Source organism: Passer domesticus, chromosome 1 (assembly GCF_036417665.1).
Source record: "Passer domesticus isolate bPasDom1 chromosome 1, bPasDom1.hap1, whole genome shotgun sequence".
Taxonomy (NCBI): domain Eukaryota; kingdom Metazoa; phylum Chordata; class Aves; order Passeriformes; family Passeridae; genus Passer; species Passer domesticus.
This window is the reverse complement of record NC_087474.1, coordinates 100,905,668-101,172,406: the sequence shown is the minus strand read 5'-3', so window position 1 is coordinate 101,172,406 and position 266,739 is coordinate 100,905,668. Positions and strand designations below refer to the sequence as shown.

The following is a 266,739-nucleotide window of genomic DNA, read 5'->3' as shown; positions in this document are numbered from 1 at the left end:
AAGTGATTACTTTTTAAACTACCTCACTTTTCATAGAAAAGAAGTTTGTCTTGGACCAGCTACCAAGAAAATCCTTGAAAAGCCAAAATCCCTGTCAGATACAGCTATGGTCAAAGAGGACCATAACAGGAATTGGTATCTTTCTAGGTACTGCAGCTAAATCCATCAGGATGAGGAGTTTCCAGCTGCTGGGATTCCCATCCATGTAGGAGCTGAGCTGCTGTGGCAGAGCAGAGGCTTTGTCCACTCAGCTGCTGTTGTTGATTCTGCTTCAAGCCAATGGGTGGTAGTACAACCTCAAGATGGTAGTACAGACTCCAGCTGATCTCAGGGATTTGGGGAGTTTTCTTGACGTTCTTGCTTGATGTTATCTACTCACAAACTTTCAATGCTGGTCAGTTTTTGTGATTTTGAAAAACTGTAAGGGGTATGTGAATGGTGCACAATGTCTTAAAAGTGCTAAGGAACAAGCAAAACAGAAAAAAGGGTTCAGAAGGTGTTGCTCATACAGTACAATGCCAGGGAGACAGAATGCAACCACCTATAGATACAGACTGTGAAAAGGAAAAATTGAAATAATGTCTTTGGAATTATGTCAGACTAGAGGATATGGTAGGGAGACCAAAATATCCTGTCTGAAACTCACATGGAAGTCTCAAAATTATATTTAATTTTTGCCAGCTTTAATATTGTCTGTAGATTCTTTAGTGGATTATTAAAGTGATAAAAAATACGTTAAAATTGCATTAATAATCATTCCAATGTGCTATCTATATGGGATCTTAAATAGTATATTCTAAAAGTAGATTGAAAATACAGATATATAAATGTGCTGACAGACCTAAGAAAGTGAACTGAATGTTAGCAAGGATTTCATCAGAGGGTTCATAGTGAAAAGACAAAGGGACAGAATTCATGGGGGGAAAGTGCACTCACTGAGAAAAGAAGGATAAATATCCAATTCAATTTGTCATCTCCCACTGTTTCAGAAGCTCTAGGTTTCATGAGAATAGCTCAATGCCTACATTATTTAAAAATAAATTAATTGCCATCTGTTCCTTACAGGTGACACTGTCAGGAGTTTCTTTACAAACAAAGCAACCTTTAAGAAAAAACAAAAGCAGAAATTTCCACAATCCTAGGACATTAAAACTGAGGGCTGGCACTAAATATGACACAAGCACCTGCAAACTGCAGACTGGCAATAAAGCTGTTTCTGATTGATTCATAAAAATGAAATTACAAAAAAGGAAAAATGAATGGTGAGAGCCTTATGCAGGAATGGAAGAGGCAGAAAACAGCATAGCCAGGAGATAAGCCAGGGCATGTGCCAAGGTGTGAAATTGTGATGACAGAGCTGTGAGCAGCATCAACAGATGAGGGCAAGATCCCTGAACTGGGAGGTAAGAATGGAGATCCGCAACAGACATGATGTATATATGTGATGTTATTTTTTCACAGTTTAGGAGCTTTTTTTTCCCCTCCAGTGTGCACTTTTCCCAAGTCCATATTTTTAGGAGGGGCTATAACTGTGGACCAGCTCTAGTGTGTTTGTCTGGACCAGGCTGCTGTTACTGCCTCTGATTACTGCCTCTTTCTCAAAAGAAGTAGGACTTGCAGGTCATTGGACTGTTCTGGCTAAAAATCAGTCCTGCCAAGCCAAACAGTCCAGCCCCAGCACTGATGTCTTAGCACAAAGGTGAGGGGTGGCTCTCCTCTACTCCCAGCCATCCCCCTGAGAAGGCAAGCAAAGCACTTACCCTGGCAGTGTGTCCCCATGTACAGCTGGGGAGATGCCTGCTGTGGAATTAACGTCTGTTTCCTTCATGCGTCTTTGATTAGCCCTTTTCTCTACAGGGAAGGCTTTGCAATTTGTATGGAAACACAGAGGGAAAGAAGAACAGGAAAGAAATAAGGTATTGGGAATAACCTTCTTGTTGTCATTACAGCGATATCTGTGTGTCCTGCTCAGATGCCTGCTTCCAGCAATATTTTATCAATTAAAATGTGATGGTTCATCTGCTAGTGGTACACAGCACCCTTATTCTTGGTGTCACACTTTTGTGGAAGTGTGCTTGTTGCATCTAAAATACAGTGTATTATTAAGCAAAAAAATATTTGGGAGGAAAAATACTAAACAACATAATTGAACAAAAATTGTATTTTCTTTCTGGATTTATTAGCTTGACTTCTGAATTTAATTGTGTTTCTGTAATTGAAGGACAACACAAAGCAGTAATGACAGAGGAATCTTGCCTAAGGAAAATCAAGTATGATATTGTTAGCTAACAAGATAGATGAGCAGTGCCATTGCAAACTCATTACATGTATCTGAGATAAGTCAAGATTCTGCTAAGTGAGTTGGATGAAATTGTGAGGACAGACTCAATAACAGAAAGAGGTCAGCAAGAGCAAGGTTATAGCAGATACCAGTGCCCATCTTGAATAGCATTTTGTCTCTCATTAGTTTGCACTATGGGACTGCCTCTGGGTGGAAAATGGATTCTTTTGGGACTAATACAGCCAGAGACTTGCTCAGGAATTTAGCTGACTTGCTGCAACTGCTGTTGGGTATTCATTCCATGCTGCTGGCCATGCACTAGTTTTAGGCCAAGATGAAACTCAATGAAACATTAAGCTACAAATCAACCTGAACCACTGTGCTGAAATACTTGCTAGCCCAGTCATAGCCCCAGGGTGGCAAACACCACTCTGCAGGAGTAAAAAGACTGAACCAAAGCTCTGGGATGAATACAGATGTGATGGCGCTTGAATATGGATATTGTGGGGATTGTGAAAAGGCTGATGTAAATGTCAGGTAAGAAAGCTGCTGGAGAGGAAATGATGGAGAGGTAGACATAGACCTTCTAGCTGGAGTAAGTTCAGTTCAGGTCCACAAAGACAATTAAGGGACTGGAACATCTCCTGTGAGGAGTGTCGGAGAGAATTGGGATGGTTCATCCTGAAGAAGACTCAGGGGTGATCTCATTAGTTTGTATAAATACCTGAAGGCAGGGAGTGGAGGAGAGGGAGAGAAGCAATTCTCAGCAGTGCCCACTGGTAGGACAAGAGGCAGTGTGCGCAAAAATAAAATCTCCTTGCCAAAGCACCTTCTCTGTTGCATCCCACATTAATATTTTTGAACCCTGTTCCCACAAGCTTCTTTTAATATCCTCTAATTCTTGTATTGGAGGACACAATCAACAGTCATGAGCCATCTGTGTTGCTCATCCTCTCGTAGTAATGTCTGTTATTTCCTTTTCCATGATTTCTTCCGTTGACTGAGGAATCACAGAATGGCCTGGATTTGAAGGGACCTTAAAGAGCATCTGGTTCCACTCCTCACCATGGGCAGGGATACTTTCCTCAGGAACAGATTGCTTAAAGCCCTGTTATTTTGTGTATGAAGCTTCCATGTCCTTGCTGCCTTTTTCTGATCCTTTCCCACTAATCTGTGTCCTATCTGAGATCAGAAAAGTAGGACTACCCATGTAATTTAGGGCAGAAGCAAATCAGAGGTTTAAACAGTACTACAATCTGCCTTTTTCTTGTTTCTTCTCTACTTATTTCCCTATGTCAGATGTGCTTTCTTATCTTGTTCTGAATGTTTAAACTGATGGTTTCCAGGACCTATCAGAGTTGTGTGATCTCATTTATGAGTAACTGCTCAAATTTACTTTCTGACTCATGTGGTTCATGTACAAGGATATTTTAATGTAATAGCTAAATCTGTGTCTGTTAAACAGGAGCTACTTCCAATCAGTAGGATGAGGTTTTGCTAAAACAGAGGCTATGTGGATCAGGTATAAAAAGTATTAGATTGTGGGGCAATGCACAAGAAGGCAAAATAGAGGTGCTGCATTGGTCAGTGTGTTTCTTTGGATACACCACTACTGAAGGTCAGCAACTGGCCTAGTTGTCTGACCCTTTTGTGTATTTGTGCTCACCTGGACTGACATTTACCTTTTCTTATCACAGCTACAGAGCAGTAGTCCTGGTAAAATAGTGTTTAAACTCAACCTGAGGTGCTGTGCTGAAGCAGAGAGTCCATGAAACATGCTCCAGATACTATTCAGCTCACTGAAGCCTTGAAGGAGAGAAGTAACACTTTGAGGAAATGACAGAAACTCTCTTTCTTTTCAGTGCTCCCAAATCCTTTTTTGTGTCAAGTCTGTCCAGGGTGCCTTCTTCTCCCCCTCTTTCCTTAAACTCCTCTGTATCCTGAGACTGAGCTGCCTCTTACAGAGCCCCTTTTCTCCCTGGTAGGGTGGAGGGGAAGCACTCTGAGCACCTGGACAGGGGGGAAGTGGGATTTCCTATGGAGGTTCCTGCTTTGAGCTAGTTGAGAGCAACCATGCTGATTCTTTTGTGAAGTGAGAACCTCTGTAGATCAAGATTTGTTGAGGAGCATCCCAAGTCCAAAGCAGGCATTTCAGTGCCCTGCTCTAGTGAGATCAGTGTACTGTTACTCTCAGACATTTGGATGATTCTGGAGGATCTCAGCTGGGCCTCTTGAGAGAGCAGCAATGCTTGTGTTACACTCCTTTGGGCAACAATGCTCACACATTTAGTTCCCCAAACCTTCGCTTGGAACCCAGCCCTTGAGACTGTTGTTGGTTCCAATCCCTACTGTGGCAGGGGGATTGGAACTAGGTGATCTTTAAGGTCCCTTCCAACCCAAACCATTTTGTAATTCTATGATGATGATTAATCACGCGCTACTTTTATCTCACAGTGTGTAGGAAGAAGTTGAAGTGAGTGACTATTCTGCAATCACAGTCTGCTGTTTTCTGTGTAAGAGTTTTGTGGATGTGGCCGTCTGATAACACCATAGTGCTTAGAAAAGAGGTATAGCCTTACTTTTGCACTCTTCCTCTTTCCAGCTCAGTCAGTTTCATTTTCTTCAGCAACTGAGCATTATGGTCAAACTAAAAAGCAGTATCTTGTCTTGCAAGAAAAATTAACATCTCCAACTGTGTTCAGGTTGACTTTTTTTGATCTGCTGCACAAGATGGCTTAATTCACAGGTGAAATGGCAATACCAATATAGAGCCCAGAAGCAAAGCCGGGCATAAGTGGAAGAGAAGAATATTATCAAATATTCTACCATCATTTTTTTGCTCCATTTCCCTTTTACATTTCTAAAAATTAGCAGCTTTCTTGTTGCCTGATAGCTTTGTGCATAATTTTTCAGTTTACTCGTGGTTCTTGTAACTATACATGATGTTATTCCTATGTGATGTTTTTATATCCATATAAATATTGTTGGGCCTTAGTGTTGCTTGTTAAGGATGTCTGGGGAAAACAGATTTGTTACATTTAGAATTTCTCCCAAACTTTTTGTCTGCATGGTTTGACTTGTGCAGAAACTGCTCAGTGTTGTATTTAAAAGCAAGACGGGATGCATCCACACTTTCCTGGCAGGGTCTGCATGTGACAGTGTTGTCAAATGTCTGTCCCAGTCTGTGTGGACACCTAATTGTACCTGATAGATGCCAACTATGAATGGATAATGACTCAAACATTGATGATGACAGGCATTTGTATCAACTGGACCCATCAGAGCATGCACATGTGGGAAGGTTCATCTCAGGCTTCCTTATATGTGTCTGAACCTGCCTGCCAGCAGTTGGGGATCTGCACAAGCAGCAGCTGGCTGGCTGCTACTTCCTCACTTGCACTGCTGCTGGAGCAGAAATGTGCAGGCTGAAATCCATGATGCTACTGGGGCCCTTGCAACAGGCACACGGCTGCTGTGGAGCCCTGCTTAGGGGGGTGCCCTTGCCAGATGGAATGGGGTAGGCAGACCTCTGGGAACACAACAGGTAATGTGGGATCTGCCTGGGGCTCCTTGCTCTATCAAAAAGACATCTGTTTAATCCTGAGTTTCTACAGATTTAGCCATATATGGTTGGCTGGTGGAGTGTCCTGGAGGAATATCGAAGGCTGTCAGCACATGGCCGTGAAGACCAAGCTGGATGAGAAAGCAGGCAGCAGCAGCACAATCCCAGCTGAGCCCAGGAATCCACACTGCCACTTCCAGCACTGGTCTTGCCAGGTCTACAGTCCTGGGGCAGCCTGTGGGGCACCACAGGAGTGTCTGTGGCTACCCAGGGCTGGTCACAATGCAAGCAGCAGGTCACATGGTGCACAGAAGAAAGAAAAAGTGTTTCAGGAAGCTTCCAGAAGAGACAGGAAAGCAAAGAAGGGAAGTATCTGGAAGCACCAGAGGAGGTTATGAGACTGTGTACGTTAGGTTCAGTCACTTCAAGAGAAGTGGCTGATATAGCCAGGTGAAATGGATTTGTTTTGTTAGGAGAAAAGGGAAGATAGAATAAAATGAGGAATGTTTTGTCATCTGAATGGCCCAGTCAGTCTGACACCAAAATTTTAGCCACGGATTTTCAGGATGCAGATGAAATTGCTCTACTGCAGATGAGTTATCACTAACTTCCTGATTGTAATGATTCATACACATTTCAAATTCATTTTTCCTTCTCATGTGCTCTGTAGCCTATTTCCAGAAAGAATATTTATTACACCAGTTTACTAGGTAAGTGTTACTTTTCTTAGCCAGCTCTTTCTGTTCTGCTTTCCTTTTAACAGGAAGATGAAACAATTAAAAATTAGTCAGTCCACATTGTATCTTTTTTTGCTCTTTTTCCAGAAAATTTAGTAGATATGGCCATACAAGGCAGAATACTGAACTCCTCTGACTGCACAGGGCATTTCTGTAGCTGTAATGTAGTTTCCTATGTCCACTATTAGATAATACCCATGTCATCCTAATATTTCCTCTGTGTAAAGGAATCATGATTTGGATGTCCTTTGGCACATCATAAAGTAAATGGAAAATCCTGTTTGTTCACATTCACATTTGTTTGATACTGCCTGAAACTGGTAAAAGGATATTAATGGCTTACACTTGAAAATTATTTCTAGCAGTGGCTTTTATTTAATCATTCCTATTATTTTCAAAGGCTTGTTTGCATTCTTAATTATTAGTGTACATACCTCCTCTAAATTTCCATCTGATAATATTCTTCAGTAATATTCTTTAGTGTGGAACTTTCAGATGATGTTAAAGTAATAAAAGAGCCCAGCTCCCTCCTTCCTCTTTGCTTTTATATGTCTCGGCTTACACTGCTTTCCTGTCTTTGATGAGTCATTGCATTTACTTTGTACTGATGCTTTTACATTCAGGCTGGAGCATTGATTTTGGTTTCCTTGTTTTCTGATCAGAAGAAGCACAATTTTTTTCCCGTGCAGGTATCAATGAATTTTTATCAGATCAGAGAAACCCTCTTTTCTATGATTTCACAGGATATGGTATGCAGGTGTATCTGGTAACTTTTGAAAATGCTTAGTGCTGTTTCCTACTAGTAGTCCAGGTCCTGAAGTGATGTTGCTTTATAATTCAGCTGAATATTATAAAGATCTAAAACATAAACAATATAAAATATAGCAATCAAGTATGAGAATATAAATGAACATTTCAAATACCAGAGACTTCCAACTATACAAATATAAAATCCCTTTTATTCCTTATCATGGCCATAGGGTGGCACTGGCTATTGCTGAGCATTTATGTATGTCCTAGGAGTAGCCCAGTATTTTAAGTTTAGCAGATCATTTTCAGAGACTAGGGATCTGGTTCATTCAGACTGATCCATGGTTTGATCACTCCTGCAGTCAAGTAAAACAGCAGCTTTTTCCTGATGGGGCTCTGATAGCACCAACTCCAGCTCTCCACCCTCCTCCTCAGCCAACTACTGCCACTTGCAGCAGAGAGACTGGGAAGAGATTTCCTTCTGCACCTTCTTTGACTTCCTTCTCTGTTCTGCTGCCTGCCTTGCTGCCAGCAAAGGAAAATATCAGGCAGCTGTGAAAATTAATGTGGTCTCACACCCTGCGGTTTCCTCTTCTGGGTGGTGCTCAGTTGTCCTCATGCCTCTTCTCTGTGAACCCATCAGCTGTTGGTGACACTCCCTCAACCTGTGTTTCAGCCCTGCCAGTGGAACCACCACAGGAGGAGCAGTGTGTTGGTGAAGGGATGTTGCCTTTCCCCACCTGCTGCTGCTACTTGCATAAGAAGGAAAACACCCAACCCTTGCATCTTTTTTTTTTCCTTTACTTACTGTAGAGCCAAACCTAGAGGTAGACAAAGGATTATTAAATCCTGATGAGCCAGCAGACTTGGCACAAAACCAAGAAAAACCTTGAAATATTGAAAGGCATTGTAAAAAATTGGGAAGCATTAACCTCAGATGATTTTTGTGATGATGAGAAGATGAAAGTTGGAAACACGTAACTGAATTACTGTTTGTAGATATGCAGCACTTCTGAAGTTAAATCAAAGTATCATGTTCACTGTAGTTAAAGTAGTTAATATTTGCCAGATTAGCTTGAGGCATTTCGATGTAGCGTGTAGATAACAGTGGCACAGCGTGCTTACACAGATGAAATGAGACATACTCACATCCAATGCTTTTCACAGAAACACACCATCAGCACAGCTCCTCTTTAACCTGCAAAATCTTATTTTACTAATACCTTCTACAGATTATGTTGTAACAGTGCAGGAAGTGATTCATTTTAGACATACAAATGTAGTTATACTTCAAAGTGCTTTATCACTTTTCTGTTTCAACTTTACGTACAGCAAGTGGGTAAAACTTCAACAGCATTTAGCTGTATGAATTAGCCCCATGGGCTATGCCCACTGTGGTAGCAGATCTATTTGTCAGCAGAATTTCTTCTCACAGCCTACTCTTATCAGAAGACAGATGCGATTACTAAGCTAAAATGGTATGTGAAAACATATGGTGTTTTGGAGCTGCTTGGTTACTGTGGTGGATAAATAGCTCCTGACCCTAACCAGGAACTTTTCATGAAAAAAGAGCGGTGTCCCTATGCCTTATAAAGGCATGGGCAGGCTTATTCCAGCGCTCAAGAAGGGGCGGTAGCGAGGGTTTTTTTTCCAGCAGCGGTCGCAGGCGAATGAAGAAGTTGAGCTGAAACTGCGAACACTTCATCCCGGCACTGAGCGGCAAAACTCTGTCAAGAGAGGAGGAAGCAGGTGAAATTAAAAAAAAATAAAATAAAAAAAGAAACCCACTTGGTCATGGGGAAATCAGGTGAGCAAATGCCTTCGTGCAGTTGGCTGTGTGTTTGCACAAAGTCCGTGCCTGGTTTTATGCTTGGAAAGCGTCGCTAAAGCGTTCAGTGGCTTTCCTCGGAGAAGGCTGCTTTCATTTGTGCATGGTACAGTCTGGGAGGAGCTTTCTCTCTGACAAAGGGTTGGATTGAAAAAAACGAAAAGAAAAGCGACCCCCCTCCTAGACCTGCTCGGTGTAGAGGTAGTTGTATTTCATATACAACTTTATAGTATTTTGTAACCTAAAGTACTTTTGCTTTGCTGTAAAAAATGACTTTGAATCCTGTAGCTTTAAACTTATTTTGTGTCTTGCTGTCTGACAAAACTTATTAGCCTTGCAGATAAGCAGCAGGATGCTTCGAGGGGGGTAAGCTTTATCACCCTTCCTGTCGGAAGGATTTAGATGTAAGATCTGGTTACTATTTAACTGCGGACAGACTTGTTCGGCTCCTAAGTCTCTCCCCAGCTGTGCGCATATTCTTTAAGCCTTGCCCTGCTGCTGCTGCCTGTGCTGTTGGTTCTTTTCCCACTGCTGCTTGCTGTCTGTGTGCTCTGCTCTGTTTGGACTGGAGACACTTCTCCAAAGCTTCCAAGGAGCCAGAGACTTTCAGAAGGGAGTGCTCAGTGCCCTGGGTTTTCTCCACAGTTGCCCTGTTAACGCCATGTGTAAAAAACTGTCCTGAATTCCTGAAACAGCTGTGAAACTGGATGGGACTTTTTGTTCTTGTTCTTAGGGCATTGTTTCTGTAACAAATCAGAGCCTGGTGGTATGTCGTCTGTCTGTCCTGTGTGTGAACAGCACATACAGGGACATGCTCAGCAAAACCTAGTACTTGATTAACTCAAAACTATAGGCCTCTTCAGAGAAACTTAAGGAAAATCTTTGTGTGAGTAACACTTTAAAGGGCCACAGCATGAGTGCATCGGGATTTCTTTTTTTAATTTTTATTTATTTTTAAAGGTCAGCTTGCTGCATGAGATCTGAGTTGTCTGCAAATGTGACTGTAGAAGGTTTACTGGTATGACACCCAGTCCAGACAAACCACCTGCTTTTTTTTTTTTTGGCAAAGTCCAGCTGCCAGTGGGTGGGTTTGGCCTCATATCCTGATAGCTAGATTGGGATAAATAACCCTATAACAATTTAAATAAGCATAGTTGCTGTGAAGTATCAAGCTCAGCACTTACCATGCTAAGTACAAATACCAAATCAGTGTAGCTAGTGCCTGTACATTATATTAGCAAAGCATATTGAACAAAAGTAGTAGAGGTACTCCACTGTGCATCTCACAATCCCCAAAGGAATGAAAATCTCCTTTTGTTTTAATGCATGAAAATTGCTAAAACAGTCATAAGGCAATTACCATCTTCATTTTTTCTCCCTGCACATTTATTGCTGTGCATTAGTTGATTTTTATAAAGTTAGGAACAATGGCAGACCAGAAACTCCCTTTGCCAAGGCTTGGGTAATGTTTGCATCCTTAAGTGGTTATACAAAATAAGCTTGAGATCTAGGTATGTGTTAAGAATGTTTTCTATTTGTGTCATGCTTTTCAACCAATGTTAAACTAGGTCTAGGCTATTGTCTTTGAGCTGTATGCAATATTTTTAGATGAATCATAAAACTGAGATCCTGTCCTGACAATTGGTGTATTGACTAAATCCCATCTGGCCTTTCTAGTTCACTGAAGTCTTCAAATTCCTGTCTGAGATCATTCAGTGTGGTTTGCCTTGGAATGGGGAGAGCAGCTGTTGTACAGAGTAGTGCTTCCTCTGTGTTTTGTGTGAAATTTAGAATGTGTTCCTGCTCTAGTACTCTTAAGGTGTGATGCAGACAATTTTCTCTGTACTAGGGTACGTGAACATGTAACAGGTTGCATGACAGAACTGTTTTACCTCAGAACAGATTCCTTGCTCCTCTCCTCGGTCAGAAAGGTTAAGGCAGAGATTTCCTGAAAGTTTAATTTAAGGATGCTCTAATTCATGACAAGTGGGGCCACTACTTTAATAGAAATGAGCAGTTTCTTTAATCTCTTGGTTTCAGCAAATCTGTCTTGAGGTCTAAGTATCCCCGTGCAAAGAAAACCTGCTATTGGAAATTTCAGTTCTTCAGTAAAAACTCTCCAGTAATGTTGTATTACTAGTTGTTAGATTATATTTGAAGCAGTGTTCATTCCAAGTGTCAGAGCTAGAGACTTAACATTGCTGTGTTTCATTGGATAGAGCTGAGTGTTGAAACCTTCGGTGCCTCTGACTCAGCTTTCTTCCCTGAAAGCTGCAGGCTGATGAAACCAAATTCATACTGAAACTTCCTTGTCAGGGTAAGAAAATGCCTCCCGTGGTCATAACTCCTGCAAATACTTAAGCCAAACACAGAGACCCCCTTTGCCCTCCCCCAGGTCTTCCCTTTTCAGACACCATTTGGATTAGTGAGGAGTGCAGGCAGCCGTCCCCACAGATCCCAGCTAGCTCTAACCAAGAAGACAGGGATAATATTTCTGCAGGACAGGAGGGGATGGGGAGCTGGCAGCTCTTGGCTGCCCTGTTGCTGAGAGTGCCGTGCTGGCAGGGCTCTGAGCCCGCTGCAGCTGTGCGCGGCCGGAGGCAGGGTCCTGCGGGCAGCCCTCCCCCCACGGGGGATTATCCATCCATCCATCCATCCATCCATCCATCCATCCATCCATCCATCCATCCATCCACCCATCCATCCACCCATCCATCCATCCCCGCCAGCAGCTGCAGGCGATGCTCAGGACAGCAGCTGGCTGCGAGCTCCGCTCAGGAGCACGTGGATCTCTGTTGAGCAGTGGGAGTCTCTGAATAGGCTGGGATGGTGGTAGGAAAGGCTGCTAAAAGTCTTATTTCTCCCACTTCCCCCCGCTTCAACCTCGTGGGGGAAGGGAGCTTGTCCCGCTTGCTCCCTACGGGGTAATAGCTCTCCTTATTCTGGCAAGTGTGTGCAGACGGTGTCAAGGTCAGGCTCAGTAAATACTGTAATCATTTTACAGAATTTGGTTTTATTTTTCTGCTGTTTTCCCTTTTTTCTGCCACTTCTGCAAATGTAGGCGGGACTCCATAGAAAGGGCTGAGAGTTACCCACTGCTCTACGTGTTGAGTCAGTACAAAAAACAAAGAGGGGCTGAGAAAGGGTTTTAAGAAAAGGCAAAGAGACAGGAACCAGACTCGATGCAGTTTTCCATGCTGGTTTTAATCTCATTTAGAAGCATGCGCTGGTTTTTAACTCTTAAGATGCATCTTCAGTGTACTGTAAAAAGGACTGTTGTGTTTTCTGCAGAACGAGCTAAGTCTTCAGCTGAAATGCTGATTTGCACTTCAGCATCCTGGTAAGAGACAGACATAGCAGGTCATGACAAAAATACAGGCATACTGGACAAGTGACCTGTTTCCTTTCTGAGAAATCAGATACTCCCGAGCTGCCAAAATGAGAAAGAGTCATGCTGGCTGCTTTTACATGACTAGTGGGGATAGGAAAGATGGATTGTTCTGAACTGCTAGAAACTGAGCTTTTGTATTTGGTAACATTAGGACATTTGCAGAACTTTCCAACACAAGTTACTGTCTTTTTCTTTACACCAGAACTGAACTGGAGGGGTGGTGGGAAAATGACTTTTCAAAGTTAATTTGTAGTCCCACATCTCCAGTTGCATGCAGAAGACATTGATTGCTGGGTTCAAGTTCAATAAGTAGCAGAGAAAAAAAAGTCTTCCAGGAATATGTCAGGCTTTGACAGTATTCTGGGTCAAATTTTTACCTGTCTGTTGAACCATCAAGGTTTTGGTGGAGGAGAAGAATGCAGCAGCCACCCCATGCCATAGTGGTTGCTCCTGTCAGCTGTTGGATTATACCCTTAGCTCCTTGTGTTCAAGGCAGATAAAACTGAAACAAGTGGGAAGGGCTCAGGAAGAATAAGATAGAATATGACGGTCTGCAGTAACTGAGATACCTACCAAGGTTTCCCATGCCATTGTCCTGTATCAAAACCCCCCCAAAAAACAACCAAACAAAACAAAAAAGCCCCACCCGAAAAAAAAATCCAAAAAAACCAAGCCACAAACCAAAGAAATCCCATGCAAAGCCTGCATTTTCTGTCTGTATAGTTGGTAGTGTCTGTCTTGCCTGGGTTTGAATTAGCTTCTGTTGCTGCTCTATGTGCAGGAACAAAAAGTATGAGAAAACAAGTATTTTGATTTTAACTGTTTTGTTGTTTATTATTTATCTCAACAGGCCAGAAGGCTATATCAGATCTCTCTTTCTGTAGAGGCTGTGCTGTTCTCTGAAAGATAAGTTGGAGCCTATCTCTGTTCTGTTTTTACAGGCAGATGTAGGCAAGTTCTGCCCAGTCTGTGAAGGTCTGAACAGCAGCCAGAGCTGGGCTAGGTGGCTCTGCAGAGGGGGATGAGGTGAGGCTGTGTGGGTGCCCAATCTCACTGGTGCAGAACTGGCTCCTGTTCAAGCAGGTTTGAGGAGGTGGTAGGAGTCTGGGGTGTTGTGTAGGAAGAAAATATGGGCCTGTTTAGGTCGTTGTAAACATTTAGTGTATCCCTGGAAATGTTCAAGGCCAGGTCAGATGAAGCTCTGAGCAACAGGGTATAATTGAAAATTATATCATCTAGTCCCTAGGATCATTATATCATCTAGTCCCTGCTCATTGCAGGAGGATTGGACTAGATGATCTTCAAAGCTCCCTTTCAATCCAGATGGTTCTATTAGTCTGTGATTCTATTAAATAAATACCTTTAAAAAATATTTTGAATTGTGAGAACTGGAGTTTAACCTCTAGATCAGAGGGACGAAAAACAGATGGTGTAATTGATTGTAATGTGACTAAAGAAAGATTTCTGCACCTCCCTGCCTGACTTTGGGTACTGGATAGGGGAGTTCACACACATCAGTGATCAGAAGAAATGTGCATGGCCATATTTCCATGCCTCAGGGAGGTGCATACATAAACACACTTTAAACATTGCCACAGCTATCTTGGATGTCCTTGGCAGAAAAGTACTGTGGGAGGATATTGGAGCTGATGAGATTAAAACTAGTTCAGGTATGCTTACCCCAAACCATGATAGAACATGAATGGTAGAGGTGTAAAATGCAGGAGCATATCCCGGGAGACGTGGGGGTTGTTCTGTCTCACTTTGATTCTTGTTTGCAAAATTCTTCACTTTCCAAAGACTTTGGTTGGCACCACACAGCCAGCAGTGCTATGTAAAATGAGCTTGGCACTGGGTAAAAGCAAGGTTATGTCTGTTGCTGTCCACATACAGAGCATAAGAACATGCAGCATCCAAAATATGAATAGAAAAAAAGATTCCATTTCAATTAAATTACTTCTTTTCAATTACTCAAAACAATTGATTTCTGTTGTTACTCATTAATAAATATAGTTTTGCCTTATATTTTTCAATAAATTTCTGTAATTATAAACTCTAAGCATATACAGCATTGGGGAAAGAAGAGATGGAGAAGATTACATGAATTACTTCTCCTGCATAGCGTGATTCTAACACATGCAGGTCACTTATGGCTTTGTGTTTGGAAGTGCATGTGCCCTAGTGATTCTATGGCAGTTGGATTTAAGAATAGGAGGTGTTTCTGATGGGAGTCTCCTTAGTCTTTTTAAAAGACATTGCAGCATGCACATTAGCTGCCTACAAATGTTGTCTATGTGGCATGATTACAATATTCAGGTGTCCTTCCTGGCAGAATAGTAATAAAAACAACACTTTTGATTGTCTTTCATGCAAAGCCAGGACTGGCTGCTCTGGAGATGATGAGCAATCAGTTCCAACTTTATGTAAGATGAATGCTCCATGGAAGTGACTGCTTGCTGTTCTGATTGTTGGTCAGTTTGGAGGAGACGGGCTACAAGCCAAGGATTTCTTCTCACACCCTTGTCTCCAGTGAAAGTGAAAACTTGCTTCTGTCAGTGCTCAAGACCCCAAGACTGCTGATTAGTGCTGCTTGTTTTGTAAATGCCTGTATCACGGAAGGCTCTGCTGCCTCTCAGAGCTGTGCAGCTCCAGTTTACCAGGTGTTCCTTTTTAATCAGGGCAGTCAATTGCCTTACTGTTTATAAAAGGCCTTAAGTGAGGAAGTAATCAGCACTGTCTATTATAGCAAGAATAGGATTTGCAATCAAATAGTGACATGACTAATGTCATTGAAACATTACTGCATTGGCAGCTTCATATTCTCAGGCCACATGCCCCAGATTGGGTGTGGGGGAAAAGAGTGTGTTACGTTGTGTGGCACAGGTAATGCAAGGTTATTAAGTTGCAGTTTGCTGTAGAGCAAGCCCAGATATTAAAATGTGTGGTGTTCTTGTCCATCAGATGCAGTTAACTCAGACATCTCACTGTTGTCCTGAAGCTCATCCCAGTGATAAGCAAGTGTGTGAGCAAATTCAGGCAAAACTGAAACATCACAGAAACTCCTTCCTGAAGGATCTCCTGAGCAGAAGAGAAAGCTATTTTGAGCAGCAAACATAGGAACGTTCCAGGAGACTACTCCCATTTAAACTAGTATCTAATTATAACTCCCAATTCCCTTCACTTCCATCAGCAGTACTTTCTCTTCTAACTTTTAGTAAGGTTACAGGATAATTCAGGTTGGAAGGGAAGTCATGTACCAGCATTATGATATCTCTCATAAATGACTATTGTGTACAATGGAGACCTTGCTCCTTTACTGAATTCTTGATTGTGTAAAAGGAGACAAGGAAACCCCACCCAGGATACAATACTTTCTAAACATAGTATGATTTAATCTTTTCTTTCCTCCAGGATTTATGCATGGTTTCATTTATTCTGCAAATTTCCAAGCAATCAGCCAGTTATGTTAGAGAAAAGGGGAGTTTAACACTTGGGGAGATAAGTTTTTATGGCTGCAAATATTTCATGAATTGGAGTGTCAGATCCATTTTCCCAAATGACATAGAGCCAGTCTTGGAAGCCCCAAAAGGAGGGCAAGAGAGTGCAGTTAAATATGTGGAGAAAGAAGCATGGAACATTCACTCCCTGTGTTGCTGCAGACACCAGCCAGCATGAGACCACCCTGAAGCATTTGTGGCTTCAAACCAAAGTGCTGAGTCAAAGTGCAGTGGAATATGACTGTCTTCTTAACATTTCTCATATCAGTTAGACATCTATCACTTCTCCATAGAAGGAATGCTATTCTCACAGTGGGAAAGATTCAGCTAGGGATGGTTTCCAGAGAGTTACATTTCAAGTGTGGATAAAGATTAATAATGTCAGCTCTCTTAAAAGAGTCTAGATGCAAATGTGGTCTTTAGAAGCTGGGATCTCCTTTACTTGAGAATTTTGTTTGTTTCCAGTCAGTGAATATACTTTGAGAAGTTTGTTCACAATAAAAGTATCAGTTACCTGAGACAGTAACAAAGGACTTTTTGATGTAATTACTTTACAGTTCCATAAACATTCTAATTATTTTTTTCCACAAACCTGTCGGGCATACTAAAAGCTGCATTTGCTGCATTCTTATTCCATAACCCACTTCTGCTACCAGGATAAAGTAGAGCAATTCTGCAGAATCCAGGGAAACTGAAGGGATTTTGGTTTTAAATTCAGTGTTTAAACAATTACTTGATTACCTCTTATGTGTTTTCTATCTACTTTTCATCTGTCCTCTCCATGTATTCTGGCACTTGGCTTCTGTTGTAGTTTAGGAATGGTTTTCTCCAGTTTAGTGTTCCTACTGAAACCTCCCCAAATGATGCACTGCTCTCTCATTCTCCTCTCTCCCCTCCCATGGGTGGCTGGAGAGGAGAATTGGAGAAGCAAAAAGTAAAGACTTGTCGAGACAAGAACAATTTACTGGAAACAGCAATGAGAAACAATTTACTGGAAACAGGAAGAAAACAAAGAGTAACAGCAACAATATTAATAGAAATATGTACAGGACAGGTGAGTGATTCATATGCAAATGCTCACTACCACTTGGAGACTAAAATAGCTGATCATGCTACACTACCTTGACATGGAAGAGACCCCTTCCCCCATACCTGGAAAATGATGAGGGGTGATATAGAATAATCTCCAGGTCCTAGCTGTGGTCCCTCCTGGCTATTGCAAAAATTAGCCCTGGTCTGGCTGGAAGCAGGACTGTTTCTTTCTGCCTGGTTCTGGGCCCAAAACAGTAACATGTAAGTAACATGCAGTGTCCTGTTAATAAAAGAGCAAATTTCTAGGAGGAGGAGGTGCAGCTGACAGCTGCAAAGGTGATGCAGGGCAGCTCATGTTGTGGAACGCATGTTCAGACAACTCACCTCTGTTTTGGTGCCCAAACTAAAGTAGAAATGGCAGAAGAAGACAGCTCTAACAAGAGGCTGTATGGATTCAGGCATGAAGAGCTCTTCATGCAAGAAAGACTGAGTAGATTGGCACTGTTTAGAGACAGTAAGAATAGAGAAATAGGATTCTCTGAAAAACAAATATGATGGGAAAAGGCAACCTAGATTCCTGTGCCTATTTTTGCCTGCCACAGAAAGCTGATCAATGAACCTGGAAGTCCAAGAGCATAACAGCTGTAAGGTATGCTCTGTACCACATCATAGCCTAGAAATTTGTTGTCACATGCTGCCATTATCTTAGCCAGTGTTCCAGAAGAATAAGAAATGGAGGCAAATAATTGAATATTGAGGAGCCAGCAACTGTATCTAATACCTTCAGTTGTTTTACTTATTAAGGTGTGTAATGATTCATGACCAAGCTTAACTCTCTGGCAGTAGAAAATAATTTTTTTCTAGCAGCTTAAGCAGCTTACATGAAGGGAAAGAAGTACGTCTCCACAGCTGTTTGGGAAACTGTTCCCATTTGGGTGGGAGCCTGAAAACTCCCACTAACTTGCACTTTTAATGCCTGGCTTCTCAGTATGTGGAACACCAGTAAAATGGAAAAACTTAACATGCATTCTGAAACAAATCTGAAATATATCTGGCACTTGGGCGTCCCTCTCCACACATCATCAGGCACGGGAAAAGCTGTACAGAGGGAGGTGATTAGCACATGAGCTTGAGTCACAGAAGATAAGCATTTCTATAGCAGCCACCTTTGAGGGAAGGGGAGGATGGAGGTTCTCCAGGGACAGCATAGCAATGCCTGTTGCAGCTAGAAGCAACTCAGTTTTGTCCATGACTTGTTACTCTTTTTAAGTCAGAAAGTTAGTACAGAGCTACATTATGCAGTATGTCTGTTAGTGTATGGACTGGGCACTGATGAAATCTGTGTTTCAGTTGATTTTTTTTTAATTAGAATTTCATTTTGATGTTGTCATTGAGAGCAAATTATTTGGATAGAAACTTCCATATTTGCAGGTCAGATTGTTTATCTACAATTTCAGTGCTGAGTGGGTGAGATGCTAACTCTAGGTGATAACAGGCACAAGTTCAGCATGGTCTCAAGAGAAAAAAAGTAGTCTGGAGTATGTAATGCAACTTTCAAAGCTGTGTTTTTCAATGTCTTTATTTATAGTTTGTCTTAACATTTCCTTGCTGGAAGCTTGGACCCCCTGCATCAGGGAAGGGCATGAACTAGATGTAGGCTTGCTTTCCTCAGTGACTTCTGATAGATGCTGTAGCAATTGGCTACCTCTGTAACAGAGCAGATGAGAGGTTTAGGACTCTGGCCTGATAGAATTAGTGAGCTGTAGTAACAAGAGTGATGGGACAGGTTCATTAGCAAAAAGGAGTTTGTGTGCTTGAATACCAGAGTGGAGGTGCTTGTTTTCCTGGTGATGTGCGACTTGTGATACATAAAATTGAGGGAGAACTGAAGAGGAGGAAGGTGGTGAGCAAATGTCACTTTGTTCAAGAGGGCTGCTGTGTTACACCAACAAACTGATACCAAAAGAATGAGCCTGAAAGCATGTTATGGAGAATATGTTAGATACATGTCCACAATGACACTTTGATCAGGAAAGAGTCAACCCAACTTCAGACTGTGTTCAAAAAACTTAAGGTACTGCATGAAACTGTAATGGCTTTCTTGTGTGCATTGGATACTGAGATTATTTTAGGCTGTATTATCTGTGTATTATTATCTGCTGTATTATCCCAGTGCTATTGAGGAAACTGGAGAGAACTCCAAGAGCAGCCTAAAGCATGAGGGTGAGCTTAGGAAAAAGTTCTGAGAGCAGCATGTGCAAACTGACAGCTCTATTTTGGGGAAAGTGCATCATTACAAACAGCAGAAGAGAATAATGCTAATACAGCAGAGAATGATTGATTTTAGTTGTCAGGATCAAGTAGTGAGAGGAAGTTGAGAAATCTAAGGTTAATAACAGGAAACTCTTTCTAGTCATAGGAGTTGTTTGGGTTTCTCAAGTGTCTTACGAGGAAAATTATGGTAGTCATGCTAACTGAGATATTCAGAAATGAAGCTGATGAATCATTAATAAATATAAAAACCCATGCCATAGTAGTTGTTTCTTTCCTTACCACTTGCTGTTTGTGAACATTTGTCTTGAGCCAAATAAAGGTGCATTTTGAGATTTCTATGAATTTGTACTGTAAAATTAATTAGAAGAGTGGTGTATGTTTCCAAGTACTTGCAGAGATCTAAACATTTTAGTATCTTCATTCTCTTTAGGTGGTGCCCTGACTAATACAGACAATTCTTGCATAGAGGGGCAATCATTTGCAATTTTAATGCATCTCCTCAAAGGACATATTTGTTGCTTACTCTGAGATTGGAATGCTGATGCACTGCACTGATAGCTTAAAATGAAAGTCAGTCTAACTGATTTCAGTTTTAAATTGACAAAATGATTGATTAACCTTAAATCATCTTGCTATAGAAGAAAGCAGTAAGGATCACAATTTTATTCAACCTTTGGTGAGTCTGTAGCTTCCCAATGAGAGTGTCTGTTGGAGTTTGTTTCTGGATGGAAGTCAGTGGTTCATTTCATCCTGCTGCCAGGTAATGAGGGTAGTACCCTTAAGTTCTACTGTCCAGCCGGCATCAGGGCTTGGGTTCAGAGTATGTTTTTCTGTCTTCACTAATATCTGTATTTGACAGACCCTTCCATTTTTTTTAATGTGATTTCAGCTTCCAAACAATTTGCTGAAGAAGTCTTGAAAGTACACAATGACTACAGGAAGAAACATGGAGTCCCCCCATTAAAACTCTGCAAGAAGTTAAACAGAGGAGCCCAACAGTGAGTTCAGTCCTTTCTTTTCTCTAATGAGATTTGTGACACTTTTATCTGTTAGGTTTGACTGTGTTTACTGCAAAGATATTTGCCTTTTGACATGCTGATAAACAGTGAAGACTTACTGAGTAGAAAGTGAGGGACTCTACTCTTTCATCCCCTCTTTTTCCATCATATAGTAGTAGCTGGTCACATGGACATATGACCATCACAGCTGTACAAATGGAGCCTTTTTCAGATGTGGACTACATCTGTCTGCACTGGTAGGTGTCCTCTGCAGAGGGCAGTTGTCTAAAACATGCTTCACCACCACTTCTGTCAGATGAGGGATTGTCATCTGCAGGAGAAGATCTACTCTGCTGAAATAGTGGGAAAAGAACTTTTTCACAGTAAGAAACTGTGACTGGTCTAAGATCAGTGGAATCAGGAGGAAGTAATTTCTGATTAATTTATATATCTCCCAGCCACAAAAGTAAAATATTATATGTTCTCTGTTCTGTCAGGAAGGAAACATCTTGCCTTTACTCCAGTGTTCAAGACTGCTCAACTTCTTCTCAGTCTAATATGCAGTGAATCCATCTTCCTGCTCTCTGATTTGAGTCTTCCTTAAGAAATTCAAGTCCAATACTGCTTGTCCTCTTTACTGTAGTTACAATAACCAGATTAATTCCCTTCTCTTTACAGCAATCTTTTTCAAAAAGTAGATTTAAAAATCTTCAATTATTTTTCATGCTGATTCTCTCAGTACAAAGGAGATAACTGAAATAGTAAATGCTGATTAAACTATTCAGAAGATAAATTATACTAAGTGGTGGGCAGTTTGATCCCTACTCTAAACATAAGATCTCCTTCCACTGGCTTTCCACCATGACCATACAGATTCCTCTGTGCTGGGTGATTGGGAGAGAGAGATGCTGTAGTCTTTCCAGAACCTGATTTATTGTCCCAGCAAGATGGAACACAGATGAACTGGCTCCTGACTTCTAGATTTCTCCCAGATGTTGTGCTGTACAACACACCATGTAACTGGCATGTGGACATGACCTCTGTCATCAAGAAAAATCTTGAAATATTGGTGTTTTCACTTTTCTTTTTTTTTTTTTTTTACAGTATTCCTAAAATGTAGAATGCTAGTGACTCATTCACCAACTTTGTAATCTGCTGGGACTTTCCTTCTGTTCTTCTAAGGGCTTTTTTTGTTTCTGTTTTTAATGCTCACGGCGAGGAAGAGATTTCATTGACTTGTCAATAGCACTTGTTGGGTCTCAGAAGTGCAACACTCAGTTTGAACAAGTCAGCTTGTATGAATAGTTCAGATTATTCTATCGAATATGCATTGCTCCACATTTATCTCTGAGTGTGCTGCTGCCCTTGCTGGGTATTTTTAGATCCTTCAGAAATTTTTCACAGCCCTCTTTGGTCTCAGCTGAGGCCCTCCTGCAATGAACAACAATAGGAAACCTCTCTTTGGTTGAGGTCTGTAACTTGTAAGAATTAAAAGACATGTTCAGAGACTGATAAAACTGGTTGATGCAAGAACAAGAAATATTTTGGTCTGAATAAAATATATGAAATTTAAGAAATCTCATATTTTTCAAGACAGATTTTTTTATGTTCTTAAATTAAAAGAAGGTTTTCACCTTTTCTTTGGGTATATCCTATTTATATATCTTTGTTGGTATGTATTTGGGTACTTTTCTCTCTGGGTGCTTTTCTGTGCTTCTCTACCTGTGTTGAAAATGGTATGTTTCCTACTATTTTCAGGCCCAGTTATTGTGACAGGTGAACTGAGTATTGAATTCCTGCTTTAACAAGAGATGAGTCAGCCTCAGCAGGTGTCTGTTTATCTCTGACTGTAATGAAGCACAGGGTGATGATCTCAGATGAAAATCTCATGCTTTCAACTGCCTGAGCTGGAGTGGATTAATCACCTTTTGTCTCAAATCCCTGGCAGCTTCATCCATCTGCAATGTGTACCTAGTCTCAGTCCTGCCTCTTACATGGGATATGAGGATCCTGAGAAAAATTACAGGACTGTAGAGACAGCACCTAAAGATCCTTTGGTCCAGGATCTAGCAAACTGACAACCGACAAGTTTTCATTATTTCTAAATTAATGGATGTAGCTAATTACTCTTCTTTTTGCTTTGGTGGGAGGATTAGGGCAGAAGGAAATTAGAACCTAATGACTGAAGTACTAGCTTGGGTCAAAAATGTTCAGCTGGACAAAATTCAGGTCTCTGGCAGATGCCAGTAATTCATGATTAGGGAAGGAGTAGGAGGACAAAACAAATGTGATCCTTCCTCCATTATTTTCTTCTGGAAATTACACATTTATCCTGGAAATTACCATTTTCCTAAGCAGTAATTGTATCCTCATTTATTTGTTGCTGTTGTTTAATATGCTGTGAAGATTCCTCCCCACATCCATACACTGTGAATTTGCCTCTCTCTTTTTCAAACTCACATGTGCTTAGATGCCTGCATTGTCCTGTGGAAATGACTTCTGCTGCACAGTGTGGAAAAAGAGCTTTGTCTCACTTGAATTTTAAATCTGTGACCTGATGACTCTCTGTTGCCACTATAAGAAATAACAAATGGTCTTTCCAATTTCCCTCTGTACTGAAGCCTTTCCAATGTTGAATAAAGAGAGTAATTGCTTTACCCATGATGTTCTTCTTAACCCTATTGTTCTAAGAAAATAAAATACATCCCACATTTGCACACATGTCAAATTCTATAGAAACAGTGCTGCTTATCCCTGTGTTGGTTTACACAGTTGTTGCCTCAGAGTCTCCATGTGATCCCCTTCTCTTCCATCTTATTGCCTGGTACGTTGCTCTTTTTTTTTACATTTTACTTTTTTTTCATTTGTAAATGAAGGGGATTTACACTTGCTTTGACTGAATTCCCACTTGTGGTTTTTTTTCCAGTCTCACTGAGAACATTTGATATACTCCTGTGAGAGACCTAGAAATGCCAGGAGGTGGCACTTGTAGCAATTGCTGTAGGTACTTCCCTTTCCACCACCAGCTGTGGCTAAGGATGGCTGTTGGATTTTCAGGTGCTGGTTAAAATGTGGTGCAAATGGATCTGCCCTTTGATTTCTTCTAGGTCCTTCTCAGAATTTATGCAGATGCTCATGAAAGACAGGGAAAATGTGTTTTTCCTTTGCCTAACTCACTGATCTATGTAACCTTAAAGCATCTCTGGCTTCAGGGCTTTGCAACTTGACTTAAACCCGTCATCTTCCAGCACAATTCCTTGCTTGCATATCCTTCTCTTCCTCCTGTGGTCCCTGACTCAATGTGTGGATTCCTTTGCTAGGTATGCAGAGGAACTGGCTACCACGAGGGTCCTCAAGCACAGCTCTGAGTCTGCTAATGGGAATTGTGGAGAAAACCTGGCATGGGCATCCTATGACCAATCAGGTGAGCTCTCTTCTCTTGTTTCATAGACACCTGATAAATGCCTTATCTCAAGTACTTTGGGTTGCATCTGGTATCAAGAGTGCTGGAGTTTCCTCTATTTCAACAATGTATCCAGCATAGCCCAGCCCAGGCTCCCTGGGGACAGGCTGGTGGCTGCAGTCACCTATGTGTCCTGAAAGTGAGAAGCATATGTGGGCACAGAGGGAGTAAGGGACTCCTTACTGGTGGTGTGTTATGTCCCTTGGAGGAAGGACTTGGCAGCTACACTGCTCCCTGTGTCCCTGCTGTGGAGCTGTCTTTAGAGGTACTTGTGTGTCCATACAGGAGAGAAGGAAGTCAACAATTCCCCCTACTTCACCTTTATCCTTAGTTTGTCCCAGCCAAAGAGAGATCTGCCCACAGCCCAGCTGTGGTGAGGGAAGTGGAAAAATGTCTCTTGCACACTGTACAGCAGTTCCTGCTTGTGGGGGCAAAAGCAGGGGACTGGACACCAAAGTGACAGTGGCTAATGTCCTTCCACTAATATCTTCCACTCTGTCAGCAAACAGCTTTAAGCCCTTTTTCATTATTACATTTTTGAAAACTATTTTACTCCATGTATGTTCTGATGGTAAATGTAATTTGTAACTGGGAGCCTTTGGTTTGGTTGCCCCAGGAGGTGAATTTTGGTCAGGCTGACAGCCTGTTGTAAGCCCCCAGCTGGAGAGAGATTCAGCAGGCTCTTCCCTTCTGCCTCCTTCCAGTGAGTAGGGCTCATGCCTCAGCCTGCTGGGACAGCAGATGGGATGTATTAAAAGTGACCACTTGCTTTCTTTATTCCAATCTACCCCTGGAATTTCCAGCACAGCCCCAAAGAAACAGAAGCTCGTTTCTGTAGGCTGGAGGCTCTGTTTGAAGGACCTGGAAATTTTAGGGAGTTTTAGTCCCAGGGATGCTGTTTGGTTCCTCTTCAAGTGCCAACTCTAGTCCCAGTTTTCCTGTTGAAAAAGAAACCCATGGTGGAAAAATACAATTTGATCTGGTCATATTTGGCATTCTGTCCTTTGCAAGGGTGTGAGGAAAGGATTCGGAGCAGCATGGGAAAACACAGATGTCCAGCAGAGTTTGCATAGTGGCTATGACTCACTGACTGAGCTTAGCTCTTTCTTGTTTGTGTTGCTAGCCTGTGCTCCTTCCCTTGAGGTTAAAGCCACAGAATTCCCTTTTAGAGAGCTGGAAACATTGCTCACAAATCCTTCTACAGAATGTCTGTCTTTTCACTGGATCTGGTCTGTTTTCTTCAATGCACAGTTTCCATACATAACTTTACAGTTTTGAGAAGTTTTGCTGGTTTTTATCCACAGGATTAAATACCATGTTGAGCAAATTAAGCTACATCCTCTTTTGTTCTCTGAAACATTTCTACATTTCCAATGCAACAGGATCACTCGAAGTACCAGAATGAGAAAGCTAGTTTTTCAAAGGAAGTTATTTTCTCAGCTAGGCATAGTCTTCACCTCTGTGGAGTTGGTTCATTCTTCCTCTTTTTTTCATATAGTTCCCTCTGGATAGTTAATTTGTACCCTGATCAATGAGGCAGAAATTTGGATTAAGACATCCATTCAGAGGCTTAACAAAGGCAGGCAGTGTCTTCTGGTTTCTTTCCCAGATAAAGCAAGACTCAATAAACCTCTAGAATACTTTGTATTCTCTCTCAAAAAGTGATGCTGTTGTTTATTTTGGCTCTTGCTGAGTTCTGTAATAATGCCAGAAGATGCATTTCTTGTTTCAGGGAAGGCTTAAGCTTTCAACTCTAAAGCCTTCTAAAATGACTCCTCTCCTGGTACAAGAATACCTTGAATTCTATTCAGGATTTTAGAGTTACATAGCCTAAAGCTGTTGCTAGAAATATGTTTATCCCTGTAATCCAAGAAAGAGTTGACAGCTGTTTCCTCCCTCCAGTCCTGCAGGAACTGCTCTGTGGCAGACTTTTCTTTGTCTGTGTTCAAATAAGTGAGCTGTCATCTGCCACTAATGCAAGAGACCACAGCCTGCCGTGGCAGCTGTGCTTTGTCAGGCTTCTCAGGATGCCTCATCTCATTTCTCCTGTGTTGGGGGGCTGAAGACAAGCACTGGATGTCTGAGTTCTGTTTGGGGTGGATGGTGTGGCTGAGAAGAACCTGCCCTTTTGCTGGTGGAAGCACTATGGTTTATGAAGTCTAGAGAGTTCGTAAGAGAAATCCAGTTAGCTATCCCGCAAATCTGTCACGGGAGGAATCAGGGTCTCCCAAGGTTGGGACTAGTGTGCAGAACAGCACAGGCACTGTCTGTCCGAGCCCTGGAGGAGTGTGCTCTCACTGAAGGCCTGCCTTGATGTATCTCTTGCTGTCTAACACCAGGCTTATACAATAGTGTTAAATAAAGGAAAAATAAAGTAAGGACCTGCATGAGTGGTTTTGAAAGCAGAGAATTACTTCTAAAAGCCATTGGTAAGACTTTAGTCTAGGTAGATATTTTATTTCAAATGCAATGTTAAATCTACCTCTTTCCCCTCAGACTGGTGGAAGAAATGTTGTAAAAACTTAGTTTTTAAGTAGATCACCAAGGTGCTGCCCATTTGCAGAGAAATATGGTCTATGCGATTCTATTAGGATGATTTTAGCAACTTAGTGGGATTACTTGAGGATTTAAGCATTCTTTATATGAGGAGAAACAGTAAGGCTGGGCCCAGAGAAATTAACTGGGCCCAGTTGAAGTGAGCTAAATACAGGAACAGGCTGCCACAGCATTGTGTTCCCAGTGGTGAGGCTGGGAATGTGTGTCCAGTCTTGCACAGGCTGGGAATGTGTTTCCAGCCTTACACACACAAACACACATATAGCATAGACATTTGTTTATGTGCAGAGCAGCACAAATAGATGCAGTCAGTATTAAAATGAAAATGAACAGCACTAGTGGCCTCTTCCTCTTTCATTTTCCAGCTGATTCCAGTATATGTTCCAATATACATTACTGGAGTAGATATAAGTAAATTAATATAGTATGTAAAACACAAGTATCTATTTCTCAGTAAATGATTTCAAAGTGGATATAATGTATGCTGAATAGTGTTAAATTACATATATATATATATATATATATATATATATATATATATATATATATATATGTATATAATAGAAATAGAATTCCAGTGTGGATCCCAGCAGTAGCTGAGCACACACACACAGAGGCCCCTGGCTGCTGACCAGAGCCACCCTGCCATGGCCATACACTTCTGCAGCTCCTCCCAGAGCCCTTCACCTGCTCACGAGATGGTCCCTCTTGTGCTTTGCTGGTGCTCCACAGATACAGAGGTCCCTGAAACCCTTGGTCTGGTACCAGTTGTTGGCACTCACACCCTCAACATCCACACAGAACGGAGCTCCTCACCCACAACGCTAAAAATGACATTTAATGAGACAACAGCACAGCTGATAAAATACAGAGCTTGGCCAGGTCACTGCCTACATGCAGTGGCCCCTTGATTATAAGGGGGACATTACTTAGACTGTTAGTCTTACATATGGACTGAGCCCTCATGGTCACTCCTCTGACCCTCTGAGGAAGCTTGAGGCACAGCCAATGTGGCCATGTTGCAAGCATGTAGCTTGTGTAAGTAAAATCAAATCACTGTGCTGGTTCTGGTCCCAGTCTTGGGCAAAACTATACTTGGACATTAGTTCAAGGATTGTTGCAGCAAGTTTTCACCTGAGGAAGATTGTCCATCTAAATTCATTAGAATGAGATTCAGCCTGTTCTGAAATGAACATCTAGTAAGCCTATCTGAACAGGTCATCAGTGAGCTTTCCCTCACTGGGAGAAGGGTGGAGTCAAACTGTGTTTCCATAGTGAAAGCATTGAAACTCTGAGTGTAGTTTACAGCAGTGCAAAGAGGAAGGGTGATAAAGAAGCCCAGCAGAATATTTATTAATCAGTTCCACAAGGAGAGCAACAGAAGAGAAGCTGCAGCTCTGACTGCAGGGCAGATCCATGTGCTTCTTGAGAGGAGTAAACTTTATAATTTGTGTTCTGATCAGGAATGAGGAATGTGAGCAATTTCTTTTCTGTGTTTTTTTCTTTCTGACTGAAAAGCATTTTGAACAGCAACCAACTTCCTTTGTTTTGGGGGAACTTTGGGAGCAGGGGGAGCAGTTTTCAATAAAACATCAAAAAGCAATCAAAACAGACTCTAAATATGACTGCATAATTTATTCCATAATACATTTAAATGGAAATATTGTGGTCAGTTTTCTGGACCAATAAGTCTGAGGATGCAAGTTGCTGCTAAAGCAAGTAGGCTCAGTGCACTCCTGACCCTTGTGCTGTTTTCTCTCTGGAAGCCTGGAAGTCACTGGCTTCAAAACAGGGATTTTCCTTAGTCCCCTCTGTGCCAGCTGTCATTTTCAGCACTGGTTTGGCTTGTGTCCCACCAGGGCACTGTTTACTGCTCTACAAAGGGCAAAGAATCAGAAGAAAAGTATTTCAGAGGAGAGAGAGACTGTTTAATCACTAGGTCCCTATGTGTTGTCTCAGTTGGTAACAGCTTCCACATTGGATTCCCCCCTCACTTCCTGTGCCATGTGACAGATACCATTCATTCCCTTCACTTACAGGACACTTCTCTAAAATGATTTCAAGACAGAGTTTGTCAAAAGTTGCATAGTCCTTGGGTGACCTTCTCTTATGCTGGAAAAAAGTCAGTCTTTATTTTCCCACAGTTTATGAGGCCACAACTCAAGGATGGTGACAGCAATGCTATTTAATGAAAACTTGATCTTGCATGTGAAAAATGTAGAATAGTGATCAGCTTCTCTGCTTTAACTGGCTGGCCTCAGTCAGTTGAAAGCTTTCAGCCTTGAAATCTGGGAATTAACACGTGATAGACTGTGCTGCCCAACTATGCTCATTGTCTTTCAGGTACAGGATTGAGGCAGTCTTACTTGATGCCATTGTTATCTCCCTTGAACTAAAAAGCAAGCAATTTTTCAAATGATAGTATTCTTTAAATTAAAAACAAATTAATTTTTAAGAGATATTGTGTTTTCCAAAATTTCCATGTGCCCTGCAATACTTGCATTATGGAGATTTTAAGTTCTGTCACGTGCAGCCTAGGCACACTTCTCAGAGCTACAGTAAACAGAGTGGGGGTGACTTTCTCTTTAAATACTGTTTATACTATATCACACTGATACATTAACAGAAGGAATAAAAAGCTGGCAGCAGTGAGAATGCAGTCCTACATCTGCTAAAATCTTGCTTATATAGTATAGTCACTTCAGCACTAGTACACATAGAATACATGGGCTTCATAAGGCCTGATCTGTCAGCAGTCACCTTCTGTAGTTCTGTTACACGCAGCTTAACACAAACCCATCTAAATCCTTCATAGCTATGAAATCAAGAGTGGGACAGCATGATCTGATTGGTTTGTTGTGTGGTTTTTTTACTATGTGCTTTTTCTTTTCCTCTTGTATTGCATAAAGGTCACTATTTGCACTTTCTCTCTTTTTTTTTTTTGTCTTCATTTTAACTTCAGTGTGAGTAAGAAACTAACAAATAAGTATGTGTTGCATACTTCAACCATAATAGAGGTCTACTGGGTTTGCTTTTCCCATGCAAAGAGAGAAGGAAAAGAAGAAAACAATTGTTATTCCTGAAACTTTTGCTTTGGGAGGCAAGAGGTGTTTTGTTACCTTTTTATGTAGAAAAAATTATTTACTCAGCACTATTCCTAATGACCAGTGTGGCATATAAGTTCATAGTCCTGCAAGTTCATAAGCCTCTCTAGAGATAGCATTTCATTGAATATTTGCTTATCAGCCATGGTTCTGACAACCAACTTGCCAGGCTAACAGCATCATCCTTTTAGCTGACTTCAGTCATAGCAAACTGAAGTTTAAAGAAGTTGATGTAGTGTCTGACTTCTAGAAGTGCACAAGTTTAAGACTTTTTGCTGTAAAATAGCAAAGCATGAGTCATTGCTCTTCTGCAGCCAACAGATCCACCAGGGACCAGCATTCTTCATGATGGCAGGCTGAACAGCTTTGGCAGCTTGCTTTGAAATCTCCTGGCCTTGTGTGGACTATACATCCTGGAATGCTAAGCAGAAATTTAATTATCAAGTTTGCTCAGGGAAAAACCTGACCTCTCTCATCTCCCCAGTGTTTGGCACAAGAATTTCCTAACAACCAGTAATGGAAAACAAGTAACATTTGACATTTGTCTGCATTGCATCTGCAGATGCTGGTCTGAGCTACATGGCCATAGTCATAGTCTATATACAGCTGTTGTCAGGGAAAGCCTTGGGTGGAATGAGACAATGCTGGACACACAGACTTCCATACAGAAACAGCTCCTAAGTATGAACATTTGAGGTTTCTGTAGCACCCCAGATTATACTGCCTCAAAATGGGCCTTCACAATGGCTTTAGTGCTAGGTAGAAACCACAAAAAATAATGCACTCAAAAATCAGAAATATTCAATGCTGGTGAGAACAGGGGAAACTAAAAATACATCAGAAATTTAATTTTTCTTTTGTTTATCTGGAGTTGGAAGGGGTAAACATCCACAGGTGTGGCTTTTTGCTTAGAAAATCTGGCACACTTAGGCATTTTCAAACACATTTCAAGAGGAAGAAGCCGGTGCAAGCTGTATGTATGAGCCTGATGACAGGAGCACTTATCCAAGATGAAGGAGATGTGTCTTCATTACCTTCCAAGCTGAAAGTTACAGAAGATCTTACTGGCCAGGCTGTAAGTGAGCTACAGTTTTGTGTTTATGTCATGATTCTACAGCACATTTCTTTTGTCTTTCAGGAAAAGATGTGGCTGACAGATGGTACAGTGAAATAAAAAATTACAGCTTTCAAAACCCAGGGTTTTCTTCTAGGACAGGTAAGTCCAGACTGGGAACTGTCTCTTCAAAAAATAAACTTCTACTGTTATGCTAAAAACTGACAAAATATAAAAAACCCTGAGAAATTAGAAAATAAGCAAAATTTTGGCATTTTTTAGTACTGCATTTTTCCTCTGACTTCAAAAGTTTTAAACAGGCAACTTATTTTTAAGGCAAATTAATTTGTAAGAAATGCTAAATTGGAATCATATAGGAGTCTTACTAAATGTACTGTGTTGTTTACATTGACATGTGATTTCTGCTGAATTATATCACTCCACTCACAGAGATCACTTCAGCTAAAATTTGGAGACTGGGAACAGGTTGTTGGCTGCATATTGACAATCTAGTGCAAAATGGATTTGAGAATGTTGTTCCTCAAATAGTGCTCAAGCAAGAATGGTACCTGACCTTGTTTCAGATTAAGAAAATCATGCTTTTCTCCCTGATTTTGGGATTTGCCTATGGATAGTGGGAACAACAATGTGGGGGTGGCTATTAAACTAGGCAGAAGAAGCAACAAAAATAGTGGGGTTTTTGAAGAGTTGCACATGCAAACACATGGGGGAGTATGAGGCAGTTAAAGCAAGTGAATAATAGTCACTCCCAGAACTGCTGTTCACACTGCAGGGAGTACAGACTGTGATGTCTTTGACAAATTTTGCATCAGATACTTATCCAACTACTTCTTTCACAATTTTCCTGCTACATGTTCTTATTTGGATGAAGAACATGGAAATGGGAATAGGAGTATGAAAACGCATCAGGTTAGGGATTTTCAAGACAAAATGCTAGAGGTAGGGTTCCTTTTCATGTCCTTAGCTTGTTCTCATGTTAAACAAAAAAGCAGCTGTGTATTGTTCTTTTTTCCCCCAGCACCTCACATGTTAAAAGGAAATGTTACAGATTTAGTATCTAAAGGGATTGTTTATGTTTCTCTCTCTTTCTTCAGGTCACTTTACAGCAATGGTTTGGAAGAACACAAAAAAGATGGGAGTTGGAAAGGCATCTGCTAGTGATGGCTCAACATTTGTGGTGGCTAGATATGATCCAGCTGGAAATGTAGTAAATCCAGGGTATTATGAAGAAAATGTTCTTCCTCCAAGAAAATAACTTTATTTTTTTTAAGGTAGTCTTATTGCTTAATGACAAGTGAACCCGGATTTGGACCTAACAGTGTTGAAATGAAGCCCAGTTCAATGAAATCTGTTTGATACTTCTGTTCACGTCTCAGTGTGGAGGAAGCAATTAATTACATTTTGCTTGAGTCAATATGCACATCAGGCCCCTGCTGTTTCTGAGGGGACCTCAGTTTATTTGAGGATGAACTATAAGCAGCATTTCTGAAGGATAAAATGGGTAAGATTTTAAAAAATTGTTTGCATGAACTGTGTGTCAGCATGTGAGTAACCACATGTTGGATGTCTTTTTTTTTTTTAACAAGCAAATTTATAGCTTTCTGTAAACTGAAGATACCAGCTTGTAATTATATGCTCCCAGCTGTCCAATCCTTTTTAGTAATTGTACCTTAGTTGCTCTGTCTTTACCTCCTGCTGTTGTGGGACCTACTCTCTGCAGATGGAACACATGCAAAACTTCCTGTATGAAAGGTATATGCATAAAATGTAGTGGAATTCAGACCTGTGTGTTTTTATTAATGGGATGGATCTCGCAGAACACTAAAAGGCAGCTGGCAAAATTATGGCCATCAAGCAAGCTGTAACTAATGCATGATCTAAAAAAACACCCTATAATTTTTTAATCCCATTTTAGATGCTGATGTGTAAAATATGTTCAAGATTAGTATATATAAAGTTCAAAGTGCATCCTACAGTTTACACTATGTACCTTGTATTATAATCAAATTGTTTACTTCCATTGCATAAAAATAAGATTCTACTTTTTTGATATTTATGCACAAAAAAGTTTCTTTGATGGTGTACTTTGAATTTTATTTCTCAGTAACTTATTTTTAAGGAATATCTTTTAAAGGTGTCATGCTATGCAGGCAATAACATTCTCAAATCATCTCATCTTTAATAATGTATCAGTAGGGGTATTCACATTGTCATAATTAAGAGATGTATGCTCTTTATTCATGTTATTCAATAATAGTATTATTTCATGTGCTGGATTGATGCCTTGAAAACAATGAAGATTTAATTTCCTTAAGAACAAGCCAAGCAAAAATTCTGGGGACAATTTTTCTCTGATTAAATGTGGGTTGAGCCATTTTGGCCAAGTTCATATACTCCCAAACTCAATTTGGGAGTTTGTTTTCTTTGTAAAAGTTTCTCTAGACTTTTGCTGGGATTCTATATGCCATAATCTGGTTCATGGACAGTGCCATTACAGAAATACTTGTTTTTGTTTACACAGTTATAATAAACTGCACTCTTATGGCTTGATTATATGTCACTGTGATGCTGTTTTTTTTTTTTTTTTTTTTTTTCCTGTAACCGAGAATTTGACACATATCATGAACAACTGAAAAATAAATATTTTTGAATATGAACTACTTAAGCCTTTGCTGTTACTTGATTCTTTGTCAAATAATCATTCAATTTTATTTTCAGGACACTAACATATGACATGATTACTTTTGTAACACGGGGGGAAATAAAAGCAACAACTATCCTAGTCCAGAAAAGAAAGAAGAGACCTTCTAAGAGAGGCTAAATCCTCACTTCATACAAAGACTGAGTGAAGGGTTGAGGCTGAAGAGGTGTGCCTCTTTCTCCCGAGCTCCTCCTTTGTACCTTGTTTCACTCTGCTGCTCCCTCTCTCAGCTGACGTGTTGTCACTAGAAAACCCACTTGGCTCCCACTCAGGTGTGTGTGTGTGTGTGTGTGTGTGTGTGTGTGTGTGTGTGTTTCAGGAGCTGCAGCCTTGGGGCCTTCCTCCCCTCCGCCCTCAGCTGACAGGAAAGATGGGAATGAAAACAGAACTTTCTATAAAAAATAACAGGCTTGCTGTAACTGACATAAAGTTAAAAGCTGATGTTAAAGAAATTGGCAGTATTAAATACTCTGGTTTTTTCCCAATGATTTTCATGCTATTGGCCCTATAATTCCTTGAAAGATTGATGCAAAACTGTACTTATTGTAGTTGAGTGAGTCAAGTCAGAATCTTTCTCTGCTGCCACCTAGGTTTTATTTTTAAGTTCAGACAGAATTGGGAAGGTAGGTAAAGACAGAAAACAAAACCAAAGCTTTACTTCTCTTTATTTAAAATGATAACAGCAAGTGGACTTCTGGAGGTTTTTAGGCAGATAATTTTGAGGGGGCATCAGAAGAAACTGGACATGGAAGAAAGACGAAGCACTCAGATTGCCTCAGTGCTTGCTGGATGCATTCCCCAAAGAGTCCATGTAAGTATGACTGTAACAATTAAAAAAGCCCTAACTGTTAATTTATTTCTTCATGACCCAAGTTTATGATGCTGATACCTTCTGCAAATGAACTCTGGCTGTGCAGCAAACCATGGTGTATGTAGGAGTCCAAAGGGAAGGGTAACGTTGCTGATGTGACTCACTCAAAAGCCACATGATTTTTGGGAATTGTACACTGAACCTTGACTTGCCAGCCATGAGTATTAAAAGGAATCTGTGTTGGTGTATTGCCCCACTCTCTAGCGTATCTTGGAGAGTTGTGGAGGTTGGGAGATGGCAAAGAAAGGTTATCTCCTGTCAGGTTAGAGCAAAACAAGATGTTCCTCAGCCACAGTTTTAGAGGTAGAAGTAAGATTTGCCCTGGGAACAAAGAATAGGCTAAACTGAGAAAAATACCTATTTTTAGAGGCCTGCAGATGATTTCTAAGATCTTTTTGCAGAAGGAGGAGGAGAAACAGGAAAAAGAGGAGGAATACTTGCTGGTCTGAGGCTTAATTTCTAGTCTTCTGGGTTAAATCATAACAGAGCATTTGGGGAAGTACTGGGATTAGTCTTTAAAAAGGTGCTGAAAAAGGAAGTCTGTACCAAGCATTTTCAATTACCAGCTTCCCTTCTTGACCTTCCCAAAAGGACAAAACCTCTTCCTGAGGAGAGTTGAGGCTGTTGGTTGACCAGGAGTTCATCATGACATGACAATGATTACTCTCAATCCGGCCAGCCAATGCTGTCCTGGGCAGCATCCAAAGCAGTGTGGCCAGCAGGGCGAGGGAGGGGATTCTGCTCCTCTGCTCTGTTCTGGGGAGACCCTCTGCCTGCTCCCAGATGGACAGATGCCTCCATCCCTGGAGCATCTGGGGCCTCTGGTGTAAAAAGGATGTGGGCCTGTTGGACTGAGCTCAGAGGAGGCCATGAAGATGGTCAGGGGGCTGGAGCCTGTGAAGAGAGGCTGAGAGAGATGGGGCTGATCAGCCCGAAAAAGAGAAGGTTCCTGGAAGGCTTTGTAGCATTCTTCCAGTATGTAAAAGGGACCTGCAGAGAGCTGGAGAAGGGCTTTCTACCAGGGCACGTAGTGATGGCTTTAAACTGACAGAAGGTGGGTTTACATTAGATATTAGGAAGAGATTCTTCACTGTGGGGATGGTGAGGCACTGCAACAGGCTGTCCAGGGAAGCTGTGGGTACCCCCATCCTTGTGAGTGTTCCAAGCCAGGCCGGATGGGGCTGGCGAGGAGGATCGTAACTAGATGATCTTTGAGGTTCCTCCCCGCCCGAGCCGTTCTGTGGTTCCATGTTCACATATCCACTTAGTCCAGCGCGTAGTTCGCCGCTTTTAGCCGCTTTTAACCTTTCCCGCTGGAACTGCGGCCGTGCCCGGTGTCCCGGCCCTTTCCCGGCCGATCCCGCCGTTCCCGGCGCGGCCCGCAGGGGGAAGCCGAGCCCCGCGCATCCCGCCCGGCCCCGCGCTCCCGCCGCCCCTCCCGCTGGGATCCAGCCTCGGCAGGATGCTCTTAGTGCCACGGCAGCCGGTGGAATAGCTCAGGCTGGGGGCTGGGGCTCTGCTGCACGAACTTGACTGAAGATGCGATTTGTAAGGGATTTAACTGAGCCCACCCAGATATACAGTGAGATAAAGTGATGGGAACAGGGAGTGGGTTTATATTCTGTCCTTTTTTGCTGAGCCCAGTGTCTGCACCTGTAGCTCTGGCTCGGGGGCTGCAGGTCCACCCACACCTGCATCCAAAATTCACATTTAGCTGCCAGAAAACAAAGAAATAACATAGAAATTCACAAAAAGCTTGCGTTTATTGAAGTGTCCCGGCTGACACAGTTCTCAGTGCTGTTCTGTAGTCCTGACTGAATGGCTAAATGCTCTGTCTGGCCTTAGGCACAGGGAGAAGGTGGTGCTGGATACCTGTACGTGTACTGGTGGGTGTCTGTCGATGCACTGGGAGTGGCAGAACACAGAGGAGGGAATCACTACCTGGAACTCTGCTTCAGAGCAGATTAGCTGGACCTGTAGTACTTTCTTTCTCCCATCTGAGGGAAAGCAGTGTCCCTCCGGGCTGCAATAGGGGATGTAGAAGGCTTCCTCACTCCTCCTGCCTCCACTTTTCTTCATTTCCCCCCATTTTGTTAGGTTTTCTGCAAAATGGAGAAGAAACCCCATGCAACAGAGACCTGGCTTCTTTGTGGGATTGCCAAGAAGGGTTCATTTGCCTTATGACAGTGGCAAACTCCTGTGCAAAATTACTTATCCTGTCCATTTCTTACCCAAAGCTGCTTACAGTGCCTGGCATGCTTTGTGTCCCTGCTGTGCACCGGCTGAGTCTCCCTTTAGAAGCCTCAATACAAAAGCTATGCCAAGTGTAAGGAGCATGAAGGGATTTCCCCCTGGCCTTCCACCACAGATACCTTACCAAATGCCTTGCTCCAGACAGAGTTAAATTGTGGGAAATATGTTGAATCACCATTCCTAGAGATATTTACAAAATTCAGAGTTTAGGAGCATGGTTTAGTGCTGGAATTAGCAGTGCTGGACTCATGGCTGGATTTGATAGTCTTAAAGGTCTTTTCCATCATAAAAGATACTATTTTCATCTGTTTCTATGAATTGTTTCTCCAACAAGCCGGCTATTTCTCTCCTATATTTGATAATTAGTGACATATTGTGTCCCTTTTGGCTGCTTGCCCACTTCCCTTGACAAGTGCAGAGCTTGCATGTAAAGCTCAGAGAGTCTTATGCAATTATTTTGGTTTGTGTCGTCTCTCTTTTCCTTGGTTGGGAATTGCTAGTGAACACAGTGCCTCCAGGCTGTAATTTCCTGTTGCATATTTTCTGAAACCATGTGAGGGATTGTTCCTGATGAGCTTTCCAGGAGCCTGCTACAATTGAACTTGTCTAATTATCAGCCAGTTATAGCCTTCAGCTTCTTGCCACCCTTTTTCTCTTGTCTTTCAGGATTGTTTTATTTCCCCCTCCTGGGATTTGAGTGTTAATATGGATCATGGAGACTCTGACAGTAGGTGTCACAAGTTTGTCTGGGTTAGCACAGAAAAATGTCAGGAAGAAAGGGCTCTGAGCAGTAGGGATGCTTCATAAAGGGTTTGTACAGTGCCTATCTTAGACCAGGGTTTACCAAAAGACAGCGATGACTGCTCATGAGAGTGCATCACCCTTATGCTACTCTTCAGTATGGACATGATCTGGTGGGCAGAGATTGTTGTGAAGGGCTGAAGGAAGGGCAGGTGGCTCAAAGAATATGGGAGGATTGGCAGAAATGTCAGCAGGACTTCCAAGGATTGTTCTGTGCATGTCTGGTTCATGCAGTGGAGCAGACGGAGGAGAAGCTCCAGGTGTGCCTGAAGTGAGTTGAGGGCTCCTAGGGCTAGAAACATCATTCAGCAGCACAGAGCTGGTTTTGACAGACCTGTGTACCAGTACACCCTGCCTACCACACAATCAGCTGAAAGGTACACCATTTCAAGGAACCTGGTCATAATTTCTGGAGGCTGCTTTATTCCTGAACAAAGCAGCATTCACTGCCATGTATCCAGGCATGTTTCTATGAGCTTTCTCCTCAGCTGCCTGCTTTCCCAGCCTCCTGTGTTTCAGTTCTTTGTGGGGCCATGCTCTAGCCTGCAGAAGCCTCACTAGGACGAGCCAGCCTGAAGGTGGTGTTTCTTTCTTTTCTGGGGACTTAGGTAGAAAGAGGCAATTTACGGCTGTGTTTGTGGAGCTGGGCATCTATCCGAAGGTGGATGTTGGGATCCTTGCCCTGGTTTTATGTGCTGTAAATAGCCAGGAGTGGTTTGTAAGAGCTTAGAATTCCCCTTTTCTGATTGCTGAGAGATTTTCTTCCCAAAACTTCAGCTGGCACTGTGGCACCCTCAGGATCTGCAGCCACTCTGAGTAAGGAGAGGTATTGTCATGAATTCCCAAAAGGATCACGGTCTCCTGGAGGCAGTGGTATTCAGAGCTTTCAAAGATCAGAGACAGCTTGAAAGATCATCATTCTTTTCCCCAGCCCCTGGACTGCCAGCTTAGTGCTGTCACAAGGCTCTGCTTAATATTGTTGTGCCTTTACAAGTAAAAACGGTCTGCTTGCTGGCACTGTACCTTTCACACAGCATCTCTGTCCCTCTCCTCCTTCAAATAATAGGATTTAATGAGCAGAGCTGAGTATTTGTGTTTATGTATAAAACCTCCCATGCATTTATCAAGGAGGTGTCCAAAAGCTTTGGAAAAACAAGAAAAAAATTCTTTTCTTTCGCTGTCTTGTAAAGTTCAATAAAATTAAATTCAAGAAAAACTCGGTGATTGTTTCTCCCTTGCTATAACTGGTTTCAGTGTGCCACTGTACTCAGAAAAATACATTATATATGTTAGCAATTGTTTCTCTATGCCCATCACAATAGCTGAGGAGTTAAAATTGCTAATGATCTTTCCAGCAGCCTAGCTATTTTTCAGCTGCTCACTGAGGCCATTAATCAACACACCCAGGACCGCTTGAGCAACACTTGCTAGCAATTAACCTATGGGTATGGGATGTTTGGTTTTTTGCTATTACATTTCTATTCTAGTCTGCACATCAAATAAAAGATGTATCCTAACACTGCTTTTGCTAATTGAAGAGTCTAGACAACAAAAGTTCTCAGGCCAACATGGACCAGCTTGATAAAAGAAAAGAGGGCATCCAATATGCTGGGAAAATGTTACATTAAATACTTTCTCAGGTTGCTGAACATTACCTGATCTCTTGTTTTCTACTTGTTTTCCCTATTATTATATAGATGATAGAATTGACATCTGAGATGTGTTGCTTTTAGTTACTTTGGATTTTAAAATAATACTGATTGGAATACTCCCTTGGGGAGAAAAGGAGCTGTGTGTGTGTTCCCCTGACCTTTACACTGCCTTTACACCCAGTGATGCCATGGAGTAGTGGCATCCCCTCCTTTTTCACTAGCAGAATGCAGCACCAAAATATTTCTAGTATTACTTCAGTGGTGCCAGTGAAGTTACACCTGGGGAAATCTCCCCCTCTAATATACTCTACTCTGCAAAAAGTATTTGACTGAAAGGTGTTACTGTGTGACTTTGCAGGGTTTCTTTACGTCACAGAAGAAAGGAAACAGGAAAGTTAGTGAGAAATTGAAGAAACAGTTTGCCTTAAAATGATTGCAGGGGACTTTTTCTGGTTTTTGGTTTCAGGGTTTTGCAAGATGGCAAGTTAAAGATGTCCAAGGAACAAACACACCACAAGCAGAGCTGGTGCAGTATCCTCCCTGTATTGATATGACTGCAGAGGACCAGTACCTCCCATCCTAGCCTCCACTGGCAGTTCTCTATGGAGATGTCTAGAACCCTCAACATTGCCTAAAGCTGGAGTAACATCAGGTCCTGTAGCTGTGATCACAAGCAGCTCAGCTAAAGCAGCACATGCACCAATGGCCAGGTTGCCCCAGCGGACCCGCTTCTGTTAGCCTTGGTGAGCACTGAAGGGAGGATTTTCTACCTGGAGAGGAGTATTTTTCATGTGTACATCCTTCTGCTGGTGGTATTTCGGAAGTGCAAGAGGAAATAGTGCAGTCCTCTAGCACAGCCAGCAGTAGCTCTGGATCCTGGCAGCAGAGGAAGGGCTAGTAAAAGAATTAAATTATCTGCCATGCTGCAGAGCCTGTTCACATCACTAAGATATACTTTTTGGTTAATAATAAAGATGGGAGGGTAGTAATAAACTTCTTACAAAAGTATCCACATCAGAATTACTTAATTTTCTTGTCAACGCAAAGTTTCATGTTTGTGGTTCATTTTCTTTCACCCCAGACCTTCCAGGAAATGTGCTCATGCTCCATCTTAGGTTAGAATGAAACCCAGCATCACCAATTTTGGCAGCATTTGTCATCCAGACATGCAATTCTAATACGCAGGGCTGTAAGAGAAGCCTAAATACAGTGATTCTCTTGGCCCTTATTTATGTCAGAGACAATGCCAGTTTCTAGCCCACATCATTGTGGGGGAAGGAGGCTTCAACATGTGACACAAAAGCAAACAAAAAAATGTCTCCCAACACATTTAACATAACACTCTTGCTTTCTTTTGGAGTATGACTCATGGGTTTTAAATGATTAGTAGAGCCCCAACTTCAATTCCAACTCAAAATAGAGCCCTGTTACCCCTGGAAAGAGAGGAGGATGCCACTTTACTGAGTGTGGCAGCCCTTCTTATCTGCACTGGAAGGAAAAAGCAGGAAAAAAAGCAGGCAGAACACATGCCTGAAAAAGAGAGAGTTTAGTTCCCCTGAGCTCATTTAATATCTTCAGCTCTGGCAAGTCTGAGATTTTGGGCTGAGAGACAGACCTTTCCAAGAGAGCAGTACAGTTAGAGAGTTAAAGAAACAGGACCTGACACCAGGTCTGAGTGTAATGCAACCTAATTAAAATTAAGAGTGGTTGGAAATGTGTTTGGTTATACTCTGCAGGCAATAAAAGGCCATTTTCCTAAAAATGCTATCTTAACGATTCGCCCAATTTATATTCTTGTCTTTTCATTTATTAGTTACCTAAACCTTATAAAGCAGAGCTTTCTCCATCCTCATGAGGCAGGTGTGTATACAAATGGCAGGTACTGATGAAATGTTTACTGAAAAGATTAGCTTGTCAATGAGGCAAAGGATGGTTATTGATCCCCCTTCCATGTTTGTCAACCTGTAACCTGTTTAAGAAATGGCCTACAGCAATGAAATCCAATCAAGCACTCTCTGCAGCTCCAGTTTTCTTGTAATATAGGGAGGGGATTCAATCGCAATAAAGGAAATGAACCACTTATCATATAAATGAGGGTAAGGCAATTAACAGGTTACAGGTTCCAAATGAGGAGAGTTCCAACTGCAAGACAGGACTGAACAATGGCTAGTCTGCACACCTGAGCTTTCCTGTGGTCTTTCCATGGGGAAGGGTTGTTGTGTGGCAAAATATGTTGCAATGTTGAGTTAACAGGTTTAACAGAAGAGATCACACTCTGTGTACCTCCCCTACCTAAACCACTGCTTGATAACTTTGTAATGGAAATGTTTTCAGAGATGGCCAAAGCAGCCTTCTGAGTAATTAATGCCACCTGTCAATCCACAGGGCCACCTGAAAAACAAATTTTTTGTACTATGACAGTTGTGAATGTTTGCAGAACTTTTATTTCATTCAACATCAGAAGAAAATTTCCTGATATGATCCTCCTACTCTGACATCCCCCCAGCAATATGTCCCAGGATCATGTTTTGCTTAAGACAAATGTTGGAATCACCAGGCTACAGGCACAGCCTTCGATAGCTTGTCTTTATTTATTTGCATGAATAAGAGGGCAGCATCATTTACCGATAGGCTGATGTGGACCCTCCCTTCCCTCCAGCAGAGTGGACACCCTTGTAAAACACCGAGTTTGTAGGTTCAGGTTCCTGCCCTGCAACAGAGAACAGAAGCTGATGCTGAAGCATTGCCATTTGAGACAAGCAATCAATCCTTTTGGGCTCTCAGAGTTTCCTTCTCCAGAAACACAATCCCAGACCTTATTGGGAAAAGATGAGATAAGTAATTTTTCCATTAAAAGTTAAGATCTTGGTACTTGCATTGGATTGAGTTTGGCTGGATATCAGGTGCCCACCAAGCTGTTCTCTCACTCTCCCTCCTCAGCAAGGGTCTTGCTGAGAAAGGGGAATGAGGGGAAAATAGGACAAAAAGAGGGAAAAATAGGACAAAAATCTTATAGGTCAAGGTAAGGACAGGAAGAGATTATTCTATCCAGAGCCTTGACATGTAAATCAAATACAGCGCTCCAGCCCTTTCCAGCCAAAAAATATGTGTCACTGGAAGCATCTGATCAGTGCTTAATCTAGAGAAAATTTTCTTTCTAATCTTCTATCTCCAGTGCTTTTCTTTTCTTTTCTTTTCTTTTCTTTTCTTTTCTTTTCTTTTCTTTTCTTTTCTTTTCTTTTCTTTTCTTTTCTTTTCTTTTCTTTTCTTTTCTTTTCTTTTCTTTTCTTTTCTTTTCTTTTCTTTTCTTTTCTTTTCTTTTCTTTTCTTTTCTTCCCCTTCCCATTTCCATTTCCATTTCCATTTCCATTTCCATTTCCATTTCCATTTCCATTTCCATTTCCATTTCCATTTCCCTTCCTTAATATTCTTCCTAATGGATACTTTTATTGCTTAAAGTGTGCACTGAAATAGACTTCATTAGAGCAGATCAGTGAAAGATTATGCATAGCAGTCAGCAAAATGTGAGAATTCAGTGAACTCCTGGACATGGGGAAGGCGAGGAGGGACAGAGTCCTCAGTGTCCATGCCCTGTGTCAGCCAGACCAGTCTGACCCAAAACCCTCTAAGTGCATCAACTCAGCTGAAAGTGCAGAGAAACCACAGCAGACCTAAAAGTCTTTCTGAAAAAGTAGCTTTCATTGGCCTGCTGGTGCTACTCCTGGCCAGGAAGAAGAACAAGCTCGTGTGGCAGTCTGCCAGCAGTGGCCGGCCAGCTTAAATTTTCCAGCAATTCACCTTGTTGAAATAAATTGTGCTTTAAGTATTAGGAGTTGTTGTAGGTGAACAGTTACTGCCTTAGACATATCCCCTCCCAGTGATGACTACTGCCATGTTTAACCCCTTCCAGTTCCATCCTCAAAAATGTTATTCCAGTGGCGTAGAGGGTCCTTGAACATTGTCCATTCTTTCATAGAATCATGGAATAGAATCACAGAATGGCTTGGGTTGGAAGGGAACTTAGGGATATGTTGTTCCAATCCCCCTGCCATGAGTAGGGTCATATTCAACTAGACCAGGTTGCTCAAAGCCCCATCCAGCCTGGACCTGAACAATTCCAGGGATGGGGCATCCACAACTTCTCTGAGCAACCTGCTCCGGTATTTCACCACCCTAATATTTAATCTAAACCCACCCTCTTTTCCTTTAAAGCCAGTCCCCCATGTCCTATCACTAGATGTCCTTTTAAAAAGTCACTATTAAAAACAAAATAATAATAAATTGTTAGAATTAGTAAAATCAATGACTGGAGCTATTTCTTGTGAGCTTGAAACCTTAATTTTGTGACTTGCACTGACTCAGAAAGCAGGAATAGGACCTCAATTAAAAGTAAATTTAAAAAATTTGAAATAAAGGGATAAATCTTTCATATGCAATGATGTTAAATTTTTCATAAGTAAGCAGTTTCATATGAAATAAAACGCTGAAATGAAGCCGTGACATGGTGGTTCATATTCCTAAGAACAATAACTATGCCAAAAAATTAGTGTGGATATTGGAATAGTCAGGGTAGAGTCAAACCCTTTAAGGTTCTTATGGCATTATCTTGCCATGCAGACACCTTGCTGGTACCAGTACCATCTGGTCCAGCATTCCCAGGTGGAGGTGTCTGCCACTCATTTGCAGGAGAGCGGAGAATCCTACATCTGGTTCCCTCTCTTCTCCCGATACCACATCCCCCAGAGATTTACTGTCTGCTTTGTTAATGATTAAGAGCTAACTACAGAAGGGCACGTATCAAGTATGGATGTATTATATTGTGCCAGAACTGAGGAGGAAGCCTCAGGCTTGTGCCCCATGTGCCTCTCTCCAGTATTAATCTTCTCGGTACATGAAATATTTTTCACCAATACATAACCTCACTTATTACTTCCTGCCATTAAGTGCAGCAAATACTCAGACACTCTTCTGGAACATCTCCAAATGAAATCTCAGAGTCATTACATTAACCTTTTCCATTATAGAGCAGAAGGAAATTAGCTATTGGCACACACAGAAATACTTAGAAAGTGGTATGATATTTTGCATAATTGTATTTTTATGCTTTCCAACAATGCAAAGAGTTAAACAAAAGCGTTAACAATCCTGTATGCTTCATTAAAAACTCTCAATATCTCTATTTTCAGCAAAATAAGCCATCAGAGTTAGATTCTATAATTGACACCATTGCTTAGGGAACAAACCTATGAATCTTATTAGAGACAAATTCATTACTTTAAGTCCACCCTTAGGATGCAGAGCTCATAAAAGAAACCTCTGGAGGGTTCAGCTTAGGGGATGAGATGATTTCAGGCTGCAAATCTACAGATTTGCTGTAATTAACCTGAACTAATTATTGTCAGGCGATGGGTCAGACATCCTGGATAAAAGCCCCTGACTGGTTTTGTGGTCTACTGGGTTTTCAGCAAGAGAGCTGCTTGTTAAACAAAGAAAAAGTACTGAATGCACAGCCCTATATATTCTTAAAGTAAAATAAATCTTTCCACTAGGAGAGAATACCAGAGTCTATTTAAAATGCACAGTCAATTGGCACACTGAAATGTATCAATGTTTAATACTTTTGTTAGCTATCTCACTGCAGGCAACCACCACTAGCAATGGTCAAAAACAACTCCTGGGTGGGCTGTGCTGCTCTCCCTCTGCATGAAAAGAATGCCTGCCTGCTTGCTTTTGCAAATATCATGAGAAGGGATCCATTAAACAATTCTTTGTGCACTGCAGGCACATGTTCTAGTCCTGTAATGGATGCTCCCTGTCACTGCTCTGCTGCTGCTTTCAAGGGGTAAGAAAGATGCACGAATGCACCTACAGAAGCTTCTCTGCCTGGCATAGGGCAGAAGGAGCTGGCTGGCCTCTACAAGATATGCTGATAATCTTGTAATACAGGTTGCCCCTATTGACTTATCACAGCTTCAAAAATCATTTTTTTCATCTTCAAAAATATTTTTACCAACAGTAGAAGAACTGTTTAGTCTTATTGTTTTAAACACAGATTTTGTATGCGTCTAAATTTCTGAATTCTGTTGAACTCAGTGGCCATGACATGAAAATATTTTGAGGTCTCTCCATTCTTTGAAGTTTTCAAGACTTGGCTGGGCAAAGCTGACATGTTCAACTTCCACCTTGAGTGGGACATGACCTTTGGAAGTCCCTCTGGCCAGCGTTTCTATGACCCAGTGTGGTTCAGACATGGTTGCAAGGAGAGCTCTGTGCCCAGGTGCTGTACATTCTCAGGAGAGGCTTATTAACTGCCCCTTGCTGAGGAGTTCTTTCCTCTTCAGTCCAAAAGTCCAGTGCCATTGTTTTTTCACTCATAAATACGTGTCTTACCTTCCCTCTCACCTCTGCTGGTGTTTCTTGGCAGATGCTTACACATTTTTACTGAATGTTTCACTGATATGGGCAATTTGTTTTCCATTTCCTCTGGGTGTCTCTGATGCTGTGGGACTGAGTTCCTAACAAAGGACTCTGAACAAGGGAAGCCTGTGTATGAGTGCAGCACAGTCAGAGCTGATTTTGGCAGTGATCACCCACAGACCCTGGGATACACCAGGGAGGGAGCACAGGGTCAAGCGGTGGTGATAGTCAGTGGCTCTTGTCACGTGAGCAACTTAAAATATCTTGGTGAAATTTTAACTCACTTGAATGTGACTTAAATGACTTTAAATTTTAAGCCTCTGTGAAAAAGTTTCTGTGTCAGTGCCACCAGATAAATCCCAGGTCCCTCCTCTGCTGTATGGCTGTGGAGTTTCTTCAGGTTCCTCATGCACTCAGGTGCTCCCAAATAAAATTTTCTGCCTCATGGGAGTATTGTGAGAATAAGGTAGGCTCATATTTCCTAATCTAATGAGATCCATCAAGCTTCAGTGGTCTTGAAATTGAAAGAAATTGTGACTACCTCTTTTTTTGTTTATCTTCTGTGTATTGCATTGATGGGTTTGTTATTGATTTTCACTATTTGTATTTCATTACATTTTTTCCATAATTATCAGTTTTCCTACTGGCATAAAGACATTTCCTAGCAAGCAGAGGATTAAAAATTACTGGTAAAAATAGCTGGAAATCTAAACTAAACAGCTGAACTGAAGGAAAGTATGGGAGGGATTGATACTGAGCATAACACTACTTTGATGTGGAAGCAGCAGCAGATGATCTCCTGTGTAGATCTGAATGTTCCAGGTGAATGGATCCTTGTAATCAAAGCCAGAAGTTATTCATTTTCTGAAACAGATTCCAAAATGCACAAGTAGCAGCATTTAAACCTTACTAACATTCTGCAGAAGGCTGCTCTTGAAGTACATCAAATTTTTGAGTTTTATGTTTTGTGAGGACATCCTGCAAACTAAGATCAGTAAAATATCCCCCTCTCAAATGATTATGGGTTTGGTTTGGGTTTTTTTTGCCAGCCTACTGTTCCAGCTTAATTGTTCTCATTTTGCTACCCAGTATACAAAGCTCTCCTAGATGTGGCTCACTCGGGCCTGCACACAAGCAGGGAGAGGCACATGTCCATATGTGTGGGCAGAGGTCCCTCTGTGTGACCTGGAGCATGAGGTCACTGCACTTCAGGGGTTGGCAGGGCCTGGCTGTCATGCAGCACTTTGTTGAATGTCTGAGCTCCTAAGGATTAGTACTTAGTATAAGATAACATTTTGTTTATGAGTATTTATTGTTTAACCCTCTGACCCTGTAAATATCAAACATTAGTTTACTATGCACTGTTTCTGTTTCCTCATTTTGGCATCCCCATGATAACGGTGTATCTTCCTGTTGAGAGAGCAGGGAGAGTGATGCCAGGTAAAAAGTGTCTTTTTGCCATCCTTCCATGTGGGTCCTCAGCTGACCTAGCTGTACTTCAGCCTTACTCCAGCATCAGACTTCTGATCTTGGTGTAAACAACACCTTCTTCAATGTTAATGAGCTTGCCCACCGTTGACTGCCCTGTTTACAGATAAAACCTGCTCCTCCAGCAACAGGAGGAAAGCCTCCAAACCCCTCACTTCACTGCCCTGGTCAGCTGTGATTGGTGCTTCAGGTTTGATTTTTTTGAGAACCGGTCTCTTCCTAATCAGCATCAACCTAGGGCAAAAGCATGGCAAGCTTGATCTGTGCCTGTTTATGAGATATTGCAAATACAAACTATTTGCCAGTGAATGGAAAATCCTAACTGTGTCAGGAAAAGCTGCAGTTATCAAGCATCACCACTGTATGCCACTACAGACTAATTACTCTAGTGGATCCCAGAGATGAGGCACCGCTACAGCAGACCCTCAAGAAACACTTAGTTAATATTAAATTGTAATCCTATTACCTTTAGATGTTCTCAGTGCTATTAATCTCACAGTTTCCAAGTCAGTAGTTTAAAAACAGATTATCTGAAAATCACAATGCAATTAACCTCCTTGTGTATATAACATTTTTAAGCACAGGAGCCAAGAGGAGTAAAAATAACAATACATTTATATTTTCAATATATTTCTGCTTAAGAATATTCCACATATAGTTTAAAATTTGTCAAAAAAGCACCAGCCATGGAAAAGATTATTTTCATAATCTATTTATGCTAAAGATAAAATAAACATGAATAATCAGAAATGAATTATCTCATTCACTGTCTTTCATAAGTCCTCTATTGGACTGGTGCAAAATTACCGTCAGATTTATATCCTAGCACTAAAAAGCATAAATAAAATGCACTACAGAAGAATTATTGGTTAGATATCTTGAAACAGGTTTCTAGAGTTAATTTACTCCCTAATAAAATTTTTGCTGAAAATTCACTAGTGCTTTTGCAAATTAGTCTTTGCAACACAGACTACTGTGCCAAAGTAAAAAATTAACTTTTTGCTGACAGAACACGAAAAACTTCTTAAGCATTTGTGCATAAATGCTTAAGTAAGATTGTAAGTGCATAAGTTAGCACTTACATGCTTTTTGAATCATATACTAAATTTGATCTCTATTTCTATTGCTTTCTCCTACAGGGTTGAAATCTTAAAAGATATTTTTCTTTTTGGTCTCTTCCATTTTCTGATCATTATCATTCATTGTTACTGTATCTGGTTATTAACAGACTTAAGCAACTGCTTGTTTCTGTCTCCATAAAATTCTATACTTATGCCTTCCTCAGTTTTTATTCTGTCTTAGTTTAAGCTATTCTTTGCTCTGTAAGATGGGTAAGAGGGGGAGAACCAGGGCAAGGAAATTTGAAATTACAGAAATTGTCACTTTGGCAAAATAAACTATTCCTAGAATTTTTAGTATTTCTTACAAAAAATGTAGGGAATATTTTCTTCATCTTGAGCACAGAAGCCAAGTAATGTGGAATTGTGGTATCACCAATGGCTGGGATGTTTAAATTCAAAATTTCACAACACATTCAGCTGGTACAGTCTGCATCATCACTTATCCCAAGGAAGTTACAGATCCTCTTGGACTGCATCCTTTCCATTCCCTGGTCAGTGAGGAAGATGGGTGGTGCAATGCTTGGAGATTGTTTCCTTTTGTGGCTGGGATATTTGCTCACCTTTGAGCAACTCAGAGATGTCTTTCTTATGCCTACACAAAGGAGCTGTGCAACCTATTTGCAAAATGGATTAATATGAAAAACTGCATTAAAGAGATTAAATGGCAGGAAAAGAAATAAAGTGAGAAAATTAAATCTTCTCCCTTGAAAGTGTACTCTTAGAAGGCTGAGAGGTGTGCTTTGTTGCTAAAGTAACATCTGTGAATTGTTTCAGTGCTGAAGATCTTTTCAGCTGATTTTACAAGAGCTCCTGCTAGAGCCTGATGATGCTACTTCTGCTGCAATGCCACACCAGTTTCATGGAGGTGGTACAAATTGATGCATTATTTCTAAGAATGCTTCCTTGTCCTCTGGGGTTTCTCCTGGCATTGTGACCCATGATTGCTACCAGGAAACTGGATCCAATCCAAATATTTAAATCTAGATGTGACTTCAATCATCTACTGAGTTTTGTCTGTCCAATAATTAGTAACTACTTGTATGTTTGACATTGTAGTCTACAGTTCTGTAACCACTCCTTTTTCTGGCTGCAGTATGATATTTGAGCTCTGAAAGGGATTATTCCAATCCCACAAGGGAATTAATCCCTTCCACAAGAGTTAGCCTCTTAAAATAATTATTGGGAAAAATAAAAGTGTAATCATTAGTCCTGTAATGGTTCTAGTGGAAGGAAACATAAATTAAGTCATATTGGATCTCTGAAACACTAAATTAGGTAAATTAGGGATCTGATTTTTCTTTAAAAGCCTTAATCTATAGTAGTACTAAAGGAGGGCAGTGCTGGATGTGAGAGGAAAATAACTATCTGTTGTGAAATATCTTTGGACTGTTTAGCAACATTACCATTCACAGCCACGGAATACATTACATTTTATTGTAAACTTTGTTCCTCAGAGAAGTATAAATCTTGAAAGTGTGTCAATACTTGGCAAAGTAAGCAGTCTCTGGAGGCAAAAAATGTTTAAGACCATCTATCAAGTATAAGAAGTTGATAGCAATTAAAATCAGAGCTGTTTATGTATAAACATAAATTGCAGAGGTAGCTGAAAACTGGCCAGTAAAAATCTTGGCTGGGTGGAAATTCCAATAGCAAAAGACTGCAAAAAGCAACATCTGAATTTCAAGAACTGGTTTTGTGGCATACATAATTTCTTTAGCAACAGTATTTTCTATGAAATTGTTTTACATTGAGGAAATTGTGTGTGTTTATTTACTTTCACATCCAGGTATTCCTTAAAAAAACACCACAAACAACACCCACTAAACAATGGGTAAAAAGAAGATAGCTTGCATAAAGTACTATCTATATTAGATAATCACAAAACCAGGTTATATTTCAATGCTTGGTATTACCCCAAAGAGATACAGAGAAGGATGGGGAATTATTTATTGTTAATTACTATCATAATAATGATGATTTTTTAAATTACTGTGTATTAAAAGGCAATTATTAGCTGTGTCTCTTTAATGTGTGGGGTTCTGAGGAAATAAACCATTTTGGGTTGTCAGCACAATTTTATTGCTTTTCACAACAGTTACAACACTTAGAATTTCAGTGGAATGAGAGCCCACAGAAGGAGTATTGGGGACTGACCTGTGAAACCCAGCCACTGGACACCCAGTCACTGGTTTGAAAGGAATGTGTTGGTCTTTTTCCAGGTTTCTGGTCCCATGGTCGGTCTTGGATCATGGTGTTTGGGTCAATCCTTGAGGAGATGCAACTAGAGCACCAATTAACGGAGTGCTGGAGGGCATTTGTGGGGCTGTAGGTGGACCCTGTCTCTTCTACCAAGGCTTCCATGACTTTAGAGATGCTAAATAAAGTCAGAGAGGCTGTTTCCTCCCTTAAGGCATGGGGAGGTGTGAAGAAGACACCAATTTCAAATGTGACAGTCCTGAGGAAGCTTGAAGAGCAGGGGTGCTGTGCCCACAGTGGTCTCCCAGCCCATGCCATGGACATGGGGAAACTTGCTGGCAGCAGGAACAGTGCCAGGCTGCTGGGTGGAAGGGAGAGACCGTGGCTACAAAGAGTGGGATTGAATGCTGTTAAACAGAGCATAATGTACAATGTTTATTTGAAATTAATGAGGCTTGCATGTCTTCAAAATGCATTTTAATATTTAAATTGCTGCAGAAGTAAATTATTAAAAAAAAGTGTCCATGAATTATCACCCTTGATCACCCAAGCTGCAGTACTAGAAAATGAGAAACAAAGAGTGCCTAGGTCAGTGAGGTAAAGGAAAGGCTGTCCCCTTTTCATGTTGAATTTTTTACACTGTCAGATCACCTCTTTTCATTTCTGTTCAGCTGTGGAAAAGATGTTTTAGGAAGGAAGTCTTAAAATGGCACCCAAATCAGGACCAAGTAAGTAATGGAGAGATTTTGGTGTTCCCGCCACCAATATCCACCCTGAGGGAACAGAGCAAATCCACCCATATAAGTGGATTCGTTCTGGAATTAGACAGAGAAGAAACAGCTATTTCAAGACCTTCCTCTCATCTTCCTTACTTCCAGAGGAAGATCAGTCCAGCAACCATTTCTGCATCTCCTCCCAAACAGTGTAAGAGAAGGGGGTTTTATTAAGTGCTCCCAGCTTTCTAGAGGAAAAGAGTATCTGAGCTCCCTCCCAGGTTTGCAGGGCTCCTGCTCTATACACACACTGTGAAGAAAACCAGAACAAGTGAGATGGTGAGAGAGCATTTCATTGCAGACAGCTACTAGACCTTGGATCTCTCCCCTCCTTTGTTGGAAGAATCCTTGGACAAGAGACTAGTCTTTTTCTTCTGCTTGCAAGAGCAGGGCTACTGATGGGCCCCTCATTAACACAAGGAGTAAAGAGAAGCCCCAGGAAATAACAAAAGTATTTTGGTATTTTTAAACTGAGGCTTTGTCTTACACCCTCTCCACCAAGAATTTGTGAGAATTTCATAGAACAAGACGTGGAGAAATCAATAGAGGAAACAGCATCTGAACCACAATGCAGGCATTTAATGTCTCCTTGTGCATTAAATTACCAATTAATGTTTCCTGTTGCCTTAGCCTGTTCTAATAAGGCTTGACTGTCGCTTATCAGCCCCTAATCTTCTAAATGATGAGCAAGAACTGCAGCTGGATTTACAAGAGCCTTTGGGGCACAATACCAAACTCCCAGAGTGACAAAGATCCATCCTTGGAATTATGCTTATTAGGGTTTCTCATTCATTATCATTTACTTCACACAGATATCCACTAATAAGATCAGATTGACTTTATTATTTATTATTTATTAAGCACTATTAAAATAGATCCACTGGACAATCAATTTCTGTGTATAAATAATTCCTCAATAAATAAGCTTTTTTATTGCATAAAAATGTCATTTCAGATACCAATAATTCTTTGAGTTAACTGAGTTTGCCTGCTATGTGGGCTTATTTTTCCTGAAAGGCTGATATTTAGTTTAGAATGTTTTGGGGTAAGAAAAATTTTTCCTGAGTAACTGAAAGTAATTTTTATGGGCTGTGTCCATGAGTTAGCTAATTAGAATAAAGATGTTGGGAACGAGTGGTTGGTAATGAGTAACTAACTGGGATAAATGATTTTTAATAGACAATGGCAATGTCTTCAGAATGATAAACACTTGCCTGTTGTATTATAAAAAATAAATAAATCTATTTTACTAAGAGAGACTTCTTATGAACTGTGAGGCCAGTTGGGGGGAGGAATAGATTCATTTAGATAAAACACTATTAAATTGCCTGCATAGTGTCCTGTCAGACAACTATTGATCTCATCCCATGGGAGAAATTGATTTCTGTGCAGAGAGCTATGTGCTCTCTGCAGTGTCTTGCTCCAGTGCTATTGCTCTGGTAATCACACGCTGCTGCCTCTTTTCCTTTCTCTCTCTTTCCGTCTATTTGTTGTGCAAAGATTGATTGAGAGACACGAAGGATTCAAATTGCAATATTTGTTGTTTTTTGACCTTTCCAATTATATTCTGTTAAATATGTAAATAGTTCATTTGTAGTTCTGTGCAGAGGAATTAGCTGAAGCAATTTGCAAGGAAGGCTTCCAGGGGGATGCTTGTACCTTTGTTCTCCTGCAGACCTATTAGAGCTGACTCAGTGAAGGGATTTTGAATGCAGCTGAGAATTCTCCCTGCTTTGGCAAAGCTGTCTAAGCTAGTTCTCAACACAAGATCTAGAGATGGCAAAATAATTCAAACTTTTACACTAGAATTACATAAAAACTGAAAAGTGAAATGATAAGTGATTAAGCATCCTTGCTTTGGTTTCCTTCTTCTAGACATAAGTACCCTTTGTCAGCTCTCATTATTGTGAGTCATTTTTTAACAAGACAAAAATACCTGAGGTCAACTAATGACAACATTAAAGCTGAGACCCGCTTTTAAATCTCCCCACTTTGAATAAGAAGCAAGGTCTTTAATTGCCCTGAAATGGTCACGTTGTTTCTTGGATAATACAGCTTCAGTTTGTCTGATGAGTTATGTATGTACTTGACTTTTTCTACTATTTCTTGTCATTCTTACACTGCTTTCATCCCTATGACTCATTTATCATCATCATCAGTGCTAAGCAGTTGTTTGAATGTTGTGGGGATCAAGGCTCCTGCTGTTCTCTGGGACCATAACCTGGCATTTGCACATGGAGAAAAACTTTTGAATGGGAAAAACCCAGAGTAGACCTCCTGGCTTTGAATCATGCCAGTGCCAAGGGCACAGAGGGGAAAAAAGATCTGTTGGTAGATCACAGCTGTATTTTAGTAGTTCCAGGCTGCTGCACTGGACCTAGAAAGGAAAGTGTAGGATGGATCCTCCTGGAAGATTTTCAAAATATGATAGGACAAAGTCCTAAGCAACGAAGTCTGATATTAAGGTTAACCCTTCCTCAACAAAAGTTTAGATTAGAGAACTTCCCTCATTCTCCTCTTACCAAGGTCTCTTTGAAATGAAATCTTTTTATAATTTTATTAATTCAATTCCTGGTTACAATTAAACATTTGCCCAAGATCGCTCCTTGTTAGAACAGCAGCTCTAGCTCATGAAATGAAGCCTTCGTTTTTTAATTGCCTGTTAATGCTTTGGGAAGCACAGCAAGTGAAGATGAATTTTCACCTCTTCATTAGTCTCTCCTCCATGTTAGCATTTCACCACTCAATATATAATTCAGCTTTGTTTCAATATTGGAGGAGGCAAATGCTGACTTCTCATGTGCATTCTGGAAGGTGCCCAGGCAGCAGGGAGAAGTCCATATCTGACAGCTTAAGGTGCATGGGAGCAAACACATTTCCCAGCTGTGGAGAAATGCAGCTGAGATGAGAATGCTCAAGCAGGGTTACAGGAGTCATCGGAGAAGATCCCTGACTGCAGGTCCCCAAATCCAGCACCTCTTAACTTCTGGCCTGAAGGTGTGACATTCTCTCCCTCCATCTTGGAGGGGAGAAAGGGAAGAAGAAGCTGTGCTCTGTGGTTTTGTTTGAAATACAGAGGGATGGGGGTGATAGAGTAGGGAGGATGAGGAGCCAGAAAGACAGAAGGAAGATGAAAGTGTGGTGTAGTTTGCATATGGGAATTTGCATATGGAATGCACAATGTTACGTGTATTTGGTGGCACATCATTGTATGAGCATATATGAAGGAAAGGAGTCAGGTGTGAGGAACAGTAAAAAGTCCCAACAGTGAGACCAGCATCAGAAAATCGGCTCTCTTCCTTACCTATTCACACCTATCATAAGTTTGCAGGGGAAGTTTCAGTCTGATTGAGACAAAGCTGACACCTTGCTGCAAGAAAACTGGGACTAGAAATTATTGGGAAAGGGACCTTAAAAGCTCTAGAGGTATACAAAAATCAGTCCTGGGACCTGTTTTTGTTTGCATATGTGTCTCCCTTATTAAGTGAAATTTAATTTGATAACCTATTAGTAGTAGCTCTAGAAGGAACTGCCTCTTACTGAGTGTTTCTATGTTTCTATGTTTCTCTCTCACAACAGGGTGACTTTTGCACTGTAATTACTTTTTGTAAAATAAACATAGCAAGCTACTTGCAATTGAAGAGCCTAGTGTTGCTAAACCCAGGATTTTCCTAAGGAAGCCTTGCAGTCCAAGTAGCTTAACTTCTATTGGATTTTGTTTGTCTGTGCTTCAGAAAATATTTAATCAAGGAGAAAACTGCCCCTCATCTCTGTCCCCATTAATTTAATGCAAGAATCCATCATTTTAACAGAATCTTTATTTGTGCACATGGAAGGTTTTGCCTTTCATAAGAGGAAGATCATAGAAGTGAAGAAATTGCCAAAGCTCATGGTGAAGGATGAGCTGCTTGCAGAGTTGGGCTGATGTTTGGACTGATGTTTTTCTTCTATTCAGTGTCTTCCTCCTTTTCCACCCATGGCTAAGGAGAAATGCAGAGAAATTGTAAGGACAATAAAAAGCAAAGTTGCAGCACAGGAAAATATGCAGACCATAAAAGCATTGGCTATAAACCTTCCCAGGTCAGAAATCAAAGGTCTCTGTTATTATTTAAAAGACACTTTTTGAAATAAAGAACTTCAATCCTGTCTCCAAGGCTCCTCCTAACCCCACAGGATCCTACTAACACAATTATCATCCTTACTGATGCATTCAGGTATAGACTAGGTTCTCTCATAATTTGGTTTGTTTTATCTGGTCTGGTTTGCATTAACCTGGCAGAGTGATGAGGGAGATGTCTGTTGTTCTCTGCTTTGAGCTGGTAAGTGCAGACAGATTCCTGTGGTTTTGGCCCAATGAATTTCCTTCAGAGGAAAGAAAGCTAAGCTGTTCTGAAAGGCCCCAAGAAATAGACTAGTGATTCTTGTCTGTCAATCTGATAACTCCATCCTCATGGTTCACTATATTTTGCCACTATATCTGCTTTGCGTGTTCAAGCGTGGAGCCCTTGGTTTAATCCTAAATGTGTAATTGAAAAAGAACTATTGAACTGCCACTGTGGTGCTGATGAAAGCATAATCTAAAAGTCCATTGGGCTTTTTTTTCTGCCACTGTGTTTCAGATTTCTGACTCTGCTATCCACTCATACCTTTGCAAATTTGTGGTATAGTTATTTCCACTAATTCCCCAGTTTCATCTTCCCACCAAGTTTAAAGAAACAAATACTAGAAATATTGTTTCAAATACAAAGCAGCCACTCCTGTTACTTGCATCCCTTAATCTAGTAAATGTACAGTAAATGAACTGAAGTATTGCTGCCTGCTCAGAAGTCATTTGTTAATTCATCTTTATCGAGAGGACTCTCACTTACCGATGGACTGGACAGTGGAAGTTGTGCCACCCCTGGGAACTCCACCTCCGTGAGCTGTGGCCTCCTTGGACATTGTGTCGGAGGCTCTGGATCCACCAGAGATCCCACTGCTGGTGTAACCTGATGAGTGGGTTGTGCCTTTGGCACCTAGAACAGTTACAAAGGTTATGTTACTGACAAAAAAGGAAGCAACCTTACAGGACAATTACAAACTACCGTGTTTTAAAACAATTCAATTCAAGGCTAGCAAATGTATCAAAATACAAGGTGACGGCTGATCACTTGACGTGTTCTGTCAGTCTACTGCTTTTTAGTTGCCACCTTGGGGAAAAGATATTATCAGCACTGTTGGGGAGCCCCCAAAACAACAAGAGAATCTATGGCTTTTGCATAGACTGTTTTTGATAAACCTGGATCTCCAAAATATTTTCAGCACAATTTGCCTCTGCTAAAATTGCACTTTTCTGTGGAGCTGCCTGAGGACTGTGGAATAAACTTCCATAGAAACTAGGAATTGTTGCACTTTCTGTTCCAGGTGATGAACATGCTCCTTTCACTTCACTTTCCCTCACATAAACCTGTAATAGATACCTGTAAAATTCAAGTACCACAAGTTGTGGTAGCCAGTGGCCAATTAATATGAATATCTTTGTCTCAGTCTAAATAAGCCCCAAGCAAAACATTCCTTTGCAAACTCCTCTTGGAGAGAAGCAAAGCATCAGTGATGACAAATGTTAGTGATAATGCTTTAAGCATTCCTGGAGGATGCTCAAATATTTTGGTGATGAGCTTGTTATAACATCTTCTGTAAAGTGACACTGAACAATACTCATGCCCCACTGCAGAATCAGCCGCTCCTTTGAGCATGTTTGTTCTGGGGGGAGGAAGGGTTACAGTCTGAATGAAAAGGTTAAGAAGATGTGTTTGGAGAGATTTTAGTGAGCACCTGCGGAAATGAAATCAGGCCTTTTTAGCTCTCAATCAGGCAAAGAATGTGTGGCAAGCTCTCCTGCTGCAGGGAGCCAAAGCTCACACCTGTCTTGGCAATGTTACAGAGCTAGCATTTTCCACATGGATAAAAGCTCTTTTGGAGTATCTCCTGTCGGCATGGCTAAGTTTTCCTTGAGTCAAGCAGACTTCTCTTCACCAAAATGGTGGTTTTCATAAAAGTTCATAGTTAACACAGAGGTTGCAAGAATAAAACTAGGTGTAGTTAAATGCTTATTTTGCTGCTGTGTCTTATCAAAATTCTCAGCACACAGAGAGATAGAAATCTTCAGTGTTTTAGTTTAGAACTGGCAGCTTCATGCTCTCTATAGAGCATCTCCACTGAAGAGTTTGCCACTGGTTATGAGTGTGCTGTACCACCTTGGTCTGTAACAGAAGGCAGCTTGTGCAGCTGACTAACTTACCACTACAGTGAGCAACTGGCATCTCCTGCATATCAGGGTTTCTGCTGCTAAGGCAGTGTGGTGCCTGACAGCAGCTCTTCTCTTTGCTTTTCACTCTCTCTGTCCCCCTCCTCTACTGACTTTCTCTCATATTCTGTCCCTTGACTGCAACTATCTCTTAAGCTCTTTCCTACCGAATATTCAATAAACACTGTATTCGGCAATCTAAACTCAAATTATACAATATGAAAATTAAAAAATGCTGCATAGGAGTCACATGCAGTACGTCTCTGAATGACCCTTATGTCACCTATTCACTCAATGCCTAGAGGGCATCACTCTATGCCAATAATATTGGCAATGTAAATCATATCTTTAAAAAAAAATAAAATTCCAGCTTTTTTTCCTTTCAATCAAGCTTAACATACTTTTGGCTATTAAAAGTTGCCCTGAATCTGAACCCTGGCCAGCTCACCTGGTCAACCACCCATTTTATGGCTGGAGAAGTCACATTCAGCTCCATCTTTCAGATTTCTACCTGCTGATTATGGAAGTAGTAGACCAGTGGCAGACCAATATGGCAGAGATGCCTACCTATAATCAGCCTGCTGGCATACCTCTGACACATGGACATGTGGGCCTGAGACCCCGAGGGCAGAAGGGGTTTTGAAGCCTCTATCCAAGGTCAGAGAGCTAATACTGAGCTGCTGGGTAAAGCAGGATTGCACGGGGCACTGTTCTGTGGAGGCATGCCTGTTGAGAAGATGCCTGCTGAATCAGGTCACACAGGCAGGTCTGGCAGGGAGAATACCTTGTGCACAAATCCCATGGGATCCGGGGTTAAACAAGTGCCAGGCTGGTAAGAGTCATGTGGTCAAGGACTGCTCCCAGCCAGCAGCAGAACAGCAAACACCTGCAAGGTTAGCTCATGTGAAGGGCAGCTATGCCTTATTTTAGCACTTAGATAGGGGATGTCAAGGATGTGTATACATTCCCTTCATGAATTTGTCTCTTGGACTGCAGCTAATTTCTCTCCTCTACAGAGTTTGCATAAGGTTTTAGGAGTTCTCCCTGTGTGGATGTGTATGAGTAAAGAGCAAGGGAAATCAGGTAATTTATATGAAATATAGCTACACAGATCATGTTCTTGCATAAGTGCATCATTGCTTGCTGCTACCACGACTCTTCATATTTTTGATGATTCCTGGCAGAATGGAGAGATAGCACAAACTTCAAATAAACACTGTCCAAAACCTCATGAATAATATGTGTATGTTCATTCATGCATAGTATGTGCACCCACAGAAAACACCCTCAATAATACCCTACTCATAGCACACAGTTAAATAGAGGAATCTTCTTTCTTCAGTGCCATACAGAAATGTAGGAGAGAAGAGATTATTTGGCGAGCTAATTTTCAAGGAGAAACAGCTGTCTGATCCTATGCACTGAACCACAAAACCACACACAGAGTCACACACAGAATTGCTCATACCCATTTCTTGGAGAGTAGAAGTGGGGCCTCCAGAAGGCACACCTCCCCCAGAGGCTCTGGCTTCTTGGGACATCATTGATGAGGCAAGGGATCCTCCTGTGATCCCAGAGGGAGTGAAGCCAGCGTTGCGGACGTTCTGGTCAGACATGCTGCTTTCTGCTGGTGGGAATTCCAGGGAAGCACTCAGAGGCTGCTCAGTCCATCTTTTTATACACTCTCCAGCTGACAGTGAGGAAACGAAACTGCTGCCATGATAAGGAAGAATAGAAACTGAAACTTATTCTCAGCCAGGAAACGATACTGGACTTTATCAATAGGTCTTTTTGTTGCTGTTGCCAGGATGGAATTTAGGCAAGCCATGTAATTTTCTCTTTTGATACTAAAACAAATTACTGGTGCAGGAGTCATTGCTTGGCAACTGATGCAGCTGAAAGCTTTGCTTCTTAACTCTTTTGCACTGCACCCTATTGCACTGAATAGCATCTGTAGAAGGTACTGCACTGTTTTAAGAATTCCTACAACTCTGAGTAAAGACAAGAGACAAAAAGGCAGTAAAGTGGTGGCATGCAGAGACTTTGGGAGGGTTGGTTACCATACCCAGAGTTCAGCTGTGGTACAGCTACCCCTGAAAGCACTGGTTCACACAGAGCTGGAAATCAGAACCCAGCTAACAATGGATGGTTGGAATTAATTTCTATATGGAAGAAACTGTGAGGGGACCTTGTGTCGTATGAGCAGATTGACACAGATGCTTTGTTCTTCTTCATGCTAGTCCCTCTAAAGCAGAGCCTTTTCCTTTAATGAACAGGTCTTTGCAAATGGCACACACACCTTTATCACAGCCTTTCTTAGCCAGGAGTTTAAATAAGACTCATTAAAATCTACAGACCTCCCTTAGGTAAAGAAGAATATCTGATTAAGTCACACTACCACAGGAATGGTTCTCAAAGAGGGAATACACAGAATAAAACTATAGTGTTTTCACCATAGTGTGATATCTGTATCTTGTACACGGTGGGTTATAAAACAAGGCTATGAAGTCTGTTCCTCTCCTCTTATATGTGCTGTTTATCTGAGCAGTGGGATATCTGGCTCATGCACCCCTAAGCTGCAGTGATCTTTTAACTCTTCTCTTTCATTCAACTTTTCTTTAATTCATGTATGTTAGTTTCCTTAATTGTAATGTCAGTTATTTTTGTTTTCTACTCTGCTTGCATTAGGTCTTCTGTAATTATGATAAAATATTAAATTAATATAATAATATAAAATTATTATAAAATATCTAAAGTTAAAGCTTAAATGCAGGTAAAAATTCCACATAAGAAGAGGACAGTGAATGCTACAGGCCTTCTTCAAAGTCACAAAAACCCCAAAAATGTCAGTTTCTTTGTACATATTTCTGCAGATCTCTCCTTCAAAAATAAAACACTTTCAGTGTTTTGTTAATATAATTTATTTAATATTGCAAACAACCCACTAGGAATTGATGGTAAAGTCTGGCAAAGCCAAGGAAAATGAAGGCTCTACAAGCTGCAGAGACTCTACATGAGATGTCAATTTATTCAGTCCTAAACCACAAATCATAATGGACACACAAAAAGTTGTTTAACTAAAAAGAATTAAAGCTAGATATAATGAAAATTTTATTGCAAAAAAAAAAGGGTCTCAAAGCAATTCAGACTGGCAGAGACATCAGAAAATAAGCAAGGAAAGAAGAAATTACTAGAAGTCTCATGAAAATAAGATGAAGAAACTCAGTGTAATAAGGAAAGGAAAGCCAGTGGAGGAATTCAAGGGAAGCCTTGGACTTTCCCCTACAAACTTGCACGGTGATTTGGACTCTTGGTTCAATCTGCCTTATCATCTCTGGATCTGCTGTGCTCACCTCCCTTGGTGGGACAGCACGTTGCTGTGCCCTGGCAACGTGTGACATTGACATCACAGCCTTCAATTCAGAAAGACACAGTGTCACTGATGAAGTGGGATTGGGAACAAGAACACAGTTTTTTGAGCCTGCAGCTTCCAGAGGTCTCTCTCTCCATTGATTCTTCCAGAAAGGTGTGCTTCTCCTTTGACTGAGCAGCTTTGTGTGAACATTTTCCTAAATGGTTCCCTACCTTTATTTACTTAATTACTTTTTTGTGCTGTGTTTTACTGGCATTTATAGTTTTAGAAAGAGTAAATAACAAGATATTAGGCAAGTGTAGTTAATGTCCAGCTGTGTTTTCAAGGAGACTGGCACAGAAGCAGTCAGGCAGTTTTAAGTCTTTGTGGACTATTTGTCAAAACACAAGCAGTGATACTTTAAGAGCTAAATGGATGCAACTTCTAGGTAAAGTATGGGGAAAAAAAAAAACCAAAAAACCCAATTCATTTTTATCACAGAGCTTGGCATTATAACAGTAAATTTTACCTGGGAGAATATCTAGGTAAATTAGGTGCCCCATTCCAGAAACTAAAAAATCGTTGAGGAGGTGGGAGGTGTGAGCTGACCTGAAAAGCATCCAGTGGCACTTCTAAGCCTGAGAGACCAGAGAGTCAAAGCCATGAATACCAAGAGTATGACTGCCCCTTATTTTCAGTGTCATTACAATTTCAGTAGCCTTAGGTGCTGGAGAACTTGAATACAGAGCTAACAGTTTAAGTCTCTGAGTTCCAAGTACAAATAAAAACCATGGGTGCCAAAAATCTGGACTATGTGCTCTTTGAAAGGAATTGGAAAGCTAGAGGCTGAATTGGAAGTACTCTAAAAATTTGAGTGGTGGGCATTCTTCTCTTCTTAAATTAAAAAGGGGGGAAAAATGAAAAAAAAAAGGGAAAAATAGGCTAAGCTTAAAACATCAAACAAATCAATGCAATCAAATGTGCAGGCAACTCTTCTATATTTTGCTTGGAAGGAGCTTAATCTCTTGTGTTTGTGGATATAAACTGACGTGTCTCTTTGGTATGTTTTCCTTGCAGTCCCCACTAGGGTGACACTTAGAAATTTACCTCACAGTGAAGCTGAGCAGCTGATCGGAGGCATTAATCTCTGCTTTTGGTAGTCACCTTTTTTTATTTCAATAACATGTCCATTGAAGTCACTTTTTTATAAACATTTTCCCATAAACCTCTGTTTCAAAAGAGATTATTCAAACAGCTTTTAAACAATTAATCTTTTGAAGGGTCTAATTGAAGGAAATAAACCTGTAGAGAATCTGACTGAACCAAAGATCTTCAGCATCCAAGATTATCTATCTGTCACCCTCTGACCTATTTCCTTTACACTACTTTTTAATTTTTGTAGCAATTATAGTGTATATGGATAATACCTATTAGCATATTTATGGTCATTGCTTCATATTTATTGTCTGCACAACTCATTAATCTTCATCTAGTGTGTGAGGCTGACAGCTCAATCTATTTTGCAATCTCTGGGCAGCAGCCATATCCAAAAAGCTTTTGTTTCCCTGTAAATAAACTGTGTTCAGGACCAGAGGACAATGGTACATCATGCAGTGATTGACACAAGCCATGGCTGCTAATCAAAGGTAGATTTTATTACCAGCTGAGTCAAGTGCATTATGGGGGCATTGTTCTAGCGCTGTCAGGGCAAGAGCATACGTAGTCAGTCACCTTCTCAAGATGGGCTGATTGTTCTCCAAGATTAGACAGAGTTGCCTTATTATCCATCCCAGACAACAAGGCATCTCACCCAAACAGACGCCTTTACAGAAACTGCCTGTACATTGAATTGATTTGAATTGCTAATGCATAATCTGTCCAGCACAGATGTGCAATGAATATTTGGATGTTGTTTTGCATGTCAGTTGAGAAGACTGAATGATGAGGTGATGATCGTTCAGTGATGGGTACTGGACATTTGCCAACAATTGAGTTTGAGCACTTTCCCTGACAGTAATCAGATCAGCTTCCAAAACGTCTTTTCTTCAATTCACTGACAATTTATGTTAGAAGATAATGCAACTCTCTCACAGTTAACACAGTTGGCAGCAATTTGCATTTTTTTCGTATAATTAAATTTTTCATTTCACTCAAGAAGAAATACATGCAAGCTGCCTATAACTGATACAGATATCCCAAGACACTTCCAAAGTATCTCCACCAGAATAAGAGGCCATCTAGATAGACCAAAAATGGCAAAACTCTTCACAATACAGGTAGCACTAGTTTAATTAGTTATAAAGGCACATTTGCTATGAAAAAATTGGCAATCTTGCTATCAATTCTCATTAGGTAAGCTCTCCCAAAAAACCAGTTACTGAAATCACATTTAACATATGACCATTGCCATGTTTAGGGTAGGTCAGCAAACACAATTATCTGATTTAAAAATTCCCAGTGTCTGTGAGTATTGACACAGTGTAAAATAATAACAGAAAAGAACCCCAAAAGACTGATATTATGATATCAAGGGGCTGATATGAGCTCATGCATTGACATCACATGACTCATGTGAATGTGAAAGAGGTCTTCATGTAGTCGTAATCATTGAATTGTACAGAAATTTAGGCTGGAAGGAAGCTCTGGAGATCATCCAGTCCAGCCAGAGAATTATCCTGTTACTTGCTGAGACACATTTGGTTGAGTTCTAAGTGTCTCCATGGATGGTGATTCCACTTCTTCTCAGTGGAACTTGGTCCATTATTTGACCACCCATACCGTGATATTTTTTTCCCCTGTGTATCTAGTCAGAATTCTGCAAATTATGTCTGTCGTTGTCCTTTATCTATGCACCTCCAAGGAGATGCTTCACCTTCTTCACATCCCTCATTATTAAAACCCTACCATTAGGCTATAAGTAGCTAAAAAGGTGTTGCTAACTTACAAAATCAGAGGATTGTAGGAACACTTCTCTGATATCCAAGGAATTTTACCTTCTAACTTTATTTAGGTATGTGTCTAGTCAATCTCTAATTGTATAACCAATCACTTTTGCTCAGAAAGAAATACTAATGCTTCTCAAGAACTTCTAGAGCTCTTTTTAGAATACATATTAATAATTGCATTATTGCTAATTATTAATTGCCTTTCAAATTAATAATTGCCTTTCAAAGGCAGAGATGAGTACTCATGAGTGTGTAACTTAGGGAGGAATCACTTCCTTTAACTTATCAGTCTTCTACTAGCAAAATTTACTATAGCCAGGAAAAGACTGGGAAGTGATTGACCCAGAAGTTTTATAGCCCACGTCAAAAAGAAGTTTACAGATAAATTATATAATATTTTATATGTAATCTTTTTTAAGGATTAGGTTCTATGTGTCTCATTTGGATTTTATTATTTTCATCTGCAAAGAGCAAGATACCATCCCTGCATTACAGATGAAACAAATCATAAAGTTGTACTGGTGGCTTTCTTTTTGGGGGCAGAAAATTATAGTCTTGGAAGTTTTAATTTTGTGTGCTATGAAAAAGACAACACATTTAACATCTGTATGCACTGCATACTCATATCAGCTAAAATTCTACAGAACTTCCAGCTGGAAATCCAGAAAAAAGCCTTTGAATGAGTAGCCTAGGAAGAGTAAGTTTGGGCCTTAAATGGAGTTAGGTGGCAAAAATCTTATTAATGTCCATTTTGCACATCCAAATTCCAGCCTGCGCTCCTCAGAGCTCCCTTTGACTGGATCATACCCCACAGTGGCACCTCTGCTTTTGACCTTAATATTATGTTGGAGAGCACAGTTGCTCTTGACATTGTAGTTTATCCAGGACTCTACTCCATAGTCCAAACATATATAAAATGAGACCCTGCTCAAAGCAGACTCTGCAAAAGAGGGACTAGTCCTGCCTTGAATGCTCAAGCTGAGAGCCTTCACCCAGATCAGGACTCAGCCCATCAAGAGCAGCACCATAGGAACCAGGAGCAGAAGCACCACTCAGACATTGAGTCATGTTCCATTTGTTCTCTGCCTTCAAGGAAGTCCTCATTATTACACTGGGCTTCCCACTGATTCTTTTATTTCCTATCCTGACCTGCCACATGCTTTTGACAGACTGAAATGGATGCTTAAGCATAATTCTCAAGGCTCTAAGGACAGTGGTACATGAAAGATGTCCTGGAATAGCCAGTGCTAATGTTCTGAGTGAAATAATAATTTTATTCCAAAAACATTTCATATAATGTTATATTTCATATAAGCCATTATTCCTGCACTGCAGATGCTTTCCTTATGTTTAAATGTCTTTACAAAACATGGAAAGTTACTTCAGCTAACAAATAAATGTCAGCAGCAGGCTCCTTGATTTTTTGAGCCTGAAAATGGACGTAAAGATGAATTGCTCCTTTATATATTATTCTGCAAAACAAAATGCATACATAAGTGACAAAACTATGTTATCTGCCAAGTTAGAGTTCCATTTGACCTTGAGGTTGCAGTCTTCCAATGCACAGCTACAACAACAAAACCTCAGAATACAGGAGTTCAGACTACTAGCCTCTGGGAAGGAAAAGAGTCTCAATCAGTTCATACAATCTTCAAGATATATAGATTTGAGGGAAAAATTTTAAGTCTTCTAGGAAGACTTAGAATCTAGGAAGCAGGTTCATGAAGATAATAGATCAAGTATAAGCTTGTATAAGCTACGAATAAGTTATACCCCTCTCTTTAAGGAATATAAGATGATACGTTTTTCTGGAAGAAATTTGTTGAAAACAAAAATAAAATGTGAAACAACAGAATTAATGGTCAAAGTCTTATTATCCACAACACTGAGTTCTCACTGCTATTCATATATAATAACAATTAATGCCTTAATAAAGCCATTTCAAACCACACAATCTGCAAACATGAAGTAAGTCTATGTAAGTATGGTCACCTCTTCTAGTTCACAAATCCCACAAAGATAAGGTCAGTATGTGCTCCAGGGAAAGTGCTGAGCAGAACGGCTCAGGTTCCTTGGGCCAGCTGCTTCCTCAGCCGGAGAACCTGATCCAGCAGATCCTAGGGCAGGCCTGGTGGGTCCAGTCCACATAGAAGATGCTGGCAGAGGAAGGAGGAGGAAGAAGAGTCTGTGGTGCCTACCATCTCAAGTCCAAGCCAGAGACATTAATTCTGTGATGGTATCAGCTTATGTGACTTGCCAGATCTCTTCCTGATGTCCCAGACTTCTGCTTCCAAGGAGCACACTCCAACAATGTGCGTCTGTGGTCAGCATTGCAGGGTCCAAGGAACAGAAACAAAGTACTGTTTTCAGAAATTAAAGGGCAAGTCTTGTCAGAAGACAGAGGTTAAGTGCAGAGAGCTTAAAATATATTGACTTCTCCTTGCCTGTAAGTTGAAGGGAATATTATTTTCCTTTTTCCAGGAGATTTTTAGGCCATATAAAGTACGCTACTGGGGCATTATGTTAATAAGTATAGTATAGGCATTTAATACAGACAAAGAGGTTTCAAACACTAATACAAGCAAGTACATAAGTGTTGTAAATGCTTTTATGGTGCTTTGAAAAAGCAATTAATGACAAAGTTTTCAATCTATTACATAGGTGAGAGCTCTGAAGACCAGATGGTCTGATTTACTTCTCAGTTCCAGCTGCAAGATGCATGGACAGGTTTCAGACCATGCTTAAAAGGACTGAGAGGCTTCCTTGGAAGAGCAATGGTGGCTGCTTCTTTTAGATTCCTCTAGGCCTTAACAGCCTGTTTAAATTAAGAGAAACCTCTTACTTTTCTGTTTATTGGAAAGTTTTTGCATCTGAAGGGTGTTTGGATTTGGCATTAATCTTCTGGTTTGAGAATGGAAGCTACAAATAAATGTAATACAGCATCTCAGATATTGTAAAGGGTAAAGCAGCATGAGTAAGGATGAAGTTCAGTAGGAAAAGCACACAGTTAAAATCCTCTCTGGGAAGATCACAGAGTGCATCCTCTTGGCAGGACACCTAAGTATGTGAAGTGGAAGAAAGCAATCAGCACCACTCAACTTGGATTTGCCAAAGGCATGTTGTCTGTGGGCAGCCTGACTGCTCCCTGTGTCAAAATGCCTGGTATCCCAAGTGCCATGGAAGCTTTTGGAACAGAAAGAAAATAAAATCTGTCAAAAACCACCCAGCTGTTTGTAAAGAAGCTTGCAACTGCAAACAAAAGAAAAAACTTCCTAATCTCTACAGTATTTAGGGAAACATGCCTGTCCATGGATAAATGCCTTGAAGCAATAGTGCCTTCAGCAATTAGGTAACTTTCCTCATAACAGAGAAGCCTGAAATTTTCTGAGCATCACCCATTTATGACAACATGATGCAAGCCTTATAGAAAGGTTCATCAAATAGATCTAAATCTAAAATCCTTGTGGCTAGTTCTTAAATGGGAAAGAAAGTGCTTCCCTATTTATAATGCTAAAGCTTCTGGGCAAGACACAGTGAAAGACTTAAATTAAATGTCAAATCATGAGCTACTAACAATAAATAATGAAGAGATTTCTGTTGCTTGTGGTGGCTGCAGATAAGACACCGGATAAACTATTTACTGCTGGTACGTTGAACAGTCCTAGATGGATCATTCTGTCCTAGATGGATTGTGTATATTTTTGTTACTTGGATGAGTGAGCAGACTGGTGTGAGCCTGTGCTGCCCACATCTCAGGGCTTTTAGGGTCCCAGGCCTTGTCTGTACTGTAAAGTAGCTGAAAGTGTGCCAGAATTTCAAGGGCAATTTTCTCTCATTTTTTCTCCTTATGCAATAGGGACCCCCCTGGTGCACTCACTGCCCCTCCTTGTCTTCACTGTGTGTGATGATGAGAGGGACTGCAAGGATGACACCCTGTACTGTGGTTCATCTCTATCATTCAGGTGGACATTATTCTGGAAAAAAACAGGCCACAGGACTGGATTTGTTGAAAGAGGTCACAGTATCCTCCAGTGTAGTACGTGACTGTGAGGGGGAAAAAGCTGGAAATTTCCCTGTTTGCACTTTGACATCCTGATCTGGTTATACCTACATCTGTCTCTTTCTTACTGTTATTTTTCCTTTGTACCAAAGTCTACGCTTGTTGGTTTTTTGTGTTAAGACACTGGTGTGCCAGTAGAACATTGAGGTTGCTTCTTGGGCTCCAGAATCTGCACAGAACCCCCAGTGCTGATGACAGAGCATAGAGTAACTCTTCATTCCCCACAGCAGTGTGATATTTAGGAAGGTATCTCTATGGAAAAGCCAGGAAAGTTCAGGTTAAATATCAGCAGCTATTCTAAGTAAATGGGAGAATTGGATGTGCTTTCAGAGTGCCAACGAAGCTGCTGAGAGGAGTTACTGCCATTGGAAAAAGCAGAATAAATGTATAGCATTTGCTGGCTCTTCTTTGGTACAGAGGAATAGGACTTGAAATCTTATTTGTTCCGTAAGATTTTGACACTTGTCAGTTCCTGCCATGGTTATGTCACAACTCATATGAAAGTGAGTTTCATCAGCTTAAATGAGATGTCGTCTGAAAGTCTATGGATAACTTTCTGGCTGTAGGCCCACCCCCATCCATTTCTCCTGCTCTTTTCCTCTGTAGGGGTTGAAATATTCTTTGCAATTAGCAAAGGGAGTCTATTAAGGAAGGAATACAAACAACATTTCAAACTAGAAAAATCAGTTTTATTCTTGTCCCTGTCCACAGTAAAATGGCCAATTTGAGTATTTTGGGGAGGTGAGAGTTTCAAATGTGAGCTTGGTTACTTTGCTCACCTTGTAAAGGCCTGGAGTAAGCTTGGTGTATCCTGTCATTTTACGTGAACATTGGGAATCAATTGCTTGGACCTTTTATGCATCAATGTTTAACAGCACGGTTCTAAGATGAATTTTGAGCCCAGAATCAATGTGGTGGAGCAAAGATGACAGAGCATGGAGTAACTCTTTATTCCCCACAGCAGTTCTATGGAAAGGAAAATCATGAAACCTACTGTTGAAATTGATCAGACTTAAATCCCGCCTTAGCTTTGTCCATTTAATGCTCTTAAGGGTTTTCTTTTAAATTCACTGAAACTACAACCTTTGTTATTTGTTTTAATCAACTTTCTATTGCCATTGTAAATGGCCTTGATCTTTGCCTGAGTGAGAGAATCTGATATAAAAGGATTCTTAAAGGAGAAAGGCGAAAACTAGATGAATCCTGCAGGCAAGAGAGAGGAGACTTGAATTAAGCTGTAAAAGGAGTTGATCTTTCTGCCTGTTTATCATCTGCTTATTATCCAGAGGAGTTTCCATCCAAGCAGCTGTAATATTGCAGTGACTGAATACTGGCATGTGAACACCAGGGATCTTTTTTTCCAAATTCATATCATGGTCATTGGAAGAGGTCTCACAGAACACAGTGTATTGCAGATTTAATCCTTCTTTCACTCTTCTGTAGGGCTTTCACACCCTCATAAGAGAACAGCATCTCAATGCCACGTACAATTACACAAAGCATTAATCACAACAGGCAACAACTTCTGCTCCTTTCTTCTTGCACATGCTCACCACAAAGGCCATTCTAGGAAGAAACAGAGATGAGAGCAGATTCCTGAGTATTTCATAATAGGAAGGGGTCTCTTGTATCACAATTAACAATCCAGAGGCAAAGGGATTGAGGAAACGAAACCGAGTAAAAGCAAACTTGCACTCCCTGTCCCCTTGTCCAAAGTACTGCACAAGGGGACAGGGAGTGGAAGAGACAGCAAACACAAGATATCAATGCCAATATAGCCTTTCTGGACTTGAGGTGGGGCTGCACAGTAACAGCTTGGGTTTAGAGTAGTTTTCCTCTCTTCTGAACAACTTTTCTGCAAACCCAAAGCAATTGCAAAATTTTAAGTGCCCCTACTCACTGCAGAGAATATTTCAAATTTAATTCTGATATCTACTTCAGCCTCTAGAAATGTCTCACTAACAACCCCATAACCTCCACGTTCCAGGAACTGACTTCCCTTTAAGAATACATAGGCAGAACGCAGCCTTACTGTGAACATTTTTATCCCCATGGAGGACAGCCTGGACTGGACCTCTCACATTCAAAAGGTCAGCTCTCCACAGTGGGTTCATGTATACACAAAGTACTTTGAGATTTGAGCATCCCAGATTACTTATGAAATGTAGCAGGAATGCAATATGGAGAATTTTACCCTCTCACCTGTCATGAACTTACATATAGCTTTAGTGATTAAAAATTCATAGATGAAGATTTTATTCACAGTAAATCACAAATTGGTATCTTAAGTTAAAAGTGCCAACTTCTTGTCTTGAATTCCCACTAATGTGTTAGAAGAATAATTCTATGCAGAAAACTAGATACTGCTGGAATAGGTGAAAAAGCATCCTCTCCATTAAGTATTGTTAAATCAGACACTGGTACTGGATGAATGGAATATCCCTTCTTGGCAGAATTCTTTTTGTATATTGCTTTTTCTGTCAGTGCATACATTTTTCCTCAGACAGGAACTGTTTCAGGAAGAGAGTTGTGTATTTTAATGTCCTTTAAGCACTCTATGTGGTCTAAGGGTGGTTTCTTGATTAATTTTTCCATGGTTTGGGATTTTGCCAAAAAACAGAAGAGGTCCAAATATGAATCAAGAATCAGATTAGATTTATGTTCTGTTTTCAGCAGGATCTGTCTGAAAGCAAATGCTTACGTCTAGTATTATTTGTGTGCTAATACAGTTTCCAGCTCCTAATCACAAGTATTGATTGACTTTCTAAGCAGTTACTGTATTTGGACCATCACTTTTGTTATTTGCATGTTACAATCCACACTGAGTTGTGCTGTTGTATATGCATTTTTTTTTTTACTCAGCCAACAACACTAACAGCTCCACAGCCAGTGCATTCACCCAGCTGATAGTCATTTTCTCAGATCAAAGGCTACTTTCTGGTTTCGTTTCTGCTAAGTTCACAGCTGGGCAACTGCTATGACCTGTAACTCACACATCTCCAGGTCTGCCCTGCTCACCTTCCTGGACACTGTGGCATGCCCACTTCATGGCACACAGCTCCTGGTTCCCTGTTCCTTAGTGACCAAATGGTCCTTCCTGCTCCCTGGGTGCTCTATGCTGACTGAATCCAGACATGGGAGAGGTAAGAGAAAGGTTTGATGGGAGAGAAACTGAGACACCTGGGAATGGAGGTTGCCCTGGATTTCTCCCTGACCTATTTGAATGATGTTTCCTTTATCAGCACCAACATGGTTTCATTCTCCCTGACCACTGCTGAGCCACCCCCTCATTCAGTAGGGGCACTTCATGTTTTGCACTGCTTGTTTAGGAACTCTGCTTGGACCTCTCTCACCTTGGTGGGGCATCAAGTGCCCTGCCAGACTCATCACTAGGTCCCACTGAGATGTCCTTTGTCATGTTAGGCTTCTTGACTTTCAGTTTGTTAAGAAAACAGGGGTTAAAAGGGGGTGAAGGAGGTAAATTCTCTGTCTCCTGCCAGATGCTAAAAGAGGGGTGCCAATGGGAGACAGGTTGCAGCTAGGTTTCATGCCTCCACTGTTCTCCATCCTCTTGTCCTGTGTTCCTACAGGAGGTGGTGGTCAGGATGTCTTCCTGCAGTCAATCCTTATGAGGTTTGTACTACACACAGCACCTTGTTCAGCTGTAGGTTTGTTTTCAGGGCTGATCCTAGGCCAGGTTTTAAAAGAGTGAATCAGACAAGATTTTTGTTTTTCACAAAGCTGGCTATACAGCGCAGGAGTTCTGTGCATAATTGTGAGAGGAAAAGTTCATTAAGTCAAGATATGTGTGTGTGCCTGTAAAGCAGGTTGTTTGAAGACCAATTTCCCCAAGACTGATTATCTTACATATGGGGTTTTAGACTTAGCAACTTTTGCTCTCCTTCTCCATGTAAAACCACTCCAAATGATTTCTATTTTCATTTTGTCAGTCATTACACTTTTTCTCTCTTTCAGTGCACAGAAATTGGAGTCATAAAGATACTATAGTGTTAATAGATCTGTCTCAGAGTTCATGAGGTAAAACTTGTTGGTCTTCTCCTATGACTAACAGTGCAAAAATCTGGAACCACCCCAGTTAATCTTGGGCATAGAATAATGGGCACTAAAGAACTGCACACCCATAAATCAATAGACCAACCCCTAATTTATTTCTTTTTGGGACACACATTCTACTTCCACCATAAAAGCAGATAAGGATAACTATAATTAAAATGCCTTTCCTTCTCTACTGTTTGTGTTAACATTCATGTTATTGAATATACCCCTTCCTTAATACTATATTTTTTCAGTATTCTGCAGTTATTGTTTCATTAAAAATACCCCTGTGATACTAACTGCATAATAAATTACAATTCAAAATAAAATATCAGCCATTTCATCCATGAGAGAGAATAAAGCCATAATAAAAAATAATAAAGTTTACCAATATGATAATGTAGCATGAGGTTTTATAGACTCCATGCAAATGTTAAAATCTATAAATTTTTTATATTGTGTAAAATTGTAAAGAAATAGCAATGAAGGGGGAGGGGAAAGTAAAAAAAGCAGCAGTTTCAGGTTGGCTTAATCACAACATTTTCAGATTTTTTCTTAGAACCTGAAAAAGAGTGCATAAAAATATGCATATTAAATTATTTTTGTGGCCTATCTGTTTGACTAGATTAAAGGTAATTGAAGAAGGACAACTCTGTCTTTGCACATTCCAACCCACAGTATTGTTAAGTAAAAAAAACTAAAGCCTAATTGCCTCTCACCTTGCCTCTCTCTACTTACACCTAATACCCTGCACATACTCCACCCTTATTTTTCTAATTATGCTTTAAATGACTTCTTTATTTGGCTTCTTTTTATTCATTTGAGGTGTAAGACAAGGTAGAAGGATATGAAGAGAAGAGAAGAGAAGAGAAGAGAAGAGAAGAGAAGAGAAGAGAAGAGAAGAGAAGAGAAGAGAAGAGAAGAGAAGAGAAGAGAAGAGAAGAGAAGAGAAGAGATCCTCCTTGCTGCCAATTTCTTTTTGTTGCATCATCCTTCACACCACACTGGTGGGATATGAATTTAAAACTTTCATTTTCTTGTAGACTAATGATAACTTATTTAACAATACTAGTCCAATATTTAATATTTCTTCTGACAGCAGATTGCAAAAGGCATATGCAATTTGATTTAAAGAAAACTGTCATAAATTATTTATTTATTTAAATAAAGGAGAAGAGAGGGAAAAGTATGGATTTCTGAAACAGAAACAGTACCTGTTTTGTACCTTCAAAACAGATACAAAAATTACTGTTTAAAACCAGTTTCTTTTTGGAAACTGGTCAGCCAGTTTTCTCATCAATGGTCAGCCTTGTTTTCTCATATTGTGTTGGTCTACAGACAGCACAACAAAATGTACTTGGTATATCCTAGAACATGCTGACTTGTAAAATATGGGGGTACTTACTGTCTCTCATGATGGAGCTGCTTCCATTTAATTGACAGGAAGCTTGTCACTGACAAAAAGCATCCTGGATTCTATGTCCCTAATCTAAATTCTTGTTGATTTCCAAAAAGGAGGAGAGGAAGTAGAGAGGAAACAAAGCTACGCTGTGATAAAATAAAGAACTGAGAGCCTGCACTTCAGAAATTATGTCTCTTTCTTCTGTAAACCTAAAACTTTGTTTTCATGTGTGGGTCTTTTAAACAGCAGCAGGGAAAGACCAGGTTGGATGGAGCTTTGAGCAATCAGTTTTGGTTTGGTGGTGGGTGACTCTGCCCATGGCAGAGTGGTTGGAGCAAGATGGTCTTTAATATCTCTTCAAAACCTAACCACTCCATGATTCCATGACAGTATGAGACTAGATGAATAGATGCTCAAGAGAACAGAAAAATACCCTCACAGGATCACTGAATAGTCTGATTTGGAAGGGATCCACAAGGATCATTGAATCTGACTCCTAAGTGAATGGCCCGTGCAGGGATCAAACTCACCGCCTTAGCATTATTAATATCCTGCTTTAATCAACTGAGCCAACCTCAGGGCTCATGAGAACATAAAAACACATGTCACAGCATAATTTAAAAACATTTAAAAACAATCAGAGATTTAATTTATTGATCTGACACCCTACCTCTACTGCCAGTATTCCATATTTTTGTCAAAAAAAGGTATGGGGCTTCCTCATTTTTAAAAGGAGCCTGCCATTTTAAGGTGGCTTCAACCTATCTGGGATCAACATGCCAGTAGTCAGGGTCCACCAGGCATGCCAGGAACTCCACCCTGTGCTGTTGAAAAGAGCTGATTTCTGGGATTTGTCGTGGAGTCACCTCTGCTGGAAGTGACTTAGGACATCCCTGGGACAGTCTGTGTGCCTCTTGAGTGCTGGATAATGTGAGGATGCTGAGAATGCCACTACACAGTTATCAAGCAGACTATGCAGCACATGATGTGCGGATCCATGGAAGGTGGTCAGAGCCCAGGAGAGATCAAACAGTACCACAAGATCCTCATAATGTCTCTATCTGGTTCAGAAAGGACTTTTCCACTCATTCCCTTCTAGCATGCAGGAAGTGCAGTGCTTATAGAGTTTGCCAGCTTCTTTTGATGATTCAAAACAGGCTTTTCCAGTGTCATGGCTCTTCTAATGGAACCTACTTGGAAGGGCCCCCGCTTCCCATGGGCATGAGGAGCACACAAAGCTCCTTGGGGACAGAAAAAGTCAGTCACCACATCCTGCCTTACTGTCCTGCCAAAGTCTTAGCTGGCATTTGCTACGGAAGCAGATGTCTCTGGGGGATAGGGGCTATACTGTCCCACAATCAAGCCCAAAGCAGGAGCCATGCCCCCATGTCTTTTTATTTAGACAGATCACTCCCACAAATAGGAAATTTCCATCTGAGACAAACAGGACCTGCCAATCCAAGCTGCCTCTGAGGAGTGGTAGTGCACTCTTGAGGCAACAGAAGAACCAACAGTGGTGCTTCTATTCTAGCCTACCACCAGAATACAACTGATAGACTGGCCCAAGCTCTGGGGTAGGTCAGTCCTAACCACCTCATTTTGAGAGTCACAGACCCACAGACTCACAAGCCCCTTTAAAGGGGCTTGCTTTTTGCACCCAGTTTCCAGAGTCAAGTGATTTGTGTATTTATTGTGTATTATTACTTCCCCTGATGGAGCTCCAGCACTCCAGTGCTTGGCCACTGCAGTTATGGTCCCTCCAAAAACTGTTAAATTAAGTCATCTGGTTTTGGACCCCATAGCCACTGTCTTCCACACAGTCACAATCCACATTGCTCTGGATATTACTGATCACCTAATGTCCCTTGGGATATATGCTACCTGGATAAGCTGTAAAAGATTAGCCACATCTAACTAATAATTGTGCGGTCCCCACTGAATGGTTCTGGAAGACCATAAAACCATGGAAAGGTTTAGGTTGGAAGGGACTTTTAAAGACCACACCATCCAACCCTCCTTCAATGGGCAGGGATATCTCTTGCTAGATCAGGTTTCTCAAGATAGAAAGCAGGAGATCTTGAAGCAGCTTGCAGTGCTCTGTCACACTTCTACACATTGACTGCAGCCTCCTGCAGCAATCTGAGCCTAATCTGCAGCTGATGGGGAGCCTGAAGGCCAGGCTCCATGCAGGCAGCCTCAGGCTTGAGGTGGCCCAACCTACCTGCCATGAAGCAGCAGGACTGGGGCTGCTCTGCAAGAGATGACAGTGAAAAGTCAGGGGAGATCACATCATGGGGCAGTGACCTCACCAACCAGGACACAGTACCCAAGCAGGGCAGCCTGGTGACAGTAGCAGCTGTTGACAGTCACAGTGGTCACCAGGTAAATGCCAGATGGCAGGTCAGATCCAAGTGGAATCCATGAAATTCAGTGAACAGAAGCTGCAGGATACAGGACTAGGCACATGCCTGCCAGCAACATAGCTCAGGAAAGGGCTGGAGGCCAAGGCTGGAGCAGAAACAGAGCTACCCCTGCAGCTACGCTGGCAAGCCTGCACCAGTGTGTCTCTTAAGGCTCCAGGTTAACTTCAGCACAACTGAGAGAGGAGAATGTAACACAGACTAAGCAAGCACAGGAATTGGCCCCAACCACCTTGTACCTTCTAAATGGAACTCAAAACTGAGGCCAGACATGTCTCGAGGTTTATCTGACCACAGTTTTCACTCTCTTCTGGTCCTTCAGCCATCCATGGCCACACCCATGATGAAAAAGTTGCACAAAGATTTAGGAAAACTTTTAAGGGTGGGAATGGAATAGAAATGCAGCAACAGGCTAGAAAGAATATAGATTTAGGCCAGTTTTTCTGATTGAATAGCAATGTAGGAAACAGGGCCTGTGAGATCATGTGCTCTCACTCCATAACAAATAAAAATTAGAGTACTCCAACTTCTTGATTAAAGACAGTGACAGACTGTTTGATTTTTGTGTTTTACTTCAAATAAAAGCCTTATAATCATACTGAGATGTGGTTTTTGGTCCTAAGCAACAAAAAGAATGGTCTCTCTGTTGGGAAGAGACCACTAATGTGGAAATGTCTGAAACTACCTTACATAGAAATTGCAGAATTCAGACCACAAATTGTATTTCATACCACACTGCAAATTGTATTTAATAGGTAACACTGGATTTCACTGGATCTATTTTCACACTTAAAACTGAATTGTATGGATTATGTGCATTATAAGAAACAGAACCATCAACTAATAAGGATGCTCTAAAAGAGAGGTAGATGAACAAAAAATATTTTCCTTTCCCCATACCAGCTTGGGAACAAAATATCACAGTACTGTCATGTATGCACTCACTGCATCAGGAAAACATAAAGTTGCCACTAAAGGAGGCAAAACAAAATGTCTTTATTGCCTGGTCCAGATTAAGACCTTTTTTTAAAGTGTGCTGTCATTTAGAATGAAATTTTAAACACAGGGAAAATCATTTAAGTATCTACAAACCAGAAACTCCCAAAGTAAAATTACGTCTTCAAGCATTGCAGGTAACAAACAAACATTCATTTTTCAGCACTAACCTTTTTGCCTGAGGCAGTCTGATATCCTTGTTGTTATTCTAGTGTCACTTCCTCCTGCTCACACACATGTGCTCTTCTGACACCCAGTGTGACTACATAATGCAACTGGACAAGCACAGTAATGCTCTATCATTTAAAAGCCATACCATTCATATTCCTAACACTGCTGGGTTTTTGAAACATGCAGTTGGTTGGATTGTGCAATTCTTTCTGTACTTCAGCTGAGACAGCCCATTAACTTACAAATTACTGATGACCATTTTAAATACATAAAAATAAGTGTGTGTGTGTCTTACCTGGACAAATCCAATTTTTGTAAATTGAACCAGCCATTCCATACAGTATTAAATAAAACATGCAGTAATTTTCCTGCAGTAAGTTACTGCCATTAAACTTTGCATTTTTCCAAGGCACAGTATACAAAAGAACTCCTGCAATGGCAGAGCAGTGTACCACATGAAAATTTTAACCTTCTAATGACACAGTGGGACGTGTTTTGCTCCTTCTATGTGTCAAGTGACATAAGGCAGCACAAGAAGCAAAAGAAGGACATTCAGATATCCCTAGTTCTTCATTAGTCACAATGAATACTAGTCCCCTACACAAATGAGAGACACAATATTGTAAAATATAACATAGGAATATAATTTTATTCTGTTAATCTGCGTATGTATTGGTACAGTTGTTCTGAGAAAGCTTCTGAAGAAAATTTTTCCATAACTCTCACTCTCCCAGCTGCTCCCATTGTGTCCTTTAAGAGAGGATCTCTCACAATTTTTTCCATGGCACCAGCGAATTGGGTTGGTAGAGGATCACACAAAAATCCTGTAACATTATGTGAGATTGATTCTAAAGGACCACCTGAATTAACTGCTATAACTGGACATCTCATATACATTGCCTCCAAAGGGACAATGCCAAAATGTTCATTGCTTGGCGTGTAAAGCACACATACAGAATTACTAAAAAGAGAGATTTTCTGTTCATCTGAGAATGATCTCAGGAAAGTTACATGGTCATTTACATCAAGTTTGGCTGCGAGTCTCCTCAGCTCTTCATAGTGCTCCACGTTTTCCAGAACTCGCTTATCATAACCACCTGCCATAACCAGGTGAACTTCATCCCACTCGTGAGAATCAAGTCTCCCTCGAAGTTCGTGCAAAGCTTCAAGAGCCAATGCCAGATTCTTTTTCCTCTCATACCTATTAATGGAAAGAAACAAGAACTTTTTCTTTTTCGGTATCAGATCAGCTATGTCTGCAGGAACAATTTCTTCAAAGCTACTGATGTTGAGCGATGGGTACAGGACGTCTGGGTTTATGTGTGACAGGGACTTAAATGTGTCTTTGAACACGCTGGCAGTGAACTTGCTGTTCACAACGATGCAGTCTGCCATGCCAGTCGTGTACTCCTCCAGCCAGTCGAGCGGCAGTCTGTAGAGGCGCTTCAGGAAAGATTCTCTCTTGGTCAGGAGTTGATCAGGAAAGTGACAGTAAAACAAAACCTTCTTACGGGTTCTGGCCAGTCTGAGTATAGGAATGCAGGCAGACACCTAGTGCAACCAGAGAGACAAGAGGAGAGGTTAATTGTTAATTGTTTGTACAACACTGCCACCAGTGCGTACATGCGATCTCAAAGCCATGATCTGAGCGCCGCTGCTTTGCAAGCCAAGTGCCTTCTCCCTCTCCCCCACACAAGCACATCAAGTTGTACTCCTTCATCCAGGACCTCTTGTGGCCCTGTAATTTCTCCCTGCTCCCCACCAAGGTCCCATCCCAGGATGTCTCCAAGCACCTCTTCTACCACTACCAGGGGTGCTGGGAGCTGATTCCAAGCAGCAATGGCATCCTCTCCCTCCAGCTGCTCCAGGACATAAGAGGTAAATTGAAAAATGTGGAATATGTCAAGATTATATGAAGTCAGAATGTTCTTTGATGTAAGATCTTTGTACACTTTCAAGCCTAATCATCAAGAAAGAAGACCTCATCAGTGGAACTGTCAGCAGCTAGCATCCCTTAGTCAATGACTTCCTGGAACTAACAAGCTTTAAAGATGTAGTAAATCAAGACGTTGATTTATGGCTACGTATACATTGCTAACTTCGCAAAATGCTCAAGGTCCATGTATCCTATAGCTAAACTATGTTTAAAAAACACCGACAGGTCAGGAAGACCCCTGCTCAGGTGAAGACAATTTCCTCAAGCAAGTGTAGAAGTTAACTGGGGATATGTGACTTGCACAGAATCACAGAATCAATCAGGTTGGAAAAGAGATCACAGAGTCCCAACAATGACCCAACACAACACCACTTGTCAACTAGACCATGGCATAAAGGGCCACATCCAGCCTTTCCTTAAATATATTCAGGGCCGGTGACTCCATCACCTCCTTTGGCAATCCATTCCGATGTATAATCATCCTCTCAAAAAAATTCTTCCTGATGTCCAAGCTAAGTCTCCCCTGGTGCAGCTTAAGACTATGTTGTCTCATCCTGTTACTAGGTGTCAGGGAGACCAATCCCCACCTGCCAGAACATCCTTTCAGGCAGTTATAATGGCAATAAGGTTCCCGTGAGCCTCCTTTTCTCCCAGCTAAACATCCCAGCTCCCTCAGCCACTTGTCATAAGACCTGAGATCCAGATCATCCTCCAGCTTCACTTCCCTTCTCTGGAAATTATTAACCAATCATAACATTATGAGGTGCCACATTTGGGAAGTTACTGACTCTGAATTTCCATGTATAAAAGATGGTACAGAAAGCCTGATGGGGTGTCCTTAATTTATGGAACACCGTGGAGCAGCCAGGCTTGCACAGCTCTGAAATGAACAATCCATGTCTCTTGAGTGTGTCTTTATTGGCTTGTTGCACACCCGATAATGAATCCCATTTTGTGGGGATTTGATACTCCAGGGTTCTGGAGCATGTCTCTTATGAGAGATTGAGGGAACTGGGCTAGTTTAGCCTAGAGAAGACTAGGAGACGATTAATTAATATAAATATCTCAAAGATGGAGTTCATCTCAAGAAGATGCTGCCAGACTCTTTAGCGGTGCCCAGTGATAGGATGGTGACAGGATGAGGAGTGATAGGATGAGGAGCAGCGGCCATATACTAAAACACAAGACCTTCTACATTCACATGAAGAACTTTGTTAGACTGAGGGTGGCAGAGCACTGGAAAAGGCTGCCCAGGGAGGATCGCGGAGTCTCCCTCTCTGCAGACATTCCAAACCCATCTGGATGCGTTCCTGCAACACCTGCTGTAGGTGACCGTGCTTTGGCAGGGAGTTTGGAGTAATAATCACCAGATGCCCCTTCCAACCCTAACAATTCTGTCATTCTGTGAAGAGCAGCCCACCAGCATCCCGGCCTCAAGTGCGGCCAGCGGCAGCGGCGCTCCCATGCCCATGTCCATGTCGCCCCGCACCTGGTCGCACACGAAGGCGTCGAAGGTCTCTCCGCTGAGCAGCAGCACGTAGAGCGCCACGAAGGCCATGCGCAGGGCGGCGCACAGGGCGTGCCCGCGGCCGCACAGGCTGCGCGGCAGCCAGCCGCCCGCCCGCCGCACCGCCAGCCCGCGCGTCTCCGCGAAGCAGCGCCCGGGGTCGTAGTGCGCCGTCCAGATCTGCACCCGGCAGCCCCGCGCCCGCAGCGCCAGCGCCGCGTCCACCACCAGCCGCTCCGCGCCGCCCAGGCCCAGGTCCGGGTGCAGGAACAGCACGGACGGGCCCGCTCCTCCCGTCTCCTCCGCCTCCTCCATAGCCGCAGCCGCGCGGTGGCATGCGCAGCCCGGCAGCGCCGGTGCGACACGTCAGCCTTGCTTCCCTTCCTGCCGGGCCTTCCCGCCCGCCCCGCCCGCCGGGCGGCCCCGCCGCTGCCCGACGCGCCGCTCGCCGCGGTGCCGCGCCGGCCCGGCCGCCGCGCGAGGAGCGGGCGCGACCGAGGCGCCACGGGGGGCAGCGGTCTCGCAACGCGGCCGCCGAGCGAGGGGTGCGGGGATAAGCGGCTGCCGCTGCTCAGGCAGTATCCGGGGAAGCCGCGCGGCCCCGGGATGCGCGGCGCGGGGCGGAGCCTGATGCGGACGGGGACGTGGCCGGAGCGGCTGTAGCGGAGCGTGTGTGAGACCGCGCCGAGCCGAGCCGAGCCAAGCCAGCGCCGCCGCCATGGTGAGAGGGTGCCCCAGGCAGGGGCCGGCTGAGGCGCCCCTTCCCCGCCGGCAGTGCCCGCCGCCTCTCACCCCCTCCCGCTTCTCTCCTCTCTCCGCAGCCCGGACCCAACCCCAGCGCCACCAGCGTCGGCTCCTCCGGCCGCTCCCCCAGCAAGGCTGTGGCTCCCCGCGCCGCGGGATCCACCGTCCGGCAGAGGTGGGTGCCCGCCGCCGCTCCCCGGCGGGGACAGCTCCTGCCGGGCCGGTGCCCTCTGCTGACGTGGCAGCACGGGCTGGTGCCTGTCCAGAGAAGGGCAACGCTGCTGGGCAAGGGTCTGCGGCACCAGTGCTTTGAGGAGGGGCTGAGGGAGCTGGGGGTGTTTGGCCTGGAGAAAAGGAGGCTCAGGGGTGACCTTATGGTTCCCTGCAACCACCTGAAAGGAGGGTGTAGGCAGGTGAGGGTCTGTGTCTTCTCCCAGGCAACTAGTGACAGGGTAGGAGAGCACAAGTCTTAAGCTGTGCCAGGAGATGTTTAGCTTGGACATCAGTAGGAAGGGGCGATGGAACATTGGAAAGGGCTACCCAGAGAGGTGGTGGAGTCACTACCTGTAGATATTTAAGGAAAGATTGGATATGGTACTTAGTGCCATGGTCTAGTTGACATGTTGGTGCTGGGTCATAGGTTGGACTTGATGATCTTAGAGGTCGTTCCCAAACTACTTGATTCTGTGAAGTATATTGTTTCTGCAGAGTCTCATGGGCTGCTTGGTCCTGGAAGCTGGTGGACTACTAATGTGTTGTTCGGTCTTTGTTTTCTTCTGTTATCCCTTAAAGGAAAAATGCCAGCTGTGGGACAAGGAGTGCAGGCCGTGCCACGTCCACAGGGACTGGTGGGATGTGGCGGTTCTACACTGAGGACTCTCCAGGGCTCAAAGTGTAAGTTGGGTAAATGGGTGGTGGTGGCAGGCTTGAGGGCCGTAGAGTTCCCCTGCCTACATAGTCTTGCAGTCTTTGAATTAATAAAAATCTGACATCTGTCAGATTAATAAAACACTGACATCTGTCAGTATTCTGGTGTGCATGGGAAAACTTGCTGCGTTGGGATGACATATTTAATCTGTAACCCTGGAGAAGGTGTTTTTAAAGATACAGTGGTTTTAAAAAGGTGGGTACAAGTTGTAATTGCTAAAGCTTACCCTATGTGGTCTTTGAAGGCTGTAAGCAATCACTTTGAAGTTGAGAAAGATCACTTGTCTCAATGAATTAAAGCATCTGTGTGCATGTTTTTATTCTCTTTTAAGTAAAAATCTTGGGGTTTTTTCCTTATAATAGTTATGTTATGATCCCGTGCACACCTTGAAAATACAATATAACTGGTACACCATATGGTCACATCAGGTGTTTTTATTAAAAAGCTGCAGATAAATTACTTTAGCTGAACTTGCCTAGCAAATAGCCTTGTATATCTCCCTTTTCACAAGTTGAATGTTCCAAGATTATGGTCAAATACCAGTAGTGTCCCTTAAACTATAAAGAGAGCCTAAGTTTTTACTCTTTTGACCACTTCGAGTCATTCAGATGACTTTCCCAACAAACTTTTAAGCCTAATACTTGTGTAACAAAAGTGGAAGGTGTATTTGAGCTGATGAGTGTATGCCAAGTTACATCCTGAGTGGAAATTTGTGCTTATTGTAGAATTACAGTTCAGGAGCTCTTCTTCTTACTGGGTTGAAAAGTCTTGAGATGCTCAGGGCTGATCCTGTTGCTTGGTTTTTTTCCGCAAATCCATTAATATTTTCTTTAGGAGCTCTTCAAGAGGGCTGCTCCTAGCTGCACATTTGGGGTAGGGCATGGTGATAGGCTATTTAGTAATTGTTCCATGAGTAGTCCTTCCTTTCATGTTGTCTTATGTGTTTTCATTTTCATATGTACTTGAAACTTTAGAAAACAAACTGCATCCAGCAAACCATCAAAGTAGTGCTGTTCTGCCTTGCTTACTCCATTCTGAGTACAGAAGGGAGACAAAGCAAAGACAATGAGCAGCAATAGTGTTCTAGAGCAAATCTATGCAGATAGGCAGTGCAACTGTTTTCTCTGTTATTTGGTGTCCTAAAGTTCAATTAAAAAAAAAAATTACACTAAACAAGAAAAAAACCCAGAAGGGCATTATGATTTTTTAATAGACTTGTGATACAACCTTTAACAATTTTGCTGAGTTTCCTTGTGAATCCTTGACTTCACTTTTGGTGCTGAATGGCCACTCATTTGTTCATATCTTCAGTGCAAGCAGATCAGTAAACAGATTTTCCCATTTATGTTGTGTCACAGTGATTACCAATTTTAAGATTTTGGAGTGCTGGGAGTGGTTTATTTGGAAGCTACTTTGGGTAACTGTATGGTCGTGCTTTTAATGAAAGAATCAAATCTATAAAAGTGAGTTGGTTTTACAAAGCACCCCACACTAGATGTAACTTTTTCTGAGCCATGGCTGGGTAGCAACTTTCTTGCTTACAGCTTTCTAGATTTTTTTTTTTCCATAGCAACCAATTGTTATTATCTCTGCCTGTTTAGTAGGCTTTTAAATGAGAATGGGTTATGAAAGATTTGTGATTGCCTCAGTGAAGTGCTTCAGCTGAAGTTGTTTTTTAGAAACCATTTTTAGAAATGGTTATGATCACTACTGCATAAAGCAGTGGGAAAGCTTAGCCTGGTAGTGGTGGTAGGTGGGCTTTTTTGGTGTTTTTTTCATATTGTTTAAAATGCAAGCTCTTAACATTAGTATGAAAAAATGCGTAAAACCACCTGGTAACAGGTTAATTCATAGTAGCTACAAGAAGGGGAATTTTGCTTTAGATAAAAAAGTTTTATTTATCTTATATTGTGCAGAATTAGATTGATGCTTTGGGTGTTTTTGTATCTGTATTCAATATCCAATATAATTAATGTGTTGAATAGGCAAGTTGGTTCCCCTCAGGAAAGATCCTTTATTTGCATTACAAGATACTTCAAGATGTGTGTGCCTTTAAAAACAGCTGTTAGTGAAAGAGAGCTGTGGGGGATTTGGCTGAGAGGGGATATGATGTTTTATCTTTAAAGCTTGGATATTGCATGCTTTGAAAAGAAAACTAAACCCAAGCTTTTTTTGTCTTTTTTGGGTCACTTGGTACCTGTGGTTCCCGTATCTTGTCTTGGTCTTTCCTGCTTAAAGAGCTATAGGCAGCATTCCTGTGGATAAAAAGTCAAATTGAGCTTGTGGTACATAAAATATGCAGCCTTATGAAAGACATTCTGAGAATGCACAGTATCATATCTTTAGAGGTGTCTGAATCCATTTATTTGTTTGAGTTGGCCTGAGAAGATGCAGGTGTGTGGAGGAGAATTGCAGGGTTTTAACAGGTTTTCTTTGGGATGGGAGGAAATGAGATACATGTGTCAGTATTGGAGAGTTGATTTTTCTCCAGGAGTTCAAGGTCATCTTCATGTTAAAAAACACTGAACACACAGTGTTTCCCACTGCTTATTTCCATGTAGTTCTGTTCTGATTAGTGGTGCTGCTTTGTTCCTGTGTGCCTTTGGCAGAGCAGCTTACCTGTTCCTACTGCTGAAGGCTCAAATTAATTAAATAGTAATTCAGATACAGTGTAAGGACTATAAATTATAATTTATGTAGGCTATAAACTCACATGTATACGTATAAATAAAAAAAATATAAGTATACTTATTTATATGTGTAAAATGCTAAGGTTTGAGAATTACATTGTCTTGCTTAGTGAAAGATACCCCTTGAAGGAGTTGCGTACTCACCATGTGTGTGGACTTTGTTTATTTTGTTACTGGTTTATTTGCTAAATGTTTTATGTCTGTGTTCCAGATTCCCCATACCCAAATAAGTCTAAGTACAATAAATAATAATTGAGTTTTAAAACTCAATGTAAGATTACAGTTGTGATAATTTCAAGTATGTGGGTCATGGTCTCATAGAGAAAAACATGTCAGTAAACTCTTTGAATCCCTTTTCAGTTTCATTTTTGTTCCTATGTATTCAGGTAGCATTTACATGCTTATGAAGTGTACCCCGGAGGGTAACAGAGGCTGGATAAAGATTTCCCAATAGCATGTTGAAAATCAAAAATAAGATTGTGTGAAATGAGTGGTATGAAGGAGTGTTGAGTGTGTGTATTCATGTATCTGTTGCATCTCAGAACTGCATGAAACAGCTGATTGGAATTATCTATGTGGACCATAAGAGTAACCTGTTTTAAAAAACATTACTGTGAAATTTCTAAACAATATATGAAAGTAAGAATTAAAAAAATTAATTTATTTATTTTAGGTAAAAATTGAATGATGTAGCTTTGCCACTTTGTGTATGTTTTTCAAGAAAGCAGAAGTCCTGTCTCTCACCCACTGCTGCCATTGTTTTCAAATGAAACAAAACCTCCAAAATAAAACAGCTAATGAGAATTTTTTGCCAAAATTTTAGTAGCCGCTAGAGGACTCTGTTGTTTTTTTTTATATTGGACTGCCTTTTTGCTCAATTGGCTATCTGAGTTGTAAACACAGAGGATACTTTTCCAGAGACTGTGGAAACAGTGATGAATAATAATGAACCATTAATGGTTTTTTTAACAAGGGGGGGGTTGTTGTGCTTTTTTTATGTAACATTTAGGATGTATAGAACTGTCTTTTAAAACAGTGGCAGCAGCAGCAGTTTCTGATAGAGATGACTATCTCATTTCTGTGTGCCTTAAGGTGTTTCTTTGGGAAGGGAAGAAGAGTTTTCATGTACAATTTCATATGAACTGATGAGCTCACTTGGCTGATAATGGGCAAGACAGACTTCGTTTTTATGTTAATGCATTTTCTCTTTATTTTTAGTGGACCTGTTCCAGTTTTGGTCATGAGTCTTCTTTTTATTGCTTCTGTGTTTATGCTGCACATCTGGGGTAAATACACTCGTTCCTAGACTCAGCTGCCAACTTAAAGCATACATCTTGGACCAAAACTATGGTGGATCCTGGTTGTTCTTGGAGAGAGACTGGGGAAGCTTCCTATCACCTGTTGAAGTCCTGTCAACTTTGGCTATAATACTGAATTAATTTCTCAGTTCGCTACTTGGGCAGCTTTAAAGCCTGTCATGGGTCATTTTATATTTGTATCTGTACACTTAGAACACAGGTATTGCAATAAAAGTTGTATATGGAAATAGAAACAGTCTTAACTGTATTTTTTCCTCTTCCAGTATACCACCACTAACACATTTTACTAGTGGTTTTCATAAATAGCCATATTTCTGAGTAAATAATCTTTGATAGTTCAAATCAGATTCTTCCAAACTATACATTGGTATATAATTTTATGCTAGAAGATCTTCTTTGGTGACAAAATCAGGTTCACAAACATGAGAATGTAACCAACATCCTTCTTGAAATAAAACTGAGGTACCAGTGCTGTACCATGTTCTTTTAACTCCGAAAGAATAGCTGGATTTATTTAATTTATTTTCTAAATGCAAGTTAAACTTTACTCAGTGCTCATTATACATAAAAGTTATATGTTTGTTTTTTCAAGCTGCACTTGAGGAACAACATGAACTGGTACCTAACTGATTTTAAAAAGAATAATGCACGGCTATCAAAGACATTTTTCACCCTCAGTCGCATGGTGTGGTTCTTGGGGCTGTCCTGGGCAGGGCCAGGAGTTGGACTTCAGTGGTCCTTGTGGGTTCCTTCCAACTTAGGATATTCTGTGATTCAGTGACTACAGGTCCAGACTCTTTCAAGGAGAATTGAATGGAATGGGATAACTGGAAAAGCAGTGACTGCATTTCAAGTAACAGGACATGCAAATAGTCTGAGATACAGCTAAGTGTTGCTTCAGGTAATCACTCCAGTTTACTTCTGGATGTTCAGTATTTTCCTTTTGAACAGTCACACAGCTCTTCCTTCTCTTTTCAAAGATATCTACATATTTGTGCATTAGCATTTCTCACTGCTAATATGATCTTGAAGTTGGATAGAATCATTTTAGCATGCTGTTCATGTTGAGTCCTGGGTGAATATCAGCTTGTTATGGGAAAATAATATTCTTAGAATTCTTGCAATATTCTTGCAGTCTTGACAGAAGTTCTAATTGCATGTTGTAGAAGCTGCCTCTGTTATCACCTTCCTTAAAGCAGTTCTTAAATTAGCATTACTTCTGAAAAGACCAAACTGTTCAGAACTAAAACAAGAATGAGGAATGTGGTCTGAGGGCTACAGAGGTAAAATTGTTTTGGACTGTGCTAATGCCATAGTACCTAATGTAATTATGGAGAGAAAGATGGAAAACTTGGAGCAGAAAACTGAAAGTTATCTTAGAAAATGTAATAGTAGAATGGTGTTTTTAGAAGTTTGGAAGTTGAGGAGCAGGGAATTTTGGAGACTCAAAGGCAGTGGTGTAGCAGAAGACTAAATTGGTGGAAACTCATACAAATGAATTGTATATCAAAGGGAAAAGGATCCATAAATCATTTATCTCTATCCATATGGAAGGGAAGTTAAAACACAAGGGAAAATAAAGTAAATAGGAGGGGTAGTTCACCACTTCAGAAGGTGATGGCCCACTTAAATGCTTTGCTTAGCAAGAAAATAAATTCTGTAAAGACATCAATTTCATTTTAAGGCAAGAAAATGTGAAGAGAAGACCAAATGCAGGTCAGTTGTTCTGCTGACCATGTGAACAGACTGTACTGAGCTAATTTGTGGTGCTCAAAGGAAAAGGAATGGAATACTCTAGTGTAAGCATAAGGAATAACAGTAATATCAAAGTAAGTAACCTCTTTTTTACTATGTTTTCTAATATACTGTTTGAATGTTTTCTAATACAGTAGGAAACAATTTTCTTTTAAACACTTCCAGGCCCTAAAAGCTATTTTCTCACATCAAGTAATTCCATTTAAAGCCTTCCATATTTTTGCTCTTTTGGTGTCCTTCTGCTTCTAAAGACCGGAATTGATGATGATCTTGGAAAAGTGATGGGGGAAGACTTATTGCTGTACAGCCTTTTGATAATTTTTTAATACATTTTAATACATTTAGTTCAACTGAGTATAAAAATGCTGGCCATTTTGACAGTGATGTCCTTGCTTAAATATTTTAAATTTTTTTTTCCTGGAATGGCCTGTATAATGGATTTTTGCATGCAATGTCAGAAGAGTCTAATGTCTCTCATTTTGCACAAATTACTTTGCAACCTTGCTTGGCTATATATTTTGTGTCAGCTTACCTCAGGTGGTACTTAAGTTGGATGCAGCTAGCTGAAACATCTGTAGTTTTATTTTCCTTATACTTAGTTAAAACCCAGATTTCTCTATTGTATGCTTCCAAGTTGTGATTATTTAAATTATTAGCATGAATGTGTTGTATATTCATTCTCATATTCTTAGTGTTTCATGTACACAAGTTGTAGTGGAGTCTTGCAACTTATGTTTATCTAACTCTAGCTCCAGAGAGGTACAGATAAAGAAATGCAGGTTACAAAGACTTATCAGAATTTTGGCTAATGGTGAATGAAATTCTCTTTGGTCTGGGTGCATAAATTATAGCCATACTGATAAACAGTAGCTAATCTCTGATAGAGAAAACTAGTCTTTCAGTAGTAGATAGAAAAGAAGAAAGAACAGTCATTTGAAAAGCTTTGTATCAGGTGACTAGGAATTAGTAAGATTTTTGATTTTTATGCCCACTGGTATGCGATTAAAATACAAGCTTGACTGAGCTGACTGTTATAAATATCTTTACTTAGGTGCTGCAGAAGGCTCTTAAGTTCTCAAAGATCTTTACTTTGCCTCCTTTGCAATAAAGATTCAAGATATCTGGAAGAACTTGTGTTTCCATAGAAGAGATTATAAAGTACTAGAACCTTTTATCCTAGATTTAAATTATTTACAACCTCAGACTCCATTATCCCTCAGCTGAAGAACAGGTTTTATAAGGAGATGCTTCATTTGCATATGAGTTCATCTTTCTCAAGCTTTTCTTCTCCCCCCACCCTGCCCCCAACAATAAATCTGAGTATGTGAGCAGGTTCAGTCTAATTTAGCAGTGACTTAGAAGCTGACAGTGTTCTTGAGGGTTGGATGAAATAGGTAACTGATAGAAAAGGGAGATGGTCAAAGCTCCTGCTGTGCAAAAGCCTTACACTTTTAACTTGTTACCCAGGAATAAAATGGGGAGAGAGACTTTTTTAATGCCTTTATGATAGGAAAACTTTAACCTTTGCTTTTGCATATGTTTGCACACTGAAGTCTATCACCCACGAGCTATTGATCTGTAGGTACATGGGCTTTATTAGTTCTGGTGTTTCAGATTTGCCTTTTACTTTTGCCATCTGCTTAGAAGCCAGCTCTACTGCTCAACACACACACACATGCACACGCATGCTCTTTCCCGTGGTTTTTGGTTATGTTTTTTTCCTGGAGAAAGAGATGACTTTGAAGTCTAACTGGTTATATATGTCCTGCTTTGGTAATAAGGCTGCACTGACATCTTTGTATTAGCTGTTTATATAAGTGTGTTTCATGGAAGACTTCTCTAAGCTTGGTTTTGGTAATAACATACTAAGAATAGTAATGATTCTCAGCTTAAGATCTCTGAAGGAGAGCTCTGCCTTTTAGGGTTTTTTTTTAATTGAGGGGAAACTTGTACAACATTTGTGATTTCTGCTATGATTTCAGAAGTTGCTGAAGGAAAGGCAGGCTAAGCAAGGGCTGGTGTGAAGTTACTGAGTATACCTCATCCCTGACATGTATTGTTATCTTCTTTCTTCCTTCTGTGCTTTATCTGTTTTTCTCTGGAGACCTCCGAAGATTCTGAATTGTGCCATGTAGTAGGATAATGCTCTGATGCAGAGATATGCCAGGCAGTAACAGTAATGAACAGGACAGACCCATTTTACTTAAGTCAAAAATTCAAGTTCAGATGTGTATCACCACAGCCTTGGTACTGCTATCACACGTGGCAGCAGGTTGCAAATAATTTTCCTTGTTTCTTATTTTGAGTGATTTTTCACACGGCTGCCTTTCAGAATAGTATCTGTGACTTTTTGACCAAACCAAAATTAAAAAAATCTTTGAAGTTACTATTATTTCATAAAATATTATTTCATAAAATAGAACTAAGCAAAACATCCAATGCACTGCTTCCTTGAAAGAGCGGCTTGTCTTAAAAGGTGAAAAAAATGAAATTCCAGCTAGTTTAGTGTGATTTTTTTTGTTGTTCATGCATTTATCACTGAGTAAGTGCACTGACCTGGTTTTCTTCTCAGATACTACAGAGAGATAGAAAATACGCTTACACATTCTGCAGAGGTTAGACATGGAGTGAAATGGTTCCAAAATAAAAAATAAATTTGTGGTTACTATGCTCTGTTTTCAGAGGGGCTGCATTCCCAACATCACTTAATTATCAAACACTATTCTGAGAGACCTTTCAGTTTATTAGCTACTGTCTTGGTTGTTTTTCTGGTAAGGTAATACGAACAGAACCTAAAGCAATGTTGCCTTAAATTCCCAAGATTGGCTGGTAAGTAATGTTACTCCTGACTTGCATAAAAGTGCCACGCAGTTGGAGTGTGGCATTTGTTGTAATCAGTGAAGGAGAACATATGTGTTCCTCACCTCAGGGAGACATCTGTGAGGGAGAAAACATAACTGCATGATACAACTGCACAGAAATTTGTGAAGGACCAAACTATTGTAATTCAGTGTGAACCTGAACTTGATGCAGTTGTGGGGTTTGGTAGATGGCTTTCTAATTTTTTTCCATTTTTGTTTCCATATCCCTCCTTTTACTTCAAAAAGTAATTGATGAATAAAATTAATGAAATGTAATATTAAATATCTTTTTAAAATTAGCACTATTAATTTTCTTTAATCTGAAAGCAAATTTTTTTGATTGATTGAAACTACGATGAAAAATAATTGCAAATGCGAACATTTTCCATGAAATTGAAATTCACACTGAAACCAGCTCTTAATACTAGACAGCTACGACAGTGTGAAATAGTATTGGAAATATGGGTGTAGGTCATAGCAAAATGTACTTTGGTAAGAACTTGTGGATGTCTTTGATCCAGCTCCCTGCTTAGAGCAGAGTAATTATCAAGGCTTGATCAGGTTGCTGAGGGCCTTCTGCAGTTGCATTTTGAGAATCTCCAAGGAAGGGGTTTCTCTGGGTACCCACCTCTGTGCTTGACCAGTCTCTGGTGAAGATATTGTTTGTTATATCCAATCAGAATTTCTTTGTTGGACCTTGCAGTGATTGCCTCTTGTCCTTTTGCTGTGCATTGCTGGGAGGGCTCTAGCTCCATCTGCTTTCTAACCTTAGCTGGGGACAGCAGCTTGTGTTCTACCCTCAGCCTCTTGAGCTAAACAAACCTGGTTGTCTCTGTCCCTGTGTGTCATGTGCACCAGTGTCTGACCATCTAAATACCCTTCTCCTAGATTCTCTAATTTGTGTTTCTTTTGCACTAGGGGCACAAAACTCAGTTTTCCAAATGAGTGTGTAATAAGGAAGTATCTTTACAAGTGCTTTGCTGACATGCCAGTTGTGCATCTTGTTCCATGGTTAGGCTTTGTTGCTGCAAGGGTGTGCTGCTGGTTCATGTCCAGTGTGGCCACTGAGACATTTTGTGCAGAGCTGATCTCTGGAGAGTGAGGCCATGTCTCACTGCATGGAATTGCTCCATCCAACATACAGGACTTAATATTTGTCTGTCCTGAACTTCAGAAATTTTTTTTGGCTTATTTTTCCATACTGCCATGGTCTCTGAGATTGCAGGGCTCTTCTCCACCAGCTACCACTTTGTAAAATCTGGTGTCCTCATAAACTTGCTGAAGATGCAGATAATGAGACCAATTGCCGTCCTGCCAGCAGCATGACAGTGGCTTTGCATCACTGCAGCATTACTTCAAGCTTCTGTCCCTGTTTATGGCCATCCTCAAAAAACCTGATATGTCTGGGCTTGAGCGTAATCCTGGCACTGAGATACTGAATTTCACATAAGGACAGGCTCTAGCCTCATGCATGGAGGATGCAAGTGAAAACTCAGACGTGCTTGAGAGTGCCTTCCCAAAATTCACTAGGCACTGTTCCCAGGCCTTCTGCTTATTCATTTCTCACTCACCACCTGTGCATTCAGATCTATCTGCTGGCTCATAAACTGATTTATATAAAGTTCTAACTTCTCAATAGCCTACACCATTTCTGTTATGTGTAGATCTCACACAGACTGTACTAGAAGATGCTTACAACATGCACTAGGTGGCCAGAGCAACACATAAAAGTTAATATCTGGTATGATTTCAGTTGAAAAGTGTGCTTTTCTGAATTTCCTCTTAGCATTCCCAGTGAATCCAGAAGAAGGAAGAAAACTTCCAAGTATATAGTCACCCTGTATTCGTTTTCCCCTTGAACTGACTATTCTCTGAAAGGAAAAGGGGCTCTAGGAATATAACTATAACAGTTCTTCTAGGTATTTCTTTGCCAATAAATAAGGATCGATAAGATATTTTGCTAAAAGGAGTTAAAACCACTGCATACTTGTGCAATTCCTGTGTGTCCAAATGATGAGATACCTGTGTGTCCAAACCAGGATGAGAGACCTAGTTCTTTCTCCTGAAACATTTGTCTGTCTAGAGTCTCAAGGCTGGGTGTTTTTCACCTAATTCTCAAGTAGACAAGACGCTAAAAGTGTTGAGGAAGGATTGTCTTCATATAATCCCAGGTAATTGCCAGTGCTGACCAGCCAGGTCCTGTGTAGTGGCTGAAGTGTGGATGTTGTCCATGGAGTTTGGGTACAGATATTTGGATGTTTACAGCTGGCTTTTCTTTGCCATATAGATGTCAAAGCTTAGTGGGAGAAAATAATACCAGTGTCTCAAAGTTCACTTTCCTTGCTCTTGCAGGCAACACAGTGTTAAAGCATTTTACAGATAGATCAAACTCCTTAATTTAAGACATAAGAACTTCCCGTGTCTTGTCTGAGAGGGTACACTGGGATATGTACCGCAGTTAGCTCCCTCCCTGTATAAAAAGACACCTCTTGGCAGTGAAGTTTTAGGTGTAGTTGTGCCAGATTTAGTAAAATCTGTAGCTGATTCACAGGAAATGTAAATATGCCTGTACTTTAGGAAGATGGTGTTGGTGGAAGTCAGTCTGTGCCTTACCCCTACAATGCACGAGCATCAGGTAATGAAAAAAGATGTCTTAAAAGGCCGCCTAATCACCACGTTGTGTAGAAAAGTTCTGTGAGACAATTGTGTTTATGCTCCAGACCCTGTTCGTCCACCATCTACTGTAAAACAGTGGCTTTCAGATAATGCTGAAGTTGGCAACAATATTCTACTGATAATTCATGGATCAGATTACAGGGAACTTTGTCATAAAAACTGGCATACATTCCAAACACAGCATCCTATCTTACTCTAAGTGTCTTTGTGAAGTACCCAACTGTGAAAAACCTGCAAAGGCAGATTAAAGTGGGAGAATGATGGCACCATGGGTTCTGGCATTCCAGTGTAAATCCATTGTGCTGTTGTAAACCAGCAAATGTATGGAGTCAAAGCAGTACTTTCGCATACAAAGTCTCATTTTTTCACTGTGCATTTAACACCATCAGGTCCCAGATTTGAAAGTGTAACTGCAGTGCCTAATTAGCACACCCATGCTAAATATTTCCAGTACCTTCTGTGAGAGAAGAGTTCTCATGCAGTGCTTCCCATCCTACAATTCCCTTCTCACCCTCACTTGATGCTGCTGGGTAAAACCTCTATAGCACTAAGAACCACTGCTACTTACTAGCTATTAGCAATAAGCTATACCACCATCATTTCTTTATTCTCCCAGTTTTCTGCCTTCAAACTTTGACCAGACTAACCCCTTATGTTCTTTTCTGTTTTAAGCAATAATAACACTTGGGCTCGCCTCCTATTAACCTCCTGATAAAGTAGCAGTTTCTGCTTTGAAGGAGGACATCATTCATGTCAATGGTGAGGTGGTTGGAACTAAATGTTCTTTATGGTCCCCTCTACAACTCTGTGATTCCATGTAGCTCAAGTTTGGATGTAGTTCACTGAAGAACTGACTTGGCCTTGGTCTTGGTTGGTCTTGCACAGGCAGTTTCCCTTTGCTTGCTGAGAAAGCAGTAATCATAGGTCATGTTCTTTGTTGCTGTGTGTGAGATAAAGCTGCTTCCATCAAAGCAATGCCAGTGCTTTGCTCCTGCTTTCATTTCTGCACTGCATCAGTGTCACTCCCAATTTCTTTGTGTATGTGCCCACCTTTGTTCCTTGCCAGAAAGCACTGCTTGGATTTCTGGTGAGGGGATCTAGAGTTGTCCTGCCTTTTCCAGGAAAGAACAAATTGATATGAAAGCATTGGGTTAGTTCCACCTTATCACATCTGCTTCTAAAACTGATCTCTGTGCATTAGGGAGTGTGTTCTTTTGTCACGTTAATGAAGAAATAGTGGTGTTTGTCTCAGGCCAGACTTGCTAAGATGGGATGAACCTTGAAAATATATATATATATATTTTTTTTTTATTTTTTTTTCTGTGAGATGTATGCTGTCCTTGCATGGAAGCAGTGTAGAAATGAAAGACCTTAATCTTCTTTGTATATCAATTTAGTGACATAGGTCAGGCTGGAATTCAGGATTTCTGGGGTCCTTAAGTTACAGATATTCCTCTATGTAGTGCTGTGCTTGGGATAAAAGTATGAAGTCCATCTGAGTTAGCCTGTGCACAAGCTCTGAGCATGAGGAGATACAGGAGGAGAGTGGCACAGTGTGTCACTTTACAGCACAGATTGTTTGTGTCCACCTCTCACCCTATGTGATCACACTTGGTGACACGAAAGATTGGGGCTTAATAATGTCCTTCCTAGAGCTACACAGAGGCCATGAAGGAGTTGCAGGCAGTCTTTTCATGACAGGAGGACAAGAAACAATGGGGTTAAGTTGAAACGAGATCTGTTGACTGTAAGGAGATAGCTTTTCACCATGAGAATGGTTGAGCCAAGGTTGTCCCTAGAAGTTGTGTAGGCTCCTTTTTCCATTGGGTGTTTTCAAGATCTGATGGATAAAGCCCTGGGAAGCCTGGTATGATCTCATGAGTGACCTACCTTTGAGGTGTAGGTAACAGAGGGTTGCACTAGATGACTTTTCAAGGTCTCTTCCAAGCTGAATTATCCTATGACCATATGATTCTTGTGGAGCCTTTTTGACACCTAGATGAATGTCTGCATCCTCTGAAACTTGTTATGTTTCTGCTGCTCTGCTGTACACAAAGAGCTGAAGATAAAGCAGAACCTCAATAAAAGCTACATCAGATTTTCAAAGGTCTTGGAGAGTTATGGGGAGAAAGAAGATTCTTTGTTTTATCAGCTACATTGTTTAGTCTTCAGAGCTTGATTTTTTTGATAGGCTGAACCAAGAAGAATTCCATGATATTAGGAAAAGCACAGTATGCATTGCAAATAAATAAGTCCCATAAATAAGTTGGCAGGAATCATCAAAACTGTACATGCTACTCCATCTGCTGGGGAAATCAATAACAACTTCCATTATTTAAGAGGTGGAGACATTCTTCAATCACAAAGGCAGGGTTTTTCCAATCTGTTTTGTATCTCTAGGCAAGTGTCTTTGCTTTTACTATAATTACACTACACAGGATAGACAGGAAATCTTAACTTCTTTGGGGAAATTATGATTCTTGAAAAATTCTGCAGATATAATTACTATATTGTCACTTGTTCCCTTTATTTTGGGATGAGTCACTCAAATCGATGTGGTGGAGAGGTTGCAAGTGAAAGACAAAGCCCTGAAAAGTTTGGCCTCCTCTTTTCTGTAGAAAAGCGTTGTAGACAAAGAACATGAGAACATTTGCTAAACTACCCAGAGCAGATCTTGGAAGTCAGTCTGTGTGGTCCAGGATTGCATTCTGTCTGTTTGAAGGGATTAGCTCAGTGGTCCCTGATTAACAGCTCTCTCAGCAACATCGTCTGCTGGAATTTTCTTCACCAGATTCTGTAGTGACTCTGCTTAGAGGTAAATGAGAATGATGGTGTTGAAGTTGCCTGAAAATAACAGAAGCGTGTTAGCATGAAATTACAATCTCATCTTTTTGGAAGGTAACAGGTGTAAAGGTCACATGGCCTCTTCATGACCAATGAGATTCCATGCCTGACAGTAATTTCTCTCTTGGAAAAAGAGAACCTCACAAGAAAAAAAAAACCATGAAAGAGTAAAGGCTGAGCTAAGAACTATGTAGATTTCATAGGTGTCTTTCTGTCATTACATAATCAGTAACAACCACTTTTTTCAAAGTAACACACTTTCCAAAGTAATACATTGAAATGGAACTAGAGAGGTCAGAGACAGTGAGCTTCAGTCTAAATCTGCATTTGTGTTTTTATATGCAAGCAGAGACAGGATTGTGTTTACTGTCCTGAAGACTCACTTCTACTGTTCATTTCCATATTTTGAGCTGGAGAAAGGGCAGTGGGCACCTATCAGGAGTACAATCACTTCATTCTGGTGAGAAGAAAGCTTTCATTTGAACCAAAGAGTGTTAAAGTGCTCTTCACAGACATGAAGTCTTCAGTTTTACTCTTCTTTTGCAATGAATAAAAATGTGTGTTTGTTTCCTGTATGATGGCAAATTTGTAATTCAGACATTTGTCATGGAGACTGACTGATGAGTAATGAAGTCTAGTCCCTTCTAATCTAGTGTGAATTGAGTATTTCGTCTCGAAGAGAGCATTTGCATCACAGTCCGTGTCACTTCTCAGAGGTTCACTTGATTTGAAGACATGAATTCTTGAGAGGTTTTTTCAAGCTCAGAATTTTACTGAAGACTCTTCTGTTCTGTACTTTCTGATCTCTACCATAAGGCTAGGATTCAAGGAACAGCTGTAGCCTTGTAGCCAAGTAGATTAGGTGGTTCCGTTTATTGTAAGAGGCCACTGGCTTTGTCTCAAGTTAACAGTGAAGACTTCTGAACCTGTTGGGTTTCCTATGGACTTGTCCTGGGCTACTTGTAGATTTATTTTAGCTTATTTACCAGTATTAGTGATTGTCCAATGGCCATGTAACTATTACTTTGTTTTAGCTTTCAATCACTTTGTACAACTGTGTGGTATAACACCTAACCTTATATATTTTTGTAACTGGAAGATATTAATAACAAGCACTTATTCTCTGTAGAATGAACTGTGTATGAGTGATCCTGGAATAAAGCACCTTGTGGGTTACAGGGACAGGATGATACCAGAGGCTCCAGGGCTCTGAACACTTCACCAGAGGTCCCTTGCAAGCAATTGCAGAAAGGCAGTCTTTAGAAATGGGTAAAACCAGGTAGGGATTCCAAAAAGAACTAAGTATCTGACATATGTAGTGCACACCATATGTAACAGTGTTACACATGTGTAACACAGAATTACAGAAAAGTGAAGGAAGAGCAAGGTGCAGAGGGTGTTAGAAAACATGTAAAAAGGATTCCAAGCAGATTCCAAGTTAAGAAGGAGGAAACCATCAACATCATAGTGGCAAAAGATTTGAACACTAGGAGCTCACTGTTCCTCTCCCGCTGCTCTGAAGCTGTCTTTGTTAAGACCCAGAGTGCAGTGGAAAGGAAAGCATACCACCAAAAAAATGGGCTGGTACTTCCTGAGCATAGTGACCACAAAATGACAGTTTTCAATTCTGGTGAAGTTTTCAGTTCTGGAGTGGTGCCAGCAGAACTGCCACCTTGGACTTCCGACAGGCAGACTTTGGCCTGTTTAGGAGATCAAAAGACGGGTTCTGCTTGACCAACCTGATCTCCTATGACGAAGTGACAAACTTAGTAGATGAAGGAAAGGCTCATCTATGTAGACTTCAGTAAAGCATTTGACATCATCTCCCACAGCAATTTCCTGCAGAAACTGGCTGCTCATGGTCTGTATAGATGTAGCCTTTGCTGGGTAAAACTGCCTAGATGGCTGGGTCCAGAGAGTTGTGGTGAATGGAATTACATCCAGCTGGTAGCTGACCACAAGTGATGTTGCCTAGGGCTCAGTCTTGGGACCAGTCCTGCATGTCTTTATTAATAATCTGGATGAGGGGATTGAGTTCACCTCAGTAAATTTGCAGATATTACCAAGTTAGGTGGGAGTTGATCTGAGGAAGGGCAGGAAGGATCTGCAGAAGGGCCAGGCATCCTGGCTTATATCAGAAACAGTGTGGCCAGCAGGACAAAGGAAGTGATTATTCTGCTCTGCTCAGCACTGTTGAGGCAGCATCTCAAATCCTGTGTTTAGTGTTGGGCCCTTCCCTGGAAAAAGGACATTGAGGTGCTGCAGGTGTCCAGACAAGGGCAACAAAACTGGTGAAGGGTCTGGAACACAAGTCTAATGAGGGTCATCTGAGGGAGCTGTTGTTGTTTAGCCTGATGAAGAGGAGGATCAGGGAGGACCTCATCACTCTCTACAACTCCCTGGAAGGAGGTTGTGATGAGGTGGGGGGTTGTTCTGTTCTCTCATGTTTCAAATGCAAGGATGAGAGGAAAGTGCCTTAAATTGTGCTAGGGGAGGTTCAGATTAGATATTAGAAAAAAACCCAAACTTTTACTGAAGGTGTGGTCAGGCACTGGAATAAATTATCCAGGGAGATGGTAGGATTGCTGGTAGGTAGGAAGTGTTCAAGAAGCATCTGCATGTGACTCTTGAAGCTGTGGTTTTGGGGTGATACAGTGGTGCTGGGTTGATGATTGGATGAGATATCTTCAAGGTCTCTTCCAACCTTAATGATTCTGTGATGCTAAAATGTTTGTGTATATACAATTTTAAGTAATATAACTTGAGCTATGAAGCATTAGTGTCATTGTAACTGGATAAGTGATTCTTTCATTAGGCTGTTAAGGCTTCAGCTAGACTCACAGTAAGACCATGGCTTTGTATATATGGTGCGTTCCCTTTGCCCTTAACTTTTCAAGTTTATCAGACTGACAGGAATTCAAGCAGTCTATCGTATAACCTAAATGCAATTATTTGGTAGAAAAGGTTTCAGAACAGTCTTGAACTATGTATCCCTGACTGATGTAGCAAAAGTATCTTGGGGTGGCCTGTCATGAAGGGGTACATGCTCACCTTTTGTTATGCTTAGCTGGAGCAAATTAATCTGTTTCCAGGGATTTTTTTTTCCAGAAGAGGGTAAAGGTGAAAGCTGTACTCAAGGAAGGAGTGTGGTTATGTCATGAGTAGCCCTTGTCCTAGAGAGGCAAGCTGTATGACTTTTTTGAGTCTTTAGGAAAACACAGCTTACACATTCCTCTGGATGACACTACTGGATTAGGCCTTCATGGACTTGACCCAAATACACTGAATACCTGATTTAATGTATGAGATGTTATTTGGGGGTGTTTCAAGGAGTCATCATCCTCTAATGCCAGTATTTGCCGTCTTTCAAGATAACCTTTAAGTGCTACTAGAGTCAATCTGGTTAGGTCTTGTGAAGTCTTCTGCTGTTGAGGCTTCTCAGGAAGAAGGAAACTCACTAGATTTAGAGCTTATTTACTTTGTCTATCACTGTGTACAGTGATTTAGGTAGAATAGTCATCACATTTCAGAAATTGTACCAAGAGAGCTTAACTTGGGAGCCGGTCTGTGAAGGAGTCTGTGATGGTATTTAAAGGAGAGCATCAAAGACAGGAAATTAAGCTGCTACTGTGTTATTTTAAAAGATTGGAGAGAACAAGCCACACGGCTATTAAGAGGAAATATTGTAAGCCATAGGCTGTTTCCTGTGAGGCCAAAATGTAATCCCTGCGACTCAAACTGCTCTTCATATGTGTAAAGGACAGATTTAGACCCACAAGGGAAAGAAAAACTGTGAAGAAGAGGAGGAGGGCTAACAGCTTACTTCTTGGCTGTTAACATTGAATAATTAAGCACTAACAGCCAAAAGGAAAGCTGTTGTTTTCCTAGTCCAAATACCCAGCCAGGAATAAAACATTAAGCAGCTATAGAAATTATGTCTTTCATTTTCTTTTCATAAAACAAATGACTAAGTTAAACAACATATACTTTGGATAGATGGAATATAAGTGTATTTCATATAGCCAGAACTTTAATTTCTGGAATTTATGCTTTGCATTTCATGGGTAAACTGAACATGATGTGCCGACTTTTTCCCCTTAATATTCATTGTGCATCTGTGGAAATAAAGGCTGGTATCTAGAATACTAAAGCTTTAAACCGTGACCACTTTATGGTAAAGAATCCCCTAAAGTTCTTGTGTATACCAAATCTGACCTGTTTTGTTTTTTTCCCAGCTGTGTTATTTTGTTAAAAAAATTGTTATTTACTAACCTTGTCCTGCTCCTGGAAGGCAAGTCATTAGTCCATGCTTTTACTCATGGAGGGTCTGAAGGTGTGGCATTAGGCTCTAGCCCCTGCCACCTTTGTAGTCTTTTTACAAAGACTGATCTTTCTAGAAGTTCTTAACCTGCAGCTTAAGCTTACCAGAGAGGAGAATAAAACAAGTTTTTTACTGGTAGATTTTACTGGGTCTAAAGTGAGGATTGCAAAAATTTGAGTGAAACAGAGACACCACATTCATGATTTAAGAGTACAACCCATACCCATTCACACGTTTTATACTGTAAGAAAACTCAGAGGGGAAAAAAAAGCCTAAGAAAAAAAGACATATGAAATGAAGGAGATATGGCATTCAGCATGTCTGACAGAAGAAATAGCCCCCAGAGCCAGAAAATTGTCATCAGGTAGCAGTGATATCAGTCTAGAGCTCCTTCCAGCTTTGGATCACAGGGCCCATCAGCAGAGCTCCTTGTATACAGCACCCCTCACAGTCACTCGTCAATCAAACAACTCTGAAAATAAAGACCACATGTCATCAAATTTGTGGAATTCTTCTCTTCCTGTTTATGCAAGAACTGCCAGTTCACTTATGTTGCTGCACCAGTTTTCTGTCCTCAGAGAGGTGGGTGATTTTCTTTTCCTAATGTCAGCATAGATAAGTTCTTTCATTTCTGGTGTGGAAATTAAATGTTGTTTAAGACAATTTCATGCTGCATGGGAACACACAGGACCTCTGTGTAGGAATGCAAAGGCAGCAGCTTTGAAATGCTGGTTATTCACCTATGTAAAGACCCTCTGCCACCGTGGATAGGGAGGAATAGAACGATGGATCCAGAATATCACGTTTGCCCGTGGAAAAGCCTTCATACTTGTTTGTATTGATTGGATTCAAGCACTGGAACTGGCAAATTGCCCCAAAGATGCAGTGTGGGCTTGTGTGAAGGCCATAGGAGCATAGTAGAGAGGCTGTTGACCTGCATAGTTCTTGAAGTGCTACTAGAGATCAGGATGTCATTTGGCCTGGGCCAGAGATGTGCAAGAAACAATGCTCATGCTTTTGTGGGAAGGCTGATTGCTTGCCAATGCTCAGTTTACTTGGATAGGTGCAGCAGAGATGGGGCAGAGCAGTCCTATTTCAGTGAATTGTCACCTGTATGTAGCTCACTCCTGCTCAAATTAACATCAGCAGAGGCGCCATAAAAAGTAGAGATCACTCCTTGTAGTAACCATCACTCCTTTCTCTAATAAAGCTGCACAGATAAGGAAAAGGTTGAAAATTATATTAAAACCATCCAAAAATAGCAGTAGTTTTGCTGGCGGATTTCCCAGCAGACCATATGTCGACCTTTTCTGGTCAATGTGAAATCCACAATCAGCCTGGATGAGTGCCTAACCTCAGATGTATCACCCCATGTTTTGCTGTCTTGCTGATGCCACCTTGCCACCCTTTCCAAGTATCTTCAGGCTCCCTTTGTGTGACCTTTTGCTCACAACGTTTGTTCTCAGGGAAGCCATCACGGGCTTGCAAATCATAGTCTAAATGTTACCCACAGCCGGGATATCATTTGCTCCTCTGCATTGCCTGGGCCAGGGCCCTGTTTTTTTGGTGTTGCTTAGCCAATCTTAAATATTTTTTATAAAGCCTTTTTTTGATGGATGCTAGGTTTCTTTCTTTGATTATCAGAGGAACATTCCCTTCCTCTTCCACATCTGTCTGTGTTTTCATTCTCTTTAACATACGAGACCAATTTCAGAGGGCTTTTCACCCTCCTGGCCCAGGAAGACAACTTGATGCCTCTTCTTTGCTGGTCTTTGCTCCATATGCTGAAGAGGAAAGCTTTGTATATTTTTCAATGTTCTTCCATAGCATTAATTCTTTATATCCAATATGAATTATTGGCAGATTAACAGCAATCTGGAAAAACAGATGGTGCTTTCCAGACCTCCCTCCTCCTTCCCTGTCATGGTTGAAAGGAAACTAACATTAATTCAGCCCCAGCCTTCAGTGAGAGCTCAGGCCTACTCAGAGTGCCAGCCTGCCAGATATTTACGTACAGCTTTATCTCATGTACGTATGTCCTATTTCTTCTGGATATAGAAAGAAACCTCTAATATATATCAGTGTTTTTATAATGTGCCAAAATTTTATCTATAGTTACAGATGCAAATATAATATCACCACTTAACTACGTCCGTGTCTAATCACATAACTATATATTAGTAGCTCTGCATTTGTGCTCCTAAATATATGGAAGTGTATTCCCAGAAATATATATGTGTATATGTGCATACCTAATACATCAGGTGTGTGTTTCCTAAATCCATTTGGCATCAATATTGATGTTTCTCTGTGGAAACTTTAAAATAAGTCTGATTGAAAGTTGTTATTATGGCTTGGAATGGCCAATGTCCACCAGCTACTGGTTAATCACAAATGCCTTCCCTGGCTAGAAACAGATCCTTGTATCACTTTCTCTGCACAGTTGCACTATGTCCTGGCTTTATGTATCATGTTTGGCACTATTTCAGTCTTTCACTGCTGGACGACACTCTTCAAAGATTTCTTGTCAAGAAAATTCATCGTGCCAGTTGTATGACTTTTCCCTGTACCACTCATGTTATTTGTCACTGGTTGTACTCTTTAACAAGAACTAATACACCACAATCAAATCTTACTTCAAACTTCTTCCAGGAAAACATTATTTTTTTAATGATTTTTTTCATTTCATAGGAATAAGATTAGTAAGAAATGCACTGAAGCCAACATTAGCAAGTAATATGTACGCATGTATATACACACTGATGCACAGAGGTTTCAGTCTGAGATGTAATCTCCTTTTGGCAGATGCTATCCCTTTGTTTTCAGTAGTTTATATTTTGACTATCTTTTCTCCCAGCCTACAATTAATAAAGTCAGTCACCACAGACTGTGAAATTCTTTCTTCTTTATTCTTTTGTATACTAATAATCTGTGCTGTTCCTTACTGTGCTATCTGTAAAAAGGGTTTTGATGGAAACCTTTTCAAGACAGAAAGGATCCCAAAGTGCTGGTTACTGAAGCCTCTTGAATTCTGCACTTCTGCATCACTTACAATATTTATTTTTTCAGGTTTTTATGAAGAGCAGTGTTTACTCACTTGATCACAGCTCCCTTACACTGAATGGCAAGAGGCCACCTTGCCAGTGAATGGGTATAGCATCTTTGATGGAAAACACTGCAGGGAGAGAATGTCAACTGGGATGTGATGGAATTTTGTAAGGTTTTGCTGTGGTTTACTTTGGTTTTGTTTTTCTGTTTAATTTGTCACATTTTGGATGTCTGGAAGTATCAAGTGTAGTTAAAAAGTAATGGTGTTTTCCTCCCTCCATGTCCAAGGGCCATCTCACTTAGGTCAAACATATCAGCAAAAAGTTTACCAAGAGAATCTGGAGGCCTGTGATAAAAAGCAGAATTTATTTATTACTAGTGGTTTCTGGTGTCATTTCAGACTGTTTCATGCTCATCATATAAACAACCCCTTGCATTTACTCAGCTATATACTTACATTCCAAAAGGAGTAGCATATGGTGTGAAAACCAGATGCCCCTGCCCACATAAAAGCTCTATACATTTGTTTGAATGTAGTCAGGAAACAGTCACGATCTTCTTCCCACTCTCAGAGGAGTCAGCTGGATGCAGCCAAGACCCTGTTTAGCTCTCAGTGACTACTGGTGTTGCCTAAGCTGTCCTGGGGGATAATGGGATGGACTGTCTTGTCTCATGGGAACGTTTCACCATGAGAACTGAACTTCCCATGCTCTGTGAATTAATTGTCTCTACTGAGATAGTTTTTCTCTTCCCCTAAAAGGCTCTCTGGATTCCTCCACAGAAACTTTTAACTCCATGCTTTTCCTGTTTCTGTCTCTGTATTTCATTCTTTGCTTCTGTGGAGTAGTTAGCATCATTAGGACTTCCTTCCCAGTTGCATTTTATATACAGGTATGGTCTCTGCTTCCAGAAGCCAAGTTTGCATCCTGTCTAAAACCTGTCTTTAATTTGTGATGTTTTAAAATCAGTACTCCAAATGAGAACATGTCACAAAGCCTATAATAAGTCACAGATTTCAGTTCTCTTGCATTTTCCCTTCTGACCGTTCTTTGTTTGGAGGTTGGTATTTATGTCAGCCATTAATTTTTTATAGGCTCCTTTCAGCTGCCTTGCTCCTACAATTTTCTGGCATGTGCAGCTGTAACAGAACATGATGCTCTGAACACTAACACGGGTCCCTTCCATGTGGCATAGGATCTTTGGCATGCTTTGCCATGAGATGATGGGTTTGTCAGCGTTCAGCGGAGGCCTGGCTCCGTGCTCTGCCAGTGACCTGCCATGCGGGGGCAGAACAGCTCCACCTTGGAACATCAAATGAGTTCTCCCAAAGAGCTGGTGGCTCTGCAGCGCTTCTCTCCACAGAGCCAGATACTCCATGAAGAAACCTGCATGATTAACTGAGTTCCCTGGAAGACTCTTTGGTTCAGAAGATTCCCATCACTCTTGTGTTGTTCTTCCTCACCTTTGCTATAGCTGATTTGGCTGCTCCTCCTATAGTCCCAGCTCACAGGAAGCTCACAGTCAGGAGACTGAATTTCATATCTTCTGCTGCACTTGAGTTGACAGACAAGCCAAATTCAGCTCCAAATATTTAGTGAGGATCAGAATAAGGTAACAGTACACATGACTACTGGCATCATCCTAGTGTAGACTGGGTCAAGTGTGATACCAGTGGGAATTGCATATGCAGAGGAACTGCATGGCATGCAGCAGTGGTCTCCAGTGGATGGACCTCTGCATCTCCTATGCAGATTATAAGATATGCAGAGGCATGGCTTTCTATTAGGACCTATATCATTTTAATATTCTACTTTTTTCAAGATTTCTGGGCATGGACAGTAAATCTTTAAAGACATTGATTCTATTTTTAGTGGTGCTATTCTGAAAGTCTTCCCTGCAGAAACTGCAAATATATTTTAAAAAGTCTTTACAGCTCTAAGTCATATGAGTCACAAAAAAAGGGTTTATATCTTCTTTTTTAGATTTAAAAAGAGTTTTTTTCCTCCAGTAGATACTTTGCTCTCCCAGGAAAATGGATGGGTTCTTTCCTTCAGTCAGGCTAGAAGGTGTTGTTGAAGGCCCTTTGATATATTTTTCTCATGTACATCAGATGATGCAGCTAACGAATGGACTGTGCCTGATCTTTGACTTCAAAATACCATTTAATGCTGGGCTTGGCTTGCCATTTGTGCCCTGTTGGTGAAGCTGCACTTACGGCATGCCACTTGATTCTTCTTTGTTGCATGTGTCGTGCCATTAAAGGCCAGAATTCAAGCAAAGAATCTTTTTGGTTTTGATCTTTCATTAAAAAAATTATCACATAAGCAAAAAGGTTTACATGGGCATGGAGGCCAGGACCTCTGCTCTCTCCTCCACTTCCACCTATAAAGGAGCTTCCCTTCTGAACTGAGTTTAGCCTGGAGAAAAGGAGACTCAGAGGTGACCTTATCACTCTCTACAACTGCCTGAAAGGTGGTTGTAGTCAGGTGGGGGTTGGTCTCTTTTTCCAGGCAGCAGCTGACAGAACCAGAGGACACAGTCTCAAGCTGCATCAAGGGAAATATAGGTTGAATATTAGGAAAAAGTTTTTTACAGAAAGGATGATAAAGTTCTGAATGGTCTGCCCAGGGAGGTGGTAGAGTCACCACCCTTGGATGTGTTTCAAAAAAGACTGGATGCGGCACTTGGTGCCATGATTTAGTTGAGGTGTTATGGCATTGGTTGGACTCAATGATCTCTAAGGTCTCTTCCAATTGAGTCATTCTGTGAATTCTGTAAATTGTATTTCTGGTAACACCTGAGTTTCTCTCCTCTCTATCCTGCTGTGGAAAAAACTTTCCAGTGAAGTTGGTGAAAACTTCTAAAAAGCTACTTTTTTCAAAACCTGAAAGAAATAGTACTAAGCCTTTGAAAAAATCTGAGTAAAATCCAATTCCTTAAATCCCTGATGGAAGAAATCTTATTACCTTCAATACTATTATATACAGGACAAAGCCTGTAAGGCTTTGCTGAGAAATTGAAAAAGGCAAATTAATGACAGCACTTGAAATTACCTGTAATTATCAGTGACACCGGGTCAGCATCATTGCAATGACAGTCTCACAGAGCGATCATTCTGACTGGTTCAGGATTTATGCAAAACTGCCAAACAAAACGTGACCTCCACAATCACTATTAACGTATCTCTGGAGCATTTAAGCATCTGAATTCACAATCTACTGTGTAGCTGCTTTCATCTTTTGAAGAGCAGTTAAATTCTGAAGGGTCCCAAGCGTTTTCCTGGTCAAAATCACCTCTCCTTTCCCATTCATATTTACTCAGGCCTCTCTCTTCACTGTCACCATCACACAATGTCTCTTCAGCAGCTATAACAACTGCTTATATGGAAAAGTAATAATAGGAAGGCGTTTAATGAATTTTAAGCTGACTTTAATGTAATTTAGCAGCTGGAAACAAGGAGAAGAGCCAGCATAGTGTGACCTGCCAGCTCTCTATGGATTGTCAGTGGTCAATGTAGCACATATTTCAGCACTGCTCTCCAGGGTACACTGGCAATGTTTCTTTTCTCCAGCTACATTCCTGATTTCAATTAAATCAGCATCTGAAGTACTCTTTCTGATATAGTTAGTGCTTTCCAATAAATGCTCCTGGCTTTGTTTCTCCCCAGATGCTGTCCTTCCTAACACTTCTGTTCTCAGCGAGTGAAGCAGACATCACCTGAAAAGCAAAGATGTTTTTAGAGAGACTAAACACAAAATTTTGTCTTGAGAAAGCAGAGAATAAAAAGTTGCCCTTTGGTTAGAAAGCCAGAATTCCTTCCTTCCTGGGGAATGTCTCCGAATCGTTCTTTTGTTCACTCCCTTTTCAATATTAGATCTGGAGTGGTGTTGGTTTTTTTGCTCTTCCTATAACTATAAAGGAATTTACAACATAAAAACACTCATGAAATTATACAGCTGAAGATTTAAGTTTGCAGTGACCAAGCATACCTTGAAGTTCTTTTCTCTTTATTTTCCACTAAGTATATGAACCAAATTGTTAACACATTGACCCAATGCCCATGAGGCATTTATAAGGGTTTTTATGACAGCTTGCAATTAGTATTATATAGTTTCTTTTGAAGGAGGCGTGCAACAGGTGTCTTAGCTTTCTGCTCTTTGTTTCCGTCCCCTCCAGTTCAATTAAAAATATGTGCTTTAATACTATTTATTAAGATTACCCTTGCTTCCAGTTCAGATGTGTCTGTGCTAGGACACAGGAGGAAACTACGTTTATATACTCAGCTGGACAAATGACTGCATTTGCCTTCAATTTTGCAGAGCTTTATTTTGATACAAATCCATTTTTTCAATTTTCAGCTGTTTTGACCTTTAAGAAAAAAAAGCAAAACACAAAACCAACCAACCACAAAACCTCTCTGTGACATTATTGTGATGAGCTCCACAAGCAGCTCTTTGTGGTGGCCCCACTACTGAGATTCAGAACAGGACAGAGAGTTGTGCTGGTGGCATCTGAAGCCACTCAGCTTCAGAGCTTTGCAGAAACCATCCCAAAGAAGACAGTGGCTTTTGGCTAGTTTCCTTTGCTTGCTGTGGAAGGGTCTTCTAGCTCTTTTCAGGCTCATTTGGCCAGCTGACAGCATACTCCTTCATTACTTGTTGGCACTCTCATTTTGCCTGTTTGGGTTGATGACCTGCAGTGATAACCTGAGGCTGCTGAACCACAGTGTCCATGGCAGTGTGCAGCAGAAAGCTGCAGTTCTGGGGATCTGACTGCTCAGTGGCTCCAAAGGCATGCAATCAACTGCACATTGCACTAGTTGGACATTTAAGGTGGGATGAGGACGCCTCTAGCACCTGGCCTTCACAGGTTTGTGCATTGTAGGACTCCCAAATGGCAGCTGTTCTGCTCACAGCTGTGTGGTTGGGCTCCTCACAGCCCAATAGCAGAGGTCCTTTGGGGCTTCTTGGCACTGCTACCTCCAAAGTGAGATGCTGGGGTAGGACCCATGCTGTGGGAGGAGAGAAAGGAGGGGGAGGAGCTTGCTCCAAGAGAGAGCAGGGAAAGCCTAGGGAATTCAACTTGTTGTTAAAGAGAGTGAGGGAGGACTTCAGTTGAAACCTCTGACTCCATCCTCTCAGTGGAGTCAGCAGCTGCGTTGGCATGGCTCTCAGCAGCTCCAGTGTACACAGTAGGCATCAGGGCTGTGGTTGGTTGTCAGCCTGCTACCCAAGACAGCTGTGTCCTCTGTGCTTAAGATTGGCCCTGCTATTCATGGAAGTTGAAGGCAAGCAGGCAGAGATGCCTCAGTCCCCAATAACAAGATATGTAGAAGCCATTGAGCAGTGACCTATCACTTCTATCCCTTTACTGCACTTTCCTGAATAATTTCACCAACTGTAGGCTAAGGCTGCAGATAAACAACATTTAAGTTGGGACCACTGCTGACTATTCCTCCCCAGTTACACATTCTTGTCACTTCTGTTGTGGTGTCTATGGCACCCTGACACACAGTCAGGAGGTCAGAAAACTGACCATGTTACAGAAGTGAAGCCAAGAGCAATGGTATGACACTTGTCTGAAAAAAAACCTAGACAAAAAACCCAAACCCTAAACCATAATATTTCCATTCCCTTTGTCCTTTTCAAATTGGCCCTGTCTCCTCTGACATTTCCCTTAAGCATCAATGGCATGTTGACAAATTCAGTGATTGTTTTAATTAGTACCTGTAGCCAGAAAAGAGCTTGATGCTTACAAAACATCCTTGGGATTCTGATAGTTATACATGCACATACAAGTTCCATGGGAAACTAAAAATCTCACATGCAAATTTTTAGGACAATTTATTTTTAAATCTGTAAATGCATATGTACTTATGCTGTCTTGTACTATTACCTCAGTCCTGAAATATTCAGTTAATAGATGGGTTATTTTCTTAATTATATTCTAAATTGTGAGCATCGTGTTCTAAAAGTAGTTCTTATTAATATGAAAAAAAGAGAATGTTTGACTAAGCCTGAGGGTTCCTAAGGAATGGTGTCTAATTGTCAGGGCTATAAGAGCCTAAAAACAGTGCTCAGAGCCCAGACCTGAGGTGTGAAACTTACCACTAAGTGCTGGGGGATTCATAGTTACTTGCAGACCACAATGTGAGTGGGCAGACTTATGAGCCTTTCTGAACGGAGGCATGATGCTTTGATGTGCCCAGTAATGACATTATGAGTTCTAATTGATGTAAGCAGTAAAGACAGAGTGCCTCATGGCATGGAAAAAGAAACTGGCAGATACCGCTAGTTGGTTGCTGAGCTTTGGTAAGAGATTGTCCAAGTGAACATCTCTCCGTTCAATCACATTTTCCACTGGAAATTCCTCTTTCCTTTTAACATACAAGACTCTCTGTGGGCTCATTTGAATAGGTTGCCACACAGGTACCTCAGATGAAACCACAGACTGTAGCCTCAAAAGGAGCGGAAATACTATTTTAAAGATCTTGTCTCTCTGTGCGAGTCAGGCTGGCACTGTCTGTTGCTTTCCTGCTTTTACATGTACTTGCCTAAAAGAAACTCTTCTCCTTAAGAACTTAAAAACCCCAAGTAAATAAATAAAAATCACTTTCAAGGCCAAAAGGTGTGCCAGCCAGAATTTGCCATGGTTGTGTTGCACCCTCAGAAAATCCAAGGTGGTTTCACAAAATCCTGCATGCGAGAAGGTTGGAGCAGTATTTAAAGCCTGAGGTGTGACACATGTCTAATTACTGTATCTGTCTGTGCATAAGGGTGCTAGCTCTGTGTGAGTAATTGGGGCAGGAGATGGTGTCTAAAATCCCCTTTTAGACATCACACAGGTGAGGAATCAGTGACAGTGTGGGAAACATGACTCACATCAGCAGTGATCGTTGAGATTAGACGAGAGAACAAACCTTCCTCCAGCTACCATGCTGGATGCTGACAGCAGGAACTCTACAGCATTTGGCTCTGTTGTTTAGCAGGTTAATAAATCACCTTTTGGAGCATACAGTTTTCCATCAGTAAAACATTGGGCAGGAAAGAGTGGGACAGCACTATTCATCTTGGCAAGAGCAATGAAGAAGAGGTCTGCACAAAAGCCACCTATTTGTGTCCTTGATTATTATTCCTCGTCATGAAGACTTACTAGAAAAACTGAGGTGAAAAGATGCTTCTTTCAGGCAACAGAGGGAGGAAAGAGAGCTCAAGATACAGACACATGGGAGTCACTCATGGCTGTGACAGTGAATTCTTTCATCATATTTGCTTTAATGTTGTTCCTTGAAGAACCACGTTTTAATAGACATTTTAAAGTGTAAATACCAGTTCTAACTTGAGAAAGACATCTGAACTGTGCCATACTTAGAGTGGAAGTTGTTAAGAAGTGACTTAAAATCTCAGTATTATTTTACTGCTTATTGTGTCTGAGAAATGCCCTCCATAAAAATAATTATCCAGGATGTGGCAGTTCAGCTAGACAGGGATGATTCCCTCCCCATTACCTGAATCCAGCATCACAGCCCCCTGGACAAGTAGGTGTGGCTGCTGGCATAAGCAAGCATCAGTATATGAGAGCAGAGTGTCTGGATAGCACAGGATCAGCCAGGAGTCACTTAAACTATCCTGTAATTCAAACACCTTATTGTGACAGGTGGGCCATTGTGGGTCATTACTCTCTTAATAACAGCTTCCCCTGAAGCTGGCAAATGTCCCCTCCTAGTACTATTGGCAGGGGAAAAGGCTTGGAATGAGAGGTGAAGGTGATGAGCATGGGAGGATGGGTTCAAGAAGAGGCATCACTTCCTGAACCCTGCAGGCCTTTTGGAGACCATGCTTCTGGCCTCCTAAATCTTGAAAAGCCCACTTAGAAGCAGCACAGGATTGGGAGAGGTTGGAATGCAGCATCTGCTTTCATCCTCTGGAGACCATGGAATTGTTATTTCTTTGGATATTCTTTGGGGTCATTAATTGCTGTTTGACAATAGCTAGTAGGATATTCTGTTGGAAGATTAGTACAGAAACTTTGGTGCCTTTATCTGTTTTTATCCTCTTAGGTCTCATATAAAACATTATAGAATGTGATCAGTGTAAGTAAAGGATATTTTAAAATCATTTTTTGGCTTCAGTAAAACAGTGGCATAATTATTGCACGTAATTTTGCAGTGAATTTTTGAATATAAGTAGTATAATTACAGTCTATTCACTCTTCCTGATCACCTATAGGTCTATCTCCCTTTCATTTGAATGGATTCAAAATTATCTGTTTCTCCTGTTCCTAATAATGATAAATGACCATAACTAGATCATGTGATTTTGCTTACATTTGTAAAGGATGCTAAATTGTTATGATTCTTTTAAAGCATGTTCATATTTTTTTAATTTAATGAATTGCAAATTACGAGTACTGGGAACCTGCTACTCCTCTTTTCCTGCACCTCAACCCCAAAACTCACCCCAGTTATATTATTAATCACTTTTTAAAAGATAATTGTTTCACTAATGCCAGGGATGATAGGACCTCAGTTGGGTGAAATACAAATGTAGAAGGAAAGCTTAATTCTAGAGAGCTGGAATACTAGTTAATAGAATTATAGGAAGAGGTGGTATAGAAAAGATGGAGAAAAAAGTAAATAGTTTGTGTAACACTATCTTACACAAAGTGCATGATATCAAGACTTTTGGTGAGATGTCTTATGAAAGATACATAAATTATTGTGTTGGATCCTGACCGGAGTGCTCTCGTTTGCTTAGGTAAGGTCAATGGGCTTGCTGTCCCCTCTGTGAAGGTGCTCTTTGACTTAGCAGAGCAGAAATCCAAGGATGTATGGGCCAAGAGCCAAGGCCTATGGGTGGAGTGCCACCAGAGATGCTGTGGTGGGATCTGACCAAAATCTCCTGAACAAGATGTGGAAGACGAGGCTTTCCACAGACAAATACAGAACTCTTCTGGCTGCACCTTTGTCTTCCTGGGAGATTTCAGCTGCTCAGGTAGGCATTGCTGAGTGATCCAAGAAGGTGTAGACTATGCAGCTCACAGATTGTGATACAATTGCAGAGGGGCTGTACTTGCCCAGCTGCTTGCAAAAGAACCAGCCAAAAGTCTGGCAGAAATAGCAGCTTGGGCTGCAGTGACCATGAGATGGCTGAGGTTAACATACAGAGGAAAAGTGGAAAGAGAAGTTGCAAAATTAGGACTCTAGACTTTATAGAATAGAATTTGGTTTAGTTAGGCCAAATTCCTAGGGAAGATGCCAAGGGGGAAAAGGGCAAAGGAGGGATGGCTGACTCAAAACAAGCAAAACTGAAAGGAAAAAAACAAGGCAAAAACAAGCACCAAAAAAAATCAGTTTTCTGAGACGTGAGGAACAATCAAGCATCCCGTTGTGCAGGATGGGCTTCCAGCAGAAGGAGCTCTGGACTACGCATGGAATTTCATGGCGAGCCATTAATGCAACCAAATAGCATTAGAGAATATAAAGACATTATTTTAGCATTTTTTGATAAAAATGAGTACAGTCAAGGCCCAGCTGGATTTAAGTCAAGGAGAGGCCATTAAGTGTGACAAGAAGGGGTTCTACTCGGACACTAATTACAGGAGAAGTTCAAAGAGAATGTAGGCCTGCCAAAGAATGGGGAGAACAACATAGTGGCAAGCATTACAAAACAGGGTCCCCAATGTCTCTTTTGCATCAGACAAAGATTTATACCAGCACTGTTTGTTATGGAGGATAGCCAGCTGGGAAGAAGCAATGAGCTAAGTACAACTACAACTGAATGTATTCAGATCCATAGTGCTTGGTGAGATTCATTTGTCACTGAAAGTGTTACCTGCTGTCTATCATATGTGAGAAATCAAGGTGGTCTGCAGAAATCCATGAAGACTGGAAAAAGGCTAAGGGCTGAAATACCTGTCTTTCATAAAGGCAAGAAGGACAATCCAGGGAACAATATGATTGTTACTGTCACCTCAGTCACTGAAAAAGAACATCTTCTTGAAATTCATTTTCAAACATAGCAAAGACAAGAAGGCAGTGGCCTGTATGAGGAGGCAGATGGCACCGTTAGCAAATTTGCAGACTGTGTTAGATGGGGGGGGCGTGATTGACACACAGAATGGCAGAGCTTTAGTCCAGGGGAATCATGACAAAGTTGAAAATTGGGACCACAGAAATTTCAAAAGATTAAGCAAGAAGAAATGCAAGTCTCTGCATTCTTGGCAGAGTAACTCCAGCATTTGTACTGGCTAGCCAACAGCCTGGCTGTAAAAGGGCCTCAGGGCTGTGGTGAATTGGTTGACACATGTGTGGTTGAGCCATAATTCATTGTAAAGTAAACTACACACTGGACTATGAGGAGTGTACTCAGAAGGTCAAGGAAACCTGTTGTTCTCATCCACTTTCATCCCTCCCTGTTACAAGAAGATTGTGAAGAAGCTGGAGGGAGCCCAGCAGAGGGCTGCCAGGTTAGCAAAGGACCAAGAACACATGCAGAGTTTGAGGGATTAGTTTGGTGAAGAGGAGCCTGTGGGGTGATCTTGGCAACAGCCCACAGTAGCTGGAGTGGGAACAGGAAAGGTAATGGGGCTAAACTCAGCCATTTAGTGGTAGACAATATGACAAGGAGCAGCAGCCAAGAATTGCCGTGGGAAGGTTCCAGTTGCATGGCTGGGAAAACCCATGAGAGGGGTACTGCAGGCCTGGAACATGTTACTGAGGGTGGCTGTGCAATCTCCACCCTAGGAAATTTTCAAGGGTTGGCCAGACAAACCACAGCTTGACAGGAGCTAGCGTGGGGAATACCCACAGTACTAAGGAAGAGGATGGACTAAATCATCTCCACAGGTCCCTTTCAAACAATTTCTGTGTGATCTTCTACTGTAAACGTCATCTGTAACAGGACACACCCGTGTGATTGCACAGATGCAAAGCTAAGTATTATCAAGATGGTACAGACTGTCTTCTGGGTCAGGGCAAGAACAAAAATCTCTAGGAATGTCCTAATGTTGTTGCATCTTTCTTTTTCATGTGTCAGGACGCATGAAATATCAGGATGTATTTTTTCTGCTTCCAGGAAATGTTTCCTGAAGCATTGCTCTTTCTGTTCCTGATAGCCACTGAGAAAATAATTAATTCTGTTTCCCAGTATTAGCGTGTGTATTTTGCCTGTCTGCAGGTTCCTCTCATGCTTCTTCAGGGAGCTTGAAATAATTTCTGCTGAACTTTTCTCTGTTATGTGCTCGTAAAATCATTTGGTACCTGAGTCATAACTCCTGAAACTTTCTCTTGATTTTGCCATCAGGTGTCTTTATTGTGTTTGGTTGGGTTTTGTTGCTGATATTGGTTTTAACCTTTGTCCTAGATTATGCAGCTGCAATGAGCATAACTTAGAGGAGTCTAACTTGTGGACTTCTCATTTACTCTGCTTCAGTTTCCTTCATGTTAGGAAGTACAGAGTCCATGTCCTTCCACAAAAAGAAAACAGCAGAAGAAATAAAGCCAAGCCAATTTTTTAAGCAAAAAAACAACTTGCTTCTGCCAATGCATTGTTCATCTGAGCTCACAGAGCAGAGCAGGTTTATAATGGAACCACCAGGATTGTACATTTTTGAGGGCTGCGAGTGAGGAGGACCATGAAAATAGGTGCAGAATAGCCATCAAACTCACTGAGAATTTATAAATACACCCTCTGCATTTCCGCATAATCCTGAGGTAGCTCAGTGTAATTATAAGTGCCTACTCAGCTGAAACTAGGCTGTGGCCTCCCTAGTCTCCAGACAGCACCTTCTGCAAGGGAGTGTGTGTGGGACTTTCACAGCCTTTCCAGTTGCGTCTGTTCCGTCTTGTGTTAGTAGTCACTGAACCACAGAAAGACTGACTTGGCTTCCTTCATATTCTTGTTGTGAATCAGGCAGAGCAGGGACCTGTGTTTGGTTCTCTCACATGTGATGTGAATTTCCCTCACAAGCAAATTACTTGCTATACTGGCATTCCTGTCTTCCTAGTTTTGACCAAAATTTCAGGCCCTCCTTGTTGATACTGTCTTATTTCCCCCCAAAAGTTTGTATTTGACTAAGCAACATTTTCTAAGAATAACATTCAACAGATAATTGCCCTTCAACCCCTGAAGACAACCAAGGTGGTAGGGCAGCCCTTTCCAGGGATCCAAAGGTATATGATTTCAGCTCATAATTTTACAGTAGCTCCTTGATGTATACAGACCTCTCAATCTCTTTTTTTAGTATTTGCTGAACTTCACCATTAATTTGGTCTGTGTAAGTACATTTTTTCTGTAGCCACATATCTAGAAGGAATCCTAGAAGCTTCATTGGGCTGATTATTTGTACACAAAAGGAACAAATATTATAGGAGACCCTGGACAGTTGATGACAGAATTCAAAAGGCTGGAGCAAGGAAAGAAATGGAAAATGTGTGTGTGTGCATGCATAAGAGGGGAAAGATGTTGATGCAATGGTGAAATGAACATAGAAGAAGGGGAACATAGAAGAGGGGAAAAGTTGTTCTTTGCTTTTGTCTGCCTTTCTACCTGTCCTACTTTCCCTAGAGTGCCATTGATGATGAGCAACATGCTTTGAATTCAGCTTCCAAATGTTGTATACCATTTTCTGAGATTGCCTTGGACTTTTGATGGGATTATGAATATTGTTATCTAGAATTTTCAGTTGTTTCTGTTCCTTTGTATCATTGTTACATTAGCTTCCTTGTTTTTTTTCTTTTATGTTCTATTTCATTTTCAACTGTGCGCTCCTCTCTCAGGTGCCATCTGATTCTGTCCTCTCTTATCTTTTAATTTCACCTTCACTTCACCTTCACTCCAACTTCACCTCCTTTTGATTGGCTACTACGTGGATTATAGGTTTCCTCACTTAGTTTCTGTTAATGACTTGAAATTTTACTATGATGATCACCCTTTTTTCAGCTGCATGTTATAGTTTTATTTTCATATGACTTCTCCACTTTCTATCCCTAAAGAATTTGATCCTGTAGTGACTTCTGTGACTCAGCTACAGAGCAAATATTGCAGTCAGTGATACTGAAAGCACCCATGGTGGCATATTCAGAAGAAAAAGAGCTGTCCTGCATGTGTGTCAAGTTGTTGTCTAAATGGTGGAAAGAGAAGAGGGTGTTTGACAGGAACTACCCAGCAGTCTCTCCCTTCACTGTGGGAAACTGAGCCCTAATTTGGCAGTAAGTTCTTACCTTTTGGGGCAATCTCTCCCTGACTCCAGAAGAAAGCAGTGTGACAGAGCTGTAATTGTGTCTGGCTGCTCTTTTGAGGGTGCATGTGGACTGTCAGTGGGCTTTGCACGCTCCAGATTGAAATCTCAGTTTTAGAAGAGCTGGCAGAGGAGTGCTGTAAATTTTGAACTGAAGTTGCATAAGAAGCTATTCTTGGCTCAGCGTTGCTCAATACCTTTATCAACAATTTGGAAGGAAATGTATAATCGTCACATAGATGCAGATGATATAAATTGTGACCCAGTAGGTGGATGCCAGCTTATAAGACCTTCTGGCACAAACTGAGTTCAGTTTGTTCTGTTCAGAAGAAGGGAATTGTTCAAACTATTTCCCATAACACTATTTTTAAGGGAAATGGTGAATGACATAGTTTGGCATTTCCCACACCCCTATCTGTACTGTTCTACTGGAGATTACTGTACTTGCATGCATTACTATTTTATGAAGAAAAGGGTTGGGTTCATTTTGTGAGTGCTAACAGATTGTAGGTAGCAGAAGTTCACTCTCTGCAGGTGCCAGTGGGTGGCCACTGGTATGTAGCCAGTATAGGTGGGGTTATGGATCCTCCCTTTCCCTGCTTTAAGAAATCCAGTATCACTTGTGATTTACCAACACACAACCACACAAAATGTTTCATGGAGTCAGTGCTGCAACAGTACACAGCAGAGCCAGAGGACAGGGTGCTGCTCACTCTCTCTTCTTTCACTTACCTGCTATTAATATACACAGACAAATGTGATTTTATCAGTTTTTCCTAGCAGTTTATACCCTCTGCTTCTAGTAACCACTCACCTATGGCAAATATTATTATGGCTGATTTCACATACATAATATTAAATGCCAGGGTATAGATGGAAAAACGTAGAAGCAATGAAGTTTTGATCCAGCAGTACAGATATAGTTCACAAAGCATTTAGTTATCATGTGGATCAAGCAGCTTAGTACATTTTCTAATATTAGATCTTTCAGAAGGTTTGCCTGTGCTCACTGTCAACTTTGTTTGCAGAAGCCGAGATTTCTGGTGGCACAGTGGTGTTGTCCTACCAGGGCAATATTTGGGAGAGCTCTGCATAGGTTTCTTGCGTTCCCTCACATAGATTTATAACTTGGGAGTTCTCTGGTTGGCAATTTCAACCAGAGAAATTGGGTTGGGCAATTTCAGCTAGGAAAGTGTCTTTAAGGGATTTTTTGTCTCCTTTGGCAAACACAGAAGACTATTTGTTGCTCTGAAGGAAAAGTACAATCTGAACAAATAGATGAGAATTTTAAGGTGCATGAGGGCAGAAGAGATAAGAGTAATTGACAGAGGGCCCTTCTCCCTTTCCCTCATTGTAATCAGTCAGGTACAGCATAGGCATAGTATGGGCAAAATATTTCTGCTCTTTTATTGCTACTCCCATCCCTTTGCCTGCTTGCAACATCTGATCAGACTTTCAGAGTTACTGACACAGAAGGGAAAATTTTGATACTTCTCCATCTCAGTTTGACTGAGTCTTTGTTAGTATCTCCCTTACACCTAAAAGAAAAAGTAAATATATTATTAAAGTTTTACTGTGCATTTACACTTGGCAGTTGAGTTTCTCTCAAGGTTAGTTAAAAAACGTGGGTTACCTCTAACCTAATGTTTTTCCAACTGGAAGGACGCCCAACAAATCCTTAGTTTCTAAAGTGCTGTCTTTTACTTTTTTTTCATTTTTGCACTGCTCATTTTAATAAGTCTCTGATATAAATCCATGTTCGACCAAAGTATTAATGCCATTTTTGTTAAGAAAATCAAACAATAGAGCAAGATCTAGCCTTAGAGAAGCCAATGGATTTGAGTAGGCTTTATAACTTTTTTGAATAATCACCACACACCTAAATGTATATTTTAAAATAAAATATCACATCATTGAGTGAGAATTCTCAGATGTAGTTCAGAAGCATTCTAGAATATAATTGCTGAAGCTGGCATTGAATCTCTAACTTCTTTTCAAGGTGATGACTGCAATATCAAAATATTAATGTCTTTGTGTGGATAATGCAGACCATTATTACAAGTCCACCTTTTGTTGAACTGCACAGTCACTTCACAAAACAAATGCAAAAATTTGATTTAGTCAGGCGATTTTGCCAAACATCTTGTTAGTTGTAACTGCTTGTCATCTTGTAGTGTTTAGAAAGTATAAAACTTGTGAGACACCACATTAGTCAGGACCACTTACCAAATTTCCTCTCACTGCATGTTCTGAGCAGCCAGCTCATTTTTTGTCTACCTGGGCTTACACCAAAACTACTCTTCAGCAGATGGTGCGATAGTTACGGCACTGAGAAACACTAAGAAAAAAAATACCCATGAGAGAAGAGCAAATAAAAATCTTTCCTTTTTTCCTGACATTTTCCATCCTTTCCTCAGTCTTATTTCTCTGCTATACATACAGGCACAGGCATGCATGTATGCCTGCACCACCCTCTGTGTCCAGTGCCTGGCTGCCAAGCTTGCTCCAAGACAAGCAGCTGGCATTTGCTGAGTCCTGCAGATGGGTCATGAGTGACACACACACACGGGGCAGCTGTCTGGGTCTGGCACTCAGGTGATTATTTGTTTGCTAATCAACCAGCAGCTCCATTTGTGGAGTTGGAGGTTCAGAGAGGGTGATTAAATATACAGAAAGAGAGGCTGTTGTGTAGTTGTGGGTGAAATGTTGGGTGGTAATTACAAGAGTTGTAAGGATAGTTATTGTTGCCAGGGCTGGAGCAAAAATTAAATCTATCTATTCAAACTGCTTGTCATTGAATATCCAATAGCAGTTCCCTAAGGTAGAACAAAAAACCAAACCCTCTATGTTTTCCAGTGAGAATAAAGAGGTATCTCCATGTTTACATTAAAAAGCTGGAGTCACCTGCAAAAATGATCAAATTTCAAACTAAATCAAATATGCAGTTTCTCACAACTGCTCGCAAAGGACGTCAGGAGTTATGTGTGAAAAGAGAAGGAGTGAAATCTGATCACTGTGTGCTGCTCAGTTCAATTAGTTTAGCTAGCTGACCAAAATTGCAGGTATTAATTCTGCAGGTGCCAGTTGGGTCTAATCAATCTGCAGGTTTTAACTGATGCTTAGTGTAGCTCAGCTGGCCAAGCAGTGGGCTTAATGCCTAGCAGTGAGGGATGGTCACCTGCTAGGGTATCATTTGTTGCTGTATTTTATGCAGCTTGTAATGAAACATTATTCTGAGTAGTTTTTAATTTATTGTGGGGGTTATGTGAGCATTTAACATATACAGAATGAAGAAAAAAAATCCTCAAATGATTTTATCATTGGAGTAGTTGGGGTGAGGTCATTGGTTTTGACCTCTACAGAAATGGAGTAGTGTCATTAATTTTGAGTAAAATGCTCCTGTGCCTTAGGCTGGAGCGTGCAAGAGTGGGAACTGGGTGTACTTGTCCCACAGAAGAAAAGGAGAAGTGGAGAAGTAAGTGCTGAGCTCAACCATCTAAAGGAGGGGTTACAGAGAAGATAGGGGCAGGCTACTACCAAAGCTGCCAAGCACAAAAAAAAAGAGGCCATGGTCACAAGGTGCAGGGTGGGAAATTCTGGTTGTAGAAAGGAAATTCTTCACAGGAGACTTAGTCAAACGTTGAAAAAGGTCTCTTTGAAGCATTGTAGAGTCTCTGTGCACAGAGACAGTGAAGGTTTGCAAGGCAACTTGGTTTACCTAGAAGCTAACACTGCCTTGAGTAGATGGTGGAAATGCAGACCTCAAGATGCCTTCTAGCCAAAATCTTGCTGATGTCCCAGGTGGCACTTGACCCTGCTCTCACCTCCAGTCTTTTACAAGGAGATGAAGTTTGTCCTCACCTCAGGATCCTGTTAAGAATTCAGAATGGACAGTGGAAAAGGCTTACTTTGAAAAAGAAGCTTTTAAGAAATGATTGTGGCTTTGTTAATTTACTGTTTCTAATTGAAAGCTTATGAGGAGTATGGTTTTGCTTTCTAGTGGTTAGCCAGCTGACTCATGTGCTGTCTCTTGTAAGGACCACACAGAACAAACTGCCCCGACTCATGCTCAAGACACCTCACAGGCTTCATCGTGTCTGGGTCTGCAGTAGGGGCTGTGAACAAATAACTGATTCAAAACCACTGTTTGGTTCAAGTTTCTGCTAAATAAACTTGTCCCTTGGGTTCTTGTGAAAGCAAGAAGGCGTCTTGGAAGTAGAGAGAGTGTGTGGAAGCAGAGGTTAGCTGTCCCCTCCATTTCCTTACAAAGTCTGGACTCCCACACATGCTGTCTGGTGCTGGAGTCACTGATGTCCAGGGCAATATTGCACACAGGTTTCCTACAAGCTTGCCTATCACAACACTACAAATGAGCCAGATCCCAGTTTCTCTTGGGTACCTTCAAAATTAGTGTCTTGGCTATACACTGGGGAATTGCAGGATATTTAAGAGACAGAAAAAGGGCTGCACAGTTGTATGTTCATTTGGTAAGCCTTGGTCAGATCTTGCTCTTCAGCTTCCTCTGCTTTGCTCACAAAGAGGAAGACAAACCATCAAGATGCCTTATGTTCAAAACACCTTCTGTATAAGATCTCTCCTTTCTGTTCAAGCCTGAATGTTCCCTTCAGAAAAGGCCGATTTTGGCCCTTAGTTTGTGGCAACGAGATGATGGATTCAGCTCCCTTTGCTGCAGCCCTGGCCTGCCTGTGTGTAGTCAGCTGTATCTGCTACTGTGTGATCTTGGCTGCCATTCAGTGGGACCCCATTTTAGGGCTTTCTCATGAGGTTTTAATGTGGCTGTGGTGCACTTGCCTTGGGGATGAGATGACCCAAGCACATCCATGGTGGATGTGTTACCACCTGGAGAGCTTTGGATGTTGACTTTAGGTCAGAGAGCACAGAGCTGGTCTCTGCCTGAGGAGGTATTTGGGACACTTGAAGACCTTCAGGATGGACACAGGTAGGTTCCTCTACTCTGGGGCAGCCTGAGTCAGGCAATCTTAGGAGTGATCTAGCAAAGCTCTGTAGCTGTGGTCAGCACTGTCCTTCTCACCTTATGTGCACAGCTATGAAAACTGCTTCCTCTGTGTCATTCTTCTCTGTGTTTCCCAGCCTCTTGCATCTTGCAGATGTTTATAGAGGTGTCTTCACACAAGCTAATCTGCTTGGGAGAGTAGATTTCAGAGGGGCACTAGCAAGGTTCCAGCCTCTCTGCCTAGCTGCTGTGCCTGTGGTCAGCCCTGGAACTCACTAAATGCCCTGGTTCCTTTCAGGCCTCAAAGAGCTGCTCTCCCTGCACACACCTTCATTTAATGAGCAGTAGCTTCCCCCCATAGCCAAGCTATTGGGCCATCCACTATTCCATGTTGGCAGGGTGCCTGGCAGGGCCTCACTTTAAGTTGGTGCTTAGGCAGTATTGTAGTAAATTATAAAAGATCCCCTCTTTGATGCCTTGTGGGAGAAGGCACTGGGCCTGATTTCCCCCTGCCTCGTTCCTTGCATTGTGATTTGCACAAGATGCTATAAACTGCTACCATGCTGGTTTGGTAACCACTTTGCCACAGGTATAAATTACAACCCAAGGTGCACAGCAGTGGGGGAATGAGGCCAACCATCTCTAAAGGTCAAAGGAGCATTCATCACACCAAGTCTACTGTGACTTCATTGTGACTTTGCATCAATCAAAGTGCTGTTGTTGTTAAAGAATCTCAAATCAATACAAAAGAATTTTTTTAAAAAGGCCACACTTCTCTTTTCTGCTCCTTCATTCTGTGCAGAAATGTCTTGTCCTCTGGTCTTCCTAAGCAAAAGTCCTTGATGTACAGGTTGTAGATATAAATGTATTTAGTCAGAATCAGTCTAAAGGGATGGGATCATTCTTAGCCAGCCTAAAATAGAAGGGAGCAGTGGTTAGAAACAATTGCTACAACTGTGACTTCCTCAAACAGCATGGCTCTGATGTCAGATACCGGGAAAGAGGAAGCAACGGTTAGAATGCATGATGGTTTAACCAAAGGTGCAATTTGTTCCAGCTTTCTGATTAAGTCTCTCCCCTGTAAAAAGGAAATATGAGCAGAGCAGGCAGAGTGCTGTTAGAGCTCTCCAGCTGTACAGAAGTAAATGAGGAGCAGATTCGGTCACCCTCAGCTGCCTGACACAGACTGCAAGAGCACATGCTTGCTCTCAGTTCTCTCCTTGTATGCCTCTGTTTTGGTCTGGAGAGAGCCTGTCCCCACCAAAAAATCCCAGAAACTCCTACTTAACAAGGTTAAATTATGGTTCCTAAAAAAAAGATATAAAAATCTGAAAGAACATGAAAGCCATTATTATGTTTGATGATGGTATCAGGATTTTAATCTGCTGCTTGTGTTTGGATTAAAGCATTAGGTTTCTTTTGCTCAATTTGTTGCTAAATTTGAACAGCTTATAGTTGCTGTTTTCTGGCAGCATTTACCTGAGAGAGCTGATCGTGTATCAGTCTCCCATTTAAATACGTTTTTAAAGTAATGGTTAAGTGAAAATGTACTTATGAAATTGTTATGAATTCTCCATTTGATGCTGTACATCCAACACACATACTTACCCCTGGTGTTTCTGTCATGTTTCATTTTGTTGTTGATCAGCCACTGTCTAACTCTGAAGTATCCCTTCTTGGGCGGGGTGTTGGAGTAGGTGGCTCCCACAGGTCCCTTCCAGCTGAAGTGTCTGGTGCCCACACTGCTGGTGGCTGGCAGACCAGAGAGCAGGCAGGAGGATTTGTGGTGAACCTCACTGTCATTTCTCTTGTGACCCACACTCAGCTGATCTCGGTGCGTGGTGCCCACACAGTAATACAAAGGAAAGTGAGAAACCTGAAGCTTCCTCTCCATCAGTCCTGCAGAATTGCATTTATAACACAGTGCAGAAAACGGTGATTTTCCTAAAGTGTTTATCAACCATGTGATTGAATTCACATGTTCTACAGACAAGTTGTTTGGGAAGTTCAAAAGAAAGGTGATCTTTCAGTATCAAAACATAAATTCTACTAACTTTTCACAAGTCTCTGTATGACCACACTGATCTCACCCCTGCTACATTCCTTAAGACATAAATTTGTTGGGCCTTTGTGACATGCCAAATAACCGAAACCATTCTGCAATGCCCAGATTGGAGGCAACAAAACATGGTTTGCATAGTTTCAGTTCTTAGTGGTTTGTTTTAACACATTTGCTTGGCATCACCTCTGATTCCTTTCTCTGCAGTAATCAGAGTGTCTGAATTGTGCTCAGTGGACAACCAGGGCACAATGACACTGATGTATTCACATGCTGTGAATGATATAAAAAAGAGTTTAAAAAATCAGTAGGAGATGGGAAAGGGAATAAAATCACAGTTTGCAAGCATTTCTTCTTCTCCTTCTTTCTTCTTGTCTGAGGAGCCTTTGCAAGAGTTGTATTCCCTTACAGGTGTGCCGGTTGTGCTGGCCATAGGACTGATGGACAGACAGATGTGTTGCCTATGGAAGGGAGTGTCTTTATTTTCAGAACGTGTGGCGCATGCACTGCTGCCACATAGAGTCTGTGCCGTAGAAGTGGAACTTTGCTCTTTGTTGCCATGAACAGCGACACCAGCCTTGTCTACCACTGGTCATAAATCCTAGTGGGATAACCAGTCGTCCCCACTAGCTGTGTGCTGCCTGTTGCTTCCTGCTTCCTCATGCCGTAGCATCTCTTGCAGCAGCCCAAGCAGCTTTTCAGAGAGAGGATAGTGACAGCAGCAGGACTGAATGGACTCCCTCCCATGACAGGTGTTGTAGAGGTAAATGCTTTGTAAATCTAGAATCTCAAAGTATGCCAAAGAAAAGAAAATTTCTGGCTCTAGTTTGCAGGTTTACTCTTTAAACTCAAAACCTAATCAGCACTTGGTACAAAAGACAAATCCAAAAGTGATCATAGGATCCTAGAATGGTTTGGGTTGGAAGGCACCTAAAACAGCATCTAGTTTCTACCCCTCTACCAGGGACTGGGACACAAGACCAGGTTGCTCAGAGCCCCGTCCAGCCTGGCCTTGAACATTTCCCAGGGATGGGGCAGCCACAGCAGCTCTGGTCAACCTGTTCCAGTGCCTCATCACCCTCACAGTAACAAATTTCTTACTGCCTACTTTCCTACTACCATTTGCCTTTGTATTGTCTGTCAAAAGCATTTAGTTGTGCCTCTCAACATAGCATTTAGTCACCTGTTCCTCATTTATAAATGTTTTAAGTGGAGTCCTGGCATGAAATAAGTGGGGCTGGAAGCTCTTCTGCCAGTGAGAGTTACAGATGGAGATCCATGGGCTTTCAATGAAAATCAAACTCAGAAATTTTTATTTAAACTGGAGTGTCATTTTTCCAAGGTAAAGGCTACTCATCCCCAAATTTAGAAGCTACTGTACGATCAGGTTTGCAGTCCACAATAATGGCTTCTCCATTCTCCTATGCATGGTTTAAAAATTTTACCTGAATTTTTCTACTAATGTGAAGCTTCAGTTTCATAACTCAAGGACAGAGTAGCATGCAATCATGTGATGTTCTAATTATCAAAAAATCAGGCATAAGGTCGAGAGAAATGTGCTGAGTGAACTGGGACATTTGGAATCCATAGGCACACGGCCTTAAGGCTGAAGGGGATTAATGCTTTTGGCATCACGCAGAGCCAGTATTATGTTCATGCTGTGGTAGGGATTTCTTTTTCCATAGACCTCCTGATTGTGAAAGGGGATTCCAAAACTCACATGCAAGCAGCAAATGTCTCCAAGTACACTGTGGCACCTATCCAGGAACAGAAACCCCCGTTACTGTCTGCTGCCACAGTACACTGATTGGAAATGAGATAGCCACCCGAGTGCGGTGTATCACGGCTCTCAGCAGTCATGTGAGGGAGACATCAGGAAACAGTAGCTGACAGTCACATCGCTGCCAGTCAGAAAGGGATTGGTGCTTAAAAGGAAGCCCTGGATGCTTTCAGCATGACTGAATCCACTGCTAATCTGCATATGTCTGGATTAGAAGTCACACCATCATAAAGATGCCATGAGCCAGGCAGCACCCATATGTCATTCGTGTGGTGACAATTCCTAAATATCCCATCCCACACTGCTCTATTCCTAAGCATAAACAACAAATAGGAGGCAAAAGGCAGAGCACACAGGTTGTAAAGCATCCCTGTCCTGATCCCAGGATCCTGTGTCATAAGGATCGCTGGGTTTTTATACTCCAGTGTATTTGCATATCCTCTTCACTATTTGAAAGAAAAGATTATTGCATTTGCCAGTAGTTTTTCATTTTAGTCCTAAAACAACATTATTATGTGAGTTGACTGAATATATCATTCTTAATCAGATGCAGAATGGCATTCCCTACCTTCCTGACAGTGTTATGGACCGCATACCATTTGATTTAGTCTGGTGACAGGGTTGTAAATGTGGAGCTTCACATCAAGCTCCCCACCAGGGCGATGCTTTCTCTTCCAGCCTGAATGCAAATGCTGCTGGAGGTGGAGGCTTGGCTCAGAGTGACCAGAAGATGAGGATCAGTGCTGGTATGTGTGTCTGGTTCTGAATGCAAGCGTGAGCTTGGCACAGAAGGGCAGACAATTTTGGACAGATTAACATGGATCATTTTGACCATGTGGCTAAAATGAATCAAAGGTCAAATTGGATTAATCTAGATCTGTGAGTGAGAGATAAGCAATATACATGGTGCTTTCTGGTTTTCAGTGCATTGATTTGTGGGGAAGACCCGTGTGATGTGACCTCCCCAAACATTTTTCACATGCTAGTGATGATTTCTACGGCAGACTGAAATTAAGGGACAGAAAAGCTCTTGTTTAATAAAACATTTAAGATAAAATAAAGTTTTGCCATGAAGACATCTGTATCATGCATATATGAACAAATACTTCTTGAACCACAGCTAACTTCTCTGGAAATTGCACTTCTTGCAAGTCTTTATCTATGTGTTGTGGCAGAGGCAAAAATCTTTGTTCAAGAGGTAGTCAATAAAGAGTGGCCCACCTGCAATGCCTGTGAAGTGGCAGGTAAAATGATGCTGACCAGGTCACAGCCCATGGTTTGTTGTCACTCCCAGGTGTGTGTGGCCTGTGGAATGTAGCTGCAGGTTGCGGGCTACCTGGTAGAGATGCTCCAAGTTCCCAGGGGAGGAGGGGGGAACAAGTTGGGGAGATACAGAGCCTTTCTTTTTTCCCTTTTCTTTTGGAAACCAAGCACATGAAGCAGCTGTTCCAAATGCAGGTGCTGTCCGCTCATCACTCTGGCTTTAGATTCTTGTTCCTCTTTGCGTGTAGGTGCTTTGAGGATGATCAGGCTTCACTAAAATAGTGCTACCCCAGTTTCTGCTGGGTCTGAATCCAGGATACAAAGCATATGGAACCAAAGCTAAAGGTGGTTCAGTATGTCTTGCTTAGAGCTACCCAACTCTTCTGAGCACTCTCATATACTAGGTACTAGGTAGGCTCTAACCAGCTTTGGCAAGATTTTTTTGTTTGTTTTAATGTGTGCCTGGGCAGACCTCATCTGTAAGTAAGGACAAATGTCCCAAAATTCTTAGTTTTTCACAGATGCTTGTGGCAAGGTTTCCAAACACGACTGAAGAAGTTAGGTACTCAACTCTTACTGATTTCATGAATGCAGTGGGAGTCAGCCAATTGGCCTGTTTAGTCACATTTGAAAATCCCACAAGATAGCTATCTATCTCCTTCAGCTGCTTTGAAAACTTCTCTCCTAGTGCTTTCTAGAGTGTGTTGTCATTAATATTGAAAGGTCAGTCAGGGTTGCAGTATTATTTGAACAGGACTGATGTGTGTGGAGGAGACACATGCGCATCATACAGGAAACATGAGTCCCGGGCTGGAATGCACAGCTAAGGCTGTACTGGGCTTAGCTCTGTGTGGCTTGAGGCAGATGGGCACTTCTTGCTGGAGATGGAAATGCAGGCTGAGGGAATATGATTTAAATACAGGCATAAATCCTGAATCAGGACTGAGATACGTCAAGCTGAACTAACTGATTTGACTGTATACTCTTGTTTTTAGAGTATAATTCATGGCACTGGATGCAAAGTTTACTCTAAATTATTCAGCAGTTGTGGGCCCTAGGTATTATTACATGGTAACTAGCTTTCCTGAATTAATGTTACTTATTCTACTTTTGAATAAAGCTAAAAAATTAATTGTTACAAGCTCAGAATTTACCTTGTTTGATCTCACATACCCTCTGTGTTGTAGAGTTGGAGCTACAATGACTTTTGAGCATTGGGTACAGTGCTTGTCCAAACTTATGAAGATGAATAAAAAATAATATATGTATATACCTCAAGGACACAGTAACAGGAGGCAAGCAAAGTCACCATGATGTTGATACAGATGCTCCTAGCTGAAATGACATTCTTGGGCTTAGGCGTTTATGTTTACTTTATGGGCTGTTAAGCAAGTACATTGTGTTTTGCCCAGAAAAAAATACTTACATGAGCTGGTTTGCTCATTCCCTGGCTTCCATGACATCTGACAGCTTGAAGGAAACAATCCTTAGGAACCACTAGAGAAATTCTTCCTTCCAACCTGTCCTTCCCAGGACAGCCACCTTTTAGCCCCTCTCCTTATTACCCATGTTGTGCAATTGATTCTTGAGAATTGCTTTCTCCTCCTTCAGCCTTCCACAATAAACTTCCTATGTTGGAGAAGAAAAGGAGAGACGGGACATGCATGTAAGAAGGAAAATTGGTATAAGGAAAAAGAAGTCCTGCAAATCCTGGAAGAAGGGTGGTATCTGGGAAGAAGGAAAACCACTGGACAGCAGAGAAGGTGAAAGGGAGAGGTGACAACATGCAGTTCCTAGCCTAGATGAGCAGCAGTATTAGTTTTGCTGGTCAACACCTGTGCAGGGCCTTGTGCCAGACCAACTCAGACAGCTTGAGGGTGAGCTGAAGTTTTCATAACTCTTCATTTATAGAATCATAGAATGGTGTGGGTTGGAGGGGACCCCTAAAGGTCATCTTAGTCCAACATCCCTTGCAATTAGCAGGGACATCTGCAACTAGATCAGCATAAGGTCTCTGTGTGTGTCTTAGTAGTGCATTGCCTACCAAACCTAATCAAAAGTAGACAGCACATAGGATATGTGACTCTTCCTGTGTTAGCATCTCTCACCTGATCTGCCTGCACACCTACCATTTGTTTTCAGCAGGTTATCCCCTGAAGGCAAGGTCCTATCCTATTCCAGCATTTTAGATGAAGGGCATGTGTGATGATGGGGTGGCAGAGCAGAGATGGTTAAGATGTATAGGAACCTTTGGGAATTTTTGTCTTTAGCAATTGCTACATGGGAAGGCTTCAGGATTGTATTTTACAGAATCACAGGATATGCTGAGTTGGAAGGGACCCACAAGGTTCATCGAGTCCAACTCCTGACCCTGCATAGCACCATCCCCTAGTTAGAGGAAGGAGGGTACTTGTGATCAGGTCTGTGGTGGCTCTGCTGGCAGGGAAGTGGAAATTCCAAAGACTGAGGTCTCCGCACACCCCATGAGAACAGGTAATAGGGCAGGGGGATGTGGTCGGTAATAGGGAGGGGTGGGACGCGCCCAGCTCCTGAAGGGCCGCGGAGGGGAGCTCTCCGGAGGGCTCAGCAGCAGCAGCAGCGGCAGCAGCAGCAGCAGCAGCAGCAGCGGCAGCAGCAGCGGCGGCAGCGGCAGCGGCAGCAGCAGCAGCGGCGGCAGCAGCAGCAGCAGCAGCAGCAGCAGGTGGCAGCTGCGGTGGCAGCAGAGGGTGCCCGCGGCTCGCTGTGCTCGCTGCCGCCGCAGTGCCCGGGCAGCCCCCGCACGCTGCCCTGCCCTCCGTGCCACAGCCGGGGGCAGCTTCGGGGCTTGGAATGCTTTTTCTAAATAACACTTTTTTAAAATACTTTTTTTAAAATTTTTTAATTAATACTTTTTTCAATACTTTTTTCCTAATACCTTTTGTAATCATTTTTAAGACCTCTCTTTTAATCGTTCAGGTGGTTCTCCTGAATACTCTCCCCCTCTTTTTTTCTCTCTCTTTTTTTTTTTCTTTCTTTTTTTTTTTTTTTTTTTAATAGCATCTCCTGTAGTCTCTCCCTTCTTTCCCCTCCTTCTCCAGGAACACGAACAGCAGCTACAGACTTAGCCAGGACAGTGAGGCAAAGGGTAGAAAGGTCTGGGCAATTTCCTTGCCCAAACAGAGTGGCTCCTTTTGCTCCAGCACACGGACAGAAGCTCTTCCATCCTCCCGGAGCTGGCCCATATAGCAGAGCCACCTTCACACACACTCCGTGTTCACAAAAGAGCAGCTTGTTTTTAGGAGTCACCTTTTCACCCTGCAGAAGGACAGTCCCAAGGGAAGGGGAAGGGGGTCAGTCACTGGATTGGGGTGCCCTAATGTCAACACCAGGAAAAAAGTAATGAGAAGGTGAAAGTGTGCAAGGAATGAAAAGGAAAGCGCTGGACGCATTGTAGTTATGAGATAATGGAGGAAATGTTATTTGCTAGAGAAATGTGGAACCCGAGGTTAAGGGGCAGCAGATGTAAAGTAAACAAACACATCTGAGCTTGTATTCTTCTTGCTTTTCTGCCATCTACTGAAGAACTAATTAATGAAAAATCTGGCAGCTTGGATTTCATTGTCTGGGGAACAGACCACAGGAAAATGTGTAAAATGTTGGCAGTGCTTTAATCATAAGGTCAGTCCAGGAAAAGGAGTACTGCAGGCCACTTAGTTACTTTGCCCAAGGAATTGACATTAAAATTATCTGCATTTTTAACAATCAGCAGAGTTGAGGCTATGCCCTGCATTCAGAAGGTCAGAAATAAGCTCACAATTCAAGGGGGTTTTTCACCTTATATCAAAAAATCATTGCATCTATCTAACAAAAATCTGTGTTTGTTTGTATTTTTTTAAGAACTGCAGTAGTATGGCAAGAAAGGAGAAATAAATGGGAGATATGTAAACAGGAGAACACTGATATGTTCTATTAGTAGAGGCAATAATATGCAAATAGTCAGGGAGTAAAAAGAAAGGCAGCGTAGAGAGCTCATACCTAAACCTAGGAATAAGAACACATTATTAGACCAGTTTTTGTTATAAGTGCTTTCTCATAAAGCACTTTCATAAAGTATCCTGTTGATTTTGTCTGGGGGAGAGTGTTTCCCAGAAATGCCACAATGCAGGCAAAAGCCACTGATGTAGAGAACCCCAACATGGATATTCTGAAAACTAAGGCTGCTAAATAAAGGAAAAGGGATATTTGAGGGAGTAAGAGAGATACCATTGCACTGTCCTCATTGTTAATCTTGATATTTATTTAATTAAACATATCCTTTGTTACAGCAGAAAAGAAGCAGTGGCAGAATTGGCTTTTGCCTCCACCAGATTGTTGCAGAACCTGGGAACTTTGCCAGTACAATTACACTGAAGTTGGCTGTGGAGTATGTGAGGCCTCAATCCCAAATCTGGATAAACTGAGGCATAACTATATCCTCAAATGGAGGATGAGGCAGTCTTTCCAAGCATATACTTACTATTTTCACTGGGAATATACATTGTCTTTGCTAAAAACATAAAGTCCGAGTTCAAGGTGCTGTATCTGGGTTGGGGCAATCCCAGACATGAGCACAGCCTGGGAGAAGAACTCCTTGAGAGCAGCCCTGCAGAGGACATGGGTGTTCTTGGGGACAAAATGTTTAGAGGCATATGAGTACAGAGGAAGACACAGGATGGAAATTCCATGTGTTTGCATCTAAGAAGAAGAGAAATATATTCAGCCTTTTCCATAACATACTGTGAAGGCATCACTGACAGGAAGGGAAAAGGAAGTGGGCAACTGTAGGGCAGGGAGTTCTCACATGTGACTAAAGTCAATGTCCCCTAGCAATTTTAGCATTAAAAAGAGAAAAAATGGGAAAGCCAAGGTCAGCCTCCCTCTCTGAGGTGTAAAGCAAGTAGTATTGCTGTGTTTCTGCTCATTTGCTTCCAGGTTTCTGAGTGAGCAGCCTCACAACAATGATCTGATGCTCTCAGTGTCACTAAAATGGAATCCAGATATTAATGCCTCGTGCACAGGGTCACATGTTGGTTTTGGGACACCACGGGTAAGGTAAAGATGGACAAGCCTGAACAGACTGCACAGCTGAAATACAACCCTTTGTGATTGTATCCATCACATGTTTTTTCCAGGGGGAAAGGCATGATCAGCAGGGATGCTAAGCTTTTTAACCTTGAATGACATCCTGTGATAAGCCCGGGCACATAGGAAAAGAAAGAGGCAATGGCTTCCACCCATCAGAAGTCTTATATTTCCACAGTGCTGAGGCTGGGATAATTATGATACATCCAGCTGGTGCTATTATTTAACCATTCCTGAAGGAGAGGCCTGGTCTTAAGTAGCATAAAGATTGCTACAAAACTTCACAGTGGCCAAAAGTTAATTAATAAAAAGCAGTTAGCTATTCATATGAATGGCAGGAACAACTTCCAGAGCCATGTGATTATATTTGCATTCAGTGCAGTGCTTAAGATGCCTCGCTGGTGGGCCAGAAGCCCACTGTGCTAAGTGCTGCATGAAACGGGTGAATGGAAAAAGGAGAGAACAAACTCGTAGTGGCAGTTGTCAGCCTGCTCTTGGAGGAACAGTTGTTGCAGTTGAGCCAGTGCCAGTATAATACTTGCAGTGGGAAAAAGAGGGGAAAGAATCACAGCAGCAAGAGAGCATCAGCGAAGCTGTCGGTAGGAGGAAAGCACAAAGGGTTGAGTGCAAACGCTGGTGGATTGGAAGACCCCAGGTGAAGGGTTGTATCTGAGAGCAATAAATAATGCTGAAAGAGATTTGGTGACACTTGGAATTTAACAGCAGAGGGAACAAAGAGATAACATGGTTTGAAGGGTGGCGTCTTAGGTGACAGGGGAGGTTGGGGCATGGATGCAGATAACAGAAAGACACAAGTGCAAAGAAATCAACACCTGTAGGGTGGGCTTGTTATTTGTACACAGGTATCCACATCCAAAGATGAGTGAGAGTGGGAAGAGAATGAGTAACTGCAGAAGGAGTCTTTCCCAGGAGACCAAATCTGAGGACAGTTGTGGCTGAGAACAACTTCGGAGCAGAGAAAGGGCTTGGATGCAGGGTTGTTCAAAGGAGCAGAAATGAGAACAAAAAGAAGAAAGAGATAAAGGGAGTAGGAAAAGAAGCATCTTAATGAGAAGGTGGTTTTATTGGCAGTGACAGCAGAAAAAGCACATCTCTGTTAGGGCTGGGAGATGATGGAGGAGTTGTTTGGGTGTCTGCAGTAGGGTTAGAAATGGTACAATCATGGAACAGACTGTCAGAGAAAAGAGGTAAAAACTGAGTAGAGAAGCATCGAGGCTGGATGTGTTGCCATGAGACGTTATAGAAGGAGAAACTTGTGAGGACAGCAAAGAGGAGTGTGGGCATAGCCAGGCAGCCAGGATGGGTCAAATGTGAGAGAGAGTAAGGCCAAGGTGGGCCCTGGGTTTGTGTTACTGAGTGAGGTGAGAAGTGGGAAGAGCAGCAGACAAAAGTGTGAGTTGAACAGAAATCAAAGAAAAGGGCTTAAGCAGAGCAGGCAGGTGGCTGCTTTGAGTTTGTGAGTAGAATTCTTGGGGAGTAACAAAAAAACTAGGAAGCTGAGTGAGTTTCATCTGGGGGGAAAGGAGAGCACTGTGAAGATTATTCTGGTACTTGTATAGCCAGAGGGTAGCATTTTCATTGTAAGGAGAGTGGAAGTGGCATAGAGTAAAAAGGGTAATGGAGATTTCTTAGTAGGGGCATGTGACAATTAAACCTGAGGTAATAAGTTATATTTGACAATTTTATCTTAATGGTATGTTTTGTTACATTCATCATTGTGGCAAAATTGTACATAGTGACCTTTTCTACAGTGTCCTGTCCAGCACTGGGCTTTTCCAGGTTCTGGAAAAAAGGAACTTGGGTTAGACTGGCCACTCCTCAGTGCTTTCCTGAGCTTCTGGTCTTTGGTAGAATGGCTGGCTGTAGTTATTTTTAGGTGACATATAGATTTGCCTTTCTTCAGCTGGAATTTCCTTCTCATTTTCAACCATGGTTTTCAGCCCTACTTGGTTGTCAATCTTGGATCTTCCCCAGATGCCTGAAACTATTCTTACAACATGCTCTAAAGACTCCTCTTAGATCCCACTGTTCATACAGCTTTTTCTTTTTCTGCCTGTAGACCAGCTGAACTGGCTAGGATGTCATTATCAGAATCATCACCAAATTGCTGTTAACACTCATAAAAATGCATGTTCTGTCAATGACTAAAAGTGTTCATTTTCCTTGCTTTTGTGTTCAGACAGCTTTCTACATTCATACTTTCCTTTTTCTTCTAAATCTTTTGCCTCAGACGGAGTTCATTTTTTTGTCTTGCTTTTTATGTTAGAAACACACACCACGTCATTTGAGTTAAACAAAAAAGTCTCCTATTCCTCTTCCCCTACACTGTTTGAATAGAGGTCTGTGTAAGAAGCCCTGCCAGCTTTGAAATGGGAAGGCTGGTATTTTTTTTTTTTTTTTTTTTTTTGCTTACATGGAGATCATTTTAATCCAAACAGGCTCTCATTTCGAAAGATATAAAGGACATTCCATTGCTTCTTGGGTCCAAAACACTCCTAAACTGACACATTTACCACTTGGTCTCAGTTTGCACAGCACAAAGCACATAAGAGTGCTTTGTCTGTGGTGTTATAATGCTGTTCTTTCAGAAAGCTCATAGTTCTCTAGCCTGAGCTTTGGCACGATCTGACTAACAAAGCTCAGCACATGGGCAACAGGGTCCTTGTCTGAGGGATGCCTCATGTCAGAGGCCTCAGTTTGTGATAGCACTAGGTGACCCTTGTCCTTTCTACATGCCTGCAGCCAGTGCAGGACAACGTGAGCTACAATCAATCACAAGCATCCCTTACATGCCAAGACTTCAAGCCCAGATTACTATCATCAACAAATGCTTGAAGAGCCATTACAGGCTAATTGGGCTGCAAACACTACTTTCCTATCTGTAGGAGCGTGAGAAATTCAACCTCAGCATTAAAGGCCAAAACCCCAAGGAGGGGATCTGCTCAAGACACCATTTGTCTCGTGCCTAGCTGCTCTCTCCATGTTATTATTAATCATCTAAAGTGAGCATGATTTGGACTGTCAATCTTCCTGAAGAGAAAGAGTAACTTTGTCTGTCTGAGGCTGGTTGATAGTTTCTTACCTGAGAGTCATACTTGTGAGAAGGCAATCCTGCAGCTGTCTCCACAGTCTGCTCCAGCTCTGTGCAGCCCTTATTAACACACAGAGTATGACACATAGGTGCTGTAGTTGCCAGGTACTTCAGCATTTGGACTGCATACAGCTTCTGAACCTTACCAAGTGGGAATGCATTTGAGAATAGAATGAAAGGATTTGGCCAGAGAGCTGCTGCAAAGCTATCTCCCCTTCAAGGTGTGTGAGACACCTGGAGACCCCTGCCTGTCATGTAGATGGGGCAAGAAGCATTCATGGAGGATCTGCAGCAGTGCTCATTTTGAGTGGTGTGAGTGTGTGACTGCAAGACCTTTCAGCTGACCTTGTCTAGGAAGAAGTCTGAGCCTAGCTTGAGGAAGGCTGTTTTATTCCTTCACTTCAAGCATTAATGCATTCTGAGCCATTTTACCCATGTGGCATGGATTTCAACCAGTTCCTAACCCACTATATTAAATGAGATAACATTCCAGCTTTCAAATGTAAAGTAATTTTTTTTATCTCAGCCACTCCCTACAATTTAAGAGTAGATTAATATGGTTCAAAACATGGATGGGAATGGAAATGAGAACAAAATTTCACAGACAGGATACCCGAAAACATTGTGTCCCAGAGTGTGAGTTAGATTGGCAGAATAGAGGCCAGAAAACAAAACTGTGTGGAGAAAAGAAAAGAAAACAACCCTGTGGTTCTCTGAAAGGGGCAGTCCCCTCTGATGAAGAGACTCTGGAGGCAGCTGTCTCCCCTGTCTGCGCCATGAGTGGGATGCACTCCTACTTCCCGTCTGAACAGAGAGATAACGTGAACAAGCCACTGTGACATTTGACATTTCTTTTAGTTTCCCTTTTTATAGCCAAACAGTGTGATTCACTGGGGTTCTTCTTGAAAGTGGAGAGCAGTGAAAAGAAAATTCAAGCACTGGGCTCAGATACCAAAAGGTGACATTCCCACCCTTGTGACTGTCTCGAGAAGGGCTGAGGGTATGTCTGCTTTGTAGTAGTTACTACCTCGTCTTCTGCCCCATCATACATGCAAGACAGTTCCCTTATGATTGCAGTTCTGCTTCCTTGACCCCTGTTGCACAGGAGTCTAATCTAGGTCAGACAAAGGAAAATATTGGTGTCTTGGTTTTTGTTCTGGTGTATTTGCTTTACAGTGCTCTGGAGCAGGCTCAGCACATGCCCTGTCCTTTCAAAGTTATGTGAGTGGCAGGTGAAACACTGTGGAAGATGACAGATTTCAATAAAAAAGCTTACATAGGTAGTCTGCCCACCAAAGCTTTTGAGTTGCCTACAATCATCTGATGCATATAAAGAATTAACTTAGCTAAGTAAAGATCTAGTTAAGTTTATCTTAAAAGTCTAGTTAAGGCTGTGCTGGGAGACATAGACCTCAAGTATCCATGACAGGTATGTAGCTGAAGGAGATTTCAGAATTTAGAACGTCATTAAAACTCCTAGTTGTGAGTGATTCCCATATACAGCATGCATGCCCATCACATAATACCTCAGTCAAGTAATTTAAAGACAAGACAGGATGGGATGAACTGCCCAGGGTGCTGGGATTATCAGAGTGAGGAATGGCATGACCTGTGTGTGAACATTTCTGTGGTGAAGCTGTGCCCTGTGGCTTTGCTGCTGCTGCATTTTGCTTGAGCATGTTGAGACCTGTCTAGTCAATGCCATGCACAGCCACTCTATCTTTGTTCCCAGACACATCCTTTGTGGCTTTGCCAGAGATTTTCTCTATGTGGAAAAGTTGCGGGTATGTGCATGGAGCTACTGAAATGTCTGTGTGGAACAGACTTTGTTCCATGAGTGTGGAACAAAGCAGGAAGCTGCTGAGCTCATGAAATTGTTGAACAATTTAAGTGGGATCTGGCCTCTGTTGGACACAAGTCCATCCTCTTTCTCTAAGCCAGACTGAACTCTGAGCAGATCAAAGTTGATCAGGTCCATGTCCTACTGGCTTTTCAAAATCTTTAACGACATAGATTCCACCACTTAGCTGGAAAACCTGTTCCACTATGCTCCACGTCTTCCTTCTGTGTTTGTATATATGTAAATGCAGAAAAAGGGGGTGACAGGAAGAGCAAGGAGTACACACAGAGGTGTGTGTGTGCTTATTCATGTACAGATCTGTGCTCCCAAATTCTGTTTATTTTCTAGCAGGTGAAAAGAGCACACTGCCACTGGCAACCGGGGCAATAGCTGGATGGTTTTTAAAAAATCTTCATATTGAGCAGAATTGTATGATGTGATCAATGAGACAATTTTTTAGAGAATATGCTTTTAGTTTGGGATTAGTCTTGCAGTTATGCAAGGATTCACTGCTTTTAAATAACTGGGAAAATTAGTGTCTTGAATCTCTTTCACATTTAGATCTATTGTCAGTTTATTAAATTCAGATTTATTGCTAGCTTTCCTAGCCAAAAAATAGCTGTTAGCACACTATAACAGAGCATAAATTTGAGTTCACTGAATCAAAGACATTATTAAAGAAAAAAATTACTTAATGACCTGTCTGATCTAATAAATCCTGCCATTCGCATAAACCAAAATGACAAGAATTTATGTCCACTAGATGTGTAAAACAAAGGCAGTCATGGTGGTTGGGTTTTGAAATGGTTTCTTCAGCCAGCTGGTCTTTACTGTAGAACCTTGTAGGTAAAAATAAGGTAAGGATAGAAATGGATGACTAAGCTGCTATTGAGATGATAGAGACATCTTCAGTAGCATTAAAATCAAAATAGCCAGATGGTTTGAGACTTCTGAGGTTGTCTGTGGTTGTGCTTCATGCCTGGCAGAATCCTGTAGACAAAAGACCTGCTTTGAAATGGCAGGCTTACAGTGTGAAAGGGAACTAATCACAGTCCCATTCAGGAAGGCCTGTTTAACAGTTCGGCATGAGCTTGCTGACCACCAGCACTGGGTGCTGGTAAATTCATAAAGTCACTTTTCCTCTTCATTTATCCATGAATAATAGCTGACTGAAAGTGTCTGAGTCTAGCCTGCCCACCACTTGCCTTGCAGCTGCTCCCTCTAACTACTGCAGTGGCCTTCATTTGTGGAAATAGAAACCGCCTTAATGACAGCCTCTTCAAAGCCTGGCTGAAATTCGCCTTATGCTGTTTTCTGACCTTCAGTGAGGCAGCGAAGAGCACGGGGTTGTCAGTTCCCTCCTGTCCTTGGTGAGCTGCCACTTGCATGGCACACCAGTTCACATGCTGTTCCCTTTTCCTGTAATGAAGTATAAATAAGAGAATGCTTTTGCATCTGCCACGTACTTTTGCGTTTACCAAGCACCTACCATTCATCGTCAAGCCAAATAATTAGCTTTGTACTTTTGCCATTAGGCTTGATTATACAAATATATGATTCAAATTTCTTAAAATGTTTGTGTGTATACACATATGTATGCGTATCATGTTGTATATAAGCAAAAAGTAATTCTGAAGACCAGTTTCTGTTTAGTTCCAAAGCTTACATATGCCTGGAAAATTTCATACACCCATGGGCCATGCCTAAACTTCAGAGTCAGGCATGTATTTGTTCAGACTCAGACATCAGTCTTGTAACAGATGCCATGGAGAATCAAGTGAGTCTCTTCTGTTCTCCTGGAACAGCATTGCCCCAGGGCCATCCTTGAAGGCATCAGTAGAGACCCAAGTTTCTTTGTTTGATTCAAAGCATATCAGCATAGTTTCATTGATTGAAATGTACTTTAGTTCCATTCATTCCCACTCATGTAGTGCTCCCTCATGGCAAGGCCTTGTAACTATGGCTCAAGCATCATTGTTTCTGCTGTCACATCTGGGCTGAATTTTCCCAGGAGCATAAACACTCCAGGATGGGTTTCCTAGCACAGCTTCAAAGTGGGCATTCCCATGACAGCATTTCAAAGCACTTTCCTTTTTTTTTCCCCCCTGAATTCTGAAACTTCTGTGAGCAGCACAGTAATTCAAAAGCAAACAACGTGCAGCCCTCAATTACTTCATCAAACTAGACCCATGGAGCTTTAGCACCCTTCCCATTTATTCCACAGTTTACAGCCTTCAATAAGACTAATTCATCATAATATCTCCTCAGGACTTCTCTGTGTGTGAGTGTGTGCCAGTGCCTGTGCCTGTGTGTGTGTGTAGGAGTGATGTGCCTGGAATAAAGGGTAATGGCAAATCCAAGAGAGGGGATCTGCTCAGAGAGAAAATGAGAGAGGAAGTGAAACAGTTTTGTGAAGGATCACAGGAGGTAATAGTGAGCTCATCAAGACTAGGAAGAAAGAGGAAGCAAGTGGACAACGTGGGTTCAGAGAGATAGTGCAAAAACATCTCTACTTTCCTCAAGAGTGCAGGCTTTTTATCTGGATGATTCCTTGCAATAGCTTTATTGCTTCTAAGGCAGGGCATCCCCCATTTGCCCTCTTTACTTCTCTCTATACAATACTGTAGGACATTTGGGAGTAGAGAAATTTTCCACCCATAAGAAAAAAGCCCAGATGGCCTGGCAATGTTGAATTCCCTTGCCTCAGGGGCTGCATTGCTGTGTCTTTTCTAGTGATAATATGTCAAAATGCAAATATAGTTGGATTTCAGGCCTCCATGTGGAGCTTTTGCCTAGGAAATGTAGCTGATGCTCACATCATACTTTAGTGTATTTATTTTTGTTGGTAAGTTTGAACATATTTTTCTCAGCCTGTGGTTCTCTCCCTGCTGGTTGTACACATGTAGTGAATAATTCATTCCTGAAAATATAATTTCACTTCCTTAGTCCTGATGTTTTTCTTCTACATATCCAGATGTGCTGCTCCATTAACATTCTTCTAATGTTAATATTAATGATAACTGGATTTGCCACTGCTGGCAGCTGCATTTGCGTCTTTCAGTACAAGGTTCTATCAGTGGACGTCTGTGTGCCTTGAAAGCATGCCCCACAGGCAGAGATGTGATTTTAGGGTTATACTAGCTCTGGCTGCTGGCAGTTGTGCAATGGCAGACTTTGGGGAAAGAGTTAGTCCTCTGTGGCTTTCTCATGTAAAGTTAAGATATGGCCAGCTGTAGAACTGATAGAAAACTCATTCAGGTCAATGTTGTCTTTTCCCAGTTAGTTCCAGCACATCTACCTGTATTTGAGTGAGAGAGGGCATATCTAAAGTTGTGATACATAGGACAGGGCAAATGAAAACATTTTAGGAACTAACTGCTATGAATTTTCAGCTGGTGGAAGTGAACATGAGCATCTAAGTTTGAAAAGGCATGGGCCAGCATCTGGTCCATTGAGGTCTCTCCAGCCCTTTGCTGGAGCATCCAGCATCCAGTAAATCTTAACAGCACCTTGTCCCTGGACATGGACTCTATCAAGCAGGGTGGCATCCATAGATGGCTTCTAGGCCCACCATACCAGCAGCACCAGATGGGGAAGTTGAGAAAAGAAGAGATCTTCCATGCTGGAAGTCTGTCAGGCAGATCTCGAAATAAGGTAGATGCTGCCCCTGAGAGCCAGAAGATCTGAGAATTTTCCCCGACCATGAAGGCTTGTCTGACTTGGTTTAGGGAAAAATTAGAGAAAATGCATCTGAGGATCCCCTCTCTTCCTTTGGTGAAGAAAGAACTCCCAGACCACCCTGGCCTTCTTGAACCAGTCATTGATTGTTGTTCTTCTGTTATAAAAAAGAATCCTCTCACAAATTAAAAATAGCCCCCCAAAAGCCATATTAATTGTCTTTATTTATTCTAAATGTGCAGCAGGATTTCCTGGTCACACATACATTTAGTAACATATAGATGTATACTAAAAATATATTGTTAAAGCTTGATTTTTTTTTTTGTTGCTCCTGAGGGAGAAGGCATATGGGATGTAAGGAACATACTGTGCCTGAAACGTGAGTAAATAAAGAGTTTTAAGACTTACCACAAAGCTAATCCATACTCATGGGGTGATCTTTAACTTTTAATGAAAATAAAAGCTCCTGTCCAGAATTATCTGCTCCTCCAGTTAACAAAAACCACGGGGAATGAAAGGAGAAATGTAAAGTGTTTCAACAAGAGTGCACCCAAGCTTTGTGGGTAGCAGTCTGCTCTGGCCCTAGGAGAGAGAAAGTGTCTGGTGGATGCAGAGTACAATAAACATATGCAGAATTGCAGAAGTACTGGCAAAGTCTCAGCAGCATCCCCTACACTCACCCTCACTCTTTGTATTACTCAGTCAATTGAGGTGTCTGAAGAAAAGTACTAGAAAAAAGACTGTTACAAGAAAGTTTATGTGACAAATGGAAAACATCATCCGGTTTTACCAGCTTGTACCAATATTCCAGCTACTCAGCCTATCCAAAGATTCTTGCTTGCTTTAAAAAAAGAACCTCTTATTAAGACATCTGACTTCTCAGATGGTCCATGCAAAATATTCAACAGAGAGTAGGGCTTTGCCTTTCGAATCTGGCGTGCACACTAAGCTTGTGACATACTTGAAGACACCCTGTACATCACATAATTCATTTGATATGGCTCCATTTAGACTGTCTCACACCCAGAGACACACAGTTGATCAGGTGCTGAATATGCATTATACCAAGAGGAATTGCAGACATGTCACACATCTAGACAGCCTCCAAAGAATAAGTGATGAAAATTGCATGCAAGGTCAGATGGGGGAGCAGTTGGATCATGGGCAGCAATTAGAACATTGAGAGGAAACAAAACATTCTTGTTGCAGGTCTCCTGTGTGGTTGCAGTTGATCTGTGAAATTCAGGTCACTTGCCAGGTTTGTGTTGCTACATTAAACAGCATTATAAGAGAAACAACATTGTACTGCACAAGGCTTAAAAATGAAGTTTGTTGCAATACAAAATGACTGTGACAGCCAAAACTGAAGAAGAGGGACATGTAACCTTTTGAAATAAATATATAACCTTCATTTCTAAATTAGAAGCAAAACTGGGAGGAGAGTTTAAATTTACCTTGCCCCCTCTTTCTGGGAGAAATTCCGAGCATTGATTGAGGGGGCCAAAACCTGGGCCAGAAATGGTCACAGTTAAACCGAGAAGCATTAACTGAGCCAGGGTGTATCCAATGGCAATCAAGCAGTAGTGCAGGAATTTAAAACAAAAACTTCCAAAAAGAAAAGAGAAGCCAGCTGTGTCCACGGAACATGGCATTAAGGGAGAAAGGCTGTGAAATTGGAAGACTCAGAGGATGGTGTAGCAGTGTGTGCAGGGCTGGGTTTCCGAGGGGACCTGACGGCAGGATGCTGCCCTCACAGCGGGGAGGGAGAACAGGAGTGTGGGCTCTGTCCGCTCAGTGCAGTTCAGTGGGATCACAAATAATAGATTATAGACATCTGCCTGTTTGATGTGGGTGTGAAATTCTAAATTAGCTAACAAAATGGTGCTTTGTATTAATAACATGCATGCAATTTAGTCTATAATTTCCCTGAGAGAATGGCAAAGTTAAATAATTAATCATGCCTCAAAACAGGATTATTATAGGGATTAAGAGGAAGAAATATAGCTGCTAAAATTAAAAAAAGAATGTAGAAACAATGCCTCCAAACCATGGCTGTTGTACATAGCATTTTACATGTTAGTTAAACTAGAAACAGCTGAAAATGAGTAATCTTGGATGCATCTATCAACCTCCCTCTTTAGTGAGGAGACTGATCTCTAAAACATTGCACAAAGATCAACTGATGCAGTTGTTAATCACTCCTGAAGTGTCTGTGTCTGGGAAGTTTAGGGCATCTTCTCCTAGGGAAAAGGATGGGCTTTCATCTGTTTTTTTAATGATGCACCAGGTCAGACTCAATTTTTTTGCATTGATTTGAGTGGTTCTACTGATCATTTTATGTTAGCTCAAAATAAATGTGCTTATTTCCTTTGTGTTAATTTAACCCCTTTGATCTGTGCTATTTACTTGACTATTGACTTCACGTTTAACTTTCAGTATTATTTCATGTATTACTTGGTTTTTAACATGTTTTTTTTTTCCCATATTTCAGTGAATCTGAAAACAGTTTTTAAAATTTCCCAAATAGGCAGAAACCAAACACGAGAAATGCAAATCCAAGATGAGTCAAAAAAACCTTACAGAACAGGTAGATTTGAAAGCCAGAATGCTTGGGTTATCCCGTCAGTGTGCATACTTCCCTGTTCTGGTCACTTTGTCTTTTCTTCTTAGCTCTGTTTACTTCAGAATGACAGATAAATATTCCCCAGTGTCTTGTACTTCCTACAGAGGAGATCATCCACTCAGTACATGTAATTCACCTCCAGTATTGCAAAGAACAGCAGCAGAACAAATTTAAATTGCGGTGTATGCCTCTAAAAGGAAAGTATTTTTAAAGGAGAGCAAAAGGGAAGACACTGGATTTAGTGAAGGCATTACCATGAAGGTACCAATTAACCCACGGCAGTCTCTTTTGCTCATGTTCAGAAATCACACCATAGATGCTCACAGTTGCTTGAGCTGCTGCATGCATGAATTCCTCAGCAATGACTGAAGTCAGTGGTGGTTTTGCCATTGATTTCAATGTAGCCAAGATCCCATGCTATGTTTCTCAGAGCTTTTCTTTCCTCCCAGATGTAAATCTCTAGCATAAACATTTGCAAAAACAGGGAACAGAGTGTCAATAATGTCAGTTCTGACTTTTAGGTAATAGAATATTTCCAAGAGAAAAATGTATTTGACTCAGAACAATGTTAATTCTGAACATACTCATATGAACATAAATATTACAGGTATTTGTCATGAAGACCAATTGTTATTCTTCCAAATTGATCTACCTGGCCCAAAACACAGGAAGAAGAAAGGATCTGCCTGGTGCATTGCTGTCTCATTAGCTGTGCTCATGCCCAATTCTGTTTTGAGCATGTTCCCCATCTCCTGGGAGCTGTGCTCTGTGGTGGAGCTCACACGTGTGACAGCTGTGTGCTGTGTGCAAGGGCTCTGGTGGGGGCCAGTTTCACTCCCAGCCTGTGTCTCAGACACCAAAAAAGCAGAGTTTTCATCTACCTTGTGACAAAGCTCATCTAACCAGCATCAGTGAATAGGACAGTGCAGTCTCAGATGTAGCTCCGTCTACCAACGGTATGTGCCTGGAAGCGTTTTTCCCCAAGGAGAAGGTTTGTTTTACAAATCGGAACAGTGTAAAGGAAGAACTCATTCAGCTAATGAATGATCAGCTAATGACACCACCTAAAACAGAAACTTTGTTCACTATGCAAGTGATCTCAGCTTCCTCTTTAGCTAATGCAGAGAAACAGGAGACAATTCTGCAGCTCACTGTCTAACACCTGAGAGGAGTCAGCCCCTGGAAGTACCTGTTTTTCACTATGGACTCCAATAAATGAATATTTGACTTCAAGATATGAGAGGGCCAAGTAATTTTAATTTCTGTTACTGCACACATTTGAACTACTTTGCAAGGTTGTTCCAGATAGCTCTTTTAATATTCTTTGACAGGTCAGAACACATCCTCTTCAATTATTAATCATATAAGCAATAAAAGTTTTCCATAAGATGCATCTTTAAGAGAAAAGAAGTTTTCCCTTTGGTTGTGTACCATGACAAGGAGGCCCAGAGGTGTCATGTCTCAGATCACTTAGGTTAGTTTACAATAATTAAGTCAATATCATATATTATTACTAAATTTCTCCATCATAATATGACCTGAATTATTCATTTAATTATCCTGGTCTATAAAGACCTAGCTTTGGTATCAGATACATTCACCTCAGAAAAACTTTTATTAGTAAAATCAGTTGAAACCAGCAGGAAGGGGTCATTGCTTCACATGTAAAACATATGAGCTCTGTGGAGTTTTGAGAATGTACAAGAATATATGAAAGTTATATTTCCTTTCCAGTATTTTGTTGCAATATATTTAGGCACTTCTGTTAGAATTTAATTTTTAAATTACTAGAACTATTTTTCCTGATTTCCATTCTTTCCCACCAGTGATATTTTCCAGTCAGTGTCCACATTTCTGCCTCCAGTCCACAAGACTACAGTGTGTTTTTCCCCTCAAAAAAATTGTGTATAGTTTCTGGAAAAATCAACCTTCTTATCAATCCTGTTTGCAATATGGACATATTTGAAGGTTCCAATAGTAATCAGAAAAGCCAAAATTGATCAGTGACTATTACAGATAAATTCAAAGGGGAGAACTACTAGATACTCCAGAAGAGAGACATGCAAAAAATTACACCCCTTGACACCGATTGTTTAAAAACAAATCCCAAAAAGCTCTAATGTAATTCAATCTCCTGTTCTGCATGGCTGGTAGCAACACTTTCTTAGTTATTCACACACTGAACATGGTGCCATAAACCAGATCAAAAAGTGTATTTGTAACAAGATCTTAAAACTCACCTGTCAAATCAAGAGAAGAATTGTTTGTTCATTTTATCCTTTTTTTGGCAGGAATCACCTGTTTCATTAGTGTATGAACACATATTCAGCCTTGCCTTTCCACGACCAAGTTCTTTGTTTGAGGTAGAGCCAGTCTGATTATTGCTACAATCATTTCTTGCTGTACAATTCCAACCCTTTGCCACAGAGAGACACCGTGGGGGGAGATTCAGCTTGCAGATTTAGACTTTAAAATCTAATTTAGCTTTGCAGCTATTCAGCTGACCAAGTGTAGCAATTGAGTTTTAGGTGTGTTTGAATAGCCCTCAAGTTTCCGGTAACTGCAGTGGTATCTTGGAGACATGTGAAAACCTAAGTTCAGATATCTTAATGTGGACCCAAATTTCTCATTGGATACTGGATAGAGTATTGTATGAAGAAAAATATCCTGCATACTATTTGCTTCTTCAGTTCAAGGTCCTGTGTCTCAAAGGACTGGTTCTCAGCAACCACAGAATACTTTTGAGCAGCTGCTGGTTTTACACCTAGCACCCATCTTTCCATGTGGGTATGGATGAAAGATGGAAACTATCTTTGGGATAACACAGACATTTGTGATAACAGACAACCTTGCACCCAGGCTCCTCATGCCTGACAAACCAACACTTCAGCTCTATTATTTTGTTTGTTTATTTCCAAGATCCATTGAGTTCACTCTGTAGTTGCATGTGAGCAGGAATTATCCCATGTGAGACTGGAATGGGCTGAGCTGCATAGAAGATATGACCACAATGTTCCTCTAAGACTGGAGATTTTAAGCCTGTGTCTTTGGACAGAGCCTGGAGTAGCCATTCCTTGATAAAATGAAAGAGAGATGTAGGCAGTGTTCTTTTCCAAAAGACCCAGGAGGAAATAGCTATTGTTATAGACACTGCTCTTGGTTCCTCAATAAACTAAGCATGCTTTTTGGAGGACACCCTTGTTATTTGATCTATGATTTTTGCTGTCAATAGAGACTCTAAATCATCATTTATTTTTCTAGAAGCTTTGCTGTGGGATTAAGTTTTCCAAAGGGCTTTTCAGTCTTGTGCAAGAAATTAAATTCCAGCACTTTCTTTCCTTCCCAGCTCTGCTCTGCAATTTGGATTTCACAGTAACTCGGGAGAACTGCATCTGTGGAGCAGGACTCTTTCAAAGGCTTTATTTTTCTGACTCATATTTTGTATAACCTTCTTATCCCTCACAAGGTTTGGCAGAAATGCACATTTTGAATCCCAGCCCAGCATTCCAGGGAGATGGATAACTCAGAAGAGCAATTCCCAAAGAAAATGTGCTAACGCGACTGCTGTCAGCACTCAAGAGTTTCTTGTAAGGTTGCTGGCATTGATCTCACCAGATCTTAATTAAAGACGCTGATCAGCAAGGAACAAGTTTTGACCACCAGCCAGTCCTGGACGATGGCTTAATGTCAGTGGTTGGAGCAATACACCCTGTACAACTACAGTAGTGGGTGAAGTGGGCTGAGAAAAAAAACCCCAAACATATTACATAGGGTCATGGAAGAACTTCCAAACCCTGAAGCACCTTAGATGGTGGTGTAAAAGTCAATAAAGGAATGAGAAATGCTGGATCTGTGTGAAACTGAACCAGAAAATGTCTTTCAAAACTTGCTGAAGGGAGCAGTTGAACAATTAATGGGGAAACGTGGGCGGATGGAAAAGGCTTCCCATGTCTCTTTTGTATGTTTCTCTATCAAAATGACAAAGGACCAATTGTCTCCAAGGAATAGTAGTTGCAAGCTTGGAATGCATTAAAAAACAATCAGTAATACTGGGATTGGTATATATGTGAAATGTGGTGTTTGTGCTTTAATTCCAGTCTGTTTCCTTATGCTTAAAGTAGCATTCAACTTTAAATGCTTCGTTTGGTTTGTTTCATCATTATGTGAAACCACGGATAAGTAACATGTTCTTAGAGGCTGGGTTCTACAAAGTGAACATCATTCCTCCACTTGCAAGTGCCCTCATTCATCTAATTGTACACCTTAATTGAATTTTGCCATCTAATCTAAATGAATCAAGTTGTAAACCACAGTTTCTTAGAAGATGGAAACATCAGTTCAAATTTCACTTAAAATTACATGACAGGACATATTTTTGCAGTTTTTATTTACCTTTTCCAGATTCTAATGTGGCAAATTACTCTAAAATGCATGAATGTACCTTGTGTGCTTTACAAAATATATCCTTACTTTACAAGGTAATTTTCATTGCAACGCCTGCCTACAGCATGAAGTGAAACATGCATACCCAGTCATGGAATCCAAGGATCATCCTCTCCAAAGAACACGCAATGGAAAATCTGGCACTTGATCAGATTAAGTGGCTAGTCCAGTTTTATCCAAATGGCACCAAATATTGTGTGCCTGCCATGGTATTCCTCTGCCTTCTGTGCTGCAAGACTCTGGCCATGTGCAGAGAGGTTGGTGGTCCGTGCACTTGTCCAGCCATGGTAGTCAGGTGTGAGAGAGGCTGGATGGTGTGGGATGGCTTCTGGAAAGACACGAGGAGCTAAGAGCTGGCTGAGAGTCCTGGCTGGAGGTACCATACGTCTGGACCTGTGAGAGACCTGTTTGCCTCTGTGTCTGTGTCTGTCTGTGCATGTGGTACCAGGGAAGCAGGGAGATTCAGGGGCCAGCCATTGGATGGTCTGAATGTCCAAGGGGAATCTGTAGTGAGTGTGTGTATAGGTATCTGTCAGAGAGGGGTTGAGTACCAGCAGGTGGAGGAGGACTGTGGCTCTCAGGCTCTTGTGTGCTCAGATTGCAGCTCCTGAGGGATCTAAGTGCCAGCTACAAGATAGGTGTGAGTATCTAAGGAGGGATCTATATTGCATATTTCTGTATATATGCATATGCATGGGGCACTGAAGGACATGCTGTAATGGTGGGTTTGGCAGTGCTGACTTACTGGTTAGACTGGATGATATAAGAGCTCTTTTCCAGCTTAAATAATTCTATGATTGTGTGTATGTGTCTGTGTGTGCACCTTGGGAATACCTACTCAGCCCCACTACTGGCAGAACCTGGAAACATGGAGCTGCAGCAGCCTCCCCTCTGTTGGACTACTAGATTTTGGATAACCCTTAATACAGAGTTTGTGTTGTTCATCTTAAACAAGCGAGTTTGCTCAGTCTTATTTCTTGGACATGGTGTATCTGCACACTGTAGAAGTTTTGGAAAAAGGAGTCAAACATGGAATTTCAGCTCAGAATCACTTCCAGAAGAGGAGAAAGAAATTATTTGAGAGCCTCACAGCCATGGGCTTCTTGCCTATCTTCTTATGGCAAAGGAAGAGGATCAGAAGCCCATGCCAAAGTGAAACAGAATCTTAAACACTACCTGTCCTGGGCTGGAAGATTTGGGAAGTTAGAGTAAAAGACTCTCTACAGCTGCCCTCAGAAAACTAAGTGTCGTGTTCAGGTGACAGTCAGGATCTGCTCTGCAGTGAAGACACTTTGGAAATTTGGGTTTTTTTGGTCCTGAAAGCTCCTCAAAATCCATAAGTCGCTGTCATTTCAAGTATATTGATCCAGTGCTGACATGTGTTGTTTACAGAGACTGGAGCAGGCACTAACACTAAAAAGACAGATCCATAGTACTGCCTCAGCCAGTCTTGTGTGTAACATGTCAGCTGGCACGTGTTATGGCCATGTTGTAAAAACTCACCCTCTTTCCTAGGTCTGACGCTCCTTTGCTGAACAAGACAATGATAATTTCCTAGGGAACCTGTTCCTTGGGATTACACAAGGCTTCAGCAAGCACAAAAAATACGAGTGCTGTTAACTTCAGTCTTCATTTTCACAGCTCTGCTCGCATGATGTTCAGCGTTTTCTCTGAGCTGTTTTACTTGTACAGTAAAAAAAAAGGATCATCATAGCTGATTAGGCCCTTGTGTAGGGAGTCCAGCATCCATGAGCAAGGGCTTGATTTTAAATTTTGAGGCAAAGTATGCAGTATTTCCAGCATGGATGACTCTGTCAACCAGAAAACATATTTCTCCTTGAAAGTCACCAAATACTGGCTTACATTGTGAAGTATAACAGGTGGCTATGCTAGGTTTGGATAAATGCATATAGATGCATTACACCTATTGAATATTTAATCTAAGTTTGGTTAACACATGCATTAATTTATGAATGGAAATCAGACAAGTATTTTGGAAAACAGCCTGGTTTTACCCACATAATAGCTAACTAAATAGCCAGCAACAGAGTTTTCAGAGATCTTTGTCAGAGAAGCAAAATCTTACAGTGGAACTAAATTCACCGAAGTAATTCATATTAGTAGCCATGCATCCTTTTGTGTTTCACACTCAGGAATAAGAGCAGATCAAAAGAAACCTGTCTCACTCAGGTCTCTCCACTTGTCTTTTCATAACAAAACAGCAATGCCCATTTTTCAAATATCCAACAGTCTTCTTCTCTTCATGGAAGCAATTCCTTCCTCCCCCAGAAAAACCTATCAAACTCTCCCCCCCCCCAAATAGAAAGCTAGTACTAAATGATCAATAAAATACGCACATAAATGTGTGGCTTATTACATTTTATGCTTCATCCTGAAACCATTATAAAAGTTCTTACAACATTTTGGCAGTAATTTCTAAAAAGCTGCTCTGTATTGGAGAGGGAGCATATGCACCATGTGATATGACATCTGCCGCAGTAAGTAAGCTTTTAATTGAATATTTGAGGAAATAAACATGTAAAACCCATGTAACTTGATGTCAAATAAGTTATTGTTGCCTCAAGGCTTTCTTGATTTTTCCATTTTTATTTTTGGCAGGAAAGTTTGAAATATTGTGCATATTGGAGACAGGAGCACTTCACATACAATCGTCCGTCAGGACAGAAAACATAACGTTGCATTATTGTTGCTACAGCAGCCCCTCCCAAATCTTGGCAGTTATCAAAGTGGCATTTGGGATCTGAGATTAACGTCTCTGCTCACATCTAAATATATATATTGAGTGCACAGAGGAAGAAAGGGAATTGACACACATTCAATTGACTGCTGTACCAGTACTAACTAGAAACATCTTTCTTACATTAACTCTGTGTTTCTTCTTCCCCCTGTAGCCTTTCACAACAAGCAGCGCGGTGCTTTCTCTCTCCCTGTCTTCTACACATGCAAGGTGTGCAGCTCAGAAGGGAGCAGTGTTGATTCATCCCTCCCTAACCTCACCATCTTTCATTGCCTCTCCTCTTTTCCTCTTTGTTTTCCCCTGTGATGCACACTGGCTTCAGGTGGAGCATGTGGACAGAGCCAAAGACCAGCTCCTCAGTAGGGAACACATCCCTCTGAAGAGACCATCCTAGGTCACTTTTCAACTTTTCCATTCACTTACAGTAGTCATTTTTTTATGTGCTCAGTGAGACACCTGTCAGTGCAACATACTTCAGTCCTGTGGTAGGATAATAAGTCTGAGGGTTTTTTCTCAGCCACTCAATATCTGGAGGTGCTGAAGATCTTACAGTCTCGTTTGAGTAGCCTGTGCTGGTGACACCTGAGGGTCTCCTTGGGCAGTGTGCTCCAAACTGGGAGTTCCCTTGACAGATCAGACTTTCTCTTTGACTCTTCTCTGACTCACAAAGATGTCAAAAGTGATGATCTGTGCAGATTCTTACAGGGTGATCCCCTGCATCATCACTGTATTTATATTTGCATGGCAAATCTGCACAAGCCCATTTGAATTAATTTAGTAGGTAAGATTTTTAGAGATCTGAATACTTTACTAAAAAATCCCCAGGCTTTTAATATTTTAAGCCTGCTTCTCACCTTCTGTGTGTTATCTCATTCTGTTGTAATTCACTTCGGTGAGGTCTGCTCACTTAAGAGTTCTGTAAACTTTGATTTCCACAAGCTCGGATGCAACAGGAGTGAAAGCCTGGACCAAGGGAGTTTCCTCTTCACAATAATTATGCCCTTCTGCCATAGAATTTCCTCACCCATATTTAGCATGGATTTATCTTTTACAAGTCCATAACACTTAGTGATGATGAACCTAACATCTCCTACCTGTTTAATAGTTATCACAAGTAGATACTCCATTTTTTCACTGAGCTGTGAAATAAGAGGGCACTACCAGGCACTCACAGAAAATCAGACTGTGATGGCTCAGTAATAACAAAAGAGTCTCACAAGATGTGTCAAGCAGTTAGATCAGTGGAAGGTGAGGCACTGGTTAGAGTTCTCTGGAGCAAGGTCTTAGTCCTGCAGCCTGACCTCAGTATGCTCACAACATGCAGGATCTCCCTGCAGAAGAAAACATAGGGGATCTGTCAGAGCTTCAGGAAGGCTTAACAAGACGACTGACTTCAGCCTGAAAATGAGAAACCTACGCACTATGGTTCCCTCTGTAGTATGTAATTGGTTATGAAATTCCATCTGTTTTGCTTCACTTCGTATTTTCAACTCAGCTGATAAGCTTGTAGCAGGGTCACATGCGTGTTCTGGAAAAGCAATTAGGTCTAGAGGATTTGATAAGTGGGTAGGTGGAAAATGGGATGATTAAGATGGAGAATGAGTATTTTTAGGATTATAGAATCATAGTACATTTAGGGGTGGAAGGGACCTTAAAGATTATCTATTTCCAACACCCCTGCCATGGTCTTGCCTTTTTCTAGGAAAAGGCCATTAGTAGGCTGCTAGGAGGTTCTGTGTTGAGACAGACACCTGAGGTTAGGAATTTAGATACAAATAGTGATACTGGGAAAGCAGTTTATGCACTCACCATGCCCACTGTTTTAGGTCCCTAATTATTAGGTCTAATTATTTAGGCAGCACCACTATGACTAAAGTGGGTTGTAGATTGGGGGGTTTTGTTTCTTCACAGCCAACTGTGGTGTGAATTGTCAGTAGGTGACACAGGCTAGTACCACCACCTGGAGAGACTGGAGGGATCGAGGAAAGCAGGAAGGCAGGAAGGAAGGCAGGAAGGAAGGCAGGCAGGAAGGAAGGAAGGCAGGCAGGAAGGAAGGAAGGAAGGCAGGAAGGAAGGAAGGAAGGAAGGAAGGAAGGAAGGAAGGAAGGAAGGAAGGAAGGAAGGAAGGAAGGAAGGAAGGAAGGAAGGAAGGAAGGAAGGAAGGAAGGAAGGAAGGAAGGAAGGAAGGAAGGAAGGAAGGAAGGAAGGAAGGAAGGAAGGAAGGAAGGAAGGAAGGAAGGAAGGAAGGAAGGAAGGAAGGAAGGAAGGAAGGAAGGAAGGAAGGAAGGAAGGAAGGAAGGAAGGAAGGAAGGAAGGAAGGAAGGAAGGAAGGAAGGAACTCGGAGCTAATGTGTAGGTGGAAATCATATGAGGAAGGACACAGTCAACTCAGCCTTCCTGTGGTTCATCTGTGGTCTCATGTGAAACGGGATTGACAACACTGTCAGAAATGTTGTGCTTGGAAAGGTGTGCCTTTGGCAGTCTGAGAGGTTGCTGCAATACAGATATCTAAATACCAGAGGCACCAGAGGTTGAATAAAAAAAATATTGTCACAAGCCTTAAGGTCACTCCTAAGCTGGGTTACTGGAGGGAAGAGCAAATTTTTTTATGTCAGAGCATGAAAATGAATGATAAAAATCTCTACTGGAAATCATGGTGAGACTTCAAAGGGTAGACTACTCAACTGAGAAGTAATTCTAAATGAAGAAGAGAAAGTGGACATTTTCCCTCAATTTCATCATTAGCAAACCAGAGATTTTGAATTTGAATTATTTTTATTTTATGGCAGTTTTGTGTTGCCTTTCTTCTGGGAATCCAGGGGTTGAAGATGGCTATGTTGAGTCTTTGTGGACCACCCTATGTACTGTATCAGTCAGGGACTTGGCAAACATTTCAAATGCAGGAAAAAAAAAGTCTCAAATATGCTGTTGCATTGTTTTGTCAAGTGTATACTTTGCCAGGTTTATTTGGACCCTCACATCTGTTTATTGAGCTCTACTTCAAAGCAATCTATTTCTGCAGGACACAGTTGGCACTGTCTAAGTGTATTGTCTACTGCAGAGGAGAGAGAAGACATCAGAGTGTTAGTTTGTCATTAAGGGAAGTGCTCAAATAATTTTCTTTAGAAGCAAATACAGATGACGTAGCAGAAGCTGTGAATGTCCTAACCACAAAATAAATAACACAGGCATCTACAGTACTGATAAGATCAAATAGCCTCTCTCTCAAACACACACATTTTCTTGCATGATACAAGAGTTAATATGCACTTGAACATCCTTATATGCCCTCTGTAGCATGCTGTGGAAGGTTACAGAAGCCTCTGTGTAGCATAACCAGACAAACAATAGCCTTATCCCTCTTTATTTTCAGGGGCAGTATGAAAAAAAAATCTCCTTGTCTGACTCAGTTACAGTTATTTGTCTTTCCAAAAATATTTTCCATATGGAGATCTCCAAGCCTGAGTGCCATCTGTGAGGACTTCTTGGGTTTCTTTTACAGAGAAGTCTCTGGAGAAAGCCCGAGTGCAAGGCTGGGCTAGGCTGACAAGATTTTTTCAGTGAGAAACAAGAGCTGTTATGTGTGGTGGGTCCTGCCTCCCTGTCATTGTTGAGCTAACAAGTCCTAGTGAAGACACTTGGTTGTTGCAGCATGGCTTTGTCTTTTCTGCTCTGTCACTCTGTCCATGGTGGAAGGCTTGGAGATGCAGGAATCCTGACACCTGCCCTCCTCACACAAACTGGCCCAGCCTCTAAGTGTGCTCTCAGCATCCTTTCCTCTACCTATGGAGGCGAATTCGTCTCTTCCAAAGGTCCAGGTGCTGTCCCTGAAACATGACAGCTCTGCACCTCTCCTGCTGCCAAGTGGCCTCTCACAAGGCACATTTGCGGCTGCAATAAATAATAATGAATTCAGTTGGACAGAAAGATCACACTGATGTCAAGTAGAATGAAAGGGACCCCAGAAATTTGCTGGGTTTTTTTCTATATAATACTGTGGATGCTGGTTTGCACAAATTAAAGCACATTGGGACCAGAAGAGTAATGATTGCACTTAATGAGGGGCAATTGAAAGGTATGAAGTAGTTCTTCCAAACAAGTTCTAATCGAAGCTGGAACCATACAGACACTGCGCTCAACAAGCTTTCCTATGAATAATGCACCTAATTACCATCTGCTTTTTTCATAACATGGATAAAAATGTGATCACATATAAAATTCTCACTGTGTTTCCTAGGATACAAGGTGATCCTCATTTCAAACTAGCTTGAAAATGGCAAATGAGCAAACTTAATTTTAATAAAAACAAGAAAACTCACGCATGTGAAATATAATCTGGGCACTTCTGATTTCATGAAGAAGTGTCTGATTTTCATACAAAACCTACTGAAGAACTTGATAGTATAGCACAAAGAGGCACTTCACACCTGTGGTTTAGACAGTCTGTGTGAAGGATGACAGCAGTTCTCCTAATGGACAGTGTGAGAGCAGTGTGAGAAAGTTTCTAACAAAACACTAAACCCTACCAAAAGCTGATTTTTCAACAATGTGAGTCAAAAGATGAGCATAAATGTCTGTCACGATTCAGCTTTTTCTAATTACCACCATAGCTAGCTAGCTTTCTATGTAGTAGCAAGTACTCTGCTTAGTGAAAACAGAGAAAGCTAAACTTATACTTCTTTTGTTTGCACCAGCCTCACTGTGAAGGGCCTACTTTATTCTTTTATCACAGAATAAAGCTGCACAACACTCTGGTCCTTATTCCATGTCAGAATTGTGCCCTGCGCTGGGTTAAGGATGTCAACTGGGATTTTGTAATTTGAGCTCCAAATCCCTCCAACATTTGCTGTCAAGCATAGCACACACTATCCACTAAAGTATTCCACTTACTTCAGTGATGTCTCTCAGACAAATTGATTGGGATGATGGAGAAATGAAGATGTTGTCTGCTCATCTTCTCATGTTCACCATCATAATCATGATAATTTATGACATGAGAAACTTCTAAGAGGAAACACGGCTTCTCAGTGTTCATGGCTTGTATGCAGCATTAAAGGTTAACAAGCATCTCAAGACCTGTGTCTTCTCAGTATCTTATCTGGTAACACAGTAGACTGTGAAGATGTCCAGTGGGATGGATGGGAGTGGCTTCAGACAATACAATCACTTCATTTCATTCCTCTCCATCACCTGAGCCTGACAAACAGCACTGAAAGCTGTTGGCTGACTACTGATAAGCCCTTTTGACTTCAGACGTATCCTATATGACATTAATCGCAAATACCAAACGACATGGTTGGATCAATCTGCTCTCTTCCACTCTTAATTAGCAGGAAGCCTAACCAAGCCATTCCTACATGGAAGCTGCAGCTCTGGCCTTGGGGACTTCCAATGCTGCCTTGGGGCAGAGGGGGAGCAATGGGGAAGAAAGAATAAAGTAATTTCCTTTCTATAACTGGAGGAGATCTCTATTTTGCAGATATTAGGAAATGCTCCAAAAGCCACATCTCCTTATTCAGAGGCCAGTTAGTTCTGAGGCATCCATGTGATGGTTTCGCATTCCTTCAATTCTCTCCATTCCCTGGGGTGGAGAGGGAAGGAGGAAATGAGAAGAATGCAGTAGGGCTGATGGGATTACATAGTCTGCCAAAGGAGCTTGTGCATACTAAGGGCAAAAGGCTCATCAAGGAAGGTGTCTGTGTGTATCTTTCAGGGAGGTGTTGCAGATAATGCAGGGTCTGGTAGCATTCCAGCTCTCCTCTTCCCACATTCTGCAGCCCTGAGAAGCCTGCCCTTCATCAGTCATTCTGGAAAAGGACTGAAAATTGTGTTAATTGATGATGGTGAGCATTCACCCTGGCTTCCCAGGACACAGCGGTCCTCTTTGCCCCCCTCTGACCCTCCCTACATAAAACCCTGTGAGGCAGGCACAAGATTCATGTGCACACTTCTGTCCTCTTTACAACCACTCCTTTGCCAAGGACTGTGTATTTGTTTTAGTTAAAGAAGCTTGTGACTGAAAACAGCTGCAGACTGAGTGGAAAAATAGCACCTAAAAATAGCCCCAGCCTGAGAGCACAATGTGCATTGATTTTACTATGAAGAGTACAAGAGCAGGGAGATGGTGACTAGGCTGGTATGTTCTAATACGCCTCACCCTGCCATATTTAGAGTGCATGTAGTAAGCCAGGCAGCCAAGTCGGTCCATGTAGGTATTTGACTGTTTTGGAAGGGTTCCCGGCAGAGCCACTCCAACTACAACAAATTAGTGTCATATTTTTATAAGCTGACAGTGAGGAAATCACCCCACAATATTACCATGTTTTGCAGAGAACAGAGAATATGTAACTGCTGAATAAGGAAGACAAATATCTCGCTGATTGTTGCCACTCAAGGCATTTTCCGAGAATAAATTATCAGGTAGATATTATAATTTCCTCCCATCTGTTGTCGGCTGGGATGTGACCTAAAGTTCAGTCCAGTTCTAGATGCAGGTCATGGACCCAAATGCATTAATTTCTCTTGCAGTTTGGCCAACTTCAGCAAGCCAATCCCATGCAGCAGTTCAGTAGAAATATCTGTTCAGATTCATTACCACAGACAGCATGGGTGCTGATAGAAAGTCCAGCTCCACCAGAGACATCTTTTTTATGTTATGACCATCATGAATATGTTTTTTTTATGACCATTATGAATATGTTTTTTAAAAGGCTAACTCAAGTAATGAAACAAACCCTTGTTTTAAAGCTGGAAATGATGTTGGTTCCTGCACTTGTGCTTGATAGGGGCTATAGTTCTGCCTTTAACCCTCTTTTCTCCTTACCCTTTGAAACGTTACTGGCTTATTAACTGAACAGTGTAAACCCATGCTGAGAGGTTGAAAAGTGCCCTGTCAGTTTTCAAATTGTTTTTGTGTCAACTACAGGTCGAATAGCACCCTAACTACTAATAGAGGGATCTGCTCCCTGGAGAATGTGTCAAGAGGACACCAGGCTCAAAGGATGGGTGTGGGTGAAGAAGTTAAATTCTGAAAACCTTAGCGCTGTTAGACCCCTTTAAAATCATGTACTTGTTACATATTTGTCTGCAAACTATGGCCAGATTCTCATATCCTTTTAAACAACTGACTAAACTGCACTTCATAGGACTTACTCATATTTTTAAAAATTTATTTATTTAGAAGACAAAACTCATTTGGTCTTCATGCAAACAGGAAGCTGAGAGAAGCTCACAGCACTTCATCTGTGACTGGCAATCTCCCTCACCAAAGGGACATTCAGGGTGGTGCTTTAGGAGAAGAACCCCAAACTTCTCTCTGCATCTGTCAGAAAGGAGACCTGGCTGAGGTTATGAACATCCAGGCTTGTTTCTGACATGCTCACAAGTAGACTGGAGCAATTTTCATGAAGTGTTGCCTTCAGAGGAACCAGTGAGGAAGCATTGCTACCCTTTGAGGTGAATTAATGCCAGTGGTGATCTTGTTTGAGGGCAGCAGTGGCAGGTGTTGATCTTTTCCAAAGTCGATGTCCTGGTTTGGGCTGAGGGCATTTCCTTTACAGTGGCTGGTATGGGGCAACAATTTGTATTTGTGCTGATCTCTGGGTTTATAATATAGAGATGGTTTTGTTATGGCTCAGCAGGTCTTACACAGAGTCAAGGGCTTTTCTGCTTTTTGTACTGCCACTTGGCAAAGGGCTGGAGATGAATGGGAGGCTGGGATGAGATACAGCCAGGACAGGTGATCTCAACTGACCAAAGGGATATTCCAGGCCATGTAGCATCATGCTCAGGATATAAAGTGGGGGAAGAAGTGGGGATATTTGGAGTGATGTCATTTGTCTTCCTAAGTCACTATTACATGTGATGAGACCCTGCTCTCCTGGGGATGGCTGAACACCTGCCTGCCCATGGGAAGTGGTGAATGGATTCCCTTTGCTTTTGTGTGCAGCTTTTGCTTTCCCTGTTAAACTGTTTATCTAACTTAAGCTGTGCACAGGGGAAATTTAGGTTGGATATTAGGAAAAAGTTTTTTACAGAAAGGGTGGTAAAGTAGTGCAGTGGTCTGCCCTGGGAAGTGGTGGAGTCGCCATCCCTGGATGTGTTTAAAAAAAAACTGGATGTGGCACTCAATGCCATGGTTCAGTTGAGGTGTTAGGGCATGGGTTGGACTCAATGATCTTGAAGGTCTCTTCCAACCTGGTGATCCTGTGTGATCTCAACCCACAGGTTTTCTAGCTTTTGCCCTTCCAGTTCTCTCCCTGATCCTACTGATAGTGGAGTGAGGGAGCAGCTGAATGGGGCTTGGTGAATGGCTGGGGTTAAACCATGGCAGAAAGATGTGCCCTGGTTTCAACCTGGTGTTGCCTGACCAAACACCCATACTTCAACCTTGATTTCACTGCAGTTTTTTGAGGGAGGGTGACATCTGAGACCCACACTTGGGAGAGATGCTATATATGGAGTTTTGTGTCACTCAGACCTTTTGCAAATACTAACATGGTACACTGATGTGCCAGTGTACAAATCAAGGCCTCACTTCCATACTGCACACTTAGCATCCTCACAACCTGACATATAAATGTGAATGGAAGTTGTTATCCAAAACACAGTCCATTTACCTGGAAAGAAACATTTTGTGTATTTCTGTAAACATTCACAGGCTGTCCACTTTACTGGCACTAGTATTTTCATTTTTCTAAGTAAAGAATTCTTGCACATGACATGGCTCAGGGATCTGAGACAAAGTGACCTGACCTGGCTGACTAATTATAGAGTGAAGGAAATTAATTTCTGTTTAGGATATCTGTAATTAATCCATATAGTAATAAATGAATTAGTTGGTGTTGGAAAGGTATAAATAATTAATAATTGAGAAATAGGTGCAATCTGGTCATAGATTTCCCAGAAGGAGAAGGAAGATAAAGTGCCTGATGTAAATTATTTGCTCAGCTTTACCATTTTGATAAAACGGGTTTTTTTTACTAAGAGCAAAACCAAGTGAAACAGAAATGTCTGCATGGTTAATGAGTCAGACATAAATGCTACAGTACTTATTGGAATAGCTGATTGTGAAAGATACACCAAAAACGGCAAAATGTGTGCACACAGCAGATAAAATGGAACCATGTGACAACATTTGTGCTGTAGGAGAGACAGCTTTAAGCAAAATTGCTAAAAGTAAGTTAAAACTCATACAATTCTACAGATAATTCAAGACCTAAGGCTAAAACAAAACAAATCTAAGAGTATTATATGTAGCCAGAAAGTTTTTCTGCATATGATTTGCATGTATGCACATGCCCAGAGTTTCCTACAAGGCTTGTAGATTACTTGAATTTAGGGACTATCACTACAAACTGTTTTCTGTGAAAATGTCATGAAGCCATTGGGTTCCTGTGGTCCTTGATAACGAAAGTAAGGGGTGGCTTGTGTTTTTATGACAGGACCAAGTCCCTGTAAAAAGGGTAATGAATGTTAGAAAAATTTGGATCTCAGTGAAACCCAAAGGCATCTAAGTTTCACAGAATTCTAGACTTTTTCTGTTGAGTACATCATATGAACATCCCCAGGGACATAGCTTCAAAGCTAAGTACCAGGGAGAAAGGTGTCTCCAAGGGTAGAGACTCATGAAGCAAAGGAGAAATTGTTGTCTGAGCAAGGAAGTAGGAAGACACAAAGATAAAGGGTAACAATAGTGGCAGGTCAGAAAAAGCTTCATCATAACAGCTGAATTCAGTGCCCAAGGAAATAAACAGAAACTTCAAATCATTAATGTCCTGATTTTAGGCCAATAATGAATTTTTCAATATGAGAACAAATATATTTCCATGTGTTTTCCTGCAATACAGTATCAAGTGTTACTTCCACAATGCACTAGACAGCACAATAACCTGAATATTGAGTATCAAAGTTAGTCAAATACAGCATGAAATTCCCCTGCTCTGAACTGTATTTAGAATGCAACAGTTTGCCCCTTGGGAAAGTTACTGAGTCTATGGGAAGTAGATAATTGCTCCAAGTCCATGGTTTTCTGTCTTGTTTGTCCCAGGTTGTAGAACAAGCATGGGCTAGTCTAGAGGGTGCACCCTTGCCACAAATACAGGACAGTCTTTAAAAATGCAGAAGGACTTGGGTGGTGGCACTGGAATGCCAAAAAACAGCCCTTGATAGCAGTTACAAAGTCAGTTTCCTCCAATTCTTTTCCACAAACTAGGGGCTCCAGAAGAAGAGATGGCCTGTGTGCAGAGTTCCTCACCAAAGCATGCTGAAAACCAACAGGTCCCTTTGATACCTCCAGGCTCTCCTGATCATGCATCATGGTCATGCCCTGGACTCAGACAGTGGACTGTGGCAGAGCTGTGAGAAACCAACCCTTGGCTAAGGTCGCTGTCCCTGTGTTCCATCTAGTGTGCAGGTGGAAAAAACATCAATTTCAACATCTGATGAAGAGTCCTGTAAACTGAACACCAGCTTGGTCAGCCTGGTTTGATTAAGTAGGAGACAGTAAATTTCTGATGAAGTACTATGTTAATATTTATTGCTCTGACTTACCAAGGCTCAAATTTACTCATGAAAATTTATATTTTAAAAAAATGGAATTTTTAAAATTAATTTAGATTAATTAAATTAGATTTAGCTTTAGCTTTATATTTAGATTTAGATTTAGCTTAATATCAAACAGAGGTTTGTCTTCTCAGATAACTGAGTGAAATATTGGAGTCTAATACATGCCTCAAAAAACTTTCATGAAGGTAAAAATAATAAATATTTTTTCCCCATAGTTCGTCTACACAGTGCTTTTAGGTAAACACTGACATACACCTTTTATTTGATATAACTAAATAAATAGTACTAATAAATAAATATAACTCATATATATTTATATCTATTAGTTATGTTCTTCTTCATTCTTCTTCAGTTCCATTTCTATTGACCTTTCATTGAGTGCAGTCCTATAGAAGTTTTTCAGAATGGATACCTATTTTTTTTTTAATGTGACCCCATTGCTTCATTATACCACAATATATCTGTAGATTACCTTTATGCTTTTTTTAGAATTTGCACTTTTTATAATCTCTCCACCAGTAACTTTCAATTGTGTTTGCTGTAAATTTCAAGACTTTTATTTTGTGCCAAATTTTGTGCCATTATTTTAATGATTTCTTAATAATTTTCTTCGAGTTTCAGTAATCAGTCTATTACTATAGTACATTGCCTTCCCTGAGAATGACAAATTCAGTCTTTGTGGTGTCCCCAAAAGTAACTCTTTCTTCCTTCCTTCCTTGTAACCCTATAGTAGCCCTGGCTTTTTCCAGGTAAAGAATGCTGCTGTCTTCCTGAGCCCACTCAGGGTATTTCAGAATTGCTTATCCTTTAGGTGCCACACAGGTCACTGAAATTCTCTGTTGTTTCAACCCAGAACCAGTGAGATGTTGGTAGATTTTGAGAGCAGAAAGCTTTTCAGTTCAAAGTTTTTATTTCAGCTCTGTTAATGTCAAGTCTTCTCAGCGTAACTCCTCTTTTCTTTCACGTTTTCTCAATTTGCCTGCTGGCAGTTTGATTCTATTTGGAATATAGAAATCTTGTAAGCTGGTCAACATCCGCTCAGTTATTGCTGAGCAACATTATACTGATGATACATTTTTGTTCTTACCTGCAAAGAAATAGGGAATTAAATATTATTTTTATAAATATCTAGTCTCTCAGGTGATCTGCCTGATATTTTCTTCTCTTAATTTGCAGAGTTAAATGCAAGGGACTTGTAAGGGGGTAAAAAGTAAAGCACACCTGAAAATGAAACAAGGGACTTCTGTAGCTATAACAAGCAGGTGAGGATTTTAGAGCTGGTTTAAACTAATCCAAAGACCTGAAAAAGAGTCTTCCCACGATTCCTTGATCCTGGCCATGTGTCTTGCCCTTTCCTTTGGCTTAGTGCAGCTGATCACAGAGGTGGATGGTGTGTAATATTAGCTTTCCACTAAGAAGAGCTAGCACAACTAGACTGAACTACTCATTCACATTTTGCAGAATAGGTAAGGTTAAATGGGTCCTAGTTAGTTGTCTTGTGTGTGCTTTTCTGAACTTGTTTTCATAACAGACATATGCAAAAAGTGTCAGCATTTCCCAGATGGGTGAAAGGATTAATATTTGTAAAGTCATCTATATTTCAGATTTGTTTGGAATTAAACATGCTGTAACAATAAAGTTATTGTTGGTCTTCCTCTGAGCACTCCCATTTTACTTCACAGCTTAATAGCCACCAGAAAAGACATCTGAAAACTTATTGTATTATTATTTATGATACATACAAAACAAATAGAGAAGAAATGTCACAAAATAATTTAAACATACTCAGCTTTAGCACAGAAAGCAAGATCAAACTAATTAAATCCGTATTATCACTTTCTGTACAAACCACACACTGTTTTAATGTGTTGTAAATTCAACTCCCATTAAATGAAGACCTGATTGTGCATACATATATATGTATGAGAGGGGGGCTGGAGAGAGAGAAGATGCAAAGAGTCCTTCCTTCTGGGATTTGTTGGAAGCCCCTCGTGGCTCCAAAAAGCATTGGGGCAGGGAGTTGCCTGCCTTTGTGCAGTGTCCAAGTACAAAAATGAAAGAGTAGTAGCACTGCTGTCCCTGTTGTTTCCTAAAAGAGGTCTGGTGAGATGCAGTAGGTGAGAGTTAATTACTGATTTGGCACAAAGCATTCTTCTATGTTCTGCTCTGAATCTCCAAGAGACATATTGGCTCAGCTGATCAGATTCCTTTAATAACAAAGCTTCCAGGTCTACTCGTGCTGATCCTTCTCTGCTTCATAGCCAATGATGGTCATGGCTTGGGGCCACAGTCTAACACTGTGACTCCAGAAAGAATGTTTGTTTTTTTTTAATGTCAATCCAATGTTATTTTAAAAGAGAGACAAAGAACTAATGCATTTCCTGGGGTTCCCAACTTTCCTGGATACTGTTCAAGCTGTTTCAGAACTCAAGTGCTTCCTAAAAGCTGTCAGTGAGGTTGTGGCAACACTGCGGTGTCTCAGATGCAGCAGCTATGGAGTTATTTGACAGAAATGTGCTGAAAAATGCCAGCTCACTAAAGTTAAAACATTGCCTTCTAAAGACTTCCATTAGTATTTGCCATGGTGACAGCCAGGTAGCAGTCTTGACCATTTCCTCAAGAATTTGCCCAGCTGCTGGGGTTACTGAAAGCTGCTGTGCCCACAGGAATGGAGCAGATCTGCCCGACTAATCTTACTTGCATTCAGTTGGGTGTCTGGGCAACTTGAGTTGGAAAGAGCACAACAAGACACAGAGGTGGCTGAAAAAGAGCTAAGGGAATACCTTAAAACACTGGTAATTTTTCCAAAAGCATCCTGAGATGTATCCATAGATAATTTGGAAACAAAGTTGACAATTATATTATGTATTTGCTATAAGCAGCTTACACATTTATAGACATACTTCCTTTCCCCCAACTATACAATAATACTGGCAGTGCAGAAAAACACTCATTCATATTAGCTGTATGCTTAATGTATTTCTGCAGTCCTGGGCAGACAACTCTTCAAGGCTAAAAATTCAGTTCTTCATTATTAAAAAATACCAGTCCTTGCTATAGGAGTTGATGACTCAGTGAGAATTATAATTATAATCAAAGCATAATAGGCATTTTGAGCCCCTTATAATTGCTGCCAAGAAACTATTTATTCAGCTAAAGAATTAAATCTTTGTTTGTAAGCTCTTTCTTGTTCACAATAGAAATAAAAGTGTGTGACTTGGCTCATGAGCAGATACCAGTCTGGCTATTTTACTCAGAGTGAAAAATAGGCCTTCATGCAGAAAGACTTGGGATACTTAAAACAATTATTTATACATATTTGCCTCTATAAAATCCAGTGTTTAGCTCCAATGATGCTTCTGATTGCTCTTCTCCTTTACTGCATGTTGAAGACTCTGTGATGTGCTGTATGTTCAGTATTGCATGCATTTCTGGTACAACTCCCAAAGCTAGAAAATTATTTAGGAAAAATTAAATGCTGGATGCCAAGAAATGAATAAATGGTACAGATGAACTTGGTAATTTTTCTTGGTCCCTTACTTACCTGTTGTGATAAAAATAAGGCTCCCTGAAAGTAGCTGATGATCTTTCTCTGAGAGAAAGGGGAGTGAAAATGACACACTGAATTCTTCTACTTCTTACAAGCCAATACCATAAGAAAAAAGACATTTCAGGCAGCCACAATCAATTTACATCAGCAGAAGAAATATTCTGACTTGCTACAGAGTCAGCTGATGTTCTTACTTTCTGTCTTCTCTAAACATGTGAGTAAATTCAGCATGCAAAGTCTTTTAGTTTTAAGAAAGCTGGGTGGCTTCTTGTAGAGTCTATTGTCTGGAAAAGGCAAATTCTTAAAAATAATATCACAAAATAAGTTCTCTTCAACCTGAATAAGGATTATGAAGTCAGGTGTGTTGTCAGGTGGTATAACGGGACCCATAGCTCCATGAAAGGAAAAACATCAATGAAGGTAACAACATGCATGATGACCACACCAAGACAAGGCAGTGGAACATCTCAGCAGCTGACCCTTTCCACAATGTCTGCTATACTTATCCAGTTAGGTGAGAGATCCTGGTTTAACTTGGGTGGTGTTTAGAGTGATTCAGCCTTAGAATTTGTTCTTCTTATTGAGGTAGGAGGCCATGGCTTAGAGGATTCCACATAGGATCGCATCTTTCTCTGATACTTGTATTCGATCGGGGAAAGGAGTGCAACGAGTGCACATCACAGTATAGGCACAAACATAACTCAGTTTGACTCTATCTACACAGTTATGCCTAACAGGGAAAGCTTTTATGTTAGGGATCCAAACTTAAAGAGCTTTGGCCAGCTGCTAAAAGAAAACAGTAGTTTGCCCAGGCACTTGTCCTAAATCAAATGCCTTTGTTGTGTCTTGTATCATATGTATTTTGTACAGACCTAACTTATTTTAAGGTAATTTATTTTAAAAGAACCATGCCAGCCAACTGTTTCCATGAGTGAATGAGCATGTGTATTGTATATCCGTGTAAGAAGAAGTGGTGGGAAAAAAATGCTGATTTAAAGTTATTTCTTATCCCAGTAAAATGAGGGATGCTATAAGGACAGCTTTTTATTTCAAGCTGTCCTGCTGTTTGGGTCAGAGTCTGTGTCAAGTCAGTAAGAATTCTTCCTTTAGCTTGAAGAAGATCAAGATTGGAGCAGCCACAGTAGTCTTAATAAATGTAAATCTTATTAGAAATACCCTCTTTTATAGCAAGTGCCAAGCTGTGCAAAGCTCCAGGCTACATTACCTTATAACATTGACTGAAATGGCAGAAGAATTTACCATGCCCGCTAATGAATTTTTTTAATTACTCTTTGCAAACAGGGTGATGCCGAGCCTCTAGTGAGAAGAAAATTAATCCTTGAATTGAAATACACTAGTAAGGTTTAAATCATATTTTTAAAAGTATTTTCTGGTCAGCAGTGTTACTTCTTAAATCAGTCTAGGAAATTACAGATCTTTTTTTATCTTATTTTTATCAAACATTGAGTTATGGGAAAAAAACTGCTAACATTTGTGGAGGACTTCTGCTTACCCATTACAGAAAACAGCATAGACATTAGAAATCAAAGCTTCCCTACACCATCAACTCTGGTTGTCATCCTATTAGCTAGGGATGTAGGACTATTCTAGAGGTCTTTTAACTCCACCTTCCCTTGGGCTGTTAATGAGGAATTAAGCTTCCAAGGTCTATTACAAGCTTGAACCTTCTGACCTCAAGAGATGGGTATCTATACAACTAGGTGCTGGGATTGTAAGCACAGTGAAAGGGCTTGAGCATGGTAAAACTCTGGGAGCAATGAGCTGGAGATTCGTGGCTCCTTCAGTCTTAGGCCCTGCCTTGTGAGACACTGTGGAGGCACAATTGTCACCAGTGGTGGTAAACCGGTGATGAACTGGCTCTCCAGACTGATGGTGCACATTCCTTACCAAGTGTTTAGCTGCTGGAAAGATCATTGTGTGCAAATTTTTAGTGGCAGAAAAAACAGTGAAAACTGAGCCAGAGGAACATGGCCTTCTACTGAACTTACAACAGATATCTCCTGGGAAATTCAGGTAGGCCTAATTCCCTTACCAAGAACAGGTGGCCAGGTGGGAGACAGACTTTTTATTAGGGAGACACAATAAAGAGAGGATTATAGACAAGTATGAAAGTTAATATGTTTTCATTTTTAACAAAAAAGGCAAGTTAAACAATGCAGGATCATCAAGAATGAGCCTTATTTTTTTCCCCCAAATGTGAAATTAATTAATATTGTCATTTTTAAGGTTTTAAAATTTGTCTCTGAATTGTCTGGTAATAAAAGTCTATGTAGATGCAAAGTACCTAAATTATTTACAGTCTCATTAGAAAAAGAAAGTATCTATTTTCATTTACCTTCTCCTATGAAAACATTTTGAGGCAACCAAGAAGTCTTTGAAGTCTCTAATCTGTTTTCTAAAGAAAATAACATTAATTCAGCTGACTGAATTAAGATAGCACTCATGCATGCAAAAGCAGGAAATGCTCCAGCATGTTACAAAAATATACTGCACATATGACTAAAAGAAACAACCACTACTTAGGTAATTGGTTCAGCCATGACAGGTTCTCAGTTTTTTTTTCCATGTTCCTGTTACATACAGCAGAGTATTTATCTTGTCCAGAACTGAACAATAATCACATACAGCTCATCATTTAAATCACAGCAACCACTAGAACCATAATAAGAGTAACAGAAGCAGAACAATTCCATGGGAAAATATTTTCTCTTCTTTTAGTTTCATAAAAAAATATATATCTGAGATAGACTGCATGTCTGCAGAAAGAATGGACATAATACAAACACGGGTTCAAAAATTTGGTGTTTTGGGATGTTTTGGGTGTTTTATTTGTATTCAGCTGTCAGTTTTCTTCAATGGCTCCAGACATTCCTCTTGATCTAAGGATTGCCACACAGAGAGAGAGGACAAGGGAAGATCAGAACAGGATCTACTCTGAAAGTCTGGGTTGGCCTCGCAGGGCCAGGAGACTTGCACCCACCATTTCAAGTAATCTGACATGCCAAGACAGTGACACAGGTTACTGCAAGTAAGGCCTGGTTCTGCTCAGCTGTCGAGAAGGTTTCCATGATGTCATGATGACATCATGAGTCATAAAAACTGAGAAAAGGAGGAACAATAGATGATTAAATGGCCACAAGGATTAGCCAGATCATGAAAAATAACTTTAAGTGAAAGATGAAAGGCCTGCCCAATCATCTTTAATGTTATTTGCTAGCACAGTCCTTCATATCTTGTCCTTCATATCTTGTGAGTGTGGTCAAGCAGACAAGATTATGGACTTTGATTTTGCAAGGGCAGACTCAGTTACTTTTGAAGGCTGCCTCCATTCTGCTCTGAGGGTAAAGAGTTTGCCCTCCCTCCTTTTCCCTCTGTTCATCCCTGAATCCTTACTGCCCTGGAAGGTCCTTCCACATAGTCCCAGGGAGAGCTCAGCAGAGACGGATGGTTATGAAGACCCAGGGGGCTGCTAGAGCCAGGCAGGCATTTACATAACTCCCATCTTTCCCAAACAAATGTCTGAGCTCCACAGAATGTTCAGTACATGTCTTGTTTTGACCAATGTCCCTGTATTATCATTATGCTGTTCATTTCTGTTCATTCTGAATTTGAATGTGAAGTGTTCATAAATAAAGGCACATATAGATGTGTTTTGAGATAGCTGTCCTTTACTAAATGAAAATTGTATTTAAAATTCTTATGAATGCTTAATATGTAGAGCATTAAAAAGTATCTGCAGGCTCCAGGATATTTTTGGGGTAATTGTTTTATATGTTACAACATGTTTTTACAAATGGCCTATGTTTTATCCTGCTGGTCCTTTATTGTGCTCCTGTCCTTTCCAGAAATTATAAGTTTTAAATGAAAATATGCATCCTGTATATGATCAACTTCTGTTACTTTTGTAACTTGTGCAGAAAAGTAAGTTAGCCACTAAACATGACAAGTTTATTTGTTCATTTATTTATTTTTAAATTCTAATTAGAGAATGGAAAAGGGTGTCAAGAGTCTTTAGTGATTCACATTTTAACAACCAGGTTATAATTTATTAATTCCCAACTTATAAAATTTTCACAACCTCTTTCCACGGGAGTCCAAGAGCAACTCAAATTTATTTATTGTTTCTACATAGGGTGTCATTAAATATTTGTTATCTCCTAAAGTTTGTTGGGAAACGGGATTATTTTCCACATCAAATCACACCAATGCTAATGGGAAAAGCATTAGATGTTGACCCAGCAAATTAAACTGTAAAATATGAGGCTCATTGTTATTATTACATACAGACACATTTTCTGTGCTCCTTATTAAAGCCATCTTAATAAAACTCATTGTATTTTAGTCATGTTTTAAAATAATTATGCCAGAATACAAAACACATGAATATACAAAGAGAAAAAGCTCCACTTGACTATGTTCAATTTAACTCTTTAAAATAATTTTCCAATTGGTCTCCTTCGACATTTAAATTGATCATCTAACAAGAAAAAGAAAAATGCACTGAGGGTTGTTTATGCTTTTCTTAAAGCTTCCGAAGATACTCCTTCTATTTTATTTTGTAACAAAACCAAAAATTAATTCTGCATCTGTGAAGCTCATCTAATGTATATTTCCATAAATTCTCAGTTCTAACCCTTTGTGTTTTATTGTAATTATTTTGTAAGCTTGAAAGTGTCCTATCATTGGGTTGAGTGTTCTCTCCCTCTGGTGGCTACTCTTTCCTGGAGAATTACTGAGAAAACTCTTCTTCTCCTCTGATTCCCTTATGGATCTGCACTCCACAATGTTTGCCACAATGGACACTGCCCTAATTCACAGGACTCTTACAGGGACAAGGTAATTTTTAATATTTTAAAACAAGAAATAGGATTCCTTTATCATTAGCAGAGACGGGATCAACATAGAAACTGGGATTTAGTGGATGTTTAATCTGGCCAAGCATAGAGATTTGCCTCAGGATGAGACAGATAATGACCAGGGTTCTGTTGATTAGCTCTGAGCTGGATTTAAAGAGAGTCTAATGTTTGGCTCAGATTGTTTGCATTTGCAGGTGTCACAGGTCACCCATGAAATCAGATTATATGTTCCATGTTGACACTGTTTTGTGTGGTTGGTGAGGAGTGACGGTAATCTCCTCTGCCTTTCTGACTGAAAAAAAAAATAAATTAATTTTTGAAGACTAAAATTTATTGCACCAAGTAAGATTCTTAGTAATTTTGTGTTGGGAATCACAGAGCCAATGACTACAGCAGACTCAGCTGGTTGCTCATCCTTCTCTCATTGGAAACATGGAGCTTTGCCCACATACCAATTCCTTATCAAAGGATATAAATGGTTGAATCTCTATGTTAACTCACGGTTAAAGAACTCAAACAAAGATATTTTTTTTTTCTGGTGCCTTGTGGTGCACATCTGCATGGGAGGAAATGGATCACCACAACTCCCAATACACAGCACACACTGGAGCTTGTAAGCTCAATGCTTTCGGTCTTTTTTTTCTGGAATAACTGCACACACTCAGCAGGCAGCTCTACATTCACTGCTCTGGCTGTGACATGGGCCAGCACTGCTCTTCTCTGCTCTCCTTGCTGCTGAGATGTCTCTTCACTTGCTCATTCACTCACAATTCTACAGATGCAAGTATCTCACTTCCAAATCAGGGCGTGAATCATTTGTACTCTAACGCTGCTGGACTTTTATTGGCTGCAATAAGGAGGCATTCCCATTTCTTTCTTACCAAATACTTCATAGATTTTCTTAATTTTGCTAAATTAATGCCTCTTCTTAAAAATGTAATATAACTGTGAATTTCCCCTGCTACTTGAAACCCCTAATTTTTCAAGACAGACCCTTAATTGTCACAAGGTTTAGAATTCATTATGAATTTTGTGATAGACTCCAAACTGAACTCTCAGGTCAAGTCTTGGTTCAACAGCTCCTGAACAAGAGGCCTGTGTGAGAGCCTTGTGGGATAATAGGAGGTCCTGCCTTCCTAATGTTTGAAATTTCTGCCCTGCTTCCAAGGAAATATAGCACTCACCATATTTTTAAGACAGCAAGACTTAAAAATAAGATCACTTAAAAGTGATCTTTTTAAGTCAGCAAGAACTAATAGAGTCCTCTGTAATTCTGAGTTAAGTAACTGACTCCTTTAAGTTCAGAAGCTCTACACAAAGGCTCTATGCACCTACCAGTACGTATTTCCCATTAAAAAGTCCCTAACTCTTAAAGAATTCAGCAATTGAGTATTAACCTTAAGAGTGGAAATACTGATACGAGATAAGACAGACAAATAAGCCCTGGATACAGGTTAAGGAGTCCAGCCATGAAGTCTCTAGAGCAGGTGTTAGGGAGTAGGTAGAGGAAACAAGCAGGGCCATTTGGGGCATTTGTCCGGGCTCTGTCCCTACCTCATAAAAATTCAAGTGGAAGATCCAGTGTTTGGATCCCCTCACAGCAGGCTGGTGAGTATCCAAGAGGTACAGCTAGTCCAGATTCTGTTACGTGGGCATATTTTCACACTGTCCTTATAGCTGGTAGCTTTATAGTCCTCTGGCCTTGGTAAAACCTCTAGGAAAACCCTCTGGAATTTAGCCACGTTCATTTGCTGTAGTCACAGGAGTAACTTCTGGCCTGAATACTTGCAGCTGAGTCACTGTGTAGTTCTCTAAACAGAGGAGTAAAGTATGTCCTACCCTTACCTGAAGACCTGAGGTATACCTTAAAATTGCACATTGATTTTAGGAAAATGGATTCAAAGGGGCTGGAAAATCTCTGTCTTTGGAGGTTTCGTCTTTTCAACCAGATGAGGCCCTGAGCAACCTGCTCTAGCCCTGGTTTAGGCAGGAGGTGAGACAAGAAACCCCCAAGGTTCCTTCCAATGTAAATTTTTTATGGTTTTATGACCCTATAGCTCTTGTATTTTGGGGTCTAAGGTTTGTTGTCATACTGGGAATTTTCCATTAAGGCCACTTCAGCTTATAAGCTCTGGTGGAATGGACGTGCTACATGTGCCACACTGCTGGGGCCAGTAGTCCCAGCCTCAGACTTGCACAGAAGAACCACCTACTGCCTTTTAACAAGACATTGTAAAACATGTGAATACCTGCCTTCCAAATAGTGTTGGTCCTAGCAGCAGCAATCTGATATGGTTTCAAAGCCCAGACAACCTGGATCTGAAGAACCCTTTCCCAGAAAGGAATCTTTTACCAAGGAATGATCTGAGCCAGTGTAGGGTCAGTGACCAGGCAGTCCTGCCAAGGCATGCTCTTCTTCGTAACACAGACTCCACGTGGGTCACACGTCCTGCTGGCTCATGCCACCACCCTGGCCACTGTCCCTCCTTCTGTCCGTCACTCAGCAGCTCTTGGGCAGCCAGCACAGAGTGTACAGGAGGGGCATGCAGAGGCTGTAAAAAAAGAATCTGTTATAAAAATAGCTCAGGAGACTCCTCACACCAAAGCTGGAAATAGCCGAGAAAACACCTCCCATGCTGGTTCAGGGGTGGCTGCACGGTGGGGAGGAACCTCTCCTTGAGCTACAGCTCCTGGTTGTCAGTTTGCATTTTGACCGAGCCACTGCAGGCTCCTGAAGCTGTGAGTGGGTTCCCTCAGAGGCACCACACGTTTCCTAACAGTGTAACAAGGTGATCCCATCAGCCATTTAATGTTCGCAGTGAGCAGCGTGGGAAACAAGCATCACCATGTGCTTCCTACCAGGGATGAGCTGTTGAGGTGGAAGGAGAAGGAGAAGATACGAAAAACCTGGAGAAGTCCTGGGAGGGAGGAAGAAAGTCTTGTCCAATATGTTTTACTGCATTTTTTGAGAAACAAGTGTATCTGCTGAAATTCAGAATCTGCTCTAAATAGAGAACAGGTGTCATTTTAAATGTGCTTTCCAGTTCAACCTCGTGGTGCCCAGGAGAAACACTATAATTTTTTTATAACTTACATAAGAAAAGACAGAGTGAGCGGGGCGGGCGAGGGGAAGGGGGGGTGAGCATTGAGGAATCAGGGCAGGAGGCATATAAAAATTTTTATGTGGTTTATAAGGAAGAAGAATGCATTAAGAGGGTTTTTTCCTTCTTTTTAACCCCATAATAGGTTAGGGATAATACTACCAGCTATGGATCTTACCAGAGGAGTGAAAGAACGCATTCCTAAGCCCAGGGGTTTTTTCCTGTCGTTTCAGAAAATCTATCAATGTGCCAGGGTGTCTGATTATTCAGCCCCTGCCTTGGCGTCATACAACACAAATGAGTGCCACACAGCATGCATTGAAGATTCACAGAGAAAAAGCTGTTGGAGTTTGATAGTGTTTTGGATCTCAAAGAAATCTAAAAATACCAAATACAACTGACAAATACAGCCGACACATGTGCAGTGCTTTAGCAAGGCGAACATCTGGGACTATTTCAAACGCTCCTCTTTTGTGTTGCTTATTATGCTACCAGAGAGCAGGAAAGTGCAAATAATAACTTAGCAGATTTTTGCACTGCTTCTAAGTTCAGCTACAAAGACATTAAAAACAATAATGCGAAAAATTAATATATGCCAGTTTACTGCCCCCATTTATTCTAGACTTAGAGGATATTTATACGTGCTCTGCTGCATCCCTCTCTAGTTTTCTGGAATAATTACTATATTGTGGACATATATGCACATTTTAAATGTATACATTGATGTTTCCCTTATGGCGTGGTTTAACTGAGATTTGCAAACTCTTTAACTGAGTTTGCAGGCTCTAAATGAACTTCATATGACAAGGTAGAAATAATAATCTTGTCACCTGCCGTTCAAAGACATGAGTTCTGTTGACACAGTAGTTTTTATACTGTGGTGTCAATGCAAAAAGTTTTCCTTTAAGTCAAAATCGGCAAAATAAAGATCGAGGTCCAAAATAAATAAAGCAGTTTTGCACTTCAATGGAAGTAGCTTTGCTGTAGACCTCGGTGAGTTGAGGATTTCACTCCGTCATTTGATTCTTGTTTATTGATTTATATTACACAGACTTTTTTTAAATTAGACTACTTAAGGGAATAACCACAACTGCATGACTCTGAGTGTCGTGCGTGCTTTACAGATTGGGGCCAAAGGTATTCCATCTGCACAAGGCTGCTTGCAAGTCAAGACAAATAGCATCATTTTGGAATCATCTGGATCAAACAATAACTTTCCCAGATACATGCATATTAGAAGTATTTGTCAGAAAGGAAAATTATTTTGTCAGGATGGAACAGCAACAGGGGACAAAGCGTGTAAAATTGCAGCATCCAAGGCCAGACTCTGTTTTAGGGGGCATGGAGTTCATCCAAAATAAAGGGAAGGGTGGGGGGGAAAGCTTTTTTTTTTTTTTTTTTTTTTTTTTTTTTTTTTTTTTTTTTTTTTAAGTGTATCTTTCAAATTGTTCAGCTACACAGGAATGCTAACAGCTAACTGAATGGATCTTTTATTTGGATTGTGTATTTCTGCACATCCTCAGATGGGCAGTCAGCACTATCTCCTGGAAAGTAAACTTAAAATAAACTTGTGGAAGTACCACTCAGAGTAGCACAAGTGCAGTGCAAGTTCACATTGTGTTGGGCTGTAGGTACACACAGAGCTATGAAAGCCAGCCAAAGATCTACTGGATGGTGTCTGCTATCTATTTGTTTCAACAAAGAAATTGCTTCAAACATCAGAGGGAGGAGGACAAGGTAAAAGCATGGAAGAGTATCCTGTTTATCAAGAAATTTTACTTCCATATAGCCAAAAAGATGTTATAAGAAATGCCATCATCTTGTAAAGTGAAAATGAACCATATTGGGGAAAACCATACCAGAGAACACTGACCATATAAACTCACTGGCTCATCTTTTGGCACATGGTGACAGCCTGCTCATATCCATCTAGGATTTCCATTTTGAAGGATGTCCAGCCTCCCTGGACACCTTTGCCCTTCAGGACTGTATCTCAAGGGACTCTGATACTGGCCATATAAACTCGCTGCCTCGTCTTTTGGCACGTGGGGACGGTCTGCTTGTACACCTCTAGGATTTCTCTTTTGAAGAATGTCCAGCCTCCCTGGACACCTTTGCCCTTCAGGACTGCCTCCCAAGGCACTCTGACAGCTGGCCTCCTAAAAACAGTCTGCCCTCCAGAAAAAACAAGGTGACAGTTCTGCTGGCACACTTCCTTAGTTCTCCAAGAAGTAAGGTCACTATCATTTAGTGATCACTTTGCCTAAGTTGGCCTCTGACCATCAGAGCTCCCACCAGGCCATCTTTTTTCACAAAAAAAAGTCCAGTGGGTGCCTGTCATCCTTGGCTCCCTCACCATCTTTGTCAGAAAGTTATCTTCTACACACTCCAGGAGCCTCCTAGACTTTCCTCTCTGCAGTATTGTATTTCCAGAAGACATCTGGCATGTCTGGAAGGCCCCCACAAGAACAAGGGCCAGTGATTGTGAGACTGCTCCCAGCTGCTTGCAGAATATTCTGTCTGCCTCTTCATCCTAGCTGGATGGTCTGTATCAGACTGCCTCTAGGATATGTGTCCTGTTGGCCTTCCCTCTGCCTCTCACCACATAACACTCAACTGTATTGTCACCATCACTAAGCTCCAGACACTCAAAGCACTTCCATCTGACTGGGATGGGCTTTCCAATGGTATTTGCCACCTATTTATTTAAGAATTTTAATTGGGTAGTCATCAAACACTAACTGTTAGAAAAGTCACGAATACATGAACAGTTTTTGCATGTTCATCCTTATCATGGTGCCCGTGGGTACCATTTACAATAGTTATTTTGCACCACAGCCACCAGCACCTATCAGAACCACAGTACTCCTCCTGCCATCAAAAATGAGGAGGCTCTGCAAAGCTGTTAGGACCAGCCACAAAGCATACATTGGATGTTGCATCCTCTCACACTAAACAGTGGCCAGGTAGTCATCATTTTGCTTTCTCAGTCCCTTTCCCTAAAAGGAAAATAGAAATAAACAAACAACCTTTTACTTTCTTACCCCTCTGCCCCCACTAAAGACATCAAAGTGTGATCAGCACAAAACTAAGCAATAAATGAAATGGAATATTTTGGGGTGAGCAGGTGTTCCACTTCCAGATCATCTTTAAAACCTCAGCAGGGAGAGTTACAGGCAGGCTGCATAACCTGAAGAATGGCCAGATCATAGGATTTGTAATTAGAGTGAGTACATGGTGCTTCCTCACTGGGGAAAAAAAAGAGATGAGCAGCTGTCTCAGCAATATTGAAGTCAGTGAGGACTCCCAATGAAATCAGATACTCATCTGCAGAGAGAGCAGGTCCCGTACATCCATCAGGCAGGCATGTGTCACAGCTAGTTGAAGAGAAATGGCTTCTAGAAAGTTTAGCTTCCTCTGAAACCTCAGTACATCTATTAATAAGGGAGAATGAAAAGAAGGCTAGAAAATAAACTAGAAATACAAGCAGTAGTCACCTGAGGCTGCACATGATTACTTCACTAAAGCACATTACATGCCTCTACAAGGAGAAAAATTCAAATAAATTCTTTATTGCATTAGCTAATGATAAAAATAAACTTGTGTGGCTTACATACTTATGTGTAACAATTTCAAGACTTGAACAATTATTTGGAACCTGATTCTGACTTTACACCTGTTCTGTGTTGGATTAACTGCATTTATATTGAGATAAATTTCAATGGAGTTGTGCACACATCCATCATTTTAAACAGACAGAGATGCTCCCCAGCTTTTGTCTAAGCTCTGAAAAGATAGTAGGCCTTTTCTGAAGAGCTAGGAGTTCTCAGTTTTATCCTGCACTGTGCAAATATTATTTTACTGCTGCAAGACAATGTCTTCAAGATGATTAGTAAAGAAGCCTGGGAGCCAGAATAATAAGCAACACCATTTTCAATAGATGCTGACCTGAGAGGTCTCAGAGAGAGGGAAATTCACACAGCTGGGTCTTTTCCCTCTGTTCTGCTGCTAGCACTATGCCTCATATCAATTCTGCACAGCAGCTCAGCTTTGCTCTCTCTCCAGGACCCCATCTGCCAGACACAGCCGGTCACCGCCACACCGGCAGCCATCCCTGGGAGACAGCGGGGACAGCACGAACCTTTCCCCTGGCACTTCCCAGGTGAGACCTGCTGTTATCACCACTCAGCAAGCAGGGCAGCAGCAGGAGGCACAGACCTCCCTTCTTGCCTCTCACGCCCTCTCTCTTCATGTTTACCAAAGCCTCATGGCCATTTTGAGCTCCTTTGCTGCCGCCTAAGTGGGTCCCACAATGTGCTGACAGATGCATCCACCTTGTGAAGTCACGACGTGGGCACCAGGGGCAGAGGTGCTAAGAGGTACTCGGGGCCACTGCTGGATTTCCTTTGAAGCCAAGAGAAGGGGCCGTCAGTGAGCAGCAAAGATGAAAACCTCAGCCCACTCTTTTTTTAACCACAGAGAGGATTTATTGTGTCTGTGTTTCCATAATGTTTCTAAACAATATCATGACCTGAAAGTGAAACAGAATTAAGTTGAATCTAATTTAAAAGTGCTTTAAAAACAGGTAATTGGCATAGCAGACTAGCAAAATTACATGCAGGATGAAGTGCCTTTGTTTCTCCTCAGTGGGGAAATAGGCTTCCATGGCAGTACTATGCCTCTTTCTTCCTTCCTCTCGCAGTCAGGAGAAGCAGAGAAGTAATAGCATCAGGCAAATGTTATTCTTCCTTTGGCTTGGAACAGACAGTGCTTCCCAGGCAATTGAAATTGGTACCGTTCTGTGACAGTCAGATAGCAATTAATCTGCATTCTCTACACAGCTAGATCCAGTGGGGCTTCCATCTGTCCACCCTAAAACTCATGGTAGGCTGGGATCTGTGGGGACATAAGCCTTTCTCACTGTTGCTGCTGCACAGACGGCATGGCTGCACAGCCTTGTGCAGCAAAGAGGGTGAATGGGCCTTTGTAGCCCAGCCCTGCCCTCCTCTGTCCTGGGAGTGGAGGACTTTGTTAGCAGGACTATGCCAAAGGGTTTGGAATGCTCTCCCTTTTTATTGTATAATGCAGCTGTTTAGAAATGGGTGCAGGGACATAATCTGGGCCCAAAGGCAAAAAAACTGCCAGCATATCCAGCACGCTTCCTGGATGCAAACTCTTCCACCTGAAACATGGGTGACAATACACTAAAACACTGTACACATACCAAAAAACCCTCAGTGACAATTTATATCCTTCCTGAGGATGTCTAAACTTGGTTTACAACCTAGTAAGTTGGGAGAACAGGCTCAGGTCAGGGGACAAACAATTTGCCCCACAGGTTACCATGGGAAAGCTTGGCATTTCACCAAAGTCAGCAGCCCTGTGTGATGACCCATCTCATGGGGATTGCTTCTCCAAAGTTTGAGTAAGCCACAGTTGTAAAGGTGACCTTCTCTCACTAGACTGTTTCAGATCAGAAATCTGTTTTTCTATGGTTTGGACTAGGGGAGGTCGACCCTTCCCTTTCTTCTACTTGAATCCAAGCTTCTTCAGTAAACTTTCCTTTCCTTCACTGATAGTTTTTGACCAGGTCAGTATTTTTGGTCTCGATTTGATAAGCTGGCATGGCTTGATAGCAGAATTTTTGCAGGATTTTTATCAGTAGTTCTTTTTAATGGTTTGAATTAATAATATGTTATGAATTTACACTGCAAGTCACAAATTTTAGGTTTATGTGTTTCCAGCAGAACAAACATTCTGAATTTCCCAGCTGTCATCTAACTCACAGGTCCACCCATGTAGTCCACCCTAGCAGCAGGCATAGTTACAACGCCCCAAAGCAGGAGAATTTTTCAGTTAGCACAATGCAACCACTTTACTTCTAATGATCTTGTAATGCTGTGCTCTAATTGAATTTTTAATTTCTTTTATAGTATTCAATCCTGCAGACTGCTAAGTTATACACTCAAAGAAGCTGCAAGATGAGCTTATAAAGTGTTCTACATTTGCCTGTTTGTTTTATAAAAAGAGTGTATAATGACATATGTTCTTTGAACCAGTGCTTAGAAAGTGAAGTTGTTTGCTAATAAAAGTTTGTTGGTTTCATAATACACAGAGAAATGTGTAACTGGCTTTTCAAGCAAACTTAAACTCCTACTTCAGGCTGATTGTTTGTGTTCCTTACTTCATTGCAGAATATTCTACAAAATAAACTTGACATATATGAAGCTACAAAAGAATGCTATTAATATTTCATTAATAACTAAAAGACTCATTGCACAATTAAGAATTTTTAAAGTCACCTGTATGAAATATCACAAGTTATCATGTCTGTGTTGATAGACTTTCTTACAGAAATGGTTTTTTTTGACAATAAAAGCGCTTATTGAAGCTCTGGCTTTATCATCATAGTACTCTTGCAAAATGAAAGAATACAGAATCGTAGCCTACAAGAAAAAGACAGGCTGAGAAGACACTGTCAAGTGAGAAGTTTGTAGAAAAAATCCAATTGAAAGAAAAAGCTTCTAGTGAGACATTGCAGTGAAGGGGAACACCTACATACATCAACTAAGTGAAGATTTGTTCCTTTGTCCAGCAAGAAGAGGCATATTACAGAAGCACACTGCATAGTCAGCTGAAGGAAATGCACTAGTTTGTATTCTTCTGGATGAATAATTAACATGCAGTTAATTAAAAGGAAAAATGTATGCTAATGCATTCAAGTGAAGTATTTAGCTATTCCTATATATGTTTTAGAAATCAAATGTGTGCAAAACAACTTATTTTGCAGGAAAAGGGTACTAGTTGAAAACATCAGCTGTGCTTAAATATAATGCCCATTCTATGTTATCATTCCGTGACTAGAGAAAACTTGTAGTTGCAGAAAGTGTATTGCAAAAATTCTGTATCCTCTTGCATTGAGTTACATAAAAGTGAGCAGAATCCAATTGAAATTCAATTAAAAATGAGATAAAGCAGAAGCATAGACCTCACTTATATATGGGACTTCCTCCAGCTTCATCCTTTGCATTGTCAAAACTCAAACAGACGGAGCAGAAGGAGTGCATTCAGTTCTGAAACTGAAGCCAGAACAACAAGCAGAAGATCCAGGCAATCTGCTGTGTTCCTCACAAGGAGAATTTACAAATAGTGGGAATGTTTTTAATTGTCCGTCTCTCACAAAAAGAAAGGGAAATAGCCTAATGACAACACAAAGTTTTAAAGTCAGACACATCTGGGAGTATTGTGTTAATACTCTGTGAACAAACAACAGGTGTAAGAGTTCAAGCTCCAAAAACTAACATACTGTAAGCTCCGGAGGGGAATTAAAAGGAGAATCAAACTGACAGAAATACTGGGGCAGTTCTACTTCTGTCAGTATTGAGTGATGTGGTACGTGTTATATCAGCCCTTCTTGTTCACCTTTCTTCCCTGCCCCCTCCAAGGCACACATTTACCGGTGTCCTGTACAGATATTGCCCATTTGATATGTGTAGTTAATGAATACATTAACTGCATTGCATGCATGCTCTCAGTGTGTGTTTCATCAGGCAGGTATGAAGCTCTCTGTCTTTCTTCATAGGTGGGCCAAGCCTTAAAACTTTACAAAACAAAGTGGCTGTCTGAAATCTGATTCAGTAGTCCATGGTGCCTATAAAATGTCCTTTCTTCCCTGTTGGCAGCCAATGCAATTCCCCTTCTTCTTACCAGGTGTAACCCAATTAATGCAATGCAGCATTATCTGTGGGGATAGGGTAAGTTTCTACCATTTTCAGAGGTGATGGATGTTGTACATCCATCTGCTGTGGTGATGCAGCTGTGCTCAAAACAAGCCTCCATGTTGCAAGCAGGCTCCAAGGCACTCCACAGCATCAGAAACGTGGGTACTGACTGAATTTTGATATGACTGTGGCGCTTACCAAGGAATGGGGAAACAAACTTCCCCCCAAACCCTATTCTGGGTATTTATTTTGTAACAGCTATGTTCACATACAATCCATGTGATTCCTGTCTGCTGTGGCACGGGGAAAAACATATGCAGCTCGCACACATGTGACCTTTTGTGCCTAAGCAAATGCATATTGCAGAGGGAGCAACTATAAAACCTATATATTTAAATGTGAATATTATAATATTGTCTTCATAATTATCATTCCCCTTGCTAGTTTCCAAGATGCTCTGGGAGGATCAAAACACAGCTGCTTCCCTACTGAGAATTTTCACACTTATCCCAGCCCCAGGTTTGTTTCCATCCCGGCCAACAGACGGCTGGGAGCTGCTGGTCCCCGGGCATGGCAGAGCTACGACTGTTGACTGTTACTTTCGAAAGAAGGCTAAAAACTGACAGGCTGTTTGAATACAACTAAGGAGGGGAAAGGAAAAGGACTTCACTCAATCCAAATGATGGTCTTGCGAATCTTGACTGTTTTCCTTTAAGCCAACTAGCAATTTTTTTTTTCCTTGCGTCTACAAGAACATCAGCATTTGAAACACCAATGTGGGCTTAAGGAGAAAATGGATTTTCACCATATGAACTGTATGCATAATTTCCAGATAGGAAATGGCATGTTACTTTATTCACATACATTCACATTCATTTATTCACATGAAAAATAGTTCATATTCTCAGCTATGATTGACATAAGGTACGAAGAGGATTTCTTCTGTAAAAAAGCAAACAAATTATGAAGAGTAGGAAGCAATAAGGTTGTTTATTAACACTCTTCTATCTTCACCCTCCTGCCCACCCCATCACCCATGAGATGGCATTCCAAATCCTTGACACAAAATGATAATATATAATATCAGCCATACGTTCTCTGCCATTCCCATCTGAACCTCCAGCACTGCAAATGTAGTCATCTTTCCACAGCGGGAAATAGCAACATTCATACTTGTGCATTACCTTTATTTGGCACTCAAACCCCTGTGAAGTAGAAATTTTACCATTTAGCACCATCCCAGCCTCACAAAATACAGCCTTTCAAAGGATAAAGATAAGCCTATGGTGTCTGAACAGATTCAAGATGCTTTACTAGCATTCTCACAAGGCTCCTGTTTGATTTGCATGATGATTCGGGTGATGGAGGTTAACTACCCTGAGCAATGGGAGGAAATCAAACCATGATCTTACATGCACAAATACGCATAGATTGAGGGGTTTTATTTCATTTCCTGCAAGATTACTGGCAATGCCTATAGTAACGCCTATTTTGTTAATTTTAGCTTTTATTACAGCCATCTCCAGGAAACAGCAACATTCCCAGAGATAATCCTTGAGCAGAAAAGAAAGTACATTCACGGAATACATTTCTTGTTGCAAATTATTTACCCGAGGCAAAAATGTTTATCAGCCTTTCTAATTTGGTGGCATAGTACAGCTCCTGGTGCATGGTGAGCTCAACAATTAACTGGCTGCACTAATGTTTTAAAAAAAATTACACAAATAGTGCTGAATGCAAAGGTAGTTTTCCACCATTTACATCGAGGGACAGCATTGTGCTCTTTTCCCTCGTGCAAGTTCTGGGACCGAATGAAACAAGACTGATTTTTTTTTTTTTTTTTTCCCCTGTGGTTTGTGTCAGAAATCAGGAAAATGAATTTTAATGAAAAATTTAGTCAAAGCAAGACTTAGTAGTATGTTACAAAGGTCTCAAAGTTTATAAATAACAGCAGGTAACTTCAAAGAATATCAGGTAGCTGTGCTGGACTCGGTGTGAGTTCCCAATCACAGCAAGGCAAGAGGAGGAGGAGGAGGAGCGATATCTGATCCTTCAAGGTTCAGTAAACGTGGAGCAATTGTAATTAATCTTAAGTGACTCGTGATGCAGTATCACTGTGGCACAGGACTGATGACAGGGAGGTGTTCCCAGGAGACAGAAGTGAATAATTTGGTGCCTCGTGGACAGTGCTCGGAGACATGAGAGAAGTCTGACTTAGCAAATGTCAGGGTGCATCTAGAATGACCAGAGGTGAGCCAATGTCCTGGCGGGGACACAGAGGACAGGATTCCCTCCTGCCTGTTTACTGGCAATCGACACAAAGCCCTTTCCCTGTCCTGCAAGTTATGGAAAGTTCCTCTCCAACCAGCACTATCCCTTCCTCTTTGTTTTATAGATTTTAAAATAAGCACATCAAAAGAAAAAAGAACTGTTCACATGTTTATGGAGCTTGCTAGAAAACTTGCAAAGGTCTGTGCCAGCTGGGTCATTTCTGCGTAGATGCTTATGGCACAGATGACACGTGTGGTGTGTCCTCAAGCATGAAGCTTCCCAAAGGGATAGAGAAAACAAACATGGGATTGAGGGAGTGGGCTCAGCACCATGTGGGAGCAGCCTGAGGTTGAAATGGCAATTATGAGGTACTGTCCTGCAATGGGAGACACTGGGATTAGGTACTGACAGGGATTTGGTGGCTTATTTCCCAGGAGATTTTCCTTTAATATGAACTGAAATTTTTTTGGAAGTTAAAGTGTGATGCTTGGTAGAACTTAATTAATTAAAGTTGGCCAGAAGCCAGGCCGTCTAACTCTGTGATTGTTTCTGCTTTTGTTAGTTGAGGAACATTGGACTGGTTCAATATTTCCAGTGAGGGAGTACTGACACACATGCCAGGTGCTTGAGGAGGTGCTGTTTCCAAAAGGGCTCTTTCCAGTCTCAAATGGATCATGAAAAGATTGGTAGCATGGGGAATCACTGAGCCATTGGGCATATCCCCTTTCAGAATAAATGCTCTCTAATACTTATAGTCCTCATTGGTGTTCTGGTTTTTTACCCACGTGGGTGAGCGAGACCCAATTCTGCCTTCAAACAGCTTTGAGAGTAAATTGTGGTGTGATATGTTGTGGTAGCATGACAGAATGGGTTTAGGGAGGAAGGGCAGGGAGAAATCAACAAGGTGTTCTATCAGTCATTAAAAATACGTATGTATGTAATATATATGCATGTATGTATATATATATATAAATGTATATATGTGTGTGTATATCTGATCTATACATAATGTATACAAAGAGTTATGTAATTTAGCTATTTAGCTTTCACTTCCTTCCCCAGAAAATGTTTGTGTGTTTCTAAGTGTGATTTTCCACTGTTCTCCAGGGGGCAGGGCCTCATTGCGTGTGATGAAGTGTCTTTTCTAGCTCAGAGAGAAATGCTTCTGCTTCTGAAGTCAGTGTCCTTAAACTCAGTTTCCTGACTGGCCTGCTTGAGGTGAACTCTCACCCAGAAGTTTTGCCTCTCATGCGCCCGTGGCAGCTGTCACAATCAGCCACAAAAGTACCTGTACTCCAGCTAGATCTGAAGTGATTTAAGTCAAATCATCAAAACCAATTAAAACAAATAACTAAGCACACAGAAGAATGCACTCAGGCTAAGAGGCTCCAGTAGACCAAAGCATCTGTGCACCCAGCTGTTTGGTGTACAAAGCAGATGTGACAAGATGTTTGGACCTGGTGTTGTTTATGTATCAGGAGATTTGGGCTGGATGGATTCACAGGCTATAACAAATTTATCCTGGCTTGTTCTTTTGATATAGCCTATTCCAGGGGACAGACACGTGGCATACAGAGAATCCAGTGTGTCAGGAACACTGAAATCTGTATATTCACTGACAGGTCTCTATAAAATCCAGATCAGGGAATAAAAGCTCTTTTTTGGAACTTCTAATTTTATTTTTTTTTAACTCTTGTTGAGAGTATGTTCAGTAACATGGAACACAGCAAAATTATTCTTGGTGTCCTTTTACAATTGTTGTTCAATAAAATTCCAACAAGCTTATTGTAATGTGTTCTGACACATGGGATTTTATGGTGTGGATCTCCTAAAATTTGGGATTTTAATTCTAGCACTGATTTTGAAGTCAAATGTTTTGTGAGAATCTCATTCTTCCTGCAACTTCTTACCCCCAGAGTTTCAATCTCTTCTGGTTGCAGAGAAAAGCCTGGAAACATAACCCATATTAAGTCTCAAACACCAGACGGCAAACAGAAATATACAAAATTTTTTTTTCATTCTCTTGATTTTTTAACAGTTAGAGTTGGCAATATTGCAACTGGAATTTGGTTTGAATGAAGACTAAGGGCTGAATGCCAGCTTACTCTCTCTGTCTCTCTCTGAAGAAAAGCAATGCTTGGAAATGCCTGGAAACGAAGGGCCTTGATTCACGACTTCCTTCCATGGCAGCTCATGCTTTGCCCTGCTTGTAAGCCTAGATTCTAATATTCATGTATATTCCTAACTGTGTCCAAATCCAGAGTACAAATAGTGTTTTTCTTTAGAACATAAGCTCAGGTAAATATGCTTTGATTTCTGTGATATGTTAAATCTGGATCTATTTTAAATAAACCCATCCCTACCTAAAACCCATCTCTTAAACTCCTAAAACAGGGTATGTCAAATAATCTGAGATTTTTTAAAAATAATTTTTTAGCATCAGTTTTACTGTCTTATTTCCTCTGCAAGTTTTTTTCCATAAGAAATATTATGAATTTAAGAAACACTGATTATACACTCTGAGTAAAATGGCTTCTGAATTCACATGCCTGGACTGTAATGCTTCCTTAAAGCCACTAAATACTGGAATTCAATAGAAAAGGAAAAGTTAGTTCAACTGCTCTGAAAAATGCCAATAATTTTAGTGACTGCACTATTTTCTACCAAAAATTTCCAGTCTGTTGGTTTGCCTACCAATAATGTAACCTTCTCTTTTTGGACTGAAAGATAGTAATTTGTCAATTTCTTTCTAGTAAATGAGAGATTAGCATGAGGAAAAAAAGCCTTACATTTCTCCCATATCACCCGAAATCCTTTGTGTACCTAAATATACCAGAGCCCCAGGGGTGAGCTGTTTGTGTACGTGTTCCTCTACTGCCAGCAATGTTTCTTACGCTGCTCGAACAGCACAGGCTCACAACTTACAAAAGGCAGTTAGCACAGCCTTCAGGTCTGTGGCTCAGTTTTGGGGCTTTGGACTTCAGTGTGCTCTGGCAAACCATAAGGAACATTTCAAACAGTACAAAGAAAATGCTCTTCTTACAACAAAGGATGATGTTGACAAGGTGACAAGTTTGATCAGTCACATGAAATGGAACCTGTGTTACAGGTTTTTAGTGTTGTCTCCTGACAACTCATGCATTAAGCCACAATATACTCATATATACATTGAATGCATCCAGGAATCAATTGGGAAGGCGGTAAAACATCTGCTCTGAAGGCTCAAGTTTGACTGAAATGATCCATAAGCATTGTCTTGGTGCACCTCTCCATAATTAATCACATAGGGGACTGCTTGTCATGCCTCAGAAAGTCTCTTCATTGTAGCAACAGGTAAATAATCCAAATTTGCCCTGATCTGATGTATTTCCCAGCACAATCCACCCCATCAGTCCTGCAGCACGCACTCTCAAAGGAGCCATGCATGGCAGAGGACAGAAGCAGGCCACCGCTGTTCTCAGAACTCTCTCACCCATTGACTTTCCCTGGCAAGCACAAGGTTTCTACAGCAGCAGTGTATTACCTCAGCTGCCAGTGTCTTCTGTCACTGAAATATTTTCCATCAAAGGGAAACCTCTGCGAAGCAGCAGAGCACAAGGGCTGGCTGTCAGCTTAAACTCTTGTAATGCTTAACCCATTGCCTGCCCTCCACAGTTCAGGTCAAAAAGATTCTCTTTGCTTTTGATTGGTGTCCTCCTGACACAATCTAGTGCAAATATTTGATATAGTAGAAAATCAGATGTACTGTCAGCAGGCAGCTGAGGCTGTCTCTTATGAGTCTATTTTCTTTTTCAGTAATCTGCCTGCCTTTTGTGGCCACAGAGTAAGTTCAGTATTACTATAAATTACAAAGTTTGCTGCTGTGTGCTGGGGAGAGATAGAAAACTGTATCACACAGAGCAGTGAAAGGATGCCACTGAAGCTTCTTGATCTCTACAGACTTCTTCACACCCACCCTTTCCCTTGCAGAGAACAGACAGAAAAAGACCCATTCATACATGCATAAACATACCATGTCTTTGCATATGCTACAAATACTTGCCTGGGCACGGCAGTAAAAACATTGGAGAAAGTACTTTTGTGGAAGAAAGACGAGGATTATGCCAGTTCACCTGAAGCAAAGTTATTGCTACTTGTAACTTGTGGCAGCAAACACTGATGGCTCTTTTAATTAGACATGTTTTTGCTGTCCTCGTTCCTTATCGGTGCAACACAGCCAATGTATTTACCTTGAAAATACAGATGAGCTCACCTCTGCCCCTGATATGCACAGCCACTGGCCGTGTGTCACTGGTGAGCCATGTGCCCATCACATGCTGGTGGCATGACAAAGGCAAGATGGGTTCTGCCTCCAAGAGCATGCTTACATATGCTCTTTCTCGTACAATTTTAGCCGTCATGTGGCAGAGGGTATCACAGACGCTACACGTGGGACGGATTGTTTACAGTTACGCGCCCAGCAAAGGGCCAGAAGTTACAACAAAAAAATTCGAATGTGATTTCTCTTCTCAAGAAGCCAGGTCAGCAGTTACCCTTGCTACTGTGTCCCACTAGCAGGAACCATGAGACAGCAAGAGAGCCACACAGATAGCACACACTGTGCCGGCCTGGGGTGACCCTTAGGTCCAGAATCCATTTTATTGTCTAAGGGTAAATTTAAATCCTAGCAAGAACTGAAGGGGACTGAAAAAGACAAGCTTTTTACAATACAGTTTTGAATAAAAGGTATACAGTTATATGGTGTTTTGTTTGGTTTTTTGACAACATTCCTTTTCCTGGCATTTAGTTTCAGATTTTAGTCTACAAACCATTAAAAAAAAAGCATCATCTAGCAGTAGAAAAATAGTTTCCTGTGGAAAGAACCCCATATAGAGTAATATCATTAGGCTGACATGTTTTTAAATAAGGGCCTCTAAAGGCAGGTATGTAGATTCATTCATGTTTAGTCACCTAAGTAAATGGATTAACCCATAGAGCATTAAGCATGTGCAATTACCACTGCGTCTGAACACCTGTCCATGACTTAGTGGGGATTTCACTGCCCAGTTCTGGAAGCTCAGATGTGAAATTAGCAGTTTTGATTTTAAAACCCAGAGTTTATTTTACCAACAATTAGAGGTTATTGGGGTATTTTAAAGAAAATGAAAGCATTCACTGTACTGGGGAAAGAAACAGAACTGCAAAAATTAATTACAGGAAAAAGTAAGTTATTTGATTCTGTTATGATCAGCACACAGAAATCTTGACTTATGTGAGGCTTGGTAAGCCTAATGTTGAAATCAGTCTGACAAGGGAATTAATGTTGAGAGTAGGAAGTACTGAGAGAGATTTTAGAAAAAAACAAACCAAATCTGTAAGCTTTCCAAAACATTTCAAAACTTAAACAAAATCCACCTTAGGAGGTTCCATTGTAGCTTTCTTCTGTAACTTAATTTCCTGCTGAAACTTCCCAGTTAAGTATGCTGACAGCAAAGTGTTATAGGATTTTCCTCTATCTTCCACCCCTTTCTAGGAATTAATCATTTTGTGTGACTAAAGATGCCACTCTGTGTGTAGAGAATAACCTATTCCCTACAAAAGCATGTGGGTAGTGGGTATCTCAAAATCCTGGGCATATGATGATGGCAATATCAAGTGAATCAGGCGTCCTGAGTCAGCATGCTGAATGAAGTGTTCCAAACCTCTGTAAAGGGCAATTCCCTTGGGTCAAGTTCAGGTCACTGGAGCAATGCAGGGAAACCCTTGCAGAAAACGCTGTGTAGAGGCCCCGATTTACAGGCTTGATTTATGGCTGCACCACAGTACTTCCAGCATTTTCAGGGGACTCTTACACTGAAAATCTGAACTAATTATCTGAAAATAACATCTGTTGCATTCAAGTTCCAAAGCATGCACCTATTAACAAGGAGGATCAGAAAAGCACTGATTATTTACACATCATCTATTTTAACTACCTGGTAGCAGTGCTGAAATCATAATAATTTCCTGATCCCTGGCATCCTTAATCACAGAATAAGAGCTCATGGCTCCTCCAGGAGACACCAGAATAATTAACATACCTTTGAAACATCTTCACCTTTAACAAATGCAGTGGGACTAAGAACACAGCTTTGTGACTAGACCAAGAGGTAAAAAAATGCCAGCCATTAAAAAGCAGGTTTGCCAAATCTGCTGCTGAGTTGCTTTTTCTGTGCCTATCTGTGTATCTGCTATTGTACAAAAGAGCTTTCAAGAACTGGCCTGAAGAAGCATTCTCATTCTTTCTTCCCATAAAAAAAGCAGACCTGGCACAGGCACAGTAAATAAAAATAACAAGCATATGATGCCCAAGATGCATGTGAACATTAAGTGACGTTGGCAGCCCCCACAAATAGAACTCTGGTTAAAAATAGCCTTTGTCTAAATGTGGAAAGTGAGTAAATATAGTAGCAGTTTCAGCTTACTACAGAGGCTTACAGGCTCCAAGTAACAGAGCTTATTATAGAGCATGTGCGTCAGCAAAGGGGAGAAAAGGGGGAAAAGAAAGAAGACGCATTCTGCAATTAGTATCTACAATGAGACACAAATTAACTTTTCCCCTCGTTATTTTTCTTGTTGTTTGAGAATTGTTACAGTGCTAAAGTGGAAAAGAGCTGGGATTGAGGAGATAGCTGAAGAGCAGCACAGGGAGCTTTCTGCACCAAGGCTGGTCGCACAGAAAATGAGATATAAAAAGAGACAACAGGACAGACTGTGATCTCAGGTTCTCTTGAGACAAATAAGGAGCATCATAGCCTGGCTAGAGGGAGCTCTCCTGGGTTTGCTTCCCTCATTTGACTGAACATAAGCCAATGAGCCAACTTTTGAACTGGCTGAACAGAAAGCAACACTGATGTTTTCCCCTGCCTCTATTCACTCCCTTCTTCCAAGGAACCCTTGCAAGTTTTTAAGTGATTGCAAAACTTGCTTCACTGAATGAGTAAGTCTGCTCTACCTCATGTCTCACTTCATAAACAATTTGCTATGCAGTTGAGGCAGGGAAAGCCCACAAACAAAACCTGTGGGATATCTTACACCTGTGGGAGAGCACCTGCTGTGTAATGCATGTGTATTTTTAAGTAACCTTCCCAGGATGTTATCTCCAAGCATGACATTGCAGGCAGGGAATCCTTCAATATTTTTAACATTCTCCTCTGGTTGAATTGACAAAAAGGAGACAAAAATTCCCTGGTTTTATGTCTCTGATCTCTTCAAATCAGAGGGAGAGTGGGAAAGATCCTCTGTATTTCTTTCAATACTCAATTAAATTAAAGCACAACTCCCAAAAGTCCAAAGTCCTCCCCTCATTCATGCAGAAAAGGACACTTTTCACAAGGTTCAGTGGGTTTCTGCTTATGTACACAGTTTCTTATCTTCTCACTTTGCATTGAGAAGAATGGGGTATAACAGAAAAATAAATGTTCGGGAACAGAAGATGAGATACAGCATGATATAAAAGTTGTGGCCAGCTAAGAGTTGTCAGCAAAGTTGCCTTATTCAAATGGCATGGTAAATAAATGTTATAAATTCCTAAGTAGATCCTAAATTAGCTTTTGGCATAGTGCTTCGCTATAACAAGTTAATTTTGCAGCTCCAAGGAATAGCCTTATATGGTTCACTTAAGTAATCGTGCTAAATGAATGTTTAAGTGAGAACCATTTGCCAAATGCAAAGCAAGTACCATATATAACCTCTTACACAACTACATAAAACAGCAATGCTGGCTGGTTTTCAGAATTCTGGGGTTTGTACAGATTATACCTGCTAACTCCAACCAACACCTGAGTCAAAAAATAGCTACCTGGAATATACTACCATGACTGTTTAGGATTAATAATTTAGCATTTATCCTGGCCTGTCTTCCTCACCATGCAGAACTTCCCTTCCCTTCCCTTCCCTTCCCTTCCCTTCCCTTCCCTTCCCTTCCCTTCCCTTCCCTTCCCTTCCCTTCCCTTCCCTTCCCTTCCCTTCCCTTCCCTTCCCTTCCCTTCCCTTCCCTTCCCTTCCCTTCCCTTCCCTTCCCTTCCCTTCCCTTCCCTTCCCTTCCCTCAGTGTGACAACCAATAGTTTTGGCAATCTTCCTTACTTTCTTTGTTTTGCTAAGAAAGAAGAAATAAGAAAGGAAGGGAAGAAGAAAAACAATGTTCCAAAACCTTCAGTTATTATCTCAAAAGAATTTGAGCCTCCTTCTAGTGTAGTGCATCCTTGTCACAGTATTTGTGCTGTTTCTTTGGCTTTCTTCTCTTACAGCCATCAATGGCCAATAAAAATGTATTCAGGAAAGGCAATTACAACATAATCTGAGTAAGCTTAATACTGATGGCTTCTCCCTCCCTCCCCCACCCTTGCATCCTCCACCACCTATAAATATGGCAAGCTAAAGTATTAGGGATAACTGAAAAAGTTCAGACAGACATGCCTGTGTCTATTAGTCATCATTCATGCATTGTACCAAAATAACCTGCAATAGATGTCGTCTTGTTTCTTGCTAGAGAGTGCTGTTGAGTTCTTGCATTCACAATAAATCTGTTTGGAAGACTGCCCTTAAAGAGTTGCCATGGTGATTATTTTGGTACCATAAAGTAGAAGAAGCTAAAGTACTTACTAGCCCTATCCAAAATCTTGTCTTTTGGGGAGGAAAAAAAAAAGAAATCAGCAGATGGCATTTGTCAGAAATTCAACATCCTGATTATTACTGGTGTTGTGTTTTGGAGGAATTCTCCAAAAGGAGAGTGCATGGGGTGAGGGGACGAGAATGGAACAAAAAAAATGACATCAGTATATCTGAAATTCCTTTAGCTTGCACTATTACAACAGCTTAGGAATAGTTGAAACAGTAGGTGTTAAGTAATGAAAATCTTCGAAGGAGTCTCCTTCCAGACTATTTACTAAATACTTAACATACTGTAAGCCGAAGGAGAGGAAATTGTTATTTCCTTGTGAAAACATCACAGATTTCCAAATGGTTAATTATAGCTCCCTTTTGCACCTTTCTTGTGATGGAATCTCATGTGAATGTGAGAAATGTCCCAAAGAAATCTATGTATCAGTCTTTCTGCTTTGTATAGTAGAGGCACACAAATGCTGCTCTTCAAATTATGCAGTGTATTTGGAGTGACTGTAATGGAAAGGGTGAATTTAGGTGGATTTAGTGAAATTACTGCACCATTTCACTTTAGTAAAAAAAAAAAAAAAGCCATCAGGTTAGCTGCTCAAATGCTTATTTGCTGAAATCTGCTGTCAGTCTAGGGCCTGTATATGGATTATGCACAGATTTAAATTCCAAAGTATGGCATCAAACTGGGTCAAGTATGTGTGCAAGCATGAACCAGGACATGATGCTGGGTGTCTGCAGAGCATCAAGGAGCAAGGGCTGGTCCCACCAGCACAGCACTGACACCAGCTTCTTTCCTAGAGGCAGCACAGCTGCATCAGGTGGGAGAGACGTGTCCCAGGCAGAGTGCTGTGCTGACAGGTCTACAAAGCTCCTCAGATTTGGAGTTAGCGCAGGTATTACAGCAGGAGGCTTCCTCGCATGATTTAGGGGAGTTGCAATGTGTCGTACGGCTTTCTTCATTCACAAGCTCTACTTCTGCTCCTTTTAGCTGTCAGTTTTTCTCTCAGGCAATTGCAGCCTCCACTTCTTCACATACAAAGAATCCAGAGTTTTGGTGAAAAACAGCTTTGTTTGCTTTAAACTTTATTTACTTAAAACTGTAAAATTGGCCCCTTCCTGGTGAAAGGTGCCAGCTGAACCGCTCCAGGAACTGAAACTCTTTATTCACTCTGGCGCTCACTTGCAGCCCATTGGAGTCAACGACAAGCCTTTAATTGAGCGGTTTGCTGGCTCCTGGGTCCGGCCTTCCCAGGGCCGGCAGCAGCTGTGCAAACTCCCTCACACTCCCTCCCCGAGCACCTCCAAGGGAGAGCTGGGTCTGAGCTCCGGGGAGCTGGCTCAGCCCGAAATCCCACCCCGAAACTGCAGCTGCCATGGAAATTCACCGAGCTGATAATTGGGACTGCTTTCTTCCAAAGAAGCTGCGCTCAGGGCCAGGGGATAATGGAGTTTTTGCTGCCTCTGGCACCTCTGGTGTGTGTTCCCCATCTCTGCCCTGTGCCAGGTGAGGGCACGATGCCAGCAGGACGAATATGAGAACAGTCAAGGCAGAACCTCATCTTGTCTTGGGATGAGCCGTGTTCAGCTCCCGTTCAGGACAGCTGGTCACCACTGTCTTTGGGATTATCCTTGTTTCCCAGTTTTCCATCTCTGTACTTAGTTTGGGGGTTTTTGCAATTTTACTGCCAAAACCAGGAAGCTAGGTTATGTGGGGAAATGCAAAAGGCAGAAAAAGAAGAAAAATAAAAAAAGACAAATTTTCACTGCTACCTCCAATTAGGGCACTTTTGAGGCAGGAGAGATTTGTTGAAAAATTTCCAATAAAACTTTCACAGGACATGCTCTGTTAAGAAAGAAGAAAGCCCCACAAAACCAAAACACCACCAAATAAAACTCATAAAAGCGCAACCAAAACCAACTTTACGAGCTTTAGTAAAGCTGTATAGCTGCCAAAAAGATTTCAGAAATCATTTCTGGTCACTTTTGACCAACTAAGTTTAGCTTCAGGTTAGTGGCTGGTGATAAGGACCCTTCTGCACCATATACTTAATTAAATATCCAGGCCCTGTTAGCATCTTCTCTCCCTGTAGATCTGAAGAGTGACTCAACACTCCTCAACAAAACTGGTGATGACTCTTCCCAGATAAAGGACAGACAAAGTGGGGATCTGTGATCAGAAATGGGAGAGATTAAGAGTATTATGGCACAACAGGAAGCTCAAAAGGTCAGCTGAGGATTGTATTGTAAGACTGAATCCAAAGGTAATTCAAATATATTGCACAGTTAGTAGGAGACTTAAGAAAGTAGGGAAAGAGAGGAAAATGGAAATAATTTTATTCAGTTTGTTCTCTTAATGGGAAGAGAAATTAAAAAGAGGTAGCATGTGCTAAAAATTTTTTGTTCAAAAGTTTTGAACAGCCCCATGTTTCCTGTAAAGACAATCATTAAGCACTGTGTATGTGCTTAAAGTTTCCTGCTACAGTAAGAATGTCATGTGTGAAAGTTTAGTTTCACCATAATTCTCAAATATTTACTGACATGTAAAAAAACCCTCTTTGCCTCATGTTATTACCACCAAGGTTTCCCTGAGGAATACGTTTGTTTTAATAATCGTCTTATAACAGATGTTAGAATGAATAATAGAATATTAACCTGGACAATTTGGGGGTGGAAAATCTGAAATGGTGCACTAGAAGCTCCAGCAAAGAGTAATTGCAGAGCTCAAAAAGTAAGAGAACAAAGGGAAAGTCAGTGGCACTGTAGAATAAGCAAGTCCATGTGCATTTTCATTCAAGGCAGGGTGTAAGTATAAGCCACCTGGAGCCCTGGTTCAAAGTTACCTGAAGTTATAGAAAGTACTCTGTGGACTGGGATGGCAGATATGATAAGTCCAGTTCTAAAGGGCTCACTCATGTTACCTTTCATTTGAGGTACTGTGGAATAACATTTGGCAAGAGGCTGTAGAAATTGGAGGCCTGGGGAACAAGATGCTGAGTGAAAGCCCAGGCTAGACAGCAGCAGTGTTTGCTCATTTGACATCTCTTTCTTTATTGTATCTGTAATTTGGATGGACTGACGAAAACAAGCCTGGGTCTGCTGATTGTCTCATAGGTGCTAATCTTCTCATAAAGCCTTATCTTAAAGTTCTTACAGTTCTGCACTAAATTATCAGTGTGTTCACTTTTACCTGTGTCAGTCTTATTTCCTCATTTCTTGATGTAATGAGTTGTCTAATTACTGCTACATCAATTCCTTCAGCAACTTCAAATAATTACATCTGTGTATTTCAATGACATCCTGAAGAGTTTGGGGGAGGTTTGCTTCAGGCTCAAAAGCATCAGGTGCCTCCTGATGCATACACTTTCTGCCAAGATCTCCCTTCTTCACTACTTTCTGAAACATCTAGATACAAATATATGTCAGTTCTAATTAAAACAATCAACCAAATACTGGATCTGACTCAGGGATTATCATTGTAATTTTAAGAGCTGTTTTGTCTGTACAGTTGTATGAATTGTCTCATTTTGTTTGTATTCTTCATGTTTCAGTCATACCATATTTCAGTTTTTTCTTACCTTCATTTTCAAAGTAGTTATACAGTTTCCCTTGCTGCATTTATATATACTCAAAGGAGAAACAAAAATAGTGATGGGTCAGAAAAGTTTGCTGTGTTCTGTTTCCACACTGGTATTGTTTCCTATGTGTTTCCCTTTCCTTAATGCAGAACTGCAATCCTGCCTGGCTCTCACTGAGCCAGGGGAGGGGCAGAGGGAGCTGTAGGAACAGCAGTGGAAGAAGAGCACCACACTGGTCTCTAAGACCTGCTCTTGAAACAAAGTGCCTTTCCATACAGTGTCAGTATGGAATGAGAACACAGGCTGCTGTCCCCTATCCTGTACCACCACCCTGCATTAGTAGAGAAAAAACACAGTAGGCAGGCAGGCTCCCACCCCAAAAGTGAGCAGCCACAAACCAGCTGAAAAACACACCAGAATTCACCTTTCCAAGACTCACATGTCCACACCTGTGCCAGTCACCTAAATTTTGAAGCATAAGAGACAGTTCTAGGGTGGATTCATCTCATCCTAATAAAGCCATGTAAAGTAATTCAGGTAATCTATGCCACAGAAACTCCTTTCTCCCTCCTCCCAGAAATAAGAGCTTACATGTTGTAAGGTTCATTTTATCTCTGGTAAGGGCATTTGGAAAAAAAGCTCGTGCTCTTGGTAGAGAGGACACTTGAGGGAAGAAAGTCAGTGATGTAAATGTACCTAACTGCACAGTCAGAACACTTCACTTACAATAACCTTGGGCGCTTCTTAGCAGAACATTGCACAGAGATGTGGGTGGAGACTTTTTTAAACATTAATGCTCTCTGGCATATGTTCTAAATAAATGAGCGGAATGAAAAAGCATGGAAAAATATTTTGTACTGGGATTATTAATCTCTGTGGTATTCAGCCACTTCTTAGCAACAAACATTCCCCTGAGGAATTATTTCAATCAGAACTCACATCTTGGTCTTCAAGTCCTTTTGGGCATATTTGAATTACATTTGGTGCATGAAATATATTTTGGGGCATAACCACAGGGCAGTTTGGAAAGACCTTGGGGATAGTTTTGTACGTAGGCTGCGAGCAGATAAATTGCATTTAAAATCATCCACTTGGAATTGCAGTGTTCTTGAGGTAGTGGCTGCTTGAGACCAGCATGAAACATCTCCTGGCTGAACACATGCAAATGTGTTATCTGGTGCATGGTATCCATCCTTAATCACACTAAAATCATTGATTAGGAAAGTTGTGGAGAAGCTTAATGATTGCAAGATTAGGTTATTTCATTAATACTTCAGAGATTATAAAGAACTTTTTTTTTTGCATGGGAAGCAATAGTGTATTTTTTTATTCTAAAGTATGTCACAACTTGAGAAGCTTACTTCATCCTGCAGAGTTGTACAAATGGCTGTGATGAAGATAAGGAGGGATTTTAAAAATAGTTTGTAACTACGCATTTGGATAGTAAATTGGAAATTGCATATTCAGTGCTCATTCCAGTGGTAATTTATCAGAAAACTACCATGACTCTGTGGGAATTCAGCACATTATGAGGTAATCCCACATAGAAGAGTCAAAGTGGATGATGCAAGGAATAAGTAAGTTCCAACAAGTCCCTTAAACCTCACGCTTCTTTTCTGGCATTTAAGAACAAAACCTGTATAAACAACGAATATTGGGGTTGCTTGCCATCATTCCTGCTTCTTTTCCATTTATGTGAAAGCGACCTTAAAGCTGTAATAATTTGATTAGCAACATAATACCTGCAATACCTGTATAATTTGTGGGGATACTGAAAGAGCGACATTTGGAAGGTCAAATGTAGCCAAGTGGAAGTATTGCTGCAAGCCCAACCTTTTGCTGCTGCCAGGCTTGGTTCCTACACTGAGCTTTCCACATCTGGATCAAAGAAACCAAGCATGAACATTTTTTCCCCTTAGAGCAACGTCATGCCAGATCTTTGACACAAAGCCAGAATGGTGTGCTTATTCAGAAGCTCATAATGGCTACAATCCACAGACATTGTAAATAGGCCCCTAATCTCACCTAACTTGCAGGTATTCTTACATTGCAGACACACCCGAACCAGTCACCTAGGTCCTCATTTTAGCCAGGAGGAAAAAAAAAAAAAGTATTTGTGTTGCACCATTTTTTTTTGGGCTTAAATGAGTGTTTAGTTCTCTCACACTGGAAGACCCCAAAGGGAATTTCTTTATAGTCATCTGAGACCATGTGGGATTGACTGGAGCCAGAGGAGCCACATGTAGACCCAGTCTCATTCTTTGACACAGAATTATCCTGTCTAGGTCCAGACATGTGACAAAAGAACCTGAGTTCAGACTACCATTCTTCAGAGGACAGACATTTTCCAAGATCAAGACACTATGCTGGACACAAGTATTCCTATCAATTCCTATAAATTACTTCCATCATCCCCCACTGACCTTCTGTGCTGAGATTTGTAGACCAGAGCCATATAGCAGCCTCCCATCATGAAATATATGGTCCTGTTACTACTGCCATATCTTCTTCTGTGTGCTCCTTCACCAAGCCCTGAGCCATTGAGCTGCATCTGCTGTCACAGGCTGCCCAGCTCTCTGCACCTCCTACAGCAAACTTTGGGTTCTGGGCATTTCACCAGGGGCTCACCCGACCCATGCAGCAGGAGGTAATGGCAGCAAAGCACTCCATCCATCCCAGCACACCACTCAAAAGCGTGTTTCCTGGGTAATTTCTATTGTTTTATCCATTTGGTAACTAATTTTCATTGTGTATGCCAAGTTTCAGAGGCCAGTTAAACATTTGGCAACACTAAACAATCAGCAGATTTTCATTTACGTAGCAGTAGTCTTTTGGCAATCACACTGACTTACAGAAGAACACTTCTTTGAGGTTTATTGGTATTACATATATTTCAGACATTTCCTAAAATAAATACTAATCCATTGCTAGAGAGAGCATTAACAAGAATATTCAGTCATTGCTTCTCAGTATCTATTTCCTGCACCTGCAAAGTCTCCATCAGTCTGCCAGCAGTACTAACACCTATTTTACTTTACTGTGCCTGTCCTAGAATTAAATAAGCAAATAAGAGGTAGAAATGTCAAATAAGGCCTTGGAGGACATTAATTTTTGTTGTATCTTTTTCCATACTGTGGGGAGATAGGGATTGTTGTTCAGTCACTCTTTCAGAATCAGCTCACATTTTGATCTCCTCTAAGAATAATAGAGAAATCTATTTTGATTTCAACATCTGCTAGGCCAATGAATGGGAGATTTTCTATATCTGAGATATTTTAAAAAATGCAGATGTTTATGTGTGAAATTCTGCTTGTTATTCAGTTTACAACTGTTAGAATTGATAGGTTAAAAATCCTGATTCCTCTATGGAAAATTCTCATCAAGTAAAGAGGGAAGAATGAAATACTGTTTTGTGAATATTCTTCTTTGGTTCTCTTATAATTTGTTACCTGGTATCCAATTCAAAATATGTAAATACAGTATAATGTAACTTTAATCATAATTATCACTCACCAGGTCTGGACTGCACAGCACACACAGCCTGACAAAGACCATTTTAAAGACAAAGTAGCTAGTACTTCTATAGCAGGTCTAATCCTTCATATCAGAGAAGGTGGAGGGGACTTGTTATTTTGATGAGGAGCATTTTTTATCAAGAGCAGTTCACAATGGAGGGGAAGACAGCCTTTCTTGCTTTCCCTGCATTTTTCTTCATTTCTTTTGTTTTCTTTAAAATTAAACCCTAGTAAACTTAATTTTTAAATGAAAAAAGCCATTTGTCTAAAGAAAAACCTAAGTATAATTCAAAAGCTTTGAACTGAACTGTCATTTCTTTTTGAAAGAAAACAATGTAATGAATTTTACACAGATGTTTCAATTAACTTGAATAGATATTTCTTAAAGGGAAAACATCCCCTCCACATTCTACTGTTAGAAACAAGCTTTGCTGTCACTAAAAGCTGTTTGCTGTTCTTGGTGCAGAAAGGGATCTCTGCCCTGATCTTTGCTTCTGTGGCAAGAAGCTACAGAGGTGAGCCTTCTCCACTCCTAAATACATGGTCATTGTTGAGGGTGTCTGTCGGATCGTATCCTTTTCTTTTTCATCCATTTGTGTTTAAGCTGGGCACAAAATCATCTTTTCCCTACTTGTACACCTTGTACAAGCAAGTGGACAGGAAAAGTGGAATGTTTTAAAGATGTTGCTGCCCACCGGGGTCAAGTACCTTTTTTCTCAAAGTGCAAGAATGGGAAGGTGACCATGAGGGAAATTACCCGGTACACTTAGCAGGTGGTAGGTTATAGGCAGCAGAAGAAATTACTGTTTTATACATCAGGGAATCATTATGGAATGTATTGCCATCGGATATCGGAGAGGCAGGAAGAGAAAAAATAATTCAAAGGGAGATTAAAACAAGTTCACTGGCAGCCTGTACAGCTATCATATGCTAAAGTGTAGAGACAATATCTGGCTCAAGAAGCCTCCACATTCCTGGTTTCCCAGAAAACCACTGAAAAGCATCTCTCTGTAATTGCCTCTCTCTGCTTCTCTTTCTCTAAACCTCTGCTGCAGGCCACTGTCAGAAAAGGCGTGTTGGGCTGGCTGGACTCTGGCTGTGACCCGCTGCAGCAGTTCTTGTGGCATTCACTAAGGGGACGAGGCTATCGCGTCCCTCACACCAGCCACGGAAGCTGACAAGATGCAGAAAGGAGTGCAAACAGCGCCCTAATTAATAGTGATGCAAGAGCAGCTCTGCAGGCACTGTGCCCCCCCCAGACGTGACAGATCCCAGGACTGGCACGGGAGCGATAGGGGCTCTACACCATCCCTGGAGCGTGGCTTGTTGCTTGATGCCATAGTTTAGTACTAAGTATGCAAGTGCATTTTCAACATAGCTGATGGCAGAAATTGCACTTCTAAGCTGTCTGGTGGATTTATATGCTTAAAGGATTATGAATTACTGCAAACCAGTACCATTTGCAATGTTTTGCTTTCTATTCTACAGATCCAATTACTTGAGGGCATATTTGATTGTATATGTAGTTAGAATAGGGGTTTGCTCTGGTTATTTTACATTTTCATTACAGCAAGTTAATGCAGAGGCAGACCTCAATCTAGAGATTCATGCTAAACTTCAGCAGTATTACTTAACTGAGTAAAGTTAAGTATATGGGTAGGTAAAGAGTTAAAGAATTAAACACAGACCTCAATAAACAGGCATCTCTAAGGATGGAACCACACCACAAATAAACAAATCTGTAAGGATATAAACCACACCTAATCCTGACTGAATGGCAGCAATTTTTTGTGCCTGAGCACTCACACACAACCAGATTTGAACAAACAATTTCTGGGATAGGAAGCAGAATCTATTGTACATATTATTATCCAAGTAAATATGAAAAGACTGCCAACTTTGCTTGAGTACGCCACCTGATCTCATTGGGAGTTCAAAAGATATGAAATGCATTTGCACAGAGCTGTTCATTCTGGTGCTGACCTAGGAGGTGCATGTAGCACGTATCTTGCCATGAATGAGGAAAGAACACACAGTATGAGCCAGACCACAGAGACTGAGAGCGGAAATATGGGAGAATGCAGAGACCTCTGTTCCACCTGCATTCCAGAGGGACTCAGACCTCAGACCTTATCTCAGGGATCAGTTGTCCAGTACCAATACCAACCCTGTGTGAAACTTTGTACCACAAGGAGGTATAAAGTCCAAGGCTAGTTTTCATGTTAGAACTAGCCCAGGACATGCCTGCCCAGGTGGAGTGAGCAGTGCAGTGAGCAGGATGTGCTCCGGTGTGTCCACCATAGGTTAAGAACAAATGAAATGGACAGGTACGGCTCACATGCATTTTCAATTGTTTTGAACAATTGCATTAATTTTCACTAAGGAAAAGCCCACCCAAAACCACACAGAGGAGGAGTCCTTCTAGGCTCCCAGTAAGACCTTCATTACGCAGGTTCATAATGAACCATCACGGTTCATTAAGGACCAAGTTTTTTCAAGCTACCATTTGCTACCTTTTGGAAAAACTATTATGTGGCACTAGTGCGATAATTCTCACACAACAAGTACAAGGGGATACTTTGTCTAATTGTGAGCACGCAGAGCCATAGAGAAGCATTTTGGTAGTTATACCACCTTTCTTTTTGTATTCCCAGGTAAGCATATGAAGTGCATATTCATCAGCACTTCACTTGGCTGCTCAGACCACCTGTACCTCCTTCCTGACCTGCAGAAGCCTCTGCCCAGCAGGTTCTAATTTTATTTACTTCAGTCTGACAGCTATTCAGAGTATCTGTCTCTCTCCACCAGCCATTCATGCAGCTCTGTAAACAATTGCAGCATAAATAACTAACGGGTGGTTATAGAGAAGACAGACTCTTTTTGGAGATGCATAGTAATAAGACAAAAAGCAATGGACACCAGTTGCAACAAGGGAAATCTCAACTAGATTTAAGAAAAAAAGTCTGCATGATGAGAGGTGTCAAGCAGAGGATCAAGTAGCCTAGAAAGCATGTAGAACCTTAATCCTTGGAGATATTCAAATACCCACTGGACAAGACCCTAAACAACCTACTCTGTTTTTGGAGACAGTTCTGATGAAGTTGGGTATCGTACTAGAGACCTCCAGAGGTTCCGCTCTTCCTAAGTGATTCTGTAATGTCAGTAAATCTGCATCAAATAAAGGCATTTTGGCAATTAATTACCAAAGGAGACATTCTCTTATTAAAAGGGGAAAAAAAAGTTAATGGAACAAGTTGATGTCCTTTATAGAGTACAGAAAAGGCCATACAATTAGAGTGAGCACCATTTTTAATAAGGAGAAGGAATCCTATTAACACACAGCTGCAATTACAAAGCATAATAGTATTCTTCTAAAAGCCCAGGGTAAGGCTGTGCTTGTAGTTATTTAGGCATGGAGGTATAATATGGATGCATGGAAACTGCACTATACATGCAGTAAGGGTTTTGATTACTTTTGTGAAAGTAGGCATTCTTTCCCACTCCCAGCCTAATATCCATTTGCTGTAGACTGCAGCTTCATGCTTTTTGTCACAGAAGTAGCCAAAAGTTTGGCCATTAGGTAGAGAAAGCACTTTAAACACAGTCTGTCCTGTCTATTCATACCTGAAGAATGGAAAATCAGAAAAAATAGTAAAGCACCAGACTGTAAGTTCAGGTGTAATTTTCCTTCACTGGTTATGTTTCAGATAAAGCTTGGTCACTGATTCCCTATCCATTGTGTCTGGTCAAAACTGATTTAGATCACTTCAGAAAACTGCAGTGACTAACTTCCATTTCATGATCCTGCAGTACTACTACTACCACAGCTTTACCTTTCATCCTTCCTCCTCCACCTGACACATCATCTCTATTTTTTTATCTAAAATGTTTTAGCACAGAGTGACAAGCACTGGTTCAAAACATTCCAGCCCAGGGAAGGAACAGGGAAGGTTGCAACCCCTGAGCACAGAGTGTGCTCTCCATAGCAAAATCAATAATGTAGAGGGAAATAAAGGAGAGATTTCCCATTACTTAAAGAGGAATTTCTAGTTTGCTAGGATCAGTCCCTGTTGATTAGATATAAAATGTAGATACTGAAAGACACTACTTTCTAGTTCCAAAAACTGCAGGAGTTCTTAAGATATAGAGTGCCACAAAAAGCAAGAACAAAAATCAAGGGTTTGTGCACAACTTACTTGCTAAATCTACAGCAACTGGGAGCACTGCCAGACCAAACTGCTCCAATGAAGAGAGGCATTTGCCACAACAAACATTCCACTCCACATCCTGGATCACACAGTTTTAAAAAGACATATTTGAGCAGCAAATAAAATGCAATGACGATATCAAATTTAACATCAGAGAAGAATCTTTTAGTATCTGCCAGTCCTCTGAGTGTCAAATAGAGGGGGAAGAAAAATCAGAGAAGCTAAGACTCTGCTTTTTGCTTTCCACTGTTTATGATGAAATGACTTATTCAGAGGACAGATACTGTGAATATGTGAGCTGTGCTATGACCAGCTGGCCTATTTTGGATTTCAGCCGCAATACACAGATGGAAAGTATGTTTCTAGATTGCATGATTTCTTTCTAAAATCTGCTTTTTTTTTTTTTAATCAGCAATTACTGAGGTTACAGAGAAAGTGAGGCAGTTCCTTTGAATCTTAAAGAGAGTTCAAAGATCATTCAAACACCATTTTCTGAATGTTTTTCTGGAGACCTGCACATCTTTTGTAACCCCACTGCTGAAACCTCAAGGAGGTGACAGAAATTATATGTTGTTTCACAGTTTGCCCTATGGAAAAGGCATGAAAAAAAGTCAAACGATTTGACAGAGAAATATGAAAGCTACCATGTGTATTTGCTGTCTCTGTCAACATGAGCTGCATTCAGTTTGGGCAGGAGTCTTTCATTATCAACACCTGAAGGAATATAAGGAACTGGAGAAAATAGAAAATAGGACCGTTCTAGGGGCCTTGCAGCACTGCTAGAGTCAAGTTGTCAGAAGCCATCTCCCTTCCTTTGCAAGAGCAATTTGCATACAAAACTGCAGAGGCTGAATCAGTCCTCTGTTCTTGCTTAGAATGCTGCAAGGCAACATTTCTGGATTAACTTCCATTAATCATTCCTGGATCTCAGCTTTTTTCTTTCTTTTAAATCCATACACAAAACCTCACAAACTGACTCAGACTGATATCTTATTTCAGATTACAGTTGCTATATCAATGTCCTATTTAGGACCAGTATATTTTACTTTGATGTTTATAGGGACATATTATCAAGTAGGTCTAGTCCTTTCAAAATATAGTGCCCACACACAACTAAACCAGTATCCTATATGTGATGGGGAAAGGAATGGTTCCAGGAATATCCATACAGTCAGCTGATTTCTATCCTCCCTCCATCAGGAGATTAAAACTATGAAGCTTCTTAAAACCCGGAAACACAGCTTCCTAAAACCACAGCACTATCTTTCCTAGGAGCCCTCTGCAAATCCCAAAGATGACAACTGTCCCATAATCTGCATGTGAAAGAATCTGAAGCTCAAGATTTTATGTTTTACCTGCTTATGGCAGTCAAAGGGAGAGATCAGGCCTCAGCAAATGAAGTCTAAGTCTGGTTATAAAGAATTGCTTCTGGTCTCCACTTGATTCAGTCCAGGCTTTGTTACAGTGGACAGGTAACACTGATTAAAGCAGGATTTTATTCCAAAACCTGAAGGTGTACTAAGGGCAGTCACTTGCTGGTGAAACAAGCACATAAATAACATGATTTAATTTTAGAAGGAGAAAAAATCCCCAGCAACTTCTGGACTTTTCCCATTCTCCCCCTCCCCACAAGCAAAGCACTTTACAGCCATAGTATTTTTATTCACCCATAAACAAATCAGTGGTTTAGCTCTCTTCTTGTACTGACAGGAAATAGTCTTCTGTGACCTGGAAAACTCAGCAAGTTTCTGAACAGAAACAAGGATATTTCTGGGTTGATTTCTTAACTTATTCTTTAAGAGAAGCTTACAAATGTATTTTTACTGAAGATCTTGGCACTCTCTTCAAGAAAAAACCACACATTGTAAAAATCATATTTTTGGGAACCACAAAATCATCTCTAGTTAGCTTCATAATAAGCCATTTTCTCTTTCTTTACAGACTGACTGTAGGACAAAGAAACCTTGTATAAGTAAACCTGTACTGGAATGTTTTGCTATGCACCCTGTTCATGTACTTTCACTGATCTATTACTGAGCAAAGGTAGCAAGTGACCTAGAGAAAACAACAAAAAACCCCACAATGCTGTATGATAGAAAATATATTCTTTATCTGCTCCACAATAATGTGCTGCAATGCTCCCAAAATGGCAGCTGCCCCTTTGGACAGCTCTCTAAAGAGGGGAAGACAATATAGCCACAGCCACAAAAACCAAATATATTTGATTAAGCCATATACCAAAGAGTACCTTTCCTGTTCAATCAGATTCAACTCTGTTGAAATAATATGACAGAATTTTTGCTTCATGTAGATGCAAACAGGCAGTGTTCCAGATATCTCCACTGAGAATATCATTTTCAAACCAGGCAAACGAACAAAAAGAAAAGCCTCTTGAATAGTTTTAATTTTCTAGAATTTGCCAGGGCTGCTAACTGCTAGGCTACTCTCCCTGCAGCACTATTTTGTTGGAACATAGAGCTCAAGCTCCCTGGTTTCTTCAAGCCTTGTGCCTTGTAAGCATATGTCCTTAGAATGGGCAACAATACACAATTATTTGAAACGTCAGAACAAAACAAAACAATTGACATCTAGAGTATCAGGTATCAACTTCTCAAAGCAAGCCATTTGTAACTAAACCTTATAAGAGAAAGGTCAGAGGAAAATTATCTTTTACAGCATACAATATGAGGAATTTTTCTTTAGTTCATTCAGCTTTGTAATTCAAATATTCTTTAATTCATTTCAGAAGAGTTGAGAGACCCCTACCATGAAGAGGAACAGTTTCTCTGAAAAGTAACTCTTCCATCAGATTCTTTTCTCCACATTATCTTATGGACATATCTGCTCATTTTTATACTTTTAATTATTTTTAAGCTTCTCAACAAAACATTTAGAAGTGCTAGAGGTATAATACTCTAATGATTTTTCCTAAAGTTAGTCCAGTAACTCTAACATTTTGAGGAGTATTAGAAGTCAAGGTAGACTGAGATGGATTATATTTTCCATATGCATCTTCAGCATGGCTGCCTTTAAGTTTTGAGTCAACCATAAGCAAGAGAGCCCATTAATGGGTAGGGCCCTATTTCTGAGTCCCCTTTGGTCAGGTACATAGAGGACCACTCCAGCATGTAAGAAAAATGAATAGATTCTCCTAGTTTCCAATACCTGCCTCAGTAGGTATTTGTGGTATTTTCCTTCCTAGGACTCAAGTACCAAGGAAGGATTTGAGTCAGTGTGTAATATTCATCCCAGGTCTGAAGTCTCCTGTGGACTTATACATAAGGTTAAATAAATGGAAATAAAAAGAGAAACGGAACAAAGAAATTAAGTCAGGAGTACAAGATCTACGTTACATATTGATGAAAGAGTGATATGTATTTGCTCTCATCTCTGTATAAGGTGCTTGGGAGCTGTGATAAGTCACAGAGAAAGTCTTCAATATCAACTCTACCATTTCTCCATCCATGGAAAATAAGACTATTAGTCATATTTTAGTCTAATAGTCTTGCTGTCATCATACTGTAAATTAACCTGGAACTGATGTGAACATAGGTGGGCTTTTTTTTTCCCTGTGAAATAAAATTTAAAATATTTTAAAATATTCACTTCCCAGGTAGTTCTTTCATTTCTGGTAATTCAAACACGACCTAAACCTGACAACCAGCACTTATGCAGTGAGCCTTAGAGCCCAGTAGGCTGGAAGACCCCCAGGTTGTTCTGTGTGCAGCACAGAACACTGCATACACGCCAGGTCGTGCTCCCAAGGGCTCCTTTTCGACCCTCACACCCACATGTCCCCAGCCTCAGGCCGATGTGCTCTCAAGGGGCCGATCCCCTTTCCTGGCAGGGATACTCCAGCCCTGGAGCCGGCTCTCCCGCGTGCCAGTCAGAAGGTGGCACCATGGAGATACGGATGTCCCCGGGCGGCTGGGCTCCTCCTCTCCCATTTGGTGCCAAGGCAAAGCATCAGTTACACATTAATTTTCCAGTAGGATCATAAAACACTAATCCTGGTTGCTGGTTGGATGCATTATCAGCATGACAGCGTCTCTCATCACAAAACGAAAGGAAGAGAATACGCTGTCACTGCCTTTCAGTACTGGGTGGCCAAGCTGAGTGACTTTATTCTCCATCGTGTTGAGAGCAAGAATTGAAGAGATTCATATTCTGTGCAGAAAAAAAAAAAAAAGAAAAAAGAATAGCATAGAAAAGGTAGAAACCAGGTCAGGTTAGTAAGAACAACCATAAAAAATATTTTAAGTACATAGAGTTAAAATTAGAAAAGCCTATGTGAGATATGAGTAATATCTTGTTATATTTTCTGTGAACTATATCAGTGCAAAGCAGATGATCAGAAAAGTTTCGGTCTGGTTGCTGGAGAATAATTAATGAAATGGGTATATGAGACTGAGAACAGCAGCATGTTTCATTTCTTGTGGTTTTTTTTTTCTTTACTCATCACAGCTGCAAGTCAATGGCTAACAGATCTGAGACAAAGACTAAAACAGGTTACTAGACCAGGTTTGGCAGAATGTATTTGGTAGGTTTCAGATCAGCTATGCCAAAAAGCATCCATTCTGGACTACTCTGGGTCAGGTATCTGTCACAAAAGGATTTGTTATTATTTTTGAGAACCTCAAGAAGAGAGAGAAATGCCAGAAACTGAAAAATACAAAATCTTCGTTTAATTTCCGAATGGAGAAGGTGGTGGTGGCATGGTAGAAATCATAGACTTACCTTTGCTTCTGTTTTCGGAATGAAAATCTCATTCAAAAAGAAAAAGAAGGAATGTGGTATCTTAGTGATTAAGTAATTAATATTAATTTTGTAGGTAGAGTGATGAGTTGTGCAAGAACAGATCTGCAGTAAATATCTCTTGAACCACTTAGTATTCAATATTTTTGTTAGAGATATGGATCATGAACTGGAGAGCCTGCAAACTTTAAAAACACACAACACAAAGCTAGGAATGACTGCAAAAACGGAGAAATGCAGGCTTGGAATACAAACAATCTTGACAAAATGGAGGAGTGCCTGGAGAAAAAGACTGGCTGCAGTTCATTTAGAACAACCACAAGTATTTATATTGATTGGGAAGACAAAGGGCATAAAAAATGGAAGGAGAATACCTGGCTAAGCAGGGGTTTTGCAGAAATGGATCTAGGTATTATAGGAAATCACCAGTTGAATTATGTCTCTAAAAGGTAATGCTGGTCTGAAAATGGCAAATCATAAAAAGATAGCTATGAAGAAAAATTAAAATAATTGAACCTTTTGAGAGATTAAGCATATTTGACTATGGTTGAAAATGGATAGCAGTGGGGGTCTTCCAGCTGAGAATGTGTGAACATATTTTATTCTTAAAAGAAAAGTTAAATAATAAGGGAAATATGAAACAAACCAGACCAAAATAGGATAAATGTAAGATAGCAATTGTTTTCTTAAGGGAATTTAACCATTGGCAATTTCATTCTAATGCTGTATATCAGAGGTTAATATCTGAGTAAAGATAGTTAAATTGGCTTTTTATTATTGAATTATAATCACTTGAGCAATTATAAAAACAGGTGTTGCTGATTGAAATAAATTATTCCTTCACCTGATCACTATACAGCTGATAAGAACCCAAGATTGCTGCACAAGTACTCTTTTATTTGTGCTGAAGCCTTCTTCAAAGGCATTTATTAAGCCAAGATGCTCTGGAAAGAAACTCCACTGAAGGACAAGGACAAAGATTAAAATCTTCTAAGAAAGAGTGTGCAGGCTGTGGTGTCTGCAGATCTTGATTTGATCATTAAGTAGCCTTGATACTTAGTTGACTGTTGAATATAAGTGTTTTCAATGTGTCTACAAGAATTTTCTCAGGCTTCTAGAGAAGCCTATCATTTAATCTTAAATCCTTCAGTCTATGAAGTTTGCAACAGTACAGTGTAATACTATGTTTAATGGCTCAGCTAAACACAAGGTAAAGTAGTAGATAGTATGTATTTGGTTTAGCCTTAGCCATAAGATGCTTGGAAAAACACCAGCGGGTTCAGCAGAAATATTTTCCACCAGCAGCTGGAAAATAAGCTTCCCTGCAAACCCAGTGGATATAGCTGCTGCTCTAAAATGAAATACCAGTACATTGTATGAAGCAGCAGGCATTATGTGAAATATTTTAATGGGATTGATATAATTCTATATGGGTTATAATAAGTAAAATGCCTACTTTGAGATGGTTTATATTTTATGTAATGGGTTTGTATGTATTTATATTTTATGTAATGGGTGCTCATTCTGATTTTCTCTTTGACAGAACATTCCCTGAACTTTTTTCTAAACTGGGGTGATTTAAAATTTTAATGGAGACTTTCAATCTTTCTTTCTCATTGATCATTTCTCCACCTAACACAAAGTTTTACACATTTATCTCACCGTTGTAAGCAGTGATATATCTCATGTTAGGCATCACTGACTCAGCAGGCTGTGTATTCTGAGTAAACTCATCTTTACATACCTCTGCAAAAGTCCCGTTTCCTCATTAATGCAGAAATCCTGTACCCTCTGTGGCATAAGCATGTGTGGAAGTCAGCAGTTTGATTAATTGTTTTGTGAAGCTGAGATAAATACAGTATTTTGTGGTACTTAGATTTTTCAGCCTCTAAAATGTAAGTCTAGTTTTCACTCTGGCAAAATTTCCTTCTTACTATTTGATCCAATTAGTTTGCAGATGGAACAGCTATCCCAGCTTTATCAAGTACAGAACTCATAACAGGGCTTGTATAAGTTTTTACAGCAAGTCAAATGCAGAGTTATAGTTGTGGCGCTTTTATTCTCTTGTTGCATTCTGCCTTTGCTCACTGTTGTTTGAGCAGTACGACCTGAACATTTGCTCCAGCTAAGGCTGCCATGGAGACAGTCCTAAGTTAGAACTTAGCAAATGGTCTTAGCACAGTCTGTCTGTCCAGCTGCTTTGCCTTTTGTCACTGACAGAAAACTTTCTCCAGAGGCTACCGTAAATTCCTTTCTGAGTTGATGATCCATGTTGCGCAAAGAAGATTAATGCTTTTGGTACAAGCCAAAATATTCACTGCCAGATGTAAAAGAATGAGACAGCCTTTAGAGCAAAGTCTTTCCTCTGTTGAGAATTGCTTTTGGGCCTGTGTTTCATGAAGAGACCTTCCTGGTGGGTTTCTGAACTTCCCATAAACCCACCTATGCAAAGAGGCTTCCAGGAAGATGTAGGCAGCTGCACACAGGTCTCCTAGAGAATCTTTCTCAAGTCCTCAAACAGCAATGGAATCATTAATGATAAGTATTACTAGACTTACAAAGAATAAACCTCCTAAAAGCAAAGTTGGCTGGTCTTGTGATGAGAAACACAAAATATGCAGGGAACAGAAATGTAGAAATAATTGACTGATATCAGCAAAACAATTGATGCTTTTTCATGACAACTTAATCAGAACCTGCAACTACAGCACTGGCATGCAGAATAAAAACTCTTTCTGAAAATCCAAGAAAATACATTTAAGGTCTTTTAATTCAATCAGCAAAAACTGTGCTTTAGATAAGTCTTTAAAGCATCAGTAACTTTGAGAAGAATGCAAACAAATCATTAACAGCACATACAATTTAGAACAACTTCCAAAAGTACCAAGTGACCATCAAACTTTACCTGAGAATGTTCCAGCAGTGGGGTCCCAGCAGATGGCACATATCATCTTTCCACAGGACCCATTCCATCTGGCCCCTTCCAGTGAATGGCTGACTTTTTCAGGTTCTGCTGCTTTATGTTAGTTCCCAAGAAGTATTGCCTGAGCAAGAAAAGTCAATAAGAGTTTTCCAGCTTAAGCTGGCATTTTATTTTATTATTGGTTTTTTCATATCTTTATATAAAAAAATAGTGGTGAAGTATTAAACTATTAAAAAAATCTGAAAAGCCAGTGTACATACTTTCATTAAAGAAAATTTTGATAATTCAGGCCATGTAACAAACTACAGGTGAGTTCTAAATTCTCTATTCTGTAAACAGTATCACATGTTGAAAAATACCAAATTTTGACCATATCAGAGACTTAGATGTCCAATTACAAAGTGTGGAAGGAAGCAAGAACACTAAATCAGATGACTCTTGAAAATGGATACTAACGTTTCACCAGGGAGCTTCTCTTTAAAGAATTTTTGTTCTTCTCAGTTCTTAGCTTTGAAGAAATTAAAGATGCCTCCTTTATATTTGGGGCTTGTAACTGTAGCTGAATCATTGTACCATCTAAAGTACTATTGAAGAGGGATATCTGTGGTTTTAAGAGCTAGTTAATGGGAGAAAAGGCAACTACTTTTGGAACTATACATTTCCTCACATACCCCCTTAATGCTACAACACAACATCCAGAATTCTCATGATATTTATAGAGGGTGATGCTCATCCCACAAAAATGTGCATGTCATGTTCGGTTAGGGATAGTCTGAAGTTCCTTTTGTGGCCTTAGTTTCCAGGGCCAGCTGTCCAAAGTTACAGCCTGAGTCAGGGCAATCTGCATGGGTAAAATGCAAAAAATCCAGAAAAAGCATATTTGAATTTCAGGGCTGGCCTGTGATCACTGAGCTACCAGACTTCTCCATATGAATATATGATTCTAGAAAAAAATCTCATTGTAGTAAAATTCCCATTTTGTTTGGTGTCCATTTAGGGAAGTTAATCAGCTTTATAAGCACCATTTAAAACAATCTAAAACAGCATTCCTCAAGACAACTGGTTTTGTAAATTCTTGATATTTCAGTATTTAAATTTATTAAAGTGAGGATAAATATATTATTACCAAGCAGTAGTCTTTCATAAGAAATCATAGATATTTTTTGAATATTTGGAACAGCTTATCCCTCAGAACTCTGAGTGTACCAATAGGCCTCAATGGCGTTGGCCTGAAACTTTCCTGGCCTGAAACTTTCATCCACATCCTTGGCCCCTGGGCTAAAGTGCTCCATCTAAAGTCAAGCCCTGTTCTTCATTCCTTCCATAGGCATAACCGATTCCAGGACAGACCCTGGGCCATGCTGCAGCTTTCTTTCTGGTTGTGTCTCCTGCACGGACGTGGTTCAGGTTTTGCTGTGCCTGTGCCTGCCCATGATGCTGCTGTCAGCACTCTGCTCAGCCAGGCCAGGCACTGCAGGACTGCACTGTGCTCACTAAGGATGGCCACCATCACCCTTGGATTTTGCCTTTTCCGCCCTTGTGGTGCAGCCTTGCTCTGGTTGCCTTTTGTGTTTCTTTTTGGAGAGAGAAGGGCTTTCCCTGTCAGAACTTACCCCGGCGCGCTGCCCTGAGTATGCCTCTTGCCTTTGGGGCTCCTCAGCAGCCTGGGTGCCAGCAGCAGCCCCAGACCAGCCCTGCTCACCCTGGGTCCTGGTTCTGGCCAGGACAGAGCTCATTTTTGCAGGAAGGGGCGTGGCTGGGATCTGGATGTTATTCTGTGCCTCATTACCAGAGGTGGGGAGGAGGGAGTCTCTTCTGGTTAAGAAAATGTGGCAGAAGGAATGCTGGGCTGCTGCAGGTTCCAAGTCAGGGGGAACAGCTGGGTTGTTCCAGTTCTGAGCCAGAAGGAGAGTTTGGGTGGCACCGGTGGTCAAGCTGGGCTCTGGCATGTGACTCACTCTCTTCTATACACTTTAGTTACTAATATTGTTACTATCCCTTTCCTTATCTCATTGCTGTTTCCTGTAAACTGTTCTTACCTCATCCAATCTGTTTCCATTTGATTAGAGGCACCTTTTGTGCCTCTAATTCCCCTCTTCAGCCTGATGCAGAGGGGAGAGGGAGTGGGACAAAAAAAGCAACACACGGTTGGGAGAGTCTCAGTGGGAGCACTAAACTGGAGAGCAGCATTCCTAAACCACAACACCCTGCCTGGGCACGGTGGGATGGGAGCTCAGGCAGGCGCTGAAGGCCACAGGCAGGTTCTGCAGGGTCAGGGGTGTGATGGGGACCCTCCAGGGACACCAATGGCCCTGCCAATATGCATCTCCATGACAAGGGTTTTGGTGGCTATGTAGGACAACTCCAGCTGTCCAAAGTCTGCTGCCAATGGAAATGTGAGGCAATATAACTATTTTTCTCATCCATGAGAACCAGCAACAGCTCTTAATGGCCATACCTGTGTCCTGCCTTGTAGGTTTCTACAACTGTTTCCCCATTTAACCTAAAATGTTTTCAGTTAGCAGATAACAGCCGGACGGAGACCAAGGCACTGCAGGGGAAAAGTAACCAAACTGTTCACTTTTGATATCATTCTCTGTGGCTGCTGTTAATCAGAGAGTGGAAAAAGAGCAGAGTAATTGGGGCTGATGGACTGCAGACACAGGAAAAAAGGACATATTCAGGATACATACATTGTTTTTCCACTGTGTTTTATCACCAGACTGCTTCATTAAAAAGCCAAACTTAGCTGTCACTATCAGAATTAATGATGGTGATGTAATTTGAAACATACAAATATTTTAAATTTGATTGATCAATAGAAGTATTGTCCTGTTGTAAAAAAAATGCCACATGCCACATTGTAAAAAAATGCCACATGGAGTTTTGTTTCCCAAAACAATTTTAAATTCTTTTAGTAGTCCTATATGCTCTAAAATATAGTTTTCAGCTCTTTTTCTTAAGGAATGTATTTGAATTATTAATATATTTATTCTAAATTTTATAATATATCGTGTACATTTACAAAAAATACAATTACAAATATTAGGCAATTACAAATATTATACAATTACAAATGTAAATTTTAAGTCCTTTGCCATGATCCAGTTGCACACAAGCTCACCTTTTTCTCTGCCAGGGGACCCACATCTCCATCACTCTTGGAAAGTGTCAACATCCAGAAGCTTCACGAAACACTCTGCAATTCTGAACTCAGAGCTAGTCATTAGCTGCAGTCATTTCCCCTCACAGCTTTATCAACACAGTGCAATACACACCGTGATAACTCACTTGCTAAGGGCTAATTAAAAGGCACTGATATTTCTAGTGGCAGACTAGATTATTTCCTCCTTTTCCTATCGATAGATTATTTTTGCAACAGGCAGGAATATGGCCATGATAGGTAGATATCACACCCCTACTTGTTAGAAAACTTTACATCTTACTTATTTCTCAGCAAAGGATTTCTCAGTAAAAAGCCTCTTATTTGCAAAATAGCAAGCAATGCATTACATTTGCCTCACAGGGAGAAAAGGTGCAGAGCTATTTATTCTGCTGATTTGAGTCATATTATAACTGAGTATGATAGGCTTGGGCTCTAATTTTTTTTTTTAAACAATGAGCAATGGATTAGAGACTTGCTTAGCTATTCTTCATTCATTAACACTGTAACTGTCAAATGCTCTGTGCTTAACAAAATCCGATAATTGCAGATAGCATTAGTTCTGCATCTTTGGAGAACAGCCAGCACAGATTCTAATGAAATAAGCCGACCATGCATCGGGGGATTTAGGAAGTACTGCTATGCTGCTTACAATGACATTTTATTACTGATTAAATAATCTCTGAATCTGACTGTTCTGCAGTATTTTGCAACCTTACAGCAGCTAGATTCAAATACTTTATGAAAAAAGAATAATGTGATTCTCAGTGGGTCTAATCTTTCATAAATAGAGTCAAGTTGTTCAAAACCAGAAGCTCATTAGCTAGCTCATTGCAAATTGTATTAATGCTGGAATCAAGCTGTATACGCAAGGAGTTTTTGAAAGCTTGCCTCTAAAGTAAATACATTCAGGCATATGCACTTTGAAAATTAGTATATTCATTCAGTAATAGGAACAATATTCATGTTTCATGTTCATGCTTCATAGTCTGCTGATTTTTTTTTTTAAGGTTCTGATTGGAGTTTTAGGCTGGAATCTTGGCTCTTTGAAAGACTCGTCCTCCCTTTAAGCCTCACTTCTATTATATCTCTGAATCACTACATCAGCCACAGTGTTTCTGCTCTTTGTCCAAAGTTTTACACTGTTTTTGTGTCCAAATCAGGCAGCTCAATCCTTAAAGAGAGAATGCCACAGTAAGACATTTTTCTGTAAAACAACACAGATTGTAGCACTGTTCTACAGAGCTTATAGCAGGCCACCATCCATCCATCCATCCATCCATCCATCCATCCATCCATCCATCCATCCATCCATCCATCCGTCCATCCATCCAGCTGCTGCAAATACCTCCATTCAAGAAATGCAGCTCTGTAAATCAATAGTAAGAAAATAACAGCAGGAAAATGTAAGATGTCAGTATTACTAAATAAATTAATTATTCAAATAAAATTTATTAATTCAGTTTAAAAATCAGTCTTGCTATCATATGGACTCATGCACTACTGTGCTAAAGAAGTATCAGATGTTTTCAATAGCACAGATCTCAAGAACAACAACATGTATTTTAGTCCAGGAGAAATATAGTCCATGGTATTAGTGTTACATTTCAATTTACTAACAGTTCCTTTGACTTCCATGAGATCTGTCATTTCAAAAATGTCTCTGTAAGACCAGGAACTGTGTTGAAGGGCCTGGTGTGCACACAGGGTAAAACGTTCGGAGGTTCTTGCAAATAAACTGGCACAGGGCTTGGCAGGATATATTTTTTGACTTTTTAAAATTCTTTTATATACTTGAATGTTATATTTGTCCTGGTTTGGGACAGATTTTGGGAGGAAACCCAGGACAACATTGTTTTAGGGTTGCAGCGAAAAAAATTGAGTTTTGCTGACCCTGACTGATTTGTAAATCTTTATGCCGATGAAATACAATCTATCATCAGGAAAGATAGTGTTATTTAAAATATTTGGGAGGAATTTTACTGTATTCACTGCAGACTCCTTCTTAACCATAACTACAACTTTCTGAGACCTCTTGTCATATTTATGGTTCATACCATGAGTGAATATGGTTTGTATTTAACAGTTATGATGAATTGTTTTTATGCATCAGAGCAAAACTTGATATTTTATAGTTGCTTTGAATTTGAACCATGAAATATTCATTACATTTTCACAACAAAAACTTCTTCCAACAAATCACTCACTCAGTTCATTTTGTATACTAATTTCATGTAGGTCTAGAATACAAATTCTGTGCAGAAGAGGGAGCATTACCACAACAGGCAGCTGGTTACCAAACACTTGGAATTGTGAGTATTTGAAGAAATAATGTGACTTCAATTATTTTTTTCTTTGTAGGCTGGGGTGGAGTCAATTCTTTGTTTGGGCAACACTGCTCAGACTCCATAAGTCAGTGGTATTTTTGTACACAGAAAATCCACACTCCCTCCTCTGATGCATGTCACTCTCTGTATCTGCTATAAAGACCATAACAAGTTTTAACTGATAATATTTGGCCAGCAGGTTGAGGGAGGTGATTCTGACCCTCTACTCTGCCCTCATGAGACCCTGCCTGGAGTCCTGCATCTACCTCTGGGGTCCTCATCCCAGGAAAGATGTGGACCTGATGGAGCAGGTCCAGAGGAGGGGGAAATAAAGGTTCACAGGGCTGGAGTGCCTGTCCTGTGAAGACAGGATGAGAGTTGGGGTTGTTCAGCCTGGAGAAGAGGAGGCTCTGGGGAGACCTCACTGGGGCCTGACAGTACTGAAAGGTCACTTAGAAAAGGAGGGAGAGTAAATTTTTATGCTAGCAGATAGTAATAGGATAAGGGGAACAGTTTTTAAACTAAAAGAGGAGATATTTCAGCTAGGTGATAGGAAGAAATTCTTTGTTCATAGAGTGGTGAGGCACTGGAACATCTTGTCCAAATAAATTGCAGATGCCCCAACCCTGTAAGTGTTCAAGGATAGGTTGAACAGAACCCTGAACATCCCTGCCCAGGGATTCTGATTTGGAACTCCATAATCTTTAAAGTCCCTTCCAACCCAAGTCATTCTGTGATTCGATGAATCTGTGATATCAGCTTCAGATCTATTTAAAACTTTTTTTTTTTTTTTACCATACCTGGACATCTCTGGTTTAACTTTTATGCACTTATTTTTCATAGCAAGATGAATCATCATAGAACATAGTCTTATATGTAAATATGGATAAATGGTTTACATGGTTTTATACCAACCTCTGAAAATCCAGAATTGAACACTTTAAAGCTTGACTTAGTCCTCAACAATTGATGGAAACCTGCTGACTTTTTCCATATCCATCCAGCCCAGGTTAGCAATGCTGGAGTGAGAGGGAATATTACACCTTCCTGCTTCAGATTTTGACCACTGGTGATGGCCTACCTAGCAAAAATCTAGGAAGTCATCCATATTCCCAACAGCTGGCCACCACTTTGGTTTAGCCATTGGCTTCAGTGTCTGGAGAGGAAATGTAGAAACCTATATTATGTTTGTCACAATTCAATCTCCAGACTTTTGTTTTCATTCAGCATGATGATAGCTGAAGTCATAGTGACTGATTGTGTAAATTTTTATAGGTAGCAGTGCTTTAGGAATTGGTCAAGGTTCCTCCCCAGAAACTGGCATGGATCAGTGATGTTGCACTAAAATTGCTGCCATTCTGGAAGCTGGTTCAATGAGAAAATTTAAGATTTGTGTAAGATAACAGTCACAGTTCCTAGACACCATTCTGTAAGAGGACTAGCATTTCATATTAATTAAAATTTCTAATTTGATTAATAACAATTTTTCTACATTTTAAGTCAGACAGTGAAAAACAAAATCATCTGTTTGAATTCAAAATGAAGCCAGTGTTTATTTTCCTTCCAAAGCAAACAAAAAAAAAAGGTTTAACATTGTGAGTTTTCATTTTATTTTAAAGAATTTTCTAAATTAAATCTAGGCAAATGTTGTGATGAAAGTAATTTTCACTAACAATCTGAACTTTCTAAAAAACTATCAGAATCAAACTAATCTATTCCAACATTTTTTTAGACTTTTACTTCGTATAGTTTGGAAATTCTAAATGGGTTAGTTGTTCCAATCATCTTAAAATCTGTACAATTTTTTAAAATGTTATCATGACTTTTGAAAATATGCTTATGAAAAATTTCTTTGCTATGATGAATAAAATGTAGCTTGAAATGCATTTTTTTCTTGATTTTTAATTATGTGATATCTCTTTTTAAAATCAATTCAAATGAGGAGTTCGAAAACTTTTTAGCATAGAACTCCAACTTCTCTCCAAAGTACTTCTCCAGTCCTTCTATATTCTGTGAGTAGATAATGAATGAAAATAAAGTAAAACATTTTTTTAAAAATTAACTGTAAACCAGAATACATTAATTTAATTTATGTGATGCAAATGTTTTAAAGTCTGATTTTTCAAGACATTAAAATAACTGTGCAAAAATCAGGCTATATGTTTGATAGATAATGCTGAAGACAGACCCTGACCAACATACCTGTAAGCAAATCCTTAAAATATCAACATTAATATCAGATCCAGACAAATAAGTAATTTGAGCCACAAGATGCCAGAAGAGAAGAGAATGGAGAGTTGCCACTGTGGAATGAAAAGGCAAAGGAAGTGCTAAGAAAAATAAATACAAGTTTGTTAACTAAGCAAATAAAATAAGGGGAAGAAGTTACATAAAAGAAATTCAACTAATTCTGAAGCTTAAACACAGAGATAAAACTGGAAATTCCATCATTAGACAATAGAATATGCAAGAACACAAACCTTAATCTTTGCTGTTTCTTCAGTATAAACAAATCTGCTGGTTGCTAGCATTATTGCTGAAAACAGATCTCATCAAATTGTACACAGGGAATAATTTCATCTTTTGGAAATAAAGCTATTATTTCACTATACCTCTTTGTCCAGTAAACCTAAATTTAAGTCTAGATTGAAAACAGTAAAAGACACAGTTTCTTATTACATAGTTCAACAACCTGAAGGCACTGCTTTCTCTAAAGGCTTAAATTAAAAAAAAAAAAAAAAAGTAAATAGGGAAAGGGGTCCAGAAGGCAGGATCTAATGTAATTTAAAACTGGAATTACATCAGCAGTTTCAAACAGATGGCAGAATGTAGAGATAAATGTGTTAGCTCTTTAGCTTATTTGGTCTCTCCATTGTTTGCATCATTAAAACATGCAATAGTTTACAATTTAAAAATATACCGTGTATTAGACACTGGAAAAATGGACATGCACCTACTGAGTGGAAGGAGGTAGGATTGAATTAATTTGCCATACTTTAATGTACAGTATCTGGGATGCTTTAGGCAACTCTGCAAATAGGTTTCCTAGGAAATGAGATGAACAAAAATATAATGACCTTGAAATTATAACCCCAAATGTCCCAAGTATTTAGCAACCTAGCTCAGAAGTGGTAATTACATAAAAAACACAAAAGATCCTTAATTGCTTCAGTTATAGTGTATCTAGGCAGGTCAGTTACTGTACACAGCTGCAAAAAATGGTACGTGATTAATAGGGGGTTGCTTATGATAGCACTAACTAGCTAGTGTGTAGTGCAAAACACTCATTTCTTTTCCAATTAAAGGAAAAAAATCTGGTTTTGATTAGGCTCTTCAGAAGGTCTAAGACTGTAGCAGCAAAATACTCCACTCTCACACTGTTAAATGTTTTAGTCAAGAACTAAGCAGCATATATTCATGAAAAACAGAAAGGTTTATATAAAATATTGGGGAGAAAATGCTGCAAATATCAAAATAAGACACTTCAGACCATTTCATTTATTCTAGTTCATTGGCTATAAAACTACAGGGTAAACCACTTCAAATAAATAAGACTGATACAGGTGCGTCTCCAGAGCTGGAACCAGGCATCAGCCTTTCCTGTGGTTCATTAAACTGCAGTTAATCATTCTTTCCATGTAGCTCTAAACTCATTCCATCAAAGTTTGAAGAAGGAGGCTTTCAAAAAAATCACATAAAAGAACTTCCAACACTTCCACACGGTACTGAGGTTTCAAAAGGTCCAGGAGAAACACTGAATTATATGGAAATCTCTCTGGATTTGTGAACATCTCATGGTTCACTCATCAGCAGGTTGAGAAAAATGTGTGGTCCTGATCTTTGGAGCATTGCTTCAAGAACCTGCCCTGCAGATGAGTCATTACAGTGGTCCCTGCTCAGACCAGAGTGTGCACATATTGGAAGCATGACTTGGTCCACTGGGATCCCAGAGCTTGACTGTGCTTTGGTCACGCTTTCATAGGCACTGGTGTGCTCCAGGAACGGCTCCAAAAATGTTTGGGGAGGGGAAGGCACCAGGAATCAGGGGAGGGGATACAAATGACAATCATCAGAGGGATGAAATTCATAGAATTTGAGGGTTTCCTCTTGTCTCTAAGGAGTGGTAGGAAAGTTAGCATTGATAAGTCAGCATTCATTCCTGGGGGCTAACACTCAACACTTCAAAGCGGTGGATAGAGAAGTTTGCTCAGACATTTATTAGAGACTCACCTTGCAGATCTCTCCATATCCTGGCAAACTTCATTCATGTCTCTGAGGTCACCACAGCCGCTAGACAATGATGATTTTTTTAGGCAGAGAAAGCTGAAGGTCAGAAAATAAAACAAGGCTATCAAATACATATTGTTGTGGGAAATGGGCTTTTGAAATTGTTCTCCAAATCTTGGCCACACCCAGAGCTTTCTCTTCTCTTCAGAAAAAAATGTTAACGGCTACTTTTCTGGTTTCTGCTGAGCATACATGCGTGTTTTCAGTCAGAGAATTTAAATCCTGCCTAATCTATAGTTTTCAGAGAAAGTAACAGAGAGATTTAAAAGGCCTTAAAACAACTGCATTATTCCCTGGCCAAGGAGTAGATTTACAGACAAAACAAAATCCTTTTGTGCCATGATTTGACCATTAAATTATTCTGCATATTGAACATGATCAGAAACTATAGCCTTAGATCAAGCACTGTGAAAATAAATCTGTGAAGAAATTGTCAGAAATAAATACAGGCCTGCATTCTGCTTTGCTTTTCACTGGGATAATGGAAAGTGACAAAGGGAGATTTGGGATGCAGAGAAGTAAGGCAGATTTGGGTACTCTCTCCTGGGAGAAATCCTGAATTATTTTACCAGTGAATTCTCACTGAAGCCGTCTGTGGCAAGCCCCTTCCACTGACCTCAAAAGTCACAGCTTGCCAAGCTCTGTGATCACTTGGCTCTGGCCTAGGTTCACTTTGCACCCTCATCTTTTTCCTGTGCAAGTCTTAGAGAAGAGAACAAGATAAACTCTACAGCAGATTTTGAATTTGCTACTCTATAGTCACATCTTTGGCATCTCGCAAAAGAGACAAAAAAGACCATTCAGAGAAAGCAGAATTTCTTACAATCAAGTCAAAGTCACACTGAATAGTCTAGTTTCTTTAAAGGGTCTGATTGCACAAGTTCAGATTGTGTGTGAATAATGATTTGCAAGTGGTATTTTCCTATATCATTCCTACTAAAGATTTCCACTGACCAGATCAAAAATAAAATTTTCAGCTTTTAGAACTGAAATGCAGAGAAAAGCGGGTATCCCCCCAAGAGAAATTTGCACAAAAACAATATTAACTGCAAGGCAGGTCAAATGTTCACTGACACATCTTGACAATGCCCCTTTTCTTTACATTGACTCTATTTGATTAAACTGATTGAAATGCATTTCATACTTGTGCTTTGTCAGTCTATATTTTGGGCTTCATGAACAAAATGATACTAGATTGACTTACCCAGATACTTCACAAAGCTTGTCATGTTGAATTAATTAATGTTGCTTGTATAGCATGAGAATATGGAGATTCCTCATTTCAATTCTGTATTTGCTTTACCACCAAATAAGGAGATGATGAAACATTACCTTGGTAGTTAACAGATATTTTAAACGTCTTAATTTCTTTAGAAACCTACAATAGAAATATTACGATAATTGTTGCACACATTATGTAACATTAGTTACATAAACCTAGAAATAATAGAGTGGTAACCAAGAGTAGTAGTGAATAAAACTAACTATGCTTTCTCTTTTTTTTCCTTCCTTTTGGGTAATGGGTGGTGCAGAAACATACATACAGTTGCTCTTCAGAAACCTGAACATAAATAATTTTGTTAAATCTCCAAAGTCTTGGGAGGATATTCTGTACTGCAGTCTTGTAACTTTGATAGTGAAGTCAGTAGAATGGTATTAACTTCATTTAGAATACAGTAGTGATTCCCCCATCCCACTTATCGTACCCATCTGGGAATTTGTATGGTATCCAGACCTCTCACTGTGAAACATTATGACTTAATAATGCTGCAGTCCACTTTAGTGCATTTCTTTTTGCACTAAATAAAACAAGTAAGCAGTGTAAAACATGAAAGATGTCAATGAGTTTTACAAATGCAATTAGAGTCAATGATGTGAATACATTGTATTTTTGGGTGAGAAGATGAACAAAACATTTGGAAATGTGATTGTCATTCAGATGTAAGACGGTTGAATATTCTGCCCAGAAGCTACTATTACTTGGTTTTGTTGGGAGGAAAATGGGAAGGGAAGGAGGAATGGAAAGGAAAGGAAAACAAGGAAGGAAAGGAAGGGAAAGAAAGAAAGGAGGGATATATCAAAGGAGATGGGCATAGGTAACAGACTGCAGCAGGAATGAAGTTTTCAACTTAGCAGCCACAACTGACAAAATGAACTTTTTCAGGCAGCCCCACAGTATGAAAATTAGACTACAGGTTGGAGCCAATAAGTCCAAGGAAGAATATGACAAATAAAGTACAGCTGCACATCATATTTGTAATAACACAGCTTAATTAGAAAGTGATTAGAAAGCATAATGGTTATCAAATGATGCTTATGCCGGAGATGCATTGCAGCTCAGCTGCAAGTGCTATGAGACCCTTTGCTTCCGCACAAAAGCCTAGATGAGATTCCTCTGTTACAGGCAAGCTGCCAGTTATTATTTTTTACTGTGGTAAAATGCTCAAAATTTCAGCATTGAAAACTTCCTTACTGTTCAGTGCATAAAATTATTCTGCTTTTATATATAGCATTGTATAAATCTGTTTGCTCCAGTCCATGACTAATATTTCCACTTGAGTGCTTTCCAAGTAAAAATTTTGAAGCACTTTCTTCTTTTTAGCAGGGTCTTTGGGATTACTTGATTGCTGACCTCTTTGGTCCAACACCTGAAAACACTTGCAAACTCAGAACTCCTGACTGAGGTGGAAAACAACTTTTGTAATATACCCAGTATTGGCTTACTGATTTCAAGTGACAGAAGCAAGGTTCATGTCTAGGTAAGTAGTTTCCAGGGGTCAACTAACCACACCAAGAAGTAGGTACATAATTTCTACCTTGATTTATCTACATTTACTTTCCAGAAATAGAAGTCTCATTTCTGCCATTTTCTTTTGTGTTCAACAGCTCTTTTATGGCATGACCCTTCTTTTCAGCTCTTTCTTAATAGCATATTGCATCCATCATACTTACGTAGGTTTTTCAGACTTGTTACTCTCTTCTGAACCCTTTCCTAATGACAGGACTACATAGGAATTTAGTGGCAGTTTCTTCAAGGCAGTACCACCTTCTATTTTTACTATGATATGAGGCTGCTCTGTTTCTGCATGGATCACCTGAACAGACACAGCCCAGACATCCATATTGGTATAACTGCTATAATAACTGGTCAGTCCTTCCTTCTATTATTATCTCCTAATCTCCATCTGCAAAATGGACTTATACATACCACATTCACATTTTTGTCCAGATGAATACACTGTAACTACTCAAGACAGCCAATGTTTCACTGTTGTGAGATCTCCCTGATGATTTTGATTACCCATTGGCAGGATTTGGATTAAAATAGCAGCAGTGATGCAGCCTGTGCAGGTGTTGAGAGAAACAAACTATATTTGCTGTATTCCAGAGAGACCTTCACAGGACCACTTCTGTCCATCTATTCTTCTGATGGCTGATAAGTGGCACTCACACATTTCACACATAATTTCTTAAGTGGACAAAGGCACTTCTTCACAAACTGAAAAACTTCTTATTTTCCCAGTCTTTTAAATTAATTATTTACTATTTTCCTGCATTAAAATCTTTAATAAGCTTTAAAATATTTTTAAACAGTCACATAAAACAACATATTATAAATAATTCCCCAACAGTGAGATGGAATGCATCATGAGTGGCTCCTGTGTGTTTGCAGGAACTATCCATCAGACAGCAACCTGCAGCCAACAGGTTGCAGCAAACAGTTCAACATGTCACGAACAACATTCATTTATATGTTGCAGATGAATGTTTGTGATTGATTCTCAAACAATAGAACAGGTAAGTTTTGTGCAAATGGATAATTGCACCAACTTTGCAACCTTCAGTAGAGACTTAGTTTGAAGCAACCACATTCAGCTGGAATGGGAGTACTTGATGGAATAGACATCACTGCTTCATAACTCACTCAGCCAAAATTGTCTTCTGCTTGAATTGGCTGGTGTGTATACCTCAGAGAAGCAATGCCAACTATCTTCTGGTGGAAACTCTAGAAAGGTTTTGGAAGATCCGAGAATGCACACAATTTGCAGTGAAGGCAAAGTAACCATGAAGTCGTTCTTGTAGTTAAAATACTGTGCAGTTTTATGGTACTTTTTAAAATTTTCCAAAGCATTAAGGAAATTTCAGCTTAAAACTCTCTGTAGACAGCCTGCCTGTCTGTGAGAGGTTGGGAGAGATAATATTGTGGAATTGACTTTCCACTGTCTATTACAGTGAAGAGTGAGAACAGTAAGTATAAGGTTATGTACCCTGGTAACTGGAGGCACCAGAAAGATGCAGAGCAACAAACCCATCAAAGAATACAGGGTGAGCTTGGGGGAACCACATGGGTGTAGCTGGGCCTCCCCTAGATCCCATCAAGATTTCACGCCTTCTTCTCCCATCCCTGGCCATGAATACTAAAACCACCAGGAAAAATATTTGGTGTCAAAAGTGGTTAGCAACTAAATACAGCAGAAACAGTTATTCAATATCATATGGGAATTAATTGGATCATATTGTAAACAAACTTGAGAAGTTTGCAGATTTTGTTTGTCTTCACTGTGTAATATGAACAAAAGCTTGTACATTGCAAGCAAATCACTAGGATACTTGCCTACAGCTTCATGCATCAGATAAACAATTGGTTTGGCATTTTCAAAGGAACTTAACTGGTTGCCATGCCTCTTCAATGTATCTGTATTAAAAATATACTTATCTATATTTATAATGTGTTAAATACTTTCATCTTTCATGTTACATTTAGATCTTTTATTGTGATATTGCCAATGTCAGAGAAGGATGGATTTCAGTAAACTGTCTGGTGCTCTTGGATGTAGATAAAATATATGTAACTGAAAATGAAATCTCAGATTTGTTTCATGAAGACAAGATGCATTTCAGTTCTAAATTTTAATGTTATAGCAAAAATGGATGGGTTTTTTTCCCCAATGTCATAAAAGACCAATTAATAACGTGGTCAGTCCCCTTGCTCAGCTGACAGCAAAGAGAGGGGATCCTTTAGAAATATTGATAGGCCAAGAGTTTATATATGAAATTTACATTTTTTTAAAAGAGACATATTTTACTCTGCAGAAAATCATATTTCACTGCAGAAAATAACAGTTGGTTTCAGTGCAGTTGCCTTGAGACTTGCTCTCATTATCTTCAATGGAGATGAATATGTATATCTGAGGAAATATTTTGTCCTTGAGAGAAAGAAAGAGGGAGCATTTGGATTTGAGTGTCTACATAGCTCCAACTTTTCTTGGTACAGCTGAATCTACTGTGACTCTTGAGAGAAGTTGGCTTTTCTCACACTGAATACACAGCCCCAAAAGAGACTTTTGTCTGGTGCTTGGTGTATGACTGAAATAATGGAATCAAAAGACTTTGTTCTCTAGAACATTGTCCGGTGGGTTGAAAGGTAGAAGAGAGATACTTTACCCTCAGTTTGTGTTTATCTACAGTTTGTTTTTTTTAATGTCCTGAGCTAACAAGCTCTTTTCTGGTCATGTGTCAATCCTGCCTCCTCAAAGGGCTGTGGCGGGTCTTAAGATTTCCAGTCTACTAGGGTAGGAATGATGAAAAAGATAAAGAAAGTTATTTCTCAAGAACGCCCTCTCAAGTATTTTCTGTTGATATGACACTCAGCAGAAGATTCTCTGTAGCAAAGTGCTGCCTGCTTCACTCCACTTTTCCAGTTAAAGTGATATTGCATCCAAACTCCTGCTTCACTTTTCAGCTAAACCTGCACCTGTGTATCAGCAATAAGTATATTAAAAAGAACAGGCAAATGTATTGACTCTCTTCTCTTCGACATTTCTTTTTCAAACCTCTCTTGATAGTTTCCTCCCAGAAAGAGAGCGAGGAGTGTGTGCAAACACTTGTTCTCCACATCAAGCCTGACTGAACAATTTCTCTGCTATTCTGAGTTTCTGGTGAACTGAAAATTACCAGCTGTACTGAATTGTGACAAATACTGTGTATGTGTGTCTCTGTGTCTCTGTTCATGGAAGAAAATATATAAACAGAAATTATCATATCTAATGACAGCAAAATAGGTTTCACATTTATGACCCAATCTATCATTTTAATTCTATAAAATACAAATGTAGCTTTAATTTCTAACTAAATCTTATTTCTTCAAGCCCTCACAGAAGAGCATAATAAGCCCTTATATATAGGGCATATGCAGAACAAGAATTCTCTAATGCCTTTCCTGGTTTAGACATAGTCAATGAATAGGACAGCAACCACATAAATGCAGTCATCATTGCACAGATTTGAAAAAGAAAATGAGATTGCACTAGGAAAGAAGACAGGTATTTTAGAGGTATGCAGCATCCACTTCATACTTCAGGACGGCTGATCCGCATCCAGATATACTCAAAGCTGATCAATATCAAGCTCATTTGCAATGACAATAGAAACTCATTGAACTGCAGTAACACATTTGCCACCCTTTGATGTCTATATTCTGAGCATTAACATGGTAACAATCTAAGCTGTCCGTGTGCATGCCATGTCACTCCCTCCTTGTCAAAATAAACCACAGTAGCTATATTAAAAGTGTGGTCACAACCCAGTGAGCTAAATTCTTGCCAAAAATTTACTTCAATAGCTGTCTACAGAGTCTGCCAGAATACTGTCGGCCAACTCATACCATGTGTGCCTTTTAGGGTCATGGCTTTAAAAGAACAGCGGATTTGCTAAAATCTCTCCATCTTTTCAGCTGGAACCCTCTCCATCCCTCATGAATTATAGTCACATCTAATAGGAAGGAAATAGATAAAAGCCATCTGCACAGAGCACACCTAGGAGAAAGTAAATAATGCTTTCAGAGCCTGAATGGGAGTGTTTCATGTTGGCAAAATTGGACTACCCAGACTGAGATGCATAGTTGCATCCTAAAAATAACAGTTTTTAAATCACTTTCTATTCATTCATTGCACTTACCTGAGAACCTGGGGGACAACAATTCTTCCTGGGTGTCCAGTAAACTGAAACCCATACCTGACTTTCTCCAAGGACACTCTAAAAAGTGCCACTTTGCTGAACATCATGGTCCGGCCAATCTGTTCCCTTGACATGACTGCTCTGGCAGAAGGCATCTTCACAGAAGCTATTCAATCAAATATGGTCCATGTTTCTCTAAAAGTTTATACTTCTGGGGAGGGATACGAGCAAGAACAACAGAATTTAAAAGTCAAAGACATGACTAATTTTGTCATAATCATGACTATATAACCACTATATCTGCACCAAAAAGTTCTACATTGTAAGTGTAGCAAGGCCACTACACCTGACAGGTGATCTGTGCTATTCAGGCACAGCAGCACTGCAGTGAGACTGTGGGAAACGAGACCCTTCCAATATTTAAGTGTGGAAACTGGTGGTTTTTATTTTACCCAGCAGAGCTGGCAGGGACACAGACCAACACTATGCTTACAGGTCCAGCAGACTTCAGGAGAGATGGCTTGCTCCAGAATCCATTCTGGTGGATTTAAGGGACACAGTGCTTGGGACTCTTTCACAGACTCAGAATCTCAGGATTATAGGCTAGAAGGAGGTCACTGATGAACTAAAAATGAGACAACCTCTGATTGCCCCCATTGCCACTGCTGTTTGTTCTGCTCTGAGTATTTGCCATATCCATGCTTGCATGAAGATTTGCATGCAATGTCTGTGTCCAGGATTACCCTTATTCAGATGCCATGAAGGGACAGTGCTCTGATCTGGTAAGATGAGGGACAAGCACTGCAGACCTGAATTTTGTGCAGAATGGATAAAGTGAGAAAAATGAAAGAGGATGTAAGTTGAAAAAGGAAAAGAAAAAAATGGTCCAGAAGGAGCAGAAAGAAAAGGGACAAGAGACGGCAGAGAAAAGAAGGAACCAGAGTGGACAAAGAGAAGCTGCTGTAAAGGAAGTAAAAGCAGATGAAAACACCTTGGGAGACTGAAATACTCAGCTCCAAAGATCTGGGCTGTGACTGAACATGAGCTCATTTCATAGAAAACTCCAGCAGCAGGAGACTCTCCATGCCCACGTGCAAGGGAAATGGTGGTGACAGTGAGGTCAGTGGTGGCACTAACTTTACTCACCATTTGGGAGGTGGCAGATGGCACAGGGCAAGGGGATGCAAGCAGCTTCAGCAGAACACTTCCAGGAGAAGAGAAAGTGACTAGTGGAAAACTGCATTCTCCATCTCTCATCCTTGAAGATTGATGAAGTTCTCTGCAGCTCTGTCCTCATATTTTCAGTGAAAGAATCCTGTTAGCTTTCTCATAAGTGCAGAAATAATTAAAAAAGGAATCAACTTCTGAGAAACATAAACACACACCAAAAGTCTGTCTCTTTAATGGTATCCCCTCCATACTTCACTGGCAGGCATTCTGCTAATCTAATACCTGTTAATTCTATTTCTAATTAGGGCTATAGCTCACCAGAGGCTGTTTTATACTTAATTTGTTGGGGTTTTATTATATGGCTCAACAGTCAGCCAACCACTGTATGCATCATGTGATCCTGGTTGAGATCTTTCAGGCATTACTGCACACTGAGGCCCTTGGAGAGAACGTGCCACTACAATTTGTGAGTCACGCGTTCTTGCTCTGCCTAGGTCTTGTCATGTGTGTGCTTGTCAGGATTCATCTCCATCTCCATTACCCCTGGGGCAGAAGTCATAGTTTGTTTCTGCTCACTTGTCTGATTTTTAGCAGATCATATTCCCATCTTCAGGACCTTAAGCAAGTGCCATCTTTGTAGAATTTAAGGTGGAATTCTAAGTGGTGATTTAATTCAACTCAAACTCATCTTCTAAGTGACAGGAAATATCTTTAGTTCAACCATTTTCCAAGGCTGATGTAGACTGCTATACAAAGAAAAATAATTAAGTTAAAAGCATTCTTCACTGTTACCAAAATGAAAACTAATTTTCTTAGGTATTTTTCTTGTAATTCTGTCATTTTTAAAATACTTTATTTTAGGAGTTTGAACTAAAAATCTGAGGCGAAGTTTAATTGTTTGAAACACATATCTGAGAGACACATCTTCATTAATTTTATTTTTGCCAAAAGGATTGCAACCAAGTTATGAACCAGTTAAGGAATTAGCTGGGAAATTACAAGGAGAAAAATAAGAGATCACAGAGAAGCAAAGTCCATGGGGCTTTATTGATCAGAACAGAATATAGGCCAATGAAGAAACATTTTATTAAGCCACTGGAAGCCAGCCCAGGGGACCGACCAAATTTTGTTTTGTCTCTAGAACATCAGCTGCCAGGTAAACAAAAGCATTAGAACATCATTGACTCCAAACTGGTGAGCAAAGAAGGTCACCAACAGCTGTTAAATAGTAAACCTCACCCTCCATCTCTGTGGGTGCCAGGAAGGATACCACTTAAAAGTTGTTTTGTCGCACACTGAGAGTGATGGTAGCACTTGTTATGTCATCCTAAAAAAACATATTTGTTCCAGAGAACCACTGTCCTTCTTATCTGAATACACAAGAGGCTTGACAGTCACACAAGCAATTCCTATGACTGGAAGTTGCAGATCTTACAGAAACAGCATAATGAAAGTCATGCCTATGTCCAGATAGCAGAAAATAACCTCAGAAAATTCCTCCTTTCTCCACTGTCATCTGGTAGGGTTTTACTGGAAGAGGTGAAGAGTACAAATCAATATAACACTGGCTGTTGTGTAAAACCTTCAGATAACAGTACGTTAAATAAAAATAATAAAGAAAATAATAAAGAATTTATAAATCCATATATAAAGTTAAATAACCAAGTCAGCCCATCTATCCATGCAACTTTAAATATGCGACCGAGCTCCAGACTGCTCAAAAGAGCAGTTGTTCCGGTTTTGTCTACAGAAGCATGGCTATTCAGATAATCTTCTGTGGTATTTCAGTGAGAAAACTACAGGAATCAGAGCTCCTAGATTGGGAAGTTCATGGCAAAGTGAAACAAGCAAGCTGGGCTTCTACCCACTGTGTGTGTAGCTGAACTGGCAATTCAGAAGTGCAGTCGTTACCCTCCATCAGCTGTGGAAGATTACTTGTTCCAGTAATCTTCCACAACCCTTCCCTTCTAGAAGGGAAGACCTTGCATGGAAAAATAAAATAGAGAGGATAGATTTGCACCATGCATGTTGAAATTATGCATGTTGGTGTTACCCTGTGCTAGGCAACCATAATAAACTTCTCTGAAACACAATGAACACAGAATCATAGAATCATAAAATGGCCTGGGTTAGAAGGGACGTTAAATGTCATCTAGTTTCAAGGCCTCTGCCATGGGCAGGGACACCTTCCACTAGTCCAGGTTGCTCAGAGCTCCATCCAACCTGGCCTTGAACACTTCCAGGGATGGGGCATCCACAATTTCTCTTGGCAACCTGTTCCAGTGCCTCATCACCCTGACAGTAACACATTTCTTCCTAAGATCTAATCTCTTTTAGTTTGAAACCATTCCCCCTTGTCTTATCACTACATGCTCATGTCAAAAGTCCCTCTCCATCTTTCTTGTCGGCTCCCTTCAGGTACTGGAAGGTTGAAATTAGATTGCCACAAAGCATAGGAATGATGGTCATGTCTATCAGACCATCTGATTCTTGACCAGTAAGTCTCTAGCCCAGGGACTGCTGGAGATAGGAAGGAAGGATGTAACAAGGGAGGAGTCACTCCAGAAATGGCCAGTTCCTTAGTTCTTCTGCTGGATCTGCTGCTGGTTCATCAGAGAAAAAGTGCTACGCTGAATAGAATTTCTCCACACACAGAGCAGCTCTTCTGCTCTCTACTCGCCTGTCACCAGTATTCCTTCCTGCTTTCAGCCCCATTTCCATGCAGTGCTACCATCCCTGGACTCCTTAAGTATTGCAAGCATCAAGGGACATTACTGCTGATGCGATCATCAATGACTGCTGCGGGAAATCCATGCAGAAATATGTTCTGTGCACAGGGAAGCAGACAGCAACAACACCCAGCTCTCCTTCCCTCTCTCCCTTCCTCCCCCTGTAATTGAAATTCAGAGACTGTAAGTTCCACTATCTCCTGTCAGGACAGTTCCATTCCTTGGGGAAGGGGTTAGCAATAGCCAGACATGCCTTAGCAACAGTGTGCTATCCCACATGTGTAAAATCCACTATGTGCAGGTAGACATCTGATTTTAGCCAAGATTTTTTGGGTGTGCAAGAATTAAGGATAAGAGCAAATCCATGTGCACAGGCTGACCAAACTAACAATGTTTTGCTTGATCTAATTTTGAGGCTAATTTTTCTCACAGAAGGGACAGAGAAGTCAGATTGTGGAAACACTTCAATCCATTTAAGACAAGCCACAGCTGTGTACCTTTGAGAAGCCAGGATTCCTGTAGTCCCAAGCATTTTGTAGTGACGTTTATATGCAAATCATCAAGTCAAGGCCAGGCCAGGTCTGAGAGCAGTAGCCAGAGTCAAACACATTCTCATGTTCAGCAGGCAAATCCATAGTGAGAGGACAGGTCCCATGTCAAGCTAGGAGCAGGGGCCATGGCCAGGCATGGCTGGAACACAGCTGGAGCTGGAGCAGAACTCAGCAGAGACTGAGCTGCAGTGGAGCCACTGAGCAGAACATGTGGGTGGAGGCCCTATGGGAGTTTGATGAGAGCAGCTAAGGCTCATTAATGCACTCAGGACCCTGACACAATTTTTCTAGGACATGTGCAACAGGAGAGGTGAAAAAGTACCAAGGAACTTTGGACTGAGCCAAAAATATTTATTTACTATTAGATATTTATCTGTTGTTAGATGTTTATTATAATTGTTAGTTCCTTACTATTGTTGGATATTTATCAGTTATTAAATACCTATAATTAGTAGATATTTAGAATAGAGACTTGACAAGGTAAAGGCTTTGTCAAGCCTCTAAAGGGGGGAAATGATATCTTAATCTTTAGCTTTCATATTTTTTAGATTCTGTACTGCCTTAGTGTGTGACTCTGAACTTCATATAAAGTGTTAGCAAATTCTCTTCACAGGGTAGTTAGACAAAACAATCCTTCTCCAGCCTGAGAACCAAAGACACCTTGCAGCTTCAGGCTCAAGAAGTATAATCAAGAGTGAATTGATGAGAGCAATCTGGGAGGTTGGGACTTCATAACCTGAAGCTGTAATTGGACAATTAACCCCAACATGTAAATGGACCAAAACTTATAAAATGTGAAAACTCGTGACCTGTTATCCACCTTGGGCAGAACCATGGCTGGACTCTTGTATAACCCCAGGTGTATCCTTTAAAGGCTTTTTAATAAATACCTGCTTCATTCCTTTAACTCTGTCTAGCTTCTGTTCCAGGTCAGCCTCTTTAGGCATCAGTTCATCCCGCAAAATAAGAAGCCCCAGCTGTTTCAGTTTGGTCCATGCCACAGGACTGTCAGACAGAGTCAGATGCGTCCTGTCTTATTGTTTTGCCCCAGAACATTTGAAAAAAGAGCAAATAATGGTTAGCACCAATCTGCAGTGACCATGTCCAAGAGAAGAGGCAGCCAACCTCTTTGTCACCCTCTGTGTCATCCTCTGCAACATCCTCTTTCTCACACCCAGAAAAGCCAGCAACAAACAAACTCTAAAGGGAGATTAGGAGGAACATTAAAGGCTTTGAGTTGCAATAGATTTTTAAAACAATCATTATAATATTTAGCACAAAATACTATATGTTTAATTTTTTCAAAATACATGGTTTGTATGCAAGATTACAGAGACCTACCTTTGGATTTCTCAGCTTTTGCTGTTTTTAAATTCATTCATAGGATTCTGATAATTACTTTTATTTATTTCTTTATTTATTACTTTTTAACTGAGTTTCTTCACAAGAAAACAAGTAGCTGGGTGAGCCCATTAACTAATGCAGCCTAATCTTGAACAGCTTCTGTGCTTGTGATAGCTGATTTTTAAACTTTCTTTATGCCTTAATTATTGAGCAGAGACTGAGTCTATACAAGCGCAAAAACCTTGCTGCAGAGCAAGATCCCATGTTACCTGCAGGAAGCATTTCCTGTGGCTGATCAATCATAACAACTCCTTTCCAAGACTTTTTCTGGCTGATAATCTAGGCAGCCACTTCTTCCCCCATAAAGATTAAGAGTATTGTCCTTTCCTACTCTCTGCCTAATTTCATAAAACTTCAAGGAACAGAGTATGCTGAAGATCTCTGACCCTCTATCAGATCTCATGGAAACAAGGTGAAGAGGGAAGGAAGGAAGGAAGGAAGGAAGGAAGGAAGGAAGGAAGGAAGGAAGGAAGGAAGGAAGGAAGGAAGGAAGGAAGGAAGGAAGGAAGGAAGGAAGGAAGGAAGGAAGGAAGGAAGGAAGGAAGGAAGGAAGGAAGGAAGGAAGGAAGGAAGGAAGGAAGGAAGGAAGGAAGGAAGGAAGGAAGGAAGGAAGGAAGGAAGGAAGGAAGGAAGGAAGGAAGGAAGGAAGGAAGGAAGGAAGGAAGGAAGGAAGGAAGGAAGGAAGGAAGGAAGGAAGGAAGGAAGGAAGGAAGGAAGGAAGGAAGGAAGGAAGGAAGGAAGGAAGGAAGGAAGGAAGGAAGGAAGGAAGGAAGGAAGGAAGGAAGGAGCTTTTACTGGTTGTAAAAGCTCTATTAGAAAAAGCTAAAAACAGGAAAACGGAGGAGGTTTTAGGGGATTCTTAAAAATACTAATAAGATCTTATATTTTCTTGGAATACATCAATCAAACTGTCTGTATTGAATAGCTTATGCCTCATCTGTAAGGCAGAAGAGCATTACACATGTTTTGAATCTTGCACAAGATCAGAGTGAGAGTCCATTGCAGGGTTGACAACATTACCTGAGTGTTATCAGTGTTATTTAGTGTTAATACCTAAAACTACTAGAAGATAAATATTATAACTTTATTCAATTGCTCTTTCAGTAACAGAGCAAGGACAGAGATAATAACAGGGCTATCTATTCACCACGTCTGTCAAAACAGAAGAGCAGAAAGCTACTTTTTGATTTCTTCATGTATCAGGGAAGATACAAGTATTCCTTTACTTTTTTTATGTAGTATTTGCCAATAAAAGAATAAAGAAAGATCATAATCTTTGGATATTTCTTCAGGTTTCATCTCCAAGCTTTTCTCCTTCCCTACTTCCAAAACATATTATAGAAAACATGGCCGGAATTGTTCTCAAAAATCAGCTTAGTTTCTCCTTTTAACCCACATCCAGACATAAGTGAGAAATACTTGCCTAAAACAACAGCAGCTATCTCCCTTAATGATGGAGATTTACAGCTTTCTCAGGCAATATAATTCAGTGTCAGGGTACCCTTCCATACTTTACCCCTTGATTTGGCCATGAATCTCCTTTTCTGCAGTTTAGGTCCATTATCTTTTGTCATATGCATTGTGAATGCTCTGAAAACAAGCTATTACTTCCTGGCAAGAGTGTGCATACCTAAGGAATATTTCTCCTGCCTTCCTTTGGAGTTCTCTTTTTCAGACTAAATAAACCTAATTCTGCTTTTGTTTTCCTTGTTGATCACAGTTTCCAGTTATTCTTTTTAATCTCTGCAGAGTACATCCATTTGGACCACATATTTTCTGAAGTATGGTATCCAAAACTGTATGGAACAATCCAGCTGAGACTTCCATTCATCCACATTTTGACATGTCCAGATGTTTTCTTTTGGCTTGATTTAGTCTTGTGCAAGCTCTGTCAGTGTATAAGGACATGAGTATTTGGAAAAAAAATAAGGCACCAAATTAAAAACTGAAGGGTTAAAGCATATAGTACAGGAGTTTGAGAGATGCAAACTGTGAGGATTTCATGATACTGTGATAACTACATGGATGTGCTCCAGCCACAGTCCTTGGAAGCCAACTCCAGGCTTTGCAGGACCTTCTGTAATGGGGAACCTTGCAGCTTTCACAGCCTCTTTCCTCCAAGAGCCTTCAGATTTACAGTTTTGGGAAACCTCAGACTCCACTGAGGAACCCAAAATCTGGCAATATGCCTCTTGGATCTCCCTTGAACCACAGTGATGAGTGACCTCCTTTGCCAGGAATCCAGCAACTCAGACAGGAATTCTACAGGACAGCTGTATTACAAAGTAATGAAAAATACTTGTAAAATACCCTCAACTAAATATTAATTGATCAAACCCTCTTTAATTGAAGAACTTCAGCCTAACTTTGAAAGAGGTCCATTTGACCTCAAGAGAGGCAATACATACAGATACATACATAGTTGCTTTTCAGAGGTTCTTTCCCCAGCAGCCAGGTGCTCTCTTTGCCTCATTTCAGACATGGATGGGCACTGGGAAGTGAGAATGATTCATAATTCCATCCTGCCAACAGCATGGCCCTAATTTTCTGAGTTTTCAAACACTGCAGGAAACCTAGCTGTAATGAAAGTCAATATACTTATGACCATGTTGAACTTTGTCTCTATAAAATCCACTGCTGTTCAAAGTAGTGTAGTTCCACGCATCTTCCATGGTGGTTTTGAGCAAAGATAAAAAACTTTGAACTTCCAGTATCTTGTGTGACATGTCTTCCCGTCTCTTCTAAAATCTCTTTTCCCAGACAAGGATTCAAACCATTAAACGTACCTATGTTAGATATGAAACAGCCTTTAGTGAGCTATAGACCTGATTAGGAATAGAATTGGCAGGTATTAGTAGAATGCCTACCAGTGAAGTATGGAGGGGATATCATTAAAGAGACAGACTTTTGGTGTGGTTCCTTCAGATGTTCCTCTGAAGTTGATTCCCTTTTTAATTACTTTTGCCATTATGAGAAAGTTAGCAGGGTTCTTCACTGAAGAGACCAGGACAGAGCTGCAGAGAGGTTTATCAGTCTTCACGGGTCACAGACAGACCATAGAGGAGTTTTCTACCAGTCACTTTCTCTTCTACTGGAAGTGTTCTGCTGAAGCTGTTTGCATTGCCTTGCCCTGTGCCATCTCCCACCTCCCAAAAAAGTTAGTGTCACCACTGATGTCACTGTAACCAGCATTCACATGGACATACAGAATTTACTGTGAAATGAGCTCCCACCCATCCTCATCCCATCTCTGAAGCTGGGTATTTCTTCATTCATTTCCCTTCCTGGCAAATTCATCTACACAAATCAATCTGATTCTATCTAGAAATTTTATCTACAAAACTGTAATATTTTATGTCTCTCAGCATCACAAGTTTTCCCTTCCTTTAGCCTTAAGTTATTTTTGAAGATTTTCAAGGTCCAAGTGGAGTGAGACACTGAATTCTACGATTTGATTCCTGCAGACAGTAGATCTGTCTTCTTTTCATTCTGTCTGCTAGACTAAAGATGCAAAAGATAGCAAGTTGTATTGGGGCATTCTTCTACAAGAAGGTGGTTTCCTACAATACTTCCCATTTAAAAGCCTTTCAGACTCTTGACATTTTTTTATATGAAACACATCTTTCAACTTCACTGCAGTTTCATACGTCTTCTCCAAAGCATGTACTCAAAACATCTTCTGATCCGGACTTTACCTAAACCAGGATCCAGTATGTCCTTGTGGACATGTCCTTCTAACCATGGCCTCTGGTCAGAGAAGCAGACTAGGGAGATGGTGGCAAACAAAAGTGAGCACACCCAAACCATTAAGCAAAGCAAACTGAAACGTACATCAACTAGACCTACACAATTGCATGTATTCCTCTCACAGGATAGAAGAAATTGTGCGAGGCATTAGAAAGAAGGAACAGTGGGCAAGTAGTTGATGCAGTGTTGGGAATTAGATGAGCAAGGTGCTTTGATTCAGGCTTTTATCTGCAGGCCTGTGGGAGGTAGTGTACCACAAGACTGAGTAGGAAAGCACTGCCAGCCTTGAAATATGCAGGATAGGGCTTAGAATAACATTTTTCCCCCCAGTCAACACATTAGAAATGAAAATGTTTTCTTCCTCAGAAAAATAAACCATAGAGCTAGGTAGAGAAAAATGAATATTTCAAACCCAAGCAACTCCTTTTTTTCTTTTATTTTCTTTTTTAATTTTTAAAAAAATGTTTAGATTTTATTACTTTTCCTCCCAGTTATATAACATTAAGGAGTAAGATAACACTTCTGCAAAATGCCTTGGTCTGTTAGGTTCTTTGTAACCCAACATATTATTGAAAATTATAATCCTGTCCCATATTTGTACCAGGAAACACCAATAGCCTCCAGAGCCTAGCCGACACAAGATGGGTTCTTGAATAGCCCAAAACTCAATGGAAACTCGTAGAAAACAACAGCTGTTGTGAAAAGGTGACTGCAGCGTTATGATAGATATCTAATGATTCAGTGCCCAGCAATCTGTAACAAACATAGCTTAGACTGCCTATCAGTAAAGAAATTGAGGCCAGACAGACAAATTTTTAAACACATCTTACCAATGTCACCTATTAACAGAGGAGAAATAATCACAGACTCACTCCTCTCTTCCTTGTATATTATTGCCCAGAAAATACAAACCAATACAAAAAAGTCCAGCAGGTAGCACGGTATGGATTCATTTCCATGCACACTACAGATCTCACTTCAGAAGACAAAGTGCTTGGTTGAGGTCCAAGACCCATGCCAAAAGTGATCTTCCTTCACAAGGGAGTCGGCGTCTTACATTGTTCATTTCTTTGTTTCACTATCCTGTGGTAAAATCCTTGACCCAGTGAAGTCATTACAACCTTTGTCAAGGATTTTAATCTTGCCCTATATTAAGTATCTACTTATAACTAAGGGAAGATTTCTTGTGCAAGGACAGAGCATTCCCAAAGGGCCGTCTAAGGCTGAAATAATTCCCCAAGGAACTGGGAATCATCACAAATCTCATTACCTTCTTGTACAGGGCACTTTGAATTTGCTCTCAGTAACATGAATAGCCACAGTTATTTTAAAACAAAATACATTTGAACAATGTAATGAACATTAAAAACAAAAGTTAAGGCAGTGAAGCTTTAGGAAATCCAATGGTAATACCAGATAGTGCTGCAGCAAAACTCTTAATTAAAAACAGAAAAAAATGAAATAAAGTATACTGCTCCAGTTGTAAAAAGGCCAAACCCCCATTTTGGAAAGGCTTTTCATCTTAAAGAAGCTACACGGAGCAGTGACTTTACAGTTGACAAAGACTTTGAAGCAGCAAAACCCTGCTGCATGAGAGAGATACAGGACAAAATGGTGATGCAAAAATAGAAGGATAAATATAACTAGATGTGCCACGCAGAACCCAGAAAGCTGAGGCAGGTGTTGTCATAGCTGTCAGCTTTCAGGTTCCTTCTTTCTTCAATTTTTTTTCAAATCGTATCTTGATTCTTCGATAAAAACCATGGAAAAGGACCAGATATGAAATTTTTGGATTTAAATCCATAATTCCAAGTGTTTTGAAAAGCCGTCTAAAACTTCTGTATATCCACTAAAAAAGACAAAAAAAACCAAAACCCTGCAACCCAATAATCTTGATTTTTTTTTTCAAAACTTTGTTTCTGAGAAATTAGAAAAGACAAGTGTTTCCAGAGGAAAATATAATAGTTTTAAAATATTAAAGCCTCAGATAAATCACATAAAAATACAATTAAATATTTTATAAAAATTGAAGTACTTCTTGCTTGTAAAGAAGTAACCTAGAAGAAATTGCAGCATAAAAATGCAGAGTTTGCACTTCTTAATGAAGTCTCAGAGGCAAAAGTATCCCAGGCTCTGTCACTTCTGTGGCATGGTCCGAAATGAGAAAATCCCCACCACTGTGACACTGTTACAAAAATAGCCAGCACTGGCAAGGGAGCATCAACTGACTTCAGTAAAGGAGGGAAATACTGGCAAGCTCAAGCCTTGACCTCTAGCAGTGATATTCTTGTTTCAAGACTTGGAGGTCTACACACATATCCACCTATTTCTGTCAAGAGTGTACCCTTGCTGCAATCTATCCCCGGGCAGAGAGCCAGTGCAAAATCTCTCCAGCACAGAATCCCCACTTGAGCCATGGGTTTAATTGGAACATAATGAAGGGAGTGGCTGAAAATAACCTGCCCTTACAAGGCAATCACATTTCAGGATTCCCAGGCCATAGGGAAAACGTATCTGTAAACAGCAGGGTCTCTGGGTCCTGCCTTTCCCATCATCTTCTTCTCCTTGGAAAAGGAACCTTGAGAAACTTCTGTGAAAGCAGCAATCCCAATGTGGGAAAGAGAACTTTTAGTGGCTTTGTTCTCCCTTGAACTGCCCCCACAGGGCTATGCCAACTGCAGGCGAGTAGTGGAGTGCACTTTTTCCCAGTTCTGTACAATGTGAGGGCAGGGGAATGTGTGCTCCAGGAGCCTCTTTGCAGACGGTGAGTTTTTTTCCTTTATGCATTCGTCTTTTCCGCTAGCTCGTAATCTGCCCCCTAGCTTCCCTGGGGCCAAGGGGAAGAGGATGATCTTTATATAGCTGTCCTCGGGGACTGGGTGAATCACAGAGTAGCATCTAATCCCTCTTGCACTCCGCAACTGTAAAACATCCCAGCTGAATATCAAGCCAGGGAAAATAAGTTGCAGTTTTATGTACAAAAATCAGGGAGAGATATCACAAGCACAGTTAGAGGAGTTATCAGTTTCCGACATAAAACTCAAACTGAAAAATTAAACAAAGGGAAAACAGCCAGAGACCAGGGAGGGTGCAGAAACCACCTAGAAAGGCCAAGATACCATGCTCTTTATCTTGGCACTTAATTTTTCATAAGTTTTTGAAAAATAATATTCAGTAGTCATTGGGTGAATTTATTGCATTATTTTCTTTTCTTTCTTTTTATTTTTCTCTTTTTTTTTTTTTTTTTTTTAATGGAGAGGGCAAGGAGCCATGTTTCTGTAAAAGCTTGGCCACCATGTTTGGTATCTGAGCTGTATATCATGCACTGTTTGTCATTTCACGCCACTTAGAACAAATCCCAGCTGGCTGGAATCCTAGTCCTGTGGACTGTGAGTCATGGATATTAAATGACCATCATGTGAGCTCCTGCATGCTGCTGTGTTTAGTGTGTGGCACTGTAAAGTTGTACAGTATCTTATCACAGAAGATCATCAGTATGCATGTACAATTAGAGCAGGAGCACTTTCATAACAACACAAATTATTTGTTTTAGCAAGAGGCAAGAAAGGGGTAGAGATGCATGAAGCTGAAGCAAAGGTACAGCATGTATGTGATTTTTGGAAGACCAGTAAGACACCAGTTGCTGGTTCTGTAGCAGCAGACCTGGGGCAAGAATGGAAAAGGTACTGTCCATAGTGGAAGGCTTTGAAAGAACCTTTAAATCTGCTTGAGGAAATCCTGTAGCAGTCTTTTTGATGCATAATTATTATTCAGTCCAGTCTCACCCAGGATATCCAGTATCCTACCCAGGATAAGGAAATGAAGACAAGCCTTTAAGTATTTGTCTCATAGGAACCAGAACAAATTTTGGGATTGACTAAAATGCCAGTCTCAGTTCAGAATTTTAAAACAAGCAATGAGATCTTTTTCACTGATGTGATATGGACAATCCTTGAAGTGGATGGTTTTAGTCTAGCAGAATCCCAAATCAGAAGATTTATTCAGCAATCCATTTTATGTTAATGACATGCAGGAAATCTGTACTACAAATCAGATTGCAAAAAACTTAGTGCTAGGAGAAAACATTATTTTCAAAGAATGCCATTTCATACCTGGAGTAGGTAGGTTTATTCCATCCTAGTTATGAGCTGGGTAATTTCCTGCCATCGGTGATAAAATTAAAATCCAATTTAAACAGCATACAGGAGAACCCTGTAAGAGTTGGATGTAAAAGCTCATTTCCATCTTCATTAGCATGGGTAAGTCATTCAGGTTAGAAATAGCTGTTATCCAGTCTAAAGTGTTATCCAGTTCCTGCAGGTTCCTATGAGTTCACGGACTGCTATCAAAGGTTCTGAGGAGTCTCTAATGTTTCAGCTTTCAGCCACGGCTCCAACAAAACTACTTCTCTTGCTGCTAGTTCCAGCTTAAATCTGGTTTTCTGTCTTTGCATATGATTTCCTTCCTGGTAGCAGCCACCAGCTTCTTCCCACTATCCCAGCAGTTTCCCCTACCTTTGCTTATGTTTCTACCACGTCATAGCAGTGTAGTTAGCTCTCCTTAGGTCAGCAAAGCCAGACGTTCATAGCTTGCACTTTCTAACACTTTTCAAGCACTGAGTCCTTTAAAATGTATTGCACTTCTTGAAATAAGCATCAAAAATTTAGCATTTGAAGTCTGTTCACGGGCCAAAAGAGACAGTTAAAACTCACTACTGATTTTTTGTACAGAAGCCCAGGATTTTAGAGAAATAAATATGACTTGAATCAAATGAGGAAAATTTATTCACATTGATCCAGACTTAATCAAAATCACCATTATAAGGACATCAGTAAGTTATATGAGAGGAAGATTAAAACTATTAATGCACTGAACACAAGTTACTGTGACTGTCAGAGAGAAATCAAGCACTATGTTGGGAAGTGTTAATAAAAACAGCATGTTAAATATACAACTATGTCACTACAGCTAGATCCAATCTTCCTTGATTTTTTTTTATTCCTTTATTAATATAGGGGCAAATTTCAAAAATGCTGTTGAATTTGGAAGAGTTTAAGAGCAATCATCTTCAAATATGGAGAAGGCTTTATGGACAGAAAAGACCAAGAGGAAGCAAGGTTATTCATGGACATATGAATGGATATCAGATAAAAGATAAATCAGTCATCAACTCACTGGGAAGACCAGGAAGTAATAAAATAAAGCATTAAAAAGGAAAAAAAAAGCAGATTAGAAATTAGAGAAATTTTCATAACTGTGTGAAGGCAAAATAAACCCAGATGCAAATGCAGAAGCAAGGTGCCAGGAAAAGCTATGAAATTAACTTCACAGGGGATATTCAAGATATTGGTCTGTGGGGAGTTACTTCAGCATAATGAAATCAGAGCTTTCAAGATGCAAAGACATGAACTGGGGAATCCATTCACTGCCATCTAACCCAAATAAGCAGAAATAGCTTGGTGAGCTAAACATTATGTTGTCACAAGTTGTCCCTGTTTATTATAACCCAGTTTTCTTGAAATACATGGAACAGACAAGTATGCTGACAATGGCCTCATAACCTGAATGTGACAGCAAGGCCAGACATGGGTATCTGACTAAAAGTCATTGCTATTTTTCCAGGTAAAACCTTTCCTTTAATTTAACATGCTTTAGTGAAATAATTTCAGAACTGTTACTTGAAAGCATACTGAGATAAATTCTCAAGGAATTTTAATGAATAGTTGCTTTGTTTCTAAGCAAAGATTAATGCTTTTGCATAAGGATTGGAAAGCAGTTTTACAGTCAGAGGAAAACAGAAGTCCCCGCTGCTCCCTCAATGAGAGCACAGGCCTGTCAGCCTGATTCTGGTGTTTGGAAATAGAAATATTTTCTTCTTTTCTTTACACAACTGTGATAACAATCTGTAAACCAATGTACAACTAAAGTGTCTCCAGGAATTACACTGTTTGCAAGAAAATGCATTTTAAACTTATTATAATAGTGTACTCAAGAGCTTGAAATTTCCATGCCCACAGGGCAATATAGCACTACATTTGTGATTTGATGTCACAAGCATGTAGACTTCAGTTTTACAAATACTCTTCAAGAAAACATTTAATTTTTCTCTCCAGGGAAAACATTAAACCCTACCTCAGAAAACTGTACAGAAGGAAGGAAATTTGGTTTGAAATGGCCATGTTTTGGCTTCCAGTCACCAAAATCAAATCTCCTCCCCATATGTATTCCAGATTTAGCTTCATAGCCCTACTGCTCTGAACCTAAATAATAAAACTAGAACATATTTTACCCTTTATACTGTGTTCCCATTTGTAACATTCCAGAGAGTTTTTCATATTTTCCAGAATTCTGGAGGTCCATGATTACTTATGGTTTCTAAGGAAATAAGGTTTAGATGATCACAATCTGCCCACTCATACATTTCTCTTTCCTTCTCTCTTTTGAAAAAACAGAGTATTTTTAATCACATTTGACTGGATGATGAAGATATAGAAGATATAACACTTCTTTGGGTAAAGGAAAAAGAACCAAGCTGGTTCTGCCAAAGGGATCCAGCCACTGTGGGGCCATAGGTGGGAGCCAGGTGGCCAGTCTGCCTGTGTGTATTGACGGGGCAACCAGCACCTTGCTTGGCTTTGCCCTTGTCACACCGTGTGCTGCCACTCACCCATCTGGTTAGGTAAAATTCCCGTCACAAAGCTGGGACATCAAAAATGATCCACTAAAAACCTGCTTCTCTTTTTGGAGAGTCATGTGGATCCCAGGCTCTGGAAGTGCACTGCTGTGCAAGATAAAACAGATTCCAGCACTGCCAGAGTTACACAAGGGATAAGCCCTCAGGATTGCCAAAACAGAAGCAGATATCCATAATTATCTAATATCCAGCATTACTGAAGTCCTGCACCAAGTACTTGCCCAGAGCACATGCAGGGGCATGGCTTCAGATCTCTGTCTCCCAGCCAGAATTAGTCCTGGTGTGCTCAGCAAGGCACTGCTCAGCCTGGACTGCAAAACAGAGATGGAAGTACCCGCAGAAGTGTCCTGCCCAGTGATGGGCACTTCAGCACTGTGGGAAGCCCACCCAGTGCTCTGGGTAGCTGTGTTGGCAAACTGGCTGAATGGTGGCTTTGTTGCCTCAGCTGTCATACTCCGTTTAAAGGGAGTTCAGGAGTGAATTGCCCCTGCATCAAATGCATCCAGCTCATCAATCAATGCACACACAGTATTTATTTGTACCTCATTCCAATCAGCCTCAGGTTGTGCTGGGGGAGGCTTAGACTGGATATTGGGAAAAACTTATTTACTGAGATGGTGGAAAAGGTTGCCCGGGGAAGTGGTGGAATCACAGTACCTGGAAGTGCTCAGGTGTATAAGACCCTTTGACACATCATTTAGTTGTGGGCCTACAGTGTTAGATTACTGCTTGGCCTTTTGCAACCAAAACAATGCTAGGATTGTGTGATTCTATAGGACCTAGAAAGATTTAAATCAGTTGAGCAAACATGAACAGAGAGCATTTACATAACAACATTCCAAAAGGCTTAAAAGTGCTATCTAGCCAATTGCCTAATTGAAACATTTCACATTTGAAACTGTGTTCACAGTTTGTTATGTTCACATTTGCCCTGTTAGGTTACAAACCACTGCAATTCTCACGTTTTACACACACAACATTGAAACACTATCTGCAGTGTAGATACCCACACATGAACCCTTCAAATTCAGAGGAGGAGAGTGGACACTTACAGGACAAGAGCTGCCTAAGCAATTTCAGTCCTCTGCCATGTGATGGGATCAACTCCTTTCTGGGAAACTGGCAGCACATTAACACCGTGCAGGGAGTCTGGAGCTGGCCCTGGCATCCAGAGTGTAGGCACAGCCTTGGTCACAGGGCTGAGAGGAGAGGGGGAGCTGAGACTGACAGCTGCACTGCTGGGAGCTGAAGTGAGAAAGGCTAAAGGTGAGGGGCAAATTGCTGCAGGAGCAAGTGTCATGGTATCTGGTTTCAGCCAAGCAAGCTACCTACCTGCACTTTACTCCCTTACACATCCAGCCTGTTTGTTAACATGCTGATTTCTGTCCGCTTCACACACAAATGTGCCTAAAAGTCACTGAAGTCAAAGGATGTGAGTTAATTTTTTCAGTCAGGATAACTGTGCAGAAAGCGTAACAGGGAGTAATTTGCAGATTCAAAAATTAGTATCTAATTTAACCAAGAAGAATGCCGAGAGATAATCTAGAGTGGGCTTTGTGGTGAAATAAAGCGTTTAACATGAACATCTTCAAGAATCTTGCTCTAAAAGTTATTGTGTTTCACTAAGGTAGAGACTACATGAAGTCCTGAATGGGATAACCATTTCAGTGAAAGCAAGTAAACTTCAGCAGGGTCAATGTGCTGGCTCTGGCTGAGCTGGAGGTCACTTCCCCAGAGCAGCCCTCACCAAGCTCTGCTCTGTGCTGGCTGGTTGGTGCAAGCTCAGCTCTGGCTGGGAAGGTGTTGATAACTCACCTGTGCTTTGGGTCCTGCTGAGCAGGGCTGGCACAGCAACAGCCCTCTCCAACCTTCCCCCTCCATCTGATGGCTGATCCTGGGAGGGAACACAGCTGAGCTTGCCAGACCAAATTTACCAAATGGATATTCCATGTCAGAGGATGTGAGCTCAGATATAAAAGCTAAGCAAAAAAAAGGAAGGGGAGGCATTCCTTATTTACAATGTTTGTCTTATGGAGCAACTACTCCAAGTGCTGATGCTTTGCTTCCCAGAAGGTGGCCAGATATCATTTGCTGATAAGAAGCAGAGGATAAAACTTTTTTTTTTTCCTCTTTGTTTGTGCGTGCCCTAACTTCCACTTTTGCTTTGGTAAACTGCCTTATCTCAACCTATGAGTTGTTTTCCATTTTATTTTCTATCCCCTGTCCAGCTGAGAAAGGGGAGTGATAGAGTGGTTTGGTGGTCACCTGGCATCCCAACAAGGTCAGCCCACCACAGGGAAGAAAGAGGGGGGAAAAAAGCAACCTTTCTGATGTAATTTTTAATGAATTAAGCCTGAGCTTTCTTCCCAGTGTATTTTAAAATATATTGTAAGAGCATTATGTACATTGCATGCATAAATGTATGAGTCATGTAACCCTAACCTGACCTGACATTAGTGAGTTATGATTCTATATGGATATCACTGGCACATTCTTGACAAACAAATGTGGCAAATCCCTAAGCAGGGCCCAAGGCACCTTGTCATGAAACATCCCTGACCAGCACACCTTCCAGAGTAGCCAAAGAGCAGCACAGTAGATCGTGTCAGGAGCTATTCAGGCAGGTGACGTTGGAAACAGATGAAAGTGTCTCCTACTGTCTGGTGATAGCCAGGAAAGCACACTGGCATGCCAGGGAGGTAAGATGCTTGGGAGGCCCTGGGAGCAAGATACCCCGAGAAGCTGACAAGACAATTGGAGAATCTGACTCTGTGCAGAGTCAAATGTGCCACCTTTGTGGTCCTGAGGAACTTGAGAGAAAAAGCATCCCAAGGGGTGCAACTTAACAGCATAGCCTCAGTTACCATGTGAGAGATGGTGGTGAACAGAGGGGAGCCTGAACAACCAAAATAAGCACACCAGTTTTGTTCTGAGGAGCTTGGCCCAGGGAAAAAAGTGGATTGTCCTCAGAGAAAGATGTTGATAAAAAAACAGAATCCAGCCATCAGTCTCATCATGAGCTTAAGTGCAAAGGCAGAAAAGGACATTGAACTGAGAGATGTATCTGGCACACACCACGTACTCCTGAGGCCACCCCAGATAAATGAAAGGTACTCCAGACTGAGACACTCAGCTGAATTTCAATTCACATATCAACATCAGTGAGAGCAGATCAAATGCACAGACGGCAGGAGAGTTTCTATGGCAGAACTGGATTGCAACAGGGATGAAAACAACCAGGAATGAGGAGAAAAGGGGCCAACCACCACAGAGTAGTACCATCACATCTGCCTTATATGCGTTCTGAAAAAGGTGATTCCAGACTGGCTTATGGCTTTTTTCAGCTGTCTAGGAATGTGTATGGGTTGCTGTCCAGGGGTGCTGGCAGCAGGGACTGCAGAGCAGCCTCTGTGAGGAACAGCCAGGCTGCTTCAGGTTGGACACAGCCCATCCAGATGGCTCCAAAGGCCCCAACACAGGGCATGGCTGAGCTCAGAAGCCAGGATTGTGACATCCTGGGGAAGAAGGTATCATTTTCAGGATGAACCACTTTGTGACTTTATTATTCTAATGCCAGGGACCAACTTTGCAATATGAATATTATCAGTCATGAATTATAGTAGTTTTAGACAAGTTGAAGTGTGAATCATGGAGTCTTGTGTGTCACATTTGGCCACAACAATTCACATGCAACAAGTGAAAGAAATAATGTTGAGTATCCTAGACAAGTAGGGAATGGATTTGAAGGCCATTTGTGACCATCTCTGTATCTAAGTTGTCTTCAGACTGCAATACAGAGGGGTTAACCACAAATGAGTTACAAGAAAACTGCTGGAAAAAAAGCTAACCACGGAGCTCTCCAAAGAACATTTTATTTTGCTTTTGGTCAACTTTATGTAGTCTCAGAGTCAAATTGTGTACTTACGTATACTTATCTACATTTGTTTCAAATTCCCTTTCATATTCAATACAGATATTAATGCCTGTGGAATACAACCTTAGGATGCTTCTTAGGTGACATGAGTGCCTTCTTACATCTAAATGCATATACATTTTAGAGAAAATTTCAGACAGAACTGCATAAAAAATGTTACTAAGACATAGAGAAACTTTCAACACTTTCGTGTATTTACTGCGCTCCCATGAGAATCAGGACTTTTAAACACATTAACCCGTGGGAGAATGTGACACAACTGTGACACTTCTGTATGGAGGTAGACACCAAGCACAGTTGGCCTGCCAGTAAAATCCCAGTTTATGAGTTAAAATCACTTGAGCAGGTATTGCCTATGCGGCCCTTTGCCAAGCCAAACAACAGCATCTGAAAGCTGTTATTTACATTCTGCGTGGGAAAGAAGGAGGATCACACAGAGGGAGGTTCCAACAAGAATGGGAAAGGAATAAAATGGATTTGCAATGATGAGTTGAAAAGTTGGAAAGGGAGAATACCACATAAATAGTTAAACATTTGTAATTACATTTGTGACAGTAAGGATGTTGTTTAACTTAGCTTGACTAATATATTTAACACACTACAAAACTACACAAGGATTAAGAGAAATTAAATAGAATGGACAAAGCAAGCAACTACACCAAGGGTCATCACAAGTACTGTAAAAGCAATTATATGAGCTAGTTCAGGGATGTCCAGATGATCTGGAAGAAAAGGGGAGTGTTTAGGTTCAGGAAGGTAACAGCTTCCTGGTGTCTTCCATGCCCTGAGTAGTGACAGCTCTGCAACTTGCACTTCTGCAGAGCAGAATAAAAGCATTCCTGAGTGTCCAGCCCAAAGCCATGACTCCACCCAGAGCTAAGAGGATTTTTGAGATTCTGTCAGGGACATCTAACAAGGCTGGGAATGAGGAAGTCAGTTAAATGTCAGAGGCTAAAGGAATTGAGGCAGAAAAAGACAGATGTTTCTCTGGCACATGGCTAAACTGTCTGGTGGGAGACTTTGGCAAAAGCTCATGGTCTGCATGTTCTTATTGCTGTTGAGAGGAACCGGGCTTTGTGTACAATTATGTAAACAAACAAATGATCTCGAGACTTTTCAGCTTTGAACCCATTTTTCATCCAGATATACCCTCTTTCCTGCAAAGCCTCAGTGTTCAGCTTGCCATGAAACCAAAAGGGCAATGAGGATATCATCCACCCGGGTCGCACAGTGAAGTAGCCCAGCAACAAGCAATGTAAAACCAAACTACACATTGCCCCATCCATTAATCTGCACCCTTGCTTTTCCCTTTTAACAGTGATGAGCCACAGGGAAAACAAAGAGCTGTTCTCATCAGATTTTGGACTAACACATTCCTATTTTATCACAAGAAAATTTGATTGGTATTAACAAGGTTGGTATTTTCGGATTATTTGGGAAATATTCTAAATGCCATTTCTTGATATATTTTTTCAGTTTCAGGACACAGCATGGAAGAATGCAAAATGAAAATAACAATAGTTGACTTACTATTTTGAACCAAAAGATAGAATTAATCAGCAACCTGAAAGAAGCCCAGGACTGCCCTGACCTTATTGGTGTCATTTTGTTGTACTCATACTAGAAAGGGTGGGAAATTTAAGCAGATGAAAAATCTTATAAATTCTGCCAAAAGCTGGCTTGAAGAGAAGGTTTTCATAGGCAAACACATTTTCTTGATTTGCTTTCCATCCAACAGTGTTCTAAGGCTGGGGTTAATAGCAGCAAAATAGAGTGACTTGCAATAGAAATACTTAATGGTCCTGTAGCATATGTGATAACTACACAGCAGGGGCTCACAGGAGCTGGCTGACAAAAATTGCAGTGCTCTGCTAGGTTAATCTAATTAGAGCTCTTCCTTGCAGCTTCGATTGACAGTTTGGAAACCTGTAAACTTCTCTAAACATAGACAGCCTTCCATTTGCTGCAGTTCAAGAGAGGACCCTCTTATTGCACTCTTCCCTTGAACTGTTTCCATGGAATGCTGTCCATATTCAGAAAAATGTACAGGTTGCCAAACTGTCAACTAAAGCTGTAATGAATGGCTCTAATTACATTCAAGTAGCAGAGAGCATTGCCATTTTAATCAAATCTGAGCCTTGTGAGATATTTGGCACAAATACAAGAGAAAGCCTGAGGAAAACACTGCCAAAATGTTAGCAACCTTTTATTCTAAATTCTGCCTTTCGGAGAACTGAATACCAACTGCTTTGCAAAGGTTTTTGTTTTACGGGATTTTTTTATTGTTGCCTATATGGTCTCATCATAAATTATTATCCTGTTCTCTAACAACAATGCAAACCAAAACAAAAACCACAGCCCCGCCATTTCAAGACTAAAAATGATGATCAGCAATTTCACTAATCAGTCGGTTGCAGTCACACTGCCAGTCACAGAGGCAAGGGGGACCTAATAACATCCTTTCACTCAGACAGATTCTGCCAGTGCTCAGCGTCATGTTGTGTACAGCAAGAGACATACAAACAAACTGCTTTGTCAAATATCCTGTCAGATGCTGCCCCAGCTCCTTTCCAAATGGCACTGCTTTATGTTCTGCAGCCCTTTATTACCCTAATAGTGTGAAAGAGTTATCCTTATCAGAGTGTGATGGTCTTGATGTCCTGTCCCTTTTTACAGATCACAAATTTGGAACCAACTTCAAGGTTATAGTTTTTTATTTATTGATTTATTTGTCACACCTTCAAGACCTCACAGTGATTCAAATGTAAAGTATCAAAACTAGTTAGTGCCTGGAGAGAAAAAGATAAGGAGTTATTCAATCATTCTTTAAGTTTAATGGACAAGAACGGAAGGAAAATTTCTAGAATTTTACAAAATCTACACTGGAGGATAAATGAAGGCAACAAAGGAATTCTTTCTTCTTCTTCCAGAGGAATTAATTTGATAATGTAAGGTTTTCAATTACATTCCAGTTCCCTCTCATGAATGCGTCTACACCAAGAGCATTATAGGTGAAATGATAAAAGAGGAAGGATTCACATCTCAGATATTTTGTGTGAGCACAATCATTCTCAGTCCACCACCATTCTTCATTTCAGGAGGCGGCTTTCATTTATTTCACAAGACATTTTGCTAGACTTGTCCTGCCAGTTGTCACACAGAAGTCCTGCTGCTTCATGTTCCAGCAGACAGGCAAATGCCAACTATGCCTCACTTCTTACTGCTGCATTATTGGAGTGCTCTTCCTCCAGCTCCCCTCACAGCAACAAAGGTCCTCAGAAGAAGTCTTCTTCTAAGTCCCAAGAAGTTTCCTTATTCATATTTTTTCATTTGCACGACCTATGTTCACTCAGTATGGTTTTAAAATGGGCAAAACCTAAAAGAGGGGCAATCCAGACCCTTTGCAACAATCTGTGTAAGAACTGATTTTGAAGCAGCCTCCAATACATCGCTACTCAGCTTCCTTAATAGTGACAGGGGCTGTAGAGAGGTTATAGAAAGCCTTACATGGTGTCCCTTGGTGACAGCAGCCCTCAGGAAACAGCCTCTTGATTTCTAAACCTAATCTCTACTGCACACGGAGTTGAATTATTAGAGTAGCAGTCTAAATCAATGGGTTTTCTTTGCTTTTCTTTGCTTTTCTTTGCTTTTCTTTGCTTTGAAAGAAGCATTTTCAACTTATCTTGAAGCTTTTTTTTTGTTCATGTGGTAAGAACTTTTGTGTCTTCTTGTATATAGATAATTTACTGTTATCTTTTTCTGGAAGCTGCATGTTTTGCAGCTGCTAGTGAATTACTTTTCAGGTACACTCATGATCAGCATGGGATATATCATTCACAGTTTCACTGTTGATGCAACTGAAATATCAGATTAGCTAATATAAGGAGAAAAAAGGGTTTTAAAATTTTTTTAATGCTGGTTGTGTTCTCTATTCTTTAAATATATTCATTAAGTACATGCATAGGTCTTTCTGGCTTCAGCTAATAACAGATGTTTTAAACATGATGTAGAAGCTCCACACAGAAGGATATTTCTCTCCTATCAACTTCAGTTTGAAGCATGAAATATAATTATCCTTATATCATTATCTTAGCCTGCATAGTTCAAAGAAATAAGACACAATCTGGAAGTGTTTCTGTGCCAAAAAAATGTGCTAGCCTTTTCTTCTTCGAAAATCTGAGTAGCAGCTAGGAGAGAGGAAAGAGAATCCTTCTTTCTGGGTAATAAAAATGGGAGTGCTTTCTTTACTTTATGTTCCAGCAAAAAGCCCAGTGTCACAGCTGCCCTTCCTTCACAGCTAAAGCCGGGGACAAGAGCATTCAAATTGCATGGAAGACACCTAAGTCAAAATAATTTGCTTTTCAAGCATGCTGAGTGCTTTCTGCAGTTGATGCACCACTGATGCCTAAGGAGTGCACAGCCTTGGGTAGCTGGAACCAAGTTTCCTGGGAGAAGTAACATGCCCTGCTCTGTTCTGTACGCCCTGACACATATGTTCCATGTTACTCCAAAGGCAATGGCAGTAGTAGGAGGAGCAAAACAGGTCAGAAGTAGGAGTACCAAGCAAAATAACAGCTATTTTATACAAATACTTGTATTCTCTAAGTTTCCTCTGAAACCTTGATAAATTAAAGTGGAATCAGCTACTTCATGTATTAGGAACACCTTTTGCCTGGTGGTTGAAGGGTACAGAGTGGACATTTACACAGGAGTTCATCACAGTAAATTGTTCTTAGAGTCAATGGGCATCTAGTCAATCTAATTAACACAAACTGTGGAGACACTGTTCTTCACCTTAGGCATTTAAGATATTTAAGACAGATCAAGTGGATACCATGCTAATAGTTCTCATTGCTTTCCACTGCCAGCATGGATGATAGTTGTGCCTCCCATGGCACAACTTGAGGCCATGTCCTCTTGTTCTCCTATTGCTTGTTACCTGGGTGAAGAGACCAGAGAACATGATAGTCAGAACTGATAATGAGAAGCCAGAAGCTTCTGTTAGAGCATAATGCAAAGAGCCAAATTGTACAGGTCATTTACTCCAACAGGCAGCTGTTTTCCCATAGTTTTATTGCTGGAATGTCCAAGCTGGTGTATCGTAAAGGCCATCATACAATCTACTGATACCAGCCCTCTTCGTTAACCAGTGTATGCAAGCCTTATGGCAGCTCCATTTAGGACTGATACAGCTCCTGGACAAGATGATGATGATGAGTCCATGGTGAAGCAACCCAATCCCAGAGAACTGCTGTGGAAATTTAGTGGTCCAAAGGGTTTTCAGAAAGGATTGGTAATACATCAGTGTGTCTCATTCTCCTTCCTAGAAGTCATTGCAAATGACTACACCCAGTGTCAAAAGCCAGGAAGCCATCAATGCTGCTCTGCCTGAGGTCATTTTTAAATTGAAGGTGGGGGTGAAGCATGGGCAATATTCCACCACTCTCACTTCAGTGAGTTTTTTGTTTGTTTCATTTTGTTTCACTATGTTTGTAGGTAACATTTGTAGACAATACAGCCTGTTATTCCAGATTTTCCAACATATTTGAACATTCAAGGATAGATAAAAGCATAGATGGCACTTACTGCAAAGTGTCTCAGATATATATTTATATATTGGGAACCTTAACATGGCTAATTATGATACCTAGCAGAAGCAGCATGACTCAGGTGGAGCAAGTTGCCCAGAGCCAACAGCAGGGCATGTGTCACTCAGCTGCCAACAGATGACACTGTTTCATGTACAACTTAGTGTCCTATTGCTGCCTACTACTTTAAGAAGAGCATGGGTCAGCATTATACTTGGAATTCCAGGGGACCAGACTGGAGTATCCACCAGATTTCAAGCAGCAGATTTTACTTGAATGTTTCAAGAGTGAATTGTAACTCAAAAGCACAGCTTCTTCGGTAAACCACAAGACATGATAAGTTTGCTGAAGCACCTTCTCTTATTTTTCTCATAACACACTGAATGATTTTGAAAATAAAGTTATAGGATAATACATGATTACCTAAGATGGAGTCTTAATGTGTACTTAGTTGGTACAAAAAAGGATACAAATTTCTTGGTTAAAATTAAATTTTTCAGTTAAACCACTCAAATGATGGCAAGAACTCAATGATCACGAGTGAACCATGCTAGCCAAAAAATGAAATGAAGTTGTGGCATTTTCAACTTACTGCTGAACTGAAAGGAATGGCAAGATATCAGCTATAGGCATAACCAGTTATATGGTATTGGAAGCTGCCTAAGCAATCAGGACAAATTATTTCCTGCTGCAACACTGAGCACATAAGAAGTTGTAGACAAGACTGAGAATGACTATGGTGGTGATGGAAGTTGTGTCTTTGCATGTATCCTCATGCATACACACACTTTCCCTGTCTGATGGGCCATGTAGTTTGCCCTAAGATAAGAAAACCAGGTGAGTATTTCAGGATGAGCTGTCTGGATAGATCCCCACCTGTGGCAGGGAGATCTGCAGGGTATGTCCAACACAAAAATGGGAACACTCACTTTTGGACCGGTGAGTAAAAAGCACTAAGATCTGGTCTAATAGGGAGATAAAATCCTAAAGTAGCAGCATAGATGCTTGGTTGCTTTGTAACTGCCAATCTGCAAGGCCAAAAACTTTAAACCTGTACGTTTCTAGGTGGACCTTCTTATATTATAACCCTTTAAGCATAAGTTGTTGATCAAAACTTAGACTAAATGGATCTAACTAGACCTAGGCATCTCTGTGAAATTTAGGAAGCAAGGGGGTCTCTGTGAAGCTTGTGACACAACAACCTACTAAAATCCTTTCTAATACTTGATAGAGCTGTTATTTAGATATAGCATGGACAATATTTAGATATGGTAGTAGCAAAAATCTAATCATAATCATCCACAAAATTGCTGTGTCCTACTTCTCAAGCCTGGCCAAGGGCCTTCTCTTGACTGTTCTGCCACAGACAGACTGTTCTACCACAAAAGACAAGATCTTTTACATTAAGATTCTTCTGCGTTAAAACTGATATTTCTAAAGATATTTAAAGTTCTGATAGAAGATTTGCTTTTAAGAAATTATGGACCAGCATCTTAGACAGTAAGATGCCTACAGATTAAATCTGCACAGAACCTTCTGAGAAATATTTGCTCCCTTTTGACTGGCCCACACAACTCATCAGAAATTCTACAAAATGGGCTTTTTATTGCTTGCCCCATCACTTCCTGAAGCTGAAAGATCCCCAGGAAGGAGACAGAGAAAGTGACTGCTGCATGCAGCGATAGACCTTAGCCTTAATTGAGTCCTTCATCATATGAATCAATGATCAGATGCAGAGGCCAGTCAACTTATTAAATAAGTATTTTATGCATTTATGTTATTTATATTATGTATTCAGTATTTATGTCAACTGATTAAATCAGTAACTCCCCCTTGAACAAACCTAGGAAGATCACTTTCCAAAGCCTGAGCTGTTCCTCTTATCAAAGTCACTCTTCTGAAAGGCACCACACACAACTCGTTGGTTGCTGCAGGGAAGGCTCCAATCTCCCAGGCCCTCCTTTGTTCCCCAAGATCTTTTCAGTTCTTACTGAATCCCATGCTTTGCCATTGTGGCTGCTGTGTGAAGTGATGGCCTGATCTGGGCATTCACATATCTCTCTGGTGACTGCACTTTGAACAAAAACCATCTGGATGGACATTCTATTTGACTTAGTTCAGACACAGGAAGCACGAGGCTGAGCTAAAGGACATGACATTTAGGCCACGCAATCAACAAAAACGAAGGAAGCTTGGGCATATCTGAGGAGGGGTTCTTGATGGCAAGGGAAGATAAATCTGTTTGGGAAGTAGTCCTGTTGTCATAGTCGCTTTTGGTGCTGACACTCTTGTAATTGCTCTCAGAGCAGAAACTTCTGCATATATAAATAACAAAAATATGTGTGGCCCGATTCTCCTGTGGCTTTCACCAAAGGTGCTGCCACTACCATCATGCATTATTTCACATGGATTAAAAGCATAGGAGGAGAATTAGACCCAAAGGCAAAGAGTTTGATAAATGCATCTAAGTTTTTGGGCACTGAATCTTTTAGTAAATACTACTAAGCAAATATACAGCTCTCAGAATATCAGTCAGAGAACAAAGCAAAAGTTTGCAGTAGGAAAAGACGCTTGGTAGTACCATGGGAAAAGTGTAAATAGTATCAAATGGCACACTCTCCATGAATGGGGCTCCACCCATTTATGGCAGAAGAGGACTGGGCTCAGCAACCTGGCCTGTGTTCAGCTAAAGCTTCCTCTCATAAACTTTCAGCACCCCAGTTCTGCTGGTTCAAGAAACGTGATACTTCCCAACATGAAGGATTCATTGAAGTTAGAAGGAAGGACAGGAAACTTGTCTTTTCTTTCATTTGTTTCCCTCAGTTGCATGCTTTGGTACTTTGCCCTGGAAAGACACCATTTATGAAAGAATTTTACAGAGGCTTCTTCTTCATGGAAGATCCTACAGTTCTTTTTACTAGCAGCAACAATGAGTGATCAGCTCAATTTCCTACAAAAAAGCTGGCAGCAGACATTCCAACAAATACAGCCAATACAGGGACCAATGCAGATAAAATTACTGTCTTACTAAACATATTCTTTCACTGTAAAATGGACAAATAAAAGTGAACTAGGGGGGGAAAAAAAACCAGTTTTGACAAGTACTGTGCTCAAATTGGCAGCTTTCAGAGAGAAAGACTATAATGCTACTTCACAAAACTCTGACTGATGTGATGATTTGTGCCTCCCATGGCATATCAAGAGGCAGTTTAGGCATTTGTAGATTTATACTCCTTTAGTCAGTTACAAATCATAGAGGAGCTATCATCCATTAAATAAAGAATTAAAGCAAGGGAGTGGAGTCACTGTAGCACAGGTATGGAATCAGAATCAGGCCAAAGTGTGTTTTACTTCAACAGAACTCTCAAATTTGTCTTTGATGGTAGTCTGATAAACAAGCGTGGAAAACATGCATACACAACACGTAATTTGACACAACAGGAGTAGACACAACTAGAGGCCTGTGTTCAAAGACACCAAAAGAACCAATCACTAGTTTGAACTCCACCGGTCTCTGCACAGATTTGCAGAGCTTTCTTTATATGTCTGGAGTCAAAATTCAGATTTAGCTTCATCTTGAAGGAGTCTAGGTGACACAATCCAAAATCTCCATAAAACTAAATCAACACACATAAGCAGGACAAAGAGACTGCTTCTCCAAGTCAAATCATGTATGCAGACAAAGACAGAGCAGTTTGCACACAGAGTAGTTAATAATGGTTCACCATCAACCTGAAGACAGTATTGAACGGAGATCCATGAAAGGCTCTTCTGGGTTTAAAGATGTTTGGTATTTTTGTTAGCAGCTTATATGAAGAAACTGATAGGATGCTTACATTAATTAGTCAATGACACAAAAGAGTGCTGGATGTCTACAAACTGGAGAACTGAGCTGAAAAAATAGTCTGAAATTCATGAAGGATACCTAATTGAATTAATTATCTATATCAATATAGGACAGGGACCTACTGGGTTAGCACCAGTCCATTACAACAAGTATAGGAAGACAGTGCTTCAGAAGTTTGCCAGTTTTTGTCAGAGATAAAGACACAGGGATTTCATAAGATCTGATGGCCATTTCTTTGGCCCTTGTCTATGATAATCTATTTGAGGAATTGTGTGGGGCCATGAAATGTGTGGAGAATTGATCCATAAAATCCCTTACATGCTTGAAGCAGATCTATTAACTAAAAAAATGTAAATGATTTATTAATATCTGGCATACTCTAAATTTGAATTCTAATTTGACAGTACAAATTAATAAATTGTGTTCACCTTTAAGGAAAAAAGTGCAAGAAGTGATTGTTCTTAAGAGCCAGTTGCTTTCTGTTTAAATGGGGGCTTCCTTTGCGAACACTTTGGAATTTTCATGAGAAACAGCAAGAACTTTTTTTAGCAGGAGCTATGAACGAACTTTTATATAAACAATACCAGTTTCTTCATGCATAATATTTTTTTTTTTTCTTCATGTCCTAGCAGACAGTTTTAGTCTCAATTTTAGCCAGGGTGGCTGCATGGTAGCTGTGTCCAGTCCTGGCCCAGGTATCCTGGTGATTTGCACCTTAACCCTCATGCCCTGAGGTGATTCTCTGGCTTGACCATGGACCTGCCTCACACTTTGACCAACAGTCTGTGTCCAACCCTTGTAGATGCATCCAAGCACAGAGTGCTCCCATCACTGATTTCCTGATGATAACATAAAACAGTGCATTATATCAAGACATCTATGTTAAAGCTAGCAAAATAAATAGTATTGAATAGGAGTTGAATGACCTGCTTGCTTGACCTTGAGCCTTCCATGTCACTGGGGGCTTCTCTGGCAGTCTGGGCTCTCTCTTGTCTGAGAGTGTTAGCATAAAACATGCTCCACTTGCCATGTCTAGGTGCCTAAGGATGGCATCCTTGTTGATGAGGATACCATCTCTGTCTGTGTTTGTGTACCACACTCAGCTCCTGTCTCCTCTTCCTGCCAAAACTTGCTATACTTTGTTTTGCCTGCTACTGGGGTTAAAACCACACCTACAGGCAGACTAAAAAAAGCAGGATGTAGTCCTCATGGTCAGGTTGGGAAACGTGTGCAACAAAGCATACTGACATTATGAAAAAAGACAAGTCTGGTGAAAATGGAAGGCATGTTTCGCATTAAAAGTTCAGGGTTGGAAATACCATCTTCAGATGAGCATGAATTCAATTTTAAATGTTTTTTTCTTCAGAAGCTACATTTAACATGACACAGAATTGTGTTAGATATAACTATAGGTATCTCCTAATTTTTCCTCAAGCTCCACTTGTCTCACAAGCCCCTGTCATGCAGGGTAGAAGGACTGCAGCATAGGGAAAAGATAACACTTTTGATAAATAAGTTCTATATGTACTGTAAATTGCCATTTGTTTACAGTCGATTTCCCAGCTGTGATCTGGAAACCATCTGATCAGAAGAGAAATCTCCTGAACACTAAACAAAATGGAGAAGATTCAGTTAAACAGTGAAAAGGAGGGTGATAGGAGGAAAATTGATGCCTCCTAAGAGGATTTTCCTCTTTCTTTCAAGTAGTTGACCAGACGAGAATGCAGATAAGTCAACAGCTATAGATTCATCTCATTCTTATAGTTACATTTTCTAAGAACAACACAAGTTGATGTTACCAACTCTACATGGTGAATAAAAAAACCTGCCCTACAACCCCCTGTACCTGTCAATGCTGACAGGTCTATTGCATCTCCTGATTCCCTGCGTACTAATGCTGGATTCAACATACCCTCTGTACTAACGTATGGATTCAATATACCATGGCATGGTTTCTACCCAGTGAGTAGCTTGTAGGCTTCTTTGAACTGAAACCTCTGAAGGCTTTCCTGTTTGAAAGTGAATGAATGAGAAGGCATTAATCAGTTTTTGTTCTGTTTTCTGACTTCTCAGACAATTCTCAGCATGTCTTTTCCACAAGTTTTATTACTTCAGGCACTTCAGTACACAGAGTGCTAAATGAGGAAGGAGAACTCAGGCAAGTTGATATTTTATTTTGTATTTCCTGAGTTACAACTGTCTTCAGCCTACTGTGGCAAACATCAAAACCAGATTTTTATTTAACAATCTGATTTTAAACATAAGATTTAAAGGTAATAAAGTCAAATGCTGGTGAACAACCATTTCCTTCTTATCTGAAGTAAGATACCTAAATACTAAAAGAGATTTGGCTATGTCAGTCATTCATGTTTTGCCAGCAAGCAAGAAGGGAAAGGTAGTATGAAAAGTAACTGGATTTTCCCAAACTGCTAAAGGGTCATTATCTGTTCAGTACAATTTCATTTCTGTTTCCTGGTATTATTAATGTATTTTTCTTAGCTTCTAAGTAGTTCTATGAACAAATGTTACTGGGGTTGGCATGTAAATGTTAATATTTAGCAAAATTTTTGATGATAAATTATTATTAAAACAGCAAAAACCCGCACAACAGCAAATCTCTCTCTTCCCTCTGAAATCACCACTGAAAGGTGTGTTCTCTAGAAAGTGATTTAGATCAAGAATCTAACAATATTGTTTTTTAGAAATTAATCAATAGAAACTAATCAAATTTGGGTTTAATCTACAGCCAAACTTGGGCCCTTGATTACAGAAGGAGCTAAAGGAGTTTTTCCTTGCTAGGGCATGGATAGCCTTTAGGAATATCTTTATATATTGTGTGCTGGAGCTGTGCAGTAGACCATCTTATTAGATGCTCTAGAAAGCTGAAAGAAATTAAGGCCTTGTGTTAATGAGCAACTGACCCAAGCCCAAACTACAAATGTGGTTTGCCTGCTCTTTGAGTTTGCTGTTGAGTTTGGTTCTTCCACTTTCTCTCTTGTTTATCTGGGATCATTTAAGCAAAATTATAGGCCACTGAATTTCACCTATGTCAAGGAGGGAGGAGGAAGAGGATGTTTCAAATACTTCTAATGTTTGATTTTGTTCAGCTGAAAGCAATATCTCGTAACACAACTTCTATTCTGAAAAGTTGAACTCTGGAGGATTGAGCTATGCTTGATGAGTCAAACTCTGCTATTAGGGGGTGTGACAAGTTCTTGTCACTTTTCTCAGGCATGCTTTGAGAGCAGAAAGGATAAAATTGTCCCCAGTTCACAGTCAAGGAGAATTTGGGAATAAAACTTAAGTTTGTTGTGACTAATTTCAAGTTGCAAACCATAAGACACAGCTAGAGCAAGAGGACAGGTTCTGCACGTGAGGTGCATCACTCAATACACCCAGTTACTGACACCACGAATGCTGAGTATGAGAGAACAATGGTGGAGTAGCTGGGGTCAGTCCAAACGAAGAGATATCTTAAAAGAGAAATCCTGAAGTGATTGTGTTGCCTCATATTTCAAGCAGCGCAAGTAACTGACTTATTAGTTTTAATTTTTACAACCTTCTTTCTAAACACAAACTTCCTTTTGCTTTTAACTATGGTAGAAGTAAAGGGATTAACTATTCATCCTTAATTTTAAGGTCCAGAGGGCCTTTAATGAAGGGACAATGAATACACACTGTCTGTGGCCCAGGACACCTGTGGTGACAGGTGACAACTAATATTATTTGGTGAAAAGGATGTGAAGGAGGAAGCAGAGCTGCATCATTGGAGCAGGGCATCCCACCCCCACCAGAGCTTATCTGTGGCTTGTTAACCAGCCAGATAACTCAAACAGGACAAGATGTCTTACAGTGAGTTACTTTGGCATCATGGGGTTGACATTTATCTGGCACCTCCCAGCTGCCAATAAACGTCTTACCATTTGTTAAGTGAGGTAAGCTGGCTTTTTGATACTTGCTTTACACCAAACTTTCACCAAGCAGAAATCTATATATTTTCCTGTAAATGCGTGGAGCTTCTCTCATGAGTAGAGACACCTGCTTCATGGTCACTCTCCAGGGATTAAGTGAAGGAATCTGTGCATGTTATTGTCATTTCAGAGAGTTACATTCAACTCCTATTCAATACTATTTATTTTGCTAGCTTTAATATAGGTGTCTTGATCTAATGCACTGTTTTACATCATGCTGTAATCTATAATAGTTCTTTTTAGTTTTATACTGTGTAGTAAGCAATTTTGATTAAGATCTTTCATCTGTTATCTCTTGTCTGTTTAATAAATCATTTTATAAATAGACCTGATCTGCCATCCTTAGAAGGTGCAGGCAAGAGCAATTCCTTAAATTTAAACTGTTGCCAAAACCTGAGGCTAAGGCATGCCTTGTCTGAAGCTCACACTCCTCCTGTGACAATTACCTAACAAAAGAAAGGGAAGGAGAATGGATTGTTTCAGCAAAGGTAAAATTATCATGTGAAAGAAATCTTGTGTAAGAATACTCCCAAGGCCAGGCTAGCTTATGCTGCTCAACATTCTTGAAAACAAACCCCTGCTGTGGTTTGTTTCAAGAAAATTCGCAAAAGTGGCCCAATCTGGCTTTGTTTTACCCTTGCCCTGGTGGACCACAAGAAGGAGGGGAATACTTAGAAGGTCCCTGTTGCCAGATAACACAAAGGGAACCCTATATGATAGTAGGGGTTCAATGCTCTTAAGGGCATGACTGTTCTGTGCAAGACCACAGGGACTGCAGTGTCAGCATCAACACACTTTCAGTGAAGCTGGTAGCACACCTCTGCAGTTGGCTAAAAGTTGGGAAACATCACTGGTGCTGTTTGCAATAGCAAATAAAAAATGTGAAGCTTCTCCTCCATTACTGGCTGGGATCAGTGGAAGATTTAGTTTAACTGAATTTTCAAAGAAAAGGAATTGGTCAAGGAAGAAATTGATCCAGATTTTTGACTCTTTGTAGAAGTAATCTGTCAGATAGACCATCTGTCTGTCTCTCACAGACCTCTACTGAAAGAAGTGGCTGAAAAACTATTTCATAAGATGATCTGAAGGAGAGGAACATTTTCAGAACATTTTCAGATACCTAAGAATGTCTGAGGAAAAAAATAAATCACACTGTGGTGTGTGATTTATTTTAGTGTGAAGTTTAGACACTTCTATGAGTTGATAACAAGTAAGCAGAGGTTTTTTGGATTGCACTTTTAAATTTGGGCACCTACTTCTTTTTCTGGATTGAATTCCAGGGCAATAGTAAGAGCAAAGGAAACAGACTCCATCAAGACCTCCCAGACTGAACAGGAGACTTGCACTGCAGGTGAGATGATATTTATTTAAATTTATTTAAATTCTATAAACTTTGGATAGTCTCCAGTTCTCAAGTTAGGATCTTTTATTTGATGTTGGTGGGCAGTTACAGCCAGCAAGGATGACCCAAGATAAATCCTAAGCAAAAGAACACAAACAGCCCTTCTGTGAAAATTAAAATCACAGGATTTTTCTCTCTTCCCTGCCCCCTCAAAAGTTGTTGATTTATTGTCCTGAATCAAAGCATGTCATTCAAGCCAAGAAGTTAAATAGACATTGATAATGATTTGTGTAGGAGAACTTGCATCTAGAAATTATTGTAAAAATATAGAGTACACTGCAAAAGGAGAAAATAGCTTTGTAAGAGAAAGACTTACTAAACTTCAAAAGCTAGTAGAAAATGTTGAATCAAACATTTCTCCTCCACCTCATTAGCATTTATTTCTCCAGAATTTACTAATACGAAGTTCATCATCCTCCTTATGCAATAAAAGTCTACACTTTCAAAATGAACACTTTACTTATTGCTAGAAAACATGTTTAGTTAAAACTCTGTCCTGAGACATGCCAGTGGAGTCTTCATGCATCAGTATTTGCCCAGGCAAAACTCATATTTGTTCATGCAAATGTCCAGCTAGGACACATAAATATTGATTTGTTTGCATAAGAAAGATATTTTTCCTGGCAAGAGTTTTTGAAACTGTGGCCTGACATCTAGGCCCAGACTATTTAATGGCCTTTGAAGACACAATGTTAGCAGGCAAATTTTTTTTGAAGTTTGCAAAAATATAATGAATTTGAAAAACATATGTTCAAATACTCAGGTTCAACCATTATGAATTTTGAATACAGCATTTCAGACAGAATAAGGTTTCACAGAAGGAAAGAGGGTCTCTATTTAAAGCAGGAGCCTGGGAAAATGAAGACATATGTTCAATTCCTGTTACTGCAATAAACTTTACTGACACTGGGCAAGTGTCCTAATCACTCAGTCCCTTAGTGCCCAGCTGGAAAAAACAGGAACACTGGTGCTTATTTTTCCTGTCTTGCTTCATTTGCCTTGAAGGTCTTGGAAACAGGATTGCTTCTGATTATGCACAGTTAGTGCTTGCAGGAGTAAGACCCAGATCTCAACTGGAAGCTCCAGGAACCACAAAGAGCAGGACTGGACAGTGTGCAATTAAAAGGGTGAGAACTTTCAGTGGGGCATTTCTAAACACATTTCCTTAAGTGCTCCTTAGAAAAGGGGGAGGGAAAATTATTTCTTTTTTTTTTTATTTGTTTGAATTAATGAAAATATTTATACTAAAAAATAAATCAATACTCTAAGCAGGTTGTAAGTAAATTTCAAGTATTTTAAAATTTGGGTAGCACTTCAGCAATTTTACAGAAAACAAGGCCAGCAAGTTAACATTGAGAGCTACAACACTAACACCAATTTCTGCTGCTACTCTTCAAACAAGTGGTAGAGAAAATTACTTTTTTCACATAAAGTTCTGGAAAGTTGTGTTAAATAGGGAAAGCAAGTACAGGTGTTTCTCTGTTTTGCAAAGATTTGCTTATGAAAAAGGGTGAACACAACATAATGTAAGATAGAAAATGTCAAAGAATGTCATTATCCCTTTGCAGCCATGACTGAGCATTAACCACTTTCATGGATGCACACAACCTTCCACAGCAAACCAGCAACCATGTGTCACTGGGAAAAACACCACTTTTGTTCACAGTTTCAAGCTTTAATACTTGTAATTAAGCATCTTTTTCATTATTAAAAGAAAATGCACAGTTTGAGGTCATGGATAGTATTTATGTTTTCAGTAAAAATGGGCTGTAAGAAAAAGAACATCAAACATGCCAATTGTCTTCAATTGTCACAGAACTGAAAGGGACAGCACAAACATCTGACTTATGCCATTTCATATTCAGCCATTGGCTATTTTTTTCCACAGTAAAATAAATGAGTGAAAGCTGTTCCGTTTCAGATCAAATGAAATTGTTATGCTTGGGTGGGGCTTTTTGTTTGTTGTGGGTTTATCTAATTTTTAAATTATTTTTCATGTATTTCATTATTAAATGTATTAACCTTCTAAGATTGAATTTTTTAAATAAAAAATAATTTCTGTTTGGAAAACATCAATATCAAGTTGATATCTTTTGAGTTAAAACAACCAAGGTTTAACAAATATTTTTATTTATTCTCTGTAAAAAAAAAAAAGCATTAAAAAGCATTTCACTCTACTTAGCAACACTAGACATCTCTTGGTTCATGTTACTGGCATAGAAAATATTTGCCAGCTTCCAGGAAACTCCTCAGACTTACTGCACACCCTCAACTTTAATACACATGGAAAAAAATTACAGCTGTTTGAAATCAAAGGAAATCTGGCCATACTCTACTTGAGGGTGATATAATTTCAAAGTGACTAAGTCTCACTGAATTTCAAGATATACCTGGGCTAGAAGTAATCTAGCAACTCATCTAGAGGGAGCTTTGTAAAGCTGCAAGATTCAGACGCAAAAATGAATAAGAATTTGGTAACAAACAGCACTTTCAGGTCGCTTCAGCTACATGACTTTTACTGGAGTGAAGATCCACATTGTACCCAGATGTGTTACCTCCTTGGGAGCAAAAAAAGGTGACTGAGCAACTCACACACATTGCAGTGTGAGATAACCAGCATCCTCCATTTTGGCCAATGAAGAGTTCCAGTGTATCTTTTGAGGTCCAAAAACTTCTCTCTAAGTAGTAGCACCAATATGAGCATTGCTGAGAAATCATGGTGATAATGTAGCTTTTTCTTTACAACTCTGCTCTTTCCTGCCCTTCTTTATTAATATCATTATCAAAATAAGACCTAGATTTTGAGAAAAGAAAGGGGTGGTTTCCTTTTTCTATGCATACCCAGAAAACAAATCCTTGTTCCAATAAATTGACAACCAGCTCCCATGGCTATTTCACTGCAGAACCAGAACAATTTTGAAATTGCTCTTCAGCTTCCCACATGTAACTCCCCCCTAAATTATTCTGGTGAAAGCCCTGTTGATCTGTTTCCTTAGCAAGACTCAGCAAAGAGCTGAATTAAGTGATTCTCAAGTCAGCAAAAGCCTTTGAAGTAACCATATAGTTCCTTTTCTTCTTTTCCCCCTTTCCCCCCAAAAGGGGACAAGTAGCACAGTCCTGAAACCTTAGGCAAAGCCTTATCAGACCCCACACCAGAAAAAAAAATCCTGTGTGATAACACTCATCCCTTATTTCAGAGGGGCCCATGGAAAGATCTGTGCCATTTCCAGCCAGAGGTTACAGAAAGTTATACAATCCTCCTGGTTCTACATGTGTCTGGGAGTATTTTACATGACTAGGTTATACCCATAATTTATTTGTTCTTTTACAGGGCTTTCTCTCACACAGCAATTCCTATCATGCTACCATTGATCCCAGCCAAGCTCAGACATCCCTTGGGGGGAATTGCAGAGACAGAACTGATGCATCAGTTTAATGGCACCCACATATCCTCCATGTCATGAGGATCTCTGTGTAACCTCTTGGGAGTATCTCCCTGTCCCATTTTTGCTACAGAGCCATACAAAAGGTCAGAGAAAGAGTCAGCAGGATGTGTCCTGAAGGGTCATTCTCTGATCTTAATTATTCTGATGTAGTTCCTTTGAGTTATAGGTACCATTTTTGCCTGTGAAAAGATGATCTAAGGTTTGCCCTGAACCCTGACTTTATAAACATGGCTTTCTTATTCCCCCTTTCCCTTTGTCTAACAGATGGCTTTACAGAACTTCAAACACCAGGGAAATTTGATGTGCTATAAAGAGTGGCACATCACAGAATTTACTTTCTAATTTTTTTACTGAGTACTAAGGAAGCAATAGGAAGCCTAGTGCTAGCTAACAGTGTTCAAATAAGAGGAACTCTGAATGCCATGAATTACAGTTACTCAGTGTGTCTGGTAAATGATGCATAGCTTATTTTATCCACAATATAGGGGTCAACCACGGGGAATAGAATTTTGAGAACCTTTAAGAAAATTCTCACACAAGTGTATTAATACCAGATGTATGAAAAATATACCACCAGGGAAAATACAGATTGAAAATATTATTTAGATATAATAGTACATATATAGTACACATAACAGCATACATTAACATTTTAATATAATTTAATTTTTTTTTTGTCTTTTCAGTGAAAAATTAGTGGATCATTAATTTCAGGTGATATCTTCTGATATCAAAAGAAATCAGTAAATATTTGCCTGAAAAATGGCTCTTTTAAGAAATAAAAATACAAATATTCCTTGTTAGTGCATTAGACTGGCTAAAGCAGAGAGCGTATGAAAGATTCTTTCATGTGGACTTTACTGGTTCCTTCTTTGTTTTGTGTACAAACTCATTGGCTTCAAATGCTTCCTTACATCTCAATTCTAAGCTGAACTGTATCCATGTTATCTATGTTCCTGCTGTCCTCTAGAAATGCATGTCCTTGTAACTACAAATATTCTTGGCCACTTGTCATCCCATATCCCAAATCATGTGAGTCCTTTTTTCCAGAGTCTCTTCCCTCAGATTAATCTGGAATCATACCACAAAACATACTGTGAGTTTACAGTCCATTTACTTGTTTGCAGTAATTCATAAATCTGATGTTTTGCTTGGCTCAGATAGACATCTGGAATTGGGACTAATCCATTGGATATTTTTTAATTTTTTAAAAGTTAAACATTTATAGAAATGTAATTCTATATAGATCTTGTTTCTGTTTGTGCACAATGGTCCTACCAAAAAATTCACATTAAAACACTGACTGTTGTTACATCTGCAACAACTATTTCAAAAGAAGTTTTATGTAAAGATGTAGTGTGTGTTCTGTAGATGCCAACTGCTCACAAATTAATTGGATATATCAAGAAACTTCAACCTCCATAGAGAGTAAGTTCAAGGCCCAGAAAGAGAGAGAAAATCAAAAATAAATTAGAGCAAAAGAAATAAAATAGTGCAAATATCTAAGAGAGAAAACTCCATTCACTTTACCTTGTATGACCCTGTGGGGTCTGTTTTCCACATCTATTCATGACAAGTATACTCTAGGAATTTGCTTTGCAAAGTAGCAAACTCAGTGAAAATTTAAGAGCAGTTTTAGTGTGCAGATACTAGACATACATGCAGGCAGCATGGTGCACAGATTTTTCCTTAGCTGGATATAACCACTGTCATCTTCTTCCTTTAGCTGGGTCTGCATCTAGGAGCAGAAATGTTATTAAATTCTCCATATCACATACTTTAAAAGAATAAAAATCAGGGCTGACAATGAAGCAGAC

The 266,739-nt window shown here is 40.6% G+C and overlaps 4 protein-coding genes and 4 long non-coding RNA genes across 13 annotated transcripts; 4 read left to right on the top strand and 4 right to left on the bottom strand.

Moving 5' to 3' along the window:
* The first annotated feature begins 8,876 nt into the window (after positions 1–8,876).
* On the top strand, positions 8,877–33,208 carry GLIPR2 (GLI pathogenesis related 2). Its single transcript, XM_064431694.1, has 5 exons — positions 8,877–9,137; positions 20,242–20,350; positions 23,671–23,774; positions 30,612–30,689; positions 31,643–33,208. The coding sequence occupies exons 1-5, from the start codon at positions 9,125–9,127 to the stop codon at positions 31,801–31,803; spliced, it is 465 nt and encodes a 154-aa protein (XP_064287764.1). The 5' UTR covers positions 8,877–9,124; the 3' UTR covers positions 31,804–33,208.
* Positions 33,209–54,621: 21,413 nt separating this feature from the next.
* Positions 54,622–58,849, bottom strand: LOC135306987 (interferon alpha-inducible protein 27-like protein 2B). The gene is made up of 3 exons (XM_064431674.1): positions 58,576–58,849; positions 55,690–55,836; positions 54,622–54,801 (listed from the first exon to the last, which is right to left on the bottom strand). Exons 1-3 carry the CDS (start codon positions 58,721–58,723, stop codon positions 54,773–54,775), a joined length of 324 nt encoding a protein of 107 aa, XP_064287744.1. The 5' UTR covers positions 58,724–58,849; the 3' UTR covers positions 54,622–54,772.
* An 18,280-nt stretch (positions 58,850–77,129) lies between these two features.
* On the bottom strand, positions 77,130–80,387 carry ALG2 (ALG2 alpha-1,3/1,6-mannosyltransferase). Its single transcript, XM_064431646.1, has 2 exons — positions 79,935–80,387; positions 77,130–78,060 (listed from the first exon to the last, which is right to left on the bottom strand). The coding sequence occupies exons 1-2, from the start codon at positions 80,265–80,267 to the stop codon at positions 77,158–77,160; spliced, it is 1,236 nt and encodes a 411-aa protein (XP_064287716.1). The 5' UTR covers positions 80,268–80,387; the 3' UTR covers positions 77,130–77,157.
* Positions 80,388–80,530: 143 nt separating this feature from the next.
* On the top strand, positions 80,531–85,866 carry SEC61B (SEC61 translocon subunit beta). The gene is made up of 4 exons (XM_064431658.1): positions 80,531–80,673; positions 80,774–80,871; positions 81,489–81,590; positions 85,533–85,866. The coding sequence occupies exons 1-4, from the start codon at positions 80,671–80,673 to the stop codon at positions 85,618–85,620; spliced, it is 291 nt and encodes a 96-aa protein (XP_064287728.1). The 5' UTR covers positions 80,531–80,670; the 3' UTR covers positions 85,621–85,866.
* A 31,979-nt stretch (positions 85,867–117,845) lies between these two features.
* Positions 117,846–120,169, bottom strand: LOC135289025 (uncharacterized). The gene is made up of 3 exons (XR_010351820.1): positions 120,096–120,169; positions 118,604–118,715; positions 117,846–117,915 (listed from the first exon to the last, which is right to left on the bottom strand). It is a non-coding gene; the product is annotated as an uncharacterized LOC135289025 (long non-coding RNA).
* A 7,900-nt stretch (positions 120,170–128,069) lies between these two features.
* On the top strand, positions 128,070–167,794 carry LOC135306974 (uncharacterized). Its single transcript, XR_010367744.1, has 2 exons — positions 128,070–128,331; positions 160,222–167,794. It is a non-coding gene; the product is annotated as an uncharacterized LOC135306974 (long non-coding RNA).
* Positions 167,795–168,972: 1,178 nt separating this feature from the next.
* LOC135306971 (uncharacterized) lies at positions 168,973–211,714 on the bottom strand. 3 transcript variants are annotated; one of them, XR_010367742.1, is made up of 4 exons: positions 211,319–211,714; positions 209,688–209,826; positions 203,383–203,562; positions 168,973–171,553 (listed from the first exon to the last, which is right to left on the bottom strand). It is a non-coding gene; the product is annotated as an uncharacterized LOC135306971 (long non-coding RNA). The 3 variants fall into 3 exon arrangements; XR_010367743.1 differs by lacking the exon at positions 168,973–171,553 and adding an exon at positions 176,283–176,506; XR_010367741.1 differs by lacking the exons at positions 168,973–171,553; positions 203,383–203,562 and adding an exon at positions 203,570–206,194.
* Positions 211,135–263,539, top strand: LOC135306960 (uncharacterized). Of its 4 annotated transcripts, none has more exons than XR_010367730.1 (5): positions 211,135–211,499; positions 215,107–215,180; positions 222,088–222,241; positions 261,355–261,425; positions 262,482–263,539. It is a non-coding gene; the product is annotated as an uncharacterized LOC135306960 (long non-coding RNA). The 4 variants fall into 4 exon arrangements; XR_010367719.1 differs by having other exon boundaries at positions 211,138–211,499; positions 222,085–222,241; XR_010367739.1 differs by lacking the exon at positions 211,135–211,499 and adding an exon at positions 213,682–214,062.
* Positions 263,540–266,739: the final 3,200 nt, after the last annotated feature.

Excerpts from the sequence above, each read along its gene's own strand:
- GLIPR2 (XM_064431694.1), top strand. Across the intron at positions 23,775-30,611 it reads GGCATCCTATGACCAATCAG|GAAAAGATGTGGCTGACAGA; the intron begins GTGAGCTCTCTT and ends TTTGTCTTTCAG. Across the intron at positions 30,690-31,642 it reads AGGGTTTTCTTCTAGGACAG|GTCACTTTACAGCAATGGTT; the intron begins GTAAGTCCAGAC and ends CTCTTTCTTCAG.
- LOC135306987 (XM_064431674.1), bottom strand. The coding sequence starts at position 58,723 with ATGTCTGACCAGAACGTCCGCAACGCTGGCTTCACTCCCTCTGGGATC. Across the intron at positions 55,837-58,575 it reads TTCTACTCTCCAAGAAATGG|GTGCCAAAGGCACAACCCAC; the intron begins GTATGAGCAATT and ends TAACTGTTCTAG. Across the intron at positions 54,802-55,689 it reads TTCCACTGTCCAGTCCATCG|CCATGGGTGGAAAAGGAGGA; the intron begins GTAAGTGAGAGT and ends ATTTCTCCTTAG.
- ALG2 (XM_064431646.1), bottom strand. The coding sequence starts at position 80,267 with ATGGAGGAGGCGGAGGAGACGGGAGGAGCGGGCCCGTCCGTGCTGTTC. Across the intron at positions 78,061-79,934 it reads ACGCCTTCGTGTGCGACCAG|GTGTCTGCCTGCATTCCTAT; the intron begins GTGCGGGGCGAC and ends TGGTTGCACTAG.
- SEC61B (XM_064431658.1), top strand. Across the intron at positions 80,872-81,488 it reads GGATCCACCGTCCGGCAGAG|GAAAAATGCCAGCTGTGGGA; the intron begins GTGGGTGCCCGC and ends TATCCCTTAAAG. Across the intron at positions 81,591-85,532 it reads GACTCTCCAGGGCTCAAAGT|TGGACCTGTTCCAGTTTTGG; the intron begins GTAAGTTGGGTA and ends CTTTATTTTTAG.